General features: G+C 42.9%; 2 protein-coding genes across 2 annotated transcripts; both read left to right on the forward strand.

The window, feature by feature from the left end:
• The first annotated feature begins 12,858 nt into the window (after positions 1-12,858).
• Positions 12,859-67,447, forward strand: LOC136576706 (uromodulin-like). The gene is made up of 15 exons (XM_066576239.1): positions 12,859-13,002; positions 17,429-17,467; positions 17,794-17,949; positions 21,841-22,079; positions 29,888-30,010; positions 36,974-37,151; positions 40,253-40,390; positions 42,943-42,957; positions 48,689-49,474; positions 49,854-49,958; positions 53,214-53,422; positions 55,694-55,851; positions 59,822-60,067; positions 62,016-62,178; positions 66,421-67,447. Exons 1-15 carry the CDS (start codon positions 12,939-12,941, stop codon positions 66,505-66,507), a joined length of 2,706 nt encoding a protein of 901 aa, XP_066432336.1. The 5' UTR covers positions 12,859-12,938; the 3' UTR covers positions 66,508-67,447.
• A 12,346-nt stretch (positions 67,448-79,793) lies between these two features.
• LOC136576707 (BOS complex subunit NOMO3-like) lies at positions 79,794-141,235 on the forward strand. Its single transcript, XM_066576240.1, has 31 exons — positions 79,794-80,049; positions 83,264-83,353; positions 86,487-86,532; positions 87,272-87,372; positions 87,873-87,979; positions 88,890-88,962; positions 89,131-89,283; positions 98,678-98,815; positions 101,631-101,720; positions 102,434-102,539; positions 103,332-103,482; positions 103,555-103,732; positions 107,211-107,352; positions 109,595-109,726; positions 110,012-110,148; positions 110,936-111,023; positions 112,322-112,385; positions 112,678-112,773; positions 113,478-113,687; positions 116,024-116,106; positions 116,211-116,370; positions 120,240-120,366; positions 120,475-120,588; positions 121,867-121,994; positions 124,816-124,957; positions 125,259-125,342; positions 127,563-127,673; positions 129,395-129,496; positions 130,457-130,576; positions 133,343-133,435; positions 140,743-141,235. Exons 1-31 carry the CDS (start codon positions 79,798-79,800, stop codon positions 140,872-140,874), a joined length of 3,750 nt encoding a protein of 1,249 aa, XP_066432337.1. The 5' UTR covers positions 79,794-79,797; the 3' UTR covers positions 140,875-141,235.
• Positions 141,236-288,358: the final 147,123 nt, after the last annotated feature.

Here is a 288,358-nt window from a genome sequence, read left to right on the forward strand (position 1 = left end):
TAGGGAAAGTGCTGATGCTTATACAGGGATAGTGTTAGAGTAGGATCCAGTCTTCAAGAACCCCAACGGTACTTCTTAGGGCTACTCCTCATCGTGTGCATTACAGTTGTGGCTGGCTGGGAGCAGTAGTGCACCAATTTTTTTTTTTTAAGCATCTCGGGCTGTGCAGGCCATTTCAGCTATACTGTTCTGTGTGTGCAGTACATGAGGCAGAGTGTAAGGACACAGCTACTTATATAGGGAAAGTTTTACACTACAGTCCTCCTGATCCTCTGTACAAGAACCCTAACGCTCTTTCTTAGGGCTACATTTCACCGTGTGCATTATAGTTGTGGCTGGGAGTAGTAGTGCATCAATTTTTGTATTACGCATCTAGGCCTGTTCCCACCCTTTCAGTAATAGCTTTCTCAGCCTGCAGTGCTGTACAACGAGCTCTCACCGTGAAACTGCACTCTAACATTTCCTAGCCTACTGCAAACGACTTCAGTTATACCGTTCTGTGTCTGCAGTGCATAACGCAGAGTTTAGGGACGCAGCCACTTCTATAGGGAAAGTTATACAGTCCTGATCCTCCGTGCAAGAACCCCAACGCTCCTTCTTAGGACTACATCTGACCGTGTGCATTATAGTTGTGGCTGGCTGGGAGCAGTAGTGCATCAATTTTTGTATTACGTATCTAGGCCTGTTCCCAGCCTTTCAGTAATAGCTTTCTCAGCCTGCAGTGCTGTACAAGCAGCTCTCACCGTGAAACTGCACTCTAACATTTCCTAGCCTACCGCAAACTACTTCAGTTATACCGTTCTATGTCTGCAGTGCATTAGACAGAGGTCTCACCGCTAAACAGTACTGTAATATTTCTTGGGCCACTGCAAAGTATTTCAGCTCAGCCGCTGTGCAGAGCGTCTCACAATACCCTTTCCTTGGTGGGGTTGAGATAGCCGCAGTTACCAGCACTATCCACTGGCTTTAGAGTCTTCTCCCACTCCACACAGCCTCTATTATCTACAAGTCTCTGCGAGCAGTAAATTACCCCTAGATATCAGCGCAAGACAGTGGGTTAATTTTTTCAGGTCACAGCATAGAGCCTCCGCTAACTACAAGACTCTGTGTGCGGTGAATTAGCCACAGTTGTCAGTGCTGTACAGTGGGGTAATTTATTTGGGCCCTGCTCTATTCTTAATCTGCCATGATGAGGAGTAGGGGTAAGGGTCGAGGACGCGGACGTCCAAGTGAGGGTGTGGGCACTGGTGAATCACAGCCGACTGCTGTGGGATTAGGAGAGAGGCAAGTTTCTGGGCTCCCCAGCTTCATATCACAATTTACGGGTCCGCGTGGTAGACCTCTATTACAAACAGAGCAGTACGAGCAGGTCCTGTCGTGGATGGCAGAAAACGCGTCCAGAAATGGATCGACCACCCAGTCTTCTACGTAGTCCACTACTCCCGGCCTAGGGACTGCACCTCTGAATCCTCTGGCTGCTGCTCCTCCTTCCTCCCAGCCTCCTCACTCCATGAAAATGACATATTCTGAGTACGCAGACTCCCAGGAACTGTTCTAGGGTCCCTGCCAAGAGTGGGAAAAAACGGTTCCTCTCTCACCTGAGGAGTTTGTCGTGACTGATGCCCAACCTTCGGAAAGTTCCCGGAGTCCGTGTGATGAGGCTGGGGACTTCCGGCAACTGTCTCAAGAGCTTTTTGTGGATGAGGATGATGAGACACAGTTGTCTGTAAGTGAGGTAGTAGTAAGGGCAGTAAGTCCGAGGCAGGAGCGCAGAGAGAATTTGGAGGAAGAGCAGCTGGACGATGAGGTGACTGACCCCACCTTGTTTGCTAAGCCTACTGAGGACAGGGGGAGGCAAGTGCAGCAGCAGGACAGGTTGGAAGAGGCAGTGGAGTGGCCAGGGGTAGAGGCAGGGCCAGAGTGAAGGATCCCCCAATTGCTTCCCAAAGCACCCCCTCGCGGCAAGCCTCCGTGTAGAGGGCCAGGTGTTCAAAGGTGTGGATGTTTTTTAGTGAGAGTGCGGACGACCGACAAACAGTGGTGTGCAACCTGTGTCGCACCAAGATCAGCCGGGAAGCCACCACTACCAGCCTCACCAGCATGTGCAGGCATATGATGGCCAAGTACCCCACAAGGTGGGACGAAGGCCATTCACCGCCTCCGGGTGACACCACTGCCTCTTCCCCTGTGCCCCAACCTGCCACACAGATCCAATCCCCAACGCAGGCACGAGCGCCTCCCGGCCTGCACCCACACCCTCACCTCTACCGTCCTCCACTCCATCCAGCAATGTCTCTCAGCGCAGCGTTCAGCTGTCGCTAACACAAGCATTGGAGCATCGGTCTCATACAAAAATGCTCGAGTCGCCCATTGACTTCAATGTGGTTCGTTACTCGAAACGAGCTCTTGAGCATCACGAAAAGTTTGACTCGAGCAACAAGCACCCAAGCATTTTGGTGCTCGCTCATCTCTAGTAATAACCTGTACAATAAATTGAACACACTACCTTTCCTGCATGGCAAAAACGTAAACCCCCCACCCAAAAATACAATAAAAGTGATCAAAAAAGCTGTATGTTCCCCAAGCCCTTTGGACTTGTCCCAGCAGAACGTTTTCGGACAGCCTGCTACAGAGATGTTTTCTCCATGCAGAGAACTGCGACTGCTCCCTGCCGGAGATGTGCCAGCTGGAGCTCCTACAAGGTGACCCCAGTATTATTGGGGAGAAAACCCACAGCTGCTGCCCTTGCTTCTGCAGGACTCGCCCACTTCTTTGCCAAATGAGGGACCAGCCGGAGACACAGAAGCTGATGCAGCTGCAGGGCCTGCTAGCCCTATGTGTACTTTCAGGGTGGCAGATGTGATGGCTCAAGCAGAATATCTGCCGTGGATCCTCATTCACAGCTGTAAGGGACTGTTTGCCAGACCTCCTGAGGTACTTCATTGTGGAGTATGAGGACCAAAATTTCTCTTTCTTGCTTATGGGAGCGCGCTGTATTTTGCCAAACCTGCCTCTGTGGCCAACCCAGCGCTGGCCCGCTATGTCGTCCATCACTGTAAAGGACACTTCTTCAGAGGAGGAATCTATGCTGATGTCACTTTCCACTGTCAGTTATACAGTGCCCAAATGATTAAAATCCCCACCAGAGAGAATCTGCCAATGCCCATTATCATCACCGACACAGAAAGTGAGGACCCTCAAGAAATTCTACTTCCCGGTCTGGTCCAGCCAAGAAACCATTTCCAGTTTTGAAAAGCAAAGGACTCTTTGTGTAAGAGACATTATTGTTTTTCCCTGTTAAGCCCCTTTTAGCTGAAAAGGACTGCAAAGTTAATTTATTGTGTCCCCTTCTCATAGTCTACTGCTATTGTCAATATTTCATATTGAAAAATGTTCTTGTTGTTATGTTATGTTTTGTTCAAGTACTGTGCAGTAGGTAGACCAAATATGCTCATTTCTTTAGTAAAAAAATTGTTCAGCTTCACAAAACGCTACTGTCTGAATGAGCTTGTATGAATGGTATGCATGATTTTATGTGTATGACTGGAGGTTCTTTGTTCCCCATGTCGCGTCTTTTGTACCAGTGTCTGTCCACCATTCTAGTCTGTCTCAGTAGTTGGGGCATCCCTTTCACCTTTTGTCTTAGGACAGCGGGTATTGACTTAAGCTACCACCCGTCATGGAGTCTTTTTCAGGGAGAGTGATCATTCCACTTGTCTCTTCTTTTTACTGCCAGTCACCCTTCTCTATTTTGAAGTTTTTCATCAGCGTGTATCTTCTTTTTGTCTGAGGAAGTGATGTTCATTCCACTTGCCTCATATTCTTTGTCTTTGGGGAGAAGAGCCATGTATGTGCCCCATAGCTATACTAGTGCATCCTGAATTCTGTTCAGCCTAGTAGAAATATTCTCAAATGTACTTGCAAGTCATAATTTCATACACACTGTCATAATACAATGCTTTACTCAGAAAGTGACATTCAATGGTAGTCAGAGAACACCGGAATGGATTAATCTTTTTATAGGTAACCGGAGGGTAGGAGCTGTGTTTACAGGTTTCGCCTTGCACACTTTGCAACTGAGCAGAGGCTCTAAAGGTGAATGGGAGTAGTACACTGAGATATCCCTACTCCCGATATTACACTCTGTTTTAGAGGTGCCGGGGTGCCAGGGTCGGTTTATTTCAAGTAGAGGGAACTGTAGTGGCCCAAAACACCTATTTCTGGCCCCTCCATAAATGTCATACATGTCATGTCTTTTGTGTAGATGCACTGTGCAAACTGTCTAGTCTTTTGTTATGTGTATTGCACAGCTGCAGCAAGTGAAGAATTCATGTCTGAATGTGGCTGGGATATGTCTGGAAAAGTATCAATTATGTCCTGGTGTGTTAGACCCTAGTAGGTTGCAGCTGGTGGTGAATAAAAACAATGTAGACAAGTGGAAAAAGTAACCAATAGGCCGCCTGCAGACGAGCGGGTCGGATCCGGCAGCGAGAATTCTCGCCGCGGGACCCGACCCGAGAGCCTGCAGGGACGAGCGTGTACTCACCCGCGCCTGGCGGCCCCGGCTCTTTCATGTGCGGCCGGGTGAGTGCGTGCCCCGCACAAAAATAGGACATGCCGCGGTTTGTTTGCCGCGCGAGATTTCGCGCGGCCAAACCGCGGCCGTCTGCATAGGAGTGCATATTGTAATGCACTCCTATGCAAACTTTCAGTGGTGGAAATCCCGCGGGAAATCCCGCCGCGGGATTTCCGCCCGTGTGCAGGCGGCCATAAAGACAATTACACTCTTTGTCAAAAAAAACCCAAAAAACAAGCACCTAGAAGGAGTTGTTGTTTTGCTGCAAAACTCGGCATGCAGTTACATCTGAGGCAGATATGCAAATGATTAGAGTTGTGACCTGATTATATGAACCATCTGGCCACCTAAGGCCCTAAAAGTGGTTTAAATTTTGGCCTATAAAAAGGTTCTTGGATGCTACATGTGTGTAGTGGACATCTGTTTCCGCTTGTGTAGAGCTTGTTGACCACTAGATGCCTCTGTGATGCAATTGAAGAGATTTTGCCCAGTTAACAGAGTTTGAGATGGGGTGCATGAAGTTGGATGCTTGTATAGAGAAATTGCCCACAACCTTGGAGGTTCTGACTAGACTGTTAATAGTGTGACCAGTGAATGCATGCGGGCACGCATACAAGGTGGCCGAGCTCAGAACATCTTTGACAGACCACCAATAGAGAGGATCATCTAAGTATCCAGAGATAGGTGGCACCATCATTACAGGCCCCTGTGTCTGTCAGAGCCTTTTCCAAGTGCCTGGCTGAAAGACATTTGTCTGACAGCTTCCATTACATGTACTGATATACATCCACCATCGCCTTCATTTGCAGGGGTGTTGTGAACAATGAAACTAGACTGTTACAGAGTAGGACTGCGTGGTATTATTGTACCTTGACGCCACCGGAAGCTAGGGGTTTGACAGGAGGAAGGAAGGTCCTAACAGGCAGTGGAGATATTTCTGCTGGCTTACGGTGACGGTTGGAGCAGTTTTTATCCTTACTTTATTACCTGTAAATGCTGCCATGTTACCGCTGTAAGATGGCAGCATTTACATGTAATTATGTATGGCTAAGAACATTAACCCTGAGACTAACCCTCAACAGCCGGCAGAAATGTCTGCACTGACTGCAGCGTCTGAACTCAGTAATGGCCGGCATTTCTCCTATTGCTTCCCACCCGTCCGCCAGCACACCGCTTCGTCACTAGGGATGCCTCTGGGCTCTGTCCCGACTGCAGGCAGACAGCATTGTGCCGGCACCCGCATGTGTGCTCTGTTACCCGCGCTCTTCTGCTGACACCTGCCAATGCAAAGGGATTGTGTCGCCAAAGCCCAGTATGTTCGGTTTGGTGTCCCTGTTGGCCAGTGTGGGGTGGCTGCGCGGAAGTGACTTTCAGCTGTGGATGTGCGGTTGCACCGCCGCCGGCCTCTTTATGCCTTTTGTAGCACTCTTCAGTGCCCTTCCAGGACCTGATGCCAGAGAAGCAGTGCAGCCAATCAGGGACAGGGGGCATCACCCCCCTGTCAATCTTGACTCCACCAGGAATCCCTGGTGGCATCGAAATGCAATAATTGTTGTTTTCAGCAGCAAATCCAGGTTTAGTTTGGGCACTGATGATGGCTGTGCTCGTGTCTGGATACTTAATGGTGAGCTCCTCAATCCTGCCTTTGTTGTGGAGTGGTACACGGCCCCTCTTGCTGGTGTGATGGTCTGAGGGGCCATTGCATATGACAGTCGGTCACCCCTAGTAGTGGTATGAGGGACAATGACAGCTCAGCAATATTCTCAGGACATTCTACAACCACATGTGTTCCTCTCACGGCGGCTTCCAGGAGGCATCTTCCAGCAGGATAATGCTCGGCCGCACATAGCAATGGTGTCACAAGAATTCCTTCATAACATTGCCACACTTCCATGGCTTTCTACATTGCCAAATTTATCACCAATAGAACATGTATGGGACCATCTGGGAAGACAACTTCAACAGCCTATGAGTTTGCATGATTTAGAGCCTCAGTTACAGCAAATGTGGACCAATATGCCGCAGGATACCATGTATGCCTCCATGCCTGCCTGTGTTACATCTTGGATCCAAGTTATAGGCAGACCAACAGGGTACTGGAGCCTCCATGTCTACCCATATCACATCTTGTATCCAAGCTAGAGGTGGTACGATAGGGTACTAGAGCCTCCATGCCTGCCTGTATCACATCTTCGAACCATGGCAAACCCGGATGTCACTGTCTGGTGTCCGGTTACCATGACAACCCATCGTCCCTCTACCATTACATGGCTGAGGGCCAATGAGTCCCAAAGGGAGCACCCTCCATCTGTGCGCACTTGCAGCGATCAACATTGATCATGAAATGTAAGGGGTTAACAGCAGGGATCAGTGTTCTCACCAATCACCACTGTTGCAGCTGGAGGCTGGCTGCAGTCAAAAGTGGCTCCCATATGGATGGCGTTGGCTCAGCTTCTGAGTGCACACCATCCATAGGATGTAAGTTTATGTCCTGGAGCAGAAAGGGGTTAATGTCTAGCAAGAAGGTGACCAGATTTTCCCAGGGTCAAAGTGGAACAGAGAGGTGTGGTCAGTGGCGGGGCTTATCATGACGTATGATTTTACCACTGTTTTTATAAAAATGACAGGGTTCTTTAAAGAAAGAAAGGGAAGAATGCCCTGTGTTTTTTTGCTATCTGGAGCACTGGATGGGCCATTTATATATGCTTGTGGCACCGTATAGGCCTACTCTCTAATTCTGGTTATGATTGTATGTGTTAAACTGGCTACCTGTGTATTGTTTCTGGCATGTTGGATGCTGGTTGCCACCTGTCTTGATTCTTGGATTCATGACTTGGATTACGTTTGAACTCTGCCTGCCCTGACATAGGACTGTATTCTGATTTCAAACTGTTTTGCGGTGCTTTGCACCAGTGTTGCCGACTCTAGTGGGTCAGCTACCAACTACACCGGGATTACTCTAAGAGGTAGTGGCCTACTCGCTTTCCCATGGCGAAGTCCAGATCCCTATAAAGGAATTAAAGGGGGAAAACCGATCAACCATCAGGACAATGCCCTTAGGTTTAAACCAAAGTCAAATCAGTTAGTTGGCACAGTGGTTTCACAGTGATTATCTGGAACAGTATACTCGGGCCATGGACCCTGCTACTCCCTTGCATATAAATTGTAAATATATTGTTCCTCCCACCAAGCCATCATCAAATGTAATAAATATTCTATTTTCATTACGATAAACTCTTGTAGCAATCTCCAGGCACACACCAAACCCAGATTCAGCTATAAGATTGTCCAGGGTCCAGTGGCCAGTGCTTGGCATTGTACATTATGACCTTAGGCTTTAGTATGCAGCAGCTCAACTAGGCAAAAACACATTTCAAGAAGCTCGCTAAGCACAGTTCTTAATGTCACTGAGCTCTTCAGTACAACCTATACTACTACCAATGTTTGCTTATAGGGATTGCATCACTGTGTGCTTAATTGTATGCACATGTTAGGATGAAACACCTGAACTCAGTAAATAGGTAAAGTGATTTTGGCTGTATTGTGTATATCAGACCCCACCACTTAAGGTATCCCCGTATGTATCAAGTTACCCTCCCCTTATGTAGACCATGTTAGCTTCTATTAATACTTCAGCAACACACATTTCTCTCTTCTTGGTGGTTTTGTACAATGTAGCATTTTAAAGAACCATGAGCTTTTGGTCCCATCTGCCTCTAATTTGAGAAGTTTTTGGTTTACCATCAAATAATAATAAAGCAACCCTTGTCATAATAGACTGCTTTTGGTTCCTGGTTCACATGGACTGGAATTTCCCAGTTAGTTACTGAGAACTCAATACAGAATAAGTAAGTGTTTGGCAGCAGTTTAAAACATTGCACAAAACAACTTAATATAACTCATATCAATCAGCTATTTGATAGAAAGCACTGGCGCCAGTTTGGAGGATGCATTGTAATCCATACTTTATTAAAATGTCTTTTCTATTACGTGTGAAGTTGTTTCTCTTGATCAAATGCCAAAAAACGTGTCTTTGAGAAATATGAATAATTAAAGGGGTTGTCCCGTGGCAGCAAGTGGGTCTATACACTTCTGTATGGCCATATTAATGCACTTTGTAATGTACATTGTGCATTAATTATGAGCCATACAGAAGTTATAAAAAGTTTTTTACTTACCTGCTCCGTTGCTAGCGTCCTCGTTCCCATGGAGCTGACTAATTTTCGCCCTCCGATGGCCAAATTAGCCACGCTTGCGCAGTCCGGGTCTTCTGCTCTCTTCAACGGAGCCACTCGTGCAGAATGCCGGCTCCGTGTAGCTCCGCCCCGTCACGTGCCGATTCCAGCCAATCAGGAGGCTGGAATCGGCAATGGACCGCACAGAAGAGCTGCGGTCCACGGAGGGAGCAGACCCCGGCGGCCATCTTCAGCAGGTAAGTATGAAGACGCCGGACCGCCGGGATTCAGGCAAGCGCTGAGCGGTTTGTTTTTTTAACCCCTGCATCGGGGTTGTCTCGCGCCGAACGGGGGGGGGGGGTTAAAAAAAAAAAACCCGTTTCGGCGCGGGACAACCCCTTTAAGGACAGGTGATAAATCATCATTACCTTACTAGACTCTGCAAACACCTAGGGTACATTATAGCACTGGCTATGTACTAATTGAATAATGGGGTTCATCCACATCATGATGGAATAATCCACAGATCCTATTCATTTCTGTAGGACTAACTAATACCAGAGTGCACAAGTTTGCATCCAACTAAAAACATATGGTAAAAAAGCCCTTATAGGGATGCAGTCTAATACCATTATACAAAGACCAAATATTACCAATATACAATAACTGAATAATGCCACTATAGGATGACAAAATATTCTCTCCATACCGTGACTGCATAATACCATTCTACCATGACAAAGTATTAACACCATACAATGACTAATATCACATTATCATGGCAGAATAATAGCACCATGCCATTACCAGCATACACTATACAAGTGAATACAGTGCTGATGGGATGCAGTCAAAGGTAGAACAACAACAGTAAAATACAATAATGCAGTTACACGACCCACAGCAAAAGTAATCCAGACATCTGACCCTGCAATTAATTCAGACTCTTAATGTTAGAACCCACTATTAATTTAGCCCTCAGATTCATACATTAAAATTAATTCAAACCTTAGATGTCAGACCCCAAAATTAATTTAGATATCAAACCCTAACAATTAAGACCGAATACTGTAAATTTAATTTAGACCTCAGACTTCAAAATTAAATCAGATCCTGTACAGCAAACTAAACTCAGATCCCAGACATCAGAACCCACAATTAATTCATACACCAAACCAGACCCCAAAATTATTTCTGACCCCAGACCAGATACCTAGATTAATCAGGCCAGATCCCTACAGTAATTCAGACTCTGGACAAGACATCTAAATTAATCAGGCAATAGACCAGACCCCTAGATTAATCTGATCCCAGACTAGTTCACTAAATCAAATCAGACACCAGTCTAGACTCTAAATTAATTCAGACCATCAGACCAATAAATCAATTCAAATCAATAAATCAATTCAGCTGGGCGTGTATTTAAGAACATGCTGGACTCTGCAAACAACTCCTAGAGGAGTCCTTTTACATGTAAATGAAGATGATAAAGTGTTAATGGCCATTAACACTTTATGGAAATAAATAGCTAAATCATTCAATTTTTCAGTCATTTGAAAGATTATCTTTGCTTGTAAAAAGGCCTTTACTCAGTAGGGATCATGTATTCAATGTTTCTGTTGTGAGGCAGTCAGCCACTCAAAAATAAGGCTAAATCACTAACGTAGCTTTTCCTGCTCCTACTATCAGTAGACTCTGGAGTCTTGATTCAGCTCACACCCAACCTCAATCTTACAGACCTTCTGTACTTCACTCCGGAACACCATGCAGAGACACTTACAATGACCACAATTGTGTGCCACAGCCCAATTTCTTTACCACCTATAGGCACCTACCTGCATGCTGAGCCCAATATACTGTGTTCAAAGAGAGATGTCAGGGTCTGAAACATAAAGCAGAATCAAACCGTTACACATCAAATATGAATCCACAGTATCAACATAACAGCAGTGCTTGTACTTACATATCCCTACTAGAGATGAGCGAGTATACTCGCTAAGGCACATTACTCGAGCGAGTAGTGCCTTAACCGAGTATCTCCCTGCTCGTCTCTAAAGATTCGGGGGCCGGCGCGGGTGACAGGTGAGTTGCGGCGGGGAGCAGGGGGGGGGGGAGAGATCTCCCCGCTCTCCCCCGCCGCTCCCCGCCCACCCCTGAATCTTTAGAGACGAGCGGGGAGATACTCGGCTAAGGCACTACTCGCTCGAGTAATGTGCCTTAGCGAGTATACTTGCTCATCTCTAATCCCTACACATCATCCATACAGTTTTACTGTATCCGATTCAGAGTTATTTCTTTTTCATAAAGGTATAACATATCATTTACAGATATATTTGAAGCTTAGTTGTAATTTTACATCTTCTTAATTTACTCACCAATCTGAAGCCACTTTAGCTAGTAATACGTCATATATTGTGAATTACCTTCCAGGACCCACGTGCTGTTATGTGATTACCCCCTTAACAGCACAGGGCATATATTTATTTCATGACTGTGTGGGATTTATATGGAGCTGGATCGCTCATATAAGGCAGGTGCTGACTGTCTCTAATAGTAGAGACAATTCTGACAGCGGCATTTAAATGCCCCAATCGTTGTCTTGGGGTTCCGTATAGCCCCCTCACAATGCAATCGTTGAGTGCCCTTTGGTTGCCATGACAGCTGGTGGCCTTTAGTAGGCCCCAAGGGTTACAGCCACGCCTTCATAGATTACCTGTCAAAATGCAATATAATGTAACACTGTGGTGTATTACATTATACTGCATGAGTATTTAAATGATTGCAAGTTCAAGTTTCCTGTGGGGACTAAAAAAAAAAAAGTAAAAATAAAGTTTTCTTAATTACTGGGAAAAAATAAAGGAAGAAAAAGTTTTTAAAAAATCCTTTTCGCAGATTAAATAATTAAAAAAGCATATTTAGTATCACTGCATCCATTAAAGTCCAATCTATCAAACTAAGGCTGCCTGCAGACGGCTGGGTCGGATCCTGCTGTGAGAATTCTCGCAGCGGGATGCGGACCCATGCCCCTGCAGAGGCCTGCGGCTCATTCGCTCCCAGCATCTCCCGTCTTTGCTATGCACCGGCTGCCAGCCAGCCGGCGCACGCGCAGAGTGGAGCTGACCTGTCACTACTGACATTTCTGTGCGGGCCTCTGCGAGACCCGCACAGAGATAGAATACGCACCGATTTGTTTTCCCCGTGTGTTTTCACGGCTGTGTGCATAGGATTGCGTTTTGCAATGCAATCTATGCAGGCGGGCACGGGCAGAAATTCTGTGGGAAATCTCGCTGCAGAATTTCCGCCCGTGTGCAGGGGGCCTAACACATAATTTATGGTGAAAGATAAACAATGCCAGAATTGCACATTTTTGGTCACGCCATCTCCAAGAGAATTGAATAAAAAGCGATCAGAAAGTCACACAAACTCCAAAATTGGTACAAATAGAAACTACAGGACATCCTGCAAAAATTTAGCCCTTACTCAGCTATATGGATAGAAAAATTAAAAAGTTCTGGCATCAGAAGATAGCGGCAGGAAATAATTAAATTTTTTTTAAAAAGTAGTACAGCAAAGGTAAATATATACATTTGGTATCATCATAATTGTACAGTCCCAAAGAATAAAATGCTATTTTTGCCGCAATGTGTATGCCGTGAAAACAAGACCCCCACCTCCTCTCAAAACATGGCGGAAGTTAGTTTTTTTTCCCCATGTCCCTTCACTAAGAGATTTTTAAAAGGTTTTCAAGTAAATTATGTGGGACATCAAATGGTACCCTAAAAAATACAGCTTGGCCCGCAAAAAATAAACCCTTATGTAACTATGTGAACAGAAAAATAAAAAGAGTTATCATTATTTTAAAGTGAGGAGGAAAATCGAAAGTGAAAAAAAAGTCTGTGTCCTTAAGGGTTTAATAAACAGCCATAAATAAGGCTCATTGTATTTGACCTAACAATTGTTTGGCATATTATGTGCTTAGAAACAAAGTTTCAAAGAAGCGTGCCAAAATGTATAATCCGATTGGTGACATTGAGAAATTTTTCCTATACTGAATTCTCTGCATATATGCAGGGGTTGTTATAGAATATTACATACTCCTTACACAGAGGGTAGGCAGATAAGTTCAGGCAATAAGCACCTGGCATTCATTCTGGAGCAGATATCCCCAAAGATCAACACCTTTCACCATGAATCTCCAATGTCTGATCATCTTGCTCTTGTGCGATTGGAGCTTTTTTACTACAACTATGAGTAAGTATCCTTAAAATATACAGAAACCTTCATTTGGCTTATTTTATTTATGTAAATTGAACTTCAATTGGTTGATATACTGCAATGTATTTAGTGACCCTCCGGGCCCGAACAAACAAGGGTGGCCACACCGCTTATCTGACTACCTGATGCACACTGTGTCTAGGACACAGCATGCTGATATGATTTTCAGCACAAGTAAGTCAAAGCCTGTGTAATGTCTTAGACTACCAATGCATACTAATATACAGTGTTCATCAAGTAGTCAGAGATGTGGTGAAGCCATCTTTGCTTCTCCAGGACTGGAGGGTCGCTTTAATGCCGTATTATGTGGCCCTATACTGGGAGGGTGTCGGAAAATACTACAAGCAGGCTGAGACCTAGACCATGTCTGTAGAGCTATTTAGAGCTTCACACTATCAGAATATTTCTATTATTGGATAATATGATTTCCCTTTTCTCAGATTGGGAGAAAATTGGGAGGTTTTGACTTTTGCTGCACTAGAAGCCAACTTCAAATTGAGGTTCCTTGGGCCCATCACAGTAAATTATATACCCTGTAAATGTCCACATAGTACATATATGAGTGTTTCCCAAACCCCGGTTCTCACCCCACCAACAAGTCAGGTTTTCACAATTTCCATAGTATTGCACAGGTGATGTCATTACTGTTAGCACTTCAGGAATTGCTACAGGTGTTCTCCCTAAAATATTCTAAAAGATGTGACGTGTTGGGGGCCTGAGGAACCAGAATTTAGAAAACACTGGTCGAACAGTTACTTGTATTGTATATTATAAAATATAGATATTAGTTGCAAGTATTTGGCTCCAAAGTCAGGGTCAAATGATATAATGTGGAGCTTCGGGGCTCTGTTGAAATAGAGGCTCATTACTATTTCAGGGTCTGGGTCCACCAGAGGATCCTTCACTTCCTTCAAGGCCGATGATGTATACATTATTGCCGCCGTGACATTTTGGGCACAAATAATCGAAGCAATAGGAAGATTAAACACAGTTGCTATCGTCACATCAGTAAAAGTCTGAACCATTATATTGATCATTTGTCCCAGGTGGTGAATGCCATAAAAAAAATTACATAAAGCCAGACTTGTGTTTTTTGAGCACCCAACCTCTAAAAAAGCAAATTGAATAAAAAGTGATCAAAAAAAAAAAAATCACATGTACCTCACAATGTTATCAATAAAAACTGCAACTGGTCTGGCAAATAATAAGCCCTCACAAAGCCCCAATGACAAAAAATGTAAAAAGTTATGGGTGTAAAAATATGACAACAGAAAGCCAATTTTTTTTCAAACTTTATTTTTTAAAAGTAGTAACTTTGTTATCTCCGTAATCATACTAACACGCTAACAAGTCATTTTAACCGCACCATGAATTTAATAAAAATGAATGGTTACAATGGCTATATTTATGGTGCCTAATACTTGTATGACTGTATAAGTTACACTCATAACTTATGCTGATTAAAAGTGAGTTTTAGAATGTTGAGAGCCCAAAATATTTGGTTCTAAAAGGAAATTACTTACTATAAGTAGACACTGAGGCCAATTTCACAAGCTTAGTCTAACACATTTGTAATACAGATCCGTAATACAGACATATTACGTCATCTGAAAAAAAAAAAAGAACGCCAGAAATGCACTTTTTCAGTTACCCTCTCTTCCAGAAAAAACGCAATAAAAAGCGATCAAAAAGTCTTATGTATTCCGAATTGATACTATCGGAAACTACAGGGCATCCCGCAAAAAATGACCCCTTGCTGAACTACGTCGATGGAAAAATAAAAAGGTATTGTGCGCAAAATGACGGCAGAAAATAATTTAAAAAAATTAAATGTCTTTGAAAAAAAAAAAGAGTAGTACGGTAAAAAAAAACTATACAAGTTTGGCATCGTAGTAATCGTACTGACTCATAGAATAAAGTTATCATGTCGTTTTTGTTGCAGTTTGTGCGCCATAGAAACAAGACGCACTGAAAGATGACGGAATGTCGTTTTTTTTTATTTTACTTCACTTACAATTTTTTTAAAGTTTTTCAGTACATTATATGGTACAGTAAATAGCACTATTTAAAAATACAAGTCATCCCGCAAAAAACAAGCCCTCAGGGCTCAGTCACACGGGCGTTTATTGCCGCGATTTGCGCATGCGCATGCGTCCGGCGATTTTTTAAAACCATTGCTTTGCAATGGTATCGGACACATGAGCGCTTTTTATGCGCTCGTCCGATAAATTAGAGAACAGAAATCGCAGATCGCACCTATCTGCGATCTGCGATTCCTGTTCTCTTCTCTATATGCACTCAATGGGCCGGCGGCAGCAGCGCCGACCCCATTGAGAACATATAGAAGACAAATCATTCTTCTCTGCCACAGCTGTGGCAGAGAAGAACGATGTTTGCCCATTGAATTCAATGGAGCGGCAATACAGCCGCTCCATTGAAAGCAATGGGCTGCCGGCGTGCGCGGGGTTAATAGTCGGGAAGGGGTTAAATATATAACCCCTTCCCTGCAATGCATCCTGAAAAGTGAAAAAATTAAAAAAAAGGATGTATTCACCTGCTCCCGGCAGCCTGAGATCCCAGCGGCCGTCCTGCAGTGGGTGTGAGGGGGGTGTGACTCAGGCTTGCCTTTGATTGGCTCAGCCTGAGCCAATCAGAGGCTGATCTCAGTCACACCCATTCATGAATTCATGAATGGGTGTGACTGAGACTTGCCTCTGATTGGCTCAGCGCTGAGCCAATCAGGGGCAAGCCTGAGTCACACCCCCCTCACACCCACTGCAGGACGGCCGCAGGGATCTCCGGCTGCCAGGAGCAGGTAAGTACATACATTTTTTTTATTTTTTCACTTTTCAGGATGCATTGCAGGGAAGGGGTTATATATTTAACCCCTTCCCGACAATTCATCCCACACTCACCCGCAGCGCTTGCATTCAATGGAGGCGGCTGTATTGCCGGCTCCATTGAATGCAATGCGCTGGACAGCTCCTGAGCCAATCAGGGGCAAGCCTGAGTCACACCCCCTTCACACCCACTGCAGGACGGCCGCAGGGATCTCCGGCTGCCAGGAGCAGGTAAGTACATACATTTTTTTTATTTTTTCACTTTTCAGGATGCATTGCAGGGAAGGGGTTATATATTTAACCCCTTCCCGACAATTCATCCCACACTCACCCGCAGCGCTTGCATTCAATGGAGGCGGCTGTATTGCCGGCTCCATTGAATGCAATGCGCTGGACAGCTCCGGCCCGTTTCTAATGAAACGCGGCTAGGAGCAGATTTTCGGGCGATTTTTCGGCGCCGGTCACGCGATTTGCGCATGCGCATCCGTCATGCGATGCGCAAATCGCATGAAAAAACGCCCGTGTGACTAAGGCCTCATACAGTGACGTCGATGGATAAATAAAGGAGTTCCAATTTTTTTTGAAGGGTGGAGGAAAAAATGAAAATGAAAAAAGAAAAAGGGGCCGCGTCATTAAGGGGTTAATCTATAGTTGCTCAATAAGTAATAAAAATAAATGCAAATTCAGAGGCAAAAATGGACAAAAATAGGTCCTGCTGCTTTTTAAAAAATAACCATAAACAATATAGCTCCTTATAATGGTCCACAAATACCCAAGGCCGTTTTTAGACGAGTTCTCTATTATGGCCCATGTTTCGGGGACTGTAATATGGAACTAATGCAAATCTAAGTAGCTATTCACATGGCTGTATTGTTCACGGCTGTTTTTTTTTTAAAACACAACATGACCTGTTTTTTTTTGGGGGGGGGGGGGGCTACGTTTGGTTTTCTATTGGTCAAGTACGGATCAGTATTTGCCCAGTAGAACACCAAATATACAGAGACAAAAACATATCAAATACTGATGACATACGGTTAAAATATCATCTGTAACACGTCTGTAATACGGACCCGTATTATGGAGATAATTAAATACGCTCGTCTGAAACCGACCTGAGGCTGCTGTCACACGGCTGTGACGCACAAATCTCGCACAAATATGGGGTTATATATATGCAATATAGTGCAGGAAAAAAATCACAGCATGTCCTATCTTTAAGCATTTTCTTGGAACACCTTACTAATTGTTTTCAATGGGGCTGGTAAAAAAATTGTATGGCGTGCGAGGTGCATGCAAGTGTGATGCAAGGTTTCCCATTGAAAACAATGGCAAGCACTTGAAGATCCTCTGGCGTGGCTGAAAGCTGCGCTAGAGGATCGTTACTTCCTTGAAATGATGGGAGGCGTTTTTGACACAGATGCCTCGCGTGTGCAGAAAAATCACACATTCCCATGCTTGCCCATTTGAAATTAGGCAAAAGCTAATTCTGGAACATTATATCTAGTTGACAACGATATTTGTTGATATTACGTGTGATTTAAATGTACGTTTTTTTTTCGCAGGTCAAACCATTGTTAATAAGGATTGTGAATCCACAACAGGTATTGACATATACATAAAGTAATATATGACATATGGCAGCTATGATGTTGGGTTTAACTTTTAATCAGTTTATTGAAAGTCTGAGAATTTCCACATTTCAGTTAATTTAAAAAAATGGGTTACGACTGTTGGTAGCTTAATGGGATGCTTTTGTAAAGTTTATATTTCCCTGTCCTGTATGAAGAATAAATAAGGTATCATTGATTAGAGATCGACGTGTTGATGCTGGTTACCTCCTGATGATCGGTCATCAATAGTGTTTCACTGGAAACCCCCTTTAAGAAGGATTACCTATTTTATGCTTCTTTCTTTTTTTCCATCACAGAATCCTCTTCTCTCACATATGTGGTGGATGTAAGTGCTTCTATGGGCGATGATTTAGCTGAGTTAAAAAAGGTGAATGATTGGCTTCTCGACAGAGTTTCAGAACGTTTTACATGTGGCGTCCGTAAATATACCATGGTGCAGTTCAATGATCCAGGTAATATACCTTAAAGATGAGTTCACACATTGGAATTGCTGTGGAATTACGGCTGCTGAATGCAAACTAAAACTGTGCAGTACAATGTAAGTGAATGGGGTTTTTAACAAACTCCAATTACTTACAGCGGAAAAAAACTGCAACGGAAAATAGTCATGTGGTGCAATTTCAAGTTGTGGAAATGCTGTGGATTGTCATAGAATATAATGAGTAAATTCTGCAATGAAAATCCACACCAAAATCCACATAGTTCAAATTTTCTTCATAGTGTTTGCTTATTCACTAACTATTATACTTTGGCTATTTGCATACTATACAGTAGAGGCTCAGGCGCAACTGACATCAGACAGCACATGTATACTAGTCGGGGGACTGTGCAGATCCCGTGTATATTGAACACTGACTTGCATGAGCATGTTTTATTTCTGATCCATGGAATGGCTAGAAATATGACATGCCATGAGTTTTTCATGTGAACCATTGGTCTATGTGAAAAAAAAAATCTCCAAGTGTCTTAGGCTATAATGGGGCCAGGTAGTATCCATGGAATTACACAGACAGCACATGGATCCAAAATACACTAGTGTGCTGTAGGCCTAAGGGCTCCTTCACATGGGCGTATTTTTCATTAGTAATTTGTGAGCCAAAGCCAAGAGTGGTTGCAAAATACAGAAGAAATGCAAATCTTTCTATTATACTTTCTCTGTACATTCTACTTCTGGTTTTATGAAAATTACACCCGTGTGAAGGAGCCCTTAGTCTTGTGGTTTACTACATTAAAATGAAGGCCTGTGAGATAAATACTGTATACCCTAATGAAGAGTAAACATACCATAGCCATATAATGCTACTTATGTTTGACATAATTTGTAAAATAACTGATATGTATGGACATGCGTTACAGGGCTCACATAGTATCTCCTTTCAAGACCATTTTAGGGCATTGGGTGCACGGAAAGCAGAGATATTGAAAACCTTAAAACTGATTACCTAGGCTGTTTTACATATCTCCCTCACTGTTTCTTGTAAGGTGGGCAATTTGGAAAGCAAAGAGGTAAAACAAAATAATAATGAAGTCAACAAGCTCAATTACAGATATACCTGTCTGTAGGGTGTGTGGTTTTTAAAACTCATTTGCAGAGCACAAAACTGAGTTCACACTAGAGCAGAGTTTCCCAACTCCAGTCCTCAGGGACCCCCAACAGGTCATGTTTTCAGGATATCCTATAGTAAGAACACCTGTGGCAATGTCTGAGGCACCGACAATAATTACATCACCTGTGCAATACTGAGGAAATCCTGAAAACACGACCTGTTGGGGTCCATAAGGACTGGAGTTGAGAAAGACTGCATTGCCCTAGAGTATAGTGGCTCCCATCTCCCTGTTCCATTTCTGGAATTAAAACTGAAATAAACCGATGATTTCAATGGGTTTTGAAAAAAACTGAATGCTTTCCATTTGCTTCAGTTCCGTTTTGTTTTCGTTTTTTTTTTATTGGAACAAAAAAAGCAATCTTTCTCATTCACACTAGCGCTTTCAACTCCGTTTTGCTGTGGGAATGGATTCCCAATCAAAGTGTGTACCATTAATAACCACCCTCTGTTTTCTATCCTTGACTTTGGAAAAGTCTAGATACACAATATCCAATGACTCTCCCTGGTCAAGTCTAGACCTTACCTCCTTGTAGAAGCTGATCAGATTGTTTTGACAGTAGTGACCCCTCATAAACCCATGCTGATATAAAGTTATACAGCAATTTTCCTTGAGTTACTCCAAGATAGCATCTCTTAGAAACCCTTCAAACATTTTCTCAACAACAGAAGTAAAACTTACTGGTCTGTAGTTTTCCGGCTCACTTTTCACTCATTTTTGAAGGAGAACCACATTGACTATGGACCAATGAATTGAATCCGTCACTATAGAGTCCCTAAATATAAGAAATAATGATTCTGTCTATCACCTTATTTAATTCTAGAGATGAGCGAGCACCCAAATGCTCGGGTCCTCGTTATTCGAGTTGAGCTTTTCGTAAAATTCGAGAGCTCTATTCAAGTAACGAACCCCATTGACTTCAATGGGAGTCTCGAGCATTTTTGTATGAGACCCGCTGGGAGCTGAGCTTTTTTTCTTTTCTTCTTGTGTTCTCTCTCTCTCTCTCTCTCTCTTCTCCGCCCAGCCAGCCAAAAAATTGCTGTTGACGTGCGCAGCGTCACAGCATGGAGGGGCCAAAACTGGGGCGGGGTCAAACACAGCGTGATGCTCGCTCGAGTAGCGAGCACTATCAAGTATGCTAATACTCAAACGAGCATCAAGCTCGGAAGAGTACGTTCGCTCAACTCTATTTAGTTCCCTTAGAACACAGGGGTATATGCCATCGAGACCCTGCGATTTTCCTATTTCAATCTTTTAAAGGCGACTTTGCACTTCTTCCTGGGTTAAACTGGTGCTATTTAATGGAGAGTTTACTTTAGAATTCTGTATTTCACCTGACATTTCCTTTTACTCTGTAAATACACAGAAGAAAAAGCTATTTAAGAAATTTGCTTTCTCCTCCTCATCCTCTACAATTTTCCCTACATTACTTATTAAAGGGCCAACACTTTCAGTATTAATTTACTACTTATATAATTGAAGAACAGTTTAGGGTTATTTTTACTCTTTGGCAATAAGTCTCTCTGTCTCCATCTTTGAAGCTTTTATCTATTTTTTACATAATTTATTTTTTTCCTTAAATGTTTTTAGTGCTTCTTTGCTGCCTTCTTGTTTCTTTTTGTTGTTTATTGCCCCCTTTTCATCTTTATTGAGCCACGTTGGTTTTCTCCTATTCCTAAACCTTCAATTCCAGTAAGGTATGAAATGCCCACAGTAAGTATTTAAGATGTTTTTAAACATTTCCCATTTTTTGTCTGTACTCCTATTTCTGAGGACATTATGTCAATCAATAATTTTAAGGGCATCTTTGACTACACATGTTTATGTCCTTCACATATATGTTACTGGAGTGGGGGGCTTTAAACCATACAGTTTTTTTAATTTATTTTAAGTGTATCCCTATTGATTGTTCTGCTAGTTGTGTGCTAACCCCTCCCATCACTCCACCCCCATTTCTATTATTTAGTTCCAGAAGTCAGTCTACACTATTTTTCCCTCTATCTTTTTGGTGGCTTCCCCCCAGGCCATAGTTTAAACACTCCTCCAACTTTGCCTTCTAGCCATCTTCCCTGCCAGCACAGCTGAACCCTCCCCATTGAGATGCAGCCCATTGCTATGGCAGAACGTGTAGCCAACAGCAAAATTAGCCCAGTTCTCCAGGAACCAAACCCCCTCCTTCATACACTAACTCTTGAGCCACTTGTTAACATCCCTAATTTCCCGCTGCCTTTACGGTGTGTCACATGGTAGCGGTAGCATTTAAGAAAATACTATCTTGGAAGTCCTTGCCTTAAGCTTATATTCTAGTTCCCTGAAGTCGTTTTTAAGGACTCTCCACCTGCCTCTAACTCTGTCAGAGTGACTACCCACTGCAGGTTTTTTTCACTGCGAAATTCGCAGGGTTTTTTTTCTGCAGGGGTCTATGGGACTTGTAATGTTAAAATCGCGATCGCACAAAATCGCGATTTTGCAGTAAATTTAGTTTTTATTCCCATTCAACTTCAACATTTTTAACGTTTTTCAGTACATTATATGGTACATTAAATAGATCCATTGGAAAATACAACTCGTCCTGCTAAAAACAAGCCCTCAGACAGCTACGTCGATGGATAAATATAAGTTATGATAAAGTTATGGTAAAAAACAAAAACAAAAATGCAAAAAAGGGCCACACACTTAGGGGTTAAGATTACTAAGCCATATCATATGTCATAACTGTATAATTGTATTTGTTTCAGATGTTGGACCTACCAATTACACCAATTCACGAAGTGAGTTTGGAAATTTTTTTCAAAGTCTGCACGCATTTGGAGGAGATGACTGTCCTGAACTGGCTTTGGCGGGCATTAATTTAGCCCTGGATATTTCCCCTTCTAACTCATTAATAATGGTCCTAACAGATGCATCAGCAAAAGATTACAACGATCAAACTTTAATAGATGGCATAAAATCAAAAATAAATCTCACAAGTTCCCAGGTAACCTGTTTATTCTTCATTATCTACCCATGGCCTTATATTGATTGCTGATGACAAAAGCCCTGGGCATGAACCTTAACCAAGTTCACAACAAATCAGTAAGGTTCTGTTCACATATGTAATTGGGTTTCCATCTTCCTGCTCCATCATAGGCATAGGAAAATAGAATCCCTGCAGAGAACAGTTCTGTCCCAGACTGGCCCCACTGACTATAAATGGGGTCCATCTGGGTTCCATCATGCTCTCTAGCTTTTTCCTGCATGACACAATACTGAATTTTGTGACAAATATGCACCAGAGGCCCCAAATGGAATCTCTGATGCAGATGTGTACAGATCTGACACTAAAAATGCCAAACTGATACCCGCATAGCCTTGCATTTAAAGGGGTTGTCCCGCGCCGAAACGGGTTTTTTTTTTTTTCAACCCCCCCCCCCGTTCGGCGCGAGACAACCCCGATGCAGGGAGGTAAAGAAAGCTCACCGGAGCGCTTACCTTAATCCCCGCGCTCCGGTGACTTCTCTACTCACCGCTGAAGATGGCCTCTTCCTCCGTGGACCGCAGCTCTTCTGTGCGGTCCACTGCCGATTCCAGCCTCCTGATTGGCTGGAATCGGCACGTGACGGGGCGGAGCTACACGGAGCCCCATAGAAGACTGCAGAAGACCCGGACTGCGCAAGCGCGGCTAATTTGGCCATCGGAGGCCAAAAATTAGTCGGCTCCATGGAGACGAGGACGCCAGCAACGGAGCAGGTAAGTAAAAAACTTTTTATAACTTCTGTATGGCTCATAATTAATGCACAATGTACATTACAAAGTGCATTATTATGGCCATACAGAAGTGTATAGACCCACTTGCTGCCTCGGGACATCTCCTTTAACCTTCTAAGGGCAGTGCTTTCCTATCCAGTTTTAAAGGACTGACAAGGATGGAAACTATGTCCAAGAAAAGAATCTGTGAAAGCTACTTCAGATGCAGATTATACTATAATTCTATGTTTATTCCTCCACAAATGCATTTATGAAGGAATAAACATATCCTGCATCCGGAATTGCTGTCACAGATTATTTTCTTGGACATTATTGGGTCTGTGGATTCCAGGTTCTGGTGTGGGTGCAAACACCCACATATTTTCTGAATGGAGAATACTGCTTACAACCTCTGTGTCTTGAGGGATGGAAACTATATAATGCTTCTCTAAAGCATTTGACACCGTGCCGCATAATAGGTTGATAACTTGATATACAAAATGAGGCAGCTCGGATTGGGTGAAAACGTGTGTATCTGGGTAAAGAATTGGCTCAGAGATAGAAAGCAGAGGGTGCTAATAAATGGCTCATACTCTGATTGGACCACCGTCGCTAGTGGGGTGCCTCAGGGTTCAGTATTGGGCCCCATTCTATTCAACATATTTATCAACGACCTGATAGAGGGGCTGCACAGCAAAATATCAATATTTGCAGATGACACAAAATTATACAAGATAATCAGTGCAACAGAGGACAATGTACGGCTACAAACGGACCTAGATAAGCTGGGGGCTTGGGCAGAAAAATGGCAAATGAAGTTCAATGTGGATAAATGTAAGGTAATGCACATGGGCAGGAGAAACGGATGTCACCAATATACACTAAATGGGATACTGCTAGGGAAAAGTGATATGGAAAAAGACCTGGGGGTACTAGTGGATTGTAGACTAAACTGGAGTAACCAATGCCAGTCAGCTGCTGCAAAAGCAGGTAGAGTGTTAGGGTGCATTAAAAGAGGTATAGAGGCGAGGGACGAGAACATTATCCTTCCATTATATAAGGCACTTGTCAGGCCTCACATGGAATACTGTGTACACTTCTGGTCACTGGTGCTCAGGAAAGATGTTACAGCGCTTGAGGGGGTTCAAAGAAGGGCAACTAAATTAACCCCTTAAGGACCAGACACTTTTTAGGGATTTTACCCATGTGGTGGTTTTACTGCTCCATTTTTTTCCTTTAGCTACCAAAATTATTTTTGCTGCATTTGTTTTCCGTGACATATAGGACTACTTTTTTAATATCTTTTTCACTGACTTTTTTTCTAGTTTTTAGTTTTATTCGGGCTAAAATGCTTAAAAAAAGGTTTTTTTTTTAACATTTAGTTTTTTTAAAATTATTTTTATATTTACACTAAAATAAAGTATGGAGATGGGTTCCTCTATTTATTTCAGACGTTTTGATATATATTATGTATGGTTTTGGTTTACAGGGCGCATACGGCGACGGTTTTTGTTGGCGTCTGCTTTGTGTTATTCTCTTTCTTATGTATGTATTGTTGTTTTATTCTGTTATTTTGTCTTACTGATGTATGTAATTGTGTATTTTACTATCTATGTCCCCCATGACGTCACATAAGACCTCTGGGGGACATTCTTTTTTTTTTTTTACTTTATTTGACACTTTTCCACTGTAGCTAGGGCGTCCATAGGAGCCCTAGTTGCAGGAGAAAGCAACCCCTGTGGTGACATTAGTCACCTGCAGAGCTGCCAGAGTCTAGTCTTACCCTCCAGCTCTGCAGTAGCAGGGAATCCCGGGAGGTCACATGACCCCCCGAGTCTCCCATAGGGAAAGACATCTTACTTTCACGTTCCCTATACAGTGCTCATTGAGCACTGTATATCAGGGAAGCAGAAGGCAGGAAGGGTTAAAAACCCCTCCTGCCTTCTGCTCCGGGTTATCAGCTGTCACTAACAGCTGATCACCCGTTCCTGCCTCTGACTGATTGCAGAGCAGGAGACTTAGAGCACCGCCGTAATTTTACTATCGGCGGTGCTCTAAGCCCAGGACCAGCCGCCGTATATATACAGTGGCTGGTCCTAAACGGGTTAATAAATGGAATGGGAGGACTGAAATACCCAGAGAGACTATCAAAATTGGGATTATTTACCCTGGAAAAAAGACGGCTAAGAAGCGATCAAATAACTATGTATAAATACATGAGGGGACAATACAAGGATCTCTCCCATGATCTGTTTATACCCAGGACTGCGACGGTAACAAGAGGGCATCCTCTATGTCTAGAAGAAAGCAGGTTTCATCACCAACACAGAAAAGGGTTCTTTACTGTAAGAGCAGTGAGACTGTGGAACTCTCTGCCTGAGGACGTGGTGATGGTAAAATCCATAGAGGGACTGATTAAGTGGACTGAAGTACTATTATCACTAAAAAGTAACCTATTGCCCGTCCAAATATAGGGCAATATATCAAATAGGCAGAATAGAATAATGATGGATCAATTCACCTATTTGATATATTGCCCTATATTTGGACGATTGTAGTCTGATCAAGGATTTATTTCGTGTTACATATACCTTTCTCAAAGCCACTATCCAGGTTAATTTGACTGGAATTATCTACTTCTTTGCCCTTGAGGAACACACTGTGGTGGGGGAAACACGGAGGGCAGAATTAATCGCTCAGGTCTCTTTTGTGTAGTCATCCAATTCATCGGGATGACGCCTGCGCTGTACTGATTGAGAATTTCAATGATACTTGTCAGTTTCAGACTAATGATATGAACTGGATAAGCAGACTACTTGTTGCTTAACCTAATTAGTCTGTACCCTTTTGTTTAAGTGGCCTAAATTGGATTACATTAATAATCTTGTCTATCTTCTTAATACTTGTATTTGTTTGTCCTTCTGAATTTTAACCAAGGCTAATAAAAGGTTACTTTTTAGTGATAATAGTACTTCAGTCCACTTAGTCAGTCTCTTGATACTATTTTTGGAAGTATACTGCCCCTGTGAATTCTCTCAAAATCCATAGAGGAGTTTAAAAGGGGACTTGATGTCTTTCTAGAGCAGAAGGATATTACAGGATATACATTTTAGGTTAATTGTTAATCCGGGTATACAGGTAGGTAGGAACTATTAGGGGTTGATCCAGGGATTAGTCTGATTGCCATTAGGGAGTAGGGAAGGAATTTTTTTCCCCCGAAAGGGCTAATTGGCTTCTGCTTCTTGGGAATTTTGCCTTCCTCTGGATCAACAAGGAGGTTGAAACAGGCTGAACTAGATGGGCATTGTCTTCATTCGGCCTTACATACTATGTTACTATGTATGTTAAGATGGTGCCGTCCAATTTTCTGCATGGAGGATGGAAACCAGAGTAGAAGTGGCACTGGATTCAGAAAATGTAGTCTGAAAAGACGTTTTCAATGTACATATCACAATTTTAATAGCGCTACAGTTTTTCTTTGCCATTGATACTACAGATGTTGCTCTGGTCATCACCTATTCTATTATTACTTTATCTTTTCGTTAGAGCTCACTGTGTAAGGCCTCCCTCACACAGACGTTTTTGTACAGCGTTTAGCATTGCCTTTTCAGCACTGCGCTAAACGCTGTATAACGCTCTAATCACAGACGTGACTAGTACTAAAACTATAGTTTTATTGAAATAAGATTAAAATACGAAAAAAGGGCACAACACTAACAAACATACATTAACCAGGTGAGAAAAACCACAGAAGGTAATAGTACCTGTGGTAACCTGGATTGTGACACTCAATGAGTATTTTTGTCTAAAATAACAAACACTTCACAAAAGCGAGAATCGAATAGACCCTCAAAAAATACAGGGGGAGGGGGGGGGGAAGGATTGGGGGCTCGTTTGATTATGATTATAGACGAGCCTAATGGAGTCCTTTAGGATCTCAAAACCCCACTCAAACCCTGTAAAGAAACGTGTTGGGTGGATATCAATTTTATGATCTACATCGGGCATAAATAGCTCGATGCAGGTGCATAAATTAAGTTTTTTTGGGGGTCCTATAAGGACAATATTTGGCACGGTGCTATAATGCAATCACCCCCCCCCCCTCCCCCTGTATTTTTTGAGGGTCTATTCGATTCTCGCTTTTGTGAAGTGTTTGTTATTTTAGACAAAAATACTCATTGAGTGTCACAATCCAGGTTACCACAGGTACTATTACCTTCTGTGGTTTTTCTCACCTGGTTAATGTATGTTTGTTAGTGTTGTGCCCTTTTTTCGTATTTTAATCTTATTTCAATAAAACTATAGTTTTAGTACTAGTCACGTCTGTGAATTGGGCCCTAAATTACCTAGTTTGACTTTACTGCCTACCCTCTGAGAATTTTTCTGTATAACGCTCTCATTCATTTCAATGGGGCTGTTCACACAAGCATCAAAACGCAGCGTCTTCAACGCTGCGATTTGACAGTGATGCATGTTTTATCTTTGGCAGTTTTTCAGCCCTGTGTCGCCCATTGAAATGAGTGTGCATCAGTTTCAGCACTGCTGAAAACGAGGCACAACTTGGTGCCGCCTTTTTTGGCAGTGTTAACCGCACACCGATTTTTGGGAGGAGGGCTTGAAATATAAGTACTACCCTGAAAACCAGCCTTAGCTGCTCTAGATAGAAAAAAAAAGCATTACTCACCTAGCAGGTGCTGTCAGGGTCCCCGCCACTGATCTCTGGCGCTGTTCCAGGCTTCCCTTGCTTGCCGGCTCTGATTGGCTGAGCCAGTCAATGAATGGCTGTGATTAGTGGAACGAGCCATCGCTGTGAACCAATCACAGCAATCTATTGCTGGAGGCAGGGTTCTCAAACCTCGCTACCATCAACAGATGATCTATCAGGGGAAGAGCTTGAGCAGTGCCAGAAATCAGTAGCGGGGATCATGACGGCACCTGGTAGGTGAGTATTTTTGCTTTTTTTCCATCTAGTGTAGCTAGGGCTGATTTTCAGGGTAGTACTTATATTTCAAGCCCTCCCTCTGTAAATCGGTGTGCAGTTAACACTGCCAAAAAAGGCGGCACCCCTCCCCAGAGGGAAGGCCAGCTGGGAGACTGTGCACTGGCCCGTGTGTGGACACATGGCAACCCCCGAGGACTGTGACAGCAGGGCCGCTAGCGGAGATGCAAGGCTGCTGGGGACTACTGTGACAGCGAAGCTGGCAGGCCAGCTGACAGCAGTGGAAGCAGGGGCTGGGAGAGGCCGTCGGACATCAGGCTCTAAACAGTGACAGCAGCGGGTTTGGGAGCTGGGAGATGCCAGCGGGACACTTACAGCAGCGGCCTCCGGTGCAGGTGTGTGTCTCTGCCAGCCAATCCAGAACTGTGGGCATTTCCTCTAGCTCCGGCAGCCCAGCCCATGTCTCCACCCATTACTGTGGTGGAGACAAGAAACAACAGTACCTGAGCATTGCTTTTTTTTTAGCTTCCTTTGCTGCGTTTTTAGCTGGCAAGACGCATGCCAGCGCTGCTAGAGCCAGGCTGAATTTGCAGTAAGCGCAGCATTGATAAATGCTGTGTTTCTGCAAACGCCTGTGGGAGGGAGGCCTTACAGCTTTTACTCACTAGCGATATTTTTTCCTGCGATGCAAGAGCGATGATTATGAAACCAATGATTTTCAATAAAAAAACAAAGGGAGTATATCGCGGACTTCTGCCATAGCTGTCACAGCTGTGGCAGAAGTCCAGGATGTGCAGCTGATCGGAGCTGTTATTCCTTTAAATGCCGCTTTCAATTCTGACGGCAGCATTTAAAGTTCCCAAACGGCCCTCTGCAATAAGATCGCAGGGAGCCATGTAGATGTCATAGCAGCCGGGGGCCTTGTGAAAGGTCCCAGGGTTGTCATGGTAGAATGCTTATCAAGCCATACCTGTGGGGTGGCTTGATAGACTGCCTGTCTGATCGCAGTATAATGTAATGCTGCGGCATTACTTCATACTGCAGGAGCGATCAATGCATCACAAGTTGTTGCTCCCTCTGGGGACTAAAAAAAAAGTAAAAAATAATATCAATAAAGTTTTACTAATTTATTTAAAAAAAATAAAAGTTTTAAAACCCCCATTTTGCCATATTTATGCTAAAAGAGTTTAAATAATATGACAAAAATTAATATTTGGTATCATTGCGTCCGTAAAAATCCGATATATCAAAGTAATGCATTATTTACCCCCCACGATGAACGTCGTCAGATAAAAAAAAATACAACGCTAGAAATGCACTGTTTTGGTCACCCTGTGTCCAAGAAAAGATGCAATACAAAATACTAGTACAGCAAAAAAACTATATGTTTGGTATCTAAGTAATCGTACTGACCTTTCAAATAAAGTTATCATGTAATTTTTGTTGCAGTTTGTGCGCCGTATATACAAGACGCACCTAAAGATGGCGGAATTTCATTTTTTTCCCCATTTCTCTACACTTTGAATTTTTAAAAAGTTTTTCAGTAGCTTATGTGGTACATTAAAAAGTACCATTGAAAAATAAAACTCGCCCCACAAAAACAAAGCCCTCATACAGCTACGTCGATGGATAAATAAAGGAGTTTCGATTTTTTAAAAGGGAGGGGGAAGAGAAAACAAAAAATGGAAAAACGAAAAAAAAACAAAAAAACGCTTAGTTACTAAGGGGTTAAAAGGGATTTCCAAGATTTGAAAAACATGGTTGCTTTATCTGAGAACAGTGCCACACTTGTCCATCCACAGGCTGTTTCTGGTATTGCAGCTCAACTTCATTCACTTCAATTGAGCAGCGCTGCAATATTAGACAAAACCCACGGACTGGTGTAGTACTATTTCTAGAAGACAGCAGACATGATTCCTTAACCCTGGACAAACCCTTTAAGGCTCTATAGGACTTCATAACAATATCAGCATGTCTATTGTTTGACTTTTTCTTTAAGATTGGCCTTCCAACATATGTCATACAATGTTATATAAAATGTATATTGATGTATATATATTTGCCATATTGTGTAGTACATATCGTATTTCTTTATACTAACCCCTGTTTCTCATTTTCAGGTTTTCTTTTTAGTCACTGGTCTGTGCGGTGATTCAAATGACCCACAATTCTTGATCTACAGAGACATTGCTTATTGGAGCTTTGGCCATGTGTTTCTCATTGATCTTTCAGATATGAGCAAGGTAACTAATCACACGACCTTTGTTAACATCTGCACAGTATACCAGTATATCAGTAAAGGGGTTTTCTCATCAGAGATCAACTCCCAGCAAACAGCTAATTTTGCCAAGGGAATATGTGGACAGCCAGGCTTTAAAAAAAAATAAAAATTAAGTCAGCTCACCCAATCCTGCATTTCATGATTACAAACAGTTTCCAATGCTGGAGAGTGTATGGATGCTCCAATGGACCTTTGGAAATATATCACTGTAATCAACTTTTCTTTATAGAAATCCCAACACTTCTGTTAAAGGAGTGCTGGAATTTTTGTAAAGAAAAGCTAGGCTTTTTCCATGCAGCAGGCACAGTAGGGCAAATGTAGCATTACATGGCAGCTATTCAGATGAATGGCCATCCATATAATACAAGAATGGCTCTAGTCCTCCAGAAGAGGAGCCACTCTCATAGAGTAGCTTTCTCTTCTAGCTCATAGAGGGGGATCCTGAGCATGGTACCCACCTATATGATGTTCAAATGGAGAAGAGACTGCCCTTTTAATTTACTAAATGGTATGCAAATTGGGAAGAAGGCAATGTGATTACATAAATTGTTTTAGCGATAATCGGTGCGTGTAAACACGCACCCCTCGTTCTCGTCCCCCCTGCACTATTTTCAATGAGGAGAGGCAGGGCAGGGGCGGAGCTAATTCCCGGAACTTAGCCCTGCCCCACCTCCTTTCATTTCAAATAGTGCAGAGGGGCGGAGAGGGGGTGGAGAGGAGGCAGGGGGGGGGGGGAGCTCAGAGCACTGCTCCCGTCTCTTCCAGCCTCCTCCCACTGCAGAGAGAGACGCTGTATATTGGCCGGCGTGAATACCCAGCCGATATACTGTCGTCTGAATGCACCCTTAATTGTACAAATCAGTGTAGGAATAATCCTCCATAGTGCCACCTATTAGAATGGTAGCTACCTTATGAGTCAATATCCAACATTTTAACAGGCCTTTAATATGGCTAGAGTTATGAGCCAAATATCTATGTACACATGGCTATTTCAGGGTTATTTCTCCTCATTAGTATACATTAGGATTCTGGCTTGGCAAGGTGAGAGGCCATCAATGTGAGTTAAGGCCCATTTACATGGCCCGAGGATTGCTCAAAGATCGCTCAAACGACAGTTTGAGTGACAGCTGTAAGCAATCATTTTGCATAAACTATTAAGTAGCTACTCTGCTACCTAAGAGCAATTAAGTGTGCAAATGAAGCCTTTAGCTGAAAGCAGTTAATAGCCCGAGGGCTCTTATCTGCATTCAGTTCCTTTTATTCTCCAGCGGGAAACAATGCTGTCAGCACTAACCACTGAGAACTGCTGATAAGCATGACCGACGATTTTTAGGTTGGACTGAATTTACGATCAGCTAGCAGTGCATAAAAAGTGCATGATGGCCGCGCAATTAGACACAACGATTATCGCTTAAATGATCGCCTTTTAGCGATTGTTTTAGCAATCATCGCTCCATATAAATGGACCTTTAGGGGAGAGGGGGAGTAATGTTTCTCCTGCTGGCTTTAGTTTTAATTACTAATGAGACAAAATGGGGTAACAGAAGATGAGAATAAGGGCTCCCACACACTTGCGTTTTTTTAAACGCAATCGTCAATGGGACTTTCTAATGTTAAAAACGCAACACAACACAACTTGCGAATCGTCTTTAACATTAGAAAGTCACATTGACAATCGCGTAAAAAAAATGCAGAGTTAAAAAAAACACAAGTGTGTGGGAGCCCTAAGGGTGCATTCACACAGGCTACGAAATCACGGGCGTTTTGCGTGTTGTGAAATGCACAAAATAGAACCCATTCTTTTTATTGGGTCTATTTACATGGGCAATTTTTCTCTCCCAGTGATGCAGGTGTGAGTGCTACCGCAAAAATCAATATACTTGAATGTCTGCGATGTACCGTGTATTATACGCGTGCGTAAGAAGCAATTCAAATACGTTTGTGTCAGCCTGGCGTAAGAGTTCTCTGTTCTTCAATTGAACACCCCTCTAATAGGGATATGGACTCTCCTGATAAGAGATCTCCTCCACTGTGTAGACTTTGATAGCAGCAGCCAAGAAATAGAAATTTCTTAAGCATGCTGTCTGAAGCTTGGCATGTGCTGACATTCTAAGAGCAGGGAGGCACGAACAGAGAGGAACCTTGTAATTTGCATTGCTTTTAGCTGCATATAGTTATAATTCATGAAAAACCTCTCCATGGAGTATCTGTGGAAGACTTTCAGCACCCATAGATGGATAAATAAAAATTCATAAAATATTAATGAAGCATCTTAGATCTTATGGTGCATTTACACAAGTGTATGCGTATATTGGCGCGCGCAAAACCGCGGTCCCATGTACGTGCACAAACACGCGTGAATGCTGGTCCATGCAGCATTGCTTTCAATGGGGCCGCGGCTACTGCAATAGGAAAGCAATAGAATGCCGCACCCCTGCAGTGATTTTCAGGGAAGGGCTTGAAATATAAGCCTGACAATCATCCCTAGAATGTGTTGAAATCAATGAATGGCCAATCGCTGCCTGTGATTGGCTGAGTGCTGTGACCAATCACAGGCAGCACTCAGCTGTCATTTAATGAATGGCTGAGTGCTGCCTGTGATTGGCTGAGGGCTCAGCCAATCAGATACAGCCCTTATAGCTGGCAGAGATTTAAAATCCCTGGCTGCTGAAACAGATTCAGAGCAGTGCAGGGAGAAGACAGGCTGGACACGCCTGAGCCCCGGCAGCTGAGGAGAGGTGAGTATAATTTAAAAAAAAATTTTTATACATTCTATGGATGATTTTTCAGGGAAGGACTTATATTTAAAGCCCTTCCCTGAAAATCCCTGCAGGGCTTGCCGGCAGCCCATTGCTTTCAATGGCACTACAGAAGCGCCGGTCCCATTAAAAGGAACAGGAGAAGATCGCGATTTTCTGCCACAGCTGTGGTAGGGCATTCTTTACTCCCCGTGTGGAGTACCCTTGTCACTGAACACTGTGACAGTGCTGTCACAGTGTTTAGTGACAAGGGGACTCCCCGTTGGGAAATATTGACATGCACCACAGACCTATGGTGCACGCATGTCCTATGTTTTGCTGGTACACGCCTGTAAAACACGGGCATGTGAACACACCATAGGGAACCAATGGTTCTAATAGACGTGTGGTTTTGTGTGCACATAAACACGCTTGTCTGAATCCACCCTCAATTGGTACTTTAAGCACAGTTTGAAGTTTCTGGGGACATCAACAAACCCAAATACAATGGCCCTATTAACCCCTTGAGTGGCGGGTTTCTTACCACCCTGTCAGACCTACCAGGGAAGTGTTTTTAATGGGCCAATCATTTAATTTCAACTAATTTTCCAGTTGCGTTCCAAGACCCATAACTTTTTTATTTTTCCATTGACACAGCCGTATGTTTTTTTGTGGGACAAGTTGTATTTTTTAATGGCATCATTTTTGGGTATATATAATGTATCGCATAAGTTTTGTAAAAAAATTTGTAGGGAGATTGAGGTTTATATAGTTTTTTATGTTTTGCTATTTTTGTACATTTAAAATATTTTGTTTTCTTTAAGGTTTGAAGGTTTGCTTTTGTGTCGCCACATTCCAAGAGCTGTTTCAATTAATTTTATTTTTCCATTGCCATAGCTCTAGAAGGTCTTGTTTTTTGCGGGATGAACTCTAGTCTTCATTTATCTAATTTTTGCAAACTTGTAAAATTTTGATAGCTTTTTATTCCATTTTTTCTACAGGCAAGATTAACAAAATCTGTAATTCCGGCATGTTTTTTATTTGTATTTTTCACTGCATTCTCTGGGCAGTATAAATAATATACTAAGGTAATTATACAGGCTAGTACGATAATGCCAATACCAAATCGTAATAGTTTTCTTTTTCGCTACTTTTTCACACTTAAAAAAAATGTTTTTTGATTTTTTTTAATCGCTGCATTCGAAGACCCCTAGCATTTTAACTTTTTAATGAATGAAGCTGTGTAAGGGTTTTTATTTTGCAGGATGAGGGCTTAGTTACACGGGCGCCCGTGTTACTGCAGGAAGGAGACGACCGCACTTCAGGACGGACGTCTCTCTGCAGCGCTGGAGGAAAGAACATTTGACCGGCTTCATTCTTTCTTCTGCGCTGCGGGGAGTTGTCCGTCCTGAAGTACGGCCGCATGGGCGCCCGTGTGACTAAGCCCTGAGTTGTACTTTTTATTAGCACCATTTGTTGATCTGTGCAGCATTTTGATCACTTTCTATTCCGTTTGTTGTATGGTGAGATAGGCTAAATTAGCTATTTTTGCCACGTTTTAAATTCTTTTTTTTTACATGCCGTGCACTCTGCAGATTAAATAATAACTTCCTTCTCTTGGTCATTATGAACGCAGGGATACCACATGCGTAATTTTGTTTTGAATTTTTTATATTTTACAAAGTAAAGGGAGAAAGGTGGGGTTTTGGCGTTTTTATTTTTTTTATATAATTTTTAAATTTTTTTTAACTTTTTAAAATTTTTTTGTCCCTTTAGGGGACTTGCATAATACTTTTTAAAACATTCTTCTAATACTCTGCTATGCTGAGGCATAGCAGGCTACTAGACAGGCTATGACTCTCAGACAGAGTTTGAGTGTCATAGCCTAATTTAGTTGGCAGACCCGGAGGCTATGTTCAAGCCTCCGGCTGCCACAGAGGCCCATCAGGACCCCCTGAACACATTGTGGGGGGTCCAATGGTGACAGCGGGAGCACCCTCCATCTGTTAGCCCTTTACATGCTGCAGTCGCAAAGACCATGGCATGTAAAGGGTTAAGAGCTGGTGCCAGGCTATCCTCTGACAGCCGATCACCAGCTATCCCTGCCACGGGGACCATCGTCTGGTTTCTGACAAGCCCATGGTCTCCGTGGCAACGTGTAAACAGTGCAGGAGTTCAAAAAAAGAAGCGGGAAGTTGCCAGCAGATCAGTTATAGCTTTGTGGGACTCTGCAGGTAGTGTGTGTGCAGAGCACAATGCCACAGATTATGGCATTGTGCTCTGCAGGTCCCATAGTGAAACATAGCCCGGAAATCTTCGGGGCTATATCATTGTAGGCAGTGGAGCTAGTCCTGGGACTGCCACTGAAGGGGTTAAAGGCGTCTTTCTTTAAAACAATATGTCATGGGCAGGGAATGGTGTGAAAAATGTATTTAAAAGGCATAATCCCCTTTTAAATATCCCCCAACCCGCAACCCACCACAGCTGTCAACCTCCCAGAATATACTACAACGTCATGTACCGTTCATTGTTCACGTGACTGCTACAGCCAACAATAGGTTTCAACAGTTATAATGAAATGAATGGAATGTGACCACTGTGATTAGCTGCAGCGATCATGTGAACACTGCAGCTGCAGTTCACATAACATCCTGACACTATATGACATCAGGATATGGTGTAATGGTGCCCAGTCAGGACACCAACCACAATGCCACAGCTCATATCATTGTCCAAAGATATGCTGAGCGCATTTCCATGGGTACTTGTAGGAGAAGTCCTTATTTCCAAATTTGGGGACACATTTTTAATTTTGGGCCCCACTTTTCCTTAAACAGGCCCCGATAAGGTGTTTTGGTGTGGCTTGGGGAGTGATTAAGTGTTTGCATTGAGAGTGTATAAAGAACCTATCAGGTGCGAGAGAAGTAGGACTGTTAGGGAAATGATCAGAGGGATTTCATAGTGTTTCATTGTCTGGTCTCAAGTTAAGAGAAGCAGTGTACACCGATCACTGACACAGTCTGTATCATCCGACAATGAAAGCTCTTCTGGCTTTATTACAAAGCAGACAATGTATATAACAGTTCTCTTACCTGTGATCAGAAATACACACCCCCTGTAAGCAGAAGAACTCATGATTGGCTCTAGGAGCTAATGGTTTAACGTATGTTAACACCTCAAGGCGTGTCACTGCAAACACGTAATTCCCAGGAATAGAAACTGGATCCTAGTATACACCATTCTACTATTTTCTATATCTATGGAGAGTTCCACATCTCTAGTTATCTTTAGACATTCCTAAGCCATGACAGGAGATGGGGAAAGGATGAGCCTACATCTACATACCAGTGTACAACACGAACTGAGTTACCCATCTATACGCTGGTCATCCACCAAAGAGGCAGATTTACCAGTATCTACATATCTATATATACATATATACATACACGTGTTTGCCTAGGCTGACGTGAGAAACATGTATCATTACTATAACAAGGACATATGACTGATATTGCAGCTCAGATCTAGAGGAGGTCGGAGGAGAGGATTAAGGCCCTGTCAGCATTCATTACTGAAAAGTGACTTTGTGAATGCCACTGAGTAAATTGGTGTTGAAGTGGACTTCTGTATTACTTGGTCTGCCAGGTAAAGTCCTCTGTGATCAAAGTTCAGAGACTGAGCCAGTTTCAAGCCTATAGTGGCTTCGCTAAGTACTGTAAACCGCCCTGAGACTGCAACTGACAAGTTATGTGCCTGTTGGAGACTGTAATAGCCAAACTGTGTGCCCATTAGAGACTGTAACCACCAAGTTATGTGCCATTATTTGTAAGTGTAACACTTTGTGTCCCAGTCAGAATAAAGTTCTGTTTCAGTGAAGTTTGCTGTGTCCATCTGCATTACTGCACAATCCTCACGTGGGGTACTGTAACATGGTCCAGGGCCACACACAAATGTGACCCTCTTAGATGTTGGCTGACAATTTGTTTGGCTGGCAGCCTTTTCTTCCTACCCCTCTCATCGGACAGCTATAATGTTGAACTAGGATAGAGACTGGGGGCATTCTTACATCCCTGCTTCACGCACCAGGGGAACTTGTCCCGTCCTTATACCATATAGGTGTGGAGATAACGGACTATTGAAATAACCATAAATATTTACTTCCTGATTTGATTTTTAGTTATTCACAGGTATTTCATTATTTGGATTACACTCTTTCTAGACCAGTAAATACATCAACCCGACTCTTCTCTGCAGAGTACAGTGGTGGCAATAATACTGGCATGTTCAATGTTAGTGATAAATTCAGCAAAATTCTAATAATGACCGATGGATTAATTACTTCAATATCAGTAATTGGACCAGGTGGTAAGTGTTTATCTTTACAGATGATTATAAATCAAATATACAGAAAAACTGCAATCAATAATCTATAACTCTAAGGCCTTTTTTGGAATAATAAAAGGGGCTGTCTGAGATCAAGTTCTACTTTTTCCAAAAACAGCTCCACTTTTGCTGGGTTGTGTCTGGTACAGTTGAGCTCCATTAACCCCTTCCCACCTCATGACGTACATGCACGTCATGGGAGGAAAGCAGATGGCACACAATGCCATACATATATGTCATGTAGATGGTGTATTCTCAAGAGCAAAGTCCATAACATAAGTGGTGGAAGCCATTGTAACTGATAGCCTAGGTAAAGCTGCAATGGCAGGGAATGGAGATAACTCTAATCCTCCCCTGCCCTGTTAATCCCTTATCATTGATTGCGGTATGTAAGGAGTTAACAGAGGGAGTGCCGTCATCGTACCTCCATCATCCAATTGTGGAGGGCTCATAGGTTGCCATGGCCTCCAGGTCTGCCATGGCTGGTATTATCATAGTAAAGAGACAACGCACTGCAGAGGTACTACAATGTATTATGTTAGTGATGATAGGATCAGAGGCTCGAGTCCCCTTAAGGAACATAAAAAACTGTAAAAATTGTATTAAAAATATGCAAATTTTAAAAAAGCCCTTTTTGCGCAATTTTCTCTTTTTTTTTTTTTAAAGAATCCCTCACACAGCTCATTCACTATAAAAATAAAATAGATCTGGGTGTTTGAATACAGTGATGCCAAAAACTAATTATTTTCCCCAAAAAAAGGGTTTTTATCATTGAAAAATGTTAAAAAATATATACATTTTGGCATCATCATAATCGTACCGACCAGTGGAAAAAAGTTATCATGTCATTTGTACTGCATGGTGAGCACAGTTTAAAAAGAAAAATGGCCTAATTCATGTGTTCTTTCACCTTCCTCCGCCCAAAAATTACTAAAAGTTACACAATATATTATATGTACCTCAGAATGCTGCAAATAAAGACTGCAGCTTGCCACACAACAAGCAAAAAAAGTTATAACATTTGAGATGTTGAGATGAAAATACCCCAATATTGTCATGCCCTTAAAGAGGCATTCCCAACATTTACGTTGATTGGCGGGGGTCCATCCTCTGACCTACTTTCAGTGCAGAATTGAAAGTGTAATAGAAAGGCTTTGCTTTCATTGAAATCAATGGGAGCGATGCCTTATTTTTACTTTTAAGTGGAAAGTATAATGAAAGGTATCACCCCCCCCCCGTTAAATTAATGAGAGAGAAGTCGCTTATGACACTTCTGCTTTGATACTTGTTGCGGATATCTGGTGGATCAGCGGATCAGCAGGGATCTTGATTGGTGAACCCTCGCTAATCAACTATTGATGGGGTATTTCAGGCATGTACTATTGATGACCTATTCAGTGATGGTTTTAGACAAAATGTAGCCTTGGGCAAAGTTAAAATAGGGCCCCAGCTTTTGAAATATTGTACCAATACAATCATGTTCAGTCAACGCAGTAAATTGAAAGAAACATGATCATGTGAAAGTATATGTTTGTGCTTTTATTTATATTGCCAAAATTTCGGCCTGATTTTGCTTGCTCAGAAATGGAGAAAAGGATGTAAAATATATCTTCACATACACTACCCCTTTGCATATAGATATTATAATAGCCCTACTACCTTCTAAATTTCTGTTAAATCATATTGTTTGAATTCCGAAACTTGCATTCTACAGAACAGTAATTATAGTTTAAGAAAATATAAAGTTTGAATAACTGCATGCTTCCTAAAAAAATGGTAGCTTGACTATTATGAAAATGGCTAATTAGATTGTGAGCCCCACTGAGGACAAGGACTGATGTGGGGGAGATATTTTTCTGTACAGCACTGCAGCACTGTGGAATATGTCAGTAGTCTAGCATGTTAGCTGCCATTAACTTTGAGCAGCAGCAGTGCGCTGAGCCATGACTCATTAGCACAGTAACCTGCTAATGCGAAATGCATTAGCAGTGTTACATTGGTATGTAAATGTGATTGTTCTCAGCAAGAGAAACTAAGTCATCTTGTAGATAATGGCTAACAAAAATACATGATGTTACAGTGAGCTTTCAAACCTACTCAGGGTTCTTCCTCAGGCCTATGGAGTAGATCTGAAGAAACATGCATTTATATATACATATGAACAGGCACAGTCCTGGTGTGATTAATTTGCACTTAAATCAATGCCATAACAGGATGAAAAAGCACATACATGGAGTGATTAATTTGCACTTAAAATAATACCAGTACAAGATGGGTAGAGGAGTAAATACGTAAATAAAGTATGGGAACGGGTTCCCCATTTTGTTTCGGACGTTTTGATATATAAAAATGTACGGTTTTGGTTTACAGGACTCATACGGCGACAGTTTTTGTTGGCGTTGGCTTTGGGTCATTTTCTTTCTTATGTATATATTGTTGTTTTATTCTGTAATTTTTATTTACTGATGTATGTAATTATGTATTTTACTATCTATGTCCCCCATGACGTCATAGAAGACCTCCTGGGGGACATTCACATGACTTTTGTTTTTTTTTTTATTTGACATTTTTTCGCTGTAGCTGGGGCATCCACAAGAGCCCTAGTTACAGAGAAAAACATCCCAATAGTGACATTAGTCACTGGCAGAGCTAATCAGGGTCTTCTGGGACCCTGTAGCTCTGCTGTAGCATGAAATCCTGGTGTCTCGTGACCCCCCGACCCCCGTATTGGAAGTTACACTTCTGCTTTCACTTTTTAGTACACAGCGCTCAATGTACTTGAGGAAGGAAAAGGCACTAACAGCTGACAACCCATCCTGCTCTGATTGATTGCAGAGCACGAGGCTTAAATCCCTGCTGTAATTTTACTATCGGCTGGGCTTTAAGCCCGGGACCAGGCGCCATATATTTACCACACTTGGTCCTTAATGAGTTAAAGAGAGAAAGAGAGAATTACCTGTGGCTGGCAATATGCTGCACAAATACGTCCACGTGAATCCATCCGGACACTTTATTTAATTTAATCTTCCCTTATTTGCAGAGAAAAACAAAGTCAGTTAAGCTGTATATTATTTTATTTGCAGATGTTTCCGTTCCAATGGAAACCATTGTGTCTGAACCTTGGGGATCTGTGCATGTGATAAAGAACCCTGATACAGGAACATGGGAAATAATTATTATTGGAGAAGGACCACACTCTGTGACTGTGGAAGAAGTCACAGGTATAAGCAATAAGAAGCTTCTGATCATATAGCTTTATTATGATATTCATAATATAGAGCTGATGCTTAAAACATATCGTAACTTACTTTTCACAAAACGTCTAGGATAAGTTGCCATGTGTGTTTATATGAGGAATAACAGCATTTCTGGCCATTATATGACTTGAATCCTGTATTTTTTTATGCAGTTTTTCCCTTCTGAAGGCTTAAATTCTAATTGTCAGTTTTGCAGTGTAAGGGCATATTAACACGAGCGTATATCGGCCGGCGTTTTCATGGCTGGCCGATATACACTTCCATGTAAGCAGTTCCCCCCTTTCTCCCCCTCACCAGCTCTCTGCCTCTCTCCTCCACTTCAGCGGTTGCAATTAGAAGGGGGCGGAGCTAAGCTTCGCTCTGTCCCGTCCACTCCCATTGCTGTTCATGGTCAAGAGGCTGGAGCTTAGCTCCACCCCCATCCCCACCCACTCCCATTGCAAACCGCTTGGAGGGGAGGAGAGAAGCAGAGAGCCGGTGAGGGGGAGGGAAGGGGGGACTTCTCAGATGGAAGCGTATATCGGCTGTGAAAACGCTGGCCGATATACGCTCATGTAAATAAGCCATAAATGTCGTTCCAGTAGTTCTAAGACAGTAAAACACTTACTATTACCTGCAGCGACATCTCTGTTTGCTTCTCCATTTTTGTCTCTATCCAGCAGCTGCACTCTCCCTCTTCTGCAAAGACTTCTCTGACCAGCGGCTATAAACTGACCTCGGTGTATGGATTTTATTACTACCTGCATATTGAGTAATCATTGACACTGCAGGAGGAGGGGGAGGAGAAGAGACTGATGAGTGGAGACAGAAGCATTTTCCTTCAATAATATATGTTAAAAAGCTTCTCTTACTTGCTTGTACTATTGAAAGTTTAAAAGATTATTTTTGCTTTTAAAAATCTCACAATAGACATCCCCTTTATGTTGTAGTTCCAAAGGCCTCCTTCAAAAAGTTGTGAAAAAGGAGGGTGGAGCAAGACCCAGTGAGGGTAGTGGAATATTTATGGAGTACACAGAGTTTTCAATGATTGAGTATTTTGAATGGTGGAGGTGCTGCCAACCAGATGACGCTCCACCAGTGTGGGCGTAAGTGTAGCAAAAAGGATGTGAAAAGAACTGGTATGGAGGCGCAACACTCTAAGCTACTAGAAGATGTAGATCAAAGTCCAATGTGTGATGGTAAAAGCACTTCTTTTTTATTATTTTTTCAGAAATTAAAAACCAGCAATGGAATACGCGTTTCGGGGAAGAACCCCTTCGTCAGTTCGGCTGGATAGGACAACAGGATGCCTAGGGGTGACACGATTCCAAAGATATATTGGATGTGTCGGAGGTCCTGTGTGCAGGAGGACAGGGGAGAAAAAAGCACTTTTTTCTCCCCTGTCCTCCTGCACACAGGACCTCCGACACATCCTATATATCTTTGGAATCGTGTCACCCCTAGGCATCCTGTTGTCCTATCCAGCCGAACTGACGAAGGGGTTCTTCCCCGAAACGCATATTCCATTGCTGGTTTTTAATTTCTGAAAAAATAATAAAAAAGAAGTGCTTTTACCATCACACATTGGACTTTGATCTACATCTTCTAGTAGCTTAGAGTGTTGCGCCTCCATACCAGTTCTTTTCACATCCTTTTTCCTTCAAAAAGTTGACTTTGCTGGGGAAATCTATGGTCAGCCCAGAGTTTTCTTTACATGAATGGCTTATGCTTGCCAGAGCAATGGCTATTAGAAGCCATTAATGCTTGAAAACCGTCATTCAGCAGAACAGCTGATAAGCAGGACCGCACGCTGTGCTCTGTCCGGGGAGCGCTGATAACAGCTGATTACATTGTATCAGCTGTTCTCAGTTGTCAGCCCCGTCTGCAAATCAAAGGAATGTAATCAAAGAACAGTGAGTTGTCTCTTCCCTGACTACAGCTCCCAGCAGCTCACACGCTACTAATTGGTACTAACAGGCATTAGTACCAAGTAGTAGTTTATGCAAAATGATCACTCAAGCTATCTTTTGAGTCATAATTTTTGCAGTGTAAATGCACCTTAACATTTAAATACAACTATAATAGCATTTAAAGATTTGTAGTGATGCTTTTCATGTCACTTCAAGGGGATTTCCAACAAACACATTCATAATTTATAGACAAGATAGATGATAATTGTTAGGGCTCATTCACACTTGCGTTTAGTCTTTCCATCTCTTTTTTTGGCCTAGAGATACGCAATTAAATTGAGTTTTTCCCCATTGATTTCTAGAGACTTTCATAAAAGCGGAAACCTTTTAGTTTGCTTCCGTTCTGTTAGGTATCCTTTATTTTTATGGAACTGCGCTATTAGTTCCGTTACAAAAACAGGCCTAATGGTAGATAATATTGTCCATCACTCTTTTAACTTTTTTATATACTTGTTTAAAATTACACATATACATATATGCTGTTATTATTTTTATAAATATATACTATTATTACGTGAACGATGCATATCCAATATCTAATTGTTTTTGTCGTCACTTTCTTTTCAGCAACAAACATCTCTGGTAAGTAACCATCCCATTCCCAGTTTAAATTAGATATAACTAAACAGTTTTTCCACAAATTACCACAATTTTTGGGGGGTATTTGCTATGAGGCTTTCACAAGTGGTGCATTTAAAATGTGTTACCTGTAAAAGCCCAACAGTTACAAAACTCATCAAAAAAAGTGCATTTACATAGGGATACATTCACACAGGGTCATTTGGATAAAACTGCATCAAAAACAGTATTAATAAAACTGCATTTTAGGCCTCGTTCACACGACCACTGTTTTAGCGCAGTATTGGTGCTATTCCACCCCCCTCCCCCTCATAGCCACACTCTCTCTCCCTGTTATGGGTGATTAACCCATAGCCCCACTTTGTCTCTCCCTGCTATGGCTTAATCCCCCCATAGCCCTGCTGTCTCTCCCTGCTATGGGGATTAAAGGGGTTGTCTCGCGAAAGCAAGTGGGGTTCAGCACTTCTGTATGGCCATATTAATGCACTTTGTAATATACATCGTGCATTAAATATGAGCCATACAGAAGTTATTCACTTACCTTCCCTGCGCTGGCGTCCCCGTCTCCATGGCTCCGTCTAACTTCAGCGTCTAATCGCCCGATTAGACGCGCTTGCGCAGAAGGGTCTTCTGCCTTCGGCTCGGTTTGGCAGCAGCGGCGTTCTGGCTCCGCCCCCTTCTACGCGTCATCGCGTAGCTCCGCCCCGTCACGTGTGCCGATTCCAGCCAAGGAGGTCTTATATGAGGTCATGGGGGACATAGATAGTAAAATACATAATTACATACATCAGTAAATAAGAATTACAGAATACAACAACAATATATACATAATAGAGATGAGCGAGTATACTCCGTAAAGGCAATTGCTCGAGCGAGCATTGCCTTTATCGAGTACCTGCCCGCTCGAGATGAAAGGTTCGGGTGCCGGAGCGGGGGAGTGGTGAGTAGCGGCTGTCAGCAGAAGGGAGCGGGGGGGGAGAGAGGGAGAGAGAGATTGAGAGATTTCCCCTCCGTTCCTCCCCGCTCTCCCCCGCAGCTCCCTGACCGCCGCCGGCACCCGAACCTTTCATCTCGAGCGGGCAGGTACTCGCTAAAGGCAATGCTCGCTCGAGCAATTGCCTTTAGCGAGTATACTCGCTCATCTCTAATACATAAGATAGAAAATAACCCAAAGCTGGCTCCAACCAAAACCGTCGCCGTATACGTCCTGTAAACCAAAATCATACATATTATATATCAAAATGCCCAAAACAAAATGAGGAACCCATTCCCATACTTTATTTTAGCATAAATATACTAATAAAAAAATTACTAAATGTAATTATAAATGTAAATTATAAATGTTAAAAAAATCATTTTTTTTAGCTTTTTACCCCCAATAAAAATAAAAAACGGGAAAAAAAGTCAATGAAAAAATATTAAAAAATAGCCCTATATGTCACAGGGAAAAAAAAACGGGCAAAAATAATTTTGGTAGCTGAAGGAAATAAAATAGGGCAGTAAAACTACCACATGGGTAAAATTTCCTAAAAAGCATCTGGTCCTTAAGGTACAAAACAGCCTGGTCCTTAAGGGGTTAAATGTCCTGCTGTAAGCAAACAGAATCTGCTTTTCCTGCGCAGGAGTTTCCATAAACTCCAGCTCCCGTAGGAGTCTATGGAAACTCCTGCGCAGCTCACACCAAAGATAGGACAGGTCCTATCTTTTCACTCAGCATGGACCTTAGATACTGGCATTGTAGCCATGTATGTCCTATCTTTTGAAGGTGCGAGTATTTTGCGCTTCTAAAATTCCTTCATGTGAACGCCTCTATGGGAAACCATTGGTTCTAATAGAAGCACTCTTTTCACGCGCCTCTAATGCATGCAAACAGCACTTGTGTGAAAGAGCCCTTGGCGTGATTTTGATGCATTAACGGCTAAAAGCACAAATGTTGCAAAACTTGAAGAAATGCACAGGGTTTTTATCTATTGCATTTTTTACCACATCCAAACTGCCCAGTGTGAATGCACCCTAAGACTTTTTTCACATTTTTGCTCTTGTTTTTTTGCTGCAGCTTTTGTAATCACTCCAAAATACATGCTTTTCCACAAGTATGTTTACCTCCTCCTATACTAATTGACTTAGAACAGAGGGTTTGTTTTGTGATTCAATCAGCATAACTGCACATGACTAAGGACTCAGTCTGACAAGCGTTTTTTTTCACGCATGAATAGGTGCGTTTAAAAAACGTCTGTATTAGAACCGATGCTTTCCAATGAAAGCGGTCGCATGTCTGTTTTTTGCAAGCGTTTTAAATTCGCACCTGCAAAAAATAAGACAGCGTTTTTCAATTTGCACGAAAACGTGGTTTTCGTGCAAATCGATGTAACTTAGACAGTAGGAAATCCCACTGTCAAAGCTCCTAAATAAGCCCTAGCTGCTGGAAAAAAATATAAATAATATATCACCTAGAAGCGCTGTCTGGCTCCGGCGCGTGTTCTCCCTGAGTCACGGTAAGGCTGTGATTGGTCAAAGCGTTCAGCCAATCAGAGGCAGTGCTTCCAGGAGGTGAGGATTTTTTAATCCCTGGCCAGAAGAAAATGAAGAAGATGAGTGCCGGGGACCCAGGGAGCACTTATAGGTGATGTATTTTTAATTTTTTTTTCCTGCAGCAAGGTCTGATTTTCTGGGTAGGGTTTATATTTCAAGCCCCACCCCCAAAAATCCCTGTGAGGGTTGCCTTCATCCCATTGCTTTCAATGAATGGGGCGGAAGCAGTGCCAGCCCCATTGAAAGCAATGGATAGAATTGCGCTCCTCTGCCACAGCTGTGGCAGTGGATTCCTTCATCTCTTCAGGAAGTCCCCTCATCACTGAACACTGTGCACTACCCACGGTAATGAACGAATCCTCTGCCACAATTGTCATAGCTATGGCAGAGGAGCGTGATCTTCTTCCTATGTTTTCAATGGGGTCGGCGCTGCTGCCCCCGGCCCCATTGACAACAAGGTGAATCCCCTGGATGTGACAGCATCCAGGGGTTTCACATCCAAGGAATTCCCTGTTGCAGCTGTCACAGCCACAGCAGGGGATAGCGATCCTCTCCCATTGCTTTCAATAGGGCAGCACTATATATGCGGATTTTACAATCGTGTGACCGCACAACAAGTGCGAATAAAAAACGTGTCTGAAGCTTCAGTAACTTGTTTTTTATACATGCGTTCCGTATTTTTTCTTTAACGCACCTATACATCCGTGAAAAAAATGCTCATCTGACTGAGCCCTAACAGGAGCGTATGTGCTAAAACGCTCACAGCAGCACAACGTGCTTGTGCACAAACAAGGTTGAATGAGGTACATTTGCATCTCTACACATATTACTGTACTTTTTGCGCATGTAGGTCCAGTTCACATGTGCATGACACACCCTTTCCACGGATTATAAGGCTAATTGACCTAATGAAGTCCAGATGTGTTCTTTTATTCACATTTGTGCAGTGTTTCATGCTTCCCTTTGCGCATTTATGCACCTCTCATAGACTTTTATGGGGCTGTTGGTGCGCAAATATGCAGAAAGATAGAGCAGGTCCTATTTTTTTCATGTGTTCAAAATGTGTGCGCAAAACACGCTTATTAGAACAATCCAGTTATAATTTGTGGGTTTTATTCTCTGTGCTCTGTGCACACAAACTTTGCGCATGCAAATACCTCATCATGTGAAGGAACCCTCATGTCCAAGGGCATAATTGAATTGCGGATACCGTGCGTCTCACCCACAAGTGTGATCCACAGTTCAATCTGCCCATAGAGAAGCATTGGGCATCTGCAGGTAATTAAATACCTGTGGATGCCATTTTTCCCGATTTCCAGCTCGCACGCGCGGGTTAAAATTCGCAGCATGCTCCATTTTCTGTGGGTACACGCACTGTGGATGTGCCGTGGATCCATGGGAAAGCAGAATATTAAAAAAAAAGAAAAATGCACAGTGCATGCTTGTGGTGCGTCGCTTTCGCACACAACCGCTGCGAAGAAGAAAGAAGACCTGGCTGGGACGGAGAAGACGTGCACCACATCCGGACAGGTAAGAAAATGTCCATGGCTGTGGACACGGGCGGATTCTGTGCGGGGTTCCGCACTTGGAATTCGCGCTAGCTGTGGACCGAGGCCTAAGACCTAGTGCCCACAGCTGTGACGGGCTCCGCAAGCGGAATTCCGCAGCGAGTCCATCACGGCGCGCCCCCAGAGACCCCATACTCACCTCCGGATCCGCTGCCCGATGTCCCGCATCCCGTGCCCACAGGATCACATGACGCACTGGCCGCGTCATATGACGCGGGCGTCAGTGGTCGGGGAAGTGTTTTCACGCTATCTACGGTTGTGCTACAGTGGAAGATAGCGTGACGGACGGCTTCCATTGACTGCAATGGAAGCTGTCCGCGCATACGCCCACGGCAAATAAAACATGCCGCGGGTGATTACGGGTGATTTCACAGGGCGGAATTCCACGGTGCAATCCCGCACCGTGAGCATGGCGCTATTAGGTTCAATAGAACCTAATAGCTGCGGGGCAACGCCACGGATTTCCACCGCATGGTGCGCGGCGGAAATCCACCCATGGGAATTAAGCCTAAAGGCTCTGTTCATATTGTGTTTGTAAACTATATTTGGCATACCAACTATGAAAGCTTCTGTGACATACTCTAAACTTATGCAAAAACACTAGGCAGGTATATCAGCATACCCTTTTTTTTGCTGCATATCTTAGGGCCCTTTGACACAGGACAATTGTCAAGTGCTAAAGGGCCTGACGGTTGTCGTTAAAGGGCTCTTTAGAGTGTGCTTTTAGCGCATTATAGGCGCGTTAAAAGATCGCATCTATTAGAAACAATGGTTTCCTATGGATATGTTCACATGAAGGAATTTTAGATGCACAAAATACTCTAAGGTCCGTGGATCGTGAAACGATAGGACCTGACTTGTCTTTGGTGCGTGATGAGTGGGAGTTTCCATAGACTCCTATGGGAGCTGAATAACACACACCACGCACCTCCTGATCGTGTGAATGGGCAATTTCACAGCTAATTAAGCTTGAGACTTTATAGCTGGAATTCACCCGTCCACAAGATCTTTAGTGCAGTATAGCCGCAATCTTTTCACACACCTATACTGTGCTAAAACCACGCTCGTCTGAACGAGGCCTAATACTGGGCGTCCAAAAAGAGCTAAGTTAACAAAATCAACTCTGTAACATCTATAATTTCGTTTAGTAATAAAGATGAGTGAGTATCGTCCTTTTCGAGTACCTGCCTGCTTGCCCGCAAAGATTTGGGTGCCAGCGGGGGTGAGTGCTGTGTTGCGGGAGTGAGCAGGAGGGAGCGTGGGGGGAGAGAGAGATCTCCCCACCGTTCCCCCCCACTCTCCCCCGCCGCCCCCCGCTGGCACCAGAATCTTTGCGGGCGAGTAGGCAGGTACTCGAAAAGGACGATACTCGCTCGAGTATCTGTCCTTACCGAGTATACTTGCTCATCTCTATTTAGTAACCCAACATTTAGCAAATGGCCTTTGTTCTGCAGATCAGCAGGGGTCCCAGAAATTGGACCTTCAGTGATCATGCCTCTTCTTCATCATGGACATGTCCTTACATGTTCCTAGAGATTAGCAGCTATCATCTTGCAGTATGCATTAGAGTCCTTAGAACCATGTCAGCAGAATGTTGAGATATATGTCATTTATGCCATTTTTGTTTTTCCTAGCTACCACTGACTGCTCCAAATGTCACCCTAATGCCACGTGTGAAGAGTTCTCAGGCAGAAAAGAATGCAATTGTAATGATGGGTTAATTGGCGATGGATTTAAATGCTCCGACATTGATGAATGTGCCTATTCTTGGTCCAACAACTGCTCTGGTCTCTGTATTAACACGTATGGGTCGTACAGATGTGAATGTGCCTATGGATTCATCGAAAGCCCTTCAAAAATTTGTGTTGATATTGATGAATGTTCTGACGAAAAACTCAATTCATGTCATTCTCTAGCATACTGCACAAATTATCCCGGTGGCTACTCGTGTGCATGTCCATACGGCTACTATGGAGATGGTAATCATTGCGAAGTCAATGAATGTATAAGAGGAGATTGTGGTCGAGACAAGGACTGTACAAAGTCTAAAGGATCTTTTAAGTGTTTTGACCCTTGTTTTAATTATGTTATACGTAATGATCCTTGGAGAAGCATTAACAGTAGTTCTACGTATTACTGTGATAGCGACTTATTTGGTTGGTACAGATTTATAGGTACTGGAGGCATTCGGATGTCAGAAACTTGCATGCCTGAAAGGCAGTGCGCTACACAATTCCCAATATGGGTAAATGGAATACATCCTGTAGAAAAAGAGGGAATAGCAAATCTTACTGCCTGTATTAACTATATTGGAAGCTGTTGTTATTGGTCAACCTCTGTCCAAATCAAGGCTTGTCCAGATGGATATCATGTATATAAAATAAATGGAGTGCCGTTCTGCAACTCAGCTTACTGCACAGGTACAGTACCTTCATCAGGTTTATTATTGCTTACTAGAGATGAGCGAGCGTACTCGTTTAGGGTGTTTTTGCACTCGATCACCGCTTTTTCCGAGTAACTGACTACTCGGATGAAAAGATTCGGGGGGCGCCAGGGGGCGGCGTGGTGGAGGGGGGGTAGCAGTGGGCAACAGGGGGAGCTCTCTCTCTCTCCCCCCCACTTCCCTCTGCAACCCCCCGCTCACCCCCGGCGCCCCCCGAAACTTTTCGTCCGAGTAGTCAGTTACTCGGAAAAAGCGTTGCTCGAGTGCAAAAATGCCCTTAACGAGTACGTTCGCTCATCTCTATTGCTTACCATTGTTGTAAAATATTCAACTAATGTTATGTTGCTGTGTTTTAGACCCAGGTACATTAAAGGATGTATGCCATTGTACAGAAGATGAAGAATGCAGAATGATTCGTGGGGAATACACATGCGCCTGTAAAAATGGACATGAAGTCAAAAGTATGTGAAACTGACTGTCAAACGTTTGTTGCATATTTAATAAGAATAATTTACAGCTTTTCCATATAGAGGCTGCTAGAAGAAGTAGTGCACTACTTACTCTTATGGTTGTGGTTTCTTTTGGATATGAACAGGGTAAAGAAAATCCCATGTATGTGCATTCAATGTAGACTGTCATCGGATTTCAGGCAGATTTCACGTGGAATCCACACCAAAATACATATCAAATCCTGAATTTGTGTAATGGGCACAAAACCATTTGTACAGACACTGTATGGTAGCATGCAAAATTTCTAGGGTTTTGTATCATACATTAGTACGCAGGAACGTAGCTATAGGAGGTGAAAAGAAAACAGTTGCTCTTAGGCACTGGTGCTTCAGTAAGTCAAATGCCCTATCGCCACATAATAAGACTGTAGTATTACATATGGCATACGGTAGGTAGGGAGGACCATGTTACAGATTTTGCTTTTGGGGCCTAGGCACTGTAAGGGGCTTCTGCCAAGACACAAACCCTGTGTGTTAACACACAAACCCAGTTCATGCGCTTGGTCACTCGCACGGTGCCAAGATTGTGAGTCCCCTCTATAGGCTGGAATGTCCTGGCATCTTGTAATATTACATCTCCTCTGCTGCGCCAGAGCAGAGGAAATGACTGGCTGGCAAAACCCGCTGTTTCTCAGGGGTGTCGAAAGCGGGATCCTATGTGATCAGCTGGTCACCCCAGGAGTGGGATACTGTTTGGGGGTACTTCAGTACAAATCACTCAAGGGGTTACTCGACCAGCTCCAATTTTTATGAAACTTGGGGCAAATTTGCAAAGGTCACTGAGAACCATAATTTTTGATAATTTATATTTTGGAAACTATTAAACATAGCAAGATGTGCAATGCCACATTCTCATTAATCTGTAGATTTATAACATATTCCTAACACTGTAATTCCCATAATTTCTGAGATATAAATTATTAAAATTGTGGTTCTCAGTGACCTTCAAAAAATTTAGTCCCCTGCATTTCTTGATCCATGACCTGATGGACCTGAAAATTGAGATTTTAATGTACATTCTACTGATTAACAAATGTGCTAACTTTCATATAAATTGGAGATGGTCGGGTGTTACCCCTTGGATGATTTGTGTGATTTTCCTGGAATGACCCAAGGCGCTCTCGATGATGGGATAACCCTTTTATGTTATACCTTTGGTAGTAGGCACTTCTTGTGCTACCATACTATTCTTCCACTGTATTCTCACTGGCACTGAATTCTTTCATTACATAGTGGACATTGGAACATGCCACAAATTTATTTTTTGCTCACAGATCCCATATGAATGAGGCATACAGAAATACAGCATGAGTGCCTATATTTCTATGGGTGCTGTATTTCGAATCCATAATATGGCCATATTAATGGGTCCTTAAAGGGGTTTTCTGAGCACAAAATGGAAATTCTGAAAGTGTTGAAATCTAGGCGGTATAGCTAGGTAGTAGCTTTAGGGCTAACTCCCATGGGCGGATTTCCGCCGCGTATCACATGGTGGAAATCCGCGGCGTTGCCCCGAAGCTATTAGGTTCTATTCAACCTAATAGCGCAATGCTCACGGTGCGGAATTCCACCCCGTGAATTCTTCCGTACTCACGCGCGGCATGTTCCATTTGTCGCGGGCGTACGCGCAGACGGCTTCCATTGCACTCAATGGAAGCCGTCCGTCATGCTATCTTCTGCTGTGTAGCACAGTGGAAGATAGTGTGAAAAAGCTTCCCCGCCTACCGAAGCATCATGTGGAACTTCAGGTGGCAGATCCAGAGGTAAGTATGGGGTCTCTGGGGGGGCATCGTGACGGGCTCCGCTGTGGTATTTCGCTTGCGGAGCCCGCACGGACGTGGGCATTGGGCCTTAATATGCCACTCTGGACCCTCTTCCTCATCCTATGCAGTTGCCGATCTGCTGATGTGTTTACATGTATCACTTGTACAGTAAACACAACAACAGATTGTTACCTACAACTTCTAGCACGCGTAGAGCTTGTTTACCGGCCAAATGCTGTAGCTCCCACAGCTCACAGGTCCTGCAACTTACTAGCATGATCCTCCCTCTCACTGAGAGTGCTTTCTCTCCTGTCCTCCCATCATGCACTGCTCACAGGATGTTGGAGGCTATGAACAGGGGAGGAAGTAGCAATTACAGACAAGATGTCAGAGGAGCTGGAGATATTTTTCAGGCGGAGAGTCACTTAACATTGATAGAAAATGAAGCTAGACCAAGTTCAGTAAACCTTAAGGCCCATTTAGACACAACGATTCTCGCTCAAAATTCGGTCAAAACCATCTTTTGAGCGATAAATGTTGCGTGTAAATGCAGGATTGGTTCCTCGCTCAATCCTAGTTTTCTAGAATTGAGCGATAAACTCTTATCAGCGGTGCAGGCTGCTATCACAGTTGGCAGCGCTGATAAGATTCTTTCAGCTTGTGTCCTGCTGGTAGTTCACAGCGGGACGCGAGCTGTGAGCTCAAAGAACAATGCAGCTGTTTGCTTTTGCAAGTGGCAGTGTCCCGCTCCAACTGCATAGCTCTTTAGTAGTTAATTAACTACTACAGACTATGCGAAGATGATTGCTCAAAACTGTCACTCAGACTGACATTTGACCGATTTTTGAGCGATCATCTTTCAGTGTAGATGGGGTCTTAGTCTGTGCCCGCAATGTCTCTTTAAGAGACATTAATAGAAATTCATTGAGTAATGTCATGAGCATTCATTGTGTAAGTTTATTATGCTTATTACAACACATACAAGACAGAGTTCCTACAAAGACACTGAAGTTGAAGAAAGATGGTGATTTTGATTTCTTCCACAGCCTTCCACAAGTGATTGTGAGAGGACATGACTTATGGGGTGTATATATACAATATAGTAGTCAAAAAGTAAAATATATTGAAATAGAAAATTGAGAGCAACAGCAATGTCCCAAATGTAGATAAATGCAACAGGTCATCCTGGATGATAAGTAAGTACCAACTCACCCAAATATCATAGAGTGCAAAGAAGAACTTAATTCGATGTCTAATTTGAAAAAGGCTCTATTGCAAAATGTTTCTGCGTACATTTGATTTGGAATACATATTTGTATACTTTAAATTGCTGATGTCCAATCAAGTTCAGAACATAATTTTGCATTTGCTTATGCCAAAAAAAGCTAAAAAGTCTAAGTATAATTTCTACATGAATAAGATTATTCCAATTTCACTTTTATAGATATCAGGGACTTGAAGCTTGATCTACAGTGTGGAGCGGGGAAAATTAAAGCGTCTTTCCGTACATGCCAGCTGAGAAGTCTGTACCTTAATGTCACCAGTATCTACCTTCTAAATAAAAGCTGCATTGGTTATACAGAGGGGAACAACACTGGAGTCATTTCAGCTATTACTCCCCTTCAGCAAGGAACATGTGGAAATCGTCGCACAGTAAGTATGCTTATACAGTGCTATTGCCAATCTGAGACAAATACGGCTGTCAGAAGACGGTGGCATCCCTCTGATACATCCCTTGATAACAGACACCTGGGTTATATTATAGCACCCTCAGGTGACTGCTGACATGTTGCTTGCTGTATTTTAGTATTTCAACATACAGTAAAAAAGACCAATTCTGTGGTATAGCTTTCATGGGGGATCTGGTTAGTATTTTGGGAAAGGTGGCACTTTGTGGACATATTTGCTTGAGATACTGTGGCTCATAATTATGGGCCCATTCTGGTTGGCACCAATGCAAGAACTGGCTGATAGTGCCATGGTGATATATGATGGATCTAATAGAGCACCCGGAGTCCTTAGAAAGTGAACTTGATCACAGTGTGGACACAGGCTCAGAGGGATATGTAAGTATGGAGTGTCAATTACAGCAATTGTACACGTTTTTATAGGGAAAAGGCTGGCTAAGTGCTTCCACACACTTTCGTTTTTTTTTTAACACTGCGATATCGCTGCGCTTTTTTAGCGCGATTGTCAATGGGACTTTCTAATGTTTAAAACGCATCGCAAGTTGGTGCTTTGCAATTTTTGTGCGATGCGTTTTTAACATTAGAAAGTCCCATTGACAAAAAAACAGCGATATAGCGTAAAAAAAAACGCGCAAGAAAATGCGAGTGTGCAGGAGCCCTTAGTAAGTGTTAACGCTATTGGCTCATGTTATGTTCTTCATTAGACGAAGAACCAGGAAGTATGTTACTTTCACTTACAAAAGAGAGGGGGGAATTAATGGTGGACTGCAGCTATAGCTTTCTTGATATCCGATTACAGCAGTGTCTAATAAGTATAGCTCAGCAGCTCTATGTAGTATTGTTAGAAAGAAGCATCTTGGTCCCCTGCAAGCGGGCAGAAATTCTGCAGCAGGATTTCCCACAGAATTTCTGCCCGTGCCCACCTGCATAGGATTGCATTTAAAAACGCAATCCTATGCACACAGCCACGATCTGTCCGCATGAAAACACACGCGGAAAACAAATCGCGGCATGTTCTATTTCTGTGCGGGTCTTCTAAACCCTGCTGTCTCCCTCACTCGGTAAGGTCTGTGCCCGGTTACCGCACTTCCTTCATATGATGGATCATCTTGGTTTGCATTAAATTTTTCTGTTTCTACTGTGTTTCCTCCAAATTAAGACCTACCCTGATAATAAGACCTACCCTAGTTTTGGGGGGAGGCTTCAAATATAAGGCCTCCCCTGAAAATAAGACCTAGCTAATTTGCATTAAAAAAATCTATACCCACCTTGTATGCGGCGTCCCGATGCCTCCGATGGTCTCCAGCGGCACTTCGGCAAACTGTGTCCTCCCCGTCTGATAGCTGAGCTTCTTCCTGGTGACGAAGCTTTGAATACCCCGCCTCCAGCAAAGCGAGTGCTGTGATTAGTTCATCGAGCGCCAGCAGGCAATCACAGCCGGCGCTCGATGAGCCAATCACAGCCACTCAGTGATGCAGATTACATTATTGACAGCAGCACATTCCCTGTCTAAATGAGGTGATGTGCTAATAGCAAATCATTTTTATGCCCATATAAAAGATGCAATAATTGACAAATGGGCGTTTATCACTTGTCATTCGATTGCTGGGCATGTTCTCACTGGGTAATGTTTATATTAACATCGGGTGTGTATGTGGGTCTGAACACTGTTTCTTACTATATATTCATGAATATGAAAACTATGTTTAGCTGTTTTTGAAAGTGCCATAGACATTGAATGGAGTGGCACTGCCCATGATCCACTGCTGCTCCATTCAAACCTTTACTTCCTGTTTAGCAATTGTGGAGTGTCATGGAATATAATAGTCTCAGAGCTTTGAGACTATTTGGTAGATGTCAATAAGTCTTAAGTATTTTCACCTTTGTACCGGAAAGCTACGTAACACTAATCTTTGTACCAGGCAACATTTGGATACGTCTTCTTCATTCTGTATAAGAATTGTCAATGCTCACAATAAAGTAGAATTCATTGATTCTCATGGAGGTGTCTTGACATAACATGGAGTGATTTCATGCTATTGATAGATAATGCTAGCAAAATCTCCTCATCACGGGCTTTCATATCTACCAATTTGGCACCTGGCAACGAGGTCATCAGATCGGTACCGATGTGGTCCGATAACAGGAGGGCCCACAAGTCGGACACCCAACGATCTAGTATTTCTCCATTGCTTCTGGCTGAAAAACCATTTTAATGTAACTTTGCTATTTTTAGGATAATGGAACACATGCTACTTACAAAAATACAATGCTTGTGCAAATGAAGACAGACGGAACGGTTGCAAGAAGCTCCAGAGTTCAACTGGATTTTTCTTGCACATATCCGCTGGATCTGGTGTTGAGTCTGGATAAAACACTAAAGCCAGTTATAAGGTAATGGTATCTCTAAATGTTGTATTTTAAAACCCCACCTTGTAAAAGTAACAATAAACCGTACTTAAATGTGTCTTGACAGAAGGACTACACCAAGGTGCCCCTGACCGTAATTGCAGCTGGACTGTGCACTGGAAATGATTGTGGCCACTAAGCTATTCCAAGAGCTGACCACAGATTAGAGCCACATATCCAGCTTGTTCGTGATGATCACAAGTTTTTTAACATGTATTTTTATTAATATTTAGACCAACAGAGAAGTCTCTCTAAAAGACAACCTCTTTGAGAAGACCATCCCCTTCTCCAGACCAAATTTCCTGTAATAGCTTTTCAGTTCCAGTCTATATTAACGTATACTGTCCATCTTCTTTCAGAAGACCAAGCCCCCAGAAGACACACTTTTCAATGCAATTTTGGGTGGTCACCTTAAAGACGTTTCACTGAACTTGGATCTTACTAATTTGACGCACTAAAGTACTTCTCTATGGCTCCCTGCACACTGGCGGAAATTCCGCGGCGGGATTTCCAGCAGAATTTCCGCCTGTGCCCGCTGCTATAGGATTGCATTAGAAAATGCAATCCTATGCACACAGCCGCAATTTGTCTGTGTGAAAACAGACGCGGAAAACAAATTGCGGCATGTTCTATTTCCTGGAAGTGGGTGAGCCGCAGGTCTCTGCAGGGGCACGGTCCACATGCTACTGCGAAAATTCTCGCAGCGGGATCTGACCCGGCCGTCTCTAGGCGGCCTATCATGGAGGCATCACAGCGGTGCTCTGTGCTTTATTATTAGGACATCATAGTAAAGGATTTGCAATGAAAAAAAATTGGCATGGATTTTTGGGGCATCTGGATTTATAACTATATAGCAGACCTTATCTGTTGTAGATTTTTCAAATTGCCGATCCCGAGCTCGTGGACAGGGGACGGCGCTTTTTGTAGCAACGCTATGGAAAGCTTCAGACAGCGTGGACAGCTTTATAAGACGCACTTTTTCCCCCTCCAAAGCGGGGTTGGGGGGGGGAAGGTTGCTGCGTCTTATAGGGCGAATGTGCCAAAAAAATTTGTTCTGGTCGCCATTTTTAGAGCGATCGCGAATTTAACGCACGAACGCGATTTAGTTAGCATGATTGCGTGTTCAACTCGCGATCTCACGAACCAATGTGTGACCAGTCTCCTCCCCACTGCCGCCCATACATACCTCTGATTGGTTGTGAGCACCGGCGGGTACTACTGCTGCTCTCCGCCTCCACCAAACGGCTTCCTTCCTTCCTCCTGCTGCACACAAGCGCCGCTTTGATATGGAGCGCCGGTTTTTCAGGCCTCTGCTGCTCCCTCTGCTCCGTCACCTGGCACTAACCCTGCGCTGTCCCTGGGTGAGTTCAAATTTTTTCCGCCCTATTTTCCCACTATAAAACGGGGGTGCATCCTATAGACCGGTAGGTCTAATAGAACGAAAAATACAGTATGTCATGCTTATGTTACAATTGATGGTATTTCATCACATGCAAATACCATGTTATGTAGCTATGCAACCCTCTATATTATATAATAATATTCAGAGACCTTCTCAGTGCCTAAGGGGGCTACTGAGAGGCCACCAATATGATAAATTACACCTAAGGGACATTGGGTAAGATTTGGGGTAAGATAAGTAAGGAACTTTGCTACAAATTTTGTATTGAGGCCCAGAAACTTCAAGTTATGCTTCGAAAGATACTGGTTGCATAACTATATTACAATATATACCATGTACAAATAGTTTTAGTGTCCTTTGATTTTTTCCTAATTATGATCCAAATTGTTTTAGAAGTTGTGGGGAGAGAAGTTCATAAAACCACATGTGGTGGGAATGGGATTTAGGTAAGAGATTCTGGGGTGAATTAACTAAATTAGTGTATAAGGTAGTAGGTGATAGTGATAGGCTAACCTTACACAGGTGAGCGCAATATGTGGCCGTTAATCATGCCCCCAATATTGCACTCCCCACCATGTGAAATACCAAGGGATAACTTCGGGGATGCAGGGATCCTGTCACAGCCACAGCAGAGGATCGCAGAGTTTCTTCCATTGAAAACAATTGGGGTGCGAGATCACACAGTCAGATAGAACATGCTGTGATTTGTTTGCATCGAATCACAGTGCCATGCGGGAAAACATCGATCATGTGTATGAACCCATTCAAATGGATGGGGTTCAAATTTGTGTGAAATCTGTGCATCTCAAAACGCACAAATCTCACGCAATTGTATCACCCGCGTGAAGCCGGCCTTAGGGTACAATTTCTACCAACTATTTTTTTTTTCGTTATAGTGAGGTAAAGGTTTCTTTCAGGGTAGAAAAAAAATGATAATGCATATATTGGCTACTGGTAGAGCAAATATAATGAGAAAATGGAAAATATATTACTGTCTGATAGAGTAGAGGAAATAAATGATATTGTTTGGGTAATAAATTGTTTCAGAGATTGGACTGGATGAGTTATTTTGATTTGATTTGGAATAATTTGATGTTGTTCATAAAATTGGAACAATGTTTGAGGGGAAAACTAAATTTTTGTGTTTTGATTTCTTTATACTCATCTTTATATTCTTTGTACTACTGGATTGCTTGTGTATTTTCTTCTTATTTTTTGTGAACGATTCAGAAAAATTAATAAATGTTTGGAGTGTAAGTAAAATATTATTAATTGTCCTTGGACCCTGCAGAGAACATTCTGATGGTCCATTTGATCATTGCACACACATACTCAACAAGGTCAAAAAGTTGTGAATTAAGCCATGCAAGCTTATATACCCAGCGTTGCCCGTGTTTCCACTTGTACAACACATTACAGGAAACTCCGTTTTAAATTTTTTTTTGAGCTTTAGACCAGTATAAGATCTTCTGGTGGGCCAGTCTGATTCCGCATATTTTCTATCAATGTAGCATGCATTGCACAAGAAGACGTATGTTTCTAAAGTTCAACTGATGTTAAGAACTAAGTTTAGTGATGACATAGTTTTAATTCTTTTTGTTCCTATTATGTATAAAGCGCTTATAATTAGAGATGAGCGGGTATATTCGCTAAGGCACATTACTCGAGCGAGTAGTGCCTTAGCTGAGTATCTCCCTGCTCGTCTCTAAAGATTCGGGGGCCGGCGGAGGGCGGCGGGGGAGAGCGGGGAGGAACGGAGGGGAGAGCTCTCTCTCCCCGCCGCAACTCACCTGTCACCCGCGCCGGCCCCCGAATCTTTAGAGACGAGCAGGGAGATACTCGGCTAAGGTACTACTCGCTCGAGTAATGTGCCTTAGCGAGTATACTCGCTCATCTCTACTTATAACCTTTCTTGGTGCTGAATTAGTGACTTTTGATTATAGGGCTCAGATATGTCTATGTATTGCTTGAGCATTAGTATATTGCTTCAGCAGTTATACAAACGTCAAGGGCCAAGGCCCTTTTAGACGGAACGACTGTCAAGCAAATGATGCCCGGCACTTGTTCCCGCACATATTAGCTCTTGTGCACCTCCACAGGAGCTAGTATCGCTAGCTCACAGCAGGGCGGCTGCAGGAGATTTCTTTCCTAATGCTCCCCCGCCCCTTTCCATTGACATAACACAGCGGCTGTTTAGTACTGAACAGCAGCTATTTACACTGAACAATGAGCGATCAGCTCATCGTCCATCATTTATGCTGACTAAACAATGCATGATGATCTTATTGCTCATCGTTCAGGGTAAATAGCAGCCGTTCAGTACTGAACGGCCGCTGTGTCATGTCAATAGAGAGGGGCAGAAGAAAGCAAAGATCGAAATCTCCTGCAGCCGCTTCACCCCCCCCCCCCTGCTGGCCCCTCTGTGAGCGACCCAGCACTACTAGCTTCTGTGCAGGAGCATGGGAGCAAGGACACACAGGGACGAGTGTCGAGCATCGTTTAGTCCACCTTTAGTCATTTTCAGTATCAGTAATTTAGTTGTTATTTTTACAGTTCAGTGACATTGACCATTGAAGGTGCTGGAGAATTCAAAGCAGAAATGCTGCTCTATAAAGATGACACTTATGAATCCCCGTATGACGGTTCTGAGATTTCAATGTCAACAGAAGACACACTGTATGTTGCAGTCACTCTTGATGGTGAAACTTCGGATCAGTATGTTGTGGTGCTGGAGAACTGCTTTGCTACTCCAACAAGAAACCCTGATGATCCGATGAAATATCATATAATAAAAAATAGGTATGTTTAAGAAAAAGTAGCTACAACATGCATAACACATAAAGAAATGATGAACTGAACTCCGATATTGTGCTATAACCATTACCAGCATAATTCCTGGTTAATGGTATGTCTATTAGGATTATGGGTACACATTATGGGGATCTTGTGTCTTAGATTTTATTGGGACCCTGTGTCTCCATCCCTGTATGGATTTTCTGTCACTCACCTTGTATGCGGTTTCTGTACGCATAAGCAACCCTCTGGTTTTAAGACAAATTCTATCAAGACAGGAAGGGGAGGAGGGTTTATTACATGCAGCAATTCTTGCTCTGCCCTTCTGATATACCAGTTCTGAGCCCATTTTTGGCTGTCTCAGATGGCTGCAGCAATTATTAGTTACTCAATGAACACTGCATGTGCACTGCTCTTTCATTGGCCTTTGCTGATTACATGAGCAGTTCTGGCCAATCAGAAAACATGTATAGTGTATTGGTAGAGTAACTCTACCAATGCACTTTGGGGAATAGGTGGTCTGAAGATTGCGTTGGCCATCTGGAAATGAATCTGGGACAGCAATATCGGAGGGACAGAAGAGAACAACTACTGCAGGTAATATACAACCATCTCTGCAGCGTCTTGGGAGCAGGCCCTAGCCTAGGAGACAGTGGGGATTGGGGGTAGGCCCTTATCATGGTGGCTCTAGTGTCTCCCACCCGGAGGGTAGCCAGGAGCCCGTCCAACAGAGACTCGGGCAGGCTATTAAAGTGTGGGTAACCGGGGACTTGGTTACCTGGTTTCTTCTGCTGGATTGTCATGGGTGACACCACTGTTTCTTCATCTGCGGTGATGCTGGGTTACAGAAAGATAGTCCATACGCAGAGGAGTTGAAAACAAAGCCGGGAACGGTTGGCGATGTTGCTTTACTTGTATTCCAATATTAAACAGTTTAGAAGTACAGAAGTCTAATATAGCACAGCTATAGACAGAATTAGTAGTGAGACAGGGAGGCAGAACACAGTATGAATATTGGGCCCACAGTCCTAGTTATCTGTGCAGCTCCGCTACTGGAAAATCACATACTCTTCCCTCTCCGAACTCTCAACCTGTCAACACTCACTTGTCAGACACTTCTTAATGCTGCATGGGAAACTCCTCTTCCTCACATAGGCTTGTAGTTATCCTGCGGTCTCCTGAGATCAAATAAGTCCAAGGGAGACGGGTGATACCTTTTGGCCTCCTCCATTTCTAGTAGTTTAGGCCAGATTACTTTATAGGGACTCAGATTAGACTCCTCCCAGGCTGCTTCTCCTTGCAGACCTGTTTCTGACTCTCTTGCTAACCAACTCGCATTCGCACTCTGCAACCACTAATATAAAGCATGGTCAGGTGACCACAGACTCACAACACAAAAAGGTTACGTTTCCAGACAGAGACAGCTCATGCAGAAATTAACTCTTTCAGTGCTGCAGAGGTGCACCATACATACTTCATGCACACAGAAGTTGCTGACAATACAAAAACACAAGACAAAAATAAAAGATATTCTGAAGTGGCCTATAGGTCTAGTGATGGCAATGATACAGACTAGGCCATAGAAAAGTAGGCTGGCACCACTTTCTTATGAAAGCTGTCTGAAAGAAAATTTGTCTTTGTTGCCCATAGCAATCAATCACAGCACAGCTTTAATTTCTTATACTGCTGAGGCAAAATGAAAGCTGCACTGTGATTGGGTACTATGCGCAACATAGATTTTCTTTTAGACACCTTTCATAAGCGTGCGGTGCCGGGCTTATTTTCTGTGGTTTACTGTGTATTTAGGCACTGACTGTGGTTTTCATGTGCATGTTTGACAAAATCCTGCACATACCCCTCGGTCTGTAGATATAAGAAAATCATAGCATGTTCATTTTGAGAGTTTGTGCATTGTTAGCAGTTTATTTAATTACTATGTTTTTTTTTTATACAGATGTCCTAATCGGAGGGATGTATCTGTAAATGTCGAGGAAAATGGAGTCTCCCAACGAGGTCTCTTCTCTGTTCAGATGTTCAAATTTGTTGGAGATAACGACGCAGTATATCTGCACTGTCAGTCAAACATCTGTGACACCACAATAAACATATGTAAACCCGTAAGTGGAGTGCCTTTCACTGAAAACATTTTCAAAAGCTATTATACCTATTTGTTAATTGCATTTTAGATGCTTTTATTCATTTAGTAAACCTCATAATTAGAGATGAGCGAGCATGCTCGTCCGAGCTTGATGCTTGTTTGAGCATTAGCATACTCGAAAGTACTCGTTACTCGAGCAAGGAACCACGTGGTGTTCAAGAAAATTTCACCCTCTCCTTCCCCCATGTTTAGCGGCGTTTTTAGCCAATGAACATACAGGGAAGGCTTTGGCACCTCCTGCTAAGACGTGCCAACCCTGTGCACGTCTATAGCAGTGATTGGCTGGCCGGATCAAGTGACCTAGGATCATAAAAACTCAGGTCACCTGATGCTCGCCTTACACGGCGGCTGGATTAGCTGAGGGACAGAGCTGCTGTGAATGAGGGAGAGCGTTAGTGTAGGTTAGAAGGAGCGTTTAGGCAGGGATCCATCTTCAAAGAACCCAATGGTCCTTTTTAGGACTACAACTCCACTTTTGTGCATCGTCAGTTTGGCTGCCTGGGACCAGTATTGTGCACAAAGCATTCACAAGCATCCCGGCTGTATACTGTATACTGTTACCGGTTCTATACAGTATACTGCTACTGGTGTACACAAACTACATAAGAACTAACAAAACTCCACTCATTTTTCATTTTTTTATTTGTTTTTGGCTGAAAGCATTTGCATAAAAGGCCAAAGTGTGTGTCCTGTCAATCCACACTATATAAAAAGACCTTACGCATTTTACACTGTCTATTTTTGGCTTAAAGCGTACGTAAAATACCCCTGTGTGTCCTGTTAACTCGCATTATTTAACAAGACTGCACATTTTACACTGTCTATTTTTTGCTATAGTGTACACAAAATACTCTTAGTGTGTGTCCTGTCCATCCGCACTATATAACAAGACTGTACTCATTTTACACTGTCTATTTTGGGCTTAAGGCGTACGTAAAATACCCTTAGGGCTCATGTCCACGGGCAAAAGAAGGATCCCATAGGGATGCATTGACCACCCGCGGGGTAGATAAATACCCGCGGATGGTCAATAAAAGTGATTTAAAAAAAAATGGAGCATGAAAAAATCTGGACCATGCTCCATTTTCGTGCGGGTCTCCCGCGGGGACGGCTCCCGCGGGCTTCTATTGAAGCCTATGGAAGCCGTCCGGATCCGCGGGAGACCTAAAATAGGGATTTAAAAGAATTTACTCATCCGGAGCGGACCGGGAAGGTCTTCTCTTCCTCACGGCCGGATCTTTCTTGCTTCGGCTCGGCGGATGTGCCCGGCGCTTGTGCGCGGCACGTCGGCGACGTGCCGCCAGCGTGACGAATTCATCCGCCGTCCGAAAAAGAAGATCCGGCCGTGAGGAAGAGAAGACTTTCCCCGCCCACTCCGGATGAGTAAATTCTTTTAAATTCCTATTTTCAGCGCTCATGTCCGCGGGGCAGGAGGGACCCGCTGCAGATTCTCCCTGGAGAATCCGTAGCGGGCCTGATTTTCCCCGTGGACATGAGGCCTAAGTGTGTGTCCTCTCGATCTGCACTATATAAGAAGACTGTACACATTTTACACTGTCTATTTCTGGCTTAAAGCATATGCAAAATACCCCTCTGTGTGTCCTGTCGATTCACACTATATAACAAGACTCGTTCCAGTTTCATACGCCCACAGAGTCCACAAATGTATCCCAGTGCAGTGTCCAGCTATCTGACACCGAGACAGAATGAATTGTCCTGGTTTGGCCACTCTAATTTCTTTATAGTACATGCTGTCTTTCCCTAGGGCACTGGTTAAAAAGCCCCTCGAGGAGAGGCAGGGGCTGGGACAGGCGGTAGGTTGCCTGGCGGTGGACTGCCACCTGGATCCCATTAAGCAAGTGCGAGCTCTATGTTAAAAAAATATTTTAGGGGTTCACCTGCACTCTGGGTAAACAAATCTTTCAGGGGTACACCTATACTCTTGGTACACAAATACCCTGCACTCAAAAAATCTTTCAGGTTCTCACCTGCAATCTTGGTAAAAAAAAATTCTTCTTTTTAAAATGGGTTGTTTTCTTCATTAAAAATGTAGAAGTACTGGCCTCTGAGTCCCCCTTATGCCTGCATTTGTGGCTAATGAAATGCTGCGACAGAGGTGGCATAGGATGGCACTTACAATCATACATTAATTTGTCTGCAATTTGTCAGCTATGAAGCACAATTTTAAAAGGGTCACACGGCGTACGGAAACGTATCCCAGCGCGGTGTCCATCTTTGGCCACTAATTTCTTTACAGTTTATGCTGTCTTTTCCTGGGGCACTAGTTAACAAGCCTTGCCTGTCGGTGGACCGCCACCTGAATCCCATTAAGCAAGTATGAGCTGTCGCTCAAAAAATCTTTCAGGTCTTTACCTGCACTCTTGGTAAACAAATCTTTCAAGGGTGCACCTATACTCTTGGTAAACAAATCCTTTAAGGGGTTCACCTTTACTCTTGGTAAACAAGTCTTTCAGGGTTTCACCTGCACTCTGGGTAAAAAAATCTTTTGTTTTAGAATGGGTTGTTGAATTGTGGAGATGTGTAGAAGTACTGGCATCTGAGTCCCCTTCATACCTAGGTTTGTGGCTCATGAAATTTTGTGATGGAGGTGGCATGGGATTGGAATTATGATCATACGTTAATTTATCAGCAATTCTCATCAGCATTGTGGGCTATCGCCCACAATTTCAAAGATGGTTGCTGGCAGGCCCTGCCAACCCTCTGCAGTGTGTGTCTCCTGTTCCTACTCATTAAATACACACTTATAAAAAGACATGAGGATGGTGTGGCTATCAAGTGACCGTGTGGCATGATAACAGCAGAACGCTGCGCTGGGAAAAATTTCAGTATGCTGTAGACGCAGGCTCGTGCCTGCGTCCTGGGGGGATTGGACAGCAATGCCAGCATGTAACACAAGAGAAGAGGCAGTGGTGTCACCCGCAGGCGATGATTGGCCTTCCTTTCACCTAGTGTGGTGCTTAGCTAAGATGTGCCAGCACGTGGGCCTTGCTGATTATGGTCTGGCCCAACTAAATTGTTAGGGGGTGACCACCAGGCTCTTGCCCACAATTTGGCTTAATAGTGGGACCTGGGAGCCTCAGATGCAGCCATGCATGCTGCCCCTGCTGTTCCCTATCTATTTCTTTGGTGTTTTTTTTATCACTTTCTGATGTTTTTAGGTTAATCACACACACTCCCCTATGCAGAGCACCTTGAAAAATGCTCAAGTCTAACATTGACTTCAATGGGGTTCATTTCTCGAAACGAGCTCTCGAGCATTACAAAAAGTTCAGCTCGAGTAATGAGCACCCGAGCATTTTGGTGCTCGCTCATCTCTACTAATAATCCATCATGTTAATTTAAAAATTTACACTCATTTTACGGTCATATTTCCTATTACCCTGTACCTCCATTATGTAATTATATCTGGTCTAAGGTGGTGAAGAAATTAATATTGATATACATTATAAATAGTGATCTAAGGTATTTACGGATTATTATATAGTATCTCTGGAGGCCATGGATGGTTTTACATCATGAAATTCCATCTGCGTGTAGTTGTTCACTGCATAGGACAGGGGTATCAGACTCATTGTCACAGAAAGCCACATCAGCCTTATGGTTGCCTTCAAGGGGCCGATTGTAATTGTATAGTAAGCACTCATTCACGTGAGCATACTTGTGCAGCATATTATGTGCGCAATTTTTGTGCACGTAATATGCAGTAATTAGAACTTATTGATTTCCACAGGAGCGTATTTTTTTGCGATGTCTAATTGCATGAAAAAATGTGTGGCATAACCTATTGTGGTGCGTATTGTGCACCGCAACAGGCCATTAAAGTTAATGGGCGGAGGCAAATATGCAGTGAATACGCAGGAAACCTGCGTATTTGGCATCATTTCAATAAGCCTTACTGCAGTCCTTTTTGTGGGTGCAAATACACAGTATTCTTGCACACATAAAAACAAACCAGAGCAGCCGAAAAACATTGGCATAAGCAGTTTTTGGTTGCACAAATAGACATCGGTGCGGAAAGGTCAGCGGTCACAGACTCTGCACTGTGCCACTGGCGTCTATGCCAAGGTGAGAGGTCAGTTGTCATAGACTCAAAAATCTCACAGCATTCAATGTGATATTTCTCAGGAACTTCATTTCTATAATTGTATTAACATGTAAGTACAATATGCTTTCCTTGCAGTCATGCCTTGGCTTCCGCTCAAGCTCCCCTGAGAATGATGAAAATGCTTTTGCTTTGAACGTTGGTCCCATATCAAGGAAGTATTGAGACAATTGTTACTGGAAGGATCGAGTTTCATCGACTACTTTCTTCAGAATATCAGAGGTTCCCTGCAGGAGAACAGCCGCTGTCACATTGAGGTCCTCCAATTTGATCCTGTTCTGTCAAAACCCAATAGCTCCTTTAACCCATTTAGTGGCACGCCCAGAAAATCTCTTTCCTCCAAAATTTGGAAATGATTTTAAAAAATTGTTAGAATGTATTCTTTCATTATGAAAAAATGTTGCAATGTGATTGTTGCATTCCTTAATAAATACTTGTGAGATTAAATTGCATTGTTGACTTTTATTTAAAAAACTTGCCCTGTGAGGTATGACATGGTAATAATAAACCTGCCATTGAAGGGGTTAAGAGATCTGCTGCACAGGATGAAATATTGAGTCCCGAAATATATGCTGTTAACTTGCTGATTTTGGTACAGAATTGAAAACAGCAGAATTCAGCTGGCAATTCTGCATCAAAATCCGCAGTTAGCAGTGCAGATTTTGGTGCGGAATTCAGAACCGGCGTATTCCCCAAAGCTTTTGTGGAATATTCCGTTTTGTGTGAAAAGTCCCTTTCACTAATCTTTAGTATGCAGGCAGTTTAGATTATAGAAAATAATACTTATACATACTATTCCCATTGTCACATTTGTATTTACTGGAAAAGCTGCATCATAGTCAATGCTAAAGCTTATACTGCTGTATTCTAAAACTGCTCCAATCTGTAGTGAAATATTGATGTAATTAGGGCTACAGACCTATTTTGTCTCCAACCCCTAACCCCCTACTGCTGTCTGTCCCTTCTCTGTTCTTTGCTGTACACTTGTTAATTTATCATGTTTGTAATAATATCCTAAAGTTATATTGTATTTCTTCTTTATATTGAAAAGAACCTCCGGATCCTGTTCCTTCTGACGATGTGTTTTTCCACGTGGCTATTTTCAAAATTAATAAACTATAGTTTTATCGTTTTGATTGCTGTTGACCTGTATACAAATATCATTTAATTCAAGATGTTTGTACAAAACATCTTAAACAAAAATAAATACACGTATTCTGCAGGTTCGTATAGGGCAAAGAGGTATCCTTTTTGAATAGGTTTCACATGAAATATACCAATCCCTTGTGTTCCCAATAGTCCTATAGGCCCTCTTACTGGTTATAAAGATGTTTGGTATCCTGCAGTATATCGGTTCACATTTGCTGTAACTGAGCCTCTAGATCATGCAAACCTGGAGGCTGTTGAAGTTGCAGAACACTGCCCCCACTGCTGGTGTGCGATCGGCAAGGCTACACTGTACCTGCAAACTTTGGTGTTGTAGCTAAAGTTGCAGTGTAGGCCTAGCTTAAAGTAGCTGCTTGCCCTTGTCCTCCAATGACAATAAAGTAGCAAAGTGCACCCGCCACTGCCCCAATGATAATGAAGCAGCCTAGTCCCTCCATGTCAATGAAGTAGTCAGGTGACCACCCCCTCTGCTCCAATGACAAGAAAGCAGCGAGGTAACCCTTCCTAACAACAATAAAGTAGACAGGCGATATCGACTTCTACTCTAATGACAATAAAACAGCCAAGTGACTCCTCATCATGACAAAGTAGCCAGGTGACCCCCCTTCCCTCAATCACAAAGTAGCCAGGAGACACTCCCTACCCCAATTACTGTAAAGCAGCCAGGTGAGCGCCCCCTCCCAGCAGTGCGGTTCATACCTAATTGTACTGAGGAGAACATAGCAGGATGAGTACTCAGTTGTAGATCATCATCCAGCTCCTTCCATGCAGCCTTTGAGGCAGGGGGCAGGTCATCTAGCAGGCGGGTTTTGCCTGTCGCATGTCATCTAGATGGAGAAATCATTCTTACAGCACAACTGTGCATTGATGGCATTGCTTGCAAATGGTGACAAGACTAAAAATAATAATGTAATAATAATAATCTTTATTTAGCGCCAACTAGAGATGAGCGAGCACCAAAATGCTCGGGTGCTCGTTACTCGGGACGAACTTTTCGCGATGCTCGAGGGTTCGTTTCGAGTAACAAACCCCATTGAAGTCAATGGGCGACCCGAGCATTTTTGTATTTCGCCGATGCTCGCTAAGGTTTCCTTGTGTGAAAATCTGGGCAATTCAAGAAAGTGATGGGAACGACACAGCAACGGATAGGGCAGGCGAGGGGCTACATGTTGGGCTGCATCTCAAGTTCACAGGTCCCACTATTAAGCCACAATAGCGGCAAGAGTGGGCCCCTCCCCTCCCAAAAACTTTTACTTCTGAAAAGGCCTCATTAGCATGGCATACCTTTGCTAAGCACCACACTACCTCCAACAAAGCACAATCACTGCCTGCATGACACTCCACTGCCACTTCTCCTGGGTTACATGCTGCCCAACCGCCCCCCCCCCCCCCCCACTCCCACAGCGCACACCAAAGTGTCCCTGCGCAGCCTTCAGCTGCCCTCATGCCACACCACCCTCATGTCTATTTAGAAGTGCGTCTGCCCTGACGAGGAACCGCAGGCACACACTGCAGAGGGTTGGCACGGCTAGGCAGCGACCCTCTTTAAAAGGGGCGGGGCAATAGCCCACAATGCTGTACAGAAGCAATGAGAAATAGAATCCTGTGCCACCGCCATCAGGAGCTGCACATGTGGGCATAGCAATGGGGAACCTATGTGCCACACACTATTCATTCTGTCAAGGTGTCTCTGCATGCCCCAGTCAGACCGGGCTTTTTAATTCATAGACACAGGCAGGTACAACTCCCTATTGTGAAGTCCCTGTCGACCGACAGCATGGGTGGCTCCCTGGAACCCACCGGCGATACACAAAAATATCCCATTGCATTGCCCAACACAGCTGAGGTAGTAATGTCGTGCTTAATGCAGGTGGGCTTCGGCCCACGCTGCATGCCCCAGTCTGACTGTGGTTCTTTACAAGTGGAAACAGATGCATTTATAATTCCCTGTGGACCCACAGCATGGGTGGGTGCCAGGAAGCCACCGGCGGTACATAGAAATATCCCATTGCATTGCCCAACACAGCTGAGGTAGTAATGTCGTGCTTAATGCAGGTGGGCTTCGGCCCACACTGCATGCCCCAGTCAGACTGGGGTTCTTTACAAGTGGACACATGTAGGTTAAACTCCGTGTGCACCTACAGCATGGGTGGCTCCCTGGAACCCACCGGCGGTACACAAAAATATCCCATTGCATTGCCCAACACAGCTGAGGTAGTAATGTCGTGCTTAATGCAGGTGGGCTTCGGCCCACACTGCATGCCCCAGTCTGACTGTGGTTCTTTACAAGTGGAAACAGATGCATTTATAATTCCCTGTGGACCCACAGCATGGGTGGCTCCCTGGAACCCACCGGCGGTACACAAAAATATCCCATTGCATTGCCTAACACAGCTGAGGTAGTAATGTCGTGCTTAATGCAGGTGGGCTTCGGCCCACACTGCATGCCCCAGTCTGACTGTGGTTCTTTACAAGTGGAAACAGATGCATTTATAATTCCCTGTGGACCCACAGCATGGGTGGGTGCCAGGAAGCCACCGGCGGTACATAGAAATATCCCATTGCATTGCCCAACACAGCTGAGGTAGTAATGTCGTGCTTAATGCAGGTGGGCTTCGGCCCACACTGCATGCCCCAGTCAGACTGGGGTTCTTTACAAGTGGAAACAGATGCATTTATAATTCCCTGTGGACCCACAGCATGGGTGGCTCCCTGGAACCCACCGGCGGTACATAGAAATATCCCATTGCATTGCCCAACACAGCTGAGGTAGTAATGTCATGCTTAATGCAGGTGGGCTCCGGCCAACACTGCATGCCCCAGTCAGACTGGTAATATGTACCTTAACAGTAACCGCGTTGGTGGTAATGTGGTGGTGACTGCGGACCTAGTAGCGCGGTTTTATTTTGTTTGTTTTCGGAATGTGGCCAGGATTAAGTGGGCCGTGGCGGGGGATGTTTTGGAGGCACTACGTGTCCTCTTCACGTGTCCGTGGTTATATGCACCTTAACAGTAACAGCGTTGGTGGGAAATGGCCTCGCCGCCATCATGTCTTTGGGAAGCCTCTGTTTCCACACCCCAGAGACATACCATTAGCAGCGGTATAGGCAGAGCCCAGAATTAGTAACATTTCAGCCGTAGCATTAGCGACAGGCCCCACTAACATATCACTAGCAGCATTATAGGGGGAGCACAGTCTTAGTTCCATTTAAGTCATTGTAGCAGCCTACACAGGCCCCAGGAACAATTCCGAAGCAGCAGTATAGGAGGAGCATAGTCTTAGTTCCATTTAAGTCATTGTAGCAGCCTACACAGGCCCCAGGAACAATTCCGAAGCAGCAGTATAGTGGGAGCGCAGTCTTAGTTCCATTTCAGTAGCTGCAGTATAGCCAAGGCCCAAGTTACATTTATGTAGCTAAAGTGTAGGCCAACCCCGCACACACTTCTGTACCATGAGTGCAGGTGAAGAACATACAAATTGCTATGATTACACTGTAGGTGAGGGCCCCAAAACATTGGTGTACCAACAGTACTAATGTACCTCAGTAAAAATTGGCCATGCCCAACCATGATGGCAGGTGAAACCCATTAATCGCTTTGGTTAATGTGGCTTAAGTGGTAACTAGGCCTGGAGGCAGCCCAGTTTAACTAAAAATTGGTTCAAGTTAAAGTTTCAACGCTTTTAAGAGCATTGAAACATATAAAAATTGTTTAGACAAATTAGATGAGTGAGCCTTGTGGCCCTAAGAAAAATTGCCCGTTCAGCGTGATTACGTGAGGTTTCAGGAGGAGGAGCAGGAGGAGGAGGAGGAATATTAGACACATATTGATGAAGCAGAAATGTCCCCGTTTTGGATGGTGAGAGAGAACGTAGCTTCCATCCGCGGGTGCAGCCTACGTATTGCTTACGTATCGCTGCTGTCCGCTGGTGGAGAAGAGAAGTCTGGGGAAATCCAGGCTTTGTTCATCTTGATGAGTGTTAGCCTGTCGGCACTGTCGGTTGACAGGCGGGTACGCTTATCTGTGATGATTCCCCCAGCCGCACTAAACACCCTCTCCGACAAGACGCTAGCCGCAGGACAAGCAAGCACCTCCAGGGCATACAGCGCGAGTTCAGGCCACGTGTCCAGCTTCGACACCCAGTAGTTGTAGGGGGCAGAGGCGTCACGGAGGACGGTCGTGCGATCGGCTACGTACTCCCTCACCATCCTTTTACAGTGCTCCCGCCGACTCAGCCTTGACTGGGGAGCGGTGACACAGTCTTGCTGGGGAGCCATAAAGCTGTCCAGGCCCTTAAAGACTGTTGCACTGCCTGGGCTGTACATGCTGCTCGATCTCCGCACCTCCCCTGCTACCTGGCCCTCGGAACTGCGCCTTCTGCCACTAGCGCTGTCGGATGGGAATTTTACCATCAGCTTGTCCGCCAGGGTCCTGTGGTATAGCAACACTCTCGAACCCCTTTCCTCTTCGGGAATGAGAGTGGGAAGGTTCTCCTTATAGCGTGGGTCGAGCAGTGTGTACACCCAGTAATCCGTAGTGGCCAGAATGCGTGTAACGCGAGGGTCACGAGAAAGGCATCCTAACATGAAGTCAGCCATGTGTGCCAGGGTACCTGTACGCAACACATGGCTGTCTTCACTAGGAAGATCACTTTCAGGATCCTCCTCCTCCTCCTCCTCAGGCCATAAACGCTGAAATGATGACAGGCAAGCAGCATGGGTACCGTCAGCAGTGGGCCAAGCTGTCTCTTCCCCCTCCTCCTCATCCTCCTCATGCTCCTCCTCCTCCTCCTGAACGCGCTGAGATATAGACAGGAGGGTGCTCTGACTATCCAGCGACATACTGTCTTCCCCCGGCTCTGTTTCCGAGCGCAAAGCGGCTGCCTTTATGGTTTGCAGGGAACTTCTCAAGATGCATAGCAGAGGAATGGTGACGCTAATGATTGCAGCATCGCCGCTCACCACCTGGGTAGACTGCTCAAAGTTTCGAAGGACCTGGCAGATGTCTGCCAACCAGGCCCACTCTTCTGAAAATAATTGAGGAGGCTGACTCCCACTGCGCCGCCCATGTTGGAGTTGGTATTCCACTATAGCTCTACGCTGCTCATAGAGCCTAGCCAACATGTGGAGCGTAGAGTTCCACCGTGTGGGCACGTCGCACAGCAGTCGGTGCACTGGCAGATTAAACCGATGTTGCAGGGTGCGCAGGGTGGCAGCGTCCGTGTGGGACTTGCGGAAATGTGCGCAGAGCCGGCGCACCTTTACGAGCAGGTCTGACAAGCGTGGGTAGCTTTTCAGAAAGCGCTGAACCACCAAATTAAAGACGTGGGCCAGGCATGGCACGTGCGTGAGGCTGCCGAGCTGCAGAGCCGCCACTAGGTTACGGCCGTTGTCACACACGACCATGCCCGGTTGGAGGCTCAGCGGCGCAAGCCAACGGTCGGTCTGCTCTGTCAGACCCTGCAGCAGTTCGTGGGCCGTGTGCCTCCTATCTCCTAAGCTGAGTAGTTTCAGCACGGCCTGCTGACGCTTGCCCACCGCTGTGCTGACACGCCGCGCGACACCGACTGCTGGCGACGTCCTGCTGCTGCTGACACATCTAGATTGCGAGACAGAGGTTGAGGAGGAGGAGGAGGGTGCTTTAGTGGAGGAAGCATACACCGCCGCAGATACCACCACCGAGCTGGGGCCCGCAATTCTGGGGGTGGGTAGGACGTGAGCGGTCCCAGGCTCTGACTCTGTCCCAGCCTCCACTAAATTCACCCAATGTGCCGTCAGGGAGATGTAGTGGCCCTGCCCGCCTGTGCTTGTCCACGTGTCCGTAGTTAAGTGGACCTTGCCACTAACCGCATTGGTGAGGGCGCGTACAATGTTGCGGGAGACGTGGTCGTGCAGGGCTGGGACGGCACATCGGGAAAAGTAGTGGCGATTGGGAACTGAGTAGCGCGGGGCCGCCGCCGCCATCATAGCTTTGAAAGCCTCCGTTTCCACAACCCTATACGGCAGCATCTCCAGGCTGATAAATTTGGCTATGTTGACGGTTAACGATTGAGCGTGCGGGTGCGTGGCGGCGTACTTGCGCTTGCGCTCCAACACTTGCGCTAGCGACGGCTGGACTGTGCGGTGCGAGACATTGGTGGATGGGGCCGAGGACAGCGGAGGTGAGGGTGTGGGTGCAGGCCAGGAGACGGTAGTGCCTGTGTCCTGAGAGGGGGGTTGGATCTCAGTGGCAGGTTGGGGCACAGGGGGAGAGGCAGCGGTGCAAACCGGAGGCGGTGAACGGCCTTCGTCCCACCTTGTGGGGTGCTTGGCCATCATATGTCTGCGCATGCTGGTGGTGGTGAGGCTGTTGGTGGTGGCTCCCCGGCTGATCTTGGCGCGACAAAGGTTGCACACCACTGTTCGTCGGTCGTCAGGCGTCTCTGTGAAAAACTGCCAGACCTTAGAGCACCTCGGCCTCTGCAGGGTGGCATGGCGCGAGGGTGCGCTTTGGGAAACAGTTGGTGGATTATTCGGTCTGGCCCTGCCTCTACCCCTGGACACCGCACTGCCTCTTGCAACCTGCCCTGCTGCTGCCCTTGCCTCCCCCTCTGAAGACCTGTCCTGAGTAGGCGTTGCACACCAGGTGGGGTCAGTCACCTCATCGTCCTGCTGCTCTTCCTCCGAATCCTCTGTGCGCTCCTCCCTCGCACTTACTGCCCTTACTACTACCTCACTGCAAGACAACTGTGTCTCATCGTCATCGTCCTCCTCACCCACTGAAAGGTCTTGAGACAGTTGCCGGAAGTCCCCAGCCTCATCCCCCGGACCCCGGGAACTTTCCAATGGTTGTGCATCAGTGACGATAAACTCCTCTGGTGGGAGAGGAACCACTGCTGCCCAATCTGAGCAGGGGCCCGAGAACAGTTCCTGGGAGTCTTCCTGCTCCTGAGCATGTGTCATTGTAGTGGAGTGAGGAGGCTGGGAGGAAGGAGGAGCAGCAGACAGAGGATTCGGATTTGCAGCACTGGACGGCGCAGAACTCTGGGTGGATGATAGCTTGCTCGAAGCACTTTCTGCCATCCACGACAGGACCTGCTCACACTGCTCATTTTCTAATAAAGGTCTCCCGCGTGGACCCATTAATTGGGCGATGAATGTGGGGACGCCAGAAACGTGCCTCTCTCCTAATCGCGCAGCAGTCGGCTGCGACACACCTGGATCAGGAGCTCGGCCTGTGCCCACACCCTCACTTGGGCCTACGCGTCCTCGGCCGCGTCCACGTCCTCTAGGCCTACCCCTACCCCTCAGCATGCTGTATTACCAGTGATTTCCCATGCAGGAAAAAAATTGGCGCAAGCCTGCAGCCAAAATAGAATTTTTTCCCTTGTTTTTCAAAAGGACAAGCCACACTGCGTGTATTCAATGAATACTACTACGTTTAATCACTGTGTTGTGGCCCTGCAAATGTGTCAGAGAATTGCAGTGATGCAAAGTTATTCGCTACAGTAGATCAGGGATTTCCCATGCAGCAAAAAAATTGGCGCAAGCCTGCAGCCAAAATAGAATTTTTTCCCTTGTTTTTCAAAAGGACAAGCCACACTGCGTGTATTCAATGAATACTACTACGTTTAATAACTGTGTTGTGGCCCTGCAAATGTGTCAGAGAACTGCAGTGATGCAAAGTTATTCGCTACAGTAGATCAGGGATTTCCCATGCAGGAAAAAAATTGGCGCAAGCCTGCAGTAAAACGTAGCTGGCTGCGTCTGATTATTTTTAACGTTCTGCACGCAGCACACACGTACCCAGAGCCCTGAGGACTGTCAGAGGCAGGCGAAATAGAATTTTTTCCCTTGTTTTTCAAAGGACAAGCCACACTGCGTCTATTCAATGAATAATGTATGTCTTCTGGCCCTGCCTACACAATTCTATTCCTGTAGTATTAATGCCGGGTGCAATGGTCTGCACAGCCGGTTTTGAGATAAAAAAAAAAAAATGCAACACTGCTAACAGCAGCCTGGACAGTACTGCACACGGATAGATGTGGCCCTAGAAAGGACCGTTGGGGTTCTTGAAGCCTACACTCACTGCTAACACTCTCCCTGCCTAACCACCACTTCTGTCCCTATTGCAGGGCGCAATGCTCTGCAGATCCAATTTTGAAAAAAAAAAAAAATTACAGTGCTAACACAGTACTGCACACTATTAGATGTGGCCCTGAGAAGGACCGTTGGGGTTCTTGAAGCCTACAGTAACTCCTAACGCTCTCCCTACAGCAGCTCCAGCACGATACCACTGTCCCTCAGCTAACTCACAAGGCATCTGAGCCGAGCCGCGGGAGGGGCCGATTTTTATACTCGGGTGACATCTGATCGCCCCAGCCACTCACAGCAGGGGGGTGGTATAGGGCTTGAACATCAGAGGGGGAAGTTGTAATGCCTTCCCTGTCTTTCAATTGGCCAGAAAAGCGCGCTAACGTCTCAGAGAGGAAACTGAAAGTAACCGGAACACCGCGTGGTACTCGTTACGAGTAACGAGCATCCCGAACACCCTGATATTCGCACGAATATCAAGCTCGGACGAGTACGTTCGCTCATCTCTAGCGCCAACTTATTTCGCAACACTTTCAATCGTGGGATAAATGCAAACAATACAACAATTGCAATGTGAGGTACGATCAATTTGAAACAAATGGGATGGGGGTGGTACAGGAGGTACAGGGGGGGGAGCGTGTCATGAGGAACACAGACAGTAGGGGATCTTAGAAAGCAAACGGGTTGGGGCGGTAAGGAGATGCAGGGGTAGAGGTCGTATGTGATAGGCAGGGTGAAAGGTGTGGGAAGCCATAGGAAGGGGCGGGGGACTAGGTCAGGGGATTTGGTATGCCTTCCTGAAGAGATGCATTTTAAGGTGCATCTGAAGTTTCGTGCATCGGGAATTGTCCGGATGCCTTGGGGTAGAGCATTTCAGAGGATGGGTGCTGTGAGTCTGGTGCGGGGGAGGCCAATGAATAGTGAGTTGCAGTAGTCAAGTCGGGAGTGGATGAGGGCGACCGCGAGTGTCTTTAGTGTGTCCGTGGTGAGGAACGGACGTATTTTAGCAATATTTCTGAGGTGCATGTGGCATGTTTGGGCCAGAGATTGGATGTGGGGGGTAAAGGAGAGGTCAGAGTCCAGTGTGACCCCAAGGCAGTGGGCATACTGTCTGTGGGTTATGATAGTGCCAAAACATGATGGCTGCATTTCTTTTTACCATTTATCCATTGCATACGTGTATACATTTTTCCCGATGGAAAAATTCTATTTTTTTTGTTTTTTAAACCACTATTACTTGATTTTCAGAGAAGGGCTTATATTTAAAGCCCTTCCCTGAAATCAATTGCTGGCAGCAGAATCCTCTACCGCAGCTGACCTGTGTGACAGCTGCGGTAGAGAATTGAAGAATTCCTCTGCTGCATCTGCCACAGATGTGGCAGATGTAGCAGCAGAGAATTCTTTTAACTGGTGGGGATGAAGGAAACATCTGCCGCATGCGGCAGATGTGTTCTTCATCCCTGCGGGAGACACAGCAGCGGTGGACAGGTAAGTAATTTTTTTTTTAACACTAAAATTTTTCTTTTTCAGGGAAGAGCTTATATGTAAAGCTCTTCCCTGAAAAACAATTCAGGCGTGCCAGCAGACCATTGTCTTCAATGGAGCCACTGGCAGCAGCAGCGGCTCCACTGAAGTGAATGCCTGCATTTTTTTTTGCACTAAAATTTTTCTTTTTCAGGGAAGAGCTTATATGTAAAGCTCTTCCTTGAAAAACAATTCAAGTGTGCCAGCAGACCGTTGGCTTCAATGGAGCAGCCGGCAGCAGCAGCGGCTCCATTGAAGAAAATGCCTGCAATTTTTTTTTTACACTAAAATTTTTCTTTTTCAGGGAAGAGCTTATATGTAAAGCCCTTCCCTGAAAAAGAATGCAGGGAGCCGGCAGACCATTGTTTTCAATGGAGCTGCCGGCAGCAGCCGCGGCTCCACTGAAAACAATGCGTGCATTCCCTATGGTGCACGCATGTCCTATCTTTGCAGGCACGCACCTGCAAAGGACGGACATGTGCACACACCACAGGGAATGCAGTGTTGTAAATACAAGCACGCACAAAAACACGCTTGTGTGAACGCACCTTTAGGTAGAGGTCAGCAGTGAAAGTCCAGTGAGATGGTAAGAGGGATGAAGAAATAGTCCATGGCTATGTGCAGGTGTCTGGGGGTAGTGAACGAATTTCAGAGCTGTTAGTGAAAATATTTTCAGGTATCCAAATAATAGTTTATGATCGAGCATCAAGGAAGCTTACAAATCACACACACATTGGATATCATTGGAAGTCATCTGTTTATTCAATTAATAAGCAGTATATATACAAAGACATTTAAAACTAGGCTAGAATACGCCTCACTTGGAAGAGTTATAATTTATTATAATTAATTTATCATCATTGGTTATTAAAACTCAACAGAAGAGGGCCGTTTTAGCTAAAGGCAGGACTTGAAGACGGCCTTGTATTCTTATAACAGAACAGTAATATGAGCTAAAGAAAGACAGTGAATAGCTGTAACAAGAGCAGGTTACAAGACATAAAATGGAGTATAGGAAATCTTACAGTTTCCCTCAGGGTGCATTCACACGAGCGTGTGCGTATGCTTACATAGGTGCGCACAAAACCGTGCCCCCACGTACGTACACAAACACGCGTGAATGCAGGTCCAAGCCCATTGCCTTCAATGGGGCTGTGGCTGCTACTGGCGGCCCCACTGAAAACAATAGGCTGCCGGGAACCCCTGCAGTGATTTTCAGGGAAGGGCTTGAAATATAAGCCCTTCCCTGAAAGTCATCCCTGGTTTGTGCAAAAAAAAAAATGTGTGTGTGTATATATATATATATATATGTGTGTATATATATATATATATATATATGTATATATATATATATATACCTATCGGCCGCTGCCGTATAAAGATTCCCTGCAGGGAGTAAAGAATCCCCTTCCTCAGCTGTGACAGGCTGTGGCAGAGGATTTTTTCAACCCTGCGGGATAAAGAAATCAGACGGCTTCCATTGACTTGAATGGAAGCCATCTGTGCGGGAACTGCACAGAAATAGAGCATGCTGCAATTGGTTTTCAGGACCAAAAGGTCTGCCCGCTTTAATTATTTTGCGGACGTCCATGCTTTTTTTATGGGTGGCTTGATTAGCGGATCTTCTACACGGATTCCGCAAATCAACCACACCCGTGGACATTGAGCCTTAGGCCGTTTGGAAAAAGATGTCTTACAGCATTTTAGAATGGTGGTTTTAAACGCGTTCAACAGCGTTTTTAACGCACCCAATCATTGCATTAATGCAGTTCACTAAAATTAAATATACATCGTTGAACTTAGCAAGCATTAAAAACGCCGCGCTAAAACACTCGTCTGAGAAGCCCCACTGAAATCAATGGAGGCTCAGTACAGCATTTTTAGCGGACGTTTGAAAGGCTGGCTAAACGCTGTATGAATTAGTCTGTGTGAGGGCGGCCTAGGGGCTCATATCCACCACTGTGTTTTCACTGCGTATTACGGTGATACGCGGTGAATGGAGTCAGTGAAAGTCAATGGACTATCATTGATTCATGCATATGAGCGTGTAGACACTGCCTGTAGATACGCGTGAGAACTAAATCGCAGCAGGCTCTATTTCTTGGCGTACCACGCAGCCTGAGCCCTATACATTGGTATAGGCTGCGTATGATTTGCTGTCCCGTTGCAATACATTGTGTAGGTGCGCCATTTTCTCACGCAATCTCGCAATGAAACAAAGCGGGGGATTTATAAAATAGAGTAACACTGCGCATGTCCGTGTGCGTATGATATATGGGCATGCACACTCGCAGCCATACGTGCTCTCTGCCAAATGTCCATTGACCCCATTCACCACGTACCATGAGCTTTTTGTCTATTTGTGTTCCTTCTAATTTGTGAAGGGCTGTGGAATCTGTTAGTGCTCTATAAATAAAGCATATTATTAATGAGTTTGTGTTTATTACACTTCTGTGTCCTCGTGTTAACTGAAGGTCAGCAGTGACTCCTGAAACACACTTCAAGCTGTGCATTATTAGTGCTGTTTTTCTCACTTCCAGTGTTTTCCTGGTCCATAATATTTTCAAAAATCACTAAAATGGCTACATGCAGTAATCCCTCCGCACCGACAGATGGCAGCAGCACCATTTCATGGTTCTCTATGGAATCGTGGCTATAGTAACAGCCATACTCTAGCCGGCTAGCTAAGCGCATGCGTGGAAGAGTCCGCTCGGCCGCATCTGACACCTCTCGCTTGTGTCAGCAGAAAGTAGCAGATCGTGTGAGGCCGGCAACGTGCTGCGTGGCCGGGAGAAGGGAACCAACCGCGGGGATGGCCGGACGGGCGCTGTGGACGGTGCTCTGCGCTATATGCCTGCACTGCGGGCTGGGAGCCGATGACATCGTGGTGGGGTGCGGGGGGTTCGTGAAGTCAGACGTGGACATCAATTACTCACTGATAGAGGTGAGAGGCGGGGTCACGGCCCGGGGACGGTGCGCGGGAGGGGTCAGTGCGGGGTCACAGCCCGGGGACGGTGCGCGGGAGGGGTCAGTGCGGGGTCACAGCCCGGGGACGGTGTGCGGGAGGGACCATGTCAGCGGTGTATGGACAGGCCGCAGCCTCCATTCATTCGCCGCTGCTCTGACCTTTGAACTTTGCCCCCCGAGGTCATACCTAGTAGTCCACTTGTGGTTGATTAGCGGTCACCGCCATCCGCCAGTTCTGCTCCGTGTGTGCCTACCATTAGGGCAGCTTCACACGGGCGTATTTGCATGTCCGATATGCAGAGAAGAGGAACCCATTGACTTCAATGGGTTAATTTGCGCTACTATTTTTTGCGTACGCATTTCATGCACACGAATAAAGGCAATGTGCTCTTTTTTTTCCTTTTTTGTGCACGTTTGCTCACCAAAAATCCCCATGAAGTCTATGAGTGTGCCGATGCACCCAGTACGTGCGCAAATGTGTAATACACTGCGAAATTCTAGGGGGAAAAGAACCACATCTGGACTTCATTAAGCTAAATAGTCCCAAAGCCGCGTGAACTGGACCTGTGAGCGCAAACAGTACAGCAATGTACATAAACCCGCTGTGCCCACATAGGCCGCTCTCACAGGCATTAGCAACACGCCGCGTCTGAAATTGCAGCATTTCACCCCGATTTTGATCTGTGTTTTCGAACACATTGTTCAGCGGTCAGCAGCTTTTTTTTTAACACACCCAATCTTTGCGATGGGTGCGTTAAAAAGCACTAAAACACACGAAAAGTGTGGCGTTCGAACGCTAGTCTGCGAGGCGCCATTTAAATCAGTGGGAGTGTTTTACAGCGCTTAGCGTGGCTGGAGCTGCAAAAAGCGGGCTGTGTGAGGGCGGCCGCCAGCAGCGGAATATTAATTGCGGACAGGCTGTTGGGCAGACAGCTTCCATGGACTTCAATTCAAGCGGTCTGTGCAGAATCCGCACAAAAAATAGCGCATGCTGCGATTTTACCTCCGCGGACAGAAATGGCAATTGACTTCTCGCACGCAGGAAGAATCGATTTCCCATAGAATGCAATGGACGCTATTTTCTGCGGATCCGCTGTGCGGACGTCCACCGCAGATTCCGCAGCAAAAATCTGCCCGTGTGCAGGCGGCCTTTATGGTTGTAGCAGAATGGGCGCGGTATAAACAGATCCTGGGCACACGATGCAGGAATGAACTTGCGAACTTTAAATCTGTAGTCATTATTACTACATTCACACGGGTGAACTTGGTCTGTAACAATCGGTCCGGTTTTCTTACCCAAGCGATCGCCATTTCTTTGTGCATTTGTTTTTTTATGTGCGTAATAAAAAATGCTTCTTAATTTTTTTTTATGGTCCCCATGATTATACGCGTTTCAAACAGATCGCCCTTGCATCATGCGAGCGCAGTCTGTTGTGTGTTTTTTGTTTTTTTTAAAGGTATTGTATCAGAATATCAAGTCATCACAGAGTAGGAAATAACTTGCCGATCAATGGAGGTCCCACCACTGAGACCCCCACCAATCTGGAAAACGGGACTCCTCTGTCCCGCTCTTCTGTCACCCTGGGGGTTGTTTCACCCCCTGCAGTGACGTTACTCTGAATGGAGCGCTGGCGGAGAATGTGTGATCAGCACTCCGTTTATTTCAATGGGAGTGATGGAAATACCCGAGGTAGTGCTACTTGGGTTCTTGACAGTCCCATTGAAAGTGAATGGAGTGCTAGTGCACTTGCATGACCAGCGCTCCATTCAGCCGCATCCTCATTGCAGTGGGTGCAGTAACCCTACAGTAAGGGGGGCACAAGACCCCCGTTCTTGAGAACGGCTAGGGTGTCAGCGTGACACCCACTACTGATCAACAAGTTATCCCATTTCTTGTGGACAGGGGAGAACTTGCTATCCTGCTGGATGCAGAAGACAATTGGCCCCGCTTGTCTACTGCACCCCCCACTCGGAGCTCTCTGCTGTTATACAGCCGGGCGTTTCGAGCAGAGAACAGCTGGATGCAGAAGGCAAGTTGCCCCGCTTGTTATCTGCATCCCCCGCTCGAAGCGCTCGGCTATTATACAGCTGGGTGCTTTGAGCAGAGAACAGCTGGATGCAGAAGGCAAGCATCCTCTGCTCGGAGCACAAGGTGATTGCTCATCATTTGAGCGATCATCTTATGGTGAAATGCACACAATAATTAGCGCTCAAAAGACATCTTTTGAGCAATAATCGTTGTCTAAATGGACCTTTACATGGGACGACTGTTGCTGCCATTCTCTCATACAGCAGCTATAGCAGTTTCGTGAATGGAGGCGGAGCAGGCGGGAGATCGCTCCAGCCGCCAGATAGTTGCTCAGTTTTTATGTAAGCTAAAAACCAAGTGACTCTGACAAGCGAGTGGTTTTTGCGCAGTGCCGTCAGTAGCTGTGTGCACAGGGCGACTATCGCCTGAGATTGCCTTTACCAGTGATGATTTGGGCGACAACCGTCTGGTCTAAAGGTATATTGAGGATTTTCGTTACGGATTTCACACTTTGCAATGCCATGAAACTGCAGCAACCTCTGCAACATTTGGCCTGTTTTTACCCATACAGGGTTCTCAGTGGATTTTCCACTGCGAAAGGAAAAAAATTTCAGCAGCCCCTCTCCGCACCCCGAGGAGGGGCTGAATTAAAAGGATTGTGTCTGTGGCAGACAATTATCAGGATGGTAGTCGGGCTCTTGTGGTCCTCTTATTGTGACAGAAGTTATATGTTCGTCCATCCAGAAGACCACCCATTTGTGCTACAAGCTCATCCCTGTAGGTCTGTCTTCTCTAAAGGCCCTTTTACACATGGAGACCCTCATCAGTCTGTTTTGACTAATTACATCTCCTGGTTCGGTGTGGGGTTCCTGCTTTCAGGGATTCAGATGGGACCTGGGGATATAGAGTTATATGTGATTGCCCCCTATTGTTGGACCCTGTAATGGATGGGCAAGCTGGGTTGTCCAGCGTTAGAAGCTTGGCTCCCATTCACTTCAATGGAGCTGAGCTACAATATCACACCAACCTTATGTTATCACCTGTTATAGCAACCTCTTTAATGTTTGTTTGTTTTTATATGTTTCAAGAAAAAAAAATGCCAGAAATATTTCAGGAAGTAATCGCTCCCCATAATAAGGCCGACTTATTTCCTCTCTTCCAGATCAAGTTGTACACCAAGCAGGGCACACTGAAGTACCAGACAGACTGCGCTCCTAATAACGGATACTTCATGATTCCACTTTATGACAAGGTGAGCAACGGGCGCTGAATACGGACAAGGACAAGTACCTTCTTACTCTGTGCTTGTTCCAGTCTAAGGGCCCTTTTACACGGCTGATCTGTAGGACAACAGATGCCCGACAGGTCGGCCCAGCGATCATGTACTTTTGCACAAAGGACCATCACTGACTGACTGGAGGTGGAGAGGGCCTGGGGATCATTCCAACCCGCCCGCCTCCATTCACTATAAGCAGGCAGTCGTTCAGAAGTGAACATCTGCCTGTTTACACAGAATAATCCATCGTTCAGTTTTCTGCATGCAGAAATTGAACGCCGAAAGAGAAACAAACAAATTGTCATTCGTTGTCCTTTCAAGGCATGCATTTACACTGGATGATCATATGCTTGTTGGTTCGCAGGAATACAATAAATTGTCACCCATCCCAGGTCGCACAGCTCCAGCTCTGCCGCAGCTTTCACCCTGCTGGGTCTGCTACCAAGCTGCAGAGGTGGCCTGTGAACAGAACATCACAGGCTGCTGTAGCCAATCGCAGACCTCAGTAGTTGACTGCGGAGACTTGTCATTGGCTGCAACAGCCTGTGATGTCCCGCTAAGAGAGTAACTGCGGCCTGTAAACACATCGCCAGAGGGAAGCTGTGGGAGTTGGCAATGGAGGCGTGGGCACTAGAGATGAGTGAACGTACTCGTTTAGGGTGGTTTCACAATCGAGCACCGCTTTTTTCGAGTAACTGACTACTCGGGCGAAAAGATTCGGGGGTGAGCGGGGGGTTGCAGAGGGGAGGTGGGGGGGGGGGGGGGGGGGGAGAGCGCTCCCCCCTGTTCCCCACTGCTACCCCCCGCTCCACCACGCCGCCCCTCCGGCGCCCCCTGGGGGCGGTGCTCGATTGTGAAATCGCCCTAAACGAGTACGTTCACTCATCTCTAGTGGGCACAGGACGGATTACTATAGGCTCATTTATTATTCTAGGGCATGGGCAGCTGTATCTAGTTTAAAAAAACAAACAAACTTCAGAAAGGCTAGGATCAAAACCAACATAATAAATAAACGATATGTAGCTGACCCCCGCTGACCTGAGGACATAGCAGGTCCATTTAAAATCTATAGGGAACTGATAGTCTCCAGTGTGTATTCTATGTAACTCTTCATCATACAATGAATAATCCTTGTTTGCTAAAAAGCGTAATACCCTTCTAAAAGGAAACATTTTCAAGATGGTTCAGTAAGAACCAGAAAACCTTAAACCAATTAATGGATATTTGTTCCAGCAGTTAAGTACTAAAGACATAATGATAATTGTTACTGATGGCCCTTGGCTTACAGTACAGCTCTCCGCGAACACGTGACTGATAAGTCCTGGTGTGGGTATGGGGCGCCGGCATAAGGTTTTCTCCCCATAGGCAATGTGTGACCGTAAGAGTTTCACCTCCTTGTGTAACCTGGCATTACACAATACACCCTTGGTGGTTGCTCTTTAGTATAGATTTCCTGTTTCAGCAAACGAAGCTTATTCGTTATGAAATTAGAAGTTGTGCAATGTCATCCTGCCCAGCCAGATTCCCTTGAGTGACTGTATGCATGGGCAGCGCTCCTGTATACTGTAAGGGCTCATTCACACGACTGTGATTTCAGCATGTATTAAACGCACAATGCACGGCCGCGTGACATGCGGTTAAAAGAGTCAATGAAAGTACATGGACTTACATTGATCCATTCACACTGGCATGTGAACACTGCATTTAGATACATTCGTGACAGATGGCAGCATGCTTTATTTCACCGTGTAACACACAGCTTCTGACATCAGAGCGCTGTCCTGCATACTGTTAGAAACATGTCGGACGAGGGCCGACACTAAATTTGAAAGGATTAATGAATTTTCCTGCTGCTGGATTACTTATGCCTTTGCCATAAGAGCAGGTAGTGGGCCAAAATCTACTATGAGGTACTCACCTGTCCCACCGCCCCAGCAATCTGCTCTGATTCTCGGCACTTCTGTGTTGGATGTGTGGTTGTGTGACTACTGCTGCTAAGCATTATCCTCAGTGGTCACATACACCTTCCCCATTGGGAAGGGGGTATAGGCCTTTGCCAGACAGTGTGGTAGTGGCTTATCTGCCATGAGAACAAAGGATTGGGCATGTTAGATTTCAACATACCCAATCCTTTAGGGATGAGCTGGGACATTTCTATACACGTTAGATGGTTAGCGGAAACTCTATGTATGGCTGACCTTTATCTAATGCAGTGGTACCCAACTCGGGCGCCATGACACCAGAGGCGGATTGGGAAAAATTCCAGTGGGCCTGTCATTTCCTGGGGCTACCTGCAACTACCGCTGCAGTAGCTGATGTATTATTAATAATGGGTCAACAAGGGGGGGCATTATTAACAATGGGGCAGCAAAGGGAGCATTTTTAGTGATGTGGATAATACCTGAAAAAAACACATGTCCATCCAGTTCAGCCTATTACCCCCCCCCATGTTAATCCAGAAGAAGGCAAAAAAACCCCCAATGATGTAAAATCCAATTTTCCCCATTTAAGGGGGAAAAAAAGTCCTTCCTGACTCTAATCTGGCAATCTGAATACTCCTGATGGGAGCATTATTCCTGATGAAGGTCTAAAAGGGGGGCATCATTACTACTGGGCCCACTGAAAGAGGGGGCTATTACTACAGACGCCAATGGAATAACTGAGGTAAACACCTACATCCTCATAAGCTACGTCCACTGACTTCACCCCCTTTTTTGTAGGGGTGCCCTGCGATAAAAAACTTTTCCCAGTGGTGCCCCAAGGCTGAAAAGGTTGGGAAGTCCTTATCTAATGTGTTCAACCGCCTTTAGAAATAAGCAATCGCTTTTTTCTTTTTCGTCTTGTTGGCAGTCATCATCGGGCTGCAGAGACTTGTCTTACAGCACGAATTTAGCCCTTGAGTAACACATGGGTATATATCCAGAATAACTGGTTCTGGTGCCCTTGTGTACTTTGTCTTGTCCATGTGCCAAGCAGAAGTGACTAATATATCGGAGCCTCTCTGAGTTGTAAAGTGCTGCAGTATATGTTGGCGCTATAAGCAGGTTATTATGTATGATGCGTGTGTAACGTACAGCATGATGATCTCAGTCATTTTGTGGTTTTGCAGGGGGATTTTGTTCTGAAGATTGAGCCCCCCCCAGGGTGGAGTTTTGGTAAGTTGCTGTAATCACGGTGTTCCTGTCCCTGTGGCATTGTGTGTGTTTATACTTTCCAATTCCCAGTTTCTCCTATTTGCATTTGGTAGATGTGATCATTAAATCCCCCGACACCAGAGACGCGTCACATAATCCTCCTGAAACCTCTTTGTGTGTCGTGTAGAGTGCAGATACGTTGGTAATGGCCCACAAATATATTCATGGGAGATAATTCACATTATCCCCGTACTGTATGGAACAGATCGCGTTAGAGACAGATGTATTCGAAAATTGCATAAATACCAACTACCTAATGTGCTTTTTCCCAGTCTGGAGGAATATTCTAATAACGCAGATGAAGGACTGCAGCAGGTTTCAGTTTTTTTTTCGTTGCCCCACAACTTTTCCAGCAGGCTGTCATCGTCAACGACCCTAGTGAAAAAAGTGACGGGGGTGCAGCCATGTTGGTGGGCTGTCTTTAATTGGCGTTTCAATTTTTAAGCAACAGGTTTAAAAGTGACAACTATTATTGTGTCATCCTTGTCACTTTTACAAAAACGGATGTCCTAACTGACCTGTTGCTGTTGCCTCTATGTCTATGGACAGGTGTAGATTGGTGCCAAAATTTGTCTAAAACTTTTCGACCCGCTAACATTTCTTGACACTTTTAAAAACGGCCTACTGTGATAATATGTGATTTGTGAGGTTTGAGCTCAGTTTAAATGTTTTATATGTATTTTTCTTCTTTTCTATACAGAGCCAACTAGTGTTCCCCTACACGTGGATGGAGTGAACGACATCTGCACCAAAGGGGAAGATGTGAATTTTGTTTTTACTGGCTTTTCAGTCAGTGGAAAGGTACAGAAATGAATGTGGTGTTAGCAGTAAGGCTGCCTGTCCACGGCCATGATGGAATATCGCTAGCGATATTTCACCGTGGGTGAGGAGGGGGGAGCACTGACAGGTCTCTGTGATGAGCCTATCTAATAGAAAGTCTCACCGCCGCAAATTGCAGCTTGCCGCAATTTTAATCCCGCGAGCGGAGAATCGCTATGATTCTCTCCTTGTGGATATCGGGCTGCGCTTTCCATAGTTAGCCTATGGAAAGCTTTTCATAGCGTGATCTGCGGGCGATTATCGCCGCGGATCACGCTATGACTTGCGCGTGTGGACAGGCAGCCTTAGAGTGTACTCTATTTAAACGTCGTGGCTGGAGGTGCATGTAGTGCTTGGACTTGTATGCCGTTAGTTATATCTCGTATGCTTCCTTGTGTAAATTGATGAGCATTGTATAATGATGTTGATTTTTAGTCTTTTATTTAAACTTGCACATTAAAATCTAAATCTTCTGTTTTCAGGTTCTCAGCAGGAATCAGATTTTGGGTCCAGCTGCAGTTCAGATTGCATTGAGAAGAGTGGGGAGTGGAGGGAACATACAGACAACTGTTACTCAACCTGGTGGGAAGTAAGTTGCAGGAGTTAATGAATTGCCAATAATTTTCTACCACTTGAAACCAGATAGTGAAACTCATCGAATTTTTCTAGTCATTTTATTTTCTGATTTAGATCATTTAAATCTTTTTTTTTTTTTTTGTACATACATATGGGGACAGCCATCTTGCCTGAGCTGCAGTTAACTGCAAATAGCAATATTCTTTACAGCAGCCTCGTGGGCCACAGATAATTTAAACTGAAGGGGAATGCATTGACCTCTATGGGAGAGTGTTGTGGGCATACTTTGTAACATGTGCAGGGAAGAGGAGGAGGTGAGCTGTGATAATCAGCTATTGTGAATGCTGGATCCTGCGTTCTCTTTATAGAAGTGTTACTTTTCTTTGTAATCTTGTCTGTGAAGATGGTGAGAGAACTGCTGAAAAAGTTTCTCTACAGAACAGGAAGTATCAGCTTATTATTAGACTATGTAGTCTGTGAAATCTGCTGGGCTTGAAGATATTTATGGTACCGTGTGGAAAATGCTGCAAAGTAGGAATGCTTTCAAAATAGAAGTGTTTATAGTTTATTTTTGTAAATTAACAAAATGCAAAGTGACTGAACAAAAGAGAAATTTAAATCAAATCAATATTCACTTGACTGCCTTCAAAACCGCATCAATTCTTTTAGGTACACTTGCACGCAGTTTTTGAAGGAACTCGGCAGGGAGGTTGTGTCAAACCTCTTGGAGAACTAATCATACATCTTCTGTTTTAGATCTTGTGATATGATGCAGATACACATAGCTGCCTCTCTCATCAAATTGCGCAGTCCAGCAGTGGGATACGTGGGGTTGGACAGGGGGATACACTTGCCTGGGTATATTCTGTTTCAGATAAACATAACTGATATTCTCCTTTTACAACTTGTATTGTTTTCTTTAGGTTTTCCTTCAATAAAGTGCTTCCAGGAGAATATGAAATTATTGCATCGCACCCTACTTGGGTCTTAAAGGAGGTATGATCATGAACAGTTTGGGTATCGCATCGCTGTATCATCTTGTACTGTATTCTGAGTATAGACAGATGCCACGTTATTTGTGAGAAGCTGTCCATATGGAGACGCATAAACCGAAGATTGATTGTTCGCTTTGTCAGTCAACTAACTTCTGTTTCTTTATTTCAGGCAGCAGCAATAGTACAAGTGAAAAATTCCAATGCCCAAATATCGAGCCCACTTCTTGTTGCGGGCTATGATGTGTCTGGTTCAGTTCGTAGTGATGGCGAGCCAATGAAGGGCGTCATGTTTCTGTTGTTCTCATCATCTATTAGCCGAGAGGTACAGAACTTCACAAAATGCATAGCTGAGTTGTATTGGTCAGATGGTATGGATTATTATTGTGTCCTACTACAGCTGACCCAGGATCTGTTATAGAACAATCATCTGTAAGGGATCTATCAGTAGGACCTTTAAAGGGATATTTCTGTCCCTCAAAGTGAGGGCATGCCACTAGAATATGTCACCACTTTATGATCAGTGGGCGCCCGACCTCTAAGAGCCCCACCCACTCATAAGGTGGTGACTTATCCTAACAGTAGATGAGGATGGAGAGACCACAGCCCTGAATCAGCACTGCGGCCGTGTTACAGTTTTGCTATGCACAGCAGCACCCAGCGAAGTACCTGTGAAGCGGATGTAGTGCTGAGACCTTCTTTCTCAGCATCACTGGGGGGTCCCAAAGATACGCTGTCATTTTATGAGATGGGAATACTTTAGTCATCTACTAGTTGCTCAAAAAAACTAGCCAACAGGTGCTACTAAGAAGCATATCCTATATGTTAATTTAGTACAGCGGATGCTTAATATACTAAAGTCCTGTGGGTACAATTTTATGGTCCCGCTCAGCGGGAAGCCAAGTTAAACAGGATGTCTGTCTCTGCTGAGGCAGATGGGTGACAAAGGGAATCCAATATATAATTTAGGACAGGGTATATAACCTGCACTTGATTTTCCCTCCTGTACTTCTGAACTATGGTAGCTGCCATCTTTAGACTACCTTTCACCTACAGTGCATTGGTAGTGTTAGGATTACCAAGGCACAATGCTTTACTCTCTGATTGGCCAGTTCAGCACTGGCCAATCAGAGTAGTGCATATTGTAGTTTGAAAATGTTGGCGGCTATCTTGGCTGCTCAAAAAACAGAAATGGAACCATCTGAAGGAGGGATAGCTGAAAAGATAAAGTACAAGTAATATACTGCCTCCACTCTCTAGTCCCAGGTCAGAGGTTTGTTCTGAAACTAGAGGGTTACTTTAACACAACCCCTGTGTGCTAGAATGAGAGTGGCTCCCACTCTCACATGCTCAAGCCGGCCATGTTTTACATGGATGGCAATTCACTACTATATGACATTGTTGCTGCAGGGGAACTGTCTAGCTGACTTTGGCTTTCCCCCTCAAGGTAAACTGTTTGCTTGGAGACCTACCTAATCAGTTTTAATCTTGATCAGAAACCCCAAATGGTAGTGACCGATCCCCACTAAGGGCTCCTTCACACTGGCCAGCGTGATATGGGACCGTGAATATCACCCCATATCATGCCCCCTGCCCTGTGGATACAAGGCATTTTCACAGCCTCGGCAAAGAATTGGAGAGTTCTCCCACTGCATTTAATGGCGCCGGCCCCATTGAGAACAAGCTGCGATTTGTTTCCTGCATAGCATCGTATCGCGGTGCCATGCAGGAAAACTTCGCTAATGTGTATGAACCCATTTAAAAGCATTGGGGTTCATATGTCTGCGAGATTAGTGCGTCTCGCAATGTCCAAATCTTGTGCGGTTTTTTTCATGCCATTTTGAAAGCAGCCTAATGCTTTGTTTAGACAGAATGATTATTCAGAAAATCGTTCAGACGAGTATCAATTGTTCCGTTTAAACACAGCCAATGATTGAACGACGAATGAGAATCGTGAGCTTCTCGTTCGTCATTCATTTTCAGCCGGCATAAAAGTCAGCGCCGGCTCGTGTACTTAATCGTCCAGTTTACATACTGATCGTTTATTGTTGCATATAGGAATGTGAAACCCTAAACTAGTAGTGCACGAGAACTGCACGATTCTCATCGAGAATCGTGCAGTCTAAACAGGCAGCCCGAGTGCAGTTGAGCTGGTGATGACGTCACCAGCTTGTTTGCTTCAACAATAGAAAATCATGCAGATCTCGTCCCGTGTAAAATGAGCATTAGTAGTTATGGTTCCTATAAGGGGGTGATTTAAGAGCACACTGGATTCTAATTGGAGTCTCCCTCAGACTGGCGGATCACAGCTTTAGCAAGCTGAAACTTTGTGTAAAATGGTGTGTATGGTAGCATCATCTTTTTGAAAACTGATAGACAGGATGAGATCTCATCACCACTCTATTGGAAAGGAAAAGATGAAATTACCTGTGACAAAACATTTTAGTGGTCACGGATACAACATAGAGCAGATGAGAGTTATCATACTGAAAGGCAACTTCAAGTGACAGAAGAATTTGGGAGTATAAGTTTATGGCCATGTTTGATACCCCCAAGAATGGAATGAACCTCAGCCTGGGATTCTTTTTTTTAATTAAAGTATTTTTTATTAAACTTTTTCACCTTTTGCATATTTTAAAACATTTTTTTTAACAAATCTTTGGTTTCCCCTCCCTCCCTCCCCCTCCCCCTCCCCCTCTCACCCACCCCCTTCCCCTCACCCCCCTCCCTCCCCCATCCCCCCTAAGATCTCTCTCTCAACGTTCTGTTCTTTGGGTAAACTGTCTCTGAATGAACACAGTGTTGTGTCGTAAACAATAATAACAGTTCATGTAACGTATATTTGTTTTCTTCTTTGGTCTTCGTGTTGCTTATCTTCTTGCTGTTTTCTTTTATTGATTCAGGGTTAGATTTTTTGTTGCATTCGAGGGGGGGGGGGGGGTCATATTTCTTTTGCCCGTTGCCCGGTCTCTCTCTCTCCAATCCCTCCTTTCTTAACTTTTCCCTATTACACCTTACCACTTTATTTTATTGTATATCAAGTCTGTAATTTGTTCTACATTTCCCAATAAACTTTATATATATCCATTACATACGTTGTTATGTCTTAGTAAATCCCCGGTTTACTGGTGCCTCCCCACACGGCTCACCACTCCCTATGTATTTGATCCAACATTACTGCTCTGGGCGTGTATCCATCTCAGCCATATGTCCTGATATTTTTGACTGGTCTTACGCTTAGTGTAAATACTCCTTTCCCACGGTAAAATTTGGTTGACCTTATTTTTGAATTCTCCCAGCGTGGGTGGTTCTTCGTCCAACCAGCGCTGGGCTATTGTTTTTCTGGCTATATACAATAGTCTGGCTACCGCTAGTTTTTCATGATCATCTAATGTTAGATCCTGTATGTATCCCAGAATGCACACGTATGGTGTAAAGTCCATACGTATGCCAAATGCCGCGTTAATTGCATTTCTTATTCCCATCCAATATCTGTGCAATTTCGGACAACGCCATAGCATGTGGATTAGGTCCGCCGTGTGGGTTTTGCACCTTACACATATCGGGGAGGTTCTCATTCCTATATTGTGTAAGAAGGCCGGGGTGCGGTACACTCTGTGTATTAGAAATATTTGTGAGACTCTGTGTGATTCGCTCAGAGATAGCTTGGGTGTCATTTGTAGGATTTCCTCCCAGTGCGACTCCTCAATGGGCCCTATGTCTGCCTCCCATTTTGCTCTTGTTGATAACGGGTTGTGTGCATTGACCGTGTCCTGTATATGGGAATATAGTACAGATATTTTCCCCGCTGTGGTGGTGGCTTTTCCTATTATGTCCGCTACTATATTTATTACCATTGTTATTTCCGCCGTGTTTTTTTCCGCTTGTATAGCGTGTCTAAGTTGCAGATATTTGTAAAAGTCACTATTGGGGATGTCGTGGTTTTGCCTTAACTGCTCGAAGGTTTTTAGTTCCCCCCCCTCCAGTATCTGGTCCATTCTCCTAACTCCCCTGTCTTTCCACCCTTGGAATCCTTTTAGCTTGTTGATTTCTGGCAGGTGCGGGTTATTCCATATGGGGGTATGTTGTGTGCAGTTTTTTATATCAAGCATGTTTCTGGTCTTCCACCATATTTTATGTATCAATAATAGCGTGGGGGCACTTTGACCGTTTTTTTTAAACGCTCCACGTTCCAGGGTTTCAAACAAATGTGATCCGTTAAAGAGATTTTTAAGGATTCTGAAACTAGCGTCGTGTGTTTCTTCTGTCTCCCATCCCCTGAGATGTTGCAGCTGGGAGGCCATGAAGTACGAGAACGGATTGGGCAAGGCTAATCCTCCCTTTTCTTTTGAATTGTATAGCAGTTCTAATTTTATCCTAGGTGTCTTTCCTCCCCATATGAGTTCTCTAAACAGTCCCTTGGCCTTGTGGAAAAATTTTTGTGTTATCCAGTGTGGGGAGTTGTGTATTAGATACAGTAATTGGGGCATCCATATCATTTTTATTAGATTCACTCTTCCTATGATTGTCATGGGTAGTTTTTTCCATATGTGAAGTTTTTGTTTCCATTTTTCCATAAGTGGTTCCAGGTTTATTTTCCCGTACTCACTAACCTTTTTCGTAATTTTAACTCCCAGATATTTAATTGTTGGGGTGCATTTCAGGGTTAATTCTCTGTTGGCAACTTGCATGTCTGGGGTGTCTATTGATAGTATTTCGGATTTGGTCCAATTGATAGCGAGTCCTGAGAAGGCTCCAAATTCTTTTATTGTTTGCATCGTGGTTTCTAAAGATTTTTCCCTGTCCCCTAAAAATAATAACATGTCGTCTGCATACAAAGCGATTTTCTCCTCCATGTTTCCTCTTATGAATCCCACTATTTCCTGGTGTGACCGAATTTTGCATGCTAGGGGCTCTATTGCAAGTGCAAACAGGAGTGGCGATAGTGGGCATCCCTGCCTTGTCCCTCTGTGTAGTGGGAATGTTTCTGATGACCCCCCGTTGATGGACACATCCGCCTCCGCTCTAGCATATAGGAGTTTTACTCGTCTCACAAATATTGGGCCACAGCCCATTTTTTCTAGTACCTTCCACAGGTATTGCCACTCAACGCTATCAAACGCCTTGGCCGCGTCCAGTGAGCATATGATTCTGTCTCCGGTATTATCTACGGGTATTTGTAGGTTTAGAAATACTCTACGGATGTTCGTTGCTGTTGATCTTGCTGGTATAAACCCACTCTGGTCTGGATGCACCAAGGTGGATGCCACTTGTGATAGCCGCTTGGCTAAAACTTTTGCTATAATTTTGACATCCGCGTTTAACAGCGATATCGGCCTATACGAGTCCATCAACAGGGGGTCCTTTTCTGGTTTTAACAGAATTATTATTTTTGCTTTTCGCATTGTTTGTGGTAGTTCCCCTTCCTTTTCCGCCCCCGCCCATGTCTCCAGGAGTTGTGGTAATAAAGTGTCTGCATGTTGTTTGTAAAATTCTATTGGGAAACCGTCCTCCCCTGGGGCCTTGTTATTTTGCATATCTTTTACTGCCTCTTGCATCTCCTCCAAGTCTATTGGTGCATCTAGAAACTCTCTCTGTTCCTCCGTCAATTTATGTGTTCTTATATCCGCCAAGTATTCCTCGATTTGTTCTACCGTTTTTTCCAGTTTCGAGGAATACAGAGAGGAGTAAAATTCCCGTGCAATCTCTCTTATGGATGTTGCGTCCCTGACTATCTCGCCTTGTGCGTCTTTTAGTTCAATGATGTATGTGGGGCTGGTTTGTGCTCGGGCTATAACTGCCAGCATATGTCCCGTTTTTTCTCCCTCCTCATAATATGTCTGTTTCCTGAACCCATTTTTAGTGGCTGCCGTTTCTAGGACGTATTTATTAAGGGCCTCTTGGGCCTGTTTCCATAGGTTGAGTGTTGTTATAGTTTTCTCTTTTATGTAATTTTCTTCTGATTCTTTTAGTTTGTCTCGTATTTTTTGCCCTCTTTCTCTATGTCCTTTTTTTGCCTGTGTGATTTGCTGTATGTATACCCCCCTCATATATGCCTTCATGGCCTCCCAGCAAATCGTCATACTTGTGGTATCCTTATTTAATATGAAGTATTCCTCTAGTGTTTTTTTCACTATTTCCTTGTTTAATATGTTTAGCCAGTGCGAGTTCAGATTCCATCTTTTTTGGGAATGACTCACAGTGTTACTGTGCTGTATGTCCAGACGTAGGATGGAGTGGTCAGAAACAACTCTTGGTAGATATTCTATCGAGGTTATATCTCTATATATCTGAATATTCCCTACCGCTAGGTCTATTCTAGATAAGCATTGGTATGTGGATGAGTAGCAGGAGTATTGTTTGTTTGTGGGGTGCCGTGTTCTCCATATGTCTATCAATGATATCTCGTTTATTAGTTTACCTAGTGGTGTCAGGTTCCTTTCTTCGTTTGCGTTTCCTGCCCTTAGTCTGTCCTGTGCAGGGTTAATGACCGAATTAAAGTCGCCTATGATAAGGACTGGAATGTCCGGTTTATCTGTTATGAAACCTATAACTTGCCTCATTATCATGTTATTATATGGTGGCGGGATATATACTGAAGCTATAATGCATGTGTAGTTGTAGATTCTGCAGTGTAGGCATATAAAGCGGCCTTCTGGGTCAATTTTTCGTGAGAGACATTTAAACGGTATATTTCTGTGTATCACTATGCTGACCCCCCTGGAATACCTCGTGTGTGTGGAGTGGAAGCTCTGACCCATCCCCCCTATTTTGAACGTGTCCGTATTTTCTTTTGATAAATGTGTTTCCTGCAAGCATATAATAGCCGGGCCTTGTTCCTTTATGACTTGCAGTACTGCTGATCGTTTTGTCTGGTCACTCATACCTCTCACGTTCCACGATACGACCCTTATCCTACTACCCATTTTCCTTGTTTTTTGTTTTCCACAGGGTTATTATTTTCTGGGCGCCTCCACCCCTTTTTGTTTTTATGAGTGAGTCGCACTGGGAGGGTCCCCATCTCTGTATTTGTGTCTCGCCCGTGTCGCCCCGTATATGTGTATGTGTATTACTGTTTGTTCTCCGCATAGGGCTTCTCCAGTAACATTTTGGTTTGGTCCCCCACATCCCCCAGTACAGACATTTATCCACATTTACTATACATATTTTCGTTATTTGCAACACATTTATCATTTGTACATTTACGTTGACATTTCTTCCCCTTATCCCACCCTGAATCATTTTTCTATCGTTTAACCTTATCCCTTTTAACTGTATCTTATCTAATATTCCCCTAATATGCGAGAGAGAGACCAAACAACAGACACCCCCAACATTTAACTCACTGATCCGTTGTCTCATCGGATCGGGGTACCAGTCCTCCATTCTCCTACGCGATGCATCCTGTCGTCCCAGGAGCTCCTTTCAGAAATTTTCGGTTCCCTTTGTGTGAACATTACTTTGGGTGCAGCCTCTTCATGGTGTCTTGCGCGGCGATCTTCCCCTCCGAATCTGTTCTTCATTTTGATCTATCCAGGCACCTGCATCTTTTGGGTTTTCAAAGAATTGTGTCGTGCCCAGCGCCGCCACTCTCAGTTTAGCCGGGTACAGCATCCCGTAGGGCACTTGTAGGTTTCGCAGTCGTCTTTTTATTTCTACAAATGTTGCTCGCTTCTTTTGTATTTCCGTGGAGAAATCTGGATAGAAGGAGACTTTCACGCCATTATATTGGATTTCACCCTTTTCGCGGGCCTTTTGGAGTATGGTATCACGGTCTCTGTAATGCAGTACTTTGATGAGTATCGGTCTGGCTGGAGCCCCCGGGGGGAGGGGTCGTGTCGGTACACGGTGGGCTCTTTCGACTGCAAACATTGCAGTTAGAGTGTTTCTTCCGAACAGTTCGGGCAGCCATGTTTCAAAAAATTCTGCAGGGTTTCTTCCTTCCGTCTTTTCTGGGAGGCCCACAATCCGCACGTTGTTCCTTCTTGACCTATTTTCTAGGTCGTCTACCTTGTTCTGTAGATATTGTATGTCATGCAGATTTTTTTCCACGTCTCGCTGCATCGGCTGTATTGCGTCTTCTACGTCGCTTATACGTTGTTCAGTTTCTGTCAGACGCTCTGATATTTTCCTCATATCTTGCCGTAGCAGGTTTACATTACTTTGCATCGCCCCCATCTGCATATTAAGGTTGTTCAGTGATGCGTTGCCTTTAGTGATTTCGCTGAATATTTCTTTCAACGTAGGCTCCCTGGCGCACCTTTCGTCCTCCTGCCTTTGATCTTTTTTGGCGGCATCTTCTGCACTTTGGGAGGTGTCTCGTATAGTGCTTTCTGAGGTGTCTGCGTGATTTGCGCTGTGCGTGCATATGCCTGGGCTGCTTGCATTATTCATGCTGTCTACTGTGTAGTGTTCGTCTGGATTGACACTGTTTGCACCTTTATTTTTGTAGTTGGGGTTGTCTGCCTGACTTGTGACTTCCTGCTTATTTCCAGCATGATCTTGTACAGCATGTAGACTATTTTGTTTTTCCTTGTCCTTGCTGTGTTTAGCAGGATCCGTTGTTGTGTTTGCTTTGTCTGCTCTTTCCTTTTGACTTTCACTTTCTGCAGGTACTGTGTCTGCAGTTTCTTCCTCCCCTCCTGCTCCCTCCGTTTGTGTGCTTCTCTGTGGGCTCTCCCGCTCTCCCCTCTGTTGTTTTGGGCTTATGGAGTCCTGTTTTCTGCCCCCCTCCTCCCTGGCATACCCTGCCAGCTTACGTGCTGTGTCTGCACTGTTTGTGCTGGGCTGCGGTATGAGCGTTCTCGGCTCCCTCCCTCCGGCGCCATGTTGTTTCTGCCGGCCCCTGGCTTCATCTGCCTTCCCCCGCTCCTTGCCTCGCATCATTAACTCTGCTGCTGTCTGTTCTGTCTCCGGAGCTTGCTACTGTGCCTCCGCTGCTTTTTGATTGCCTTTCGGCGTCTCTGGGTCCCGTTAACAGGATGGGAATGTCGGATCTTGCAGGAGCTACTCTGAGATGCGACTATCTACATCTCCGGCCAGGCTCCGCCCCCTCAGCCTGGGATTCTTAAGTGCAGAATATGAAAGGTCTGAGGGAGGTCAAGACCGGTATCCTCTTCCCAATCATTGTCTTTTTTCTTTTTGCTTTTCTCATTGAAATTAAGAAATTGATTGTAAGAATGTTGCCATCCAATAGGTGGTGCTGCAGCGCTAGTGTTAAAACATCCTATTCCATGTGCAGTTCAAGTAGAGATAAGAGACATCATGAAACTGTCAGATTCCTCAGCTCAGTGGACTGATTAAGCATTTATCTCTTTCCTCAGATTGCTGTTATTTTAAGTCTCAAATTTCTGTTTGTGAACATTTATTTAGATCAATAGGCATGTCCCCCTCCCCTCTGCATCTGTATGTTATAATTGTGCCCCATCCAAACTAGTTTCCTTCATTAGCCTGACGAATGGTTGATAAGAACCTGAAAGCTTGCTGTAACATCATGAATTTTGTTAGCCATTAAAAGGTATCATATCTACAAGATTACCTGGTTTCTCCTACTGAGAACAATCACACTTTATTCTCCTGGCTAACACGGTACAAACCTGGTCAGTCAGCAGTGATATGTAGAATATCATACAACGTGCTTTTGGAAATGACTCATTATCAGGTCATTTACTAGTATTTTATGTAACTAATTTGTGGACACCTTGTATTTACCACTACAGGACATTTTGGGCTGCCATCTGTCACCAGTTGAGGGCTTTCAGGAAAAAGATGAATCAGTTTCATACCTGTGCCATGCCATATCTAAAGAAGACGGATCTTTTACTTTCCAGTCGCTGCCGAGTGGGGATTACAGCGTGGTAAGTGAGGAAGGTGTCTCTTCATATCTTATGAACCATCTGTTCTTAAGTTTAGACTAGACAGTTAATCTCCTCTTACTGGAGGAATCTGTGGGGTGCTTTATTAGCTAAATCCGCCAACAAAGGCTCTCGCTCATTACAGTAATCCGTTTTCTTTTGCTACAAATAAACATACATAAGTTCAGCCAGCCATACATACTAGAAAAAAGCAGGCGGTAAGCTGCCCATACACATTAAATAGGTGTTGGCTAAGTAGTTTAGCCAACAGTTGTCTTGATGGATGCTTAGCTGGCCAAACGTGTATGTAGTCAGAATGTAGATAAGGAGAAAGTTGCTGCAAGACGCTTGGGCCTCATGTCCACGGGCGTAATTGAATTGCAGAATGCGCGTGTGTCACCTGTGCGAGTGATCTACAGTTCAATATGAATGTTCCATAGACTATCATTTGGCATCCTCAGGTTTTTAAATACCTGTGGATGTTGTCTTTTTTTTTTGCCCTGGATTTTTGTGGATTTCGCAGGGATGGCTTCCATTGAAATCAATGGAAGCTGTCCGGTTTGCGGCACGCCCGCAGCTGACACTGCGGACGTGCCGTGGGAGATTTAAAAAAAAGAAAAGCATGGCGCATGTGCTCTTCCTGTGCCAAGCGCATCCGCCATGCAGAAGAAAGAAGATCCTGACGTGACTGAGAAGACCTGTGCCGCGTCCAGACGTGAGTAAATGTATTTTTTGCCTCATATCTGCGGGCACAGCAGGAATCCGCTGCAAGATTCCACACTCAAAATCCGTGTGCGCCAGTGGACATGAGGCCATAGGCTTTTCTGGCAGAGGCTTAGATCTGGATCTGGTAGTTGAAGTTAATTTGCCCAATCCTTATCTTCCCCCAACCGTAGCTGTTAGGAGGGAGGCCCCCATACACGTTAGATGATTGACTGATCTACATCTAATGTGTATGGCTAGCCTTAGACATCTGGTCCATCAAATGTGGACCGACCTCGCCACAGACAATAAATAGCCAAAAAAATCATATATATTTAAGCATCTTTCATATTTTTGGAAACCTTTGGCTAAAGTGGTCAAAATGTATAGCATTACTCTCAAACTATGTATTTTGGCATCCTGACCGCAGTGCTAAACATAAAGAGAAAAAAACATTCTGACTGCCTGCAGCCACCACTAGGTGGCAGGGGATGTAGGAGCTCCCTGCACATTGTACTATTATTGAGTTTAAGGTGTAACTAGACATGTAGATAATGCTGACATGCTGTAGTGACGTGTCAGTTTTCGTCGGGTGGCCCAGTTGCTGAAACTTCACCCATCGCTCATAGAAAGGGGCAGAAGTCCTCAGTTAAGCTGTGTTGCTCGATCACCGCTCTGACCAGAGCCAAAAAGTTGCACAGACTCAATAGAAATTCTGTGAGTGTATTCTGCTTATGTATCACAGCCATAGAGGCTTTGTTATAGCGATGGGTTGGAGTCTATGACACCTCACTATTACATGTCAGAAGTTCTCTAAACGTTTAGTTACACTGTAAGCATTAAGCTCTAATGGTTGTTGCAGGCAGCCAAATTATATGTTTTAAATCTGCATATGCAGAGAATTGCAAGCTGTATGTCAATTTAAAAAAAAACACTAGAAAGATAGTAAGATAATTAGCATAGAATTTGTGATCTATAAGGAACATGATAAAAAGTGAAGATTTGCTTTCAACTGTTCAAAATGTTTAATTTTAAACTTTTAACAGTAATTTGTGTTACAAATGTAATGGTTAGAGAACGAGACCTAAGCATTGACTAAAGCTGACAGAACGGGTATTTCTATCTGACTCTCATGAGAATTTCTCCCCATCCCCCCCAAATACTAAATGCAAGCATTTGTTGTATGTTGCCCCCATCCTAACATTTGAAGCACATTACTCACCATGAATGTAGTAGCCAAAGTCAGATGTTGCAATCTTCTTTGTTCTTTCAAGTGACCCTCCGGTCCTGGATAAACAAAGATGGCCGCATTGCTTTTCTGACTGATGTATACTATGCATTACTATCCATCTTTAGATTAGGACTGGAGATGAGCGAGCATACTCGGTAAGACGATATACTCGAGAGAGCATCGCCTTTTTCGAGTACCTGCTGGCTCGTCCCTGAAGATTTGGGGGGCCGTGGGGTGAACGGGGAGTTGTGGAGGGGATCGGGAGTGAGAGGGAGAGAGGGATCTCTCTCACTCTCCTCCCCGCTCCCCCTCGCTGCCCCGCGCCGCCCCGACCCCCGCGGCCCCCCCCGAATCTTCAGGGACGAGCCAGCAGGTACTTGAAAAAGGCGATGCTCTCTCGAGTAGATCGCCTTACCGAGTATGCTCGCTCATCTCTAATTAAGACTCTGTGCTGCTCCGACTGGCCAGCGCTGTTCACATGGACAGCACTGGCCAATCAAAGCCGTGTGTTGTGCCTTAGACGTATGATGCATACTAAAGCATAATCAGAGAAAGGGTGCCACCATCTTTCATTTCTCCAGGATCAAGGGGTTGCTTTAACAACTGTGTAGAATAAATGGGTCCCTATAGTGTTGTTTTTTTTTTTTTTTGTTTTTTTTTAAATGTATATATTATAAAAAAAAAAAAGTTCCATAGATTGTTGTTCCCTAAAGTAACAATTCACTAAATGGAATCTAGTCAGTGACTATTTACATGGCTATGACTATTGTGCATATGTTTTAAGCAGTTTATTAAGGCACTTGTGCTGTTAAATTTAATAGATTAGATATTATTATTTTTCTTTGTTAACTGGGCTTTTAACTTCTTCCTGCACTGTTATTGTAGATCCCATTTTACAGGGGAGAGAGGATTACATTTGACGTTGCTCCATCCAGGTTGGATTTCACTGTAGAACACGACAGCCTTAAATTAGAGGTAAATAATCTAATGATCCTATACTGTCTGGCTTATGTTCTCCTACAGTTACATTTTGTATAATCTTCTAATTTTCATTAGACTAGCTCTAACTTATCCAAAACGACGTCAAACGTCTGAACATCCAAAGAGCCATCGGTCTCTCTAGCCAAAAAAGTTTACTAAAGCTCCCGTTACCTAATTTTACACTTACCTTAAAGGGCTTGTCTCATGAAAACAGCCACTTTCTAAATAGCTGGCCTGTCAATCAAATGATCACTGCCTGGTGTCTCTAAGTTGTATCTGTCCAACAGAAGTATGACATGGCAGTCATTCGAATAAATGACCAGGATTTGCCTGAGCATGAGCCGTTCTTTGTTAGCAGCTCTCCTATGGGGCTCAGATCAGGGAACCCCTCCGCTCTGCTTTCTGTATGCCTTAAGGGGGTATATGGAAAGAGTTGGGACTGAAGGCATTCAGTGTAACATATGGCAGTAACCGGACATCTGCAAGGGCTAAATACTTTTTAATATTTTTGTACTTTTAGGTCTCTCAGCAGGATGTCTACACTGGTTTATCAAATTAACCCATTTTTAACTTTAAATCTTTATGTATTACTAGTATTTAGTCAAATCTGTGCATTGTATTCTTTGATTGTGTAACAATTGATATAATATGACCTTTTATCTGCCAGTCTTTTGTGATGAAAGCTTTTTATTCTCCTTTTAATCTAGCCGCTCTTTCATGTAATGGGATTTTCTGTGACTGGACGTGTATTGAACGGACCAGATGGTGAAGGTGTTGTGGATGCTGTGGTGACACTTAACAACCAAATAAAAGGTAGGTGGAAAATCCTTTGATCAATGCGACGCAGCCCTATTCTCTTAACTGAAGTTGTGTTGCAATGTTCTACATAAGAGGTGGCCGGGAATGCTGCTGTGCAGGTAATAAGCCTTGGAATAGGATGGGGCCCAGTAGGGTCGGTCCAGCAAAATACTTGAAGGGGTTTTCAAGGAATTTAGTATTGATGACTAAAGAGCCATTTACACGGGATAATTACCATGCAAAATTCATTCTAACGAATGCTATCCCGTGTAAATGGGGCGTTTTCCTCAGGATAGCCGATCAGCTGATTCTCCGCAGCCAGGGTTGTTACTGCAGGCACAGCTCCCATTGAATTCAGTGCATTGCCAAGCTAGGCCTCTACAATCTGGAAGAAGCTGTCTGCTTCCGGTTCTGTTCACACCAACAGTGGGTGCGCAGAACAGTTGATTGATGGGAATCCCAAGCAGTGGACCCCCGCTGATCTATTTGTTGATGACCTACCCTGAGTTAAGTCCTGCAAAACCCCTTTAAAGCTCAGATTGAAGCTGGTAGTATTGTTACTTGTGATTTCTAAATCAACACACTTGAGATTGTTTTGGGATTGTTCTTATGTCCAAAAGCCAGTCTTGACAGGCAGAGCTGCAGTGTAAAGAATAAGGAAGGATTTAGCAGTTAGTAGTCATTTACTGTTCTCCTTAGTGTCCATCAGGGAGATAAAGGCTTTAGATGGGGGTAAAGTGCAGACTGAGTATTGTGAGGAGCTGTGTACGAAGTTATAACTTTGTGATCTCCTCCGTCTTAAAATAGTTCTGACTAATGCTGATGGATCCTTCCGCCTGGAGAACATGACCGCCGGTACATACAGTATTGATGCACAGAAGGAACATATTTTCTTTGATACGCTCACTGTGAAGATTGCGCCAAACACTCCGCAGCTCGCAGACATCATAGCAGCAAGGTAAGAAAGTTATCCTGGAAATCACTGGCGTGTCTCGAAGTTCGAGTAATTCATCTGTCTCTTGTTTTCCAGATTCAGCGTGTGCGGAGACATTTCTATCACACATTTTCCTGAAAGTATTAAGACAATGAGTAAATATAAAGTTTTATTGACCTCACAAGACAAGGAAAGGGCATCGGTCCTCACAACAGAATCGGATTCACATGGAAGCTTCTGTTTCCAGGCTAGAAGAGGGTCCTATAATATACAGGTGACTTACTACTTCTTACATATCAAGCTATATATACTTGATGTGGTAGTTTTGGCCGTCGCTACTAAAGTGAGATGACAAAAGCTGCCAATAATACCCATAGCTTAAAGGATTTCCTATTGATCCCTATGATCCTATTGATCCCTGAGAACAATCACTATTGATCCCTATGACACCAGATGTGGAACAAAGGGGTCATTAACTCTTTCCAATCCCCATAATAGAAAAGTTGATACTTCTATTTATACATCTTACTATGTTTTCATGAGTAGTTGGTTATGGTTGGTTCGTACCTGCATTGGGGCTTTCAGTTATAGTTAAAAAAGGCAGTTTGCAGTGCTATTTGTTTCTCTAAAAAACCAGAACCGCATCGGAACGGAAATCAATGGGGAAAGAGGAAACTCTTATTTCTGTTTTAATTGCATTTCTTCGCTCTCAAAACGGAGCAGACGCAATTAGAACTAAAAGTCATAACACAGGAGTGAATGTAACTTTTATAAAACTTTGCAGCTTTCAGCTTCACATAACAGTAAAATGAATTTGAGATCGTAGATTGCCATTGTCTCCACTAGAGGGCGCACTGTGGTTTATACTGTTATGCAGCTTGGATTAAATATTCAAAGACTTAATTTTCAGACCTAGAAGAGTCTATTGATGATAAGGTAAACCAGATTGGCAGGAAACAGGTTTTCCTCTGAGTTTTCCGTTGGAGGTTACTGTCAGTCTATATTGAACATGTTCAATATGTCTGTAATACAATGAGTGAATAAACTCAATAGAACACTGAGGAGGGTGAAATGGTGGACGTCGTTGCGTCTTTTCCTAATAGAAGGTCTCCAGGTACTTATGGGTTCCCCATTAAATGGTATAAAAATAGTGCTAATTCTCAGCTCCCAGAAACTTCTGATACACTTCAATTCCATCCTGAAGAATGGCCCGTTGCCGGCTACTATGTGTAAGGCCTTAGTTGTTTTGATCCCTAAATCAGAGAGAGCCCCAATGGATTGTGGTTCTTACCACCCCCATTTCCATCTTAAATACTAATGTCAAGATTCTAACTTAAACCTTAGCAATTCGCATTTATACCATTCTTAGGGAGATTATACATGCTGAGCAATCGGGTTGCATGCCAGGTCAGAGCACGGCTAGGAACCTTTAGGTGATTCTTCACTAATCTTACACATGAGCACTCTAATTGTAGGGAACTGACTCTTGAATGCATTGATCAGGGTTAAGGCCCTTGATTTGGTGGAGTGGAGGTATTTGTGGGTGGTGATGGCTCGGTCGGTTTAGATTTGGGCCAGTCTTCATCAAATGGGTACAGATCTTATCTAGTTTCCAAGTAGCTAGTATTAACATTGATATCCATATTTAAACACCATTTAACTTGCATAGAGGTACACGACAGAGTTGCCCCCTGTCTCCAGCCCTGTTTGCCCTCACTATCAAACCACTTGTAATCCAGGTACGCACATCCTCAGCAATAGTCAGGGCACCCTTCTCTTTTTGCAGGATTCAGAGTCCTGTCCTCCCCCTGCGCGATCTATTTTCAAGCTTTTGGTTGTTGCTCTAGGATAAGACTCCTCTACTGGCAGTTAACTCGGCAGCAGGCAGCTTTGCTCCCATTGCCTGCTCTACTGCAATAATTGGATGAGGCAGACCCCTGCGTTCAACAACCATAATCTTGCTCTTCTAGATTGGGCTGCGTCATTGGCTGCACACTGAGTTTTCTTTCCCTTGACTCAGGAAGGCCAGGTTAACTTATGAAAGTATTGCCTAAATTTCTATATGTTTTTCATAATTCTCTGATTTGGGTCCTTAAAACGTTTTCCCGTGCCCTTCGTAGGATAGTGCTTCATATTCTATGCTGAGGTTTCCCTCCTAGACTTTAAAGTAGAAAAGCCTCTCCCTTTCGGTAGACTGGGGGGAGACTTACACTCTCCCATTTCTACTACTATTACTTGGCTAGCCAGCTAGTGTATGCTGTCTGATGGTTAACCTCAAGTGACTACAACCCAGTGATTGGCTTAGAGTGCAGGGTGGTTGGTCCGAAATAGAGTTTGAAGGGCTACTGTTGAGGGGTTCTACTTCTTCTCCTACGATTCTCTTGCCTGCACCTATAATGGTGATCCTTATGGTATGGTCTATTGCTCTTCATATGTTTCCTGAGGAAGAGGCTAAATGTCTCCAAGTACTCTTCTATGGTGTAACCCGCATTTGCCCCGACTACAGCACTTTACGGAATCAGCATTTTGGAGGCTTCACGGTGTTGCTACTCTCTTGGATATTGTGAGGGTACCTTTTGTATGTTTTTGCAGCTCCAGTGAGCTTTCAACATACCAGTAAATTTGTATCTCGGATACTACTAGCTACTCCACACTGTCGAGATCCTGACCATTTCCCCCCCTTTGACCCTTTTTAATGGCCTGACCCAGATGTCCCGCTTATTGAAGCAGTACTTCAGTTTTTACAGCTACCACATTTATCCACAGAATTTATTATATCCCTTCTTGTTTACACTCTATGGGTCTATCCTTGGTAGATTGCCCTTGATATCTGACCACTGTGGGCATAGTCATGCACGTGTTTTGGGAGTACATTGTTTTACTGGAGAGATGTACTTCTATTCAGGGAATCTCATTTACGCCTCATGCCCACGGCTGGGTCGGATTTCGACTGCGAAATCTCACAGCGGAATCCAAGCCAGTGCCACGGCTGTGACCCCTGCATACCTGTCTGGCACTGCAGCCTCTGTGCTCCAGATGTGCCGGCCGGCGCTCCATTGCGCATTAGGCACTGGGCTGTGACGCGGATTCCTGCGATACTTTCGCAGTGCTCACTGTAGAAGTGCCACGGGACTGATGGCTTCCATTGATTTTAATGGAAGTCGTCCAGGCGGAAATCTGCACAGAATAGAGCATGCTGCGATTTTCCTCCCGCAAGTGGAAAATTGCTGTTTATTTCCGCTCGTGGGCAGGAAAAGCGCTTATTTTTTTCCCCTCTATAGCATGCTATGGGCGGTATGTGCTGCGGGATTTAGAGGCGAATGTCCGCTCCGGATCCCACAGTGGGGACTCCAAGGATTCTGCATCCTAAAGTCTGCCTATTCGGACTGGTGAGCGATATCCCAGTGGATATAGCTTGCCCATACCCTTGTATAAAGTTTTTGTTCTTCTATGCTAAAAGGGTAATTTTGCTGAATTGGAAGCATTATAAGAGGCCAACTAAAGCTGTTTGGATCCTATTCTGCTTCATTTTGTTAGTCTCTGCTGTGGACCGTGAGTCGGGTCCTTGGAATCTCTGCACCCACTATTGGCAAACGATCACTGTGCTGCATTGTTCATTTGGATATACTGAAGCATGAAAAATAAAATATTCCGCTAGGTCCACTGTGGTATAGTTAGACAACAAAATGTAAAGTGATATTATACAAGTAATTTCAAGGGTTTTATTATCTAATATAATGTTCCTTTTACAGGTCTCCATACCAGAAGCTGAGGCTAAGGCTGGTCTGGCATTGAAACCGGCTGTGTTCCCTGTGACTGTAACAGACAAGCCAGTTACTGATGTGTCATTCTCCCAATTTATGGCTTCTGTTTCTGGAAAAGTATCTTGTCTTGGTATGTTTAATATGGAACACCGAAAATAGGGTGGTATTTCTGGAGCACTTCACTGAACTTTTCTCAGTGTTTGCAGGATTAAAAGCTATGGGAACTTTTGTGTATGAAAATTCACACATATCTTTCTGCTATCTTCTGTATCCATTTTTGCATTGAGTTTTCCTACTCATGCATTTAGAAAGCCTCATACCTGATATTCGGATTGCTAAATTCTGGTTCCTGGGTGGAGGGGGGATGTCAGCACTGATCAGCTGGGTCTCTGTCATGAACAAGCACAAACTGGGATCCCTCTGTTCTCTCTGAGGCTGTGTAGTCATGCTAGAGCAGTGCTATACAATGCTATCTCTGTCTATCTCAGTTACAATTGTGCGATATGTTAGTGGTGGAACAGACAGGCACTGCGTAGTTGATTACTATATAATGCTATCTGTAGATCAAATGACAAGGTGGTGGGAGATGAGCTGGATTAAAAAAAAAACGGCCTAATTTTACTATGGGCAGGTGGGTGGCGACAGGTGATCTGGAGAGCAGAACACAAAAAAACTGTAGTACTACAAGGCACAGTATCCTAGGACTTTGGGGCTGGTGAGATGATTGACCTCTCCTGACACTGTCATACAGCCCTCTGTAATATTAGTTCTCTTGCTCCAGATGAGGTTTTTCATCTTTTTTGTTTTAATTAATTTATTTTTTTACTACTACTACTACTACTAATAATAATAAACATATTCCGCAGCGCTTACATAGACAGAGGGGATACAGAAAGACAATACAAACATTACAGAACCACGGTTACATAGTAATCAATTGATGGAAACAATAGGGGTGCGGGTCCTGCTCCAACGAGCTTACATACTACAAGTAATGGAGTGATACAGAAGGTAAAGGGGCTGGCAGTGTGCACGGTATGGCGAGCTGGACAGTGAGGGATGCTATACACATAGACAATGGTCCGACATTTAGCCGTGTGACGGCAGAAACAGTATGACTGCAGGAGGGGTTTATGATGGCTAGCAGGGATTGCAGTCAGTAGGTCAGAGAGCATGTTATCAGGCAGAGGACAGAGGGGTTTGTTTAGGGAATGCGGTATGCCTCCCTGAAGAGGTGCGTTTTTGGAGCACGCCTGAAGTTCTGCGAGTCCTTGATTGCTCGGGTAGCCTTTGGTAGTGCATTCCAGAGGACCGGTGCTGCTCTGGAGAAGTCTTGGAGGCGGGAATGAGAAGTTCGAATTAAAGGGGCGCTCAGTCTGGTTTCGTTAGCAGAGCGGAGAGCCCGGGCTGGTTGATGTATTGAGATGAGGGAGGCGATATAGGGGGGCGCTGCACTGTGGAGGGCTTTGTGGACGAAGGTAGCGAGTTTAAATTGAATTCTGTATTTAACGGGCAGCCAGTGCAGTGACTGGCACAGGGCAGAGGCGTCCGAGTAGCGGCTGGACAGGAAGATGAGCCTGGCTGCCGCATTCAGTAATGACTTGAGGTGAATTTTTAATAGAAAATAACAGGATGCTTTCCATAGACTGTACTTTCCTATGTGGTAGACTCATATGAACTTACAAATGACATGCTGCCTTCAATCTGTCACTACAGAAAGCCACTGAGTGGTCGTGTTTCAGAAATTCCTCAGTGTGTAACAGCATTCGTGGAGCAGGCCAAGGGAGGGCTGAGAAAACCCTTCAGTTTACTATGACTGATGGGATTAGCTAAGATTTTCTAGTCTGCTGTGCATTTGAAAGCAATACAAGCAGCACACCAAACAATCAAAATTTTTTAATGAAAACCAATTGCTAAAAGCCTTAATTTGCCAAAACACATTGTTTAAAGAGAGAGTGGAACGGTGTACATAGCCTTTAAAGGGGTGTTACACTTTCAGCAAGCTTCATTTATAACAAAAAGTTATACAGTTTTCTTATATACTTTTCTGTACAAATGCCACTCTGTTTTCAAGATCTCTGCTTGCTGTCATTCAGTAAGAATGGTTCCTTGCAACCAGAGGCGTAACTTGAAGCTCCTGGGCCCCAATGCAAAACCTGTAACAGGGCCCCCAACGATAATGCTTTCTTTATCCATTGTATTGGGCTCCCTTTATGAAGGAGAGGCCTTATGGGCCCCCTAAGGCTCCTGGACCCGGGTGCAACCGCATCCCCTGCATCCCCTATAGTTACGCCAGTGCTTGCAACGCTAGAGTTATCATAGTTATTGCCTTTTTTTTTTTTTCTTATGCAATTTTTTTCCTAATTTTTCAGACACCTGTGGGGATCTGACTGTGACGTTGCAGTCAGTGAGCCGGCAGAGAGAGAAGCGTTCTGTACAGGTCTCTAGCAAAACTGAAGCGGTGACTTTCACTTTTGAGGATGTATTGCCCGGCAAATACAAAGGTAGATAAATAAATATCTAATGTCTACAAGGAATGTGCTGCCTTCATGATACATAATGGCCTATTCTAGCTACCTGTGACTTCGAAAAGGTCTTACTCTAATCCTTACGTGGATTGCGGCCTGCCTTTCAGCAGTGTTGTCATATTGCCTGTTCTGTCCTAGTACAGAGCGCAGCGTATGTTAAATTGTCCATTTTGAATCCGTATTTGATGCGGAATATGTTAATGTTGTACATATAAAGATTATCATATCCCTGAAATTCATAATCCTATTTTTTTTTTCAAGTGAGTATCATCCAGGAAGATTGGTGCTGGAAGAATAAGTCTCTGGAGTTTGAAGTTACAGAGGATGACATTGTGGGCATAGAGTTCAGACAGACTGGCTACATGCTTAGATGCTCCCTCTCACATGGCATTACACTGGTGAGCAAAGAACATCTTAAGATGCGTTTTTAAATTCCATCCTGTGTTCTCTATTGTTCATCTGGTTGAATGTCTGCTTGATACAATAGAATTACTTTAATAGCTTTTTACATGGCCTGATATTGAGCAAATGTTCGCTCACCCAATTGTTACCCCTAGTGACAGCACCACAAATCATTTAACAAACGACAAACAAGATTGTATCTTTTATGCAGCACCAAAAACCATCGTTGTTGGCAGCACATCTCTCCATCTTAGTATGGGATCTGCTGCTGACGAAAGTGTACGAGGGACGAATGATCATATTACCAACCGTTCATCCCCCCATGAAGTCCTCATCAACTTGTATGATGGCCATTTATGTGAACGCTGACCTCATTGATCAATGCTAGTCCTCTGGCTCAAATTGAACCATATAAAAGGCCCAAACCTACAATAGCGGTCTTATCTCTTAATACTCAAACAATGGAGATGATGTATTAAGGGCCTTTTTACAGGGAACGATTATCGTTCAGATCCTTGCTGGGTCATGAGAATCAAACGATAATCGTTTAGTTGCTGGCAGCATTTATACTAAACAATGAACCTCTGTAAACAGGCAGTCGTTCATCTATGAACAACTTCCTGTTTACTATGAACAACTTCCTGTTTACTATGAACAACTTCCTGTTTACTGTGAACAACTTCCTGTTTACTGTGAACAACTTCCTGTTTACTGTGAACACAGGAGGGTGGCCAGAACAATCATGGCAAGTTTTAGGACTCACTGAAATGTTCTCCTCCACAGGAATTTTACCAGGATGGAAATGCCCCAGAGCATGTTGGCGTGTACAATCTGACAAAAGGAGTCAATAGATTCTGCCTATCTAAACCAGGTAATTGTCACAGATTTTGCTTTGAGATTCCGCATTACTGAAATGAAAATCTTGAGCACAGGTTTAGTTGAGCTGCGCTTGTGCAACCGGAAGAGGCCATAACTGTTTCACTTGGCCACCTCAGTGTAGAGAACCATGGATAGTATATTGAGCTTCTCCCTTCATGTTCCTGATGCACTGAAATAAAGCTTGGGCAAAGCGTTCTAGGTAAACCCTGCCTAAGCATAAAAGCCCATGATGCACTATCCAACAAAAGTAATTGGATACCTGACCAAGAATAAAAAAAAGTAATATTTGTTTACGTTATATATTTTTTCCCCATCTACACCTGAAAATATGTAATACAAAATGATGCAACACCTTATATTCACCCCAGAGTGGTGCCATTAAAAAAATACAAGTTGTCCTCACAAAAACAAGCCCACATGCAGTTATGCCAATATGTTATGGCTCTTGAAATGCAATGATAACAATCACTTGGTCCTTAAAGGGGTTGTCTCACGCCGAAACGTTGTTTTTTTTTTTATTCAATAGGCCCCCTGTTCGGCGCGAGACAAACCCAAGGGATGGGTTAAAAAAAAAAAAAAAAGTTTATTACTTACCCGAATCCCCGCGCTGCGGCGACTTCTTTCTTCCTTTACCAAGATGGCCGCCGGGATCTTCACCCACGATGCACCGCGGGTCTTCTCCCATGGTGCACCGTGGGCTCTGTGCGGTCCATTGCCGATTCCAGACTCCTGATTGGCTGGAATCGGCACACGTGACGGGGCGGAGCTACGATGACGACGCGGGACCAGCTCTCCGGCACGAGCGGCCCCATTCACCAGGGAGAAGACCGGACTGCGCAAGCGCGTCTAAAAACGCCAGAAGACAGCGAATTTAGACGGATCCATGGCGACGGGGACGCTAGCAACGGAGCAGGTAAGTGAATAACTTCTGTATGGCTCATAATTAATGCACGATGTATATTACAAAGTGCATTAATATGGCCATACAGAAGTGCTGAACCCCACTTGATTTCACGAGACAACCCCTTTAAACCAAAATATAGGCTTGTCACTAAAGGGTTAAGGAAGCCCTGTGTGCCAGATATATTTTACCTAAAATACACATTAAAGTTCTATAGTAAAAGTGCTGTTTTATTGGAGCTTTTTTGAAGTCTCAAGGTGACTAAATGGCAATTCTCTGTCAGTGTAGGCGATCTTTTATTTAATACAAGGATTTAGTTAAAATCGTGTATTGGCTTTTATAACTTACAGCTGCAGATTTCCCATTTTTTATTCATTTTTTGTTTCCAGGTGTTTACAAGGTCACCCCGCGATCCTGCCATCGCTTTGAACATGCCTATTACACTTATGACACGTAAGTGGTATATTTTGCGATGTAACATGTCAGTGATTATTAGCAGATGTCATTCCAGTCTTCGATTCTGATACTTGGATGTCAGCGAATGTCAGGAACCTTGATGCTGGGTTTGAGATTCTAAATAAATGCATTTTGGTAGTAACTGGTCAAAGCATAGGGTTAGGGCTAACCCTAATAATAATGGGCAGAAAAGGGCTTATTCTATGCTTGCAGACTTTAATGAAGCAGGGGGTAAAAGGATTTAAAGCTTGTTCTGCTAAACCTTAATGTCACTGCATTCTTTCCCCAGATCCTCTCCTAGTATCCTTACTCTGACTGCAGTACGACATCATGTCCTCGGGGCCATTACAGCTGATAAACTAATGGATGTGACCGTCACTATTAAGTAAGAGCAGGATTAATTGCAGCTTCAATCTGTATACTATGCTGAGCAATGATGGTCTAATAAGAGAAACTGTCTGCTTTTTTTATTTTCCTTATTGTCTCAGGGCTGAATTCTCCTTGGCCCTGCTACTTTTTCTCCACTGGGATTGCTGTAGTGCCTAAAAGCCTTCATAGCGAAGTCATGGCACAATATACAGTAGGAGAGGTTATTGTCTGAGAGCTTGCCATACACTGTGCTGGTGCTTAAAGGAGTTGCCCAAGGCTAGGAAAACATGCTGCTTTCTTCCAAACACAGCGCCAACCTTGTTTGTGGGTTATGTGTGGTATTGCAGCTCGGCTCCCACTCACTTCAATGGAGCTGAGCTGCAATACCACGCGCAACCCTATAGACAAAGGTAGCGCTGTGTTTGGAGGAAAGCAGCCATGTTTTTCTAACCCTAGACAACTCGTTTAATCAAAGATGTCAGCACGGTCTTTCTGGTTATGCGGGCAGTTGTAGGTTGTTGGCGCCGCTTAACAGTGGCTGTCCCTTTTCCTATGTAGAGGCAGACAAGAGTGGCGATAGCTAGAGGACTGGCACAATTTTAGGGAAGTACTTTTGGATGTCAAATATAACACTTGTATAGTATGGGGTCTTCAAAGATTCTGTCAAATGAGCATGAACGTATAATTTAATGTGTTTACTTGTTTCTTGCCTTCACTTAGATCTTCCATAGACACTGAACCAGCCCTGGTCTTGGGACCCCTGAAATCTATTGAAGAGACACGAAGAGATCAGCAGCTGGCAGAAATTGAAGCTCGCAGGTTGGAAAGAGAGAAATCCGGTTCCAAAGAGGCTGATGCCCAACCACCGGTTCAGGAGGTTGTAGAAGAACTCCAGGGGCCCTTTACATATGAATTCTCTTACTGGGCACGGTAAGGTTTAAAGGCCCATTTACACCAGCCGATGATCGCTAAAAAAATTGCTAAAAGGCGATCGTTTTAGCGATAATCGTTGTGTCTAAAGGTACGCCCATCGTGCACCTTTCGGGCACTGCTAGCAGATCATTAAATTCAGTCCAACCTAAAAATCGTCAGTCAGCCTTATCAGCAGTTCTCTACGGGGAGTGCTGATGGCATTGTTTTCCCCTGGAGAACACAGGGTCTGAGCTCAGATAATAGCCCTCGGGCTATTAACTGCTTTCAGCTAAAGGCTTAATTTTCACACTTAATTGCTATTAAGTAGCTGAGTAGCTACTTAAACGTTTATGCAAAATGATCGCTCAAAGCTGTCACTCAAACGGTCATTTGAGCGATCTTTTAGCGATCATCGCTCCGTGTAAATGGGCCTTTAGTGGCGGAAGATGTTTGGAAGTATTTGCTCTGATAAGAGATTAAAAGAATAAGGGTCTCTTTACACTCGCCAATTTATTCTTTGAACGAGCGACCAATATCAGTTCGCTTGGGAAGGCTGTTTATACAGGCAGATACATCGTTGGGTCATTCACATGAGAAATCGTTCAGTTGTTCACATTCACTGTATAAGTGAATATAGGAACTGAATGATCGGTATTTAAACCAAACAATTGGTGAAAGAGCCTGTGATAATTTTTATGCCTGCATAAAATGAACGAAAAGCGAATGATTGCTTGTTGTTTGATCGTTGGCTGCGTTAACTCTGAAAGATTACTATTCATTTTCTTTTGTTTGAATAATTTTTTTAAACTATAATCGTTCTGTGTAAAAGGACCTTAAGGCTGGATTCAGACAAACGTATATCGGCTCGGTTTTCACGCCCAGCCGATATACGTCGTCTCTCTCTGCAGGGGGGGGGGCCTGGAAGAGCCAAGAGCAGTGGTCTGAGCTCCCGCCCCCTCTCTGCCTCCTCTCTGCCCCTCTGCACTATTTGCAATGGGGAGAGGCGGGACGGGGGCAGGGCTAATTCTCGGAACTTGGCCCCACCCCCTGTCCAGCCGCCTTTCATTGCAAATAGTGCAGAGGGGTGGAGAGGAGGCAGAGAGGGGGCGGGAGCTCAGTTCCTGCTCCTGGCTCTTCCATTCTCCCCCCTCCCCACCCCCCCCCTGCAGATGAGGACACCGTATATCGGCTCGGTGTGAAAACCGGGCCAATATACAGTCGTCTGAATCCACCCAAAGACTGTAAGTAACTCGTTTAGCCATAAATGTTTTCACCTGTGTCTTTACATATGTGTGAAAAGACATTAAATTGTCCTAATATATGGTATTTTGGTGATTTTCCAACACTACTATTATCATGCAGTCTTCATTTGGCTGAGCTTGCGTGTTTTGTTTTAATGCTTGAAGTGGATTTAGTGAGAAAATGGAGAATTGAGATGTTGCATGCAGATACTGCCTTGTAGCTACACATAAGTGCAAACTACCATATTAGTATCACATTATTAAATAGGACCTCCTGGCATGTGTGTAATAGTAAATTCTTTCACTTTCAGAACTCTGCCTTGTGCCATCCTTCTGTTAATCCTCCTGGAAATGTCTCAATAAATTAACAATCGTGTTATACGCCTTGTTAGTAGGATTGTCCCAACACTGTTGGCGCAGACTGGATAGTGTCAGACCGTGTGTGGATATGCCGTATTGACAAGGGGAACTGTAATGCCTATTCTAAGACTGTATAAATGATGGAAGGAAACAATTTATTATAGATCCAGTTGGTCATTGTGTGTTTATTGCTGTAGCATGGATTTGTGTCTTAAAGCCTCAAATATACCCCAACACGTTATCATTGGAGGATTTTCCTGAATGTTATCAGGTGTGAATGAGAGGTGGAAGGTTCAGTTAAAGGTGTAGTATCGGCTCATAAAGGGATGGCATATGCCTAGGATTGGTAGGTGTCTGACATCTGGGCTTCCCACTGATCCTAATAAGTAAATCCTTAGTTTTTTCCTGCACAGTGGCTTCCAGCCACCTAGCTATACAGGGAAACTGCAGAAAAGGTCCATTTAAGTGAATGGGGCTGGCTTTAGGTCCCTATGCAAGAATAAAACAGTGACGGAGTGACATAGCGGCAGTCCCTTCATTTTTGGCATCTGTGGGGGTTTCCTAACATTCCTAGTGATATGTCTTCACTTTATGAGATTGGAATGCCCCCTTTAATCTTGGCTGTGACACTTTATTTACAGAGTAATCCTGCTAACAGCTATGATCCACTTAAAGAACTTGAGGAGAGAGACACTGACTCAGGAAGGACTTCTTTTATTGAAAGTGAATTATATTTTATTTCTGTAACTTTAGATCTGGTGAGAAGATCACGGTGACTCCTTCATCCAAAGAACTTCTCTTCTATCCCCCCTCTGTGGAGACAGTCGTCAGTGGAGGTAAGTGGCTGTCATGAAACATAGAAGACTTGTCTTGTTCAGCAATATTGCTGACACAATATTTCCATGCAGTGGGCTAGAAATCGTGGATTTCTCTATTTCAGAAAGCTGCCCAAGAAAGCTAATAGAAATTCACGGGAAAGCTGGCTTGTTTCTGGAGGGACAGATTAACCCGGAGTTGGAGGGTGTGGAAATCGTAATCAGTGAGAAAGGGGCTGCGTCGCCTCTCATTACCGTTTTTACAGATGATAAAGGTTCATACAGGTTGGTGCAATTTATCTTTTTTTGCTTTAATGTTTTTATGCTACACGATTTCCCAATATATCAGTAAGACTATAAAGCAGTAATTGATACTATACAGAATATCTATTTGTAAGACAAAGTAGTGGTGAGAATTAGATTTATTTAGGTTAGATAATACTCATTCAAACCTCTGTCAAAGGTATATATTGGAAGTATTTCCTGATTTTATATACCTGCACTGGAATCCTCCAGTAATGTGTCCTACTTTTACAGGAGGCTATGGTATTGAATAGCGTAGTAAACTCTGCTCTTCCATCTAGTAACAAAAATGGCAGGAAGACACATGACGCACATGTCAAAAACATGTCAGATCAGTGGAGCCCTATGAATACGTTTGGCGCATATGGTAAACATAATGGTATATTTATTTTAGAATAAACCAGAAAACCTTAGTTGTTACCATAGTACCCTGAGAACAAGTGATGTTCCACCAAATTCTCCAAGGTTTGGCTAATTGTTGTAATCCCTAGTATTGTGTGTTCCCAAAAAACTTTCATACTCTACTGTTCTGTTACCAGAAATGTTGTTCATACCCTAAATAACTTTTCTGCCAAGGATTTCTGCCTGTCCTGCCCACTCCCATTGCAAACCGCTCAGATGGTAGGAGAGATGCAAAGAGCCTGGGAGCGAACAGGAGGGGGGGGGGGGGCTGCTTGGATGGAAGCGTGTATATATATATATATATATACACTCGTGTAAATAAGCCCTTAAAGGGGTTGTCTCGCGAAATCAAGTGGGGTTATACACTTCTGTATGGCCATATTAATGCACTTTGTAATATACATCGTGCATTAAATATGAGCCATACAGAAGTTATTCACTTAGCTGCTCCGTTTCTAGCGTCCCTGTCGCCATGGTTCCGTCTAATTTCGGTGTCTTCTTGCTTTTTTAGGCGTGCTTGCGCAGATGGAAATTCTCCCTTCGGCTCGGAAGCATTGGCGTTTTGGCTCCGCCCCCTTGTACGCGTCATCGCGTAGCTCCGCCCCATGACGTGTGCCGGTTCCAGCCTCCTGATTGGCTGGAATCGGCACGTGACGGGGCGGAGCTACGCGATGACGCGTACAAGGGGGCGGAGCCAAAATGCCGATGCTGCCGAGCCGAAGGGAGACGGCCCATCTGCGCAAGCGCGTCTAAAAAAGCAACAAGACACCGAAATTAGACGGAACCATGGCGACGGGGACGCTAGAAACGGAGCAGCTAAGTGAATAACTTCTGTATGGCTCATATTTAATGCACGATGTACATTACAAAGTGCATTAATATGGCCATACAGAAGTGTATAACCCCACTTGATTTCGCGAGACAACCCCTTTAAAGAGAGACTGGAAAAATAAGTGGTACTAATGAAAAACAGGTGGAGGGTCAATTTTTTTTACTAGGAGCATAGAAAGAGCATTTTGCAGAGGCAGAGTCTCTCCGAAGCAAAGCTGGTCAGAATTTAACCAATCTGTGAAAAATTGCATCTAAAAAATGTTCCACAATGTAAAATGTACAGTGCATAATATCCTCAAAAGATTCAAAGACTGGAGAAATTCGTGTGCACAAGGGACAAGGCCGGCTGTCAATAGAGGATGCTCGTGATCTACGAGACCTCAGGCGCCGCTACATAAAAACAGGCATGATTCTGTAATGCCAATCACTGTATGAGCTCAGAAATACTTCCAGAAATCATTATCTGTGAACACAGCTCGCCGTGCAATCCACAAATTCAAGTAAAAGTTGTATCATGCAAAGAAGCTATACATCAATTCAATCCAGAAACGCTGGCATCTTCTCTGGGCCAAAGCTCATTTAAAATGGACTGATACTAAATGAAAAACTGTTCTGTGATCAGATGAATAAGAATTTAAAATTCTTTTTGGAACCCACAAACACCGTATCCTGCAGACTCTAGAGGAGCCATCTGGCTTATCAGGGCACAGTTCAAAAGCCTGCAGCTCTAATGGTATGGGTTGTATTAGTGTCTATGGCATGGACAGCTTACACATCTTGAAAGGCACTATGAATGCTGAGCAGCATATAGAGGCTTTAGAACAACATATGATCTTACCCAGACAACATCTCTTTCAGGGAAGCCCTTGCATATTTCAGCATATAATACTAAACCACATACTGCATCCATCACAGCAGCAGGGCTTCCCAGAAGAAGAGTCCGGGTGCTGAACCGGCCGCTCGCAGGCCAGACCTTTCACCAATAGAAAACATTTGGTGCATTATGAAACGAAAAGTCCAGCAAAGACGACCCGGGAGTGTTGGGCAGCAGAATCTTACATCAGACAAGAATGGGACAACATTCCTCTCCCAAAACTTGAGCAGTTGGTCTCTGCACTTCCCAGATGTTTACTGACTGTTGTAAAAAGAAGTACGGATTCTTCACAATGGTAGACATGTCCTGTCCCAATTATTGTGAGATGTGTTGCTGCCCTCAATTTGTAAAATGTAGTTAATTATTTTTTTTTTTTTTTGTTTGTAATGAAATGGGAAAAATGTCTCCCTTTCAACTTCTGATATGTGTTCTGTTAATAACATCCAGTTAAATATTACCAAATCATTGCATTTATTTTAGTGTCCCAACTTTTTTGGAATTGGGGTTGTACGTAACATATAGTTGACACTGTGGAGGGCACAAGCTCAGATCATCATACATATACAGTGCATTCAGCTACCCGCTAACCACCTGACATCAGCAATATAACAACATTTATACATATATATATATCATTCCTTTCATATATTCAGTTTGTGTTTTTGTATTCATATTTATATACATTGTACACTTTGTATTTAAAAAACTAAAATAAAAATCCAGCACCTAGGAGTTGTCGTTTTGCTGTAAAACTCTGCATGCAGATATGCAAATGATTATAGTTGTGGTGTGAGTAGGTAAACGGTCCTGTCACCTGAGGCCCTAAAAGTGCTTCCACCATTGGCCTATACAAAGGCTCTCAGAGGTTCCTTTCTGCTTGTGTAGAGCTTGTTGACCACTAGATACTCCTCTATGAAGATTTTGTCCAGTTAACAGAGTTTGAGAAGGGCGCATTATTGGAGTGCGAGAAGCTGGATGGTCGTATTGACGAATAGCCTGCCGCCTGTTTGGAAGTGTTGGGACAAGTGGATGCTGGAGGACATGCACACAAGGCAACCGGGCTCAGGACACCCTCGACAGCCCACCAGTAGAGAGGATTGTCAGATCAACCGACAAGCCAGAGCAGTTCTGACTGTTTCATGGTGTGCCATCCAGAGACAGGTGGCGCCGTTGTTACACCCCTTTGTCTTTCCAAACCGTTTTCAGGTACGGTACTTGGGACCCTTGCTGATCCGCTTATGAGAAGCTGTTGCAGACTGCTAGAACACTGTCCGCAGTGCAGAGGCCCGCTTTGTTATTGCTGCACTCGCACAGTGAAGTGTCTGCGTTCTGAGTGTTCCGGACGCACACAGCAGCTCTTCATGAGCTTGATCAGCAGGTATCCCAAGTGGTGGACCTGTTGACTTGCTATTGATCACCTGTCCTAAGGATAGGTCATCAATAGTTGGTAGCCTAGAAAACTCCTTTAAGAACTTTTATATAAAGTGGTTGACATGTGGGAGGGAATGCTAATTAATTCTCGATCGATTTAAGCAATCCTAAAGAAACCCTAAAGCCTTGTAAAACACAGTTGAGATTAAACTGAACATTAAGCAAAGAATTGTTTGTTTTTTAATCCTACAAGTGGCCTTATGTTGATTCTAATTGTACCTTTTAGGTTTTGCTGCCTTTTATTGATTATGTGGCTTTTTATTGCCGGTTTATTCCCACATGTAACTGTTAAATGGCCTTTCTGTTTGCACAGTGTGGGACCTTTACACAGTGACCTGGAGTACACCATCTCGGCTCAGAAAGAGGGCTTCGTGCTGACTGCTATTGATGGAACCGTTGGAGACTTCAATGCTTTCGCCCTTGCAGGAGTTACATTTGAGGTATACGTATAGGTCACTTCAGCCATTGTTCTCCTTGCCTTTCAGAATTGTACATACTGTATAACTTTATTTCTAACACTAACTTTAGTGCTTTTTGATTCTGCGTAGATCCGTTCAGAAGATGAGCAGCCCCTGGCTGGAGTTCTCCTATCACTTAGTGGAGGAATGTTCCGTTCCAATCTCCTCACCCAGGAAAATGGGATGTTGACCTTCTCAAACCTGGTAATGCAGGCATTTTATTTACCAAGTTCTGTTCTGGGCAGTAAAACTCCTATCATCCGGTGATAGTATATTTGTTCCACTTGCTTTGGTTTCAGAATTTCTTTGTAGTCTGGACCCATTTAAGATGGGGATTGGAAAACTGACGGGAATTAAATGATTCTCTTTTTCATCTCCTTTTAATATCCCTTTTGTACTGTATCATTTTCATTTCTTCAAAAGATGGTACCATGTACAAATCCTATTACTGCTGCTTTGTGTGGAAGGTCCATCTGGTAGCATTGGTCTGGTACGTAAAGTGGCATTCCGACTACAGAATCTCTCCTTGCTGTGTCATTTTAACAGGCCTGGGCACAGAGGGTAAACGTCACGTTTAGGGTGAATGCACACGGGCAGATTTGAATAGCAAAATCCAGAACAGGCGATTGACCGCCTCTTGATTTCATAGCAAATACCACCCATGGCATGCAATGCATAAGTGATTCTTCATGCAAACGAGTGGAAACCAGCATGCTCCGTTTTACTGCGGATTTCACATGGACAGCTTCTATTGAAGACAATAGAAGCCGTCTAACACGTGGCTCGTCTGCAATTGACATTGCAGGTTTTGCGGGAAAAGCAGAAGTTTAAAAAATAAATTAAATCTGTACTGCGCATGTCCGACAGTGAGCCGTGCGGACCATCCACAGTACAGAAAGAAAAAAATGAAAGCCGGTACGAGTGGACACCGCTGCTGCCAGGGCCAGACTCTACTCCGGGATTCTGCATTCGGAATTCGACCCACTTGTGTGCATGTGGCCTAAAGTGATTTTCCACCACTTTGATATTGATGGCATATCCTTTGGGCAAACAATAAGTTTTCAGACCAGTATGACTCCGAGACTCGGCACCCTCATGATCAGCTGTTAAAAGAGACAGCAGCTTTCAGGTGATCGCTGTGACTTTTTCATTACTTACCAGGAATAACTTTGGTGCTGTGCATTGGTACTATGTCAGTCCCATTCAAATGGCGCAAAGTACCAAATATACAGACCTGGCCTCAGAAATAATAAAGGGGTACAGAGCTCACCCAAGTGTCGCTGTCCCGTCAGCTGATCGGTGTAGGTGCCTGGAGTTGGACCCCAGAATTTTCACCGCAGCTGCACCAATGTTTCCTGGGGGGGAGGGGGTGGGGGTCATGAATGAAATGCCCTATTTTGACAGATTATCTTTGGCATTTGCTACCTTGTGGATATAATTGTGTACAGAGATATGCTAATTGATCTCCTTTTCTCCTTTCAGAGCCCTGGTCAGTATTACTTTAAACCCATGATGAAGGAGTTTCGTTTTGAGCCTTCCTCTCAGATGATAGAGGCGCAAGAAGGACAAAACCTGAAAATTAAAATCACTGGCTACAGGACAGCATACAGGTCACTTTCTTTACTGCTTTATTCATATGTCTAACTCCAGATGTAGTTCCTGACAGAGAACCTGCCTTTTTTTTTTTTTTTGGTCAATTACTTACACTAGCTTAATATTCCTTTTAATCTTTGGTCATTTAAAGAGGGCTTGTCGTGTCCTCTGCGCAGTCGGGCTGGCTCTACAGCCACAGCTTGGATAACTCTCACCTACTTTTTTTCTATACACCCTCCCCTTCCCCGACCTCCATTAGATTTGGCTCCTGGAGCTTCAAATCAGTTGAGTGGGCGATCTTCTCCACTTACTGTCCATTGGTTTCCTCCACCCATTGATGTCCCCTATTAACAGTAAGCGAAGGAGACTTGACTGGTTATAAGACCCAGGAGCATTGACTAATGGAGGGCAGTATGGGGGGGATGTACAAAGAAAAGAGGTGCGATGGAGTCATCGGGGCTCCGGTTGCAAAGCTATACAATCGGCCATGCTGTTTTAATGATATGTACAGCAATATCTTCATTGTCCATCTTTCCTAGTGCACAAGCTTACACTATGGAAAAAAAAATCTAGTTTCCAAAATCATGTTGTAAAACCTTGTGAGACTATTTCAGAAGGGGCTGCTAGTCAAGTCTGTTAAGTCTGTGAGCGATTGGTAGAGAAAGTAAAAAGGTTCTTTGTAGGGTAAAGCTATGGCAGCACGGTGACTTTGACCACAACACATGCCGCATGCCCAAAAGTCGCAGTGTGTTTTTGCCCGTATGGCATGTATTATATGTGAATATTGTCATATTGTGACCTGCAAGTTACTGCTACTCGGCAGTTCCAAGAAATCCCAGAAGGCCTGGTTTCTTGCAGTCGTCAGGCTGCAGCAGCTTGTGAATTACAACACGACCACATTGACTTGCCTTAAATGCGATGCAGGCAGGGTGACAAGGTGATGTTTGGCAATGTGTTGTGTATCTCTGGCGAATTTCCTTGTAGCCCTAGCTTAGTATCATCAGAGCAACGTGTGAGAGTTCAGTTCCAGAGGGGTTAGCACAATTACTCTGTTAGTATGCTGAGGTCGGGCACCCCATCATTGCTACGAGGATACCAGGACTGCAGATCTGTGTCCGATGTGGTAACCGCCATGGTCATACAGAAATGCAATGAATAGGTAGATTAACCCATTAAGGTCCAAGCGCTGTAAACTTAGTGCTTGGTCCTAGGCTTCAATCCTGGCCGATAGTAAAAATATGGCGCAGGATTAAAGCTCCTGCTTTGCAATCGAGCAGAAGCAGGACTGGTTGTCAGTTGTTGGTCACAGCTGAGAACTCGAAGGAAAAGGGAGAATTGGTTTTTAACCCCTTCTGCCTTCTCCTTTTCCTAGCGAGCGCTATCTACTAAGAAGTGAAAGTGGAAGTATAACTTCCACTACGCGAGCCGGCGGTTACGTGACCACCGGGATCCCCTGGCACAGCAGAGCTATAGGGTCCTAGCGTACTCTGATCAGCTCTGCCAGTGACTATTATCACTACAGGGGATGTTTTGCCCTGTAACTAGGGCTTCAATGGGTGCGACTCCTATGGATGCCCCAGCTACAGTGGAAAAATGTTAAATTAAAAAGAAAAAACAATTTTTTGAATATCCTCCAGAGGTCTTATATGACGTCATAGGAGACATAGTAAAAAAAAAAATTACATAAATAAGTAAAACAAAATTGCAAAATAAAATAAAAATATATATGTAAAAAAGAAAATAACCAACTGTCGCCATATGCGCCCTGCAATCCGAAACATACATATGGTATATCCAAACATCTGAAACAAAATGAGGAACCTGTAAAAAATTACTATAAGTGTTAATTTTATTTTATTAATTTTTTTTAGCTTTTTACTCACAAAACTAAAAAAAATGGGGGGGGGGGGGGGGTGTAAAGTAAGTAAAAAAGAAATTTTTTTAAAAATCGCCCTATATGTCATGGTAGAAAAAATAATTTTGGTAGCTGAAGGAAAAAAATAGGACAGTTAAACCACCACATGGGTAAAATTCGTAAAAAGTGTGTGGTCCTTAAGGTACAAAACAGGCTGGTCCATAAGGGGTTAAATATGTACGTTCAGGCACCTCCAGAGTAACTCAAGGGTCCGCACCAGAGGGTGTGGAGATAAACTTCAGATGAGATGCCTTGCATACTGGTTTGATGGCCAGCCTGACTCCTTCATCAGATGCATGGAGTCTGAGACGCTCCCGCTTTTCTCCCAGTTTGTGTTCTTCGTCATATAATCTTTATCTTGTGTCCTCCGAGTTGTGTTAGGAAACATATGCTCAAGCTAGAGAACCGAACACAACACGATGCTTAATCCACAATTTACAACAGGTCCTTAAGCTAAAGATAAAATAAATGATGGCTTCAGTAAATGATGGCGGAAAAATATGATTAAATTATAAATCTATTGGTGTGTCCATAAAATAAACCAGCCTGGTGTGCAGTTTAACTTTATGGAGTAGAAACCGCTGAAATGTTGTCAGGTGCGGCTCGGGATCATTCCCGATAGACTTCTACATGTGGTTTATGACTCCTGAAAGCAGCAGCCTGTCGGTGTCTGCGAGTTACCGCTTGCTACACTGCTGATTGCTCTATCTAATTGCATTAAAAATATATTTCTTCCATCATTGATGCTGGCGACTCCTGTTTTATGACTCTTTTGTGTAGATTCCTGTATTCTACTACTTTTTCAAATAACACATAACTAATCGCATCGATGTATCTGGAAATACCAGCATGAAAGTGGTAGGATCCTGCGCCTATGGTTTTGTCCCCAATGACATGACTCTCTTTTTTTCCTCTCTTTGCAGTTGTTACGGAACCATTTCCTCTCTAAATGGGGAACCTGAGCAAGGAGTGTCGGTGGAAGCTACGGGCCAAGATGATTGTTCGATTTATGGGGAAGACACGGTTACGGATGAGGAGGGCAAATTCAGGCTTCGCGGGTTAAGGGTCAGTATGGATGTTCTACTTGTAGGCAACACAGTTACCATTTATCATGCATAACTCTCCTGTTCCAATACATCAGAATAAATAATGGAAATGGTACATTTATTGCTACTAGGATACCAGGACTGCAGATCTGTGTCAGATATGGTATCCTAGGAGCAATAAATGTTACCATTTGTTAACAGATATTCATAGAATATACAGTGATGAGATGTGGAACCCTAATGCAGGCACCATCCTTGTAGGATTTCTAGAAATCCAGGTGTGAAGATTTTATTTGAAATTCTTTCCATTTTCTTTCCAGCCTGATTGCGTCTATCATGTTCAGTTGAAGGCTGAAGGAAATGACCATATTGAACGTGCTTTACCTCCATATCGGGCAATACAGGTGAGTTGTAGCCAAGCAGCAACACTAAATAAGTAGTAGATAAATAACGTGTCATTTAAGATGAAGACTGGACAGTCCCTTTTAGTTAGCGGTTCTGGGACTTCATAGAAGAGTGTGTCATTCTTTACATATACAGTACAGTGATCTCTCCAGTTACAATAGTCTGAGGATACAATATTTTCGATATACAATGATCTTACCTTGCTCAGAATCTGCATACGTCACGCAGCGTACCTTCAGCAGGTGCACTTTGCTATATAGTCCATACAGTCAACATGGGTATTGAACCCCTGTAATTCCTGCCGTTCATGAACTAATTGACTATTAGTTGCCTCTCTATAGTAGAGCACGGTGCTACATGTTCAGTACTGCTCTTTATATGCCAGGATGAGCTGAGGCTTTGGAAACCAGAAGAGGACTACTGCGTTTTTTTTGGTACATTGTGTGTTCTGTACAGACCCTGAAGAAGCGCCTGTCCTGATTTATATAGTGATTTACATCTTCCAGCAGCTTTTTCTGACCTTTTATATGTAAGGACCTACTTGAACCCTTTCCAATCCAATTTCCCTGCCACCCCACGTACTCCCCAACTCTTACTTATTTTGGATGGGAGAGCACGTTGTGGATTCCTTTAAAATTTCTCAGCAGAGACACATAAAAATGATGTGATTTTATTAGCAAATTTTTGAAAATTAAACATGACTTATGAGTGTTTCAGGAAGAGAATCTGCATTACATACATCATTTTTAATATCTCTAATGATGGATATATAAATCGATATCTATTTCTGTAATACAGTGCCATACAGACTCATTCTATAACTGCATTCAATGGGTATCACACATGTTTCTAACTATGCAGGACAGCGCTCCAACGTCTGAGTTCTCTGCTGCATATGTATGTTCTGGTATGTAGAGGAGAGGTCCGATCTCTGAGCTCTTATCTGCATAGTATTAGAAACACGTGGGACCTTGCCTGACATTGAAGCTATGCAATGAAATCTAAATATCTGACAAGGTCCGACACTAGATTGGAAAGGTTAACCCTTTGCAGTCCAATTTTGGATTCAGGGTTTCCTAGGGGGCTTTCTTTCTGCCATTTTACAATGACTCCATCTGCTGGCTAGAGCCAGTACTGCAGTATGGGATATGATGGAGAGGCCCCCGACAACAGAGTGGCCAGTAATATACAGTAAGAATACCCTGCAGGACGCCTTCCGACATCAGCTGTACAGGCTTCAATCAGAATGTTGGAAGATGTCACAGTGGATTGGAACGGGTTAATTGTATGTTATCTGCTTAGTTTTCTTTAAACTCTATTTTCTGTAACTTCGTGTTGACATTTCAGAGACTTCAAAATCAATTACCATTTTTCCAGTGTTGTTTTTAACATACACTGATCCCTCAACATACAATATTAAATAGTACTGGGATGATCATTGTATTTGGATTTTTGAGATGGAATTCAAGAAATCATGCGTCATGGTGGAGTCATCAGTTGTGGCTGAATTCTGTTCTTAGCCTGTCAATATAGCGGCTTATTGCCTATCTACATGATAGGTGATGAGTGTTTGATCACTTCTGGGAAAGCCTTTGGTCATGAGAACAGGGGCCCTGGGTCTCCCTGAATGAATGGATTAGTGATCACGGATGTGTGTTGCTGCCCCATTCATCTCTATGGGGCTGCTGGTGATGGCGAAGCACTTGCCCGGCAATCCCATAAAGTTCAATGGTGTCTTGGTGTATACACATATTCATCTCCCCTTTCATACAGGGAGACTTGGGACCCCTCTTTTTGTGATCAGTAGGAATCCCAGTGGTTGGATCCCCAGCATGCAAACACTTATCACCTATCCCGCGGATAGATAAATTGCTATGGCAAGACAGTTACGTTACTGCTAAGACATGACAGGCGACACACCCATCTAGCACAGCAATTGGTGTTCTCATCTGATGCTTAATTACTTTAGATGCACATCCCATCAGTCCTGGGGGTCAGTGGGAACTTTTCTGGGATCCATATAAATGCATCTCAAGTATGCCTGTCTAGTGGAAGCTGCAAACAACAACGGGGTCTGCAGGCGATTTGGAGCTTTGCATCCAAAATCGGTTTTTGCATCCGTTTTTTAAATAAAAAATGGCCTGATGGGTAATTCTTGTAAACTGCTGAGTGGATTATAGGCCTGACGTCTCCAGTAACATGCTATATTTTTAATAAAGGTCGGTGATAACGATATAGAAGATGTTAACATTATTGCTTTCCGGCAAATCAACCAATTTGATCTCAGTGGAAATGTATTAACTTCACCGGAACACCTCTCTACTCTATTGGTAAGTCACAGCCTTTATATACATGTGGGGAATTGCCCTCCTGTTAATATATAGATCTAAAGCCTTAATGAGCAAATATGGCTTACAGATTTATAATATAATATGGCTTGTATATGTCTGTAACCGATTTTTAACATATAATCTGCCTTTGGGGTATACTGACTATGTAATGGCACAAATTTTATATAGAATAAAGGTAAATGTTACCACCAGGGGGCACTCCTGGCTTTCGGATTCAGTGGGCATATTAATTTAAAAAAAAAAAAGTTTTTGGTCTGGCAATTTTTTGTCCTTGAAAACGCAGCATACTTAGAAAAGAAAATGTTATTGCTGCACATACCAATTACAGGAACTCATCATCTGTTAGAATGGAAACCGTTTTGTGGCTATATTGATGCAAAATCCCCTCAAACAAAAGCAAGATCGGCTCTAAGTTAATACCCATGGTTTAGAAACTTATATGGATGTGATGTCTGGGTGTTGAGATGTGATCCAGAGTGGAGAGCTGCAGGTCCCTTTATGGCAGAATAGTCCCCACCATTTATTGCTTTTGGATTAATTTGAATGGCTGTTCTGTAATACTTGATAATTTTTGAGAAGGGACATCAGGGAAATTCCAAAAAGTGGCACAAAGTTTTTCTTTTTAGCTCCACTCATTTATATAGAAGACGCTCTTTGCCTTCATTTGAAATGGAAATGGTTCATATGACCCTGTCGGCACAATCCAAAATGAATGCAGAACATGTACCCATCCCTCATATATACTCTAAATGGAAATCCCGGCCCATTATTCAGGCCACACACAAAGACCGTTTGGTGCAGCAGTGTAGCGGGCAAAATATGCTAAAGCTATAGAGTGTCCCCCCGCCCGAATACATCAACTATATAGAGGAAATGAAGACAGAATATACAGAGTACTGTGGATATACAACTTTTTTGGGAGGTCTTCCCTTTTTCCAGAACACCCTCGTATGTTTTGGTAGAGTTGGCAAATCCAGTAATGCTGCAGCGGGACTGTGTAGCCTCACAAAACTTCTTCTGATGATAGCAGCAGGAGCCAAAGAGAATCCCTCAAAGCCTGGTCCAATCATATTTCTATGATAAAGTCTATTAGTCCTAAAAGCACATAATCCAAATAACTGAGGGAGTAGACGTTCCCTGCCCATCCTATTCCGTTTTCCTAGAATATCAGTTTCACCTTCCATTGGCGGTCATTATCTGTTCTCTCATTTCCATCACCTGCTGCAACCTTTCCTTCCATCTCACTCTTGCTATGCCTTGAAGTCTTCACATCGCCTGCACTTATGTCAGTGAGAGCCTTCTATTCTGCAGCCTCTATGATTTGTACTTTCTCTAATGTCAGTCTGTGCCGTAAAGACAGACCTCTAGATAGATTTCAAGCTTAGATCAGCGTGGCGTTAAGTAGAAGGCCTTGTTTAATCCTATGGGATGTGGCAGTCGGCAACAGAGACCGTTTACGTAAATCTGTCACTTGGGTTTTTACATGCCTATTATTTTCAGTGGTTTGTGTAGAACCAACCTATTCTAAAGTAAAGCTTCTTAAAACCTGTCTGTGTATGAGAGGCAGAGCCATGCATGGATATTAAAGCCCAGATTAGTGTTTTTTTGTTTTTTTTTAAATGGCTTTCCAAATGTGGCAAAATGAAGCGGAGTTGTATAAAATGGTGATGCACGACTTGCTTGTTTTTGTTTCAATGTAGGTAAAGCTGTATAAAAGTGAAAATTTGGACAACCCAATACAGTCGGTGTCTCTGGGACAATCCCTCTTTTTCCATTTTCCTCCCCTACTCAGAGATGGAGAGGTAATTTTTAAAATATATCATTATTACTGACACAACTCATTAGGCATACACTTTAGGCATATATGGAATTATAGACACATCTTGTGTAGCGTAGCCTACTCCTTCATCCATTCAGTGTTAAACCCTTCCCAAAAGGTGTTAAACTATTTCCGTAACTCCAACTGATATCTGTGGGAGTTATAGCAACAGCACAAATCTGTCTGCTCGCCTGTTAACATAAAGGCCCATGTAGACACGATTATCGCTCAAAAGCCGTCTTTTGAGCGGTAATTGTTGTGTCTAAACGCGTACCCATCGTGCGCTGTTCGTATACTGTTTGTTCATCGCTAATTTCTAGCTTTATCAGCATCACATGCTGATATCTCAATGGGCGGGGCTGATGGCATTCTTTTAGCTGGTATCTTGCTGGCAGTTCTCAGCAGGACACCAGCTAAAAGCTCCGAGAACAAAGCAGCTGTTTGCATATACAAAGCAGCTGCATTGTTTTCTGAGCTATCACGGAGGTATTCCGCTCCACCTGCATTAACTCTTAAATAGCTAATTAGCTACTTAAGAGTTAGTGCAAAGATGTTCGTTCAAAACTGTCACTTAAACTGTCGTTTGAGTGATTTTTTCTTTTTTTTCTTTTGAGCAATCATTGCTTCGTGTAAATGGGCCTTTAGTCCCAACTGCCTTCAGACAGCACATTCAGCCGGGCTGGGGATAGTAAGGGCCAGAACTCGGAGGTAGGACCCCTTTCTATCAAACTTATATGGCTTATTCTGTGGCTATGCCATGAAAGTCTCAGATGGGAATACCTGTTATATCAAAGTTACAGCTGTAGCCGCACACTGAAAGATGATCCCACGATAACATTACATTATCCTTCAGGGTACACAATAGGTTGCACTGTCTTTAGCAAAAATACAGATAATGTGTCTATGTATATATTTCCTTTTTTTTTTTTTTCTTCTCTTTTAGACCTATGTTGTGCAGTTGGATTCCACCCTACCTAAATCTCAGTACGACTACACCCTGCCACAGATTTCTTTCAGCACACAGGGATACCATAAGCACCTCACTTTCACCTTCAATCCCACGGTCAGTCTAGCAATTTTTATTTCTGCCTGTTTTTAGGCATATTATATCATTGGAATCTGGTATTAATTCTATTAGTAACAGGTTAGAATGTAAGAAATTGTGCAACTCTGTATTTGAAGTATATGTCAGTGTATTTAGCATCTATGCACAATGCAAGAAGAAAGGATGTTCTTTAAAGAAGGTTGTGAAAGAGTTGCCCATGTATGTCTGTATATATGGAAGTGCATAATAAATTTAGCATCTCTGAGCTGTTGTAAGTATGAAGCAAAGAAACGCATTAGTCCTTTTTCCCATGCTACACATGCAGCAGGCCGCTGGAATCTACTACATGACTTCTGTATAAATTGGCTTAGGCAAGAAACTGCTTCCATGTTGTGTAACCGCATTCGGCTTGATTGTTGCACTTGTAGGATGGTGCCGGTACTTACAGCAGCTTCGAGTAGTTAAAGGGGTTGTCCCGCGCCGAAACGGGTTTTTTTTTTTTACACCCCCCCGTTCGGCGCGAGACAACCCCGATGCAGGGACTTAAAAAAAAAAAACGCACAGCGCTTACCTGAATCCCCGCGCTCCGGTGACTTTTTACTTACCGGTTGAAGATGGCCGCCGGGATCTTCTCCCTCGGTGGACCGCAGGGCTTCTGTGCGGTCCATTGCCGATTCCAGCTTCCTGATTGGCTGGAATCGGCACGTGACGGGGCGGAGCTACACGGAGCCGGCATCCTGCACGAGCGGCCCCATTGAGAAACGAAGAAGACCCGGACTGCGCAAGCGCGGCTAATTTGGCCATTAGACGGCGAAAATTAGGCGGGCTCCATGGAAACGAGGACGCTAGCAACGGAGCAGGTAAGTGGAAATACTTCTTATAACTTCTGTATGGCTCATAATTAATGCACAATGTACATTACAAAGTGCATTAATAAGGCCATACAGAAGTGTATAGACCCACTTGCTGCCGCGGGACAACCCCTTTAAGTGTTTTTATCGTACCTCTAGTGAACCACTTTCATATTCTGAAAGGTTGATTTGTAAGGCTGGGTTCACACGGAACAGATTTGCTGCGGAATTTCTGTGCGGCAAATCGTCCCCCAGTTTCTAATCCCGGGATTAGCCAGCCACGTGGACAATATTTTGCAAAAATTTTGTCCACACAGGGCTTCCAAAGCCGGGCGGAACCAGCGCGGAATTGACAGCCGCAGCATGTCAATTCTTTTTTTTTTTTTTTTCCATTGCAGCCTCTCTCCTCTCTATGGGGAGAGAAAGCCGCAATGGAATGCTAGCGGCCGAACCGCTCCGAAACCCATGGCGAAAGGCTGCAGGTTTTGAAGCTGCGGCTCTCCCACAGAAATCTAGCGGCTTTTGGATGCGGCCATGCTGTGAGACTTCCGCGGTATTTCCGTCCCATGGGAACCCAGCCTAAGTGTCTAAATTCCGTTTTCTAAAGCTTATTTTGCACTGAACAATTCTGAACGAGAATCATTTGCGCGAGTGAATGAGCTGGTTACGTCATCACCAGCTGGTTCGCTCCCGTGCGGCCTGTTTAGACAGGCACATTTATCGTTAAGAATCGTACACTTCTCATTCGGTGCTTCACATTCCTATGAACGAGAAGTGCTTACATGCAACGATGAGCGAATGAGACAATGATTATTTTTATGATTCTTGTTCGTCATTCAGCCGTTGACTCGCGTTTTATACTGGCCAACTCCTCATTCACTTTCGCTCATTTGAATGATTTTTTTTTTTTGAACGATAATCGTTCTGTCTAAACGCAGAGTTATCCAGACCTGGTAAATTACAGTCAGCATACAGCAGTTCTTTCAATGTGATAGAGTAGGAGAAAATGTAAATTCAACATAAATACATCCTCACAGCTGAGACAGCCGAAATAGCTTGAATTTATTACGCAAGTGGGAAACTGCATGCTTTCTGTGGAGTCCTGTGATCACAGCAGCATTGGCACTGATTCAAGTGAGCAGTCTCCATAGTGTAAGATGGGTGTGAACAGTGGAATATACTACAGGAAGGACTAGAAGTATAATTCGAGCTAGCAGGCCTGTAGAAACCTGTGACCATGATTAGACTATAGCTCTATGGCAGACAATGATGGCAACTTGCCCCTGGTAAATTAGAAAAACAAGAACTGTGCACACACAGCTGAGATTTAGGCCTCATGTCCACTGGCAGGTCGGATTTTGCAGGCAAGAGCCCGCAGCAGAATCCGACCCTGCCCGTGGTTCTTCATTTTTTCTTTACTGCGGATGTGTGCGAAAGCGTGGGCCTGCGAGCGTGCGCAGCAGAGGTTTTTGGTTTATTTTTTAAACTCCTGCTTTCCCGCGGAATCTGTGGCCCGTCCGTAATGACATCCGATCTGCGGGCTGTCCATGTGGGAACCGTTCTGAAATGGAGCAAGCTGCAATTTGATTACCACATCCAAAGATCTGCAAATCAAATCCGCATGCTTTAATTCAGGTGCGGACGCCCATGTCTCCCTACGGGCGGCTGGAACTGCGGATCATCCGCGCGGATTCTGCAATTCAAATCTTCCCGTGGACATTGAGCCTTATGGTGAAGAATTCAGAAATGTTTTGTACATAAAGATCTAAGCTCAGTGAAATTGTGAATGCACACACATAGTAGAAGCTGCAGAACCTCTTACTACATTGTTTATTTGTCACGGACGACCCTCCTTTGTGTAAGCCTCATCCGTTATGTCTGCACCTCATGCACATATATGATATGAATGAATAACATTTTGTTTGCACTGCAGAGAAAGTTACCTGAACAGGATGTCGTCCAGGGCTCCTACCTGGCCCTTCCTCTCACCTTACTGCTGCTATTGGCTGGTTACAAGTACGACAAGGTAACTGCAAACAAGGCACCGTGTAGTAAGAGTTAAATGGGCAGCGCATTCAAACCCACAGGGTAAAAGTGATTAATGGGCATGAAGTTTGTCATCAGGTCAGGATATTGGCTTCATCAAATATGTGCCATCCTGGCCACATGGTCCGTTCACTCCAGTAATACATTGATTACTTTGGGGGAAAACCTTGCAGCCTGTTATGTTATATAAGATGTCGTCCTTCATCCTCCCTGCGTACAATGGTAACGGGAAGCCGTCCTCACTGAGCTTGAAAGGATTAGAGCGGCTTTCACAAAACCTTAATATAAAATCCCTACTAATGTATGGATAATGCTTATGCACAAATTTCTAGACTTGCTACAAATGTTGAATCCATTTGTAGACCAACGCGCAGCACTTTCAGTTGTTCTGTAAATATCGGCATCACCGTAGCGGCTGACAGGCTCAGCCTATTAACTGGTTCAGCACCAGTACAGCACAATACCATTGTGACACTTCTGAAGGAAAGGCCAATTCATATAGCAGTCGCCTACGGCACACCTTATTACTCTAAACCTCATGTAGGCAGGGATGCAGAATTCACTCCCTCCAGGGATCCATGGAGCCATCTTCAACCATAGAATAATGTGACAAGTATAACATTTCTTTTATTTCTCCATAATAAGACAAAAAAAGCAATATTGACAAAGCTCCACATAGAACCCAAATGTTGCATGTTTTTTTTTTAATTTATTAAGGAAGAATAAAGGAAATTTTTACTTTTGGCTGGACTGGATATTGTCACATTGTTCTGTTACTGCTGAAGGGATGATCGGCGTACACACATGATTTAAAGGCCGCCTATACAGGGCGATAATTGTCCAAACGATCGTTCACAAGCATTGTTTGATGAAATGTTAAACTTGTGCAGCAATCAAACGATAGATGATAATTGGCTCGTTTGTTGATTACCTTCTATGTTGACATAAAAATTGTTGGCATGAAATCCTCATGCAAATACGCATCTGAAAGCCGGTTTTAGAAAGCAATGAGCGTAAGGAGGGGGAACAAATAAGCAAATTTTTTAAATTTTTTTTTTGGAGAGACCTTCAGTTAATGTCACATATAAATGCAAGTAAACAAGCATCAGTCAACTTGCTGCATTGTTGATTGGTGCCAGTTATTTGCTCATGTAAAAAAGACCCTTAAGGCCCCTTTACACGCAACGATTATCACTCGGATGGCCGAACGACTATGCAAAAAAGTTGTTAATTTGTTCGAAGTATCACATGAAATCATTTCTAGTTCCCTAATTTGCTAGAGTAAATGCAGTATTAGTTGTTTACTCAGGTGGGGGGTGTTTATGGGAGGCCTGCTAGATTTTAATTAGTGTGAAGAAAATCCTTCGTCTTTTCCCAGCATGAGTAAACAGTGTACTCATTGTGTTTAGAAAGGTAAGCAATTACCCCTCCAACCCTTCCCATCCTTCAGCCACAATCCCCATTCAAATGGAACGGATTGTGAACTACCTGACAACTATTTTAGTGCCTGCTAAAAACCAGCAATGAATGGCAAGTGAACGGATAGTGCATGGCTGTCTGCGTTTAAATGTAACGATTATCGCTAGTTTGAATGAATTTTGAGTGATAATCGTTGTGTGTAAATGGGCCTTAAGATATGGGGGTTGTAGAAGTGACCACTGCAACTGACCCCCGATAGTGATGGGTCAGAGTTCTAATGACACCTGATGTGACGCTCCAAATCTATACTCTATGAATGAATACATTATTGTTCTGCATCTTCTGGTTGTTAGACAGTCAATACTAACATTCACAGAAACAATAAGGGTTTTAACACGCCTGATATACATCTACTCAGAATGTGGCATAATACAGGTGGCAAGTTGGCACCAAAAATGAGCAAAATTTGAAAGGGAATTCACATTTGTAGCCAGGTTATGGAGTTATTAACTTCAGACAGTCCCATTTTGTTAGAAAGGCTGCCCAGCAACAAGCTGATCACAGGGTACCCTGCTGCTAAGAAGTGTTCAGTTTCCCTGCAGCACCACCAAAGGGGATGTGGTATTACACCATTGGCATTTAAATCAATGGACTTCCCTTGTAGTGTTTGAAGGTGCTTGTTCCTCTGTAGCTAGAGATGCTCTTTATAACTTCTTTCATCTGGCTTATATAAATGGGACTCTCCTCCACTAACTCTGAATTTGAAGTCCTCATCGGGGTGAAAATTAATTTTCTGCATTGGACAACCCCTTAGGTAGATGTCTGTATGTATGTATATATGTCTTATACACAAAACCCGAAAGTATCCAGTGAATCTCTGGCAAAGTGAAAAAAAAATCTTGTTTTTGGCAGCCAATATGCTTCTATATGTCCCGACATCACGTTGGCGTTGACATTTGCATATCGGCACTTGCGTTTGGGCCTAGACATTGTTAACCCCTTAATGACACGGCCTATTTTGGCGTTGAGGACCAAGCGATTTTTTTTTTTGGTATTTTTCCATCTCCATTTTTCAAAAGCCATAACTTTTTTATTTTTCCGTGGACGCGGCCGTATAAGGGCTTGTTTTTTGCGTGGCGAGCTGTAGTTTTTATCGGTGCCACTTTTGGGTAGATAGACAATATCGTAAAATTTTTTATTATTTTTTTTTATGATAACAGGGAGAGAAAATGCATCAGTTCTGCCATAGATTTCTTTTTCTTTTTTTTACAGCGTTAATCAAGCAGCATAAATACACTAAATTTTTTCTGCGGGTCGGTACGGTAACAACGATACCAAAATTCTTATATTTTTTTTAGGTTTTTACACTTTTTTTGCAATAAAACCCCCTTTTTTTTGGAAATCTTTTTTTTTTTCTCTATAGCTGCATTCAAAGTCCTGTAACTTTTTTATTTTTCTATGTACGGAGCTCTATAAGGGCTTTTTTTTTGCGAGACGAGCTGTGGTTTTTATTGGTACCATTTTGGGGAATGTACGGCTTTTTTGATCACTTTTATTGCATTTTTTGTGAGGCAAAATGCTAAAAATTAGCATTTTGCCTCTGTTTTTTAGTGTTTTTTTTAACGCTTTTTGTCGTACAAAATAAAAAGCGTGATCAACATTTTGTACACGTCGTTACGGACGCGTCAATACACAATATGTGGGGTTTTAATTTTTTTCCCCTTTTTTATGTTAATATTAGAAAAAGCATAAAAAAGGGGGGATTTTTTACATTTTTTTTTTACATTTTTCTTTTTTTTTTTTACACTTTTCTTTTCTTTTTTTTACACTATTTGAGTCCCTCTGAGGGACTTGCAGCACTGTGCCTATGATCGCTGTCATAAGGCATGGCAGAGCTACTGCTCTGCTATGCCTCATCGCTTGTACAGCGATTATAGGCACAGGCAATACAGGATGCCAGTGTCTGGCGTCCTGTTGAAATGGTGACAGGCCGGGCTCTCGCGATAACATCGCGAGAGCCGGCCGGAGACACAGAGGGAGCGCGATCCCTCTGTGAACTTTCCCTGCCGCGATCTACTTAGATCGCGGCAGGGAAGAGGTTAACAGTGGGGGGCGCATCTCCGATGCCCCCCCCGCTGTTGCAGTGGGACGCCGGCTGTGACTGACAGCCGGCTCCCGCTGCGGGATAGCGCGAGCGCGGGATCTTATGTGATCTCGCGCTATCCCCAGGACGTACCGGTACGTCCTGTTGCCGGAAGTACCAGGCTCCCAGGACGTACCAGTACGTCCTGGAGTGGGAAGGGGTTAAACAGCCCCTGAACATAATACAGGCCAAAAGAAGTAATCTAAATGTATAGTGACACATATGCTTTTCCACCTGTGCCCCAATAAAATGTATGTTGGCTTACCCCCAGCCATACGTCCGTGGCATATTCTAATGTATGCGTGGTATCCAGTAATGAGGATTCTCAGACTCTTACTCAACTTGGCCTTCATATTGAGTTTGGATAGTTTTCCTTGCTTCTTATAGAACTATTCCACCTTCCTAAGTCCGTTCTGCTACTTTAAATACTCTCTAGCTGGAACATCTCATTATGAGAATGACCTTTAGTGTATTGATAGTAATGGCTTAAGAGCCTGAATAATGACCACTGTGTGTCTGTGGTTTCTCATTACATGAGATGCCGGTGAGATGTGTGGAACCATTCGTCACACTTTGTTAACTTGACATGTGTAAATAGTTTTTGGCTGGAGAATAGGTCAGACTGTGTCATTAATTGCACTGAAGAGATCCAACTTCGAGAGTTTCATGTTCTCGTTACTGTTAAATTGTAGCCAGTTGTATTGGAACCTTTTCCCTTCCATTTTCTGTGTTTAAACATTTTTACAGCCAAGTGCATTAGGTAAACCCGGAGTATAATTAGGAATCTTGCAGAAGAGGATGCCAGCTTCTAAGTATGGGTCACACTATAATTTGCTTACACATATTAGGCCGGTCAATTAGAATCACAGCCGCCTGCGATTCATGCAGGGCTCATATTAATCAGAATGTAAATGCATGCTTCTGCCATATAGTTTAAGTTGTGTATACAATATTAGGATGTGCTGCATTCAAGTTGCAATGTTCTGCTTCTCTTGTGGTAGGACTCCATAGCCATGCATGCTGCATAGGCATCGGAGTGCTCTTACAAGGACATCACAAGGGCGTTTGTAGTTTTCTGTCCACACTGGGGGAGCTTACTACATTATTGGGGTTCATTGACTTCATTCAAGGGCTGCATATTACATAAATTATAATGGAATGATGCATGTCTGAGATGTAGGCAGGCAAAAATGGACACAATTCAGATGGTGTGGAGGCTGTCAATGCATTCAGATCCTTTCACTTGTTTACATTTTGTTCTGTCGTATCCTTGTGCAAATTAAAAAAATAAAATAATTCACGCTTTTACCCATCACTTCGCACTCAATACCCTATATCGACAAAGGGAAACCAGAATGTTGGAAATCTTTGTAAATTAAAAAAATAAAATAAAAACTAATATTTTGCATGGATGGAAGTATTCAGGCACTGTACTCAATACTTAGCTGAAGCATCTTTGGCAGCGATTACCAACACCTGGTTGTCGTGGATATGATGCCACAAGGTGTGCATGCCTGGATTTTAGGATTTTCTGTCATTCTTCTCTGCAGATCCTCTCAATCTGTCAGGTTGGATGGAGACCTTCAATGGACAGCCATTTTCAGGTCTCTCCAGAGATGCTTGAATTGGGTGACAAGAATCAGAGTATAGAATGGTAGAGTTGGAAGAGTTGATCTGGTCCAACCCCCTGCTCAGTACAGGATTTTCCAAATCATCCCAGACACACATTTGTCCAGCCTTTGTTTGAAGACTTCCATTGAAGGAGAAGTTGCCACCTCCTGTGGTAACCTGTTCCACTCATTGATCACCCTCACTGTCAGAAAGTTTTTTCTAATATCTAATCTGTGTCTTCTCCCTTTCAGTTTCATCCCATTGCTTTCCTTGTGCAAATGAGAATAGGGCTGATCCCTCTGCACTGCGCTATTAAGTCTCCCCTTAGCCTTTTTTTCTTTTTGCAAGCTAAACAAGTTCAAGTCAGGACTCTGGCTAGGTGATTCAAAGACATTCACAGAGTTGTCCCTAAGCCACTATTGTATTGGCACAAGGCAACGACATAACAAAATGTGTAAAAAAGGAAGGGGTCTGAAGACTTTCGAAATGCATTGTGTATTGTAAGAAAACATTAGTGAATATAAACACCACTTATTGTAGAGATTAGGGAAGACCACCCAATAGACAGAGGTTGAATAAAAGCTTTGAAGTGTTTTTACATGAATGGCAAAAGGTTATATGAAAATTTCTGAAAAGTTGGGTACCATTAGCAAATGTACTGGAGAATATGCGAAAAAATATTTTTGCCTAATTAATCAATTAATTGGTAGTTGGTTGTCGGATTGATATTTGTGCGTTCCACACCACCTCCCCTCCCACTTCACAATGGAGCATTGGGTAGGAAAAATGTTTGATATTGGTACTTATTATATTGTAACTTTGTGTTTACTAGATATTTACCTAGTTGATTTGGAAATGCATCCTCTCGAAGAAACAGCACAGCCACATGTTCCACCCCCACCTTCCCCACTTACATGAAAAAGGTGCAAGCACATGCCACTCTAGGAACAATGCAACATCCAAGAAATGGCTCAATTGATACTCGAGCGGAAGATGTTAGAGGCTGGTTTATTTATAGAGAAAACTGGACAGAACAGTTCGGGTGAATTGAGGGCTTCAAGGATGGCACCCGTGGGTCGCCAGGTGCCCACCATGCTGTAGCATATGTTAATAAATGAAAATGATCCCATAAAAGTCTTGTTAAGATTCCACTTAAAGGGGTTGTCCCATCAGGGCAACTCCTGTCCATAAGCACTGTAAGGACATATGAATGTCCTTGGGAGATAGACCCCTACTTATGTGGCCGAACTGAAAGCAGTTCTTTAATCTCTTAATGACCTATGATGAATATAACCATTATTAGGCAGAAGAGAATGAAGTGAACTCAGGACCCAAGCCCAATTCATAGTTAGTGGCTACAAACAGCTGCTGTCAGAGCTAGCTCCGATCACTGCTTTTTGAACTGCTTAAATGTCGCAGTTAATAGTGCCAGTCTTAAGTAGCTGGCCGGAGGGCGACCCCCTTTGGCACTCCATTGCACCCCCTCCCCCATGACATGGTGCTGGGTGTCGAAGGGTTGCAATGGCAGCCTGGGGTCTTGTAAAGGCTCCCAGACCTTACATGAATTACAGTGTATTAAGATGTATCTGCAGCAAGAGCTAAATAGGCTGCTGGTAAAAGCATAATATGCTGCAATACTAAAGTATTGCAGTATATTGTGCTAGTGATTAGATAGTTGCAAGTTCAAGTCCCTTTTGAGGAGTAAGTAAAAATAAAGTTTAATTTTAAAAAAATTGTAAATACTAGAAAAAACATTCAAAAACCGCTCTTCGTAGTATTCACATAAAGAAAAATCATAACCTTAAATTTACATAATTGGTATTGACAGATCAATAAAAGTCTGAAATATCAAAACCTTACACTTTCATAGTGCATGATGTATGTCACAAAAAAAAAACAGTGCCAAAACTGCATTTTTTTTGTCACATGCTTTGGTCACCATCCTATACATTGCCAGTAGCATGTAGCATGCAATGTATAGAGTAGTTTTAGAGCGTTGTGTGCTATTTGTATCTGCCTTCTTCATACACCAATATACAGAGTAAAAAGGAATAATATTTCCATAAAGTCACCTGTCTTATCAAGTCATGATTCCCTTGTCTCCCTTTTGCTAGCTGATTCCCCTGCTGCTGCAGTTGACAAGCCGTCTACAAGGAGTTCGCACTCTTGGACAGACAGGAGCTGACACTACCAACCCAGAGGATGCAAAAAGACTTCAAAAAAGACAAAAGACACGGAGGACGTGAAGAAGAGATACGGTGGTGTGAAGTGACATCAAAGTCATGCTCCAGACCCTTGGGACGTGTTATGGAGACTCTCCTTGGTCTGAAAGAAATTACAGACTTCAAATACAGTTTTACTACAGATCCCTTTTTTAACTGTAACTTTTTTTGTACATTGTGGGTGTATATAAACAGATCTTGGAATATGGTTTAACTTTGGAAATTAGGACACTTGTTTGTTTTTTTTTTTTCTCCACTGGAGATAATTTTTGTTGTCACTGAAATACTTGCTGGCTGACGACTTCTAAATAAAGCAAAATAATTTATTTTCACAACTGATTTCCCAAGGAGGATTAAATAAAAAGTAATGCGGTTTCCCTTTCTACATTGCTGTTTCTGAGTTTTATTCTTGAACTTCTGGGCCTTAGAGATGATCTTGCCTGAGGTTTCATAATGGTTCTTCAACGTAGAACATAATTCATGGTGAAAAATGGTCTTTCAAAGGGATGGTCCGTAAAAAAGAGGATCAAGGGGCAGATTTACTATGGAAAATGTGCCAGTTTTCTGGTACTAATTGCGCAAGAAAACCTATCGTACAGGCTTTGTACCATTATATATGACATGTTTTAGACACAGTTTCCACCATGTCCATGGAAGGGGGTGTGGCCTAAATGCAACCTTGTGCTGCAAAAACTGTTGCAAAACTCAGCCAACTAATAAGTGGTATAAACCGTCTAAAGATGGGCCAGATTTATCATTCAATATGAGCAGCTTTGATAAATCTGGCACATTTTATGACTAAGTTTGCCTTGTTCAAGTCTTAGGGCAGTCTCACACAACTGGATTTGCATTGCAGTACCAGTGCAAATGATCCGTGGTATTCCGCGTGTTTTCAGAAAATAGAACATTTCACTATGTCCACTCGCATGACAGCGATTATGACTTCCACTAGCGTTTCCGTTCTATTTTCTTGCAGATTCCACATGGACGGCTTCCATTGAAGTCAATGGAAGTCGTCCGACCTGCGGCCTATCTGCAATTGACATTGCTGATAGTCGTGGGTATTCGCGTCATCGCCTAGCAACGGTGCTGGAAAAATTAAACATTTGAAAAAAACTGTATGCACATGTCCGGTAGCGGTTTGCTGCAGCCATCCGCATAACAGATAAAGGCAAGCGACTGGTACGCACGGACGCCGGCTGTGGTCAGGGCTGGATTCCGCTGCAGGCTCCCGCATGCTGAATCCGACCTGTCCGTGTGAGACCAGCCTGAGGATATTTTTACAAGTAGTGGAATTGGTGCCGATTTTTGATGCAGATCTGCAGCAGAATTCACCCCTTTAATTGAAAGCGTGGAATCAACTGTGAATCCGCGCCAAGAACCATGTCAAAATATGCAGCGGATCCGCACAAACATACGCATCAAAATCTTCTACATTTGAATACACCCGTAGACAGAATTACTAACACTGCCCCAATATACTTAAAGTTCACTGATATCCCATCTAAAAAAGCAAAGCATGCTTGTCTCAAATTTGTGGTCTATTCAAATAAATTACTATAAAGGTATGCTCGGTTGTGGCAATTTTCGGGTAGATCTGCACCAAAATCTGCCTCAAAATCCGCATTGTTTGGTGTAGATGAAGTCTGCTGCAGATCCGCATCTAAATATGTACTAATAGTACAGAATGTCCTCTGCCAAAAATCTGCACCATGCCTGCTGTGTGCGAACGCACCAAAATACTTTCTCTGCTCCATGTGAGCATTACTTTAGCTACATGCTGGAATGTCCTGAAACGCCTTGTAGTCCCATAGGTTGTAAAGAGAGAAAGCAGACCAGGAGAACCCACAAAATTGACATATCACAATGCTCTAGATCAGAGATTCCCAAGCTTTTGTATCTTGTAAGCCACATTCGACTCAAAAAAGAGAGTAATATGTAGGTTAGGGCTTAGGCCTCATGTCCACGGGAAAAATCAGGCCCGCTACGGATTCTCCATGGAGAATCCGTAGCGGGTCCCTCCTGCCCCGCGGACATGAGGGCTGAAAATAAGAATAAACTTACCTGCAGCGGACCGGGCAGGTCTTCTCTTCTTCATGGCCGGATCTTCTTTCCTCGGCCGACGGATGTACTCGGCACTCCGGCAGCGTGCCGCGCACATGCGCCGGGCATATCCGCCGGGCCGAAGAAAGAAGATCCGTCCGTGAAGAAGAGAAGACCTGCCCGGTCCGCTGCGGGTAAGTTATTCTTATTTTAGGTCTCCCGCGGATCCGGACGGCTTCCATAGGCTTGAAGCCTGCGGGAGCCATCCCAGCGGGAGACCCGCACGAAAATGGAGCATGTCGGGATTTTTTCATGCTACATTTTTTTAAATTCCCTTTTATTGACCATCCGCGGGTATTTATCTACCCGCAGGTGGTCAATGTATCCCTATGGGATGCAGATCCGCATGCGGGTGATCCGCTGCGGATTTAAAATCATATTTTGCCCGTGGACATGAGACCTTACACTGTGACTTTAGTCGCAACACATGTGTGGCCAAAGACCCCAATGGGGGCCTCCTACATGGCATCCCACAATAAGTGAATGCAGTCACCTTGCTGCAATCAACAATTGCAAAAAATCCAAACCTGACCTCTTGGAATTCATTGAGGTGGCGACAAGTTGCAACAGGGATGCATTGTAACAGAGTGCTAGTGCGATCTTTGGATGTGCAATGTGAATTTTCACCATGGTTGTTATGTAACCCTAGACTAAGGTTAACTGCACGCGGGTGAGCGCGATACCGTGCTCGGCAACAGGTGTTTTACTCACGGATGCAAGGCGATTTTTCTGAAATTTTTTGAAATTCTGATCCTCTTGAGCAAGTTTCACGTGCCATAGAGGATTGGAAGTGTTTCCCATTGTTTTTTAATGGGAAACCTCGCTTTGTACATGCATGCACATCACACAGCATGTCAGAGCCATGCAATGTATTTAAGGTCCCATTGAAATCAATTGGCGATGTGTTCCGAGGAGCGTGAAAAATAAAAGATGCATCCCTGTGCAGGAAAACGGAATTCTTTTGAATGGAGTCATACTCATAAGTGGAGTTTATATTTGCGTGAGTTTTGTGCATCTCGTAACGCAAAGATGATCCTATCCTTATTATATATTTCTTCTATTATATTTACCTATGTCATCTGTGGTCATTTCCTTTGTTGAAAGGTTTTTATGTCTTTAGTACCCCCTGCGTAAGGATTTTATTGTCTTTCCAGCCTATTTTGATTTTATAAAAATTTCCACTGAAGTACTTGCAACTAAAAACACATCACACTTGCATGCAAATTGCACGGCATCTGATTGAGATGCTTTTTTTTAACAGTCCCATGGAAAATAATGGGCGGTGCTTGAAGAATTGCGCAAAAATAGGACATGCAATTTTTGAAACTTGAACTATTGATCCAGGAGAAATATTACTTGTGTCAATTTACCCATTCAAATGAATGGGATCTTTTCCCATGCAAGCTCTGTCTATTGCAGAATCAGATCCCCTCACATGGATTAGCTGCAGTACTGAATACAGCCTGTAGGGAAGAGTGGTGCTGTTTCTGAGAACATTCGAACTCCTAATAATCATTATGACTATGGCCATATTATTTTCCTTTACCATGTTTAAATCCACTTTAACACACAGTCGTCCTGTCCTTTGGATAGCACTTGGTATGCAGGGCATGTAACTGGCCTCCAATTTATGTGTGCTAACCGGAAAGATTAATTTTCTAGCAAGATTAAAACCCGGTACTTGTTACAGAAATGAAAATGTTCCTATGCAGTATTTATGTAAGTGAACGGCAAGTGTAGGCTGAAAACTGATTATTACTTCAAATTTCTATTCTTAGTCGACTTTACAGTATTTGCTCCTCAGCAATGTGGAAATGAGCGGGGCACCGGAACGGGGAAGGAAATAGGTGACTATTCTGTAATAACTGCCTCTGGCTATGAAAATTGTACATATGGGATTTAGGAGGCAAGTTACAGATTTTGTAGAGCCTGTGCTTACATATAATCCATATGTACTGTGATTGGGGGTATGAAAAATGTTTTTTTTATATACTGGCATGTTCTCTAATACTTTTCTCAATGTCTATGTGCTATATACCTTACCAGGGTCAGACATAGAGTTCCATAGTGCCCCATAGCAAAACTCAGAATGCCCCTATTCCTCCTACTCGGATCAACCAAATGTTCTGCACCTTTCTTATATCAGTGTCACTCTTCCTTCTTTAGGTCCAAAATGCTGTGCAGATTCTACGTCTAGAAGAAAGCAGGTTTCATCGCCAACACAGAAAAGGGTTCTTTACTGTAAGAGCAGTGAGACTGTGGAACTCTCTGCCTGAGGATGTGGTGATGGCAAAATCCATAGAGGAGTTTAAAAGGGGACTTGATGTCTTTCTAGAGCGGAAGGATATTACAGGATATAAATCTAAGGTTAATTGTTAATCCAGGTATACAGGCAGGTAGGAACTATTAGGGGTTGATCCAGGGATTAGTCTGATTGCCATTAGGGAGTCGGGAAGGAATTTTCCCCCGAATGGGCTAATTGGCTCCTGCCTCTTGGGGTGTTTTGCCTTCCTCTGGATCAACAACATAGGAGGATAAACAGGCTGAACTAGATGGACATTGTCTTCATTCGGCCTTACATACTATGTTACTGTAATATATCTCTCCTATTGTTGTTTCTCACAGTGTTTTAACCTATAAATGCTATAGTTCTTGCGGTGCATTTTTGCAGCGGAATACATCTATGCCAGATGTTAGTTGTAGGTCAGTATACAGTTGTAAAATGCATTAAATTTTCCCTTGTTTTTGTTTTTTTCTTGGGTGTCTTGTGATTTTTTGCATCCATGGTGTTTCAATATCATCATGCTTTATAGTTGGTGGGTTTTTTTATAAGTCGTTTTCCCATAGACTACAGGGCATAAAGGCCTGAAAAAAAGGTACCCACAAAACTCTTAAGGAATCCTGAGTGTGATAAAAAATGGTAAAAGGGTGTGGCCTAGAGCATGATGTGAGCAGTGGAGACGCACCAGGAGAGCTCCCACCTGTTATGCTAGCTTCCTAGCTTGGTTTTCTTTCTGAGGCATGGTTTTTGACTGCTGTGCTGGCAGCCTTGCTGGTCCCTTGGCCAGTGGTTTTGCTGCACTACGGTTTCTATGAAGCAGTGATTTCAGAGGTTGGTGTGCTGCGATGTCTGTCGTTTAACCACGTTGCGATAACGAAGAGGAAAGGAGCAGGCATTTGGAAACACTACAGCAAATACTTTGCACCATGAGGCTGTCCGTGTAACTTTGGAAGTGATACAAAATTTTGAGCAGGGTGATCATGCAGAATGTATGGAATGCTTTGACCATTCTGATCGCTTTACTGAGAAATGCCGCAATGTGGTGAACAGGCTGGCAGAATTTGCTCTCTCAACTTCTCCTGCAACTTTGGTAAGAAATGCTCATGAAACATCTACAGCTGCATTTTCCTCCTGTTATGAGGCTTTTAACACATGTAACTCTGCTGAGAAGGGTAAGCATGGCCCTGTATGCTTCATCTGCCTCTGTGAATAATCTATTGTGAAGGCCTTTTTACAAGTTAGTGGTGTGGATATTCAAAATGATACACAAAATTAACCTACCTTATGCAATGTTTTTAGCAGGTCTGCGTGTAGATATATGCATTATTACAGTTGAGCCCTGTGATGAATACCCTTAGCTGAACACAACTGTATTAGGGATCTATACCAACTATATGGTCAATGTGCAGGTAGTGTGAGCACTGATACATCAAATTCCCCTTAGGGGTGAACGCGAGACCTGGATTCTGGTTCAAGAGTGGAGTGGCGGTATGTACTATTAATGCCAGATTTCCAGTCTAGGTACCATATATCAGCTATCAAGATTACAGCTGTATCCAGACCTAGTGTTATGCGCTCAATCTTCAGTTTCCAATATCCAATCGCCCAATGTTAACTATGCTGAAGTAACAGGAAAATCTGTCCTGGAGTAGGCCAAAATGCCTGAAATTATCTACCCAGCAATGTAAGACGTTGTGCTTGGCATTAGTCAGGTATTATGATGTACGCATGTGAATAGGCTGGTCGTTTAATGCTTATAGGTTCACGGATTGGTTCTGGTTTGACACGTTTCTGTTCAAACGACTCCTCAAGAACCCCAAATAAACCAAACCTTCTTTGCAAGTGCCTATACAGTGCAAACACTAATTGCCCTAAGTAAAAATTTCTAGAAGATATGCTGAAAAATCTTTACTTAGGAGTGCTGTGGAGATGCCTAAATAGGTTCTTCCTAAAGAGAACGATATCCCTAACCTAGATTCTTGCCTGGAGCTACTTGACAGAGAATAGGTTTCTAATTCTATGGCTGTGAACAATCTCTCAGTCTTTCAAATGCCTAGCTCTATCTTGATAGTACAGGGTTAAAATAACAAACAATAATGTGGCATAGCCTCCAGCCTTGATGGTAGGCTGGGGACATTTTTCAATAGAAGGAATATGATTTGGAAAACTGACTAAGGCCCCCTGCACACTGACGGAAATTTCTCGCAGAATTTCCGCCCATGCCCGCCTGCATTGGATTGCATTACAAAATGCAATCCTATGCAGACGGCCGGGATTTGTCCACGTGAAAATACACGCGGAAAACAAACCGCGGCATGCTCTATTTCTGTGCGAGTCTTGCAGAGGCCCGAACAGAAATGTCACTCCCGGCGCGCCGGCTCCGCTCTGCGCATGCGCCTGCAGCTGGCACATCACAGAGCCGGAGCCACGGGAGCAGGTGAGAGCCACACTGGTCCCTGCAGGGACGCGGGTCAGATCCCGCTGCAAGAAATCTGACCCGGCCATCTGCAGGCGGCCTTAGGAGAAATAATTTGCGACTGGTGGGAGTTGCAGAAAAGATGGAAGGATTGTATCCAAGATAATTTTTTTGAGAGATGGCTGAAATCAACCAAGATACTTTGTCAGCTTTCCTTGCTATGGAAAGGGCTCATAGAGTTCCTGGTAAACCACCTCCACTTGGTGCCACACAGAGAACTGTTTTGCTAAAACTCCTGCAATAGGCCGGGCTCACACGACTGTATTTGCACTGCTTACTATGTGTGCAATGTACGCATGTATAATAAGCAGTAAATGGCAAAAACAAAAGTACATCAATTTTCATTGTTCCACTAACACCTTCGTATATTTTTTTTGCATACGTTATGCGCATAAAAAAAAGAACGCGGCATGTTCTATTTTTCCGAGTATTACGCATGTAACAGCCCTATTGTTCTCTACGGGTGCGTTCGGTACATTGAGTATGTGCAACATTTTTTACACATGTTGCTAGAAGACATGAGAAGGAAGTAAAAAAAAAAATACCAGAAAATTGTAGGCAGACAGTGCAGGAGCCTCTAGGACCACCACACCCATCCAACCTGTTGTCTGTGGAAATTGGAGGCGATTACATACAAACTATTGCTACTTTTAATATGAGAAAACTCATTGCTTTTATGCAGGACTTTCCTATTATTTGGGACAACAATCGTTTAGATTACATGGGCAGGAATGCTTAAGACAGGGCATGGGATAAACTGGCATTCTAGATGTACAGAGGAGTGGATTATTTCTTGCTTGTGCCCGTTTTTGCACACATAAAATACACTGTGCATATGCGTATATGTGTAAAACATAAATAATGAATATCCTTTACCATGGTTCTAAGGGTAAGTATAATTTTATGCAATGTGCGAGTATGTGGGACAAAACTAAAAGATACACAGTTTTTTCATCTATTCAACAATTCTAACCAGCTATTATTTCTCTAATATTAACACGCTTAATAGAAGATACTGTAAACTTGCTTCACCATTCCATATGGGCACATTCTTTTCATTCTGTATACTTGAGTTATTCCCATCGAGTAACTATACTGATTCATAAAAATATCTCTTTTAAGCGTGAATAATCTTTTATAGATTCCGTGGGGAGATTTGTTTGTTTTAAATGTATTATTGCTCAAAATAGATATTTTGTGGCGGCAATATATATTCCTCTCCATATTCCAGCAAATGTATTAAGAACATAATGGAATATATGGATATATTCCCTGCTACATTAATTGTGGGAGAATTTAATAATTCTGCGTATCCTTGTTTGGATAGATGTAATAGAGGCCCTGCAGTGGCTTCTCCTTCCTCAACTGCTTTTGCACATTTATTAATGGAATTAGGTATATGTGATGTGTGGAGGTTATGAAATCCAGACGTTTGGCAATATTCTTGTTATTCCAGGTCACATAATACACTTTCTAAAATAGATCTCCCAATAGGTACTCCATCTATGCTTCTTTATGTTCATGGAATGGAATATCTACCACAAACTGTGTCTTATCACTCCTCACTCTATTTGTTGTTACATAGTAACATAACATAGTATGCTAGGCTGAAAAAAGACAAATGTCCATTCATTTCAGCCTGTTTCCTCCCCCCCATATTGATCACGAGGAAGGCAAAAAGAAACAAAAAACAATCAGGCAGAAGCCACTTTACCCCATTTTGGGGGAAAAAATTCCATCCCGACTCCCGATATAATGGCAGTCATAATAATCCCTCCAAGTCTGGCAGTAGGAAGATCCCCGGATCAACAACCCTTCTGACTATTTACTGTCTATATATTGTTGATTATGAATCGTGGAGGGATTTGGTTTGGATAGGGTTTGGAGGTTAAATCTCTTTTGGTTGAACCTGCTTGATGGTAATGCTAGAACGGAGGAGGCTCTATTGGAATTTTTACAGATTAATATTGGCTCTTCCTCTCTCTCTGAAGTGTGGGATGCTATGAAGGCATTTATACATGGTCATTATATACAGAAGATTAGCTGGCATAAGTATAAATATAAGGATGTTATTATTATTCAGTGACAAGCTTTAGATGCAGAGCAGACGTATTTATATTCTCCCACTAATCAGGTGGAAATTAATTGGAAAGAGGCACAATCTCAACTTGCGGAACATCTGAGAGTTGTTGCAAATAATAAGTGTCTACATAAGAAGCTGTAGACCTTTGACGAATGGGAAGCAAGGCTTTGTTTTGCGGCTTCTATAATGAAGGCACAAGAATCATCATCCTATGTTGCAGCATTGAGAACACCTGATAATTCTCTGGTTATAAAGGAGGCTGAAATTCTGGAAACATCTTTTTCTCTATTTTAAAAAACTGCCGACAACCGGCAGAAAATAACCTCACTCTCTGTACTTAGACCGACAACAGAGGAAGAAGTCCCCTGATTGTTTCCCTCTGCTCACCCCACCATCTCCGCTAGTGACCCTCTTCCCTCACACCTCCCCCGATCCCTCTCCCTGGTGGTTATCTCCCACCTTACCACTATATTCAACCTCTCTCTGATCTCTGGCATTTTCCCCTCTTCATTCAAACATGCTATCATATCCCCTTTGCTTAAGAAACATACCCTCGACTTGTCCTATGCTGGCAACTACCAACCCATCTCAAACCTCCCATTTATCTCCAAAGTATTAGAACACCTGGTTTACTCCCGCCTTATAAGCTATGTCTCAGAAAACTCTCTGCTTGATCCCCTACAGTCCAGGTTCCGCCCTCTTCACTCAACAGAAACCCCCTAATCGAATCTCTTGTCCGAACCTGTCAGCTGAACCTCAAGAACATCGTAAGAATCCATCCTTTTCTCACTGTGGAGACGCTAAAAATGCTCACTGTTGCCCTCATCCACTCTCGATTCGATTATTGCAACTCGCTGCTGATCGGCCTTCCCCGCGCCAGACTCTCCCCTCTCCAATTCATCCTGAATGCTGCAGCCAGACTCATCTTCCTGTCCAGCTGCTACACAGACACCTCTAACCTGTGCCAGTCACTGCACTAGCTGCCCATCAGGTACACAATTCAATTTGAACTCACCACCCACATCCAGAAAGCTCTGAACAGCACCGCACCACCCTACATTGCTTTCCTTATCTCAATTCAACACCCAGCCCATGCCCTTTGCTTCGCCAACTAAATCAGATTAAACGCCCCTTTAACCGGAATCTCTCATTCCTGCCACCAAGACTTCTCCAGAGCTGCACCAGACATCTGGAATGCACTTCCCCAAGCTATTCAAAACTTCAGGTGTGCTCTAAAAACGCACCTCTTCAGGGAGGCATACCATATCTCCTAAACCAAACCCTTCTGCACTCAACTTGATAACATGCTCCCTGTCCTACTAACTGCAATCTATGCTATCCGCAATCAACCGCCCCCTGCAGTCATACCGATTCAGCCACTATACGGCTTAAGTCTGACCATTGTCTATGTGTATAGCCACCCACACTCTCCACCTCGCCATACCTTGCACATCTCCAGCCCCTTTACCTTCTGCATCAACCCATTATTTGTAGTATGTAAGCTCGTTGGAGCAGGACCCTCACCCCTACTGTTTCAATCAACTAATTACTAGATGTAACTGTGTTTTTTTATCTGTTTCCCCTGTTTTATAAGCGTTGCGGAATATGTTGGCGCTATATAAATAAAAATTATTCTTACTAAGTTAAATGGGGACTGTGAGGATCTTTATGAATATTTGGCTTGGATGTAATTGCCAACATTGTCTGATGATTAGAGAGTGATATTAGAGGCTTTTTTGACACTGAGTAAGTTAAGGGATGCAGTAAAAACACTTCAAATTGAAAAGCCTCCTGGTTTAGATGGTCTTCCAGATGAATTTTTTAAGCATTACCAGTATATAGTTCTGCCACATTAATGGTGTTTATTGAATCATTGCATGTAGGCATACTTCCACCATCAATGAGAGATGCTAATATTATATTAATTTCTAAACCGGGAAAGGATATGTCTCTTCCTGATTCCTATCATCCAATATATCTGTTGACCACTGATGTTAAAATCTTGGCGAAGGTACTTGCGAATAGACTATTTTTAGTACATTTAATACATGAGGATCAGTCCCCCTTCATGCCAAAAAAATCAACTTTTTTGGGAATTCAGAGAGCATTGTATCAGGCATGGAAGCTGATTACTGCCCGTTGGATGCAGCTTGCCCCCCTAACAATTTTGTCGCAAAAATAAGAGAGGCTATACATATGTTAAGTGTGACACTTGCACCCCTAATCTTTTAAGACTCTATGGAAGAAATATAGCTGGTAGTTGTGAAGAAAAGTTGCATGGGAAGGGAGGCCCAGGCCAAGCATTTTCACTAGAGTGCATAAGCCTTTAGCTATGCCCCTGTATCCAAGATAAGGGACAGATTTATCAATGCATTGATGCCAATTATGGGGAGTAAATTCATTGAAATATATGGAGTTTTTGGTCGAATGTCATACGTATGAAGCAACAGTAGGCTATTGGAAAAATAGGTTGGGCTTCCGTATCCCACGGATTGCAACTCGTTTATTCATATTTTTTTACTACTTTTCAAAGTGGAATTAGATTTGACCTGGTATTATTTTTAGCCGGCACTATATTCATCGGCACTCTGTTCGTGAGTGACACATGCTGCAGAGAGAAGAGACACTGGCGCACAGCTTGCACATGGTGTGCCAGTATTAATGAATCTCCCCTATGTTCTTTTTTCCCCATCTTTATATACCAGTTGTATTTCTTCTGTCTTAGAAGGTCAGACAAGTTAGTCTATTATTTCTTCACAGCCGTATTGTACATTGAAGCATGTCTCTTTTCCAATTAGAATGGACAGCTTAAACCAGGTCATGTTATCATACAGAACAGCCCATGCTTTGCTAATAGGAATCCTTGTGAGCAGAGGTTGAAATGAGTGCTCTTACGGTTACATTACACATTTACCACTTTTTTTTAGTCCCTATTATAAAAGGAGGCGATTGATGGTGGCCGCACACTACATGCTTCCATGGTTGTTTTATGACATTTATTTCTTGCTGAGGGTCTGTCAAAGGTTAAATGGACGGGAGCTGGAATACCCTTATGAAAGGATTTAATACTGAACATTTCATTTCATGTCGAAAAGCAGCACATTAGCATTTTTTTACAGGCAGGGATAAATTTAGCCACACTGTGGGGACTATAAATAGAATTTGGCAGTAGTATATATGTATATATATTCATTAGTGTTATACAGTTTTTCAGGACAGATTGGGTCTATAATTCACAGGTAACAACTTTAGCTCAGTGATTCAACATATGAGAGTGAGTCAAAAGGTATCGTCACTCCAGTTATTTTAAAACTTCTGTTGGTCGCACTGTCTTATGAACACTTTCCGTTGTAGGTCACTGTCTCCCCAGTTACTGGTAAAATGGCTGCCCCACTTGTGATTTGCATGATAGAAAAGCAGCATGCAGTAATGTTTTTTGTGGTTTGAGATTGTCTGGTGCCGATATTTATCAAAGCCTTTGTGAATAGAATGAAGAAAGTGTTTTGTCTTGAAGAAGTGTTTTGAATGGATAGAGAAGTTCAAGGAGGGTCGCACAAGTGTTGACCATGAAGAAGGAGCTGGAACATTATCAGGAAAAAGGTTCAACAATCAACAGTGCCCATTACAGGGAGATGCTGACTAAAGAGCTGAAGCCTAAAAATCAAACTAAACACAGAGGACTGCTATCCAAGGATGTTGTGTTGTTGCATGTCCGCCCATACCATTGACACTCTCCGAAAACTTTGTTTAGAGGTGTCAAAGCATCCTCATTACAATCCTAATCTTGCCCTATCGGAGTATCACCTGTTGGTCTCTTGGAAGAGCCTTTAAAAAGACAAAGATTCACGTCTGACGAAGAGGTGAAGACAGCGGTGCATTCGTGGCTCGCAGCTCAACCTAAAACATTTTTTAATGCAGAACATTTTTTAAAAACAGGAAGATTATGATGAGAAATAATGTATTTGCCTTTTATAAAATTGATTAAAATAAATTCTGCAGCCAGAGTGCAAATAATTTTTGATTCACCCTCATAGATGGTGGATGATATCAGAAGACACCGTCATTGCATTGCATTGGCTATTCTTGTCTGTAAAAATTGGCCAGAATAGGACATGCTGCAACCTTTTTCACACATGAAAAATCACAGCCGGGGAGCAGCGACAGCGGGAGGTGAGGGGAAGCACCGCATAGTATAAAATCAGCTGTGGATACGCAGGTGATTTCCAGTTAAAATCCACAACAGTGGTATAGATTTTGACTGTTTTTTGGATGCAGAAATGCTGCGGAATTTACTCCCTGTCTTTTTTAAAATGGCCCTGTACATTTTATAACCACAGGGGTAAGATCATACTTTGTGATAAGCTCCGCCCCTGACCACACCCCTCTGCCCCACTTTGACCCTGGGAAAATCTGGTCTAGAAAGATATGAGATAGATAGATAGATATGAGCTAGATAGATAGATAGATATGAGATAGATAGATAGATAGATAGATATGAGATAGATAGATATGAGATATATAGATAAGTAGATATGAGAGAGATAGATATGAGATAAATAGAGAAGTAGATATGAGATTGATAGATAGATATGAGATAGATAGATATGGGATAGATATGAGATAGGATATAGATAGATAGATATACGATAGATAGATAGATAGATAGATAGATAGATAAATAGATATGAGATAGATAGACAGATAAGTAGATATGAGATAGATAGATAGATAGATAGCTAGATAGATATAGATCTTATTTTCTCCTAGGCAGATTAGATCTTTCCTCCCTTTCCATAACATCTATTTTATAATCCTGTAGCCAGTGACAGAGCTCATTAGGTAAAACAGTAGTTGTGCTGTCATAGTAATTCTATTAGTTTTTATAATTTCTCCAATAATTAGATTAAATGTCAAAGTGTACGCTCTGCAACCAGTAAGCATGAAACACCTTTATTCATATATTGTGGTATTGATAGGCATTCATTCATCAATACCAGATCTATGGGGCTCTCATCTGAACGTGACCGCCTCTTCAACCAGCTGATCGGTGGGTATCTCAAGAATTGGACCCCTACCGTTCTGATATTGATAATCTAACCTAAGGACAGGTCATCAATATCTTAGTCTCTGAAAGCCAGTTAGGGTGCATTCACACATAGCAGACTGGGTGTTGGATTTTCCACACAGAAAAATTCCCACCACTGTCTGTGTCAAAATCTGCACCATTTGGGGTACATTTTGACATGGATGTATAGCAGAGCAAATGTGCTATTTGTAAATACATCCTTCATTTGATAATAATAAATACAAACTTAAAAAAGATGGTTTTATAAAAAATGTATGGTTTCCATCTCAATTGGACATGCACTGGATATCATAGACAGAGTTAAAGGGGTTGTCTCGCAAAAGCAAGTGGGGGTATACACTTCTGTATGGCCATATTAATGCACTTTGTAATGTACATCGTGCATTAAATATGAGCCATACAGAAGTTATTCACTTACCTGTTCCGTTGCTGGCGTCCACGTCTCCATGGCTCCGTCTAATTTCGCTGGCTTCTTGCTTTTTTAGACGCGCTTGCGCTGTGCGGTCTTCTGCCTGGTGAATGGGGCCGCTCGTGCCGGAGAGCTGGTCACCGCGTCGTCATCGTAGCTCCGCCCCGTCACGTGTGCCGATTCCAGCCAATCAGGAGGCTGGAATCGGCAATGGAACGCACAGAGCCCATGGTGCACCATGGGAGAAGACCCGCGGTGCACCATGGGAGAAAACCGCAGTGCATCCCTGGGAAAGGACTGGCGGCCATCTTAGGGAGAAGATTTTTTAAACTCCTTATTTCGTCGGAACAGTGAGTAGCAAGCGGTTTAAAAACCGCTTTAATTTGCTATTTTATGACGGGGGGGGGGGGGGGGGTGTGACAGGGGGAATGGGGGAATGTTAAATGTTGATGCTTGCCGCGAGACAACCCCTTTAAGTGTTCATATACTGCGTGCCTTCATGGTCATTTTTCTTGAACCGCTCAAGACATGTTGCAATGTGGTCTGAAGATACAGTGAGCTGAACAATATTTGTTCGGTTTTGATGATTGTGTCAGAGTGCACCGTGTGGACCCTTGACCAAAAAAAATTATAATAAAATATAACTTTTATTAAAGAAATAACTAAAAGGAAGAACATACACACATAAATCTAGATCCAGGAAAACCCATGGAACCGATAAAAATGTATTGATACCACTGTCCATAAACAGTAATAGACCGGTCAGTCTGAGTATCGTTATGACTCAGCCATTTAGTGTATTCGGTCTCTTTGCAGAATCTGACAGGATTATCAGAATCTATTGTATACACGTCAACCTAATCAGGAGATGAAAAAGTGACATAAGTCCGACAGTTGGATGTTACAGAACGTGACCCAAAATCCAGAGAACAGGTTCGGTGATGTATACGTCGTTCACATCGAGAAAATAAGCTATGCCGGACCACTAAAAATTGTAAGCGTAACCCAACGCGTTTCTCCCACAACGTGGGTTCATCAGGGGTTTCAATACGCAAAAAATGGTACTTTACTGGTTTAATGACTCCCAGTCAGAAATCGGATAGTGGTACAAAAATAAAAAATTGATGAAGCCTCAAAATGTCCAGTATTGTCAAATAAATGACACACTGGATATAGAGGGATCAATCAGAGTAGAACTGTCATTTCCACTGGTGACAATTATATTACTAGATAGATTATTGTCGCCATATAAGATAAATGAACTGACAGGACTACGAAAACCCTACTACTACAATGGTAGAAATAAGAGTAGGGTATAGGTAAGAAAAATTTCTACCCTTTATGTGAGAGAAAGTTATAATTTCTCAGGGATAATAGTCCCGAGTACAGAAAGATAGAATAATTTTAGCCGTTAAGTCAAAGAGTATCCCGAGGGCAAAATTTTAGCAATCGGGTCCCTGGATAATCAGATGGCATATTCACAGCAGCCCAGAATAGCCGCCTTTTGGATAGCCATCTGATAAATTTTCGCTCTAGACCTACAAGGAAAATTCCTAAGACCTATAATAGTCCCTCAATAGAGTGGAAAGAGGATTCAAAGACCTATATTAGTCCCTCAATAAGGTGGTCACTAAGTCAGAGCCTTAATAAGCAAAAACTGAAATCAAACAAATAAACAAAACGGCGGCATGTCAGCCCTGGTGGTGGACTGACAGCAGGGCTGACATGCCGCCGTTTTGTTTATTTGTTTGATTTCAGTTTTTGCTTATTAAGGCTCTGACTTAGTGACCACCTTATTGAGGGACTAATATAGGTCTTTGAATCCTCTTTCCACTCTATTGAGGGACTATTATAGGTCTTAGGAATTTTCCTTGTAGGTCTAGAGCGAAAATTTATCAGATGGCTATCCAAAAGGCGGCTATTCTGGGCTGCTGTGAATATGCCATCTGATTATCCAGGGACCCGATTGCTAAAATTTTGCCCTCGGGATACTCTTTGACTTAACGGCTAAAATTATTCTATCTTTCTGTACTCGGGACTATTATCCCTGAGAAATTATAACTTTCTCTCACATAAAGGGTAGAAATTTTTCTTACCTATACCCTACTCTTATTTCTACCATTGTAGTAGTAGGGTTTTCGTAGTCCTGTCAGTTCATTTATCTTATATGGCGACAATAATCTATCTAGTAATATAATTGTCACCAGTGGAAATGACAGTTCTACTCTGATTGATCCCTCTATATCCAGTGTGTCATTTATTTGACAATACTGGACATTTTGAGGCTTCATCAATTTTTTATTTTTGTACCACTATCCGATTTCTGACTGGGAGTCATTAAACCAGTAAAGTACCATTTTTTGCGTATTGAAACCCCTGATGAACCCACGTTGTGGGAGAAACGCGTTGGGTTACGCTTACAATTTTTAGTGGTCCGGCATAGCTTATTTTCTCGATGTGAACGACGTATACATCACCGAACCTGTTCTCTGGATTTTGGGTCACGTTCTGTAACATCCAACTGTCGGACTTATGTCACTTTTTCATCTCCTGATTAGGTTGACGTGTATACAATAGATTCTGATAATCCTGTCAGATTCTGCAAAGAGACCGAATACACTAAATGGCTGAGTCATAACGATACTCAGACTGACCGGTCTATTACTGTTTATGGACAGTGGTATCAATACATTTTTATCGGTTCCATGGGTTTTCCTGGATCTAGATTTATGTGTGTATGTTCTTCCTTTTAGTTATTTCTTTAATAAAAGTTATATTTTATTATAATTTTTTTTGGTCAAGGGTCCACACAGTCAGTTCTTTCCAAACTAGTTGGACTTCACTGCCTCTGTTAAATTGTCAGAGTGCACCCCACTAATATTGGTCCCTGAAATTTAGTATACAATTCCTGTCAGATGGACAGACATTCATTTAATTGACCCACAATGGCTCCTGTATAAAAAAATCCCTATCGTTCTCATTTATAATACATAATCCCTATTGATCCCCATTGCCTTCACACATAGGTGTTCTTTTCTCAATGCAGGGTCGCCTGGCAGCCCTAAGATAAAGTATCTGCATGGTCCATTCGCTCCTCCAACACTTCTGCTCCATACCACACCTCTTAGGCCAGGGCTACACAACAACTTTGCTTGCAACACAAATTGTGCCCAAATTTCACTGTGTAGCCCTGCAACCTTATAACCTAAGAGAAATTAATGTTGGTTGCATTGTAACTTGCAGGTAATCATGACAGTGACCAGTGGATCATAAGAAATCCAACTTCTTGCAATCTGTGAACCACAGCCGTGGCTACTTGTGAGTTGCCACATAGGCTGTATTGACTACTATTAGATTAAGAGATTGGGGAGCTACACTGTGATCTTTGGTCACGCAAACCTTGTAGTGGCCAAAGTCACCATGTAGCCCTAGCTGAAGTCCTCATACATTGATTTATATAGTTCTCTTTAATCCCATAATTTTACTTCATTAACTTCAGTAGGCCCATCTGAAGTCTTATTACTGCATTATGGGTAACGTTCCCTCATTAATACACTTATGGGAAATGCTCATTGTGACCTACTTGGTTGGACAAAGAAACATAACAGCAAAGGAACATGGGGAAAACTATTAAGAGCAACATTTCATATGCCAGTGAAGTGCCCAGAAATTTGAAATATGACACTAGGACTACAACGGTAACAAGAGGGCATCCGTTATGTGTAGAGGAAAGCAGGTTTCATCACCAACATAGAAAGGGGTTCTTTACTGTAAGAGCAGTTAGACTGTGGAACTCTCTGCCTAAGGAAGTGGTGATGGCAAAATCCATAGAGGAGTTTAAAAGGGGACTTGATGTCTTTCTGGAGCGGAAGGATATTATAAGTTATAAATATTAGGTTAATTATAATCAGGGTTTACAGGCAGGTAGGAACTATTAGGGGTTGATCCAGGGAACAGTCTGATTGCCATTAGGGAGTCAGGAAGGATTTTTTTCCCCAAAAGGGGTAATTGGCTTCTGCTCTTGGGGTTTTTTGCCTTCCTCTGGATCAACACAGGAAGATAGACAGGCTGGACTAGATGGACATTGTCTTCATTCGGCCTAACGAACTATGTTACTATGACACATTTATGAAGAGACTCAAGCCTTTGAATAAATTTGTTGCATCTCTTGCTACCCTGTGCGCCAAACAGCCAAATCTATGCCAGTCATGAGTTAGTATAGTTTCATGTTATCATTTAGTTTCTGACATAAATGATAGTAAATTTGTCAGGCTGCCAATGACCCTGCCCCTTTCTGCGAAGCCCAACCCATTTATTTTAGAAAAGTGGCCAATATGGCTGAAAACAGCCAGAATATTGCACATTTGCAACATTTCAGCACAGAATTCTCCTGCACTGGGCATGTTAAATTTCCCCTGTTTTCTTTCACATAAACTGAGCCCCCTTCCTCCATTGGCACACTAAACTGCCACTTTCTCTGCTTACACTTTACCTCCTTCCTTGGGCAATAGTCCCCTAGTCAAGCCTTCACCAACTGGTGACCGATATGCTATGTCCATAATGCTTACTGACATTCAAGCAGGGGCGTAACTATAGAGGATGCAGGGAATGCGGTTGCACCCGAGCCCAGGAGCCTTAGGGGGTCCATAAGGCTTCTCTTTTCCATATAGGGAGCCCAGTACTACGGTATGAATAAAGCATTATAGTTGGGGGCCCCGTTCCAGGTTTTGCATTGGGGCCCAGGAGCTTCATGTTATGCCTCTGATTCAAGCATGTCATATCAACCTTTTTGTACTGCAATTCCTTACTGCACTACCACACCAAATAGGTCTACAGCAGCATAAAATGAAGCCCTTATGCTAACAATATATAACTTTCTCAGCAAAGTTTGCCCAAGCAGAGAGCACCACATCTGAGGTGTAAAATTAGATGCAAAAACAGATTAGTTTGCCACATTTCCACTACAGATGGACAGCTGACGGTGTGAAAACTGAGGGATGTGCAATGTGTCTCCTGGAAAACGTTTCTATGTGCGTGTAATGGGTCTACTGCTTATCTGTGTGAAGCTTCTCTGCTCTGATATCTATGTTCTTTTATATTATACATTGCGGCACCCTGGTGATCAGTGCTGCTGACTTAGACACCTAAGTAAAATCAGTATTCCATTGAGGAGATACATTAATGCATACAATATCCAGAAATAGAAAACTAATAACTAGTTAAAACTGATACAGTAACCAGAATCAATGGCAACTGTACAGTAAGGATGAAAGCGCAGATCTCCTGGAATAATCCTTTACTGGGACAGATGTAGCTGAGTTAACATAATACAGTATTACATTTAGGAAGGCTTACCTTATGTATGGAAAAAAGAAATAGTAATTGCGACCCAGCCCCATAGCAAATGGGGGCCCATCGACACCCGCCATATGCTGTCTCACCGCCGGCTGTATGTGGTATTCATAGCGGGCCGTTACCTGGGGAAGCCGGCAGCCAATTACAGGCTGCAGACTCCCCGGGCGCACAGTCCTCCCTTCCACTGAATAAATGCAGTTGTTATTGGTCACAACTGCAGTCTATCATTGCATTGCCAGCCGCGTGATTGGTCCAGCTGGTGGTGTACTGCCAGTGTCAAGGAGTAGAGTCCATGGGCCATGCGGTACAACCAGGTATGTATTGCATGTCATTTTGTATGTATAACTGGTATACGTTATACCAGCTGTAGATATAACTATACCATAGATATCCAGTTTACACCAGCATACTCCATATCACTATATACAGGGGGGTGTACATCTACTGTATATAGTGATATGGACCATGCTGGTATAACCTGGTATATCACTATATACAGGATGTATAACTTATACCAGCTGTACATATATAAATATATACAAGAGATACCCAGGTTAGGAATCTCCGAAGTCGAATGGCTCTGGACAGAACTGAACAGTGCCAGACAGATGGCATTGACTATGATGGGGTTCGTTCGCCTTCCGTCTGGCTGCTCGGGTTCTGGATGGAAGAGAAAGCGCTACATGTAGCACTTTTTCTTCCAGTATTTTGAGACACAGCTGTGACAGAACCTCCGGCTGGGAGGGTCTGACACAGATGTGAAACCAACCTTACACCACCATGGCTGATATCACTATATACCGAAGATGTATATCCATTTCCCTGTATATAGTGATATGAAGCATGCAAGCATTGATTGTGCACCCATAGAGAACAATGGGCCCTCTCATGAGTTATATGCTGCAAAATAGAACATGCTGCATTCTTTTTTGCGCTCACGTGTGCAAAACTGTGTATGGCAATGTATTTAAATGCCTGCGAATTACCGCATATCACACGTGCTTATAGTGCATGTGTAATACGCGGTAATCATATGCTCATGTGAAACCAGTCTAAGGGGCTCCAAATAAATTTTCATGAAGTCCAGGAAATGAGTCATGTTTGTAAAGCTTATGCCAAGGGGCTGGATCATGTATGTACATTCGTTTTGCAGATGTATGCAGCGCGGTTTAGGTATGGGTACAGTATCTATCTCTCCAACTATCTATCTATCTATCGATCTATCTACAGTATCTATCTATCTATCTATCTATCTATCTATCTATCTATCATTGTTGAATACTTTTGAGAAGAGGCATCAGGGAGATTCCAAGAAATTATAGATTGAGCATTGTGCAAAATGTTTTGAGATATGCCACACCAATTAATGTAAGGCATATCCCCAATGTAAAGCATTTGAATCCCAAATAGTGCATGTGCCCACCTCTATTACGCCCCAAAACAAGTGCATATTCAACTTCCCCTAACCAAATATCAGATCCCATGAGCAAATAGAGATATAGTCAACCTCAATTAGTATAGACACCAGACCTCCAAAATAAATAAGGACTGCAGACTAAACCCACTAAACAAATACATACCAAAAGAGATCCCCATATCAAATACAGTCCCCGTAAAACAGAACCTAAAACATTTAAAGACCCTTAACAGACCCCCTAATCAAATACAAACTCTCAAAAAATATAGACCAAAACCAGAACTCCTAGACAAACGAAGACCCTAGACTAGAACCCTTAACATATACAGACCCACTAAATATATGCTGACTTCAGACTAGACATTCTATTACATACAGACCCAAGACAAGACCCCCTGAATAAATGCAGATCGAAAACAGGCCCCCTAAACAAACAGAGCACAGACCAAGCACCCTAAAAAATAGACCCAGAACAAAAACAGATTTAGAGCATTCCTCATAAACAAATACAAACCCAGGTCAGACCCTCTAAATAAATACAGACCCCAGATCTAACCCTGTAAACAAAAATAGTCCCCAGACCATACCCCTTAAATACAGATGCTAGACCCCTTAAATAAATACAGACCTCAGACTAACCTCTGCAGCTACCTTGGGTGCTACTACATTGCCTATGCCAGCATCCAGGAGTGGAAAAGAACTGCCATGATATCAGGAGAGAATCTAGATACTGGAGGGGAAGAGAGGCAAGGAGAAGAAGAGGGCAGACAATAGATAATGCCCACCTGTGCTGAGAGGCTGAGGATGGGAGCAACGACACAAGGGACGAAGACCAAAACAATCATTACTTTTGCGTTTCTAGAACTCACACTGCTGATGATTGCCATGGTGCAGTGAGATCCTTCCTGCACTGCAAGGCAAAAATAGTTACCTGATTTTAGTCAACCGGCTATTTAAATTCATTTTGGCCTATTCTATATGGTAATTATTGATTAAATCAAGTATTTTCAATTGATTTGTGGCAGAAGACGCTATGTATAGATCCAGACTGAACGTGTCTTTATTACACATGTTTACACGGCTTAAATTTCTACCAAGAAGCCGTTGTTCTCACCGGAATCACTTCAATTAAACTTCTGCCCTACCTTTCTTTAACACTCACTTCTACAGTGTAAAACTCCTGGTGCTCATGCTTAATTGCTTTGTTCTCGTGTTGTCTAACCTCTATAAACTTGATTCCCAAATCAGCCATCTGGGACAATCACACACAACACTGAATAGAATCTGGCTCGTTCTTCCAACACGGCTATATATTCGTCATTTCCTTAGACACTGCAGTGGAAGTTCTTTTAGATTTAATTCCCTTTTACAGTCATTTTCCTGAGACTTAATGGTGTCTTATGAAAGTACAATACAGTCATAATATAGGGATTCCAAGTATTGTGTGTTGTGACTTCCAGAGTAATACAAGATGTCCTTTAATATCTATTTGCTAAATGGAAGAATTCATGCCTGTCACTTTCAGTATTGGCAAATAGTTAAGTTATCTCTTACAGGTTTTTTTCAGGGAAATACAGTACTATTGATGATCTGTCTTCAAGATAGGTCATCAATAGATGATATGCTAAGGTCCACTGCTCTGGACCTTGGCTAATCAACTGATCGAGCGCCGATTGTCAAAGCTGAAATACACAGGGGTCGGATAGGAAGTTGCTCATTTGACCCCTGTGTAGTGGCCAGGGCTTGTAATTGCAGATACAACTTGCGTTAAAATCAATGGGAGCTGCACCTGCAATTACAAGTGAAGGCCACTACATGAGTTGTAGCAGCAGCTCCCACTCTGTACCCCTGTGTGTTGTGGCACTGACAGTAGGCACCTGATCAGCTGATTGGCCAGTGTCCAGAGTGGCATACCCTTCTACCTAATTGTTTTTTTTTGCCTTCCTCTGGATCAACATTGGAAGTTTATACACTGAACTAGATAGACATATGTCTTTTTTTCGGTCTTACATACTATGATACTAGATGTTTCCATGATAAAATACTAAAGTAAACCCTATGTGGTTTGATCTTGCAGTCACACTACGTTATATCCTCTCCCTTCTTCTTCCTTACATATAATTGTTAAATTAATATGGAACAGAGGGATGCCAATATTACTGCAGGATCAGACTACACAATGTTTGTTTGTAACATGGAGATCACTGGCCTTGGAGATGGCTGGCCAGGCTGAACATAAACACCTTTATCGAAATCATTGTGAGCTTAGCAAACTAAGGGCACGTGGTATAAGAAGCAACTAGTGAAGATGTATTTATGCCTCTCACTTTCACTATAAATTAATTGAAAATTATTAAATTAACTCTTGAAAACTGTAGTGTATGGCATGGTACCAGATAGGAGCACCTCTAAATAAAGTGCAGGTCCAATTGTTTTTGTTCAAAAACATTTTTCAGGGAGAATGAAGCTACCTTACAAACCGTCTTTGTTAAAAAAAACTATTGTAATTTTGTGTATACAGCTCTTATGCAGACATATATGTCTCCATGGTAACAAACTAAAATAAACCCTGTGTAGTTTGATCTTGCAGACATGACACTGTGGCGAGCCGGACCAGACCTAGGTGGAGAGCAGTGGAAAAGAACAGGGTTGTCATGGTGGCACTGCTCCTTTCTCATACTAGGAAACGTGCGTTTCTGGTGCAGCTTTTCACTGGGGAAAAGGGTAATTGTCAAGTTAGTGATGATATTATAAAAATTAGGAAAATAAAATATTTATTTCCCCTGAAGGGTAGTCCTGTACCTCAATGTGGATGGTGAGTGGTGGGAAGGGACTCCAGGAGGCAGAATTAACTGTGAAAACATTTAACAGTTTATTTCCTTTAGCATGACAAGAATCTTCAGCTTAGTTAGTGCAGTTTCAGAATCATTTTGCATTTTTTAGTACGATTCACATTTAAATAGTTTTAAGGTTTCCTTACTTAGCAAGCATTACAGTTACTTTAGTCTTTGGCTGATTCTCTTCTTTTCCTTCTAATACTGCGATTTCCTTTTACTGTGATTTTCAGTTATTCTAGATTATTGCTGAAGCTGATTTATTTCTCCTCTTTGCTTTCCTCTTAGTTAGAATTACAGAACTTTTAGGGTACTCACACTTTCTCTCTTTTTCCCACCGCACTGGTTCTCCAGTTTTGCTTCTTTCTCCTAGCACTCCATCTTATCCTCAGTCTCTGTCAGACTCTCTCTTCTAAGTCTCCTGATCTCAACTCCTCCCCTCCTTTTTATACCAAGCTTATATTGACCAACCCATGCGCAGGACCTTGCTTCCTATCACAGGCTATTTCTCATCTAGGCTGACTCATGCCCTTAAAGTAGGCTGTACCTTGTACCAGTAAAGTTTGGTTGACCAACAATCATTAACATATTAAACAATCATTAACATATTAAAGTGACATGAACATATATTAATTACATCTCAGAGTCCACAGTTTCTATGGAGTGTACTATCCTGTACACTACACTACCTTACATCCTCTCCCTTCTTTCTTATATACAGTTGGTAGGTTAGCAAGAGCATAGATAGATAGCGATATGTCTGCAGGATCAGACTACACAGTATCTGTTTATAGACTATTACTGTGGAGATCACTGGCCTTAAAAACTTTGATCACATTGATCAAAATGAGTGTTTGCTTAGCAAATCAAGGGTACCTGGTGTAAAAAGTGATTAGCCAAGAAGTACAGAGACTGTTATTGAGAGTATGATTAGGCTACTAAGCCAAATCTTACCAGAGACTTTGTCATAACCTAATTGTGACATTGTTTAATGGCTGCTAAACATCATCTGTATTAACTTAGGTATGTTTGTATTCTACATTGTTGTTCAGGTTGCACTACTGTGTTTGTGCCACATAATCATCAGTAGATACATAAGAGAAAATTTACTAAGCTTGCTACTTCTGACTCCGTGATTAGTAAGATTTCTTCCAGCACATGAAGTGCTGAATACATGAAGAGGTGCACGCCTGTTCATATATTCAGTACATCCCCGGCACCTATGTGCACCTCAACAAAAATGTATGCCTGGTCCCGACAGTCTGGGGCGTAAATTATACATAAATCTGTTGATCCGGGGTGGCCATACCCCCTCCTGATGCCCCCCCCCACACTTTTAGGGAAAGTAATGGGGCCGGCGCAGGAGGAAAAAAAAGTCACAAAGTGTTTGTACAAGTCCTACTTTCGCAACAATGTGTGACTTTTCTATGCCAGTATTCTGGTGTAACCAGTTGGTAAATATCCCCATAGTTATTGCAACCTGTGTCTTGGTGATATTGTCACCTGTCCTCCTGCTTTCCTTACTGAAACACATACTGCAGGTTTATATAGGAACTATAGACACACAGCCTATAAAATATTATTTTAAGTTAGTTCATTTTTTTATATGCATTGGAACAGTAAAAAAACAAATGGTTGTGAAGCTGGACCTTCCCTTCCAGGCTTTCATTATGAGCTTATACAGGTTGTTTACTTTGTGTATTAGAAAGATTTTCAATTCATACAGAAGAACCCCTTCCAAAAATTACTATAGCGTCTTTCCTGCAAGGGCAAATCATGTCCTCCTAGCCCATTATACAGTTCTTGCTGAGAATGCTATAGAAAATGTTGGAACAGATTTAAAACCTTCCAGTAAATTTTACCCAGTTGAGAGCAAATGGAACCATATCAACACCTTTTACCAGAATCTTCTCAAAGACTTTACCATCTTGTACAATACTGAATCCAGACACTGTCCAAACCTTACAAATCAGCGATTTGTTCTTAAGAAACTAGCCAGAAACAAGGAAATTGGTATTTAAAAAAAAGTAGACAAAGGGGGAGGAGTAGTCATTATGGATCATGATTACTATATAAGTGAATCTTTGAAAATTTTGAGTGACTCTACCTACTATAAAAAATTAAAAAATAATCCCATAAAAGAGATAGCATCCTCTTTATATAATTTAATTGATCATGCCCTGTTAGACAATTGTCTTTTGAAGTTAGAAAGAGACTTTATTGGCATTTTAAATCTCAAGGTATGTAATTTTTATTTTTTGCCAAAATTCATAAAAATATTTTATATCCTCCAGGAAAGCCAATAATCTCGAGAGTGGGCTCAATCCTAGTGTCCTATCAGAATATATTGACAATCATCTGCAAAGTAATGTAGTACATCTACCTTTCCACCTTAAAGGGGTTGTCCCGCGATAGCAAGTGGGGTTATGCACTTCTGTATGGCCATATTAATGCACTTTGTAATGTACATCGTGCATTAAATATGAGCCATACAGAAGTTATTCACTTACCTGCTCCGTTGCTGGCGTCCCCGTCGCCATGGTGCCGTCTAATTTTAGCGTCTAATCGCCCGATTGGGTCTTTTCCTTTCGGCTCGGCAGCAGCGGCGTTCTGGCTCCGCCCCCTTGTATGCGTCATCGCGTAGCTCCGCCCCATGACGTGTGCCGATTCCAGCCTCCTGATTGGCTGGAATCGGCACATGTGACGGGGCTGAGCTACGCGATGATGCGTACAAGGGGGCGGAGCCAGAACGCCGCTGCTGCCGAGCCGAGCCGAAGGGAAAAGACCCATCTGCGCAAGCGCGTCTAATCGGGCGATTAGACGCTGAAATTAGACGGCACCATGGCGACGGGGACGCCAGCAACGGAGCAGGTAAGTGAATAACTTCTGTATGGCTCATATTTAATGCACGATGTATATTACAAAGTGCATTAATATGGCCATACAGAAGTGCTGAACCCCACTTACTGCCACGGGACAACCCCTTTAAAGATACAGGACATCTGCTAACTCTAATTGACTAAAAGGCTTGGCACAAATCGTACAATTGGTGTATGTTGGATGTAAATTCCCTCTGCTCCAATATTTGACATGATTTAGGTCTGAAAGCTATTGGACACTTTCTGAATGGAGATGTTTTAATGCGTCACAGAAGTGGAAATATAAAAACATAAAAAAAAACAATCACAGAAAATGGCCATATACTTACTGTCTAAGGAGGGCAGATAACTGCATCCCCTCAACATGCAGGTAGCAAACTACCAAATGAGGGAGCTAATTACACCTGTGAGAGACACCGATGAGACAGCACTGCCTGTTAATATAGAGGGGAACAGCTGCTTGGTGTATACTCCCACACAGAGTAGATACAAAGTGGCAGACCTTCTGATATATGTAATTCACTATGCAGACCAGCAATCTATTAATGACGCTATAATAGTTCGGCGGGTTGCCCTGCACCTCAAAAAGTGAACCACATTGGTGCTGCCACCCTGGGCTCCCCTGGCGTTTTAAAGCCACATTGCATGTGAATAATAGATAATAAATGCAAGATATTAGTTGGAGTTTGGCCAAAATACATCAGCTCCCTAACAGCGTCAAGGTTCCTTGCTTATAGTGAGTCCCTACACTAATATAAATACGTCACAGAAGGGAAAATATAAAAACATAAAAAAACAATCACAGAAAATGGCCATATACTTACCGACTAAGGAGGGCAGATAACTGCATTCCCCCATCATGCAGGTAGCATACTACCAAATGAGGGCGCTAATTACACCTGTTAGGGACACCGGTGAGACAGCCACTCACACAGCCCTTAATATAGAGGGGGGTAGCTGCTTGGTGTATACTCCCACACAGAGTAGATACAAAGTGGCAGACCTCCTGAATGGAGATGTTTTAATGCCATCTAAAAAAAACTTTTATTTTGGATTCAATTAATTTTATTCCTCAGCATAATTTTTTGTTTTTAATAAGCAATTTTATCTCCAAATTAACGGTACTGCCATGGGCACCAAATGTTCACCATGTTATGCTGATTTATTTATAGGTGCTTTTGAAGAAGCGAGTTTTAGAGTTTAAGAGGGATGAGCGAGTATACTCGCTAAAGCACTACTCATCCGAGTAATGTGCTTTAGACGAGTATCTCCCTGCTCGTCCCTGAAGATTCGGGGAGCGCCGCGGCTGACAGGTGAGTCGTGGCGGGGAGCAGGGGAGAGCCGGCGGGAGAGAGGGAGAGAGAGATCTCCCCTCCGTTCCTCCCTGCTCTCCCCCGCAGCTCCCCGCCCCGCGGCGGCACCCAAATCTTTAAGGCCGAGCAGTGAGATACTCGGCTAAAGCACATTACTCGTACGAGTAGTGCCTTAGCGAGTATACTCGCTCATCCTTAGAGATTAACTTAGACGATATCCTCTTGATCTGGAATGGGGACAGGAAAGATTTGAAGTCTTTTATTTTCAATTTAAATAAAAACTATTGGAAATTGAGCTTTACAGATATTAGCACCGCCAGTGTAGTTTTCTTACATTTCTAACTATATTCTCAGGATGGTAGGATACAGACAAGAACATATTTTAAACCCACTGATGCAAACTGTTATTTGAATTTTTCCAGTTGTCATGCCAAGAGCTGGAATGTAAACATTCCTTATGGACAGTTCAAAAGGATTAAAAGAAATGCTTCATCCAAGCAAATATATACAGAACAAGCTGCAATCTTAAAAAAGAGATTTAAAGATAAGGGGTCCTCTAAAACACTGGTTCACTTTGCTTACAATAAAGTTTTGAGAGAAAATAGAGCTATCACCGAGACAGAAGTGGTCCCAAAAAGAAATGATTTTAGCTTAAAGAGCTGATTTGTTACTAGATATAGTTCTCGGCATGCATCAATTAAGAGTATTCTTTTGAAACATTGGGGGATTCTCCAGAGGAACCTCTTTTTAACTAATGGGATTTTGGGTGAGTGATTTTCCACAGAAATAGAACATTGAGAAATATTTTGGTCCCCACCTGTCCCCGTGCCATCCCATCTGCCTTTGGAGGGAGCCTGTGTTCTAATCCACTGGTGGACTCTTCTAGGTATGGTGTCAAAAGGTGCAAATGTTGCATGTATATAAAGCTGGGCACGAAAGAGTTTTAGGATCACAACAGGAACCTATCAAATTAAAGCAATTCCTAAATTGTGCAGTGAATTTTGTCATTTACCTTATAGAATGCCCTTGTGGCTTAAAATATGTTGATAGAACTACAAATACACTGGGAACGCGTATAAATAAACACCGTTTTAATATTCAGCATGGATATATGAAACATAGTGTATCACAGCATTTTTTTTTTTTTTTTATAGTAAAGACGCATCAAAACTTCAGGTTACTCCATTAAAACATATAAAATCAAGTTAATTTGCATGCCTCAAATCAAAAGGGATGTACTGGATTTTTAGACTGAACACTCCGGTCCCTAATGGTCTAAATTAAATTTTGGGGAAAATTTAGTCATCATTACTGATTTTACCTGGTAAATAATAGATAATTTTTATCATACTGATATTTCCCCTCCCTTATTTTTGTAATATTGTCTAATAATTTTTTAATGTATTTTTTAGCTTTAATATCAGTCACCTACATCACAATTTTTGGATTTTATTGCTACAGAGGTATTGTTTATTCATTTGTATTTAAATATGATTGGTTGCAAGCATCATATTATTCTTTCCTCCAATCATTGCATAATTTAATTGTATGCATCATATCCTTGTGAGTTTGTTGATGAAGTGCTTTTAAATGATCACATGACAGTTAGCAATGCCTTGATGACGTTTTCACATTCACGGGCATCACATTATCCATTCCAGATATTGTGAAACTCACAGGGCATTACACTGGGTAGCATGTCAAACATTGTGCGACTCTCAGGGTTTCCCTGGTCTCACAATTATGCCTCGGCTTACCTTGTGTCATAAGAGCTGCAATACTTCAGCGTCATGGACCCTACATTTGATTGTAAGTGCACATTGTACAAATGTTTGGTTTTCCCATTTTGTATCTATGTTTGAAAAGGGCACCCATGTGAGCCAAAATGCATTGCATAAATCAGTTATCTGTTTGTTTGAAGATTAAAAATCATAACTTGGATAGCATCCTTCCTTGTATTTCTTGGGCATTGTCCCTAACTGGAGTTTTGGGCCTTTAGGAAGGGTTTTTTCTGTTTGATTTAGCCCTTCTTTCCCATGCAAGTCTTTCACTTTCACTTCAAAATCCTTATGAGCGCAGACACTTTTTCATACTTTTTTCAAAAGTACAAAGGCTAAATGTTGTAGATTAGCCAAATTAAAGTGATTATTTGTTTTAGATGACTGCTTTCCATAAACCATATTATGGCATAAGCCAAAATAAAAAAAAAAAAACATTGCAGAGAGCCTTTATAGATTTGGGGACCCAATTTTATCTAAGCACTACATAGTTACCCAATTTATTGAAAATAGGGATAGCTGTCAGGACTTGGGGGTCCTCAGTAGTGGAAAAGCCCACCGCCCTCCCATAATCAGAATCTTCACTAATTCAAGAACACTTTAATTGTTTTGACTTAAACCCAATAAAGATACAGTGGTAGGGACTGAAATGAGTAGTTCACGCACATAACTTAAGAACTTAAAGAACTTTAAACTGGGCTAATATTCTCCAACAGTTGAGTGAGAATGATATCAAATGAGAGAAAAAAATTTATATTATCATGATGCTAAAGTAATTCATTTTACTAAAATAACGTTAATGCTTTTGAAGGCAAAAATAAATGTTTGTATATAGTAATAGCACTAGTTACTGCTATACAAGTTTAACATGTGGAAGAAAACAACCTAAAAGTCAATGCCAAAATATCATAAGGACCACAAAACATTAATGGTTCCAAAAGCCCATTGAGTCAATTTAAGAGGATTTAAAAGTATCCTACAAAGATATACGGAGCTAATAGAGCATAAAATAGGCAGGAAACTGCAAGTCGGGTGGAGACATTAGAGAAGAGCCTTTCCGCTAATTGCAGCAATACTGCGTATGGCTGTGTAGGCCTCTGCTGCAGGCCTCTGTGGGCTGGGAAAGTTCTACAGTTAGAAAAGCAGCAGCTGGGATGTCAAATTGCAATTAGCTGTGCCTTCCAAAATCATATTACTCCGATTTCCTCAATTAGGAACTCATGCTAACCACAAAGAGAAATGTATTTCATCTGAGCACTCTAAACTAACTCACGTCAGGTCTTGTCTCCCGTGTATACAGTCATTGCTTATCAGTTCTAGGCAGCCATTGATTTGACAAGCGTGGAGAAATATTGACTGCTCTTTTCCTTCTCCAGCTGTAGCAAAGCTTCTTGGCAAAAAGATTATTTCTTACAACTTGCCGACTTTCTAAGGGAATATGTATATAGCGAGTGTGTAAAATACAAACATAGGAGACATGGGTAATAGGAAAGCCAGCACAATATGTAAAAGCGTTCCTGGGAATTATTATTTGGCTTTTTCCAAATAAATTTGTAAAAGAATGAGCACTACTGCTCACAGACGTTACCTAGTATTGTTATTATGTGATAATAAATCATGTTAAGTATCAGACATATATGTTAAGTGCACATTACATCACTGTTTTGTGGTGCACTGGTGTCATAGGATATGGGAAGAGTTACAGCCCAGTTGTACAGTAGGACACCAATTTGGCAGGTCTTGGAGATGCAGTAACATCACACATCGCATAAACCTACGTGTCACTGGTAGGGTCTGTATTTCAAAGCGTTTGATTCCTGCCATTGTACGTGGGCATTGAGATGAGCACAGAACTCTTGTTAAGAGTAGAGGCATTGCAGTAGAGGCTCCTGAACAGTTCCAGGATCTGACTATGCAGAGTAGAAGGTACATGGAGTAAATTACTAGAACAAATTGTATCAGCATAAGTGGCCCGACACTTACGATGCCCAACACTCGTCCCCGCACATACTAGCTCTCATGCTCCTGCACGGGAGCTAGTATCGTTAGCTCTCAGTGGGAAGGCTGCAGGAGATTTCTCTCCTGCCCCTCTCTATTGACATAACATAGCGGCTGTTCATAAATGAAGGACGATGAGCTGATCGCTCATTGTTCAGTGTAACTAGCGGCTGTTCAGTACTGAACGGCCGCTATGTTATGTCAATAGAAAGGGGTGGGGGAGCGCGAGGAGAGAAATCTCCTGCAGCTGCCCTGCCCCCCTGTTGGGCATTCTGGGAGCGAGCCAGCACTACTAGCTCCCGTGTAGGAGCACAGGAGCGAGGACACAAAGGTACGAGTGTCAGGCATCGTCTGCCTGACATTTGTCCCATCTAAATGGGCCCTAAGCATTGAGTCCCCCAGGCCATCTGACCTGTTTAGATTCTGTTGCTTGTATTTGTGCTAAACCAGACAGATTCTGCTGATTCATTAAAGACGCTATGGCAAGTCAACAGGTCCCAGTCTACTTTCTTGTGTGATGCTATATGGTGGCTGGAGTACCTACCCAGCTGTTTCTTACAAGTGGTATAGCTATAGAATGGTAAAGTTGGAAGGAACCTCCAGGGTCATCGGGTCCAACCCCCTGCTCAGTGCAGAATTCACTAAATCATCCAGCCGTTGTTTGAAGGCTTCCATCGAAGGAAAACTCACCACCTCCCGTGGTAACCTGTTCCACTCATTGATCACCCTCACTGCCAGAGAGTTTTTCTAATATCTAATTTGTGTCTCCTCCCTTTCAGTTTCAATTTCAGGGGTGACTGTTCAGCTTTTGAATAGGAAATGGAAGCCTTGGTAGTGTAAGATGCCATGCCTCAAGGGAAAAGTCTGGCTGAGAAAGAGACTCTGGCATTTGCTAGATCCAATGGAAGAGATCATTGGTGGTTGCTGGCTCAGGAAAAGGAAGCCTACACAAAAGTGGTGGCCAAGTCAGAAGCCCAGAAGATACATCTGAGTAAATGGGCCCGGATCATGATGGCTGGTCCCATGGCAGAGCAGACACAGAGGCATTAGCATACCAAAACTGTCTTTTGGTTCAGCTACACCCATAGGTTTGGGTTTGTAAAAGAGGATGAAGGAGTAGAAATCCTGTTTATGCATTGGTGCTGTTACGGTACTAGTGGGGTGCTTAGATACGGGGCTCCCTGATCTACACCCACGCCACTGTCCCTTCCTGGAGATAGCCCTGATGGTGGACACATCCAGGCCGTCAACTCTGACCCTACGCTTACTTGGGGGGTGGGCAGGCAGGGACCACAGTACCTATGCAAGAGACTACTACCCACTAGCACCGACAAGAAAGGCAGATGACAAGAACCAACACGAAACAATACAAACAGAACAGAGGCAGATGGTAAGGCCTGGCTGATAACAGCGAGGTCTAGCAGACAAACTGACAGAAGCAAGATGCAAACAGAGGCGGACTGGAAAACCCTGGCTGATAACAGCGAGGGCTAACGGACAAGCTGACAGAAGCAGGATACAAACAGAGGGCATTGAAAACTGAAAAATAATCGGCAACTCCCAGGCAGCAAGACCTGGATCTTATAGGGGGGCGGGGGGAGCCGATAGGTAGATAGACCTGTCAATCACAAGCTCACTTCTCAGACACATAGCAGGTTAAGTAACTTGACTGGAAAACACAGGAGCTGTTAACCCTGGCTCGTCTGGACAGAACAAGGTGTGCTGGCAAAATAAACTATGAGCTGACAGGCGTAACTGGTGCTCTGTCAAGCTGGAAGAACTGCCAAAGAAAGTTCACAACCTACAGCTATAAGAGAGCATTGAATGCACAAATGTTGTAGAGGCTGAGAGGATGGTGGGCCACAGGTATACCTTGGCCTTATGAAACACCCCACACTGAACCAGAATCGAAGTTTTGGGATGAGGGGGAGCTTCTTCAGATACTGCTGATCTGATTTCTGCTGCCAGACCAGCACTCCATCTTCAGAGAGGGGACTTTATCCATTGTAGGACTTTGAGATAGGCATGTCAGGTGAATAGCTTGTTTCTGCTGTTGCAAAGTTTCCCCCACCTACATGGCCAGAAGAGCTATATACCACAAACAACCTATGGACAGGTATGGCATTGTTTTTGGTAAAAATGAGCCATGTTTTTCTTATCCACTATAGCCCCTACAATGAGTAAATTCAATTTTGACAGCACAATAAAAGGGGTATTCTGGGACTTTAACTACTGATGGCCTATCCTCAGGATAGGTCATCAGTAGTTGATCAATGGGGGTCTGCCACTCAGGATCCTTGCCTATCAGCTGATCATTCGGCCTGCTGTCAGGGAAACAGGCTGGACATCGTCATTGGGAGTCAAGCAAGAAAGTGTAATAGCTGGTTTCAGTCCCATACCTTTCTGGCTCCTCATTGTGGTCAAGACCGAACATCTAACCCTGACTGCAATGAGGAGCCAGAAATGTAATAGGAGGTAGTACTACCATTGATTTTAATGGGAGTGAAACCAGCTATTATGCTACTGGCCCTGACCACCTATGACAGCATCTGGCCCGCTGCACTGACCGCAGACCGAACGATCAGCAGGGATCCTGAGTGGCAGGCCACTATCAATCAACTGCTGATGATCTATCCTGAGGAGGTCATCAGTAGTTGAAGTCTCAGAATAATCCTTTAAAGTGTATCCCCATTTATGTATGCTACTAAGTTTCCTGACAGACGTTCAGGAGATGCAACTGGCCAATCTGTGTTCCATCTGTTCTGGCTTCTATAGAATGCCAGAAGCCCTTTACACATGAAGCTTTGGCTTTGTATGGTTACATCGACCAGATCACTGCCTAATATATCTCTTATAAATCTTATAAACTACTAGACTGAGACACAGGGCCATCTGTAACTGATTGTGCACTTTAAATGGGAACTTTACTATTGATGACCTGATCTTAGGATAGATCTTCATTCAATAGTTCATCAAGGGAGTTATGCCATTCAGAACCCCCAGTGACCAGCTGATATTGAGCCTTCTATCAGTGGGGACAGAGCTGAAATCTAAAAGCTCCATGCTCATTGCAGCGGCCTGGGTTGGTAATTGCAGGCACAGCTCCCACTGACAGCAGGTCCCTTATCAACTGATTGCTGGGGGTCTCAGGTAGAGGACCCCTGACGATCAGCTATTCATGACCTATCCTGAGAATAGGTCATCAATAGTGAAGTCCTGGAAACTCCTTGTAAGTGTAATATTCATAATCTGAAGGGCTTTGTTAACCCCCTACCAGTCATGCTAAAATTGGAAAAACCCACATGAAAATGTCCCTTTTTTATTTTAGATTTTGAATTTATGTTTCATGTAAATATACTTAGTGCAGAATTTAATTGTCTTAAGTGCATTTTTAATCTCTTAGTGACATAATTAATTTTAGCTTTAAGGGCTTATGCTCACGGCCGTGACAGGCTCCGCAAGCGGAATACCACAGCGGAGTCCGTCAAGGCACCCCCCCAAAGACCCCATACTCACCTCTGGTTCCGCTGCGTAGCTTCCGCACGACACTGCCTGTGTGCATGCGCAGTACAGCGCAGTACAGCGCCGCCGGTGTCACTTCATGCGCATACGATTTTTTTTTAATTTATTTTTTAATTCCTGTTTGCGGAAGTGAAATGATCACAAAACCGCTGTTTTGGAATTTGCTGTCCTTGATAAATATTGTAATATTTTGTACTACAGATTGTTATGGATGTGGCATTACCAATTATTATGTGTATTTTTTTTCTTCTTCAGTATTTAAAGCCTTGTGTAAGGGGAAAAAGCTTTGCATTTATTTTCTGTAAAAACATTTTGATGCCACAGTCAGCATCTGCAAGGTCAAACTGTGTAGATGGATGATTAGATGAGCAAGCTTTCATCATTTCACTCCTTTTCTGGGAAAAACCCCACATGTTACAATTAGAGAGCAAATATGCTCTCTAAGTTTTGTAGAAGTGATAACATGAACAAAAATTCATGTCACCCCTTTTCTGGGACAGGGGCAAATGCAGATAAATCCCAAATGTTTTCTGCTTTGGCAGGTCTCCCACCCCGCTTTCCCTCTGCACTGCACATTAAAAAAACAACAGCTGTAAATTCAATATTCTCAACTTCACTTCAAATGGCTGTAGATCTGGTTCTGTATGACATGACCTGAAGAGACTTACACCTCCTAATACATTTATCACACTTCACACCAAATAGGAAGATGGAACAATACCTCTGCAGCACCACCTATTGAAAGGCAGCATTACTTCAAGTCAATGTTAAACCTTTTAAACAAGTCTTGTAACAATGACTGGGAATTTTAAGCCAAGGCAGAAACCATACACAGACAGCTGTTTCAGGTTTTTTTGCCCCTCATCAGTGTGCAGGAGGTTTCTGGCTTGGCTAGTGAGATGCCTATAGATGTGGGTCAAGAAGGGTATTGTTTCTCTTTAAGGAGAGCAACTAGATGGTGGGAGAAGACTTATAAGGCCATTCATGCTCCTCTGGTTAATATGCAAATGAAAGTTGGAACAATACATCTGCAGTGCCACCTACTGGAAGGCAACTTTACACCAACACATAGACCGGTGTATAAGGTAATCATCTAGGTAAATCTGCCCCTATGGCAGGAATATATCATCAGGGAAACTTTTGAACCCACTTTTCTGGTAGTTTTTTTCCTCCTCTAGTTAAAAAACATTACAAATGTATCAAATGTCAAATGATATTGATACATTTTTTGCATCTTTGAATATATCTAATGATGTGGAGTCACTTAGTGCAGCACCAATCTACTGGAGTGCGACTGTGACAAATTTTGTGATGTTTTTTTTAAAATTGCAATTCTTAAAGGGGTTGTCCAGTTACCAGATCACCTTTTTCAATCCGACCTTCTGGGGTAAAATGACAAACAGAGAGATACATACCTCTCTGTGGATGATGGGATCCAGCACTGCAGCCTGCAATGGTTCCGGAGATTCCTGTGACAGATGATGTCAGAGGCAATCAGGTGACTACTGCACCCAATGAGAGTCTGCAGCGACACACTGTTTAACTCCTGGAATTATGATGCTCAGCACGTGACTGCTGATGCCAGGAGAACAGGCGATGACGCTGCAGTCTGTCATTGGCTGCAGGGGTCACCTGTTTTCTTGTAACATCATCTGTCACAGGAATCTCTGGGGCTGCCATGGGCTACAGCACTGGATTCCAGCATTTGTGGAGGGGGAAGTATATTTCTGTTTGTTATTTTACCCCACGGGATCCTATTGAAAAGGGGTAGTTCAGTAACTAGACAACCCCTTTAAATCCATCCTAAAATCTCACTCCAATCAAATCCTGCTTCCATTTCTTGACACTTTTGAAAGGTGAAGTGAACGACGTAACAACTGTTCTTTTATTATGTAAATCAATAGTAAACTTGTCTAAATTGTTTTGGACTAAAAAGGTGCGACGTATGCCAGAATTTTGGTGCAACACAAGCAATAAGTATTTCTTTGTATTAACCAATGCAACACAAACATACATGTTTGACGTGAAATCAATAATTTCCAGTTTGTCCACATGAACTTGTAGAATGTACTGGAATACAGTAGGTCAACAGCTAAAAATAAAACAATTGAGGACTAATGCCCACAGCCGGATTTCTGCCGCGTGAAATGTGTCGGAAATCTGTGGCGTTATCCTTCAGCTATTAGGATCCATTGAACCTAATAGCTCAGTGTTCACGCTACGGAATGCTGCAGTGTGAAAGAAACCGTGGCATGTTCTAATTTCCGTGGAGAGGTGAGTATTGGGGTCTTTGAGGGACGCTGTGATGGACTCCGCTGCGATATTCCGCTGGCGGAGTCCGTCACGGTTGTGGGCATGTGAGTCCTAATATGTATTCTGTAAAGTGGTTTCACTCTTACAAGCAGTCAATGGCCCTAAGCCATTTTCAGGGAATGAAACATAAAAGCTTTCTTCCTTTAATTTATTCACAGTTGCCCTTTTTCTCACATAGCTTAGATAAAACAAAAGTATATTATAAAAAATGTCCGTCAGAATAAAATCTAATGATACAATCCCTTTCATGTGAAATCATTGGGATGCAATAGGTTGTGGATCTTAAAATCCTTACAGTAAATCATCCCGTTTTAACATTGTGGTGGTCCAACATTGCGTACTGGTTGATATTTGAATGCATCTTTAGGGCATAAACACACGGGCATGTTTTTGTCCCCTTATGCGACTGTGATAATCACGACCGCGTAATGGGACAAAACGAAACCATTGATTTCAAATTATTTTAATGAACGTTTTCACTATCGGGACTCCCGCCTGTTAATTGTGCGGGCGAGAAAAGATAGGACTAGTTAATACTATGTATGGGAAAGATAGAGCAGCACCTATCTTACCGCTATGGCGCAGATCTGAATGGCCGGAGAAAATTAAGAAAAACTCATTCATGCGCAACTACACTCTTTAGTGGCAAGCATAGTTACACCTACGACCATGAAACCACCCTCATGGAGTCAAACAATTCACTGGAAAAGGGTTCATATCTAGAGATGAGCGAACGTGCTCGGCCACGCCCTTTTTCCGCCCGAATACTGCGATTTCCGAGTACTTCCGTACTCGGGCGAAAAAATTCGGGGGGCGCCGTGGCGGCACGGGGGGTAGCAGTGGGGAGTGGGGGGGAGAGGGAGAGAGAGAGGGCTCCCCCCTGTTCCCCGCTGCTACCCCCCGCACCGCCACGCCTCTCCCCGCCCCCCGGCGCCCCCCGAATCTTTTCACCCGAGTACTGAAGTACTCGAAAATGGTGGTACTCGGGTGCGTAAGTACTCGAAACGAGTACGTTCGCTCATCTCTATTCATATCCATGCAAGAATAACTAAAAAGGCCATATTTACTGATACCAAGATACATGGGTAGGTACAACCACCACTTCCTAGAAACATGCAGAAAGACAAAATGCTTTACGCTGGAGGTAATTCAGGTGCAAAATACTGTTGGACCGCTACTTACACACTTACCGTTCATTGAGGGGGCTGCTTAGGGTTATACTTGCACATACATAGGACTTGTATAGGGTGCCAGTTACACACATACATGTAGTGTACCATGTAGGCTTACAGCTTAGTAGTGACACCCATGCTATTAGCAGACAAATAAGGGAAACAACTTTCTTTTGGAGGGGTGAATATGGCACAAGCTTCATACAAAGATAACTGTAATATATGTTTTTGCCAAAAGAGATCTTAAATACACCGTCAGGGATGCGTATCCCCAGCAAGTACTCAAGAAGAGGTTCACATACTTTGAAAAAGCATTTACAAGCTGGTTCTTATCAATAACTTAAGATCCCTTTTGACAAAAACATATGTTATCTTTGTCTGAAAGTTGCACCATATTCACCCCTCCAAAAGAAAGTTGCTTTCCTTCTTTGTCTGCGATTCCATACCATTACTAGGTGGGTATAACGTTTGCTAGGGTGGGCTGCACCTTCATAAAAAAAGACTTCTTCATCTTATCCCTGTGACCAAGCTCCAGGTTCGTCATTTCAGACCTTTCCACACCAGGGTTGCTCTACTTCATCTTTTTCTTCTGTTTCTACACCCATGCTATTAGATCCGGTGGGCTGTCTTGCACCTTCTAAGTTTACCATATAAGGTCCTTTCACCCCAAGCTCTCTTGACACCTCAGGACCAGACTGCTTCTGAAAATAAATCTGAAGTATTAATTGATATTTATGCCAAAATATGCAAGCTCCCAACCTGCATCAAGGGTGCTCACATCTTGTCAGTCCCTACATTAACATTAAAGACAAAATTTACTGAAACAGTGATCAAATCCATCCAAAAATAAATGAAAAGGCCATACTTACTAAAATAGAGGTACATGGGCAGGTACAAACACCAGTTCCCAGCAGCATGCAGAAAGGTAAAATTCTATACAGGGGAGGTAACACAAGTATATGGTAAGTGGGTGGGCAGCTGAAAAGCATTGACAGCAGGTAGCAGAGCCTGCAGGAGTTGCTGCCCAGGACTCTAGCAAGAGCAATCGCCAATATTACCCTTCTTGCTAGGCTAGTTACTCCCTTCTGCTCCAGTCTGGTTATGGCAGCAGCTGCACACCCTCCATCGGCGCAGACAGCGTCCTGATGCGGGACGGCGTCACACAGAATGTAGAACCCAGCGCTGAAGTGCAGTGAAGAGAAGTCATAGTAGTGGTTAGTTAAAGGGGTTGTACCAAGATTACAAGGTATACCCTATCCACATCGTAGGGGTCTCACCACTATGGGGTTTACCACAGTGAAAAGGAAGCTGAGAGCTGACAGGAAAGAACACGGGATTCCTATTCTTGAGCAGCACTGAGACCTCCACCGATCAGCAAGTTATACCATATCCTGTGGTTAGATGATAACCTCTAATCTTGGTAAATCCTCTTTAAGGATACAAGTGACTCAGTTGTTATATCTCTTTCCCCATCTTCTTAGCATTTGACCACTGACTGCCTACATCTCATATGCATACCGTGTGGATTAGTCCTCAGAAGACTTCACAAGACAAATTTCTACAATTCTTAGGTTTCTTAAATTCTTCTAGGGTCCCTTGCTAGACCCAGGCTGTATTGATATTGGCTGTCCAAATGGGATAACAATGGGGATAGCAAAACAACAGGCACAGCAAACATGGTTTCTAACAATTATACAAATATTTAATAAAAAGTTTTTTGGGGGTACTATTTTGCCTGCCCTCTTTGTGGATTCTCTACTGTGAGCCTGGTGTATACTGATATTTGTTGAATATATGGGAGTGGAGTGTATAAGCAGCAGTCTGGGAGAGATGGGGGCATAGCGAGCAGTCTGTGTATTGCTAGGGCTACATGGCAACTTTAGCCATGTGACCAAAGAGGACTGTGTAGCCCTGCAACCTCGCACTCTGATTGAAGTCAATGGGACTGCAGTATGACTTGCAAGTTGCCACAATCCACGAACCACAAATTCCAAATAATCCACCGAGGTTGGATGGGTTATGGTCACAGCAACTTATGAGTTGCATCACAACCCCATTAACTTCAATAACAGTGTGAAGTCATAGGGCTGCACAGCAATCTTTGGTTGTGTGACCTGTGTCACATCCAAAGTCACTGTGTAGTTCTAGGTTAACAGAGGGGCATGAGGAGATGTTTGTGTAAGACATGAGGGGGGGCATAGAGAGTGGTCATTAATATGTTGGGGCAAAAAGGGGCATTATTATGGTCAAGCCCACATTATTACTGTCTAGAGGGCGCAACGTTGGGAATTGTTACTGTGTGTAGCCAAACAGTGGCACTATTATTTTTTGTGTACAATGAAAAGATGACTATTACTGTGAGCACTTTTGTGTGAGGTACAAAAGATGGCACTTTTACTGTGTAGTGAGGTATTACCATTTAGGCCACAACTAATGTCTGGTGCACAAAGTAGGGTAATATCTGTTAGGAATTATTATTTTAGGGGGCATCGTCTAATCTTATTGTTTTCAGGGATGCCATTTCTAAAGCAATAACTTTTTTGGAAGATTAAGCATAGTTATGCAATCCTTATTTCTGGGGCAGTAACATACACAGAATTGGGGGTAGCTGCAGGATAGAAAATTTGTATGGGTTTGGGAAAATAGGGAGCATGCCACAAAAAGCTAGAATCCAAAGATTTAGAGACACAGGTTATGGCTGGAAGAAGTTATCATGGCGGTCAGAGATAAATGGAAAAGATGGGAAATGTGAATGACTCCAGTTAAAGGAGGTGTCATGTGTTCAGTGAATATAATTCTAGTGTAAGCACTTATACGGCCTACAGAGTGCCTGTATAAAACTGGTATCTGCGACATTTGTACACTACGTATGCTGGCAGCCTCCTAATTGGTGATTTTATTTTCCCTGAGGTTGCACTACTGGCAAATTGGACACTCGCTGCCACGCTCACCTGCAATTGATTGCTGGGGGTCCCAGCAATCAATTGCTTGTGATCATCTTATTTTTGGGGGACCCTCCTAAGACTCTGTTCACATGTGTATTAGGGGTTTCTGATCCATCATCCAAGCACTGCAATGTCTTCAAACAGCTGGTCATCAGGGGTCTTCCTCTAGAGACCCCCACCGATAGGATATTGATGAGCTATCCGGAGGATAGGTTTTCAATATTCTTCTCCTGTAAAACTCCTATAAATGCCTTATCCCTTAGCTTTAGATGCAGCATCTGTACATAGCTGATCTCTGGTGGATCTCTGGAGGTTAGAGATGTAGAGCCTGCAGAGAGTATTATAAAATAATTTCAATTTTTTTGTAATTAATTTACAAAAAGAAGTGAATAGTGTAACGGGAAGCCAAATGAAACGAAATTCTTGTATACTAAGTGAAGAAATAATTGTTGTGTAACATATGTTTTTCTAATGGACAGATCAGGTTTTACTAAACTTTCCATCTGCTCTCCTGTTATAGTAAATGAATTCTGAACACTATTTACTTCAGCAGTGAATCAAAATAGAGAAAAAGGTGTTAATTCTCCCTGAACGCTGCATATGAAGTCTAAAGCGCAGCTGTTACAATATTTCAATGTTAAGTGAACGCATTGTGTGACAGTGACATTGCTGCAGCGATACAATCACAAGTGACTTGGGTTTGCTCAACGCTGAGAATAATGCGTATATATGAATCTGAATGTTAATTATGATACGCACGCTACATGGTTGATAGGTAACATCTGGCAGTGTTATTGTGTGTCCCATCACATCCAAGCTAGAGGGTACAACAAACATCACTGTATGCAAAGTCCATTGACAGCTGTATACTTAAAGTGTGCACATCGCCCGTCAAAAGGTGTTTGAAATATGTTATCATGGGTAACAAAAACCAAATTCAGCGCTACCAACAAATAAATTAAATGCCAAGGTGCATGTAAGCCATGGCTACAGCAAAAATAATAGAAACACATGCTTAAGCACTCATACACATTTGACATCTGAATAAAATTATGCAGCTGTTGTTTATACTAACTGCATAAAAGTGCAAAGTTCTTAGCACACATTTTGATCAAAACATGTAGGCCTATCCAACATGTCCAGGCCAACCTTACTGGATGGGCTCCTAACACTAAAAGATACCTCTCTCTTGGTCAAAGGCCGCCAACTGCAGTCAAAGAAAGCAAGATACCTGGCTATATGCTCTCATTGAAGCTTCTGGGACAGACGAGTGAATGGAGTGAATGACAAATGTGTAGACAGCCAACACAAATGCTCATTCAATAAAAAACAAACTCTAAAAGAAATTCTTTCTGTGCATCCAGCAAAGAGGGTCAGTGGCGAGTGTTTCCCTTATTGCTTCCAAGCCTAAATGATGAGTTACATTTATAGTAACATTATATAGTAACACGACTCACCATTTAGGCTTGGAAATAATAAGGCAAACACTTGCCACTGACCCTCTTTGCCAGATGAACAGAAAAAAAATATTTTTGAGTCCATTCTATTCATTTTAACCGATAATTATTTCATTTCTAATAAAACTTTTTAATTACAGAACAAAGGGACAGTCATGGGGATAAAATTTGCCCCCTTACGTGAAACTATTTATGGAGATTTTCGCGTTGAGATGAGGCCTCCTGTATCATGAGAATATAGCATTTTTTAAGAGATTTATTGATGATCTCACTATATGAAGGGAATTAGCACAGAATTTGAATAATTTTTGGAGAATATTAATAATGATTGTGATCTGAGTTTTACGTTCTTTATACACTGGATAAATTACCAAATTTTGGGTAAAATTTTACCTATTAGACCGTTAATTATGTTTAAAAGAGAGAGCTTCCAATTTTAAAAGCCAATTGTCTCCTTCTTCTCCAAAGAATAAAAATTGTGATGGTTCTGGAGTGTTGAGTGCAAATCAGATAATGGTGATCCTCTGATAGGTTCCTTTAAGTGTGCTAAAGCCAAGTGTAAATGTCTGAGAATAGGAAATAATATTTAGGAGGTTTCCATTCATAACATGGGAAAATTGATATGATTAACTCAACATCTTACTTGGGCCTCAGCCCACATTCTCTACATTTCAGAGTGCCTGTGTAGGCTACAATATATAGGACACATGGTTCGGACATTACACAAGAGACTTACTAAACATACACTAATGGTCAAAGGTTTTAGAACACCTCAATGTTTTCAATTTTTGTTGATATTTGCGCAGTTTAATGTCCCAAATATGTTTTGAAATAAAAGCATAGAACAAGTAAAGAATTTAAGATGAATAAAAATAATGGATTAACTTTGTTTTACCAAAATAAATCTAGATTTTTGACTTTTCTTTCGACAATTGCATTCAGATATTGTTCAGAAGTTTCTTCCCCACATTGTTGCAGAAGTTGCCTCAAATGTGCTGCACTTGTAGGTTGCTTTGCCTTCACCCTTCCATTTCATCCAGTTACCAAGTTCATTCGTATAGGAAACTGTACTGATTGCCACCTGACTTTCTTGACAATTTCTCTGGGGGACACACTTTTAAGGGTTATAATTGTCTGTCTGTCTACTTTGATTAAAATCATAAATTCAGACGTGTTTCATCTTAAAATTTCATTATATTTTTATGTTTTTAGCTTATTTTTAAACCATTGAACAATGTCACATTATTTGCTGGACTCGAACTGTGTTAATGTAAAAAATAACTGGAAAAATTGAGGTCTTCTAAAACTTTTGACCAGTAGTGTAAGTCAAATATCAATAATGAATTTATATATCACAATGTCTTGAGATATTTTGAAACTATACATGGTGTAGATTTTAGTGAGTTAAAGGAGATGTCTCGAGGAAGCAGTGATTTTTTTTTTTGCCCAATCCCCCTAATTAAACATACATTACTAAGCCCCCCTGTAAATGACTTTCCTAGCTGGTTTGTACTTACCGTTCCAGCGTTTCAGCAACTTATAAAAGTTTCCCCAAGATGGCCGCCGGCTCTTTCCCCGTCGCTCGCTGCAGCCCGACGTGCGCGCTCCCGAGACGCTGCCAGCTGTGTCTCCATGGCAACCGGACGCCCCGCAGCCGCCGCCGACGACCAGACGCCCCGCAGCCGCCGACCAGTCACCCACCGCCAGGCAGCAGGTAACCGGCGCTAGCCCCCGGCTCCCCAGCGCTAGACCCTCAGCCCAGGTGAAGGCCCCGGAGCCCAGAGCTGGGCTCCGGGGCCTTCACCTGTCAGTGAACATCACCCCCGACCCATCACTTACCCCCCTGGCCCAGCGCTAGTTCCCCCCGGCCTAGCGACAGCCCCCCCATCGCAGCGACAGCCCCCCCCCCGGCCTAGCGACAGACCCCCCATCGCAGCGGCAGCCCCCCCGGCCTAGCGACAGACCCCCCATCGCAGCGGCAGCCCCCCCCGGCGCATCACAGTGACAGCGACGACAGCCCCCCGGCGCAGCGGCAGCCCCCCCGGCCCATCACTTACCTGGACGGCAGGACAGCTGGACGGCTTCTCCGGACGGCAGCTCCAGTTTCTGCACCTTCCTCTAACAGAGGAAGGTACAGAATGGCCGCTCCAGCGCGCTCCCGAGCAGTGACAGCTCATCTGCGCATGCGCAGAAGAGCTGTAGCGGGGAGCACACTGAAGCGGCTCGTGCTGAAAGGAGAAGACCGGACTGCGCATGCGCGTCTAAAAAAGCAAGCTGCCAGCGAATTTAGACGGAACCATGGAGACGAGGACGCTAGCAACGGAGCAGGTAAGTGGAATAACTTCTGTATGGCTCATATTTAATGCACGATGTATATTACAAAGTGCATTAATATGGCCATACGGAAGTGTATACCCCCACTTGGTTTCACGAGACCACCCCTTTAAGGGTTATTCCAATAGAGGTGGTAAATGGTACTTTTAGATATTCATGTCGGAGAGAAATGTATAGGATTTTTTGTTTTAATTCTCTCTCTCTCTGTTGGGTTTAAATTATCGTATATACTCGAGTATTAGCCGACCCGAGTATAAGCCGAGACAATAGGTTTTACCACAAAAAAACGAGTATATACTAGGTAATAAAAAAACCTCCATACTCACCTCCCAGCCAGCGTCTGTGTCTGTGCGACAAGCTGCTTGAATTCTCCCTGCTGTAATCCCCCACCGTCCTCTCCTCTTGGCTCTGTCAGTGCTGTGTAAGTAAGCGCTGTGATTGGATTGAGCGTCAGCTAATCACAGCTGGTGCTCGATTCAATCACAGCACTTACTTACACAGCACTGACGGCAGGGGATTTGAAAGCCGAGCAGGGAGAATTTTAAAGCAACTGGATTGGCTATGAATAATCGAGCACCGGCTGTGATTGGCCGGCACTCGATCCAATCACAGCTCCTACCTACACAGCGCTGACGGCCGGGGATGACAGAGCCAAGCAAAGAGGACGGCGAGGGATGACAGTGGAGAGAATTCAAGCAGCCTGCCACACCGCCGTCGGAGACACAGACACCGGCTGGGAGGTGAGTATGCAGGGGTTTTTTTAAGCCTTCCTTGACTCGAGTATAAGCCGAGGGGGGCTTTTTCAGCACAAAAAAATGTCCTGAAAAACTAGGCTTATACTTGAGTATATACAGTAATCTTTGGAATAGACCTACTAAGGATATGTTATCATGGATGGCCTTTCTTTTTATAATATTTGTATGTATTCCAGTGAGTCATATGTTTTTATGTCATAATATCTCATTTAACATATGTCTTATAATTCATATTTATGTATTTTTTCTATACTTTTTTCATCCACTTAATGCATTCTATATTTGTTATTAATAATTTATTATCCATTTTTATGGGTCCCCTTGATGAAGCTTTAAGCATATATATTTTTTTTATATTTGTATATAAAATTAAAAATATATATGTTCTTTTTTATTGTACAATAAGGACTTTTTATTAGGTTCTGTTATCATTTACCTCTCTCTCTTATGTACTATAAGGTTAGCACAGTTTTGCTTTGGAGCATTTCGTATTTTTTTACAGCCCGGAGAGGATACATGTGCCTTTATTAGTACAGGTTGCCGACACAGAGGGTTGGTGTGTGTGGTGTGTTCCATGTTGGATCGCGACACACACCTTCTGGATGTGCTTTGTGTTCCAGTTAAGTGCATGTACCATTCAAGCTGGGCCATCTTCTGGCTTTCTTTCTAGTGCCAGACGCCATTGTGGTCATTGTTGCTCTTGAGGAAGGGGATTTTATATATTTTCCAGAAACGCATTGAGCAGGTTGTAGTGGCGTGGTATCAATAAAGGTACAAGCATTGGTAAATTGTCTGCTTCTATTCACCCTGTGGGATATATTTCCTGGTGGGATTTCTTAGATTAGAGGGTGTGAGCCTTGTTTTAGCATACCCTTGCCAATTACTTCACCCTAAGCGCCTTTTGCTCTGTCATTTTTAGGTATGGGTTTCATATCTGCGCTCGTGGTTTCATTTTACTGCTCTGTTTGGGGAGCAGGAAAGGGGTATCTCCATGGCCGTATGGCTCCCCAAATAGCAGAACTGAACAGTAAGGACTTTAATTGGGTCTGTTTGCTTTTTGCTTTTTCTTCCCTTATTTTGTGCCAGATCTGCAATGGAACCTCTAACCAGAGGTTCCAACGCAGATATGAAACCACCCTTAAAGAGGTTTTCTAACAGTTAAAAAAATCTATGAGTAAGGAATGGGTTACAATAAAAAATAAGGGGTACTGACCTCCCTAAATGGGCTCCCAGTCTAGCACAGTCACATCGTTCTTTGCCTCTCCAGTCCTTGAAGAACTTGCAGTAGTCACATGCCATTCATTGCACATGTGACTGCTCAGCCATTTATAGGCTTTAGTGGAGATGCTGTCATGAATGTTAAATGATCGCTGAAGCCAGTGATTGGTTGAGCTGTCAAGTGTATAATGAGCAGCAGATTACAGCTGTAGCTTCTTCTGCCAAGGGGACCAGGCCGCTGTGCTGCATTAGGGGCCATTTAAGAGCTGAAGTTCTACTTATAGAATTTTTTTTACCATCAGAAAATTTTCTTAAGCCTTTATTGTTTATTACTATTTCTGTTATTTATTTATTACTGATTATTCTGAATGCATAAGCATGTGTTGTTAGCTGTTTAGTTGTTCACCACCCTCAGTGACCCTAAACGTGAGCTCCCTCTATTTTTTTCTGTTTTGCACTGCTTCTTTCAGTTGTGTGATATTCATGCCAGTATCAGCTTTGACAGTATCAGCCATCGTGTCCTTTGTCAGCCCGGTCTTCTTTTGCCACTGATCTGTCTAAGCATTATAGATTTTTCTAGCGACCCTGCTCGCATTACATGGCCAAAATCCGTGAGTCTGAGTCGGGCCATCTTCCCTCCAGTGATATATCGGGTCTTGTACGATTCAGGACTTCTCTGTTTGTTACTCTCTTGGTCCAGGGCATATGCAGCAGCTTTCTCCAGCACCACAGCTCAAACGCATCAATCCTCCTTTTTTCAGCTTTTTTCGCAGTCCAGCTTTCACATATATACATGACTATAAGGAAAACTATGGTTTGCACTATCCTGCATTTAGCTGCTATGCTGATATCCCAACTTTTACAGATTTTGTCCATATTTAGCATAGCGCTTTACCACAATGCACTCTTACGTTTAATATCTGGCATAGATTTTCCAGCCTGGTCAATTTTTGAATGAAGGAAGATGAAGGCTCACACGCATTCTTTGGCTTCATTATCGATTTTATTTTGATTTGAATTTGGCCATTTTTTGCAGTTATCATAATTTTAGTCTTCTTTAAATTCAGGTAGAGGCCCATTTTTTCACTTTCAGCTTTAATCTTCCATATCCGCTGCTTCAGACCAGCCTCTGTTTCTGCAAGCAGAGTTGTGTCATCCGCATAACGGAGATTTTTGATGTTTCTGCCACCTATTTTAACCCTGATTTCCAATTCGTCTTGGTCCATATTTCGCATCATCACTTCCGCGTATAGGTTAAACAAGAAGGGTGAGAGGATGTAGCACTGTCAGACGCCTTTGCCAATCCTAAACCAATCTGTGTCCCCATACTGTGTTCTCACAGTGGCTTCTTGATTGGTATACAGTGATTTTATCAGCTTGACTAGATGTGCCGATATGCCCAGCTCTTGTAAGGGCTGCCATAGCTTGTCATGGTTGATGCAGTCAAGGGCCTTGATATAGTCAATGAATCACAAGTAGACATTCTTTTGGTATTCTCGTGCTTTTTCCATGGTGTATCGCAGGTTTGCAATATGGTTGTGGGTGCCGCATCCTAACCTGAATCCTGCCTGCGCATCAGGGAGCGCCGCTTCAACTACTGATCTCAGTCTTTCCTGTATAATTTTGAGAAGGATCTTGCTTGAATGCGGAATGAGGGCTATTGTTCGATAGTTGGAGCAATTCTGGGAGTCGTCTTTCTTTGGTATAGGGATGAAAACAGATTTTTTTCCAGTCCTGTGGTCATTGTGTGAATGCCCATACTGCCTGGCATAGCACTGTGATGGTTTTCACTGGTACTGGCAGCAATAGCTCTGCTGGTATGTTATCTATGCCTGATGCTTTATTTTTGGCTAGTTGTTTCATTGCCCTAACCATTCTGACTCCATAATGGAGGGCTCCAAGTCCACAGGCTTCACCTCACACAATGGTCCAGGTATGTGGTTGCATGCATATAGTTCCTCTGAGTATTTCCTCCACCTATGCTTGATACTCTGTTGGTCATTCAGTTCCTTCCCATTTTTGTCTTTGATTGTGCCATTACGTGCCATGAAAGTTTTTTGGGCCATCTTGACCTGTGAGAATAGGTCTTGCATATGACCTTTCATGGCTTCTGCTTTGAGTTGTTTGCAACCCTCATTCCAGTCCATTTCCTTGTCTTTCCTTGCCGCTCACTGAAAATTGGCATTTAGTTGCCAAACTTTGTCTTTGTTGCTGACTGCCTTTGCTGTTCTTCTTTTATCGGATATTCTGAGGGTTTGCTTGGACAACCAATAGTATCGTTTTTCCTGCTTCTTATAGGCGAGATGCTTACTGGCTGTTTCCATAACTGTGGACTGTATTTCGTGCCATAGTTCCCCTGGATGCTTTTCTTTTTCTGACGTGTCAAGCAGTTCAAATCTGTTTGCTATCTCAATAGCGTATGATTGGGGGATTTTAGAGGTGTTGAATTCTCTCACTGGAGCACCTTTCTTAATGCTATGGAATTTGATCTTGATTTTAGCTGCAAGGAGCTCATGATCAGTGCTGCTGTCAGTGCCAGGAAAGGTTTTTATTGCAATGACTGCACTTTGCCAATGATGATTGCATAGGATGTAATCAATCTGATTTCGATGGAAGCCATTGGGAGAGGTCCACATGTACAGTTGGTGTTTGGGTTGCATAAACCATGTGTTTGTTATCCTGAGCCGATTTTCTTGGCAGAACTGTACCACACGATCACTGGCTTCATTTCTTTCTCCAAGCCCAAAAATTCCTGTGATAGTTGCTTCTGGCTGGCTGCCAACTTTGGAATTGAAGTCACCCATAATATAAATGATGTCCTTCTTTGGCACTTTGTTTAGAGTTTTCTGGACATTGGCATAAGCATGTAGCATTCATGATGAACATAAATATATTCATGCGTTAATAATTCAGAAAGCCCTGGATATTAATGTGTTAATGACCTAAACTGCTCTGTTTATTTACATGTTAATAAGCCTATATCCCATTTAGAAGAGTACATCCTTGTGTACTCAGAGTACTAAATAGAGATACAAGCTATGATTATGTAATACGGGCAGAGATGTAATCAATGGAGTTGCAGTGGACAGATGGATGTGACAATTTTTGCAGCCTAACTACTTTTTCCTGTACGTATGGAACATGCAAACATGCAATACATATTTGCATACTCACCCACTATGATATATTCTCGCACACTACAACAGGTCTAGGACCCACAAGGATACAGTCTCTTACGTGAGCACCTACAGACTTTCACTCTCTGCCTCTTGACTCCACGCAGTCTGTGTCTGTCTGCTCTGGGCTGCCTTAGTATATTGCTTGTTCTGCAGTCCCGGTGATGGCTTCTCTTCTCTGCAAATATTGACTCAGGTCTACTGGCCCCTGCTGACTCTCACTCCATACTTCGCTCGTACAGGCCTTTACTTGTTACCCCTTCCAGACACTGATCGCATATCTGATCATATTTTGGCTTTCAGCAGACAGCGCACACATTGGAGTAGCCGTTCCTGCTCAGTCTTCAGGGGGAGGAGCAGGAGAGCCCCTCCACTATCTCACAGTAAGAATAACAAAATTCAAATAAGATCCATCAGTAGTAGAGATGAGCGAACGTACTCGTCCGAGCTTGATGCTTGGGCGAATATTAGGGTGTTCGGGATGCTCGTTACTCTTAACGAGCACCACGCGATGTTCAGGTTACTTTGACTTTCATCTCTGAGACGTTAGCGCGCTTTTCTGGCCAATTGAAAGACAGGGAAGGCATTACAACTTCCCCCTGTGACGTTCCAGCCCTATACCACCCCCCTGCTGTGAGTGGCTGGGGAGATCAGATGTCACCAGAGTATAAAAATCGGCCCCTCCCGCGGTTCGCCCAGATGCGTTGTGAGTTAGCTGAGGGAAAGTGCTATTGTGTTGGAGCTGCTGTAGGGAGAGTGTTAGGAGTGAGTGTAGGCTTCAAGAACCCCAACGGTCCTTCTTAGGGCCACATTTAACTGTGTGCAGTACTGTGCAGGCTGCTGTTAGCAGTGTTGCACATTTTTTTTTTTCAAAATCGGCTGTGCAGAGCATTGCGCCCTGCAGTAATACTACAGGGACAGAATTGTGTAGGCAGGGCCAGAAGACATATATTATTGATTGAATATAGTCAGTGGGCCTTCCCTTTAAAAAAAAAAAGGAAAAATTCTATTTGGCCTGCAGGCTTGCGCCAATTTATTTCCTGGCTGGGAAATCACCGCTCTGCTGCAGTTAATGTAACACTGCAGTTCTGTGACACACAGCAGGGCCACAGAACACATTTGTTATTGATTGAATATAGTCAGTGGGCCTTCCCTTTAAAAAAAAAGGGAAAAATTCTATTTGGCCTGCCTCTGACAGTCCTCAGCGTTCTGGGTACGTGTGTGGTGGGTGGAGAACGTAAAAAAATCATACGCAGCCAGCTAAGTTTAACAGCAGGCTTGCGCCAATTTATTTCCTGGCTGGGAAATCACCGCTCTGCTGCAGTTAATATAACACTGCAGTTCTGTGACACACAGCAGGGCCACAGAACACATTTGGTAATTGATTGACTATAGTCAGTGGGCCTTCCCTTTAAAAAAAAAAGGGAAAAATTCTATTTGGCCTGCAGGCTTGCGCCAATTTATTTCCTGGCTGGGAAATCACCGCTCTGCTGCAGTTAATGTAACACTGCAGTTCTGTGACACACAGCAGGGCCACAGAACACATTTGTTATTGATTGAATATAGTCAGTGGGCCTTCCCTTTAAAAAAAAAGGGAAAAATTCTATTTGGCCTGCCTCTGACAGTCCTCAGCGTTCTGGGTACGTGTGTGGTGGGTGGAGAACGTAAAAAAATCATACGCAGCCAGCTAAGTTTAACAGCAGGCTTGCGCCAATTTATTTCCTGGCTGGGAAATCACCGCTCTGCTGCAGTTAATATAACACTGCAGTTCTGTGACACACAGCAGGGCCACAGAACACATTTGGTAATTGATTGATTATAGTCAGTGGGCCTTCCTTTAAAAAAAAAAAGGGAAAAATTCTATTTGGCCTGCAGGCTTGCGCCAATTTATTTTCTGGCTGGGAAATCACCGCTCTGCTGCAGTTAATATAACACTGCAGTTCTGTGACACACAGCAGGGCCACAGAACACATTTGTTAATTGATTGAATATAGTCAGTGGGCCTTCCCTTTAAAAAAAAAAGGGAAAAATTCTATTTGGCCTGCAGGCTTGCGCCAATTTATTTCCTGGCTGGGAAATCACCGGTCTGACGCAGTTAATATAACACTGCAGTTCTGTGACACACAGCAGGGCCACAGAACACATTTGTTATTGATTGAATACAGTCAGTGGGCCTTCCCTTTAAAAAAAAAAGGGAAAAATTCTATTTGGGCTGCCTCTGACAGTCCTCAGCGTTCTGGGTACGTGTGTGGTGGGTGGAGAATGTAAAAAAATCATACGCAGCCAGCTAAGTTTAACAGCAGGCTTGCGCCAATTTATTTCCTGGCTGGGAAATCACCGCTCTGCTGCAGTTAATATAACACTGCAGTTCTGTGACACACAGCAGGGCCACAGAACACATTTGTTATTGATTGAATATAGTCAGTGGCCTTCCCTTTTAAAAAAAAGGGAAAAATTCTATTTGGCCTGCAGGCTTGCGCCAATTTATTTCCTGGCTGGAAAATCACTGGTAATACAGCATGCTGAGGGGTAGGGGTAGGCCTAGAGGACGTGGACGCGGCTGAGGACGCGTAGGCCCAAGTGAGGGTGTGGGCACAGGCCGAGCTCCTGATCCAGGTGTATCGCAGCTGACTGCTGCGCGATTAGGAGAGAGGCACGTTTCTGGCGTCCCCACATTCATCGCCCAATTAATGGGTCCACGCGGGAGACCTTTATTAGAAAATGAGCAGTGTGAGCAGGTCCTGTCGTGGATGGCAGAAAGTGCTTCGAGCAAGCTATCATCCACCCACAGTTCGGCGCCGTCCCGTGCTGCAAATCCGAATCCTCTGGATGCTGCTCCTCCTTCCTCCCAGCCTCCTCACTCCACTACAATGACACATGCTCAGGAGCGGGAAGACTCCCAGGAACTGTTCTCGGGCCCCTGCTCAGATTGGGCAGCAGTGGTTCCTCTCCCACCAGAGGAGTTTATCGTCACTGATGCCCAACCTTTGGAAAGTTCCCGGGGTCCGGGGGATGAGGCTGGGGACTTCTGGCAACTGTCTCAAGACCTTTCAGTGGGTGAGGAGGACGATGACGATGAGACACAGTTGTCTTGCAGTGAGGTAGTAGTAAGGGCAGTAAGTCCGAGGGAGGAGCGCACAGAGGATTCGGAGGAAGAGCAGCAGGACGATGAGGTGACTGACCCCACCTGGTGTGCAACGCCTACTCAGGACAGGTCTTCAGAGGGGGAGGCAAGGGCAGCAGCAGGGCAGGTTGCAAGAGGCAGTGCGGTGTCCAGGGGTAGAGGCAGGGCCAGACCGAATAATCCACCAACTGTTTCCCAAAGCGCACCCTCGCGCCATGCCACCCTGCAGAGGCCGAGGTGCTCTAAGGTCTGGCAGTTTTTCACAGAGACGCCTGACGACCGACGAACAGTGGTGTGCAACCTTTGTCGCGCCAAGATCAGCCGGGGAGCCACCACCAACAGCCTCACCACTGCCAGCATGCGCAGACATATGATGGCCAAGCACCCCACAAGGTGGGACGAAGGCCGTTCACCGCCTCCGGTTTGCACCGCTGCCTCTCCCCCTGTGCCCCAACCTGCCACTGAGATCCAACCCCCCTCTCAGGACACAGGCACTACCGTCTCCTGGCCTGCACCCACACCCTCACCTCCGCTATCCTCGGCCCCATCCACCAATGTCTCGCACCGCACCGTCCAGCCGTCGCTAGCGCAAGTGTTTGAGCCGCCACGCACCCGCACGCTCAAACGTTAACCGTCCACATAACCAAATTTATCAGCCTTGAGATGCTGCCGTATAGGGTTGTGGAAACGGAGTCCTTCAAAAGTATGATGGCTGCGGCGGCCCCGCGCTACTCAGTTCCCAGTCGCCACTACTTTTCCAGATGTGCCATCCCAGCCCTGCACGACCACGTCTCCCGCAACATTGTACGTGCCCTCACCAATGCGGTTAGTGGCAAGGTCCACTTAACAACGGACACGTGGACAAGCACAGGCGGGCAGGGCCACTACATCTCCCTGACGGCACATTGGGTGAATTTAGTGGAGGCTGGGACAGAGTCAGAGCCTGGGACCGCTCACGTCCTACCCACCCCCAGAATTGCGTGCCCCAGCTCGGTGGTGGTATGTTTGGCGGTGTATGCTTCCTCCACTAAAGCACCCTCCTCCTCCTCCTCCTCCTCCTCAACCTCTGTCTCGCAATCTAGATGTGTCAGCAGCAGCAGGACGTCACCAGCAGTCGGTGTCGCGTGGCGTGGTAGCACAGCGGTGGGCAAGCGTCAGCAGGCCGTGCTGAAACTACTCAGCTTAGGAGAGAAGAGGCACACGGCGCACGAACTGCTGCAGGGTCTAACAGAGCAGACCGACCGTTGGCTTGCGCCGCTGAGCCTCCAACCGGGCATGGTCGTGTGTGACAACGGCCGTAACCTGGTGGCGGCTCTGCAGCTCGACAGCCTCACGTACATGCCATGCCTGGCCCACGTCTTTAATTTGGTGGTTCAGCGCTTTCTGAAAAGCTACCCACGCTTGTCAGACCTGCTCGTAAAGGTGCGCCGTCTCTGCGCACATTTCCGCAAGTCCCACACAGACGCTGCCACCCTGCGGACACTGCAACATCGGTTTAATCTGCCAGTGCACCGACTGCTGTGCGACGTGCCCACACGGTGGAACTCTACGCTCCACATGTTGGCCAGGCTCTATGAGCAACTCCAACATGGGCGGCGCAGTGGGAGTCAGCCTCCTCAATTATTTTCAGAAGAGTGGGCCTGGTTGGCAGACATCTGCCAGGTCCTTGGAAAGTTTGAGGAGTCTACCCAGGTGGTGAGCGGCGATGCTGCAATCATTAGCGTCACCATTCCTCTGCTATGCCTCTTGAGAAGTTCCCTGCAAAGCATAAAGGCAAATGCTTTGCGCTCGGAAACGGAGGCGGGGGAAGACAGTATGTCGCTGGATAGTCAGAGCACCCTCCTGTCTATATCTCAGCGCGTTGAGGAGGAGGAGCATGAGGAGGATGAGGAGGAGGGGGAAGAGACAGCTTGCCTGTCATCCTTTCAGCGTATATGGCCTGAGGAGGAGGAGGCGGAGGAGGATCCTGAAAGTGATCTTCCTAGTGAAGACAGCCATGTGTTGCATACAGGTACCCTGGCACACATGGCTGACTTCATGTTAGGATGCCTTTCTCGTGACCCTCGTGTTGCACGCATTCTGGCCACTACGGATTACTGGGTGTACACACTGCTCGACCCACGGTATAAGGAGAACCTTTCCACTCTCATTCCCGAAGAGGAAAGGGGTTCGAGAGTGTTGCTATACCACAGGACCCTGGCGGACAAGCTGATGGTAAAATTCCCATCCGACAGCGCTAGTGGCAGAAGGCGCAGTTCCGAGGGCCAGGTAGCAGGGGAGGTGCGGAGATCGAGCAGCATGTTCAGCACAGGCAGTGCAACACTCTTTAAGGCCCTGGACAGCTTTATGGCTCCCCACCAAGAACTGTGTCACTGCTCCCCAGTCAAGGCTGAGTCGGCGGGAGCACTGTAAAAGGATGGTGAGGGAGTACGTAGCCGATCGCACGACCGTCCTCCGTGACGCCTCTGCCCCCTACAACTACTGGGTGTCGAAGCTGGACACGTGGCCTGAACTCGCGCTGTATGCCCTGGAGGTGCTTGCTTGTCTGCGGCTAGCGTCTTGTCAGAGAGGGTGTTTAGTGCGGCTGGGGGAATAATCACAGATAAACGTACACGCCTGTCAACCGACAGTGCTGACAGGCTTACACTCATCAAGATGAACAAAGCCTGGATTTCCCCAGACTTCTCTTCTCCACCAGCGGACAGCAGCGATACCTAAGCAATACGTAGGCTGCACCCGCGGATGGAAGCATCGTTCTGTATCACCATCCAAAACGGTGACATTTCTGCTTCATCAATCTGTGTATAATATTCCTCCTCCTCCTCCTGCTCCTCTTCCTGAAACCTCACGTAATCACGCCGAACGGGCAATTTTTCTTTGGGCCACAAGGCTCACTCATATAATTTTTCCAAACAATTTTTATACGTTTCAATGCTCTTACAAGCGATGAAACTTTAACTTGAACCAATTTTTCGTTAAACTGGGCTGCCTCCAGGCCTAGTTACCACTTAAGCCACATTAACCAAAGCGATTAATGGGTTTCACCTGCCATCTTGGTTGGGCATGGCCAATTTTTTCTGAGGTACATTAGTACTGTTGCTACACCAATTTTTTTGGGCCCTCACCTACAGTGTAATCATTGTAATTTCTATGTTCTTCACCTGCACTCATGGTACAGAAAGGTGTGTGGGGTTGGCCTACACTTTTGCTACATAAATGTAACTGGGGCCTTGTCTATACTGCAGCTACTGAAATGTGAAAGAGACTGTTATCTCCCTAAACTGCTGCAATGGGAATTGTTACTGGGGCTTGTCTTGAGTGCTACTATTACTGAAATGGAACTAAGACTGCGCTCCTCCTATACTGCTGCTTCGGAATTGTTACTGGGGCCTGTCTTGAGTGCTACTATTACTGAAATGGAACTAAGACTGCGCTCCCCCTATACTGCTGCTAGTGATATGTTAGTGGGGCCTGTCCCTAATACTACCGCTGAAATGTTAATAATTCTGGGCTCTGCCTATACCGCAGCTAATGGTATGTCACTGGGGTGTGGAAACAGAGGCTTCATAAAGACATGATGGCGGCGAGGCCATTTCCCACCAACGCTGTTACTGTTAAGGTGCATATAACCACGGACACGCGGAGAGGACACATAGTGCCTCCAAAACATCCCCCTCCTCCTCCAACAATGAAAACATTCTTGGCAAATACCTTTGCATTGGTCCGTCTGGTGGCAGTCCAAGAATTTCACCTTTAGCAACACAACAAGAGAGCACCACCACCATCCCCCCGCCACGGACCACTTAATCATGGCCACATTCCGAAAACCAACTACATAAAACCGCGCTACTAGGTCCACAGTCACCACCACATTACCACCAACGAGGTTACTGTTAAGGTACATATTACCAGTCTGACTGGGGCATGCAGTGTGGGCCAAAGCCCACCTGTATTGTATCTGACGTTAGCTCTGCTGAGTAGGGCACTGCAATGGGATATATTTATGTACCACCGGTGGGTTCCAGGGAACCACCCATGCTGTAGGTGCACACGGAATTTAACCTACATCTGTCCACTTCTAAAGAACCCCAGTCTGACTGGGGCATGCAGTGTGGGCCGAAGCCCACCTGCATTAAGCACGACATTACCTCAGCTGTGTTGGGCAATGCAATGGGATATATTTATGTACCGCCGGTGGCTTCCTGGCACCCACCCATGCTGTAGGTGCACACGGAGTTTAACCTACATCTGTCCACTTCTAAAGAACCCCAGTCTGACTGGGGCATGCAGTGTGGGCCGAAGCCCACCTGCATTAAGCACGACATTACCTCAGCTGTGTTGGGCAATGCAATGGGATATATTTATGTACCGCCGGTGGCTTCCTGGCACCCACCCATGCTGTAGGTGCACACGGAGTTTAACCTACATCTGTCCACTTCTAAAGAACCCCAGTCTGACTGGGGCATGCAGTGTGGGCCAAAGCCCACCTGTATTGTATCTGACGTTAGCTCTGCTGAGTAGGGCACTGCAATGGGATATATTTATGTACCACCGGTGGGTTCCAGGGAGCCACCCATGCTGTAGGTGCACACGGAGTTTAACCTACATCTGTCCACTTCTAAAGAACCCCAGTCTGACTGGGGCATGCAGTGTGGGCCGAAGCCCACCTGTATTGTATCTGACGTTAGCTCTGCTGAGTAGGGCACTGCAATGGGATATATTTATGTACCGCCGGTGGCTTCCTGGCACCCACCCATGCTGTAGGTGCACACGGAGTTTAACCTACATCTGTCCACTTGTAAAGAACCCCAGTCAGACTGGGGAATGCAGTGTGGGCCGAAGCCCACCTGCATTAACCACGACATTACCTCAGCTGTGATGGGCAATGCAATGGGATACATTTATGTACAGCGGGTGGGTTCCAGGGAGCCACCCATGCTGTGGGTGCACACGGAATTCCCATTGCGGAGTTGTACCTGCCTGTGACTATTTATAAAAAAACGCGGTCTGACTGGGGCGTGCAGACACCTTGACAGAATGAATAGTGTGTGGCACATAGGTTCCCCATTGCTATGCCCACGTGTGCAGCTCCAGATGGAGGTGGCACAGGATTGGATTTCTCATTGCTTCTGTACAGCATTGTGGACTATCGGCCAGCCCCTTTTATGGGGGGGTCGCTGCCTAGCCATGCCAACCCTCTGCAGTGTGTGCCTGCTTTGCCTCTGGCAGACGCACTTATAAATAGACATGAGGGTGGCGTGGCATGAGGGCAGCTGAAGGCTGGGCAGGGACAGTTTGGTGTGCGCTGTGGTCACTGGGTCGTGGGGGGGGGGGGGGATTTGGCAGCATGTAACCCAGGAGAAGTGGCAGCGGAGTGTCATGCAGGCAGTGATTGTGCTTTGTTGCAGGTAGTGTGGTGCTTAGCTAAGGTATGCCATGCTAATGAGGGCTTTTCAGAAGTAAAAGTTGTTGGGAGGGGGGGCGGCCCCACTCTTGCCGGTATTGTGGCTTAATAGTGGGACCTGTGAACTTGAGATGCAGCCCAACATGTAGCCCCTCGCCTGCCCTATCCGTTGCTGTGTCGTTCCCATCACTTTCTTGAATTGCCCAGATTTTCACACATGAAAACCTTAGCGAGCATCGGCGAAATACAAAAATGCTCGGGTCGCCCATTGACTTCAATGGGGTTCGTTACTCGAAACGAACCCTCGAGCATCGCGAAACGTTCGTCCCGAGTAACGAGCACCCGAGCATTTTGGTGCTCGCTCATCTCTAATCAGTAGTTGATTACCTGCTTGTTGACACTTTCCAGTCAGCAACAGAAGTTCTTACTAGATTTCTTCATTTGCTGACAACAAAGTCATTATGAAACTATGATGAAGTTTAACTTTGGTTTAGACTAGATTATATATTGTTAGACAAGTAAGTATGAATAAATTATTATTCATACTAAACCATATAAGTTGGAAGTGTGACCTTAAAGAGGTGATATGAGATTACAAAAAAAGTGGCCTTTCTCCCAGGAACAGCGCCGTTCTTGGCCATGAGCTGTGTGATATTGCAGCTCAGCCCCCATTGAAGTGAATTTATTTTTTATTAATATGAGCAGAGTTGAATAACTGTAAAGACACGTGGTGTAATTTAATATATATTAAGTGCGCCAGTGGAATACAGATGGGATTTGTCCATTTTTAATGTAATGGATATTTCAGAGCTTAATTGTAGCATCAAAGTAAGTAGAACATTAACTGGCATAATATATAGTGAGCATGTTCCCTGGAACTGATATTACCTTACCTGCAAGGTCTGATGAGAGATTTAACAGCATTTTTAAATGGATCCGGTAAACAGAATACAGGAAATGCCATAAAACTGAAATAGAGGCTGTGCTCTGTTCTCTACTTTTAGTTAAATGTGTTAAAGAAAACAGACAAGGCCATTGAATTGAATACGAAGAACTTGTTTTGGTAAGTGAGATCCATAAAGCTTCGGGCATTTCTTGTTTGTAGAATGAAAAATAAAATGCAATCCAGAAATCATTAGAACATTTCAGCTGGATGTGTAGCTTACACGGTGCTTATCTCCCGGTTCTCAACAGAATCTTTGTGTCCTTGCAAGTAGTAATCCTAGTAACTTTTCCAAAAATACAAATTTAAAGTCTTCACTTAGGTTTAGGCTCTTTATCTGTGTGGATTACAAATGATGGGAAAAGTAAAGACTGGTAGAGGGACTTTCTATGAAGAGTGTTCACAGAGCAGAAAGGGCCGATAGAAAAAATAAAAATGGCGCCTCTTTCTGGTCTTTATTCATGCATCATACTCCCTTCTTGGGAGCAGGAGGACTCACCACTACTTTGCCTTTCAATCCTAACCATCTCATCATTGTCTTATCCCATCGGAACAATACATTAAATAGTAACATGGTTTGTAAGACTGAAAAAAGACATCCATCCATCCAGTTCATCCTATTATCCTGCAATGTTGATCCAGAGGAAGAAAACAAAAAAATATGAGGTTGAGTCCAGCTTTCCTCATCTTAAGGAAGAAAAAAACCCTTCCTGACTCTGGCAATTAGAATTATCCCGTGGATCAACATTATCTAATGACTGTAAGCTATAATATTGTTGCACTCAAGAAAGGCATCCAGGCCTCTTTTGAACTCCTTTAGTAAATTCACCACCACCACGTCCTCAGGCAGAGAGTTTCATAGTCTGGCTGCTCTTACAGTAAAGAACCCCTTTCCATGTTGGTGTAAAAGTCTTTTTTCTTTTAGATATAGAGAATGCCCTCTCGTTACAGTCAGTCTGTCAGAAAAGCTGTCTTTTTTCTAAGATAAAAATCCCTAATTTTGATAATCTCTCTGCGTATTGTAGTCCACGTATTCCATTAATTACTTTAGCTGCCCGCCTTTGGATGTGCTCAAGCTCCAATATGTCTTTCTTGATCACTGGTGCCCAAAACCTTACAAGATATTTCCTGTCTGGTTTGACTAGTGCTTTGTAAACAGGAAGAACAATGTTCTTGTCATGTGCCCCTATACCTCTCTTCATATCTCATGAACCTATTTTCCTTGGCAGCAGCTGCCTGACACTGGTTGCTCCAGTTAAGTTTAGAGGTAAATAAAATCCACAAGTTTCTTATTTATTATGAAATGGTGACATGTATTTTCCCTGCCCATGTGTATAACCTTACATTTATGAGTAGTAAACCTCATTTGTTTATTATTTAGATCCATTTGTAAATGTGCCCTCTATTGTGTTAAATACTTTGCATAGTTTAATATTATGTAAAACAATTATATTTTACTTTGCAATCCATCTACAATGTCATTAATAAATATATTAAAGGGAGTGGGGCCCACTGGTATCACACTATGCTAGTATCGTTGACCCACTTGCTGTATGTATCATTAATAGCCACCCTCTGCTTTCTATCACTGAGACAGTTTCTTACCCACTTACACACATTTCCTCCTGACCAAGTATTCTCATTTTATATACCAACCTTTTATGGGGCAAAGTATCAAATGCTTTGGAAAAATAAACAAGATCCAATACAGCCATAAACCCATGCTGATATGGAATTATATGGCTAGTTTCATTGAGATACTCAAGCCCTATACTTTCCATGTTCACTTTTTGAACCATTTTTGAATGTTGGCACCACAATTTCTATGTCCCAATCCAGTGGAACATACTCTCTCACTGCTGTCCTTTTAAGGGGTTTTGTCAGTAGAAAAAAAAATCAATACTTACCTATTCCTTCCCAGGCAGTTTTCTTACAGCATCCTCTCCTTGCTGATCTTCTCCAGTTCCCCAAGTCACCTCACCGCAAGCGGGACGGATCCTCTTTTTGTTATGGAGCAGGCATTCTCTGCATTCTTCTTCCTGCAGGGCAGTGTACCCAGCCACTAGTGACGTAACATTCACTCCCTAGCAGGGAATGCGGATCTATTGCCGGGACTGCGCATGTGCGCTGTCTCGCCGTGAGTGTTCATATACTATTGCATAGAGACAGCGCTGCAAAAGCGCAGTCTCGACAGTAGCTCAGCATTCCCTGCTAGACTGTGAATGCTATGTCACTAATGATGTGGCGTACATTGCCCTGCAGGAAAGAGACTGCCAAGAATATACCGAAAGGAGAAGAATCGTCAGGCTGGAGGTGAGATGCTCGGGTGTGTATGCCATCGAGACCCAGCGATTTGTGTAGTTTAATCTTTTTAAGGTGCTTCTGCACTTCTTATTGGGCCAGACTGGTGACATTCAATGAAGAGTTTACTTTATCACTCTGCATTTCACCTGACATTTAATTTGCTTCTGTGAAAACATTTGTAAAAAAAAACTATTTAATAGATTTGCTTTCACCTTATCATCCTCTTTAGTTCTTCCCTCAGTACTGCATATTAACCCATTGTGGACCCGGGATCCCGTGAGCGCTGAATCTATTTTTATTTTTGGATTGTGATTGCGTGAAGACCCCTTCATGGTTAAGGACTCTTATTTGATATCAGCTGGCTCTCCAGTGTTTGCTGGATGGTGGCTCGGGAACGTGACTGGAGTTTATTGATTATATGTCTCCTTGGATACTAGGTGCCAGTGGGACCCCTTGGATAAGGTGGATCACGCTGAGCACCAGGTGAGTCCTCAGCTTTATCTTTAAAGCAGCTAATGGGGCGCGGTTTCACTTGTTAATTAATTCTTACTTACAATTTTAACCTTTTTACTATTTATATACCGGTAGTTGAATAACATATTAGGGTTATTTTTACTCTCTTTGGCAATGAGCCTATATCCACCTGCTGCTTTCATCTAGGGCTACTCCTTTCTATACCTTGCACCTGCCAGCACCTGATTGTTGAAATGTATCCATGTCTTAGAAATTCCATTACAATTTAATTCAGGGGAACTGGATAGGTATCCCTGAACTCTTACCCTGAACTATTATTTCAACAATGGGTTTGGAAGAACCAGAGAGAACTTACCAGATCCCACCCCTGGTCTCATGTTGATATTTTTCCCAAGACATGCTACTGTGATATTATAAATATATTGTATTCAACACAGTACTATTCAATACACTACTGTAACATCAAAAGTGAGGTTTGCTAGGCTACTGTAGTGACTTTATTTGGCATTACAATCCACTGCAGCTCGGTGCCCTTCAAGTAGATTGGACTAAACTGCAGTACCAGGTACAGCCACTACAACGTGTACACAGCTATGCCTGGTTAACAATGAAATGGGCGCAGTGCTAGTTGTAGCCCTTTTATTTATCTGATCTGCAGGGTTCTAGGAGTCAGAACCCTTAGGTTAGGCTATTGATAGCTGAACCTAAGGTTATTATTTTAGTATTTTAGTCCCTGAAAATTGATGATTTAAGTTTCATAGGTATAACAAGAATTTAGATGATGTGCGTATCATCCATATATCACTGATTAATGTCTAATGAGTTAAGATTTGATGACATTTTCCAGCAGCTCTTCTGAGTATTGTGGAAGGAGTCTCAGGATATATAGTTATGGATTATCTACAGCGCATGAGCTCCTTTATATTACCAAAATAGTAATATAGCTAAAGTCAGGATAACAGTGAAAATGGGATACAATTATTCTTACCCTGTCGTTAGAAAAATCGGAGTGATTGACTTCTGTATCATACTGGATGGATTATGGGAGCGTTTTATGGCAGTTTAGAGATCCTTGCCAGAAGTATAAGTGATTTTTTATTATCATCATCTAATCTAGTTCTATTAATAGATGGGAACATTTCCAAATCTTTATGAAGATATGAAAAAGCAATGTACAGTGACTGCGATGTAGAAGCCTTATTCTCAATTTGTTTTTATGAGAAGATGATCTACGACAAAGAGACCACAGTCAAAAACGTCAATCTAGTAGCACCACTAGGGGCATTGCTATAGTGGGTGCAGAGTTATGAGTCACAGCTAGGTCAAGGTGCCTAAGGCTTATACAGTATGTCACTATGTGACACCAGTATTTCGCACATAGTGGGCGGTCACTTCTGCTACAGATTTTGTATTGGTGGCCATGAGATTCAAGTTATGCCTTGTACTTGCCTACCTTGGCAATCTCCTGATGTCCGCTTGCAAATCTACATCTGCTTACATCACGTGGCCTACATACATGCAGTCACATAATTACATCACTAGTACTCTCATTATGTGGTTGCCAACATGTAGTCTGGTGGGTGCATGCTGCTGCAATTTACAAGCGGACAGGAGGGAAACACTGAGGAAGGTAAGTATGATAGTTGCATCTCCTGATTCAGTGCGTCAGCTCCTATGAGCCCATAGCTTTAGTTTCTAGCACTCGTAGAAGCTGTAAGATCCCCTTTCCCATAATTAGGAGTATAGGCGTAACTTGAAGCTTCTGGGCCCCAGTGCAAAGTCTGTAACAGGGACCCCAATGATAATGCTTTATTGATACTGGGCTCTCTATATGGAGAAGAGAGGTCTTATGGGCCCGGGTGTAGCTGCATCCTCTGCATCCCCTATAGGTATGCCCCTGGCTATAGTGGGTGCAGAGGTAGCAGTCGCACCCAGGATGTGGTATGCAGACCCAGCTCCTCATGTATATGCAAGTCTTTGAGAATACTTAATGCCCCTTCATCAAGCTAAACTCAAATACAATTGAGAAAACATTTATACAAAACCAGAGGCATAGTTTGAAGCTCCTGGGCCCCGATGAAAAACCTGTAACAGGGCCCCCAACTATGATGCTTTATTCATAGTACTGGGCTCTCTATATGGAGAAGAGAGGCCTTATGGGTCCTATAAGGCTCCAGGGGCTGGGTGCAACCGCATTCCCTGCATCCCCTATAGTTACACCCCTGTAAACAGAACAGAAACATAGTGTGATTAATTTACATTTAAAAAGGCAGGATAACAAATGGGAGGAAGAGCACAAGATTTAAATAACGATAAACTAGAGGTATATAACTAAGGTTTATGTAAGATGAAAGGAGGAGAGATGATGATTGAGGACCTCACCAATAAGGACATGCAGGGAGACATATAGCCCCAATGCAGTGTTAAGCCCACGTGTTAATGTCTGGAAAGTCCTTATTAGTTTAAATTCCCATATTTTTTAATTTAAAAAAATGAAAAATTTAATTCTGCAGATAATCCTAGATGGAGCAGATTTGGCCATTGCAGCTGCACACCAAAATTACTGTGGTTATGCCATTGCAGAAGTCCTGCAGCTTTACCCTAATATGCTAGTGCAATGAGCTGAAGTTGGCAGAAGTCACTAAAGAGAGTATTCTAACTCAGGCCTAGTCACGGTGGTGGCTACCCTGCATAGAACGTTGACTCACACAGTAGACAGGCTTTCACAAGGATGATTGATGACAGAATAGGGTAAAAATATAACATGATCCCAATGCCTCTGAATATGGTGTAACGGTGAAATAAAGAGTCCAGGCCAACGAGCTTTAGTAAAACCAGAGGTACACAATTTTTCACTGACTCTTGCACAACGACAGGTTAGAATTCACTTGGCAGACAGTAGAAATGTTAACAGTTCTTCTCTCATACATGAAACAACAGATTAGGCTTCCTGAACTCTCTCTTGGAAGATGAGACTGCTAGACTAAGTTAAAGGGTTGCAGTGCTGGGTGGTTATTTGTAGAGGAATGGAGGGACAAGAGCAGGCTCTCTCGTAAACACCCTGTTTTCTGACTCAACAGGGATGCAATAAACTCATGGTTGCAAGGCCCGATTTTCCTCCAGCTACGCAGGGTCTGCCCTGACTCAGATGCCTTCTGGTAGGTTGGAAAAAGACTCTCCTGCAGCTAGCTCCACAACTTGAATTTCCCAGGCACTGCTTGACTTGGTCCAGCCCACCTTAGGCTCGACCTGACTCACACATAGACGCCCTTGCTTTCCTTCCTTCTCTCCCCCAGACTGACTGACTCCCCGCCCTACGCAAGCTCTGACCCTTTGTACTATCCCCACCAACCAATCCTCAGCTAAAGGAAGTTCCGAGTACCCAATCCCAGGGCTGGTTAAGGGTGATTGACACGGGACAGAGTGAGTTAGGGTGAATTGTGCTCAGTTATACCCTGGTTAGTCAGAGAAAATTGATCTTTTTGTGACCTGTCTAGGCCAATACACATATGTTAACCCAATTGACAGTACACACATATATATATATATATATATATATATATATATATATATATATATATATATATATATATATATATATATATATATACACCAAACGAGGCAGCTAGATAAGTGCTGTAGGGCCCCAACTCCGGGCCACTACACTAGGACTTTTCAGCATGCAAACATATTATGGAAAATCAGCAGTCCCATGTGAATATACTCTAAAAGTTTGTAATTGTTAAGCACTAGAGATGAGCGAACGTACTCGGATAAGCACTACTCGTCTGAGTAATGTGCTTTATCCGAGTACCTCTCCGCTCGTCCTGAAAGATTCGGGACGCGCTGCGGAGCGGGGAGCTGCAGGGGAGAGCGGGGAGGAACGGAGGGGAGATCTTTCTCTCCTTCTCTCCCGCCCGCTCTGCCCCGCTCCCCGCTGCGACTCACCTGTCAGCAGCGGAGCGCCCCGAATCTTTAGCCCCGAGCACAGCGGTACTCGGATAAAGCACATTACTCGGACGAGTAGTGCTTATCCAAGTACGTTCGCTCATCTCTATAGCACATATCGTTTGCTATGGATTTAAATAATTTTACGGAAGTAAAACCCATAGGAGACGAATTGTTCTTTAAGACTGAATTATCAAGCATTTCTTTCCCTTGTCTACACAACATAAAATTGTGTGTGCTATTTCTAGGAATTCAAAAAGCAGTTGTAGAAATAGCTGTGCTTTACTGTTTGTTCTATTTGCATTCACTAGATGGCACTGCTGATGAAAGCATAAACTGGGGAAATAAGCTGGAAATGGCCAGGAGGACTTCAAAAAAGTCTGTTATTTAGATTATATTATATGCTTGTCTCACATTTGTCATAATCCCCAGAAAATGTACATCTATGCACTTTTCACATTTCTTTACACTTTTACTATTACAGACTATACAAAAATACCAGTTTGTGCAATTTTTGCATTTCTTTATCTTAATGGACATGTTCATCTTTGAACATTTTAGAGCTTATTTATAAAATTAATTTAGATAAAAAAGTCAGTACTTAAAAAAAACATGCAGAACATTACTTGTACTGATCCTGCATTACAACTTCTACTAAAGTCCAGAACTACATTCACAGTTCTGCTCATCACTATCGTAAACAGCCTTGGTATTGCAGACAACTTTCCCATTAAAATGCATGGAAACTTGACATGCAATACCAAACCAGGCCACTGCATTGGGAATGGAGCTGTCTGCTTCCTACAGAAATAAGCTCAGTCATAAGCACACTGGAAAACAGCTGATTAGTGATGGTCCTAGGTGGTGGATCGCCACTAATCTACTATTATTGGCTTATCCTGAGGATATGCCATCAGTAGTTTACAACTTGAAACCCCTTTAACGATGTTCATAATTAATTGCTAACATCTTTATTGAATTCCATTGCGTCCATGTACATGGCAAAGGTTTCCACCCAAAAGTATTTTCAGACATAACAGATGGAACTGGTGCTCTAGAGTGGCATTTATGGACCAGTTTGTCATATCAGATAGACATAGAGACTCTGAAGCCAAAATCAATGATAGGAACGGAAGTTTGGGCTAATACGGGATTGTATTGGGGGACTTATCGGAAGAAACCAGGGACACAGCTACATAGGGCCAGTAGATGTAACCTTTTTTAGGTCCCCTTCTGCAGGAGTACAGGCAGGTATGTACTTTGATATCTACCAAGCAGGATGCAGAAGAAATATGTTAGTTCCTTCAAAGTATCATTTCATTTGACCTTTCAATTTATTTTGCTTCATCATAACACAAATGGATTGAAATGACTATGGCCAGACCCAAGGCTCCTTAAGTACATACTAAATGCTGTAATAGGCAAACTGCCTGAGTCATAATTTCATTAAATTGCAAATTATTATTCTTTTGGTGCAAATTGTTTCTGTGCACACTGGCCGACACTGCCCTTAAATTAAGTTGTATTGAATTCAGTCATCATTTCTTTGTCCCTTTTTGTGATTGCATTTACAGGTAACAGCGTGGATGGAAATTCAGCTCGGAAATATAATCTTTCATTAGCCACTTGTCATGAGTGACAAGCCTGTGCCAGGAATGCAGAAAATAAAACCTTCTCCTTATATTACAGGAGCTAAAATCATTCCTTACTGAGTAAATTACTCTTATTATGTGTCTCCATTGGCCTTGCCTTTCCTGGAAATGCAAGCAGGTGCTTTAACAGGTGCGCTGTGTAATGTCCAGACAAATGCCACTAAAAATAAAATAATGGGGATAGTTTCTCTCTTGGCTTTGATGAGAACAATCAAATTTGAGCAGGTCCTTTGGATAGATTGCACGGAGCTAATGTCTCTTGGTTAACAATCACTTGAAGGTAGTAAGTTTTATACTCCAGTTATAGTCCACTTGTACAGTACTGCAAAAAAAATACCCAACTTCCTTTTTAAGGACAAATGTTAATAAGAATGGTGATAATGATAACAGTAATGAGGATATTCGAAATTGCATTTAGGCCGCAGGGTTGGCCCTGGGACCGGTGTTGTCCGCGCGTACCTGTACTTTCGTTTTCAATTTGTACTGCGGATGGTCCACACGGCTCGCCTTTGGACATATGCAGTACAGATTTTGTTTTTTCAAACTCCTGCTTTTTCCGTGTCTTCACCTAGCGATGAAGCGGAATCTGCTGTGACCTTTTTGCAATGTGATTGCGGAGGAGCCACAGATCAGACAGCTTCCATTGACTTAAAGGGGTTCTGACATGCAAAAAAAATTTTTTTACTTACCTTGCCTGGCCAGGACCGATCTCCAGGCATGTCCCATCCGTCGGCGTTCTTTACTGTGGCTTCTAGTAGCAGAGCTGGAGTGGTCAGAATGACCGCTTCCTGCTCTGCTCCGTCCGTCAGCCACTTCCGAGCAGTGCCTGCTGTGGGTGGCCCGTCCGTCCTGGTGAACTCCCGAGTGCTGCGCGTGTGCAGTGGAGAGGCGGCCCGTCCTGACTCCTGTCAGAGGGCACTTGTCTTCTGCGCGGATTCCCGGAGGAGGGTGGCTCGTCGGAGGAAGAAGAAGAGCCTGCTGGGAGATGACCTCCGGAGGACAACAACAACAGGAAAAAAGGTAAGCATAAGATTTTTATGCTTTAGCATGCCATTAATTGTTGGTTCCCTGTGTCCATTAGGCAGACCAGGGAACAATGGCTGCTAAAGCATAAAAACATTATTTGTGTCAGAACCCCTTTAAGGTTTGTTAGGAAAATCCTGTTTGTAATAACCTGTAATTTTATTCATTGATGTGTGTTCCATCAATCTTTCCAGATACTCTAATAGGGCATATCTAGGTACAGCCCTACCAGTGCCTTCCTCCTCAATTACACTACCATACTACAGTTCCTTGCATTCTTTAGTAGGGCACTTCCCAATCAGAAGGGGGTAAGCTATATAAGTTGCAGAGGTAGAATCCTGACCTGGGTTCTGGTGCCTAAGGGGCACTAAGGTCCCTCTGCTATACAATAGGCACCAGTGTCACCTCCCATTCACCTGGTATTGGTGCTCACATCCTGGGAACTTGATACTGCAGCCTCTGATTGGCTGCCGTGGTAACTGATTTCCTTGGACAGCTGTTGTCAAAACAAGTGCTGGAACCGCAGCGGGGCTTGAGTGCTGGATCGTGGCTGTAGAGGAGAGATAAGCAATGCTTTGTTACTTTAATACTGAAAATCCTATTAAAGGGAACTTGTTACATAACTGGACAATACCTTTCATAAAAATTGCTTTTATTCAGGACCAGCAAGTGTAACGTATTTTGAGGTGTCATCAGACAGCTGGATTACATATAATAGGTGCATGAAAAAACTCCTCAGGGTCCAGGTAGCGTAAATGAGTAGACCATTGGTGGCCAACAGATTTGCTTGAACAGTTGGAGGCGGTAGAAAGCACAGCATAATCTTCGATCCTCTGCTCAGCTCTGATGCTGGGTACAGTGTGTGCCATAGTGGGGTGTAGTGATTTAAATATTCCAGCAGCCACAGAGGAATAAAGTAAATTGAAGCTCCTGAGCCGGTGCCTCCACCTATCTAATAGTGATAAGTCCTTATGCTAAAGAAGGACTTTTAGATCCTCTCAGGAACCATGGCCTGGGTGCGACTGCGACCTCTGTACCCCCTACTGCTACACTCCTCAGCAGCAAAGAGATTAGTACCCCAGTAAGGGTATCCTAGCTCATGCCTCTTCCTTAGTGATACCTTCTAACACATCCCTGTGACACAACAAAAGATAAATATAAGTGGAATTCTCAGCTGAAAATTACTCAAACATTCAAGAGTTTTCTCACTGTTAGCATTGATGACATAATGATAAGATATGCAGTCAATGTCTTATTGGTGGGGCTTGGACCTCTTCAACTGCTACCAATGCCTAGAAGTAAGGAGCCATGTTACTTGGTAATCCACAATGGTCCAATCTACTTTTTTTTAACAGCGCAACTGATGACCAGTTGAAATTGCACAGCAACCCCATTCTCCCCCAGTTCTAGGGTTTCATTGCTGAGAACTTGATGGCATAGCTAATCAATATTACCTTTAGTACATGATATACAGAATATGCAATAAAGAGACTGAGAATTTACCCAAAAATGAAATATACTGGAAAATTCTGAAAATGAGCTACAATTTAAGAGGTATATTCAAAGGTGCAGAGTGTTAAATGGGTTGTCCAGTGATTTGTAGGGACATGTTCTGCAATTTTCTACTCGGTCAGTAAATAGAAACATGGAGTGGCTGAAAGCCAGCACAGACCTAGTATTTTTCACGTCTTTGCTACAATGTATATAGTCTAAGCCATATTCTGAAAGCGAAACAGCTAGGATTCCAGTTTTTTTCTGAGAAGTATTGTTAGGTTGTGCATCTGGGACCTGTTGTCCTACAGGCTTCCTGGTGCACACCTTCACAGGTAGGGGTTAATTGAGCTGGCTAGGTGTGTTATTCTCTGCCAGCCAATCCCCTTTAGTCTGCAGCATATAAAAAACAGCATCTCTCAGTAGTTGATGCTGGTCATTTTACTGCTTGGGTATCACTGTCTTGTGCCCACTCAGAGCTGTGTTTGCATGTCTGTCTGTTGTGTCTCTCTGCTTCCCTAAAGACGGTTTGGATACGTGCAGTTCTTGTCTGTAGCATATGCAGAGCCCCTCTTCCTTTCCTCTGACAGGTGTGGCCCCTTATGTCTTGTTTGTGTGTCAGACGGGTGATGTATGAATCAGTTCCCTATGTCAGTATGGTGGCTGACTGTCTATTCCCCTGGTGTGAGGACACTTAGACTTGCTGTGGTATTTCATCTGCTTGCATGTGAGCTCCGGGTGGGGTTTCTGTTATATGCACTGTTGTATGTTTGGTGTGAACAGGGACAAGTTTGATATGTCTGGGCTGGTTGTCAGACATGTTCTGTATGTCCAGTCCTGTTCTGTGTTTGGTGTGTCAGTATAGTGTCATATCCTGTGTGTCTGTTTAGTGCATCTCTCCAGCTCCCTGATCAGGGCTATCCGGGTCACTAGAAGAAGTCAGTGGGGCCGCCTTTATCGAGGTGATGACTCCGCTTTTAGGTAGACATGCCCCTCTTTCCCTGATCAGTTATGGACAGTTGTCCATTCTGTATCCTGAAGAGGTGCAATTGGTCTTTGCAAACACTATATGTGTGTGTGTTTTAAATAGACACATTTGCATCCCGCCTGTGGGGTGGCGCTTAAGTGTGCCCAGCGGATGTAACAAGTACCTAAATATGCTCTTTGTAAAAAAAATCAAGACCCTAGAAGAAGTTGTCGTATTGCTGCAAGACTCGGCATGCAGTTACATCTCAGGCAGATATACAAATGATTAGAACTGTGGCGTGATTAGATGAGCGGTCTTGCTTGAGGCTCTAAATTGATTCCACCCTTGACCTATAAAAAGACTCTCAGAGTAATTCTGTACGCAACTTTTAAAGATATCCAAATCACTTCACAATCTACTGCTACTTCTTGAGGAACATTGTTGTGGGAATCTAATACTTACCTCAGTTTCGATTTAGATTTGTGACAGCAGTATATTTCTCTTACGGACCCAGTTTTTGAGGGCACTTAGTAATATCCTGCGCATAGAAGACACTATAAAAACGATATAACAAGGTTCCACTACTTTCTGGAAACTGAAACACCTTACGCTTCACCAAGATACCGTTTTGGGCATAATTAATATTTTATGTGTGTGGTTTGATACAGTGTTTTATGACTTTATTAGAGTCTACGGTTTTATTATCTTTATAGTTTTCTGATGCTGCAGACTGAATATATTGTGGGATTTAACAACGCGACTTTCGAACACTATTAAACCGAAGCAAAAAAATCTAAAGAGCTTATTTTGTTTTAGTTCAATAACAGAATATCTTATTAAGAACAAGAGAACAAATACATTTCACTTGTCACTTCATGTTCAAAAATATGGTGGTAATAAAGTTAGAATAAAAGGGTGATAAAAAAAACTTTGCAGGTATAGTTTAGAGTTCCTCCGGGATCTTAATATTATGTTACCTAAATAGATATGGATAAAACAAATTAGTAATTTATTAGTCATAGCAGCATAATAAACCTGTTTTATGCACTGGTGGAGTAATGGCAGTGAAACTTCTAATGCAGATGGCATCATATATTGCTGCTTAAAGGGCTTGTATGAAATTAGAAATGACTGCTTTCTTCTAGAAATGTGACCACTCTTGTTGATGACCTGTGTGTTGCATTACAGCACAGACAACACGGTGTGCCGAGAGCAATTGCTATAGAAGTTGGTTAGGCACTGCTTATGTTTTTTCAAATGTTTATGTTGCACTGTGCCTTTAAACATTGTGGTGTGTGTATTTCTTATGGTAGAAGCTAGTAAACCTCTTATTGTTGCCCTGATCCATTCTCAGCTTGAAAACTGGAACTCGCTACTAATTGTTCTTCTCCTCCCTATATTCTCCCCTCTCCAATCCATCCTAAATGCCTCCACCCTGTGCCAGTCACTGCAGTGATTGCCCCTACATGACTTAATTTAATTTAAACATCACTTTCATCCATAAAGCTCTTTGCGGTGCTGCACCGCCTTATATTTCCTCCCTCATCTCTGTCTATCACTCTACTTTTGCTCTTCGTTCTGTTAATGACCTTGGACTAAGTTCACCGTAGTCTGAACCTCCCACTCAGGTCTCCAAGACTTTTCTTGAGCTGCTCCAGTTCTCTGAAATGTGCCACCCCAGAGAATCAGGATAATCCCCTACAGCCACAGTAAGTGTACCTTAAAAACACATCTTTCTAGGGAGGCATGTTACATCCCCTAATCTAAGTCTTCCCCATCTATTCTGCTTTTACACTGTCCATCCAAACGCAGCAAAGTCGCCTTGTAACCTTAGCCATACCTTGCCTTACGTGGACCTCTTAGCTTGTCCCATTGTTCTTTACCAATCCATTGTTTTCCACTCTAAAGAAGAATAAGAAAAAGCCAGTGATGTCATCACTAATTGAACATGACCAGGAGTCAGCGATGAGGATTGGAAGTTTGATTCAAGACAATGTATTTCTGTCCTGGAACTGGACCTTTGTCTGGCCGAATACCTATTGTTACATATTAGGCCAATCGAAGGTCCCATTCTGGGATAGAAACTTCCATTTTCACTACTGACTCTTGGCCCTGTTCTTGGCTCATCGAGATCCCTGTTGTTTTTCCCATTTCTCTTTATTGTCTGATGGGTGCTTTTGCTGTTCCATGGAGGGAAGGCTGCTGCTACCTAACAGGCTTTTATAGGTGTTAGGCCATTGAACGACCCTTTTAAAGTTCCAAAATTATTATCACACCTATTTATTTTACAATGATTCTACCCCATTGCACTTTCTTTCTTATTTTCTTTTACTTACTCCACAAGCTTTAGGCTTGGTCTCTGGTTTTGTTGTCTGTACTAGTCCACTTGCCCACAGGACTGGAATAAACAGGCCACTTCCCAAGCCACAAGGCAGCTAATTTCTTACTATCTGCAGGTTTCTATCTGTCATGGTTGAAGGTCTCAGGTGGCCCACATAGTCTTTCTGACTCTCTTTCTCTCTCAAGGCTGTAGACCTCACACAGTACACACAGCCTCCCATAATTGGCTACTCTCCAGGCTGAAATCTCAGACAACCAAAACAGGCCACAGGGTACTTCTCTCTGCCTTAATGCTTCTCCATAACATTCCTTTGTCCTTGCTACTGCTCTGGCACTTCTGAACCTCAGGCCTACCTCTTCTCTCTCAGGCATGCGGTCCCACTACAAACTCTCTTTGACTTGCGCCAAGCACTGCTGTTAAAGGGGTTGTCTCACGCCGAAACGTTTTTTTTTTTTTTCCATAGGCCCCCCGTTCGGCGCAGGACAACCCCAAAGGATGTGTTAAAAAAAAATTTTTATTACTTACCCGAATCCCCGCTCTGCGACGTCTTCCTTCTTCCTTCCTCTTCCTTCACCAAGATGGCCGCCAGGATCTTCACCCACGATGCACTGCGGGTCTTCTCTCATGGTGCACCGTGGGCTCTGTGCGGTCCATTGCCGATTCCAGCCTCCTGATTGGCTGGAATCGGCACACGTGACGGGGCGGAGCTATGAGGACCAGCTCTCCGGCACAAGCGGCCCCATTCACCAGGAAGAAGACCGCACAGCGCAAGCGCATCTAAAAAAGCAAGAAGACATCAGAATTAGACGGATCCATGGCGACGGGGACGCTAGCAACGGAGCAGGTAAGTGAATAACTTCTGTATGGCTCATATTTAATGCACGATGTACATTACAAAGTGCATTAATATGGCCATACAGAAGTGTATAACCCCACTTGCTATCGCGAGACAACCCCTTTAAGTAACCTCTCTTATGCTCCTTCCTACCCGTGTTGGGCACAATGTTCCAGTACAATGCTCACACCTATGTCAATGTTAGGTTCCTTTTGGGTCTACACTGATGCTGGAAATGCTTCATGCAAGTTGACAGCCAGGAGACTATCATTCCTGCTGCCCAGCTACTCTGACAAGGCATGGCAGCACCACGTATTGCAGCCCATCTATCAACTACACTATCATGCAAAAAGTAATTGGACACCTCAGCAAGAATCAAAAGTGGTATTTATTCACATATGTTAATAGTTAGTGAGGCCCCCTTTGGCCCTAATGACATTGGATAAACTATCCATGGCATACTTTATAGAAATGTCTGATACACTTCAGCTGCTATTTTCCTTCAATCATCTTGCAAATATTTTGTGAGTTTTCTCAAAGAAAATAGACACTGTTCATATTTCCTGACCCGAAGTTCCAGTTCATCCCAAAGATGTTCAGTAGGGTTCAGGTCGGGACTCTGTGCAGTCCAGTCCAATCTTGGAACATCCATATTCTTTAACCAATGTAAAACTGTGTTGGATTTGTGACCAGACACGTTGTCTTGTTGGATGTTTTACTGATTATTCCCAGAGTATTGCCACATTGTCAATAACACATTGTCTAGAATGCCATGGTACACCTCGATGAGCATGGTTCTTGCCACTACAACCAATGGAACCTTTCCCATTCTTAACTGTTGGCACAACACACTCAGGCAAAAGGCTTCTTCAGGCCTCCTCTACACCCAGGTACATCCATCTGATCTGAAGATAGAGTAATGTGATTTGTCAACCCATAAAACATTTTTCCATCTCTCAACTATCCAATGATGACATTCTCACTCCATTATAGATGAGCTTATTCATCTTCTTTGAGAGAACTCTCTAGATGTGTACATGGTGAATGAAGAGAAATACCAAGTGAAGTGTATCGGACTTTGGTAGAAAGTATACCACAAAGACTATACGATGTCATTAGGGACAAAGGAGGCCCCAATGAGTACTAACATATTCTTGCTCAAGTGTCTAATTACTTTTAATAGGATAGTGTATAATTCAGACTACAAAGTGCTCAGTGTAAGGGGCACAGTACAATGCATCATGCACATATGGACCACATGCCATGTACGCAACATATATACATGACAGTTAGAACATAAAAGTGTATCAGAAGTAAGTATCAGAGTATCGGAGTATCAGAAGTAATACCAAGTTGTAATTTTGAAACCCACCAATCATTTTTCTAATCACTATTTGGTGGGCTAACGCCTCTCCATTACAACTTAGATTTTGTGTTGTGTCCTTTGTTGTGCCCAATCGTGTTTTTTTAGACAAAACTTAATAAAATTTATTACTTTTAACCAAGTCACGTCTGTGAATACAGTTAGAACATAACATTCATAAACCATTCCATAAAGAAACAAACCCACCATATTTTATGTAAGAGGGTGGATAATGCTGATAATATTTACCTATCTTATACCTGAGACTATGCCATATAGGGAAGAAGGACACTAATGTCAAACTTTAGAGATTTTGAATAGAATTAGGATTTTAAAATGTGATTTATTACAAGTTGACACTGATCAAGTAGCGGATGGACTCTGATATCACATGTACGAGACTGCAAGCACTGAACTAGGCACCCAGCTGAATGGTATAAGCACTCTATAATGATTTTATTGGGATGGTTTCCAGGATCTCATTGGACTGTGACAAGAGACTATGGGAATCATACTATGTACTAAAACACTTTGAATTCACATCGTCCTTGTTATTTTTCTTTAATCCCTTGAAATCTATAATGCAATCATCCATCACTCTTACACTGACATTCTAGCTCTATTCATTTCTCACCATCCTTTTACCCAGTGAAAGAGTTTTGTCATAAATTGTAGTTAAATTATTAGTTTTCAAAATGTTATTTTGAGAAAATATTCAAATAAGAAGAAAAAATGAGAATTCATGTCAGTAACCGGCAATTATTATGTTCTAAAGATACATTTATTTCCATACAAAAGGAGTAGAGCTAGAGCCGTATAGCAGGTAGCTGCTCCCTGTCTACTTACTGACAGTCGTTTCATGTGGACCACACACACCGTTTTATATTAATCTAAGCCTATTAATGAAATATAAGCTCATTTTTTGCAGTTTTTAATGCGTTTTATAAAATAAACTATAAGCATTTCACTGAATAATAATATTCCTGAACTGCATAACTCATACATGGAGTGAATTGAAGCTCCTGGGCACTAATGAAAAATCTATAATAGGACTCCCCACGTACCATGTGCCATTTATAATACCCTTGTTTTCTCTAGTGCCAGGGAGGTGTTTGAGCAAGCGCTTTCTCTGCACCTCCTATAGCTATGCCGATGACTTACCTTCTATCATTTGCACACCCATCTGCGGGACACTTTAAACCCCCAGACTGATCCATCTGGGAAGGCCCACATTGCGAATTGTGAGACAATCCTGCAACAACTGGAATGCTGTGACATGTGCTATGGTATAGCTTACTTTATATGGATGAGGTGCATATATTGATAACATGTCCATGTCAGAACTTACTAACCAGCGTTTCCTGGAACTCTGGGGTTTCTTGAAACTAAAGGTGATTTTATAAAGAACTAGCTGATATACCCGGCTTCGCCCGAGTTAATTTGGTACTGGTGTTTATCTGGTGTTCACACGGAAAATCTTATGAAGTCGTGGTTACTTTAGAGATACCGGGAAAAAAATATGTTCACCATTTTGCATGGTTCTTTGCGTTACCCAGGAAACACCACGTGGAGGTAACCATGCAACGTTTCCTTTATATAAAATGACATCAGGAAGTGAGAGAATTAGATTATGTACATAAAATTTGGAGGCTAATTCTTTTGTGCTTAGAATTGAATATTTGAGTTGGGACCCATTAACTTTTCCTATTTATGACATAATCAATGCTCGTGCCAAATTTCAAGTTTCTATGACATCGGGAAGTGAGAGAATTAGATTACGTATGTAAAATTTGGACGCTAATTCTTTTGCGCTTAGAATTGTATAATCGAGTTGGGACCTATTAACTTTTCCTATTTATGACATAATCAATGCTCGTGAAAAAAAATCGAGTTGGGACCCCTTTACTTTTCCTATTTTGGACATACTTTATGCTTGTGCCAAATTTCATGTTTCTACGACATCGGGAAGTTGGAGAATTAGTGGCGAGTCAGTCAGTCAGTGAGTCAGTGAGGACTTTCGTCTTTATATATTTAGATGATTATTGTTCAAAAAACTTACTGGATCGTTCGAATTTGAACGAAAATCATTCAGTGTAACAGTAACCTTAGGGCTGCTTCAGACAAGCGGAAGTACAAAATCACTCGCTCCTGCGCAGTGACGGAGTGTTTTGTGCACGCTACTTTACATCGGTGGGGAAACCATCTCCACCCTGATTTAGATGGCTACTAAGCCAAATGAGGTTCCAGTGTGTATGGGTATGGGCACAGCAGACCAACACATCCCGATTTAAATGGCTATTTAGCTTAAGGAGTTTGAGATATGCTCTTCCTCTTATGGAATTACATAGCGTATTGCAGGCATCTATACACTTATCATAAACTTCTATGGGGACCTTTGGTTCACAAATACGCACAAAAAAATACCAGGTCCTATTTTTTTGCTAGTGCGAAAATTGTGCATGCATGTAATAAATGTGAATTAACCCATTTGAATCAATGAGTTCTATTCTCTGTGTATTGCGTATGCAAATTTTGTGTGTGCATATACGCCTGTATGAAGGAGCCCTTATGTAGTGGTCCCCTCCAGCACTATAGAATGCATGCTTTATGTATGTCTTATGTTATTGTCATGAATGTGGTATGAGTCAGTATAATGTATATTAGCACTTCAAGGCATGAAAGGTTTAACGTCTGGTAATATCTGGTGATGTGTGGAAAATGTATGTTTGTCTTGTCATGTTTTGGTCTATGTGCACATGATGTGTTGTGAGTGACGTGTCAAAGAAGAAGGTTGTGAGTAAAGAGTTGGAGTTGGTCGAGCAATGGAGATGGAGGAGAGTTGGGCTGCTGCTCCCGCTGGAGCTCAGCCATGGCAGAGACCCTCCTTATAGAAGTTTGCTCTTTCAGGGTTTTGGAACTCAGGACATGCTAAGAACGCATGTTCCTACTCAGAAATCGTACGTCATGTGAGAGCAGTGAGTATCCGCCTGATGTTAATCACAAGTGTGAAAGAGGTCTGAGTTCGTCCAGTTGAGAGAGTTTGATCCAAAAGAGAGATCCAACAGATAACTGAGACTGGGGATGTATATACCTTGGGAAACTTAAACTGCACGAGTGAAAGGAAAACAGGCGAGGAATGTAACTTATTACATATATGTATATGTACCGTGTTTCCCCAAAAATAATACAGTGTCTTATGTTAATTTTTGTTCAAAAAGGTTTAACTTTTTTACATGTATAGCTGCCTGGACACTATTTAAATTGACTTTTTCAATTAACTGTTAGCAGGGCTTAATATTGGAGTAGGGCTTATATTTCAAGCATCCTTAAAGAGCCTGAAAAATCATTTTGGATCCTCAAAAATTCTGGAAAATCATGCTATGTCTTATTTTCAGGGTATGTCTTATTTGCAGGGAAACAGGGTATTTTATATGTAATTATAATAATCTAATGCTGTACAAGTTGGTTCGTACAAGTTGTTCTTCTGTTGATTGAAAAAGACGTTGAAGTAAAATAACAAGACCACAATCCCGGTTCATGTAGAAAAAGTACTTTCTGTGTGTGGACTACTTTTTATTCAAGCTGGGTAATCCGCCACTGATTAAGGAACGTTGGCGTCACGCTGACAAAACAAGAACTTAAGGTAACCCAGGTTATTAAACGTGATCTCCCCCTGTTAGTAATGAGGTCAGGTTCTTAGCCACCCCTTTGGAGGAGACAGTAGAGCCCTGGGACAGCTTACTACTTCGTTTACCCCGCTGTCTCCATGGCTGAGGGCCTGCTCCTTGGACTCTGCACTTTTACACACATTTTGCGTGATGAGTGTTGTGTTTTTGAACACACCTATGTATGTTTTACTGTATTCTTTGCACACACATGTCGCGTATGTTTTTGCGCACAAAAAACATGCAAGCATAATCCTATTGATTTCAATATGCAATTAAATTAGTTTAAGGGCAGTTTCAGACAAACATGTATTTCTCCCATTATGCGGTTGCAATAATCACAGCCGCATTACGGGACAAAATAAAACCGCTGTCAATGCATTTCAGTGGTTTCGTTTTCACTATTTGGATTCTCGCTTGTTAATTGTACGAGCGAGAAAAGATAAGACTTGCTATGGTGCAGAGTTTGAACAGCTGACGAAGAAGAAATTTCCCTCATTTAGGCGCAACTACGCTCCGTACTGGCAAGCGCAGCTCCGCCCACGGCAGTGTGTTTTTGCCCTCAGAATATAATTTATATGCCTACACCAAGCTGTGATTTTCAGGTGTTCCCGCACAATGATAGGGCTAGGAATCCCTTGCGTGTGTGCACAGCTTGACGCTTGTACATGACTGGTTCATAAACTGATCTGTGTCACCTAAAACTATACAATACACGAATCATAGTATCATAAATCTGAGTAATGCAAGCTGACAGATCAGGGTTTCCTTGCTGCCTGTACCTATACTGCTGTCCACAAGGAGCCATACATATAAGCAGCTGCTATCTAGGTCTATCTAGGTATTGCAGTCAACTTTTTAATAATTCTTTAGTGAGAGCGATTTCAGACAAAGCTCGCCGCTACAGAGTGTAGTTGCACATGAACGGCTTTTTTTTCTTAAGACCGCATAACGGGACAAAAACATGTTCATGTGTTTAAGCCCTAATGCTGTGTTTCTTTAGATACAGGGACAATTTTAAAGGGGATTTGTGAGCTCTAATACTACAGGCATCATGTTATAGAGGAGGAGCTGAGCAGATTGATATATAGTTTTATGAGGAAAGATTCAGTATAACTTGTGTTTTATTCATTTATATCTCTGCACATTCTGAGCTTAACAGTCCAATGGGCGGAGCTATCTGTGATGGACAGCTATTTGTGTATGTAGTCATACACAGCTGTCAATCACTGATAGGACCACCCATTGGACTGTTGAGCTCAGAGTGAGCAAAAATGTAAATGAATAAAACACAAGTAATAATGAATCTTTCCCCATAAAACTATATATCAATCTCAGCTCCTCCTCTATAACATCATGCCTGCAGTTTGGACGGCATGTTCGAGCTGACAAACTTTCTTTTAAAGAAAATGGGGTCCTGGGAACACGCAAAGTATATTCCCTCCTTTGCATACCATTTTTATCAGTATTATCTTGACGGCACTGTATGGTGATATCATGCCCACATGATATCACCATACAGTGCCGTCAAGATAATACTGCCATATAGATGCCTCATAATATCATCATATAGTGCCCACCTTATACACGGTATCCTAATACTACCTTAAAGAGCCCACAACATACTGCTATGTAGTGACAAAATAATGCTACCATATAGAGATTTTAAAAATCACCACTTAATGCCCAAGTAATATAAAGTACCCTATAAGTACTCCCAAAATGAGCCCATATAATATTGCACTATATCTCATGCATAAACTGCAGTTTTTTAAGAAATACCACAATACACTGCTAAATAACACTGGATTTTTTAGTTTTCATCTGGGGTTTCTAGTCTTGAGGGAGCCTAGTAAAGAGGGCCTCTACGCAGCTTACTACTTTACCTGCCTTAAAAGTGGCCCTGTTTAAATAGAATACATAAGACAAATCATTAAAAAGGGTATTATCGTTCAAGTATTTAGTGTAACTGTAGTGATGTAGCCAAGCAATGAGGGAGGCCCAACTTCACTAATAGTTGGTGTGTGATTAGTGATCACTGTGGATAATGGAAGACGAGGGGGAAAAATGAGTGCAGATCACTGGGAGACTAAGGAAATGAGGAAAAAACATGGGGACCACAATTATCGTAAGCCTTCCATTCCATGCTTTGCTATGGGGACCCACGGTTATGCGATACACTCATGTTGTCATCCAGCAGTATAATTATGTGATGACATAAACATCAAACAATTATTCCATGTTAGAGAGAGGAAACAGCATTTTTTACCGAATTAAAATGTATGTTGATTTTGTTTCTTCTCTAATTTGCATAAATTGCCATTGGCCACAGTAGATTTTGCAAGCAGAGGAAGAAAAGTTTATGTAATATAGATGTAGATTGATGGTGAAAGTCTAAATGTTGCATAGAATTTTGAATTTTGCAGAGAGATGCACATCCAGAATCCTTTATTTGACCTTTGGAAATGGTGACCTTCTAAGTAGCCCTCAGCATTAATTATACATGCATGGCTGCATAGACTTGCAGATTTGTTATTTAAGGTTTTAATTGTGATGTTAATGTTGACCTTGATCAACCTTTTCAGCTTTGCCAGTAGTTTTTGAAATATGTAGACTTTGATTTCAGAATCAATCTCTCCAACTGGTTATCTGTTGTCAGATTTCCTTTTACACTGGGATGCATTTCCCCTATCTCCAACTAAAATATCGGTATAAACTATTCATCCATGTTAATAGAAATGAGATGCCTATTTTTTAAAACAGAGAAGGAGCAGAAGTACTCACTACAGGCAAGATATACAGTATATATATATATATATATATATATATATATATATATATATACATATATATATATATATATATATATATGATATATACATTAAAACAAAATTGAGCATACAAGCTGAGCGAGCATGCATGCTATTTTCTAAGTGTACTGTGTCTTAAGTGCGTGACTTGCAATTAGTGAATTTTGATTTTGAAACTTTGGAAGAGTAACTTATTTAATTACTGCTTTTTTATTTGATTTTTTTGCATGCATTTTTATCTAACCTATCTGTATAGTCCCTATTTAGAATGTGCTCCATGGTTGTCCAGTGTACATCTTGTGCCATGTATGCAGTCCTTGAACAGCCATTCGAGGGTGCATACTGATGTAGTAAGTGTGAGCGTATTACACATTTGGAAGCCCAGATCCTGGATATAAATGAGCAGCTTGCAACACCAAGATCCATTGGCAACATGGGAAGGAGTTTGCTGAGCAGGCACATGCTGGGGTAGATGTGGGGGTGGCTGGAAGTGCAGGATGATCAGGCAACAAGCTGGGTGAGAGTTAGAAGAAGGGATAGAGGGAAAAGATCCAGGGAGGCTAGTCCTGAACTGGCACACCCTAACAAGTTTGCTAAATTAGCAGATGGGAGAGATGCCATTAGAGGATTAGCACTGCTGAAGCACCACATGACCTCTGACCGCCAGTGGATGTCTGCTCCAGTAAGAAGAGCAGTAGGAGTGAAGGACAGGTCAGACAGGTTCTGAGAGTGGGACCCTCATAGGGGGACTGACAGGGCAATCTGCCACAAAGACCGAGATCGTTGAACGATATGTGGAATTCCTGGCACTCAATTGCGAAACATCACAGATCAGGTTGACAGAATACTGAGAGGGGCTGGTGAGGATCCAGTGGTCATAGTACACATTGGCACCAATGACAAAGTTAGAGGTAAGTTGTTGTTTATTCGTTCAGTTGCTTCCAACTCTTTGTGACCTCGTGGACCAGCCCACGCCAGAGCTTCCTCTCGGCTGTCACCACCCCCAACTGCACCGAGGTCCAGTCTGTCACCTGGAGGATATCATCCATCCATCTTGCCCTTGGTCAGCCCCTCCTCTTTTTGCCTTCCACTTTCCCCAACATCAGTATCTTCTCCAAGGTCTGTCTTCTCATTATGTTGCCAAAGTACTTCAGTTTTGCCTTTAATATCATTCCCTCCAGTGAGCAGTCTAGCTTTATTTCTTGAAGTATGGAATGGTTTGATCTTCTTGCGGTCCATGGCGCTCTCAGCATTTCCCCCCAACACCACAGTTCAAAAGCGTCTATTTTCCTTTGCTCAGCATTTCTTATGGTCCAGCTCTCACATCCATAGGTTACTATGGGGAATACCATTGCTTTAACTATGCGGACCTTCGTTGTCAGTGTGATGAGATTGGTCATTGCTCTCCTCCCAAGAAGTAAACGTCTTCTGATTTCCTGGCTGCAGTCCGCGTCTGCAGTAATCTTGGCGCCAGGAAATATGAAGTCTGTCACTGCCTCCACGTTTTCTTCCTCTCCTTGCCAGTTGTCAATCAATCTGGTTGCCATAATCTTGTTTTTTTTACGTTTAACTGCAACCCATCTTTTGCACTTTCTTCTTTCACCTTGGTAATAAGGCTCCTCAGCTCATCCTCGCTTTCAGCCATCAAAGTTGTATCATCTGCATATCTAAGATAGCTAATGATTCTTCCAGCGATTTTAACTCCAGCTTTGGATTCATCAAGCCCCGCTCGTCGCATGATGTGTTCTGCATACAAGTTGAATAGGAGGTAGAGGTAGGTGGAGGGTGCTTAAAAATGATTTTTTTTTTAGCAAACTACGATGTAAGCTTAGGATAAGGACGTCCTCCAAATAGTATTTTCTGAAATACTACTGGTACCACGTGCCACACAAGAAAGGCAGCAGGAGATTAGGGAGATAAACAACTGGCTCCAGAGTTGGTGTAGGAAGGAGAGAACTGGGCTGGCTTTGCTGTTGACTACAGGTTCTACCATAGGGATGGGCTGCATCTCAATGGAGATGGTGCAGCTGTGTTGGGGGAGAAGATGGCTAGAAGGTTGGAGGAATGTTTAAACTAGGGGAGAAGGGGAGCCAGAGACATAAAGGGGAAGATCATGTAGACAGTGACCTGGGACAAAGTATTGGAAATAGGGGTGGAGTGGTAGGATGGGTTAGTACAGTTACAACTGGCAGAATAGTTAATAGGGATACCTCTGAAGATTGCTCAGCGCAAGAAAATCTGACTCTTTTCAGATTGTGTGCACGCACTCTCTTATACAAGTCTATAGGAGAGCACGCACACAGCAATCTACAAAGAGTCAAATTCCAGTTCGCCGTGCAATCTTAAGAGGGGGACACAGTGGAATCCATGGAGCAAGTGCGCATAAAAAAATAGATCACTCAGCTCCCCGTTACCTCCCCTAACAGCTCCATAACTTAGTTTATGCTGCTGAAGGGGGTGACAGGTTTCCCTTAGTAAAGATACTGACATCAAAAGTTAAAATAAACATCATTCTTTAAAAATATGTTTAACATAAAAACTTGATTTAAAGGGTTTTTCCAGGGATAGTATAAAATGGCTGCTGTTAGTACTGCCGGTGGAAACCAGTCCTAGGATGGGAGAATTCATGTGCAGACTAGAAGGGGAAAGGGGCAGGGCAGAGGAGGAGTCTAATGCTCCACCCCATCTGCACCTCCATTCACTTGCCTCTCCAGTTTACACATGAATTCTCTTTCAGTGTACTTTTACGCTCCATTATCGGCCCCGTTTCCTTCCCACCTTTGGTCTGCACATGAATTCTTACATCCTAGGACAGGTTTCCACAGTCCACACTGATAGCAACCATTTCATAACATTATAGGCAACCCTTTTAAATAATAGGTTAGAAGATAAAAATCAAATGACGATCGGCCTGGTAGGTGGTCATTCTTTTATGAAAGTTGCCTGTTTACGAAGAATGGAGGCGAGCGGCTGGAAGAGATCCATGATCTGTGCTCCGCCTTCATTCAGTGCACGATTATTGCTCTTGCATGAAAGCACAAGAGTGATAATTGTTGGCACATCCAACAGTCATCCCATGTAAAAGGACCTGATATGGGAAAAGTTTATTTCTGTGTTAAAGGGGTTGTCCCGCGATAGCAAGTGGGGTTAAGCACTTCTGTATGGCCATATTAATGCACTTTGTAATATACATCGTGCATTAAATATTGGCCATACAGAAGTTATACACTTACCCCCTCCGGTGCTGGCATCCCCGTCTCCATGGCGCTTACCAAAGCCGCCTTCTCCCTGGATTAGACGCACTTGCGCTGAAGGGGCCGCTCCGGCGTGCTCGCGCCGCACAGGTCTTCTGCGCATGCGCAGAAGACCTCTGCGGCGCAAGCACGCCGGAGCCGGACAGAAGAGGGCAGACTGCGCAAGCGCGTCTAATCCAGGGAGAAGGCGGCTTTGGTCCGCGCCATGGAGACGGGGACACCAGCACCGGAGGGGGTAAGTGTATAACTTCTGTATGGCCAATATTTAATGCACGATGTACATTACAAAGTGCATTAATATGGCCATACAGAAGTGCTGAACCCCACTTGCTATCGCGGGACAACCCCTTTAAGGCTCCTGCACGCTGGCAATCGCAATATCGCAGCGTTTTTTAAAAACGCAAATTTCAATAGGACTTTCTAATGTTAAAAACGCATCACACAAAAATCGCAAGTTTGTGCTTTGTGATTTTTGTGCGATGCGTTTTTTTAACTTTAGAAAGCTCTATTGACATTCGCGTTAAAAAAAACGCAGCGATATCGCGATCACCAGTGTGCAAGAGCTCTAAAGGGTTAATGTACACACATTTGTGTACTGGGCCAAACTATTAACTCACTATGAGGGTAATTTATAATATTGGGAGTTTTGCTACGACTATTTGTTGAGACTTTTTTGGTTATGTTTGCACCTAATTGTTCAAAATGTTGCACATAGAATGCTAAATTAGGCGCTAATACTTTCTTTCTTTGTGGTGTGGAAGTTTGTGCTAACAATATGCCTCCTCAGCACTGAAGTAGCTGTGTGACTTTTTATGCAACTTTTAAAAAAATTATCAAATTATAAATAAGGTTTAGGCCTCTTTCACACGAGCGTATATCGGGCGCCATTTTCACGACCAGCATATATATGTTACGATCTGATGCATTGTATTCCAATTAGAGATGAGCCAGTATACTCGCTAAGGCACATTACTCGAGCGAGTAGTGCCTTAGCCGAGTATCTCCCCACTCGTCTCTAAAGATTCGGGGGCCGGTAACAGGTGAATTGCGTCGGGGAGCAGGGGGGAGCGGTGGGAGAGAGGGAGAGTGAGATCTCCCCTCAGTTCCTCCCCGCTTTCCCCCGCGGCTCCCCGCCCCCCGCCGGCCCCCGAATCTTTAGAGACGAGCGGGGAGATACTCGGCTAAGGCACTACTCGCTCGAGTAATGTGCCTTAGCGAGTATACTCGCTCATCTCTAATTCCAATGCATCAGATCGCATGGCCGTATTCCCGCATCATGAAAGCGCTCGGCCGGGCCAATATAGCGCCAAGCGCTTTCACGCCGACCCACAAAGATAGTCCTGGAACTATCTGTCGGGCCGGAATACGTCGGCCACTGCATGGGCTCCTATGGGAGCCAATGACAGCGACCAGACAAGGGAGGTGGGAGGGAGTTTAGCAGTGTGACTGCTAAACTCCATCCCACTTCTCTCCTCCTCTCTCCTCCCGTCAGACTGTTTGCAATGGGAGGGGGTGGGGCTAAGCTCTGCACTGCTCCCTCCCTTTGCTGGCTGCGGACAAGGGACGGGGAGGGGACGGGAGCTTAGCCCTGCCCCCACCTCGCCCCCTTCCATTGCAAACAGCCCGATGGGAGGAGAGAGGAGGTGAGCTGGCGAGAGGGAGGGGAGGCCCAATGGCATTGCGGCCTCAGTGTGTATGCTTCGGGGCCCGTGCCATCTGAACGGGCGTACACATATTAGATTTGTATGCCCATTCATGCATTTTTACAGCACCGGCGGGCACACGTAAAAACACCTACGGCCATGTGAAAGAGCCCTCTAACTGCTGCCCCATCTAAAACCTGCTGGATTTAGTATGATTTTTCCCGTTGCACGGTGTGCTGAATACATGAAGAAGCGCAGGCTTCTTCATGTATTAGGTGCATACCGATACCTCCATGCTTCTTTTCAGAAATGTATGCCAGGTCCAACCTAGCATACATTTCCATTATAATTTACTCCAGTTTCTGCTATAAATTATACATAAATCTGTTGGTCTAGGGGGGCCATGCACCCTTCTGATAAGCCCCTTAAAAGTCCTAGGGCCAGCGCAAAAAGAAAAAAGTCACTTGCTCAGAAATTTGTCCTAAAACCGCATGTGAACAGTGTATTTAATGAAACAACACCCTTAACATTACTTACATAGCAGCCATGCCTCTCAGAAATCTCCACCACATCCGGAATGTCAGATTACTTTGCCCATTTAGTCCATGTAAAAAGTTCTACTCCTGCAACATTTTGTATTACGTTTTCCAAAGACAGAAGTGATACAAATTTGCACTCATGTTTTTTAAAGTATTTAAACTAATCTGTAATTACTAATTTCCTTTTCTGTCAACTGTTTTCAAAGTGTCTTCTTTTCTACAAGAAGTTCCCTTTAAATTTATAGCTGTGGTTACAGTATGCTGTTTTTTTCTGTAATAATTACAGGGTGCATCAATTATTCCTAATAGCTTGAAAATGCAACACAGGGACAATGAAGAACATCTTCTAAATGTCTCTTTGAGAAATGGAAGTACTTAGATTTTATGGTCCCGTGTTGGGACTCTGCAGAACATTATCAGATCAAATTAATTATAGGATGTTGGCTGTTCTGCAGCTCTCCTCACTAAAAGATTGAATAAAATGATCACCTATAACTTTTCTACCAAAGTGGCATCAGAAAATCAATTAATGTGTGGCTCCACTTCTTTTTTTACTCAATTTCATCAAACTGAAAATTTTCAAGAGCAATCCTACATAAGTGTCATTTATTTTAGAAGATATGAGCAACAAGGTATTCAGAGTGTGCAGTATAAATGTTATATGCTCTGCAGTCTCCTGCCTGGACTGTGAACCGTTAAGCCAAATGACTTTGGTGTGAGGGATAAAAAATTTACTAAAGCTCTAAGCGCAAAGTGGCAGTCAGAGGAGAAGTTACTTCTCTTCCAAGACATAGCAGTATGAGGAACAGTGTTTTTCTACCCAGGGATCATCAACATGTTAATAGATGAGATTGTGTTCAACATCTCAGGCAAAATCTGCCCAAGTTCAGATGAAGGAATCTGAATGTTCCCATAGGAAACCATTGGTTCTAATAGCTGTGTGTTTTTTAAGCGTGTGATTTTTGCGTGCGCAGCTCATCTTTTGAAAGAGTCCTGAGATGTTTAAAAAAAAACAACTATCTGTTACATTTTTTAAGCTACACTTTTGTACACTTTGAGAATTTTTGCACAAATTATTAACTACATATCCTGAAACCTGGTAATCACTGAGATTCTTGTCCTTTGTTACTTCTCACCTACATGCTATTCACATCTTATTGGGGTACCTGTTTCATGTATAGATTAAGAAATAGTCTTATGTATACTTCTGACTGGATGCTTCTTGTGTATGCAACAGTATACCATACAGTTGAATACAACCATCATAGACCACCATTGGAAAAAACTGTAAGAAAAAAAGGTATTCCAATGCATACAAAACACTTTTTTTGGCACGTAGGATCGTACACCTTCAATAGCTGTTGGTTGAACATGTGTTTGGCCTACAGCTAATCCTACCAACTCCCCCATTCACATGTGCGCTCAATTAGGCCAAACATGCATGTGTTCTGAATGAGAAGAATAGAATAAGCAAGGCACTTCTGGGGAAGGCTTACCTTCCGTAAGAACAAAGGTCTGCTCATGTTGGAATTCAACATGCTGGATCTAACTTTTTTCCTGATATCTGCCAACAGGAGAGAGTCAGCAGCCCTCCATACATTTAGGATAGTTGACTAGTCCCATTGAAGTTGTTTGGTTCTTATAACTTTGCTCTGTGTGCAGGCTTCTTAAGAAACAACAATAATTTCTGCTGAAGGTAAAAAGTAGACAGGAAAGTTAGGGGTGGGGGAGTGACCCTGGGGTCAGCTGATTTCCATTCAATTCGAACAAAAAAAGACAACCCTTTCAACACTTATAATGGTGAAAAAGCTTGCAATGAGTTATTTTATTTCCTTGTCACTATTTCACTTCAGTGGACGTTGTTGTTGATTCTTAAGGTTCCCATACAAATAAGAGTAAATTTAACTGAACCCACCAATTTCAGTGTTATCAGACAACTATTCTGTTACGTGTGCTGCTGGGACCTGTAGTACTAAGCTTCCTAGCAGCACCGCCCTCGCAGGGTTAATTGATTGAGCTGGCTGAGTGTGGTACTTCCTGCTAGCCAATCTCCTGGGTCTGTGCTCACATATAAACCCAGCTCCTGGTCAGTCTCTGCCTGGTGTTCAGGGTGAGCAGTCATGAATCCTTGTCTGTTGAAGTTTGCTGTGTGATCTGTGTCTTGCTGGTTCATGTTCATTTGTTCATTTATATTCTGTCAGTTTTGTGTTAGTTTGCTGTGTGACCTGCTATCTGTGTCCTGTCCTGTTGCAGCGTTCTGTGTGAACTGTGTCCAGTTCTGCTGGACTCCTGGTTGGTGTAGGGACTAGCAGTATAACTAGGAGCCATGAAGTGGCCTGCTAGCTTTCATGTTTTGTACAAAATGTCAACTAATACTTGGCATTTATATTCAGCTTTCTATCTGTTACTAGTGGTTGCATTTTGGCTGCTGTATGCTGTGTGTCCTGTTGTTCAGTCCCTGTCATGTGGCATGTGAATGCGTCCTAGCATTCTGGTGCGTGGCTCCTAGGATCAGCTAGGGCTGAGATCCGAAGACCGCTGGGGTGCCCTTATTGGGGCAATGTCATCCTCCGGTAGCACAGGGTCAGTTTGCCTGAAAACTGTGTGACCCTTGTGAAACCCGTGTGCGTACCCAGTCCTCTTTGGTCACGATCATGTGGGCCCCGTGCTTGGTTTGCCCACTTGATCATAACATATTCTTTGTGATTATTCATGCATCAATTCTTCCTTGATGTCAGGAGAAAGAAGGATCGGACATAATGAATTTCAACATCCCCAATCCCTTGTATTAAATTGCTTTCGTTAAATGCTTATGCAGATACAATGAAGTTTTCTTAAGGAATTTTATAGGTTTGTATGGTATCCAAGTTAATGCAACTGGTAAGATGATGTTCTAATCTTCATACCAGGATTTAGTGATATATAATTCAAGACTGATAAATTATTATTGGGTCTAGAATATTTTATAGATAAAACACACCTTGGGTAATGCAGTTTTAAATTAATGAGCAGTTTGTTAATCTATATCCCATAGCAAATAATTCAATATTTAAGTTAGATTAAAATTACAATGATAAGATGTTTATCTGCCTTAATTCAGAATGTAGAACGCATTCTCAGCACTTGATCACACCATGAAAATTTTATTAAATATCTAATTAACTCCATTATTATTCATATGATTCAGCAACGACCGGCAAACTTCAGTAAGTTTTATCGTCCAGCTGGTAAACATCCCTGAAATTTTCCTTTCAAGATTATTTGCACACATATTAAAATGGTATGTGACCAGAATAGCAATACTCTGAGATCACTAGCACTGAGCGCAAACTGAGAAAAGTGCCTTGCTATCCTTCGGAAGGTTGTTTCATACGAGAACCAAAGAACTCAGCAATGTTCGTGTTTGGTTTACTTAATTAAAATCGTGAAGATTTTGAGGCTTTGAAGATGTTAGTTTTGTGTTCACATTTAACAGAATGACTGATGAGCATTACATAAGTCTACCAATGTCATAGGCCACATTTATAAAAACAAATGCAGACGAAATATGGGCCCATTGCTCATAGCAATCTGTAGAATTGAGCTGGATCTCTGACATTCAGATAAAAAAAGTTGCAGGGGTGTTAGAAAAATTCTGTGCCACTTTGTCTACTATTGGCTACACCTAGCTTTCTTCGTAAGTTGCATGTCATGTGTCTTGCCATGAGTTGAAGAAAAATGGGTGAAGTAAACCCGTAGTACAGGTGGGACCAGAAATATATTATATAGGCTTTGGAATACAAAACAGGTGTTGGCATGATACGGAGATGCTGCCAACCAGATGGACGCTCCACTAAAAGAGGCGTAAGTGGAAGTGAATTTAATAAACAGCAAACACTGGTGGTGCAGCACAACCTTCCAGAGACAACCAGAGGACAAAAGGTAGTAGTAAAATCCAACCTCTCCTTTATTTAAACAACCAGCAGTAAAAACACTTCAGTTTAGCTGTAAAAGGTTCAGTAAGGTCCAGGATAGGGTTGGGTTGTACTTCCAAAGATTAAAAAGGGGAAAACCAGCATGGGGAGGCAACTAGCGAACATCCTCCAACCACACGGCTGATCACTGGATGACCTCTCATGCTGGTGTTCCTACCCTTTAAACTCTACATGTGCATCTCAACCCTATCCTGGACCTCTACTGTACCTATTCCAGCTAAACTGAAGAAGAGGTCCTATATTTTGAATTTCTTTTTTTACTGCTGCTTGATTAAATAAATGTGAAGTTGGATTTTACTCCTTCTTGTCCTCTAGAAGCCATTCAGCGCTACAACTAACCCTTGAGTAATACTGCTGCTCTGTCTACATGCCTCAGCACTAGGTCTACCTTATTACTATTTTAGCCACTGACCAATAAGCACTTGGCCTTTGCTATATTGAAAGTATTCATTGGTGAATGAGAGTAGAGCTGCACCAATAAGTGCTTCCATTAGGAGGAAAGTGCTCATTGGTTGCTGCACCTAAATAGCTTGTCCCGGTTCTAACTGCAGGGCATGATATAAGCCCATTTACCTCATTAGAAAGAGGGTGCATTTGGTGCAGTTTGGTTCCATCATAGGACTGATCCATTCTCTGCAGGAATTCTGTTTTCCTGATTTTATGACCGAACAGAACAAAAAGAAACCCAAATGCAGATATGAACAGAGAGTAAAGCGTACCTGCACTCTTCAGATGAATTTTCAGAATAAGATTTGGACTCTGGAGGATGGTACCTCTGTTAAATCCCAAAATTGTATATAGGTCACCGAAACACCTTGGAGATCACTCAACGAAGATCATTTTATTGTTAATCTAACATTAGAAATGATTGAAAGATTGACTATAAGTGAACCTAATGATATGTCTTGGACCATAGGGATAGAAGCAAGGTCTTATTAGGTGCACACACTATTGACTTGATATTACAGTTGGGTTGTTGGGTTCTGTTTAATTTTTTTGTATGCACATAGATTTTTAGATAATAGTAGATATATAAATGCAATGTAAGTCTCCTAAAACAAATAAGGATGCCGATCTGCCTCTTGTCATATGTTTTCTCATATAAATGCCCAATTGCATAAGAGCCTTTATTATTTACTTCCTGAATTATAAAATTCTGTCTGGTCGCAACCACTAACTAGAATTTACTGGAGTAAAGGTGGCTTCAAATGGGTGTATTTGCACACGTTTTTGCATGAACAAAAATTTGTGTGGGCAATACGCAGAAAATAGAACCCATTGATTTCAATGGGTTTGTTCACACTTACCCTTTTTGCATGTGCATTTTGCCCGTGTGAAATGCTCTGCTTTCATGCACATTTATGCACCAAAAGTCCCATAGAAGTCTATAAGGGGGCACAAGTGCCCAATAGGCAAGAAGATGCACAATACACTGCGCAATTCTGACGGGAAAAGAACACACCTGGAACTCATTAGGCTAAATAGCAATTTAACCTCGGGCATGATTGTTTTATGTGCACAAAGAATCATGCCTGTGGGCACAAAATGTATAATAAGATACACATATATGCACACAAAAAAAGGCGTTGTTTACAGCGCAAATTCGTTGTGCCAAGTCATGCGCAATTGCGCGTATTCCTGTGTGAACTCACCCTTCTAATTACTGTTAAGCTCCATGAGAGCTTTATAAATCCCATAGAGGTAAAGTCCACTGGTCATGACTGACTCCTCGGGTAACGTCACAACACGGTGTTTTCTCGTCAGACTGTTTTTGCGGGGTGGTTTGCCATTGCCTTCCCCAGTCATCTTTTTACCAAGTAGGGTACTCATTTTACCGACCTCGGAAAGATGGAAGGCTGAGTCAACTTTGAGCCAGCTACCTGAACCATGATGGGATTGAACCCGTAAACCTTTAGGTCGTGAGTGAGAGTTTAGGACTGCATTTCTTCTGCCTTAACAGTCTATATTACCAAATATGTGCACAAAAGTAACTTGAAATTTCAGATGGATCCGTGTTTGTCAATGTCAGCAAAAAGTAACACTGAATAAAGTCCGTGTTCAGTGTGCAGAGTTGCAGATCAAGGTGAAAGGAACATGAAATACTGTAGGCTATTTAAAGGAGCATGAAGACCCTCTAAGTACTAGTAGCTTGACCCAAATTGTAGTTCTAGGCTCATTAAGCACTGCTTCAACCTAAGCAGGTGTATGTTCTCCTTCCAACTGTACGAGAGAAGTGAGTAGGTGGGAATATAAAAAAGGAAATGAATCTTGTGCTTAAAAACAGAAGGAATATAAGTTGATGCATTTTTATTGTGCGCTGCTCCTGCTGAGATGTACAGATGCAGCCTATTAACCAGCAGTAAAGTTTGATTAAAACTAAAGGAAACCTAAGGTGATACTTGTGGCAGGTTACAGAAGGGTGAACTGGGCATAATCATACATTGCCAGGCTTGTTTTTGCACTTGTTTATCTTTAACACTTTCATGACCAAAGGTGATTGATGTGCCAGGTCACATTCTGCAGTTCCGATATTCTCCCTTTCAAAAAATCATAACTTTTTTTATTTTTTGTGAGACATATCTACATGAGGGGATGTTTTTTGCAGAACTGAACTGACATTTAAAGGGTTCACAGCTGTAATCAAAGTTACCTCTGATCATGACCGTTGCAGACAGGTGTTGGCGGTCAAAGGCAGCCGAAAGCCGCCATGCGAGGTACGGGTTTCGGCTCCCGAGTCTACTCCATACACAGCATATGCTGTGGACGGCTATTTACATACTAACGGCACGGTTAGGATGTAAATAATCGTATGCGTGCCATCAAAGGGTTAAGGAGATGTTCATATCTATTTTGCTTACATTTACAGCCCGGCCATAAATCTCAGTGCAGGAATTGAGCCAAAGCACATATAAGGCATTTTAAGTGCATGACAATGAAAACTTTAAGCAAAAAACAGATAAGTGCATCATTTTTTTCAGCAGGGACTTAGTAAGATGTGTGTGTATTGATTTTTCATGCACAAAGGTTTCCATAGCCTTTAAAATACATAAAATTTATTAAGAGACACAATGAAGGAAAGTAGAGATGAGACAAAGGACAAGTCTGTCTGTACTTGTAAGTAGATGAGTGACTGACTGAACAAAGACAATTCTCTAAAACATCTTTAGAGAGAATTAGTCCGTGAGCCCATAAACTAAAGTTATTGACTTATAGAAGCTGAAGTGCTAAATTCAGAGATGTGACCATTATACTCATCTTCTTTGTTGCTGCCCTGCTCTCTGCTTACAAAGCCGTGGTTGCTCGCATCCCATGGACTACTTACAGAGTTGTCAAGTAACCAGAACTTCCTGGAAGACACCTGGGTTTACGTCCCTCTCTCCCGGTCCCCTCCTTCATCACCCAGTTTACTAGCCTATCCCCAGTCATCTGTCAAAAAATAACTATACTCACCTCTCTTTCCGTGCTCCTGGCTACTTCAGTCACTGAAGTACAGCAGGGCGCTGGTTTCCGTCTGCTTCTTGGAAATACAGTCACATGATCTGACCTTATGACCGCGGTCAACTCATGTGACCAGCTGCCGGAAGTATGCACAGACTGGCGGGATGGTGGCAGGAGCGGCCAAGATAGAGAGCCCAGAGGTGAGTATAATATTTTGTTTAACTTGGTTACATTGAAATTGATGCCTGAATGAAGGATATTTAATTACTGAGGGGGCATGTCAGGGACACTTCTTTAATGTGAGGCCATGGGTGACATCTTATTACTGTGGGGACCATAATGGGGTTGTCTTCTTACTGTGGGCTCCAGATGATAGACACTTCATTACTAATAGGGGGCCACCTCTTTACTGTGGAGGCTACATAGAAAGGTCTTATTACTTTGGGGGGCACATGGGGAGGCTTTATTACTCTGAGGGCCACATGAGTGACAACTCATTAATGTGGGAGCCACATGGCAGATAGGGAGGACCTAATTAGTGTGAGCCCATCAACGGGGCATTATTATTTTGTAGGGGGAGGTAGGATGGGGAAAGTGCGTGGAAATGAGTTGTAGCTCAAATAAGTCTTCATGATAGACTGGGCTCAGATAGAAAAGAAAAGTTAATTACTGCGGGCACAGTATGTAGTATAATGTATTACTGCGGGCACAGTGTGTAGTATAATTTATTACTGTTGGGCATGGCATATAACATAACTTATTACTTGGAGTACTGCGTGTAGTATAAGTTATTACTGGGGGCACAGCATGCCGCATAATTTTTGTGGGGAGCACAGTGTGTAATATAATTTATTAAGGGGGGGCACATGGTAGATATTATCTCAGTGCCCCCGAGATAAATTCTAATATACACTGTGTAGTATACCTTATGTAGTATACCTTATTTCTGGGGTCACAATGCATTGTATTTCTTGGAGTACAGTGTAGCATAAGTTATTTCTGATGCACAGTGAGTAGCGCTATTTTCAGGTGACACAATGTGTAGTGTTATTATTTTCAGAGGAGCCAAAGAAACAAACTCCACAGAAGTAAGAATTAGCTGGAGAAGTCATAAAGGTCTGGAGCAGATGGAGAAAAAAAGGAAGTCCACAGGAAATCACATGTGAGTCCTTCAGTGTCACTGTGTATTCTGTCTGATTACATCATATCAGTATTGTGTAAGCTTCACTGCCTTCCAGTTTGATGTGCTACACCCCCCATCATGTCTTTCCTTTTTTAAGGTCACAGTGGGAGTTGTTTCACATGAAACAATTTTTATAGCACACGATGGCTCGCTACTAATGTATAGATGTACTAAGTATACAAAAGCATTATTGGCAATACGACATGAACACTATGTTTTTTTTTTTCTCTCTTGTTCTCTCCCTCCTTCACTCTTGTGCTCTCCTGTTCTTTTCCCTGCACTCTCTTGCTGCCTCTCTCTCTCAATCTCTTTCCTGCTCTAGGTTACCATGTCCTCTAGGTTAGCCATACCCTCATAAGGCCACTCCCATCACTCTGTGAAAGGCTTTGCCAGGTTGATGTCTGTGTACTTATAGTAACATAGTAAGTAGTATGTAAGGCCAAAAAAAAACCATATGTCCATCCAGTTCAACCTATTACCCCCAATGTTGATCCAGAGGAAGGCAAAAAAAATGTGAGATAGAAGACAATTTTTCCCATTTAAGAGAAATAAATTTCTCTTAAATAAATTTCTTCCCAACTCCAATCTGGCAATAATTCCCGGATTAACAACCCTTCTGAAGTTATTAATGATTATAACATATAATATTGTATCGCTCAAGAAAGGTGTCCAGGCCCCTCTTGTACTCTTTTATTTAATTTCTCATCACCACATCCTCAGGCAGAGAGTTCCATAGTCTTACTGCTTTTACAGTAAAGAATCCCCTTCCATGTCAGTGTTCTTTCCTCTAGATGTAGAGTGCGCCTCCTTGTTACAGTCACTGTCCTGGGTATAAATAGATGATGGGAGAGATCTCTGTATTGTCCCCTGATATATTTATACAAAGTTACTAGATCACCACTCATTCTTTTTTCTAAACTAACTAACCCTAATTTTGATAATCTCTCTGGGTATTGTAGTCCACCCATTCCGTTTATTACTTTAGTTGCCCACCTTTGTACCCACTCAAGCTCTGATATGTCCTTCTTGAGTACCAGTACACAATATTCCATGTGTGGTCTGACCAGTGACTTGTAGAGAGGAAATACAACGTTCTCGTCATGTGCTTCTATACCTCTTTTGATGCATCCCATGATCCTATTTGTCTTGGCAGCAGCTGCCTGACACTGGTTGCTCTACTTAAGCTTACAGTTAACTGAAATCCCCAAATCCTTTTTCATGTCAGTTTTGTCCAGTGGTTTTCCATTCAATGTGTAATGATGACATGTATGCATGTGCAAATAATGACAAGACTAGTCCTCTCAATATGAGTGTGTGCCTATGTAGTCCATTGGATACATGCAACTTTGGCTTTCCAAACAGACAGTGGGAAAACGGTGAAGAGGATCAGTATTAGAGTCATACCCCTTGAATCAGTGCTTCAGATCCTATAGCCCCATAACTTTAGTTTATGTGGCCCACAGGAGTTGACCGATTCTCTTTAATGGCAGACTTGTCCCAGTTCCGATCCCAGTAAGAGTGGGAAGAGCTCCTCTGCAGAGCAAACTGTTACACTGGCAAGTGAAAGGCGGTACAGAGTAAGTAAGGAGGAACAAAATATACACAAGGTTTTGTTATATGGGTGCACTTCAATATCTCGAAAAAATTCCTAGGGGTGCATATTTTAGAGGGACCTTCATCTTACTGCAAATCCATTTACCTAAGCACTGTTGAAATATCCTTTGCATGTTAATATATGAATGAAAAGGGTCTGAAATATGTATTAAATTCTTATTGATTCTGTATATAATGTACTATGCTATGTACCTATTGCTGCATTTTTTTTCATTTTCTGCATTTTGCAGAAAAATAAACATTTATACATAAAGTCTCAAGAATTCCTCTTCGTCATCAGAAACATAAGTACGTATTTCTTAGATTAGACCTGCAGTAATTACAAATTGATTGCGTTTAAGAACAATTGTGCTCCTAATGTGCACACCTTCGTATTCAGAATGTCCAAAGGTCTGATTAAAGAACACAAGTGCATGCTCTAAGAGAGTGCCAAGTAATTGATTGAAGATGAATGTATATATGCTCAATCACTGACTATTTAAAGTCTTATGGAACAATCACTAAAAAGGAAGTGAGGTCTAAATATACCTTAGAGACCCCCATCAGCTATAACCAGTGCTTATAGTGCTTTATATTATAGAACTGCATAATCAGTAAGCAATCTTCAGCCTCCCTCCATTCATAAATAGGAGCAATCAACCATAATAAAGATGGCTCTTTTTAATATAAATTGGTTCAAAATAACTTCAGAATATATCTTTATAGGGATCGGAAGCGCTAGATCTAGTGGGCGCTGTACTGGGAGCAATCAGGTAAAATGTAACCACAAGCCCCGGCAACATGTTTCGCCTAACGAGACGTCAACAGGGAAAGAACAGGACTATAGTAATATTTTAGCTCAGGACTTGACTACTGCTCTGCATATTCATGTGGGGTATTGTGGCCGGAGTTCAGTCCCTCCATATTCTAGCGTTATAGGAGTCAGCTTGGAGACCTCCCAATTTCTATATCATTATGGCATGATCCATGAATACTTTAGTTCAGTGTTCCCCAGCTCCAGTCCTCAGGGACCCCCAACAGGTCATGTTTTCAGGATTTCCTCAGTGTTGCACAGGTGATGTAATTATGGTTGGTGCCTTAGACATTGTCACAGGTGGTGTTACTATAGGAGATCCTGAAAACATGACCTGTTGGTGGTCCCTGAGGACTGGGGTTGGGGACCCCTGCTTTAGTCTATATGAGCTGCAAGGGTCTTGTCATTTTAATATCTTTAGACGTGTTTTTTTCACATATAATAAAAGTTATGTTTTACTTTGATGGGGGTCATAATCAACAGGCTATTGTTTGTCTATATATACTGTTCTTGACACTATTGTCCGCCCTTTTATAGCTACTGCAGTAAATTTATTAGACTATTAGTTGCATTTTTAAAGTCCAGTTCACCACAAACAAGGTGATGGGGCATTCCTGACATTGAAATGGGGCCGTGTGAATTCTGGTTATGCCCTCTTTGTGGAGACATTATTAAATAGAAGGTTCTTGAAATAATTAGCTTTAATTTGAGATCCTCAGAAAAATCTGCATGTGCTGTCTATGCATCTGGTGTAGCCTACAGTGGTATTTGTACCAAGAGTGGACTGACTGTGACCTGAGGTTCCAAGCATTAACTATCCCAACAAACTACTATACCCATGATACATTTTGGGCAAATATATGACATTCAAGAAGCATTTCTTATGAGTTGCATATTTTTGTCAGACCTTACATTTAGAGCTAATTATTGGGCCGTGAGCTCCCACTGGCTACTGGACCTCAAGTACTGACCTAATGCCCAGATAGTTGGTGTGTGCCCTCAAACTGAAGGTTTAGTAATTTTATTGTTTACTTATGTTACATGATTTAGCACATAAGAGCGAAAGACATTCACATATTTCTGGTTTCCCAATAAATATTATCATTTCCCATTAGGATGTCTTAGAAACATGAAATATGCCATGCAATGAACTAAAGAAAAGTTTGACAAAAGTTGTATGTGCGGATGACTCTGGAAATAGATCAGTGTATTATTTATTGTTAACAGGGAATTTGTATGTGTGGGAAAGTGTCAGTCAGAAATACTGCAGGAATGTCTATCTCCTGGAGAATTTATCTACATGGCAGAGGCATACCATGGCAGACATATTAGACATATGATCTAAGATAAAGGTGGAAGCACCACCAGGGGTCCAGTGGTTTCGTTAGGAACCAAACAAAGCAATCTTTATACATGACACATTCATTTAGAGATAAAGTAGAGTCATCATGATAACCTTTAGACTTTAATTGCATTTTGCTAGTCTATGCCTGTTTGATCGATACCTTGCAAGGGGATTTAGTTGCTTTATGATAAGCATGGCTAATCGTTGTTTCACGACAGCTTAGATGGGGTGAATTAATCATGATTCTCATTATGAAGGTTTGTGTTGGTCAATGTGTGCGCTCAGGATACAGATGTGCCAGTTACTATATATTAAAAATTTCAGATGTTTGAGTGTAATGGTGCATAGATAGATCCATTGTACAGCAGATCCTGATGGATGCCATTGACATAATTCGGGTCCGTCTGGGTTCTATTATTGTCCTAACTAATATTCTGTAGAAAGATCAGCAGAAACCTGATGCCACAGACTCTAACGCCAGTGTGATCATGGCTTAAAGGGACAATTTTTTATCATTTTCTCAGGGTGAAACTGCTAGTTAGTGCCTACTAGGTTAGACAATATACTATATTGGTGAAATAGCTGCTCTTGCCTGGTCCCCCCATCATCCAACCTGACCTCTACTATTACTAGTTGAATTACACACCATCTGCTGTATAGCTAGTATTGACTTTCTCTGTTGATTCTTAGGAGAGTCTTAGAAATGAATAGAGATGGTGACTTCTGGTAGAGATGGTGACTTCTGGTCTGGAGTAGGATTCAACTAGTCACAGTGTGCGTCACACGGCAACTGGGCAGGAGCAGCTATTTCATCAATATAGTGATCGTAACACTGACAAGTGAAAATAGAACAATTTACTGTACAGTGAAAGCTCTTAAAAATCAATGACCTCCAAGAAAAGATCACTCCTGATCTAGACCATACTGAACGTAAAAGTACTTCTTCTCTAACATCCACTTTGTTCTGTAGTTTTGGGTGGCCATCTCAGACGTTTCTCTGTTATATATTTCAGAGGTATAAAAATGGGAACTTTGCTACACACATGCTGGGAATGCTCACTAGTCCAACAGTTCTGGACAGATGTTGACTTTTTTATGTTCTTACTCTTCAAATTGTCTTTAGATATAATGAAATTGTCTGGGTATATTCCACCCGCTCTTGAAGTTATTATCATGGCGACTGTCAACTGAACCAAGGAATTCATAGTTACTCCTAATTCAAGTTGAGTGAACCAAAACAGTGGAACCATGTTTCGAGTTGAACTTTGCTAAAGGTTTGGTTTAGTGAGAACCCAAACCTCAGGCAGCTGAAAGAAAAAGACGGGAAAAAAAAGAATGAAAATGAATCTTTTGTGTTCCTTTTTCCTCCTCCTCCTTCTCCTCATTTGCTTTCTTTTAGCTTTTCCTTCTTTTTTCCCCCTCTTTTCCTATACTGGGTATATAAGGTTGCTGCTGCTTCATGGCGGGGCATCAGCCACATCAGTCAGTTGCTGCATGCTACTCTATTATTAAGGGGGAACTAAGTAGCATTACTCCCTTACACCAAGATGCACAACCCTTCCCTGAATGTGGGGCATGGGGTGTTCTTAGTCCCATGCCCTGTACCCTTGGCAGTCCATTGAGCATCCATTACTTTTACCCTTGCGTTAACCACTGCAAGGGATATGCATTAATACAGGATGGTGCAATGTCTGACAGACTCGAAGGACTCTGCTCTATGACATTCATATGCCCTGAAAAGTGCAAAGCCTTTAAAGGGTGTTTTACACACAGGTTTTTTTTTGTTAAAAATATGATGTTTTTGTCACAGTTTTTCATGCAGTTTTTGAGCCAAAGCAGAAAGCGGATTCAAAAGATATGGGGAGTATAAGGGAAGAACCTAAACTTTTCCTTCCTACTGGGACAACGAAATCCAGCATCTATAGGGTAAACAAATAAAGCATTATTGATGAACTTCCATATAATCCATGAATAGACAGAGTTGATTTCTTACGTATTTTAGGTGTGCATGATAGTGGAACACTAGAAATCATGCTGTGATTACGGACATCATGCACACCTGAAACGCGCAAGCCCTCAACTATGTCTGTCCTTGGATTTTTTTGGAAGTTCATCAGTAACACTTTGCCTACACTATGGATTCCTACATGTACTCTAGTGTGTGTCTGAACACTTTCATGCATCCAGACTGTGTAGGAGGGCTGGTATATCGCTTCTATTTATCTCCTTCTTGTTGGATCCACTTCTTAATTTGTCTAAAAAACAAAAAAAAAAACGACACCAAAAACTGGCTTAGAAAACAATGGCTTCTTTTTTTTTTTTTTAAATCTCCGTGTGACAACAGCTTAAAGATGGTTTTATTCAACCCTTGTCCAGAAGTCATTGGGTTAATTTACCGTATCACAGAATCTTTCTCTATTTGACCTTGATTAATTGTGAGTGGGAAGTTAATGAAGCATTGTGGAATCGTTACAAAAAAAACATAGGCTATCTACGGATGAACTTACTGATTGGTGTGAATTTCCAGAGCACTCAACTTCATCAAGACAATGTGCAATGAATTATTATGAAGAATTCCCTGCAGAGGCCGATCATGCAAATATTTATTGGCTGCATTAAATAATAAATGGAACAGTCTGCATATTAGTAAATCTGTCATGTTACATTTCAGCAGGCAGTGGGAATGGTTTAGGTCATAGTTCATTTCTCTGGAGAACACAAGCTGATAAACTGACATCTCTATATCATTAGACACCTGAAAGAACTGCAGGGTAACTCAGCACTATTTGTAGGGAACAGAATGTTTTCTAGCCTAGAAAATGGACAATAAACATTGTGGCAGTCATGCCAGCTGCAATGGGATTCAACAAAAGGGGTCCATCTCCATACAGAGGTGAGGTGTAGTTAGTGACTATAGATTATGGAAGGAGTGAAAAATTGAATTTGACCCCGTTCCAAGTTTTGCTATGAAACTGAATAGCTACATGTTATGCCACTGTATGCATTAACCTTCTAAAGTGGCATCCCTATTTACGTAATTCCTGTGCTGTGGCATCATGATGTACACTATTCTTGCATCATATGTAAATTATAGTTCCAATTTCCACATGCTAATTACAGGCATAAATTTGAATTTAGGTGCACGGACAAACAAAAATGCAACCAATTTAGAGGTGGGCTGCGCTTACAAAATTTAGCTCAAATTACTCCAGCACATTATATGATAGACGTATGATTGTGCTGTTTGGAAATAAGGGAGATGGAACAATACCTCTGCAGCACCACCTATTGGAAGGCAGCATTCCTGAATTTCAATGTTAGACTCTTTATACAAGCCTTGTAACAATGATCAGGAATTGAAAGCCAAGCCAGAATCCATACACAGACAGCTGTTTCGGGGTGTTTGCCCCTCATGAGTGTGCAGTAGGTTTCTGGCTTGGCTAGTGGGAGGCCTGTGACGTGGGTCAGGAACGCTATCTAGGAGAGCACCTAGAAGGTGAGTGAGTGAGGAGACTTATAAGGCCATTCACGCTCCTCTGGGTAATATGCAAAGAAGAGAGATGGAACAATACCTTTGCAGTCAATGCTAGATTCTTTATACAAGCCTTGTAACAATGACTGGGAATTGAAAGCCAAGCCAGAATCCATATTACCCAGAGAATCATGAATAAGAACCTATAAGTGTCCTCACTCACCTTCTAGCTGGTGTCCAGTTTGGGTAACAGCGAAGAAAGAATCTAACAGACTCCCATCTCCCTCACCAATAATTGATGGCTACCAATGTTTACGTCAGTTTTATTCTGGGTAGGCACTTCTCTTCAGGGACGAGAAACAGTCGGTCTTCATTGTTTCACACTGACACTAGTGGTGGCTGCTAATTGGAACTGGATGTTTATTAACAGTAAAATATCTGCCTATTTTATGCACTTTTCGCTTATTCTACTACAAAGTGGCCAATTCTTTCAAGGAGTTGTGCAAAGATGGCCCCCATAAATTAAAAGCCAGAATGACAGAACACATAGCTGGACATTCACTACTACTACTAGCACTTAAAGGGGTTGTCCCGCGGCAGCAAGTGGGTCTATACACTTCTGTATGGCCATAATAATGCACTTTGTAATGTACATTGTGCATTAATTATGAGCCATACAGAAGTTATAAAAAGTTTTATACTTACCTGCTCCGTTGCTGGCGTCCTCGTTCCCATGGAGCCGACTAATTTTCGCCCTCCGATGGCCAAATTAGCCGCGCTTGCGCAGTCCGGGTCTTCTGCAGTCTTCTATGGGGCCGCTCGTGTAGAATGCCGCCTCCGTGTAGCTCCGCCCCGTCACGTGCCGATTCCAGCCAATCAGGAGGCTGGAATCGGCAATGGACCGCACAGAAGCCCTGCGGTCCACGGAGACAGAGGATCCCGGCGGCCATCTTCAGCAGGTAAGTATGAAGACGCCGGACCGCCGGGATTCAGGTAAGCGCTGTGCGGGTTGTTTTTTTAACCCCTGCATCGGGGTTGTCTCGCGCCGAACGGGGGGGGGTTAAAAAAAAACAAAACCCCGTTTCGGCGCGGGACAACCCCTTTAATGTTTCTGATGACTTTCAACACTTCAGGGGCCTACATGCAGGTAACACCTCTGCATCTCATGTTACAGCTATAGAAAGGGTTAGTCGTCCACAGCAAGTTGGAGATAGCAGAATAGGACATTTTTTCCCTCGGGATGTGTACCCTCAGTTTTCTAACTATGCCACAAGAAAGTGAAGTATGCTTTTATCCTAACTAGATAATTTAGGATTTTGAAAGTAAAATATATATCACTTGATTTGTTTACATTCATGGAGTTACTTGGGTTTGAAAAAGACACATGTGCATTAGGTTCAACCTTTCTTGCATCAACTATATATCATTATTTGCTAAATGAATCACAGTCCTTAATGCCTATTGTTATTAGATACGTATCTAGACCTTTTTTACAGCTGTCATGGTTTCTACAATTGCTACCTCTTGGGGCAGGGCATTCCATGGTTTGAATACTCTAACTGTAAAGAACCCCTTCCTATATAAATTCCTCCCCCTTGTAAATAATACCCCATGGTTCTTAGTAGAGTTCTTGGAATAAATAAATCATGTATTAATTCTATGTATTGACTACATATATACAGGTTTTACACATCTTTATAAAATCACCTCTAAGTGATTTAAATAAGGGCAATATTACATTCGGACGCCAGGTATTTATCTCCTTTTATACAGCCTAAAATCTTGTTTGCTTTTACAGCTGCTGCTTGACATTGAGTACTGCTATCAGAACACCCAAGTTCTTCTCTTGTTCTGTTATCCCAACATTGTTAACAATATTAAGGTAAAACTTTTTTTATGTTTTAGCAGGTTGTATAAAAGTTTGGTTTTGACTATTTGGGGGATGTGAGTTAAACGACTTCCCTTTAGTTTTGTACAGCTCATGTATCATTGGTAGTAAGTTTGTTCCTTCTTCTAGTACTTTATCTGTACCTTTCATATATTGGATTCTCATTAATGCAAAATTCCAGCTGGTAGAACAGAATGCATTTTGCATTTCAGGGTAAAAGATGAGCTCGAAGCAGTAGATAGACAGCCTGGACCGCCTGACTCCATATGCCTATTTAAATTAAATGCATACACAAATTTTGGTTTTAAAATTTTAATTGGATGTTGGCATTGGTTCCTAACAAATCATCAACAATATGCAGAGAACGATATGAAGAAATGTCCAGAGCAAAACTTTTTTGCGAAACTCATTTCTTTGTAAATTTTGCACCCACTTGATTAGTACAAGGGCTGTGTACCAAATATTGCCAAAAGTGGTCATGATTTAAGGTACAGTTAATGTATATGTTCTATCTAGAGTATTAAAGCGTACCTAAATTTTCAACAAGTTTTCTAAAATATACCAGGTTCTTCTTATTGTTTCCTTTACTGCTGTTTGCATCCTGTTTCATGTCTGTAAGCTCTGATACGTGGTCTTCCCCATTTTTCTGTTGCCTTGCTGTTTGCAATTCACTTTCATGCAGGGGGTGTGTAGCAAGCCTAGCATTCTGTCATTGATCAGTCTCACTGTCAGAAAGTTTTTTCTAATATCTAATTTGTGTCTCCTCCCTTTCATTTTCATCCCATTGCTTCTAGTCTTTCCTTGTGCAAATGAGAATAGGGCTGATCCCTCTGCACTGTGACAGCTCTTCAGATATTTGTAGACAGCTATTAAGTCTCCCCTCAACCTCCTTTTTTGCAAGCTAAACATTCCCAGATCCTTTAACCGTTCCTCATAGATCATGATTTGCTGACCGCTCACCATCCTGGTAACTCTTCTCTGAACTTGCTCCGGTTTGTCTATGTCTTTTTTAAAGTGGGGTGCCCAGAACTGGACACAGTATTTCAGATGAGGTCTGACTAAGCAAGAGTAGAGGGTAATAATTACTCTATGCTTCTCTTAATACATCCCAGAATTGTGTTTGCCTTTTTGGCTGCTGCATCACATTGTTGATTCGTGTTCAGTCTATGATCTATTAGTATACACAAGTCTTTTTTACATGTGCTGCTGCTTAGCCCAATTCCTCCCATTCTGTATGTGCTTTTTTCATTTTTCTTGCCCAGATGTAGGACTTTGCATTTCTCCTTGTTAAATACCATTCTGTTAGTCCCCACCACTGTTCAAGCTTTTCTAGATCTTTTTGAATACTCTCTCTCTCTTCCCTAGTGTTAGCTATCCCTCCTAGCTTTGTGTCATCTGCAAATTTGATCAGTTTCCCATCAATTCCCTCCTCCAGATCATTTATAAAAATGTTGAACAACACTATGACTAGAACAGAGCCTTGTAGTACCCCGCTTGATACATTCTTTCACTTTGATGTGCAGCCATTTATGACCATTCTTTGACTATGATCACTCAGCCAGTTGTGAATCCCCCTAACAGTTGCCTTGTCAATCCCATATTTGGTCATTTTTTCAATAAGTATGGTACGAGATACTTTGTCAAATGCTTTACTAAAGTCAAAATATACTACATCCACCGCATTTCCCTGATCAACCCAGTTGGTGATGCTGTCATAGAAGGAAATTAGATTCGAAATTAGATGACTTGTTTGTTACAAACCCATACTAGGTCTGGTTAATTACTCCACTTTTATCCAAGTACTTGTATACACGCTGTTTAATAATTTGTTCAAAGATGTTTCCCGGTATAGAAGTCAGGCTCACAAGCCTGTAGTTTCCTGGATCCACCTTCTTCCCTTTTTTGAAGATAAGGACAACATTTGCCCTTTTCCAATCTTCTGGGACTTCGCCTGTTCTCCAGGAATTTTCAAAGATTATGGCAAGTGGTTCAGCAACTACTTCTGCTGCTTCCTTTAGTATCCTAGGATGTAATTCATCTGGACCTTGTGACTTGAATTCATTTAAGTTAGCTATGTGTTCCCTCACCATCTCTGCTTATAGATAGTCTGCATTCTTTTATCCCCCCAATAGCACAGGGAAGATAAGTTGATGTTCCATCTTCTTTCTGAGAGAAAACAAATAGAAAATAGGAATTTAAAAGTTCGGCCTTCTCAACATCATTCTTAACCAATTCACCATTTTCAGTATCCTAGGATATAATTCATCTGGACCTTGAGACTTGAATTCATTTAAATTAGCTATGTGTTCCCTCACCATCTCTCTGCTTGTAGATAGCCTGCATTTTTTTATTCCCCATTTTAATGGTCGTCCTTGTAGTTAAAGTATAGTGGAAAGTCTGACAGAACAGCTCTTCCTTCTGGTTCATATGGGGAGGGCAGTCCAGAGTGGAAGACGTTCGTATGTCTTAACAGGGCATATGAACAGGGGTTGCCTTTTTTGGATAACCCCTTTTACCCTTTTCCTATGTAGGGTTACGGAGCTCTGTATTTGAAAAACAGAGCTCTGACTGTTATAAACATATACTGTGAAATTAATCAGCACACAATTTTTGATTAAAAATTTGAATTTAGATTAAAATAACAAAATGGAAGACAGTTACTCGAAGGCTCCATCTGGAGTCCTAACATCAGCATTCAAGACAGTCAATGCCAACCTATAAAAGATGTTTCTGAGGTCTGCGAACAGTCACAGTAACATTTGGCAGAACAATTGGGGCTCATAAAGTGGCACATTGACACTTGAATCCCAGTTAGAAAGGCTTTGACATAACCCATATAAAACGCCTGCAATGGGACACATATTGTGCTCACATTCCGGTAAAGTATAGCTAGTAAATAAAACCTTCTGCTCCTTATCTTGGTTGCCAGTTTACAAGGTTGAACACCAGTATTTATTTTATTGATGTTAAAAAGGTGCAACATGCATTGCTAAAGTAAGCTTCTAAAGACATAGATTTAATTTGGCAATAAAAAATAATATTTACTATGCACAGAGCAGTTGATCTTGTTTTCTTGTAAATTACTCTGGCCTCTTTCCAAAGCACATTGCTAGCAAAGAACTGATGTGAGGATAAATCATTCCAATGGCATTTCAAGGTGTCTAGTGTAACTGAAATACAGGGAATCTCATTCACAGTCACTGATGCATATGTTAGAATGCTAAATCACAGCGACTATACAGAAACAAAATAATCTGCCTGTATTCTAAATAATTACAAACTGTATATATAGGGTCAAATTGCTCTAGCAGGAAGAAATATGGGAGATACTACTCAATACATCCATCAAGACAGTCCAGGGTCTTAGCTACCTAATTATGGGCCACCTGTGATGGGTCTTTGAGGCTGCCCTTACACATTAGATAGATGTCTACTGAACACTCGTTTGGCCAACAGCTATCTTGCTCAACACCCCAATATACATGCGCATTTGGTTTGGCCAAAGATGCATGTGTTATCAATGTGAAGAGGAGAGTAATCCCTTGCCAGAACCCTCTGGTGTCTTGGATTATCTCCTGAGAACAATAGGATTGGGCATGTTGAAATCCAATTGTCTGATCCATATCTCTCCTGCCATCTACCATTATCAAATAGTCAGGAGGCTGCCATACACATTAAATAATCGGCGAAACCTACTAAAATTGGTGGATTCGACTGATATACACTACTGTGCAAAAGTTTTAGCCAGGTGTGGAAAAATGCTGCAAAGTAAAAATATTAATGCATTCATGGTAAAAGAAAAATCAAGCATCTCAGGAGTAGTCGGAATCAAATGAAACTTTATATTTGTGATTGTATAGCTCATATAAGTAAGTGATTACAACATCAGACCAAAATGATAATTTACTGTGGAAAACTGAATACTTGAAGAGAGTCTCTAGTTCCCTGTTGGGTGACCTCTAGCTTGGATAAAAGATGTGATATGGGTGGGCATGGAGGCTCTGGTACCCTGTTGTACCGTCTCTAGTTTGGATGCAAGATGTGATAGGGGTGGGCATGGAGGCTCTAGTACCCTGTTGTACTGCCTCTAGCTTGGATACAAGATGTGATATGGCCGGGCATGCCGGCATACAGGTTCTGTATGGTATTCTGCAGGATATCTGTCCACATTTGTTGTAACTGTGCTTCTAGATCGTGGAAACTCGTAGGCTGTCAAAGTTGGCATCCCAGATAGTGCCACTCATAGAAGTGTGGCAATGTTGTAGAGTCATTCATGTGACACCCTTGTGTATGTGGCCAAGTATTATCCTGCTGGAAAATGCCTCTTAGAAGCTGCCATGAGAGCAAACACATGTGGCTGCAGGATGTTCTGAATATAATGCTGAGCTGTTATTGTCCCTTGTACCACTACTTGGAGTGACGGACTGTCATAGGCAATGGCCCCCAGACCATCACAAAAGCAGGGGGCAGTGTGCTGCCTCACAGCAAAGGTAGGAGTGAGGCGCTCACCCCTAGGTCTCCAGACATGAACACAGCCATCATCAGTGCCCAAACTAAACCTGGGTTCATCATTGAAGACACCCCGATTCCACTGTGTAGCAGTCCAATTTCACTGTTCAAGACACCTCTGCAAACAGAGATGATGGTGAGTGTCAAAGGCAGTACATGTAATTGGCACTGTAAGACCAAATGTCCTTCATCCAAGTGCCTGCAAATGGTTCAGACAGGCACAGGGGCCTGAAATGATGGTGCAACCTTGCTCTGGATAGGAGACAATGAGACAATTGGAGCTGCTCATGCTTCTTGGATCCTCTATACTGGGGATCTGTTGAGTGCATCCTGAGCCCTGTTGCCTTTTGTGCGTGCCCTCATGCATCCATTGGTCCTAACTAGAGATGAGCGAACACGCTCATTTAAGGCAGCTACTCGATCGAATAGCAGTCTTATTGACTAACTGCGTACGCGCCCCAGCAGCATGTGGGGGGGATGGGGGAGCGGGAAGGAGCGGCGGGAGAGTGAGAGAGATCTCTCTATCCCTACTAATTACACCACAGCTCTTATTTGCATATCTGTCTGAGATGTAACTCTATGCCAGCTTTTACAGCAAAATGACAACTCCTTCTAGGACCTTGATTTTTTTTACAGAGTTTATTTTTGTCAATTACAAAATGCAAAGTGAATGAACAAAAGAGAACCTGCATTGACAGGTTTTTGTCAAGCAAAGATTTCAAAGCAGTCTGGGGTTCCAAGATGTGCTGTTTAAGCTCTTTTGAGAAATCACAAAGAAACGAGTAATGTTGATTTCATAGAAGCAGCGGTTGGCCAAGAGAACTCAGTGCAACAGATGAAAGACACATCATGCGTACTTGCCTACAAAATGTCCAGCAGTGCCATCATTTCAGAACTGTCAGAAAGCAGTGGGACCCAGGTACACCCATCTACTGTTCAGAGAGGTTTGGTTAGAAGTGGTTTTTGTGTCGGGATGTTGCATGCTACAAAACATCGCAAGTGTGAATTAACCCATAGGAAAGCATGGGCTTCACATACATGCCATTTGTAGCATTGTAGCAACGTGACAAAATCGCTCGATTTTGTCGCTCGAGTGAAGAGGCCTAAGAACTATTTTAGCATAAAGTAGAACAAGGAGTCGTGGATGATATGACCCCAAAGCCCTGATCTCAACATCATCAAATCTGTCTGGGATTTAAGGAAGAAACAGAAGGATTTGAGCAAGCCTACATCCATCTGTGGTTAGATCACCAAGATGTTAAGAACAACCTCTCTGCCGAGTTCCTTCAGAAACTCCGTGCAAGTGTACCTAGAAGAATTGATTCTGCTTTGTAAGCAAAAGGTAGTCACACCAAATACTGATTGGATTTAGATTTCTCTTTTGTTCATTCACTTTGTATTGTGCTAACTGACAAAATAAAGTATTAATACTTCTATATTTGAAAGCATTCTTACTGTGAACAGAACCTTGGCCACATATTTCCCAGCTAACTCCATAGGGAGCGCTCACAGCAGAGAAGTTATGTTTGTGTTCTACAGGAAGCAGGTGAACTGGGGACTAGTTGGAGACAGAATGATGGTCTCACCCAAGAGAACTGGCCTCCAGAAGGATCTTGACTGAGCTCAGTGAAAGCCAAAGTGCTTAAGAGGTGCCTCGGTATATGAATTATTTGCTCTTAGAGATTACATAGAGTGAAGTGAGGTAATGTCCTACATGTAGGCCATGCTGCTTATCATTTTCAAACCTTTTATACTCAGCAAAAACAACGGCATGTGAAAAAAATGTAAATCCATTTCTTCACGCTTCTGTCAAGTATTTAGAACCTGGTATTTCTAATCAAGTGAAGTGCTATTGTCACTAAGGAAGCGGAACTTTTCTCAGCTTGGTTCGCAGTAAAAGTTTGTGTTAAAGGGCCATTAAATCAAAGAAAGTTATTGCCTAAAATGCTACGTGTGACAAGTAGGAGCAGGACATCGCTGTGTCTAATGGAATCATTTGCATAATAGTTGGGAAGTTTTTATGATTCAGAATGATATTACAGAAGTCATAAAATTTGATGAATAGTTTTGAACACTTGTACACCACCACATGGATTGATGTGGGGATTGGTAGCAGGCCATATCCATTGGCACTTTCTATGTGTTGTGAAGTTTCTTTTTCTGGAAATGAGCATAGTTTAGCTATTTATTTATTAATCTAATTCACTTACAACATTGTCGTAAGGCTCATAATCAGAAGGGGCCCACAGACCATGAATCTGATGCATTAAAGTGCAGGGTCTGCAAAAAAAAAAGAAGGTACATGAGATAGATACTAGAGATGAGCGAGCGTACTCGGAAAAGCACTACTCGCTCGAGTAATTTGCTTTATCCGAGTATCGCTGTGCTCGTCCCTGAAGATTCGGGTGCCGCTGCGGCTGACAGGTGAGTCGCAGCGGGGAGCAGGGGAGAGCGGGCGGGAGAAAGGGAGAGAAAGATCTCCCGTCCGTTCCTCCCCGCTCTCCCCTGCAGCTCCCCGCTCCGTGCCGGCACCCGAATCTTCAGACCCGAGCACAGCGATACTCGGATAAAGCAAATTACTCGAGCGAGTAGTGCTTTTCCGAGTACGCTCGCTCATCTCTAATAGATACTATTCAAAGGCAATGGCACATAGGCATCAGTTATTGTATAGGCATAGGCAACTTATTGTATTTTACGGCAAGTTTTTGGGCACATTTTATATTGATGAAGGTGTGGTGTGATACTATTTTGTAACTGTTTAAGTACATATTCACATGTAGTGGAGTTGGTGCGGAATTTGACATGACCCCGTAGACACTTCACCCCTCCAACCTTGCACCAAATGGTACAGATTTTGATGCAAATTTTCGTGTGGATCTGCCCCAAAATGCAGAGCACAAAGTTTGCTGTGGAATTTTTTGCAAAATAGTACCCCATTTTGCTATGTTTGAACTTCATAATTACAGGGTTTGCTGCCTAATTGTCTTTGCCCCATGCATTGCCAGTTTTGACCCACCTACAACGTGAGACCATTTTGTAATTTTTTTCCAGGGCCTCTTTGGGTTCCCAATTCACCCCTGGTAGATTGAGAGAACCACCACCGATTTCTACATTGCTAGACCCCATCCAAGTAAGATATTTGAGTGTAGACGTTTGTTCTATCTCCAGGCAAAAACTGAATGTTCACTTTCTGCCAGGAGATTCTCTCTTAAGGCATGATAAAACCTTCCTAGTTATCAACATACTATTTCCTGACATGAATTTTGAGAGGCTTCAGGGAGTACAGTTTGCAGGCTTCTGCCCTAGACTCTGCAGCTTTCAGATAAATGTGATGTTATCCTAAGTAATAAAGCCAGTCTACTCTGGTAAGAGATAAGCCGCTTGCAAAAGAACGAAGGAAAGAAGAAAAAAAAAAAAAAGAAATACCAGAATGATTTAATTAGAAAATTAGAATGGTTGCATTAGCAATTAGAAAGTCAGTGGTTCCGAGTAAAGGAAGTTTCATTATACAAACCCCAAGAAATTATATTCATTCAGCAATTTACTACTAATCTTCCTAACGCTTATCATGCTTTCTGTTTGGTATGAATTTTTATATTTTCTAGAGCAACCAAGACAAATCTGCAATGCTCTTGAGTAATAACCTGCGCTGAATATCTATCCCGAATTTTCTTGTTGTAATTATTAAAGCCTTTCTTCTTATCTCCTATTAAGACACAGATAAGAACAAAATTGTAGTTGGGTCACAGTGTTTAATTTAGATAAGCCATAGGCAGCCATTTGCATCACGATTATGGTACTGGCGGTTGGTATTGAAGTAAGACGCAACTGCTTGATATGCAACTGATATTCTCAGCGTTAGTACTATTAAGTAATAAGACATAAATAGGACAGTCACAGCAAAGAAATGTTGCCTCAATTTTCTCTGCAGTTTTAATGAATATGTAAATTCAGACACGCTTTATGTAGTATACTTCCTGTTGATAGGAAGGAAATGCAGATGCAAAAAGCCTGGGGAGTAACTATTTTTGAAACCGAGTGCAAAATTTGTGAAACAGAGACTTGAGCACATACTAAAATTTTGTAAGCACCTAAAAATTTGTACCGCAGCACTATTCCCAGATTCAGTTGTCTAAACAGGCTTAGGCTCATGCCACATAATGATTTTGCACATTTTCTCAAAGGCCAAAGGACATCACACTTAATTTTGTGTTTTGTATTTTGTATGTGGCCTTAAAGGGGCAGTCTAATTCTTTCTTAAAATGTAGCCAGTTCATTGGTCAGCTGATTGGCGTCCCTGGTGATTAGTTGTTATTACCTGTAGACGTTTTACTAGCTATGAAGTACATTTTGCCTGTAGAGGCCAATGGAGGGTAAATATAGTATTACAAAGTTGTCATTTAAAACGATGGCTATACATGTAATAAATGTATAGGCTAGGTCAACTAGAGTGGGTACCAATCATGGATAGTGTCTTCTGCATGAGACCCCTTCCTTTTTAAAATGCAAATGCCTTAACATGACTACCCCTTTAACCCCTTAAGGACATGGCCTATTTTGGCGTTGAGGACCAAACGATTTTTGGTATTTTTTCATCTCCATTTTTCAAAAGCCATAACTTTTTTATTTTTCCGTCGACGCGGCCGTATAAGGGCTTGTTTTTTGCATGGCGAACTGTAGTTTTATTGGTACCTTTTTTGGGTACATAGACTATTTTGTAAAACTTTTATTATTTTTTTATGATCGTAGGGAGAGAAAACGCATCAATTCTGCCATAGATTTTTTTTTGTGTGTTAATTATGCAGCATAAATGACACACTACATTTTTTTCTGGGGGACAGCACGGTTACAACGATATCAAAATTCTTATTTTTTTATGTTTTTCCACTTTTCCAAAATAAAAACCCTTTTTTTGGAAATTATTATTATTTTCTAAATCACTGCATTCAAAGTCCTATAACTTTTTTATTTTTTCATGGACGGAGCTCTGTGAGGGCTTATTTTTGGCGAGATGAGCTGTAGTTTTTATTGGTACCATTTTGGGGTACATACGTTTTTTTTAAAATCACTTTTATTGCATTTTTTGGGAGGTAAAATGCTATGATCTTGCGCTATCCCTATGATGTTAGGGTACGTTATTTTGCGGGAAGTACCCCGCTCCCATCATGTACCCTTACATCATGGACCCTTACATCATGGGGACGGAAGGGGTTAATACAATGGCTCTGTAAATATGCAGTTTCCCATTTTTGTCCCATGACAATATATGTCAATGTTAATCTACCACCACATTTACATTGATTCATATTAAGTCGAATTATAAGAACTATATATGTAGCTGGTAATAATGCAAGATACTATCACATTCTACAAACATGCTGGAAAAGGAGCCCTTAGGCTAGCCATACACATTAGATATCTGTTAGCTGAATGCTTTTTCAGCCAATGCCTATCTGCGCCGACTCCACCATATACATGCATGGTCAACTCAATAGAGCATGCAAGTATTCTGAATGGGGAGAGGGGAACAAGCTACTGCCAAATGTCTTTGGCTTATCATTTCGTGAACAAAAGCCAAGGATTAAACTACATTAAACTGAAATCAAATTACAATGACAAACAAAAAAAAAAACCAGTCATTATACATCAAACATGAGAAAATACCACAATATTAACAATCAGAGGCTGCAGTGTCACCACTCATTCTCCTGGCATCAGTGCTCACATCCTGTGTGCCATTATGCCAGCAGTTGAGAATCAAGATGCGGAAGCCTCTGATTGGTTTCCGCTAACGTCACTTTCCATGACAATCACGGAACAAAAGGCGGGGCTGTGTCGCTGGATCCGTGTGGCTGAGGATGGGTAAGTACAGCTCTGTTTTCTTTTTTTACGCTAGCTTGACCTATTGCTGAAATGTTGTCTGGTAACCAGAGGACCTCTTTAAATTATAAATTGTTAACATTACATGCATATACAAAAAACATGAACTAGAGGAAAAAACAATCAATGTTAAAATTGTGTTAAAATTGTGATACTATTCAACCACTGTCATATTTACACCCTCGGCAGATTACCAGTAGAGAGCATCGCCTGATGGTCTGACAAGCACGAGCAGCTCCAACTGTTTTGTTGTCCGCCAACTAGAGACAGGTGACAACATCATTACAGGCCCCTTTGTCTGTCGGAACCATTTCTAGGTGCTTGCCTGAAGGACATTTGGTCTCACAGAGCCTGTTACATGTACGGCCTTTGACACCCACTCACCATTACCTCTGTGTGCAGTGATGTCGTGATCAACGAAACTGGACTACTATAGATTGGAACCGGGTTGTCTTCAGTGATGAATCAAGGTTTAGTTTGGACACTGTCGATGGCCGTGTTCATGTGTGGAGACCTTGGGGTGAACGCTTTAATCCTGCCTTTGCTGTGGAGCGGCCCCCTGCTGGTGTGATGGTATGGGGGGCCATCGCATACGATAGTCGGTTACCCCTAGTTGTGGTACGAGGGACAATGACAGCTCAGCGATATGTTCAGGACGTCCTGCAGCCACGTGTTCCTGTCATGGCGGCAAGGGGGTCACAGGAATGTCTACACTGTAGTGGCCCAGAACACCATCCTAGTCCCCTCCATAAATGTCATACATGTTTGTGTTCTGTAGATGTACTGTGAAAAGCTGTAATGTGATATCCAGTGTGTGTGTTGCACAGCTGCAGCGCTTGAGAGGTTAACAGTAATAAAATCACTGCCTGCATGTAGATGTATCAGTCTGTCATGTCATGTGGTACAAGTGAGGTTATAAATGTGAGTGTTTGAGAGTGGGAAGAGGTCCCCGATCTTGCCTGCTACAAGGTGCTAACACAGAGCCACATGGAAGCACCTTCAACTTCCATGTAGGTGAAGATGGAGGTAGAGGAGCAACATTCCGTAGCGTTTGGAGTGTGGATGTGAGAGGAGTGAGCCCCAGCAACACAGAGAGAGAGAGTGCACTACTCCAGTTTCTAAAACAGGTACCTGTTCACACCACAGGCTTTTCCTGTGCGGCCGTCCTTCATTAGGATTACCGCACAGAGGTACTTTATTGAGACACCCATGCATCGGCCATGCGGGGTGTATATTCGCTAAGCCATCCTGAGTAATTGTTTGCCAGAGTGTCTGCGAAGTGACCCCTTCCTCCTCTGGAGTGCTCTCAATCCAGAACCAGTGACATACAGATAACGTGGACTGTAGGGCCGTATTTATCCTGTGTATCCTCCCTGCCTCTGAGCTATAGCCTGTCACTGTCTTATGTGAATTGTACCTACATTACCTGTTGTACCAGTTATTAATCAAGTAAAAGTTATACCGGGCCCTAACCGTTCCTAGGGACCCGAGGTACTATACACAAGTCTCCGTGTTTATTACTCCGCCGCATAGAATATTGGTGTGTTGGAACGGTGGCGTTATGAGTGATAAGTACTACTGCTCCCCCCATCCCATTTATTGGCCCTCACTGCCAAAGGAGTGTCGAAGCTGGCCTGCGATCCTGCTCTGGTCTTGGCTACATGTCATCCCTCAGGGACCAGAGCCTGGTAAGTGCCACTGTGATGATACAGCACTTATCTCTCTTAGCTCTTAACGTTAGCCAGGTGCCAAGGATCACCCCTCTGGGGTGCAGCAGCACAACCTTGTCACACTTCCGTGGCCTGCCTGGTCACAAAATTTATTACCGATAGAACATGTATGAGGCCATCTGGGACACCAACTTTGACAACCTACAAGTTTGCACGATCAAGAGTTTCAGTTACAACAAATGTGGACTGGTATGCTGCAAGTTACCATAGGGAACCTTTATGCCTCCATGCCCACCAGCATCACATCTTGCATCCAAGCTGACAAGGATTTGGGGATGGACTCCTACCCAAAATCTGCAACAAATCTGATCACAATCTGCCTCCAATGCAAGTGAACTGGGTTTCTGCAACCTGTTCATATACATGTGTGTACATCTGTGTAGATTTCAGCCTGTCACTGTCTTATGTGAATTGTACTTGCATTACCTGTTATTAATCAAGTAAAAGTCAGGTTTGTCTATGGGAAATGTATTACTTTTCAAAATACCTTACAGCTGAAGAATAACTAAATGCAACTAAAGAGATAGGTGAGTAAGAAGCCAAAGATGCAGGGAGCAAAATCTAAGGGATTATCCATTCTTTACTTTGAAACCACTTATAGAGCTATTGATTTCTTGGAGTAAATCCCCAGGTTTCTTTCCCAGAGTAGTTTCTGTTAGCAACAGCTATCTTTGTGAGCAGACTGAAAATCTGCAGCACAATACCTGGAGCAAGACAGAATCATAGTCATATATGAAACGCTGTGGACTATGTTGGTGCTATACAAATAAAGATTATTATTATTCATATAGAAGCTAGGTCAGGGATGGGGGAACATTCGCAATGTGGGTAATGGACAAGGCAGTAATCAAATTGCATGATCAGTAACAAGCTGAAGTAGATCCAAGTAAATGAATAGAACACTGTCATAGAACCAAAAGACTGGTATCACTGAGACATGGATGTGATGCACATAATGTGTTATCCATGATATTGTAACCTGAAAGAGCAAAGTCAACAGGTTGGTTGCTCCAGCATATAAATTCCCACCTTGGGGAGTACCCCACGTCCAGGATTAGTTAAAAGATGAAGCACAATTTGAAGTAAATAATAAGTGTTTACGTGGCATCTGAATCAGTGGTACAGTCGCTTTAACTTGACATACAGATTCAGGACGTTCTAACACAGCTTTGAATACTTTGGCAATATAGTCCGTAACACTCAACAATATAGACTCTGGAATCCTGGTAACACTCTATCGGCTTGTTGGCTTTTGTGAAATAAAGTATACTCTTTCTACTATGCAGCAATCTCATTGTACTAAGTCTCATTATATATCAATACTATTTCCGGTACAGGTCCTGGAGCTTCCAGCTGGCACCCACCACAGTGGAAAAACTATTGACAATGCATTACCAGGCCAAATACTTGTCTCTTCATCGGTGAAGTCACCACCATCTCTGGTACTTTGCCACTTACTTTTGCCACTCACTTTTGGCTTCACTGCCCATGCTGGATAAAACACAGTTGCTTTATATGACTGTGCATGTATCAGACTTTGCGGACACTCTCAACTGTTCATATTGATTAGCACTCACAGTCTCTTTAGTGTAAGGCTCCCTCTCACTCAGTAATTTAGACAGTCACCGGCAGGACCTACCAAAGATACAACACCTTGACTGTCCAGGCACTTCCTCCCTCCAGAGAGGAGGCTCTAGGGAAGTTCCTCAACTCAAATACACAGGTGACAACTCAACTCTTCCACTTCAGGTATTTCAGGATTCAACTTGCAGCACACGATCACGGCCTACACCCAACTTCTGCTCACAGCTCTTGTACACATGGAAAGCACTGCCACCATTTATGTGCTACACCCCACCTCTTATACCTACATAGATACCATTCTGTGTGGCAGATGTATCCTACTATTTGTCTATCAGATGCACATGTCCTATCCAGTTCAGTACTTGGTACTAAACACCAAATCCATGGCTCCATTGACTTGAATCAAGAAGACCAATCCTCATAAGTTATACATCAGTTGCTTTTGCATTCTTCTAATAAACCTCAACATCTACGTAAATCACTTGCATTATGCACATTTACTATACCCCATATACCTCAGCAGTTATTCAATAAACATAGCATTTGCTGTGTTATAACTTACTATTTCTCCCAATAAACACTAGCATTTGCATAATAAAAAGCCCTTCTCTCACTATACATTACATGAACATTGCTTTCCTACATTATTTCTTGCACTCCTATCTTCACTAAATGTGAGCATTTACCAGCATTATACAGTATACTATGTCATCTCTTCAAAAACATTAGACTAACTAATGCAGATTAACTTTTCTCATCCCCCTCACCACCTGCCAACACTTAGAATAGCAGCAATCCAGTAGTACTGACATAGATACATAGCCTAATTTATACTGTTACTTATTTTAGGATTTGGGGACAATCTCATTATGCCTTAAATATCATTCAGTAGATGCAGAAGTCTGGGAAGTGAGAAATATATGCTAAATTAAATTCCTGTATAGATAGGGTAACCTTGATTAATCTAATTTCTTTTAAAACGCTCCACTTACTCTTTCATTAATGATTAAACAGGGTTAATGCTTTTGTGCCTCCTCAGTTGTCTTTGAACTGTAGTGTCCTGCTGTTGACATTTACAGTTTTGCACCTTTTCATGCAGTCTTATATTGAATTTAACCTCTATAAAAATGATCCATTTGCTACTGTTTATGTGGAGTGCAGAAAAAACACATTTTTACAACACAGATGACATTTAATTGTTACATGCATTATTAGGCCTCAAGTCCATGGGCACACACAGTTTCCAAGTGTGGAATCCTGCAGCGGTTTCCACCTGTGCCGCAGCCATGAGGGCTAAAAAACATTTTCTTACTTGTCCAGAGCCGGTGCGGGTCTTCTCAGACCACAGCAGGATCTTCTTTGTTCTGCACTGTGGATGCGCTTGGTGCACCGGGCGGCGTGGTGCGCGCACGAGCAATACTTTTTTTTAAACTCCTGCTTTCCCGTGGATCTGTGATATGTCCACGAGGGTCAGCTGCGGGGTGCCACGCATCAAACAGCTTCCATTGACTTCAATGGAAGCAGTCTGTGAGGGAATCCACAGAAAATGGAGCATGCTGCGATTTTCTCCCGCACGTGCGATCCGCACAGCGGTAAAATAAAAAAATCACATCCGCATACTTTAAATTGTTTTGCGGATGCTAATGCGGCCTTAGTCTCCATTTGAGGATTGACAGCCTATATAGCAATGGAATTGTAGGAAGAGAGTGCACAGAATTTTATTGCATGGAGGTACATAGGTCGGCATAAATGCTGAAGACATAAAACAAAGCAAAGTTAGGAACTTGGTTTAGAAGCTGCAACTTTCTGTCCCAAAATGTCAAGTTCCTTAGCTCATCATCATCCATACACTAATAACTCCAATCCTAACCCCAGTTTAAATCTTCCTTTCCCCCAGTTTTTGTACCCCATTCCTCCTGCATTTAGTTCATTACACCCTCAAATTTTTATATTTATTGCCTAATTTTTATCCTATCCTGAAACCTAAATTGTCTATTTGTATAATGTAGAAGTTATAGAGCAAATTTCCTGATGATTATGTACTTTAATCTGCTGCCTGCATGATATTATTCCATCTTTGTAGATTTCTATGTGCTGAATTCAAATATCACATTCCTTTATTCCAGGCGGGTCCAGTGTTTCCAGAAATCGCTGATATTGTTTTTGATATACAGACTGTTTGTTATGCGTCAAACTAATATGACATATCTATATGATTGACATATGAAATAAATGAGCTGAAGACTGGATCAAAGAGATATCCATGATTGATCGTATCAAATAAGATTAAATAAACAGAAGTGATAAGCAATGTTGAACTCTTTCATGTTTCATATGGATAAAGGAGGTATTATACATTAATCCTATTACAGTATAATTACTTCAATAGATAGTTAACAGCCAATTAACTCAGTAGGTAGTTAAGGCCCATTTACACACAACAATTATTGCTCAAAATTCGTTCAAAGTGCGCCATAATCGTTCAATGTGAAGCAAAAAAATCCCTCACTTATCGTTTGCGGTTGTTTAAGCTGACTTTTCAGTCAGCTTAAAAAAACTCGTTAGCAATTGCTGGATTGCTGGCTTCTTGTCCTGTCTGACAGCCCCCGATCAGCGCTTCCCATAGGAGCGGAAAGCCGCCAAAGAGCAGGATACCGGCAGGACTTTCAGTTTGAATGCTCTGCACAAGCCCTGATAACCTTAGCGGTGACATCAGCTCTCGCTCAGTCATCCAAACGACTGTCGGCTTGTGTAAAAGGACCTTAAGTTTTGTGAAAGAAAGTGCGAGGCAAGAATACAATGAACTAGACAATATAAATAGCCCTACAAAGTAGAAGCCTGTAGATTTAAGTCATAGTCTGCATTGAGTGTCTACAAGAAAGACCTCATCATTGTGCCAAGAAGAAACCAGCTGTAAGTGCTCTGCAACACTTTTCCCTTAATGCGATTAAGCAAGGTTTGATTGATTAGACTAGATACCATATACTATGTTTCACAGTTGAAAGCTCCACATTCCGACTCTAACATACCATCTTGTCATACATACGGATATATCTTGCATGGTAATATGTAACATAGTATGAGGTCCCTTTAGCAAATAGCTGTAGTTAAAGCCTTTGATGTAACTTTTCATTTTTTCTTTTTAATGAAGACGTCAACCATTTAGAAAATGGTTTGTGGAAAATGCAAGAACAATCCAGATATCTTCTGTTATATAGGAGGTTGTTTTACGATACCCAAACAAAGGGAAAAAAATACAAACGTGGAACAGAAACATGATGGTAGGCTACTGCTGGTGTTTGTAGCGTGACAATTCTGATCATTTCTATATCAGAAAATTAAAAAAGGAAATTGCCAAACAATTATTTACAGAACCATTGATCTTTTATTTCATTTGTGCTCAACCAATATTATTTGTTATTATGTTCTTTACAAATTTGGTAATTCCTCAATTTTAACTGAACAGTGTGTAACATATATTTCTCATTTGTAACGAATTTTGACCTGATGTATCATTTCTGACTTCATATTTGGAAACAGCACCTTCAAATTGTATAGGATCAGTACAAATAGTTAGGTTAGCACACAGAAATAATTCATTTGTAGACCAATGCTATTTGATAGTAATTGTAATTTCATGCTAAGCACCAAAAGGCAAAGTAAACACATCTCAAAGGTCAATCTACTATTTACTATACATACAGATATTCATTAGTATATGAAAGTTTCCTTATTTATGGGGATAACATAAGCACAGTGGTCTTAGCTGCATTTCAGGATGACCAAAAAATAGCAGAGGCTATAATAAATAAGTTCTAAATTTATAATTATTTATAAAATTTGTTGCCATCATATTTTTGTAAATTGTTCTAAATATAAAAAAATTGTCTAGGAATTTGTAGAAATTTTGCTAAAAAACTAAAAAAATAATTAATACTCACTAGTTTAATCCCCCACCACTTCAGCTCTGATGCTCCAATGGACCCCTCCATTGAATGACGTGCCTGTATACCTCATTGCTGCTGCAGTCAATCACTGACCTCATTAGTGCAAGGCTCGAGAGGGCTAAAGCCAATGATTGTCTGCAGTGATCACAAGGGTATAAGGGCACATCATCACTATAGCAAAGTAAACAAAGACCCGTGGGGACCAAAAGAGGGGGATTTAACAGGTGTGTATTGCTTTTTTTTATTTTAGCATAATCTTTGACCTTAGGCATTTAAATGAAGCTCCCTTTGCTGTATGCAGATAACAGCAGGTGGTCTGTTATCTGCATACAGCTCCATTGTTCTTCCTTGGGACAGCAGCTGAAAATAATGTTATCAGTGCTCCTGCGGAGAATCACAGCGTGCGGTCCCTGCTATCAGCTGGACAAACTATGGTTTTTATGCTGAACTAAAAATCACCGTTCAGCCAAAAAGCTATCAATGGTAGCATTTACACGCAACGATTATCACTCAAAAGACATCGTTTGATGAATTTTTAGCTATAATCATTGTGTGTAAATGGGCCTTTATTTACATGGGTGCTTTTCACATCTGTCTGCTGTCAGTGTGTTCCGCAGATAGCAAATGGACCCAATGAGTATATTATGTGTTTCTTCACATATGGGATTTTGTTTGACTAATCATCCATATAAAAAAAATCATAGCAATCTTATTTTCATCCTTTTTTGTGGACAAGAATAGGACATCCAATGTTGAACACCCATGAACATCACGCAGCACACAGATGCTGACACCATTGGCTTTCAGAGCATTATAAATGATAAGAAACAATACATTTACCTTTTCTCTTCCTTCAACGCCACCGTCCTAGTCACAATGGGGTGACCTATTCTGCAACCCATGGATTTAACAGCATCCCAGCACCTGTTTTAGGAAGTAATCTGTGGGACACTTATTTTTGTAAGCCCACTAGATATGTAGCTGGTTGGGAAGCCCTAAGGAATTTTCCTTACAGAAACAAAGAAAATTGATGGCAGAAAAAGCCCACATGGTCCATCTAGTCTGCCCTTATTTTATCTCCTTTTTATTTCTCTTTTAGGATTGATCTATACTTGTCCCAATTCATTTATTGCTGATTTTCCAACAACGTGTGCTGGAAGTTTGTTCCGAGCATCGACTACTCTTTCAGTAAAAACTATTTTCTGACCTTGCTTCTGATTTTTCCTCCACCTAATCTCAGATTGTGCCCCCTTATTCTCCTCATTTTTATTTCAATCCTCATTTAGGTATCTCTTGAGAACTGCAGTAGATAACATAGAGCCAAGATCACAGAGAACTATATTAAGTTGCCATTTCAAAAATTCTAAACTTCTCTCTTCTATACAAAAGTTAAGGAATGTACAATACTTCAAAAGTCTTTACATGAAATACAGCACACTATTGGGAGAGTCTAGTCAACAGCCCCAGCTTTGATCTCCTGTAAATCCAACAGCAAGCTGCAATCAATTGCCCTGCCAAGAAAAAAAAATCAATGATATTTTACTGTTTCTGCAGGGAAGCTATTAAATATAAATGCAAAAAAATGTACTTACACTATAAATAAATAAAACACTGCAGGGACACTATTTCCATGCAAGACATGTGTGCGGACTTAATCAAAGTGTTTCACACATGTAAATAAAAGTGTATATTGTACCTGGAGGCTTAATTAAAACATAGAGATGCTGGGAAAATAAAAGCAGGATTTATGTGCGGACGTTCATTAAAACGGCAACTGTTTTTGTAGGGGATAACTTCGCTTATTAGCGTAGAGGAAAAAACAAATTATTTTACTGTTTTGTAAGGGGATGGTAGGCAGAAGAGGAAAATAGTTTAAATTATACAACAAATACGCTTCATTCTTTATATATAGCATTATAAGCACAGCATTATTATATACATACGGGAATTGGTTGCATTGTTACTGCAAAGGCAGAATGTGAATAAATACAGGATGGTTGGTAATAAACTCACGGATACACAAGTAAAAGCAGGTGGCATGCGATGGTTTTAGTCCTCATGTCCACGGGGAAAATCAGGCCCGCTACGGATTCTCCATGGAGAATCCGCAGCGGGTCCCTCCTGCCCCGCGGACATGAGCGCTGAAATCAGAATATACTCACCTGCAGCTGTCCGTGCGTGTCTTCCCTTCTTCGCGTCCGGATCTTCTTTCTTCGGCCCGGCGGATGTGCTCGGCACGCCGGCTGCATGCCACGCGCATGCGCCGGGCACATCCGCTGGCCCGAAGCAAGAAGATCCGGCCGGGAAGAAGGGAAGACACGCACGCCCCGCAGCAGGTGAGTATATTCTGATTTTAGGTCTCCTGCGGATCCGGACGGCTTCCATAGGCTTCAATAGAAGCCTGCGGGAGCCGTCCGTGCGGGAGACCTGCACCAAATGGAGCATGGTCCGGATTTTTTCCTGCATGAGGATCCGCGTCTGCAGGGAAAAATGACATCCGCAGGTATTTAACTACCTGCGGGTGTCTAATGCATCCCTATGGGGCGCGGGTCCGCGTGCAGGAAAAACGCTGCAGATTAATTTCTAAGTGGACATGACTAAGTCTTCTTGCACGTGATTTGCGGAGATCATATCTGAACATGTTTTTAACTGGGATGAGAAGGGCAGATGAAATAGGGATCAAATGATGAATGAGTCTTCAGGGTGTTAAAATGTGGTGAAGTAATCACATTTATTGTTGAATTTGCTCATTAAATCTATGTCAGTTGTTATTTTGTGCCATAGTGGTCGTCAACAGCCTAGTGATAGAAATAGCCTTAGAGCCTAGTCACACGAGCGCATTGGCTCCATTGCCGGTCATGTGTTCTTTCTTCCGACGCTGTGGAGAAAGTCCGTCCTGTAGTGCGGCCGTCCTCTTTGTGCAGTAACACGGGCGCCGATGCGCCCGTGTGTCTAAGCCCTCAAGATGCTCATAAACCTTCAATAGCTGTTGGTGAAGTACTCATCCAGCTGACAGCCATTTCTCCTAAACTCCCCCATACACATACATGCTTGGTTAAAGCATTCAGGTATTTTCCATGGGGAGAGTGAAGTGAACCAATGCCAGACACCTCAGGAGGTGGTTTATCTCCAGGGAAAACAAAAGGATTGAGCTTTGAAATTCAACGCACCCAATGTTTCTTTACCCTGACATCATCTGTTGAGCGGAGAGTTGGGAGGCCTCATAATCGTACAATAGTCGTGCAGTCCCACGGAAATCAGTTCTGATGACTTTTTCCCAGTGTATATAGGTACGTTTATATGTTTTTAAAGCTGTATGCCTGACTTGGTACATCCACTTCACACCATTCTTGGAAGTTTGGAGGTTGAGATTCCCAATTTTTTCTTATATTTTTATAGTATTTTAAATCAAAGGGCTTGCTTATCTTCCTAGCCAATAAACAAGCTAGGAAGGTTGTAGAAGTTTGTAAAAGTAGATCATTAGTTCTGCTCTATCATCCTGCTAACTCATGCAATGATGTCAATGGTTTCTTATCAGCAGTGTTTCTTCTGGCTGTGTCATCTTGATAGGCAAGCCAAAGCAACTTTGCAAGACTATGCCCTGTAGCTAAAAGCTTCTTAATTTCTTAATATATGTTTTCTCAAAACTACACATACAAGGAGTAAAGGTATATAAAGAATCAATTTGTCAATGTTACATAAATATATTCTCTAACACCAGCAAGGCAATTTTACATCTACTGTATTAAATACTGCTGAACCTCATAAGTCACTTAAATATATGATTGAGTCACATAGATTTTATATTAGTTGCCAGTGATATGGTTTGAACCCTAGTTACAGGTTTCAGTAACACTGTGAAGCCTCTGGTGGCACTACTACATTTACTATAGATGTATTATATAGACTGTGTTACCTACTTTTGGCCCTATGAGCTAAGCTTATGGGCTGAAAGTAGGTGACCTGCTGAGTCCGGGCATGTAAGTGTTAAACTTACCTTCCTTGTCATTCCCCCGGTTTCAACACTGAGAGCGGCTGCTGAAGTGCATTGAGAAGTGCTGCTAAGTAGTCTCCCCATTATAAAATTAGAATGGGAGGACTACTTAGCACACCGCTATATGCACTGCAGTGGCGGTTTTCAGCACTGACACCGGAGGAACAATGGGGGGGGGGGTTAAGAATAAAACTTACATCCCAAGACTTAGTGGATCACCTACTTTCAGCCCATAAACGTAGCTCATGGGGCTAAAAGAAGGAGACAGATTCTCTTTAAGAGCAGTTAGGGCTGTCAACAACTGGTAAGCTCCATACAGGGATGTCAATAGTCTATAAATTCCTGGTCAGTCTGTAAAAATGTAAACTGTCTGTAAAAAAATAGTTAAAAAAAAGCATGTCTGTGATTTTCTTATGAAGCTGGAGAATCTTTTGCAGGTTATCATAATTGGAACTGACATCATTTCATCATAATTGCTGCTATTGTCTATATATCAGTAGTTTGGTCTCTAGATGAATATCACTTATAATCTTTATTATTCACTGTGATTTTCCTATATAAAAATATTGTCTGTTTGTGATTTTTGGATACATGTCAAATCCCAGATACAGATTGAGATGCTAAGTGTAGCGGGGAGGGAGGGATTTGAAACAGCTGAGATCTTATGAAAGTATAAATTTGCAATAGATGCTTTTCGGCTATGGGTTTTGTTGCAAATCCATGGTGGAAAAATTCTGCTACATCTGTATATATCTGTATAGGAAACGCCTGCTGGCTGGTTCTGCCAAAGGAGATAACACCAGCCATTAACCCTTTCCAATCCGACACTTATAACTTGCATTTCATTTTCAAAAAATTGCTAGTGAAATCACCATGACAGCTTATTTTTTTTGCGTTTCTGTTGAGTAATTCCAAGGAATCTCCAACGGAGCTTTCCCACCCAAAATAAATAAGAGCTGGGGAGTGTGCGAGTGGCAGGGAAATTGGATTGGAAAGGGCTAAAGGGGTTGTCTTGTCAGACCACTTCTTTCAAAAAGGTTCCCTTCCCGACACTTCTGGTAAAAATATTTTTTTAGTTATACATAATCAAAACAATTAAAACCGTTTGGAGAGTAATTGGTCAGTATTTAGTGTATGCTATGAAAATAAGGCAACTATTCATGAGCTGCTATTGACTTGTGTACATTTTCTGTGCTATGCCCTGAATGCTGAGAGCTATCATTTATCTTCTCACGGCAGTGACATTTTTCTAAATCTTGCTGAGCACCAAACCTTGCAGACTCTCATTTCAGACTTAGCTGTGTTTCACCTTGCCAAAATCTCTGTTTTTATCGGGATGATTGCACTTTAGATGAGCTGGATACACAACGTAATAAAACGAAATTATAAAACCTCTTAGGGATTACTTATGTTCATTCAATTAGAGGCACTATTCCCATTTTAATTAAATATGGTTGATAAAATTGTGACAATATTTTTTTTCGTACTTGTTTTTTTAGATGCTTTATAAATCCACTGACCTTTTTTTTTAATATTACTGGATCCACATATGATGCTCAGTATAGTTAATGGGAGGTATACAGGAAAATATATTGCTACATTTTTACACTGTGTAAAAACCAATTATATGGTGCGCACATTTTCTGTGGACCTACACAAGGGATTCATGTAGGTCCCTCTCTCAATGAAGCTTACAATCTATTTTTAATTTTATGGAAAACCAATTAAACTTTATCTTTAAGCTTTAGACTGTGCGAAGGAAATGAACACTCAGGGGAAACTCATAACAGGGAGAAAAAAATAGTGCTTTTTTACTGGAAATGGTTAAAATATGTCTCAATATAACAAATCCTTTGCATATTGAATGTGACCCGCAAAGCAGCTGATAACCACGGCTCTGACTTCATAAACCCCGGAGCTTCAGAAGCACCGACTAGCCGTATGCTTGCCATATAGAAGCAGCTACAGAGGACATGTGCTATGAAATACTGGCCATTCAAATAGTAGTAATAATCTAGAGGTCAGCACTGGGACAAATTCCCACTGAGCAAGCCGTCACCGGGCGCCAATTTCTCAATATCCAAATGGGTAACAAAAGAGATCACAGAAAATGTCTTGTTAGCAATGCTGCTCCTTATTCAATGATATCTATCCTTAATAAAGCTTAACTATTCGAATAAATGACCTCCCATGTAATATATGGATGGGCCAGGTCTTACAGAGTGAGAGCAGTTACTTAAAGCTGCTCTCTGTCTCGAGCTGAAGACCCCAACCACCTCTGACATTCATATGCCCTATTAGGCAGTGGTGGGCTGGGCCAGGGAGGCGGTTTTCCTGCTCCCCAAAGGAGAAATTCCACAGTAGTTACATTTAAGTGGATGAGATTTAACCCTTTCCCAACTGCATAACTTAAATATCTTGGTTCGGTAACTATGTGGTAAGCTGGTTCTCATACTGTATCTGTGCAGTATGCTTGCTTCTGGTATCATATCTATGTGGTAAGCTTGGTTCTGGCACCATACATCTGTAGTAATATTGGTTCTGGTCCTGTGTCTATGTAATAAGCTGGGTTCTAGTACTGTATCTATAGAATAAGCTCAACTTCTGATACTGTGTTTATGCTAAATATATAACATGTGTATGGAAACTCATGGTGCACCTGAGCACATGTGGCCAATCCACGCCTAATCACGGTAGTCAGTGATTTGTGTGGACATTGGTTGCTATAAGTAGGTGTGGTTTGGCTGCGTGTGGCCAGGCACACTAGATGTTTCCACCCTTAGGGTCGACAAATATTCATTGGAGAGTGCTGTGTGCTTGCCCCCAGGCTAAAATTTGCCAGCCAGACCCAGCTAATAGGTTTGAAAGAAGCCTTTCTATTTGCATTCTGCTTTTTTGAAGCCCATTTTTCTCAGTTTTATTTCAGTTTCTCTCCTCCAAAAACAGAGTAGAAAGACGATGATCTGCTTATACTCAGGACTGCGACTGTAACAAGGAGGCATCCTCTACAGCTAAAGGGAACGAAAGTTTGTACACCAACATAGAAGGGGGTTCTTTATTGTAAGACCAGTGAGACTATGGAACTCTTTGCCTGAGGACGTGGTGATGATAAATTCGATAAAAGAGTTGAAGAGGCACCTGGACGTATTTCTTGAGTAATACAATATTATATACTATAATCATTAATACCTTCAAAAGGGTCGATGATCCAGGGATTATTGACAGATTGGAATCAGGAAGGAATTTTTTCCCCCTTAAATGGTTTCTACTTCATTGTTTTTTTTGCCTTCCTCTGGATCAACATTGGGGGTTAATAGACTGAACTGGATGGGCATATGTATTTTTTCGGCCTCACATGCTATGTAGGATTGAAACCCTGAACTGAGCTCTAATGGAGGTGTGAAAGCAGCCTTATACTAATAAAGTGCACTGTTAGAAAACGTGTGAAGCTTGTTTCTACCTCTTTACAGATATAATGTAGCTATTTTCATATTGAGTATGACATGTCATTCCCTAAGATAGCACAAATACATTCTCATTAGTCTACTGGATAGTTTCGACATAATTTGTAGTCTTTACAAGTAATGGGATTTTCTTATTACAGTCACTGTAAAACATTAAGATTTGCTCTTGATTATCCCTTTATTACGATCCTCACAAAGCCATCCATAAAAGTAAACATCCAGAGGCAATATCATTTCTATACATTCTGTCCCATGCTCATTTATTTGTATAACGGTCCATTTATGACAATGAACGTCCGTGAAAGAGTAAAAATATACGACTATCATTGTGATGATGAAACTATGGTTCAGGCTACAATGTCAAGAATGGATTGTGTCTCCAAGACACTAGCGCAAATGTTAGTCCCATTTGTATTCTGCATTTTTAGTGCCGGTACATTCTCTATGTCCTTATCAGAACAATTTTAAAATATGCAAACTATTGTCTGTTTGGGAAGAAGACGAAGGAAATATGTGTGAATAATTCAGCTTGAAGCCTGTATGGTGTTTTAAGTGTAGTCACTGTCATTTTTCATAATGGTGTTTGAATGACTGGCTGCTTTCTGTCTGTCTCTCACGCAATGACCTTCCTGTAATGACACAAAGGTTTCTTCCTCCTTCCACCGTAACCTTTTCAAAACTATCACTTCTCTTCTTTGCAGTTTTAAAGGAAATACAAAGAATAATAAATGTATCACTTGATATTTCATCCACATGGACCCTACAAGGTTTTTTTTTTTAATTTTTGAATGCTGTTTGGTTATATTTGGTGTTTTTGATTGAATATGATCTGAGATGTCTACAAGGCGCTAGAAGTCTACAGTGGGAAAATGTTGCAGAATGAAAAGCAATAGACTTCTTTTTTGTAATTGCTTTGGGTATCCCATTCCCAAATTACCTGGGGCTTATATTTTCCATTTAGAATAAAGAAATAGCAATAAATTCATGGAAGAACCAATGTTTTAATTGACTCGAAGGAAACTTGTCTGTCAATTACAAGAGACTGATGTTTGGTTGAGACAATTGCAGAATTTATATTGATTTATGCATTAGACTTCGGAATACAGGACATTATTATAGTTAGGCTTTTCTTCACCCGGGGCAAGGGTTCAGTTTAGTGTCTAAGCCCTCTATCTAACTAGCTTGGTCAAGGCAGAATGGCTTATTTGTGCTCCACTGCTTTGGCACCCTGTACACAAGGCACATGCCTTGACTTCTGATTTATGAAACCAAGGGGATTCGAAACAAAGTGACCAATACCATATTGTATACAATTACTACTAATGAACTGTGTTATAAAATACAACAGTTATAAATGAAATTACATGAATTATCAGTCTAGGTTAATATCTGTTCTTCCATTAAGTTGCTTATACACTGAATAAACACTTTATTAGAGACACCCATCTACCGTAGTAGCACATTGGACCTCTTTTGGTCTTCAAAAGAGCCACAGCAATTCATCATAAGCAACCACAGGTATCAGAGGACCCAGGATGTGCCAAGAAAATATTCTCCATACCTCTACTAGCCAAGAAGGACTCATAAATTCATGCCACTTGTGCTACATTCTGGCCCTCCCATCAGCATGGAGCAACAGAAATCTGAATTCATCTGACCAGGTGATGTTTTTCCACAGCTCAGTAATACAATTTTTCTGCTCTTTTGCCCACTAAAGTCTTTGAAACTGATCCAAAGAAAACTTGCTCACTTTTATCCACACAGTAAAGAAAGACATGGATTCATCTACATTATACATTGATCTATTGCTTCTCAGCAGTATTATAAACATGAACACAAGGAACTTAGTTACATTTTGATCAAATTTTACTAGCACTCTAGCTTATGATTAGACATTGCATGGTATGGCTATTTGCACACTATATGACCATACACCTTGTGGGGCATGCAAGAACAGGAAGTGCACCATCCAACACCTAAAGAAGATCCTGTTGATAACAGCTATATAAAAGTAATGTGTATTACTTTGAATTATCATTTCTGGGGATCAGACTCAAAGATTTGTTCGTTGTCCATTAGAGATGAGCGAACGTACTTGTTTAGGGCGATTTCGCAATCGAGCACTTCTTTTTTCGAGTAACTGACTACTCGGGCAAAAAGATTAGGGGGGCCCCGGGGGGCGGCGTGGTGAAGCGGGGGTAGCAGTGGGGAACAAGGGGGAGCTCTCTCTCTCCCCCCCCCCACTCCCCTCTGCAACCCCCCGCTCACCCCCGGCGCCCCCCGAATTTTTTCGCCCGAGTAGTCAGTTACTCGAAAAAAGCGGTGCTCGATTGCGAAATCGCCCTAAATGAGTAGGTTCGCTCATCTCTATTGTCCATCCATTCTATCCTTTGTAGAAACCCTTGCAACCAACATCTACAAAACAAGCTTCTCTTGTATTTAATCCCATATGATATGGGAATTCTGTGGCAACTACAACTATATTGTGTCTTACCAAAAATGGGTCAGCTATAATCAGTAATGATGGAAGCCATGACTTTTTGGAACATTTCCCTGTCTTCTTTGCAGGTGAATCTATGATTTGTGTTGTTTGATTTTAAATGAGATTCTTAGGCATGTTCTGTGAGTGTGATTGATATTGCACACGAGGCCACTCAGTAAAATGATACAGTATAGATCAAAGCATGAGAGATAATTTTCACAGAAATGTATGTAGTGAAGGTGAGTTATGACTCTTTGTTTCACAGTTTATGGAACACAATTTCGTTTAGAGCCTAAATCTGTCATCTCAGCATTGTTTATCAAAGTGCATCCAATAAGATCTTGCCTCAGGAACATTGGTTGGAATTGGATAACCAAGCAGGGACAAATTCACAGTAAGGGCTTATTCACACGTCAGTATTTTTCATCAGTATTTTGTAAGCCTAAACTAAGAACTTATAGAGGGAAAGTGTAATTGGGAAGATTTACATTTCTTCCGTATTTTGGAAATTCGAAATATTGATGAAAAATACTGATGTGTGAACAAGCTCTTAGTAATGTCCAACCTGCAGGAGTCTACAGGCACTGTGATGTTCCGTTTGTACAACTATTTCTATAGTACAGTGGTGGTGAACCTATGGCACGCGTGCCAGAGGCCGCACGCAGAGCCCTCCCTACTGGCACGGGCCCCATCGGCCGCTCACCACTTGTGAATACCAGCAGGGGCTACGGCTCTCCTGCCGGCATTCACAAACGGCACTGCTAGCCGCGCTGATCCCGGCACACACTGACTTCAGTGTTCAGCTGGAATCCCTCTCCCCCCTGCCCCGACATCTCCTACTACTTGGTTCCGCCAGGAGGGGGGAGGCGTCCAGCAGTGTGTGTGTCAGAGTGTGTGCCGGGAGCATATTAACACTTTCTTCCCCACTTCTGCAGCAATCAGCAATTCCCAGCAACCTGATTGGTTGTTTGGGTTGGCTGAATCACCATACAACCAATCAGGTTGCTGGGAATTACCAATTGAGGCAGAAGTGGGTAAAAAAAAGTTAATATGCATGCCAGGACCATCGCTGACCCGAAGAGGAGCTGAGCTTCCAGGAGGAGGGGGAGGAGGAGGTAAGTATGTGGGTCTCGGGAGGGGCACTACTGCACTGGGGGGGCCGCTGGGGGGTGTCACTACTGCACTGGGGGGCCGCTGGGGGGTGTCACTACTGCACTGGGGGGCCGCTGGGGGGGTGTCACTACTGCACTGGGGGGCCGCTGGGGTGTCTCTACTGCACTGGGGGGCCGCTGGGAGGTGTCCCTAATGCACTGTGGGGCCACTGGGGGGTGTCCCTAATGCACTGGGGGCCGCTGGGGGGTCACTATTATCGCTGTGGGGTGGGGGACCCTATTACCGCTGGGGCCGCTGTGGGGTGGGGGACACTATTACCGCTGGGGCCGCTGTGGGGTGGGGGTCACTATCACCGCTGGAGCCGCTGTGGGGTGGGGGTCACTATCACCGCTGGGGCCGCTGTGATGTGGGGATCACTATTATTACTGGGGGGTCGGGGGTCACTATTACTGCTGGGTGGGGTTCACTATTATCGCCGGGGGTGCTGAAGGGGGGTGTCACTATTACTGCTGGGGCTGCTGGGGGGTGGGGGTCACTATTATCGCTGTGGGGGGTCACTATTACTGCTGGGGCCGCTGTGATGTGGGTGTCACTATTACCGCTGGGGCCGCTGTGATGTGGGTGTCACTATTACCGCTGGGGTATGTTTACTTGTGGCAGAAATGGGCAGGGCTGTTTCAAAATAGACAGGGTGCAGATTTTGACTACTTTTTGGATGCGGAAATGCTGCAGAATTTTACACAGAATTTTCCACTGAGGACATTCTGCAGTATTTCCGCATCCAAAAAGCAGTCAAAATCTGCACCCTGTCTATTTTGAAGTGGCTCTGTCCTTTTTAGAACGACGGGGGTACAATCATACGTCGTGATAAGCCCCGCCCCCTGATGTGTTGGCACTTTGCGATAAATAAGTGGGTTTTAGGTTGCAGTTTGGGCACTCAGTCTCTAAAAGGTTCACCATCACTGCTATAGTAGAACACTGGACATTATCTAAATGAATTTACCTAAAAAATAATGGAGTTAAAGCAACCCTGGAAAAAGTCAAAATAGTCATATGGCGAAATATTGTATGTTTTATTGGATGAGAATTGTAAAAATTCTAAAGAAACCATATCTATTTCTTTACTGTACATGGTTTGTTGCATATGGACAACCCTGCCCTTCCTCATATAGGTCATTCTGTCAGAAGCTAATTATTGGGTACTTTCAGTGATGAAAGCAAAAGGAAATACATTCCTAATTCTATTTTTTACAAAAATGACATTATTAAATTATTTTCTACCATTTTAAGCTTTATTCAGTTGAGCACTGTTATAGGAATAAATCATATTCCAGAAGATTTTACTGGTTTGCTCCAGATTGGTTATAATGAGAAGCTTCATGCATGAATATATGTATTTGAACTCACAGATGTTATCCGTCAGCTCCCAATACTCTTCTGATTTATTCAAAGGAAGTACAATACAGATATACTGAATATGACGCACCAATTTCATGCACACCCCCCCAACATCATAACAACTCATTATTGGCCTAGTATGAAATGACTCTAATGATTACCATATGTTTACGCCCCAGGTGTATGTTGCTATGTAAGCATGTAATTCCTAAATACCCAAGTAGCATAGACTTAATTAATATTCCAATCTGGAACGAAAGTATGCAGTCAGAGATAAGAAGTTCCTCCCCTTGTTAGCTTTGGGAACCGCATGTGGAAGGTTTAGCTTCAACTTCTACTTGTACATACCAGGGTATAATATTGAGCTTCTTAACCTTTTGACTGCTAGCTATTTCCTATGAAGGTGGATATATGAATATATATATTTTTGCCTATGCAGATATAAAAAACACATTTATATTAATTTATTACTACAACAGTACGTAAGATTTTGATCTGCAAAGAGCAGCCTGATTGTAATCCATGTGAATGTCCGTGTGTCATCCGTATGCATTACATATGTCAATTTTTTTTAAAACTTTTGTGTTATCTGTAATTTTCACACCAACAAAATATAAGAAGGCCCAATTTTTTCTTCTACGGTAGCTCAGTAACCATCCGTGGAAACAATTTTTATTACACACCCATTGATTTGAATGGGTGACTGTCATCTGAGAACTCAGACTAGCATGGTGAATTGATAACATGAAGAATTCTTCTATGTTTTCATGCCACTCTGGTATAAAGAAATCAGCTTACTAGAGGGCAGGGCTTCTGTGCGGTCCATTGCCGATTCCAGCCTCCTGATTGTCTGGAATCGGCACGTGACGGGGCGGAGCTACACGGAGCTACACGGAGCCCCATTCAGAAAAGAAGAAGACCCGGACTGCGCAAGCGCGGCTAATTTGGCCATTAGACGGCGAAAATTAGTCGGCTCCATGGAAACGAGGACGCTAGCAACGAAGCAGGTAAGTGAAAAACTTCTTATAACTTCTGTATGGCTCATAATTAATGCACAATGTACATTACAAAGTGCATTAATATGGCCATACAGAAGTGTATAACCCCACTTGCTGCCGCGGGACAACCCCTTTAAGTGTCAAGTTAAACATTGCTACAACTGTTCAGCACTGCATTGTGAATTCTTCTGTTATTCCTCCTGGAAATATATGAATAAATTGACAACTGGCTATTAGCATTTTCCTTGTCAATGGAATGCAGTTCAAGCAATGCTGAAAGCACACGCTCAATTCACAATTATTATTAATTATTTTAAAGTGCCATTAATTCCAGGATGCTTTTTATGTGCAAACAGATTCATATGGAGAACAGGAAGAATAAACATAGACTAAGGCCCAAGTCGGATTCCGCATGCGGGATCCTGCAGCGGAATCCGACCCTGTGCCCAGCCAGTGACTCCCGCATACCTGTCCACTGTCTTCTAATCTGTTCCAGCACACATGCGCAGTACAGATTATGCCGCGCCATTGCTAGGCGATGACGTGGATCCCACGACCTTTCTGCAATGATGATTGCGGAAGGGTTGCAGCTTGCATTATTTTAAATGTACATGGAAGCCGCACAGAATTGTCGCATGCTGCGATTTCTCCTCTCTCGTGTAGAGGAAATGCTATAGGGGGCATTTGCTGGGGAATCTAGAGGCAGACCTCCGCTCCAAATTCCGCAATGCAAATCAGCCCATGTGCAGGCAGCCTAAAAGAGTTACACACTGATACACAGGGAAAAAGAGGACCCTTACAATCTCCAAGGGAAGAGGGAAGGAGACAGCTGATGATGTTAGAAGATGCTCATATAATGGTGGCAGCAGCTTTACTGTAGACTGCACTTGAAAGAAGAAAAAAGACATTCCATAGCGCAGAGGGACCTGGTGATACGCAATAGGCAAAAGTATCAAATAAGTATGTGCTTGACCGGCCAGGTTGTTCTGTCAGACACAACACTGAGAATAGCATTACACAACTGCAGCCATCCCTGGATCGGTGATAGAAGCACCGTAGTCAGACAGGATCAGTAGAATCAAAACATAAGGTGTATGGTGAATTCCTTCCCCAGCAGCACTGTAAGTATAGGGTTGAAAAGGGTGCAGTCGCAACTGGGCCTAGGAGCCCTAGGGGGCCCATAAAGTCTCTCTTCCCCATATTGCAAACCCATACTATCAATAAAGCTTTATAGTTGGGGGCCCAGTTCCAGATTTCGCACTGGAGCCCAGCAGCTTCAAGTTACACCTCTGACCGTATATCTCCTGTTTTGATTCTACTGATGCTGTAGATTGTATACTTTTCAAAGACGTAGGTGTTCAAATTCTTTTTAAAGCTTTCCAAGGTGTTGAGGTAGGGGGTTACAGACAGAGCATAGGTGACACACAGGAGAAATCTTGGAGGTAATTGTATGAGAAGCAGACTAGAGGGGAGCCGAGAAGGAGGTCTTGGAAGGACCTGAGATTATGTGTGGGTAGGTACTAAGATATTGGGTTAGAGCTATATGGAGAGGACAGGTTGTGGCCAGTCTTGTATATCATTGATAATATCTTGAAATGGATTTTCTACAATGGATAGCCAGTGAAGAAAATTGGGAAAGGCAGGGAAGTAATGGCAGAAGAAGTGGATTAGTCAGGCAGCAGAATTTGGAATGTATTGAAGGGGCACAAGAGTGTTCAATGGGAGGCCACAGAGGAGGATTCTGTTGTAGTCTAAACAGGAGATTATATCGGAAGGCACTAACACGCTTGTTGATTTAAGGTTGAGAAAAGATCATATTCAAGAGATGTTTTTTAGGCTGCCTGTCCGTGGATCACGCTCTGTAAAGCTTTCCATAGGGTTGCTAGCGCCGGCGTCCACAAGTGGAGAATCATAGCGATTCTCCGCTCGCGGGATTTAAATCGATTGCCGCGATTCTCCATGGTGAGAAAGGTTAGATAGGCTTATCTCAGAGATCTGTCAATGCTCCCCCCCCCTCGGTCGTGGACTAGGGGCCTTAAGCTGGAGGTTGCGAGGGCTTGTATGTGCGAATGCAAAATCAACTGTTACACCAAGACAGCAGACTTATGGGACTGGAGAATGTATAGAGCCATTGATTGTGATTGATAGATCTGGTGAAGTATGTTTAGTGAGATGAGGGCTAAACCATCTGTCAATATATTCATACATTTCCAGATGGAGTAACATTTAATGGCACATGACAGTTCTAAGGAAAGATGCTCCAGAATTATTATTTTATGGGGAATGCAATTATTTAGTAAAACAGATAAGTCAGGAGAATTGGCAGAGCCTTATTAAGCTAAATATCATTGTTGTCTTGCTATCTATTTTATAATTATTTCATATTATTTTACTCTATTTCCAGCTCCCGGTTTCTTTGTGTTGTGTTGTTATCCTTGTTTCCCCTTTATCTTATAAAATAACAGTTTGTCCTTTAGGAATGGTAGAGCGTTAACAGTTCGGCATACTTCTCAGTATATTTAGAGTAAATTCTCCTTTTTGGATTCCAAGTTACGAGTGCCTGTGGTTTAGTTTTTCATTGCCTGCCAATCCACAGAGACGGCAACTCTGGAGGATTTGCTTCAATACACTGGCTATCACTTTTCATCTGACAGTTCAGTCTGTAGTCTGCTGTTTGTATTATTAAAATCTCTTTTGATTGTCTGCTGCAAAGGTTTGAGAGAGTTTTCCATATCCCCAAAGGAGTGTAAATGAAAAAGGTAAATAAAAAAAAGAAATAAAAAGAAATGTAAGTTTAGGCTTTATGCACAGTGGTAATTAGCTGTCAGCTTGATTGCTGATTAGTAAAGGCCCTGAGTTGAAGGCATCAGTTTGCAACCATACAGTATAAATAGTGGGGGCACGCTGAGGTTCAAATGGTTTTCTTCTTTTATTTTTCGATATTGGAGACATCTCTCATAAGAGCTTGTGAATATTTCATGCCTCATTCCCAGCACATGTCAGTTTTGATGTGGAAGCTATTAAAAAAAGGATGTCAAAAGAATCTTAATCTAGATCTCACTTCTCAGTGTGGACAGGCAAAGGAATCGTATCTCGGTGTTGACAGAACAGAGCACGGTTAGACTCGTTTATTTTTTCATTATACATAACAAAGGGATGTCAAAGTTAACTGTTCACTTAAATTTAGATAAAAATATCCATTGTCTGACTTTTTCTTTTTTTGTTCTTTCTTTTTAAAGACAACTGAACCCCAAGGCTGAAACTTCCAAAAAACGAAATACATTGGGGGATATTTAACAAAACTCTCCTAACAATGAACAACTTTCTTAAACAGGTTGTCTCAGACCAGACATCATTAGATCGCGAGGATATGCCACTAACATCAGGTGGGTGGAGGTCCAACCGCTGTTACCTCCACCAATCAAAAAGTCGAAGAAGCAATGTTGCCAGGAAATGCTATTACTCTTTGTCTCCTATTGGCTCCACTCAATTTTTCTATGGAGTTTGCATGGTTGGCTCATCATAGTCAATGACTGATCATTCGGATCCCCAGAATAAGATGAGTCAAGCTCACAGGAAATGAAGGAACAGAACACTCTCCTAGCATCACTGTCACTTTGCTCTAGAGATTGGGCGTCACAGTACTAGCAGTAGGACAATGGTGACATACAGGGGCATAGTTTATAGCTCATGGGCCCGGGTGCAAAACTTTATCTTGAGGCCCCCCAAGTTCTCTTAAGCCCCTTAATGCAGAGCTGTAACTTGAAGCTCCTGGGCCCCAATTAGGGTTGTCACCCGACCGGTAATTCACCGGCCTGGCTAGTATTTTTACCGCCAGCCCGGTGCCGGTATTTTTGATGCAGAGAGATCCTGGTTGAGCAGTCGGTTGAGGCCGGGTACACGGCCGGACTGCGGAGCTGATAGCCGGCTTTGATCTCCTCATGATCTGTCGACGCTCAGAGAGGAGATTCTCCTGCATCCAGAGATCTGGCCGCCAGCTCCAGAGATCAGGTGCTGCTAGTAGTGTATGGGCTGCTAGGTGTGTATTGGCTGCTAGGAGGAAGAGTCACCTTACAGGACTGGAAGGGACGGGGCTTGTCATTAATGCAGCTCTATGGAAAGAAGAGGAAGCTGCTGCTGTGGTGAAAGGTAATGAGGAGGAGGAGAGGGAGCAGAGTGTGAGGAAGTTAATGAGGAGATGGTGGAGGAGGAGAGGGAGCAGAGTGTGTGGAATAATAAGGCCCCCTGTCCACGGCCATGACGAAATATCGCCAGCGATATTTTACCGCGGGGGACAAGGGCAGATAGGCTCACAGTGGAGAATCGCGGCTATGCTGCGATTTAGATCCCGCGAGCAGAGAATCGCTGCGCTTTCCATAGCTACGGTATGGAAAGCATTCACTGTGTTACCCGTGGCTGGATTATCGCCGCGGGTAAAGCAAAGTACAATCACCTGTGGACAGGCAGCCTAAAGGAGAAAAAAATGCAGTGATAAGCCACCCCCCTTTTAAGCATGACCGGTATTTTTTCGGGACAAAGGTGGCAACCCTAGCCCCAATTCAAAACCTGTAACGGGGCTCACAGCTATAATGCTTTATTCATAGTACTCGGCTCCCTATATGGAGAAGAGAAGCCTTATGGGCCCCCTGAGGCTCCTGGGCCTGGGTGCAATCGCATCCCCTATAGTTACAGCATAATGTATATATATAGTGACATATACCGGCAATTGCCTACCAAGTTTATCCTGAGGCAACCCTTTTAATTTAAAGAAATATTTCAGACAAAACTCGGTGACTTTTACCTGGACTGCTGACCTTCTCATCGCTCTGGCTATGTTACCTGTGCTTATAACTATGTTCTAACATTTCTGATATGAAGAAACAAACAAAGCTTTAATATCAGTTATTAGATGCAGTACATATAATGCATAGTGTGTGTGTATGTATATGTGTATATATATATATATATATATATATATATATAGGCTTTATTAGAGTAATGCTTATCTTGCTGCCTTTTCATGTGATCATAAGTAGGCCTATGTAACCAATGACATGTACCTCCTCTGCAGGCAGTATGGCAGGGTTAGTGCATTGATGGTGAGCATCATCCTTTCCTTTATATGCTCAAGAATCTGTGCATCTAATGATACTTGCGGTAATTTAGGGGCATAACAAGTAACTATGGAGCCTATATAAAATTTGTATTGGTGTTCCGCTCTGTCCACCTTCATCAACAAGGGAAGACTTAGGGCTGACACCCACTGGCGTTTTTTTCTCTATTGCGCTGCGAGAGCAAGTGAGAACACTCACCTCACAGCGCGAGAAAAAAGCTGTGATGATGCCGGGATATCGCCAGTCTTCTCAATGGGTCCAGCGGCAGCAGCGCTAGCCCCATTGAAAAGATAGGGAGAATACCGCGGACTTCTGCCACAGCTGTCACAGCTGTGACATAAAAACGGTCAGCCCAAAAAGATACGGTGCGCATTTCGGTTGGCCGTTTTTACACTGGCTTGAAAAGATAGTTCTGGACCTATCTTTTCAGCTGGAATACGCTGGCCGTCCCATAGGTTCCTATGGGAGCCTATGAGAGCTGCTGGAAAAGGGAGGTGGGAGGGAGTTTAGCAGCGGCTTTCCTAAACTCCCTCCCCCTTTCCGCTCCTTGCCGGCTGTTGGCAAAGGGAAGGGGCGGGACAGGGCGGGAGATTAGCACACTAGCTCCTGCCCTATCCCGCCCCCTCCCTTTGCCGACAGCTGGCAAGGGGCGGGAAGAGAGGAAGCTTAGTGGAGCTAAACTCTCTCCCTTCGCCCGATGGTATCCTGGGCTTGGCGTATACTCGCTATACCCAGGCCGTCTGAACGGATGCGTAAACGGGAGATGCACTACCTCTCGTTCATGCGATTTTCGGCCGTGCCGCGGCCAACCAAAAATTGCAGTGCCCACGTGTGAAGGAGCCCTCATGCTGTAGGATTATTTCATCTAAAAAGAAGATATATACTGGCCAGTGCTCTAGAGTATCCAAAAAGACGAAGAATATTATCTATGATTCAGCATATTGGTTATATTTAATAATGACCCTACTTAATTGTACTTAGTTTATAAAGATACTATGAACCAGTTACACAGCTTCAATGCGAGTTTTGTATTTTCTGTTGAAAGTACATGTGGTTCATCAAGCTTAAAAAATCCTTATTTGAGGCATAAATCATCCAGAAAGAAGACAACAATCATTCAGAAGTCATATGGTGCAAACAAGAATTTGCAGAGAGCTATACAAATTTCAACAGCCATCTGTACAGAACATTATATTTGTTGGTACTGCATTTTTATACAGTTGTATGCATGAGGTCATATAGTGTAGATCAGATTCAATGGAGAGGACTCTAACCAAGTCTTGTCAATTAGCTGAATTATCGAATCTTAAATTTAGCTTAAAAATCAAAATTGTAACAAACATTTCATAATATTTGATTAGAGGAAGAAAGCAAGAAAAATGTAAAGAGGACCTGTCATCAGTCTTCACATGGCTGAGTATTCTCTATGAAGTTACAATTCTGGAGCATCTTCTCTTAAAACTCTGTGTTGTGCCTTTCCTCTGTAATTCTTCCTAGAAATGTATGAATAAATTGACAACTGGCATCACCGAATCGCTCATCAAAGAGACATGTTGATACAAAGTCAGCACTGATTGAACTGTTTAAGACGATGTAGGGATGCATCCGAACTAGTAACACCCAGATGTCAATTCATTGGTAACTTTCTAAGGCCTTAGTCAGACGGGCGTTTTTTCGCGCGATTTGCGCATGCGCATGCGTCCGGCGATTTTATAAAACCATTGCTTTGCAATGGTATCGGACACATGAGTGCTTTTTATGCGCTCGTCCGATAAATTATAGAACAGAAATCGCAGATCGCACCTATCTGCGATCTGCGATTCCTGTTCTCTTCTCTATATGCGCTCAATGGGGCCGGCGGCAGCAGCGCCGACCCCATTGAGAACATATAGAAGACAAATCATTCTTCTCTGCCACAGCTGTGGCAGAGAAGAACGATGTTTGCCCATTGAATTCAATGGAGCCGGCAATACAGCTCATTCAGCTGAGAGCTGCCCCTGATTGGCCCTGCGCTGAGCCAATCAGAGGCAGCACTCACTCACCCATTCATGAATTCATGAATGGGTGTGAGTGAGAGCTGCCTCTGATTGGTCAGGCTGTGACCAATCAGAGGCAGCTCATTCAGCAGGCGGGGATTTTAAATCCCCGGCTGCTGAATACTACAGAGAGCAGTTCAGGAGAACTGCCGCCGGCCCCGGCTGAACTCCGTCTGCCGGGACAAGGTGAGTATATATATTTTTTTTATTTTTACACATTTCTGGATGAATTGCAGGGAAGGGCTTATATATTTAAGCCCTTCCCAAAAATTCATTGTGAGATCGCCCGCAGCGCATTGCTTTTAATGGAGCCGGCTTAAATTCAATGCGCTGGACAGCTCCGGACCGTTTCTATTGAAACGCGGCTAGGAGCAGTATTTTCGGGTGATTTTTCGGCCCCGGTCACACGATTTGCGGATGCGCATCCATCATGCGATCCGCAAATCGCGGGAAAAAACGCCCGTGTGACTAAGGCCTAAGAGATATAACAGAGGAATGGCATGATATAGAGCTCTAAGTAAAAATACTCCAGAATTGTTATTTCATGGAGAATACTTGTATTTACAAAAACAGACACATCAGGAGGTGTACGACAGGTCCTCTTTAACAGCACTGTTTTTTATCAGGTGATCACTTAGGCCTCCTTCCCACGGACGGATTTCCGCCGCGTTGCCCGCAGCTATTAGGTTCTATTGAACCTAATAGCTCAATGCTTACGGTGCAGAATTCCGCACCGTAAAATCTCCCGTCCTCACCCGTGGCATGCTCTATTTGTCGCGGGTGTACGCGCGGACGGCTTCCATTGCAATCAATGGAAGCCGTCCGTTCACACTATCTTCCGCTGTAGCACAGCGGAAGATAGCGTGAAATTGCCTCTCCACCAACCGCCGCCGCGTCGTATGACGCGGCCGGTCGCATCATGTGACGCTGTGGGCGTGTCATGTGACGTGGCTGTCATGGTGGAATAAGGACACTTTCCACATTTTCAGTGTTAACATTCAGCATGAAGTTATTCCAAGATTGCAATTTTAACTCTTTTCTTTCCTAATTAGTCATTTAAGTTGAAAGTTACAGTATGTAAAAATGTAGAAACAAGTATGATCACTAGTTTGCTTCTGTGAAGAAGCCAATTTAAAAAAATAAAACCCAAAAAACTGAGTCCTGAAAATCTTCCATCAAGTCACACAGATGTGTTATCACATACTTTAGGATGTTTGATGAACTCTGGTTTGGTAGCTGATGAGTTTGCTGTTAATTGGGCATAGTTTCCTGTCTAATTACAGTTGATGCTGCATACATTTGACTTCCAGAACAATGAACTCAGACAGGTATTTAAATTTTATGCAGTAATAAAGCCTGGGTGTTATGGTAGACACGTTCACAGACGTTCGACAAGTGGGAAAATTGTCAGCTTTGTGCAGTGAGATGAAAATGAGCAGTCTGCTTCAGAGACGGTGACTGGATTTCTGGAATGAAAACACTACCTGATGTCTATGCCGAAATATAGGATAATATCATTTCAACCTTAGTACGCTCATAAGATTCAATAATTTTTATTATCTCAAGGGCAGCTTCACCACAGGTTTAATATGCTGTATAAATCCACTGCAATGATAATTTCCATATCATTACACACCATCACATGCATCATGCGGAACACATTCCTTAGATGTGAATTCTTTCTGCAACTTTTTGGACAAAACACAGGTGTATTACATCTGGGGTCACTTTTAGCTGTATACTGTGCAACCCAACAATCCCATAGTTTGCTGCATATTTAGTATCGCTCCCCTTGCAAGCCATTTGAGCAAGTGCAACATGCGAGCAGAAGGCGCCAAAGCGGAGAAGACCGTGGGGATCTCAAGATGGTAGTCACAGGTGGCTCTACAATCTCTCCTGACTATGGTGCAAAGATATTGTCATGCCTTTGGCAGTCTCTGTTCAGTAAGATTGTCTGTACTGTATAAGGTATATGGTATTGCCTTATTTCTGGCATTACTAGATAGACTTTCCTGTTAGGGCTCCATCTAGTGGGCATTTATATACTGAGCCTCAGTCTATTTTGTCCTCTGAGGGATTCTGTATCTTTCACCCATGACCTCGGTGATATCATCAGCTCAGCCCACAGTAGCTATTTTCTGGCACATTCCCTCCATGTCTGGACTGCTCTAGAGACCCTCTGAAACCTTTATTATCCAGGCTCACAGCGGCATCGTCGGTATGTGATAACTTCTACCTGATGTCCTACTCTTAGCATCCTGTGTATATTATGTTTCCAGTTCCATCATTATACCACTTCTATAGTTTCTAGTCTTGTGTGTGTTATTCAGATAGCAGAGCATGTCTCCTAGGGTTATCATCTCTCATGGCTGTATCACATGCTGCCTGTCTTTTCACATGTATGTAATGTATTCTATGTCCTGCTATGTTAGTGTACATTCCTAAGTGCATTATTTTCTTTGTTCTACAGTTTTACCTCTACCTTGCAATAAAGTTGAAAGCGGACATTGCTCCATCGTCATTGTGTTGCAGGGAAGGTTATCTGCCTGTCTACGTATGCTCCACTCATAGGGAGGACAGAACAGGTATTTCACTCAGAAGTAGCACCCAAATGCCTTGCAATTTTAGGTTGTGCAATAGGCAGGGTTTGTCACGGTGACGGCAACACTCCGATCCAAGACCAAGGTAATCAATGGCTGTAAATAACTTGACACGAATACTGGATTAGATTTTGCAAATAAAAGGGCTTATTGCAATGTACGTATATCGGCCGGGTTTTTACGCCCAGCCGATACATGCTGTCTCTCTCTCTGCAGGGGGAGGAGGCGGGATGTGGCGGGAGCAGTGCACTGAGCTCCTGCCCATTCT

This window comes from Eleutherodactylus coqui, chromosome 8, assembly GCF_035609145.1.
Source record: "Eleutherodactylus coqui strain aEleCoq1 chromosome 8, aEleCoq1.hap1, whole genome shotgun sequence".
NCBI lineage: Eukaryota > Metazoa > Chordata > Amphibia > Anura > Eleutherodactylidae > Eleutherodactylus > Eleutherodactylus coqui.

What these genes read in the sequence shown, in the direction of transcription:
- LOC136576706 (XM_066576239.1), top strand. Translation starts at nt 12,939, where the DNA reads ATGAATCTCCAATGTCTGATCATCTTGCTCTTGTGCGATTGGAGCTTT. An exon ending in ATCAGTAATTGGACCAGGTG is followed by an intron (nt 37,152 to 40,252) that starts GTAAGTGTTTAT and finishes TTTTATTTGCAG; the next exon opens with ATGTTTCCGTTCCAATGGAA. An exon ending in ACACTAAAGCCAGTTATAAG is followed by an intron (nt 55,852 to 59,821) that starts GTAATGGTATCT and finishes TTATTTTTACAG; the next exon opens with TTCAGTGACATTGACCATTG.
- LOC136576707 (XM_066576240.1), top strand. Translation starts at nt 79,798, where the DNA reads ATGCGTGGAAGAGTCCGCTCGGCCGCATCTGACACCTCTCGCTTGTGT. An exon ending in CTACTTGGGTCTTAAAGGAG is followed by an intron (nt 88,963 to 89,130) that starts GTATGATCATGA and finishes TCTTTATTTCAG; the next exon opens with GCAGCAGCAATAGTACAAGT. An exon ending in CGAGTGGGGATTACAGCGTG is followed by an intron (nt 98,816 to 101,630) that starts GTAAGTGAGGAA and finishes CTGTTATTGTAG; the next exon opens with ATCCCATTTTACAGGGGAGA.